The following is a 259,973-nucleotide window of genomic DNA, read 5'->3' on the forward strand; positions in this document are numbered from 1 at the left end:
GCATCACGGAGTTAACGGGGAAAACGAGAGGCGGTGGAACATGCTTTTATATTAATGAAAGTTGGTGTACAGATGTAACAACGTTAAAGAGGATGTGCTGTCCTAATTTGGAAGCGCTCTTTATTAACTGTAAGCTTTTCTACTCGCCGCGGGAGTTTTCCTCATTTATTCTGGTGAGTGTGTATATCGCGTTTGAACACAGCGCTGCAACAGCTGGCTGATCAGATCACAGACATGGAACAACAATACCCAGACTCAGTTATTATTATTCTTGGGGATTTTAACAAAGCAAATCTCACATGTGAACTGCCCAAATACAAACAGCACTTCACATGCCCCACCAGAGACAGGAACATACTGGATCATTGCTACACAACAATAAAGAATGCATATCGCTCTGTCCCAAGAGCAGCTTTGGGACTCTCTGATCACTGTCTGGTTCATCTTCTTCCAACCTACAGGCAGAAATTAAAATCAGCCAAGCCAGTAGTAAGGACTGTAAAGAGATGGACCAATGATGCAGAGCGGGAACAACAAGCCTGCTTCGAATGCTCGGATTGGAGTGTTTTTGAGGCTGCAGCCACAGACCTGGACGAGCTCACAGATACTGTTACATCATATATCAGTTTCTGTGAGGTTATGTGCATTCCTACTAGGACTTATTTAAAGTTCAACAACGACAAACCGTGGTTTACAGCAGAGATCAGGCAGCTTCGTCAGGCCAAAGAGGATGCTTACAGGGGTGGGGATAAAGTCTTGTACAATCAGGCCAGGAACACACTGAACAGGGAAATCAGAGTGGCTAAAAGGAGATACTCTGAGAAGCTGAAAAACAAGTTTTCAGCTAACGACCCTGCATCAGTGTGGAGTGGCATGAAACAACTCACAAATTACAGGACTCCTACCCCCAACCCTCTAGGGAACCAACAACTGGCTGACGACCTGAGTGTGTTCTACTGCAGATTTGAAAGGCCCAATCTCACACCCCACACCCACTCTGACCTTCACTTCACACAAACACCAACACCTCCTGCAACCCCCCTCCTCCCCCCTCCTGCTAATCAACCTGCACTTAAGATCTGTGAAGATGATGTGAGCCGCATCTTTCGGAAACAAAAGACGAGGAAGCGTGTCTTCGATCCTGTGCTAACCAGCTGGCCCCCATCTTCACACAGATCTTCAATAGATAACTGGAGCAGTGTGAAGTCCCATGTTGCTTCAAACGCTCAATCATTATTCCTGTCCCAAAGAAACCAAAAATCACAGAACTTAATGACTACAGACCTGTCACCCTGATGTCTGTGGTCATGAAATCATTTGAGAGACTGGTGTAGGCCCACCTGAAGAACATCACTGGACCCTTTCTAGATCCCCTTCAATTTGCTTATCGAGCAAACAGGTCTGTGGATGATGCAGTCAACATAGTATCATATTCTGCAACATCTGGACAGACCAAGGACATATGCAAGGATCCTTTTGTGGACTTCAGTTCAGCTTTCAACACCATCATCCCAGCTATACTCCAGAATAAATTACACCAACTCTCTGTTCCCATATCTATCTGTCAGTGGATTACCAGCTTTCTGATGGACAGGCAGCAGCTTGTGAGACAGGAGAAACTCACTTCTAGCACCTGTATAATCAGCACTGGTGCCCCCAGGGATGTGTGCTCTCCCCACTACTCTTCTCCCTCTACACCAATGACTGCATCGCCAAGGACCCCTCTGTCAAGCTCCTGAAGTTTGCAGACGACACCACTGTCATCGGCCTCATCCGAGATGATGATGTGTCTGCATACAGAAGGGAGGTTAAACAGCTGGCTGTCTGGTGCAGTCAAAACAACCTTGAGCTGAACATGCTCAAAACGGTGGAGATGACTGTGGACTTTAGGTGAAACACCCCAACACTGACCCCCCCTCACCATTCTGAACAGCACTGTGGCAGCAGTGGAGTCATTCAGGTTCCTGGGCACTACCATCTCACAGGACCTGAAGTGGGAGACCCACATTGACTCCATTGTGAAAAAGGCCCAGCAGAGGTTGTACTTCCTTCGCCAGCTGAGGAAATTCAACCTGCCACAGGCGCTGCTGATACAGTTTTACTCAACAGTCATTGAGTCTGTCCTCTGCACTTCAATAACTGTCTGGTTTGTTTCAGCTACAAAATCAGATATCAGAAGACTACAAAGGACAGTTTGGACTGCTGAGAGGATTATTGGTTGCCCCCTGCCCCACCTTCAAGAACTATACACTTCCAGAGTGAGGAAAAAGGCTGGAAGAATCACTCTGGACCCCACTCACCCTACCCACTACCTTTTTGAACTGTTGCCTTCTGGCCGACGCTTCAGAGCTCTGAGCACCAGAACCGTCAGGCACAGGAACAGTTTTTTCCCTCAGGCTATCCATCTCATGAACAGTTAAATTGCCCCATTGAGCAATAACTATGTGCAATACACAGTTTAGTCTTTTTTATATTTATCCAACACATCCAACGTCTTCTGCCATTACATTCCTCTGAAAAAAAAAAGAAAAAGAAAAAAAAAAAACATTTGCACTGTACATAACAGATTGTATTGCACTACCCATGTGTATGTGTGTATGTATGTATGTGTGTGTCTGTACGTATGTGTATAATTATTTTTTTATTTTTTATTATTATCTATGTCTTGCTGCTGTTTTTGTATTGTTTTTGTATTGTTGTACACTGGAAGCTCCTGTCACCAAGACAAATTCCTTGTATGTGTAAGCATACTTGGCAATAAAGCTCATTCTGATTCTGAAGTGATGAGCTGTTTCCACACAAAAGCAGTTTATTCAGCATACTCATGAATCTTCTCTATAAACATCTATTCAAAAAGAACGGCCTCTGGTCTCTTCGCTAGTGTACCGCTATGGCTTTGTTTTGTCATTCAAAACCTGTATGACTTTCTTTCTTAAGCAGAACACAAACAGTTAAAATGTAAATGAATATTCCGGTCCATCTTTGCAATGGTAGTTGATAGGGACTCACTTTAAAGATCAACAAAGTATCCGAAGGTATCATAAAAACAGTCCATATGACTCATGCATCAAATTCCAAGTCTTCTGAAGGCATACAATATGGTGAGAAACAACCCAAAAGTTCTTTTTCAGTGAAAACCTTGTCACATGGACTACCTTTATGATACTTTTGGGTGCTTTTTTAAGATTTTAAGTTAAAGTGTGTCATTTTTCTACCACAGCACAAAATTTATTGTTTTGGCATATTAAAGGTGCTGTAAGAAATTTTAGCATTCTGAAGCTTTCACGTGACTGAGCTGTTGGATTAGCCATGCCCCCTCATTCCAAAACCCCGCCCTCCACAGATGATTTTAAGACCAAAACCGAGCAAAAGAGTAGCATTGTTTGTTCCTGTGGCTGTCAAATTCAACAATGGCACAATAGTGCCCCCAACTGACAAACATTATGAATCATAGCCTCAATGATCTGCTTCAAATACAACACTATGAGAACAGGCAAAATGATTGACAGGTGAAAAGCATCAATGTCCACGGTCTGCAGACACTTTTTTGTTTGCTGTTTACAAAGTCTACAGCTGTCACGCGAGATATCCCAGGACACTTATTTAATTCATATCTTTAAGGGGTAGGACATTTTTTTGCATACTTTTACATTAAAATAAATCACTTATAGCACCTTTAAGATGGGACAGGAGAAAGTATTTGAACATCAAAAAAAGAGTACACACATCAGCTGTAAAGTGAGTCCCTATCAACTGCCATTGTATTCGGAATATTATTTATTTTTTCTTTTGTGTTCCACATAAGAAAGTCATATGGGTCTAGAGGTCTACCAAAAATGAAAATGTATTTACTCACCCTCATGCCATCCCATATGTGTATGGTATTCTTTCTCTGCTGAATACAAATGAAGAATATCTCAGCTCTGTAGGCCCATACATTTCAAGTGAATGGTGACCAGAACTTTGAAGGTCCAAAAAGCATATAAAAGTATAAAAGCATAAAAGTAATCCATATGACTCCAGTGGTTAAATCTATATCTTCAGAAGTGATATGATAGGTGTGGGTGAGAAACAGATCAATATTTTAGTCCTTTTTTACTATAAATATCCACTTTAACTTCCACATTCTTCTTTTGTTTTTGGCGTTTCACATTATTTGTGCATATCACCATCAACTGGGCGAGGAGAATTTATTGTAAAAAAGGACTTAAATATTGATCTGTTTCTCACCCACACTTATATCGCTTCTGTAGATATGGACTTAACCACTGAAATGGTATGGATTACTTTAATGCTGCCTTTATGTGCTTTTTGGACCTTCAAAGTTCTGGCCACCATTCACTTGCACTGCATGGACCTACAGAGCTAAATAAAAATAAAAAAATCTTTGTTTATGTTCTGCAGAAGTAAGAAAGTCATACACATTTGGGATAGCATGAGGGTGAGTAAATGATGAGAGAATTTTCATTCATGGGTGAACTATCCCTTTTAGTGATTCATGAGATCAGAAATGCTTATTTTGACAGAAAATAATAGGCAAACTTAACCAACCGTATGTTTTCATGATATCCACTCAACATTACTCATATTACATGTGCACTTTAATGGAATGAAAGGACATGGACAGAAACATGTTCACATTAAATTTATTACATTTGGAAATACATGCACCATAAACATGCTGATTTAAATCAGTGTAAAGAGTATGTATAAAACTACCAAATTCCCCCTATATTTTCAATAGCATATTTTGGGTTAGTTTGTGTGTTATTTAACCCACTGAAGCAAAAGCACATCTCACCTTTATCCTGCCATACAGTTTTAGGACTCCTATAGTGTTTATCCAATACACAGTTATACAGTGCATCTCATTAGCAATGCCATACAAAGCACATAAACTGAACAGTCTCTGTTGCTCTAATAATGCTAAATGGTTAAATAGGGCGTGGCTTAAACATTTCTTAAGCAAACATAATATAATCCTCAAAATAGTGTTACGAGTTACAGTACTTGTATTTCAAATAGGCAATTTAACAAAAAAGCTAAACTGTGTTAACTCATTATTGTACCTGTTTCAGTAAGAACACAAATGTCAGGGCATATTGTTCATGCAAAAAATAAATAATTAAATAACGAATAATTTTCTAAAGCAAATGAAAACAACTGTTTACAACTATGAACTTTTTCTTCATTTTACAAATAGGAGTGTGATCTCTTAGCTTTGTCATTTGGTGTTTTCATTAGTGTGATAAACCTTTCACAGTACTACTAAACACAGCAGAATAAAGGTACAAACATATAGAAATCTCTACTGCAAACTGCCACTCACTCTTAGCCAAAACAAAAAAAACGAGGTAATGTAACTTTCACAGTGACAAAGAAGTACACAAACTAGATAAACTACCACAGCACAGGACGGTATGGTCCATAAAGGGTGATTTGAATTTCTCAGATATTAACATTTACAGTATCTAGTGTAACTTGTGTTAATATTCTAGAAAGATTTTGCAATGTATGGCTGTTATCAACGATACAAAACTATCTTAAAAATGGCTCAACTCTGTTTACAAGAAACTTTACCAACAGCACTGAATTGGATATCCGGGTATCCAGACAGCCATATCAGAGTCTGCTAACAACAAATTATAAATCTAATCATAACTACATTTTAAATAAAGTCTTTGCTCCTCATGCTCAAAATTGACTAAACAAATTTTGTCCTACAATTGTCAAAAATGATTATAAATTAAACAAAACAAAACACATATACAATCCAATATTATAAAAATGTACAGGCATAAATAGTACCAAAGAGTAATTCGAACTATTGATGAGCTCAGAAAACGTACACAAAAATCTGTAGCTAAAACGGTTTAAAAAGGACATGTCTATCTATGTGCCTGTAACATTTAAAAGTAAGAGGAGTGCCTGGCTGACTCTAACTGTACGTTTCCACTGGTGCGTTGTGAGTGAAGGTGAGCGAGCTTTTTCAATTCATTCCTATGGAAGTCGAGGTCCACGCTCTTGAAGTGGATTGTGGGATTGACAGTGCCACGGAAAAAGCGTTCATTTTAAAATCTGTCATAAGCGCTTTAAAATATGCCTTTAATGCTGGAGATTCTGCTGGATTCAATGCTTTAATCACATCATTATGTTTATTTCTGACTTCAAAGAGGTTTCAAGGCATGAAGTCTCCATTACATTCATTGTGGCTAGATAAGTGTAATAAATCAACACTGTTTGTACAATGTGGGCATTTCAGAAATGAAGCTGGCATCTTTCCAATTGTAATTGCACACATATAAAATTATATTATTGCTCGTGTACTGAAAACAATGAGAGACATACACACCTGCTTTGCATATTACAAACACCCCCCAAAGCGGTAGCTGTCTAGCATGTTGAGCGGAGATGAGCAGAGTTTTTCCGCACCAGTGGAAACATATGGTAACGCTGCGTTTCCACTTGTGCTGAAGAAATCTGCTCAAACCCATTCACCAGCGCTGAGTCAGAATATCCATACTTCTCTACTATATACAGTATGCCAGAAACAGTATGCCAATCGAGCAGTATGTCCGAATCCACAGTATTCATAAAGCAGAAAGAAAGAAATACCTGGATGGCCTACTACTTCCGACAAGATTTTTAAGTGCGGATCGACTGGATACTTAACGATCCCATAATCCCTCAGGAGCTGATGCGAAGTCACATTCAAAACACTGGATTTACAAGGAATGGCGGTGAATTGTGAGGCGGACACCTCTTCTCAACTGTAAGTGATATATATATATATATATATATATATATATATATATATATATATATATATATATATACCAAGATAATTGTTCCTTGTACTTAAATTGTGCTTGTTTAACAAAACCAAAGCAGAGGAGGCCTGGGTAGCTCAGCAAGTTAAGACGCTGACTACCACCCCTGGAGTTGCAAGTTCGAATCCAGGGTGTGCTGAGTGACTCCAGTCAGGCTTCCTAAGCAACCAAATTGGCCCGGTTGCTAGGGAGGGTAGAGTCACGTTGTGTTAACCTCCTCGTGGTCGCTATAATGTGGTTCTCACTCTCAGGTGGGGCACGTGCGTGGATGCCACGGAGAATAGCGTGAGCCTCCTGCGCAATAGGTCTTCGTGGTAATGCGCTCAACAAGCCACGTGATAAGATGCATGGACTGACGGTCTCAGACGCGGAGGCAACTGAGATTCTTCCTCCGCCACCCGGATTGAGGCGAGCCACTACGCCACCACGAGGACTTAGAGCACATTGGGAATTGGGCATTCCAAATTGGGGAGAAAAGGGGAGAAAATCCAAAAAAAAAAAAAAAAAAAAAATCAAACAAAACCAAAGCAGATAGTTTTCATGATTGTTGTTATTACGTTACATATTCGGGTCACCTCAGATGAAGTATGTCCGAAATCTATTCATACTACTAAAAGAACGTACTGTTTTGCCAGCCGAGATGTGCATCCTTCATCAAATACAGTACGCAGTTTCAGACGCAGCACACGGCAGCTTGCTCCGCGCCTCTGTCAATCCCACAATTCCCCTCACGAGTGTGGAACTCGGCTACCGTATGAATGAATTGAAAACACATGCTCAGCTCACAACGTGCCAGTGGAAACGTACGGTAATATGACACTGATAATTAGGCAATGCTATTGCCAGAGAGCTCAGTAGTACATTAAAATGTTACTTGCTACTCTACAACCTACAAGATCAATGGCTTCCTGAATGTTAAAAATTATGGCAGGATCTGCACAGTAGCTAGATATATGCCCTACAACCAATTAAAAAGCATTGATAGAGTTTGGACAGACAAAAAAAGATTTGATTGTAATCTAAAGCTGACTTACCATATCAAGTGTTACTGCAGTGTTAAGATGAAAAATAAAGTATATAGTGTTGTAATAGCTTAAAATGATAATTTAGCATGATGACACAATAAAGTGAAACAAAAAAGGACATACATGTTTCCAAATGATGTAAAAATAAAATAGGAATTGTGGAATGTGGGAGCAGCAGTGCATGCAGATATTCTGGTCCTATAAAACATTAAGGCACCAGAGGTATCAAAAATCTACCTGTTTGGTTTTTGTTTTTCCATTTTATAAAAGAAAAGAAAAGAAAAAAAAAAAAAGAGAGGATCTTCCAAGTAGTCTAAAGGCAGTTTCAGTGAGTGCATACAACATATCATGGAGGAGACAGAACTTAATGGCTTCATGCTTGAGCATCTGTCAACTTCTGCAACAGAGGGATCTGTAGAATTAGAAGTTAAATATTATTAATTATTAAAAATTACTGCCAGCTTATTGATATGTATTATGCAGGTGAATCTCACAAAGAAATGCCTGGGTCATGTTTCAATCAATAATAAAAATAAATAAAAAACAAGACATTATAGTTTGCATTCAGAACACAAAGCCTGCTTTTAGGACCATTAAGATTTTGCATTGTGACATTATTTTTGTTACAATTAAGCACATTACCAAATTCACATTACCAGGGTTGTGCCCCATTCATAATTGAATGAAGAAAACCAATTCAATTCCTGAATTTGCACTGAATTTGAATTGAGGTAGCAAAAATGTTGTAGAATTGTAGTCTTAGCCTCAGACGGCATGCCCGTCTAATGCTTACAGCACACAACACTGGAAAACGCTTTCTCGATCAACTCAGCACAAATCTGATTGGCTGGTTTGATGAAACTTCTGCGAGTAGACGGACACAGGATGTTTCATCAATCCACCTGGAAGGTTCCATGTTGATAGTATGAGCGCTTTTGAGGATGAAATAATCAGAGAATTTGCCCAAGTTTGCCAGGTTAGTGACATCAAATCTTCTTAAGATACTCAAGAGTTCTGTTTAAGGCACGTAGCAAAAAGTAAAGCTGATATCCACGACCAGAGCTGCATTTTCTGCTTTATTAACTTAGTCATGTCTGTGAAATTCTCTATAATGAGATTTTCTGTGCGGCCCTTAGACTCTCTACCCTATTTCTGCAATTCTCCTGTGTGTTTTCTGTGCAATCACTCGCGGAGAGTCACGCGGCATTAAATAAATTATTTTTTCCCCATGTCGGTCTTTTATTATGGTATGATACATCTACGATAACCACGCCCCTAATCACCCCGTAATGAGAAAACGACTGTTATTGGTCGCTTCACATGTCAGTTAGATGGCTTTTCCTGTCTATATGGGCAGCTCTTGGCCAACTGAAGCAGCTATAGGCCCCAGATGTATTCATAGGTCTGGCTACATGAGACTAGTAGAATTGCAATTTGAATTTAAATTTAAGGAAGTAAAACATGTTATCATATTATCACAAGCACAGTCATGGTAGGTCATTTGTTTTTTTGCGATGTCAGGATGAGTTTGTTTCTCTAATAAAATTATCAGTTTGTTGATTGTTTCCCTTGTCGTGTTTAATGTAGCAAGTGTCGAGGTCAGTGCGTGCCATTTTAATGAACTTGCGTTCATGTGATGAGTAAAAATGTGATATTATTGTTTTAAGACAACAAGCACATTGCTTTCCATGAAATATACTGTATGTTTATAGAAATGTACATGAGCTCAGAATATAACAGTTTAAAACCATTTTAATAAAGGAAGCAATATTCATAAGACTAGTGTAAGTTGACAGAGTTTAAGGAATCTTCTTAAAGTGACTTAATTTATGTATTTATTGAATATGTAAAATCATATGAAACACGTACAGCTAATATGTAAAAGTCATGGCAGATTGACATTTAAGTTCAGTTAATTTCCTTAAAATGAAAAATAATTTACTTAAAACAGCAATGCAAACTTAATTTCTTTAAGTTCTACAAACACATCACTTTTTACAGTATTAATAATTAATAATAAATATTATCAAATGTAATCATGTTTAAAATGCCACCTGTAGATGTTTGTATTTCATTTATATCACTGTTTTGAATCTATTTTTATTAAGTTTTCTGAAAACAATGTGGTGGACCATTTCTGGTGCTGTACTGCAAAAACAAAATATTTTGATGACTATGTAAATTGTATTTATTTATTTATTGTAATACTGTAATTAAAATAATCCTGTCCAATGGTATTTTTATTAAAGTGCAATCCTCACATAATGTATAAATACTGTGCTTTATAATTTAAATAATAATAATAATAATAAAAAAACATTTTTCACATTAAAGTGCTGAAAATTTTAGTTCTGGTTTAATTGTCATGAAAATAATATTGATAAAATATTGATGAAAATTATAAAAATATTGTTTTGTTTTTTCTTTAGGGGTGATAGGGGTGAAATATGACCCAGGCTATTTTTGACAGATTTTGTGAGATTCACACATGAACTGAAACATTGGCACAGCATGCTTTTTTACCCATTCAGAAGGCAGGAAAATGTTTAATGTTTAAAACATTCAATTGCCAAGTGAAAAACAAGTGAATTGCCCATCTAAAAAGAAAAACAGTTGGCCAAAAAAAGCATATGACTGTTTTGTCTTAAAGGCCTGGTGTACTTCACAGAGTTTTAGTCAATAGCTGATTAAATCACGTGCGTGATTTAACCTGCACTCTCACCTTGGACAGGTCAACACCTGTAAGTGCATTAATGGACACGGGCAACTCGGCTAGGAGCCTGTTCACCTCCCCAGTCACACGGCTGCCCTCCCCACTCAGAATAACAATCTCATTGGTCTTGGCCAGAGGAGCCGACACTTTGGCAGCGATCTGCGTGTGATGAACATTAGGACAGTTAGAAAATCACAATGTGACAAATAGCAAAGCATTAAATATCAATACAGACCCTGTCAAACTGCATTGGAGATTAATTACATACTTATATGGTTGTCACAATACCAAAATATCAGAAGTCAATACCAATGCAAGTGAAATTGTACTAAATCGTGATGCTTGATACCACAGCATTAATATGCTAACGTGATACACTAAACGTGATAGTAATTATTCAATTAAACAGTCATAAGCTGAAATAATTTAAGAGGAGTGTTTTTCTGTCTTCTGTCAATTGTTTGATTACTAACATATTATTGATTAATAACATGCATTTTATTTTATTTTATTTTAGTATAGACTTGGCACTGAAGTACCAGTGCTTTTGACATCCCTATTCCAAATAATACATTTTCTATTTAACCCTTCTTTACTGTTCGAGTCATTTTTTGAGCTATTTCACTTTTCTTTTTCAAATTAAAAATGGTTTACTTCATTGGAGTGGCACAAGGCTTGGTGACCTTTCCTCTACTTGCCATCTGATCACACAAAAAACAAAAAAACTGGACTTGATTTGAGTGACACTTACTGGTCCGGGTCAAATTTGAACCGGCTTAGGAAATGAATGGGTGAGGCTATAACACTGAGCATTTTTTTTAATTTTATTTATCAAATAAAATCAATCAATCAGCCATAATGCGAAACACCCAATGATGGGGAAAGACTCTAGCACATCCACAATGCAGAACATACAAACACACATACACAGGAATGAATTTGTGAGACTACAATGCAGAGCTGTTTTTTTTTTTTATTTTGTCAAATATCAATCAGCCACAATGCAGCATGCACGCACACATACACACACGCACATACAGATCAAAGTCAGAGTTTGACCCCAGATTACTGCTGTTCACGTCACTGATTTGAATTTTTTTGATGTTTGCAAAAAATGCAAATTTGCCACTGCAAAGTCTTCTGTTTGTACACAAACTGTAATATTGCTGTTCATATCAGTTTATTGCTGTTTGTTTTATTGACATTTTTATTTATTTACTCTATTGAGAAATTTAATTTTGATGTTTGATGTCTGAAATAAATAACAGATAACAAAATGCTTTATGTCTTCTCTTTATAATACCTCCGGTTTGACTGTGAGCATAATGTAGCTTTATCGCAAGAACTGGCACTTCAAAACAAGTGGTTTAAAAAACAAAAAAGCTAAACTTTGGCAAATAATAGTCTTTGATGATGTCTAAGTATATATCCAAATTCATAACTTGTGAATGCATCTAGAAATTAATTAAGTTTGTTTCAACATTGGGTAACAGAGACTAGGCCCATCTAAATCAATGAATCACTATAGCCACCTACTGGAATTAAGTGTTATTTCATGTTAGGTTATGTTTTTATTTTTTCACCAGATGGCAGCAAATGCTCCAAAAGCCTGACACAATCTAATATTTTCTTAATTTTTTACAGAAGTGAAATTAATATATCTCGAATTAAGTCTAAATACCATCGAATTCCAGATGAAAAGCAAAAGAATTTATTGAAATTAATTTTCTTTATAAAAAATCCTAACCCTATTCAATATATTATTACCTTATCCGGGTCAAATTTGACCAAGAACAGTAAAGGTGTTGGCCTGTAATGAACAGTACCCAAGGGTTAACTAATCATAAGCCATCTCTGTTAAACAAACAACCAGAAAAAGTTCCTTCACCTTGGGCAGTGCTTCTAGGACGAGTGCAGTCTTGGCAGCATCTCCGTACTGCTGGTAGGCCTCTGCCTTCAGCCTCATTCTTTCTGCCTCGGCTTTTCCCACAGATGAGATAGAGATGGCCTCGGCTTCTCCAATCTTCCTGATCTTCTCTGCCTCTGCCTGAGCAGTCAGAACTTTCTTCAACCTGTACAATGGCACAAATACATTACAATTAATTTCAGTCAGTGTAACAGATAAATTCATCACACACATAATGGGTATTTTATTAATCAGATGCACTATTTGGGTATGTTACCATGCAAAGAATGTTTTAAGCAAAACATAATTTCTTATTTCTTTCTTGTGATTTTTGGGGTGAAAAGTGACCCGTTGTTTCTGACAGGTTTTGTGAGATTCACTCAATAACTAATAAATTACTAAATTAGAAACGTAAAACTGTGTTTGTAATATTAGCCAGATAAACATATTTCAGGTAAATCCAAACACACTCACTTCTGCCCTTCAGCCAGCTGCTGCATTTTGTAGGCCTCAGCCTCAGCAGGGCGCTTAACCGTAGCGACCAGCTCCATCTCTGTCCTTTCAATCTCTTTCTCCTCAATAGTGATCAGCTTTTTTCTTTGTACCACCTCAATCTCAATCTCCTCTAATCGGATCTTCTGCTGCTCTTTAGCTGCCTGCAGTTCATAGGCCAGCTGTGCCTCAGCTTTCTGTGTGGAAGATACACAAGTCACAAGTTTACTATCACTGTCATCTCAGACGAAAGGTCTACTCACACCAAGACCCAAATTAATCTTTGTTGGGCTAAATGATAACCAAATTCACTTCTGTGGCGCTGATTGACGAGTAGAAAACAAGACGACCAAACAGCTCTGCGAGAGCTTTGTTCATCACGGTGTGAGAAGGTCCAAAGGCATCATTTGTTTCTGTTCAAAATCTTGTTTCCAACGAATATTCGGTCTTGGTGACCAGCTGATGACCCTGGATAAAAAAATGAGAGAAATCAAACCCAACCTTAGTGTTCACTTCTTGATTGAAATCAGCTTTCTGCAGCTCCAACTCTCTCTTGGAGTCGGCCATTTTAGTGTCTGCCAAGAACTTGACATCCATCATTTCTTTCTTCATTTCAGCTTCCTGATCAGGAAAAACACAGAAGCTAATGAGCATCTCACATTTATTGGATAAATGCATCAGCACTAGAGAGAGTGAAGCCACAAGTCTCTTACTCTAATCCCTGCATCTCTCTCTGCCTCGGCCACCCCAATGTTCGCATCCCTTTGGACAGCAGCCGTTTGTGTCTTCCCAAGAGAGCTCAGGTAGTCCAGCTTATCATACACATCCTGTAAGGAAGAACAAATGTACAGCAGTGATTAGGAAATTATACTTAACATAAAAACAGTTTAGATTAATATCACTGTGTAAGTTTCCTGTTTCCTTTTATGCTGAAACTCCAGCATTAATACTTCATGAGCAGCAAAAAAAAAAAAAAAAAAAAAATCAAATCATGACTATACTGAACAACCAATGGCTATGTACTATAAGAGCACATGTCCATAAGGATGTCCGATACATATTTTTCACAAAAATGGCACTTTCTCAAACTGGCAACGAAAACGATGATCGCTAAAGATCATGTGTGCCGTGATTGTTCTCTATGCTCTAAATTTGGTGCTGACTATACACAAACGTGTCAAAGAGGGGCCTTATTTTTAATTTTGTGATTGATTATGTCGTGATTTCGGTGGTATTTTGCGGTCTGATTCATCACAGCAACAAGCTCCACCACAGTGCACTGTGTCTTTCTGTCCAGGGCAGAGACAGCGCTTAACACTCTGGAGACGAGCAAACACACCAGGGTAGTCGGTTTAGCCAGCCAAGATAAAAATTTAAAAAAAAAAACAGTGGTGCGTGCTTAATAAGATAATTACGATAACCTGAAGGAAGAGCAAAGACATGCGCTCTTTCTTTTTTTTTTTTTTTGGTCATTTAACTTTTTTATTTCAGATTTTTAATAACTCTTACATCAAAAAAAACAAACAAAACAGAAAATATAAAATTCAAAACTTACACAAAAAAAAGAGAGGAACAGTGTACTCTAAGTATCCCAGAAAACTACTCCATCTCTTTTTCTCAATATCATTCCTGCAGCATTAATGCAGCCCACAATATCCAAACCAGATTGTGCTTTAGAAATCCCCTTACGTAGGACAGACTTATCTCCAAGAAGACAAAATCTTGGGGAACAGGGTAAGGACTGGTCTAACCACTCAATGGTCTTAACAACTTTTGTCCAGAGATATGCCTTCTGAGCATTCTTTCACTGAGCTGGCAAGCAAGTCTTTACATAATGACAAAATATTAGGCATGTCATAAAATCTTGATATATATCGATTATTGATCGGCATGTTAATTTATCTATACATTTTTGAGGCATCAATATATTAACATTAGCCATCATTTAAATCAGAAGCCTAATATGCATGCTTTCCGCTTCTGTTTAATGACTGGCGTAATAGCGTTGGGAGACCACAAGGGGGTGATGTAACATTTACTGAAGCAGGTCGCAAGGCACAGGTATAACAACATAGGATGGGTATTTTAGAACTCTTTATGTATCTTTAAAGAGTTTTCATTCAAGCTGTCAAACATAAAAAGACACTTTGTAACTGATGCATATACACAACACATTTACATAATATGATCCACTGATAATGTGAGTAAATAATCTTTGTCCTTTGATAATGATTTGGGTCAAATTTAATGGAAAACTATGCGAGTTACGCTTCGTGGTGCTGCAGATTTCTGAGCAGGCTCAAGAGACAGCGATAGGGGTGGGTAAAAATATCTATTTTTCTGGTGTATCGCGATCTTTATTTGAACAATCTCGATGTCGATTCTAATAAATCCTAAGATCGATTCAAGTAAAGCACATGCCAAAGCTGGCTTTGACACGTGATATGCTTTAAATGCATTTGCGCGGTGCAGTTGAATCCTGGTCTTCATGTAAGTATGGTGCGTGACATAACAGAAGCTCGCGATAGTGATGTGCTCTGCTCTATTGTAGTGTATTTCTAGAGCACGCGCTTCAACCAGGCTTCCCTCACTATCTGCGCTGATCACAAGGCTTACCTTGATATCATAGCGCAGACTTCTAAACTTAAGACCTATTTGAATTCTGAAAATTTCTAGTTTAAAGCCCTATTGAGGAAGACAAGAAGTCAAACATCTCAAACAGCCGGAACAGCCCTGACATTCTATTCAGCACTAATGAGGAAAAACACACTGCATGTGCCAAAAAATAAATAAATAATAATAATTTAAAATCATCACTCTTGGATACATTAAGATTTTACAGTAGTTACAATAACTATGGTATTTTGACAGAAATGTTATAGTTTAAAATAATGTATTATACATTTTTACTACAACTGTGGCAGGTTTTAAAAAAAAGACTATCTACATTGACCTAACCACAGTAATTATTACTTAGCGTAAATCATTAGGAGCCTGATGAAAGAAAAATGATATCTTTTGAGTTGGAAAGAAAATGTTTTACTAGCTATGTCCCAACTCAGTAAAGTGCTATACTGTAGCATCAGAATATAATAATTAGCCCTATAAAAATAAGGTGTTAATTATATTTAGTTTGAATTCACATAGTATCTTAAAGTAAACATTCAGTGTTGAATTCAAAAGGTTCCGGATGCTAAGATTATGCAAATTATGCAAGTAAACAATAAACATGTAAGAAAATATATACAGTGCATTCAGAAAGTATTCTGACCCCTTCATTTTTTTCACATTTTGTTATGTTGCAGCCTTATGCTAAAATGCTTTAAATTATTTTTTTTCTCACATCAATCTACACTCCATACCCCATAATGACAAAGAAAAACCCAGATTTTTGACCACTTTGCAAATTTATTAAAAAGAAAAACTGAAATATCACACTGACATAAGTATTCAGACCCTTTGCTATGACACTTGAAATTTAGCTCAGGTGTATCCCATTTCTCTGGATCATCTTTGAGATGTTTCTACACTTTGAATGGAGTCCAACTGTGGCAAATTCAATTGATTGGACATGATTTGGAAAGGCACACACCTGTCTATATAAGGTCTCACAGCTGAAAATGCATATCAGAGCAAAAACTAAGCCATGAGGTCAAAGGAACTGCCTGCAGAGCTCAGAGACAGGATTGTGTCGAGGCACAGATCTGGGGAAGGCTACAAAAAACAATTGGCTGCACTGAAGGTTCCCAAGAGCACAGTGGCCTCCATAATTCATAAATGGAAGAAGTTTGGAACAACCAGGACTCTTCCTAGAGCTGGTCGCCTGACCAAACTGAGCAATCGGGGGAGAAGGGCCTTAGTAAGAGAGGTGACCAATAACCCGATGGTCACTCTGGTTGAGCTACAGAGATCATGTGTGGAGATGGGAGAAACTTGCACAAGGACAACCATCACTGCAACATTCCACTGATCTGGGTTTTATGGAAGAGTGGCCACACAAAAGCCTCTCCTCAGTGAAAGACACATGAAAGTCTACTTGGAATTTGCAAAAAAGCAAAGTCAAAGTCCTCTCAGACAGTGAGAAACAAGATTCTCTGTTCTGATGTAACAAAGATTGAACTGTTTGGCCTCAATTCCAAGTGTCATGTCTGGAGGAAACCAGGCACTGCTCATCACCTGCACAATATCATCCCAACGGTGAAGCATGGTGGTGGCAGCATCATGTTGTGGGGGTGTTTTTCAGCTGCAGGGACTGGGGGACTGGTCAGGGTTGAAGGAAAGCTGAATGCAGCAATATACAGAGATATCCTTAATGAAAACCTGGTCCAGAGTGCTCATGGCCTCAGACTGGGCTGAAGGTTCACCTTCTAACAGGACAATGACCCCAAGCACAGAGCTAAGCCAATACAAGTGTGGCTTAGGGACAACTCTGTGAATGTCCTTGAGAGGCCCAAACAGAGCCCAGACTTGAACCTAATCAAACATCTCTGGAGAGACCTTAAAATTGCTGTTCACTGACGGTCCCCATCCAACCTGAGAGAGCTTAAGAGGATCTGCAGTGAAGAATGGCAGAAAATCCCCAAATCCAGATGTGCAAAGCTTGTCGCGTCATACCCAAAAAGACTTGAGGCAGTAATCGCTGCCAAAGGTGCTTCAACTAAGTACTGAGTTAAAGGTCTGAATACTTATGTCAATGTGATATTTTAGTTTTTATTCTTAATAAATTTGCAAAGTTATTTGCATAAGGCTGCAACATAACAAAATATGAAAGAAAATGAAGGGGTCTGAATACTTTCTGAATGCACTGTATATACGCAATACAATATCTGCAATTTGTCATATATTAAGACATCATATTTATTGGGGCCTGGGTAGCTCAGCTGACTACCACCCCTGGAGTCGCGAGTTCGAATCCAGGGTGTGCTGAGTGACTCCAGCCAGGTCTCCTAAGCAACCAAATTGACCCGGTTGCTAGGGAGGGTAGAGTCACATAGGGTAACCTCCTCGTGGTCGCGATTAGTGGTTCTCGCTCTCAATGTGGCGCGTGGTAAGTTGTGTGTGGATCGCGGAGAGTAGCATGAGCCTCCACATGCTGTGAGTCTCCGCGGTGTCATGCACAATGAGCCACGTGACAAGATGCACAGATTGACGGTCTCAGAAGCGGAGGCAACTGAGACTTATCCTCCGCCACCTGGATTGAGGTGAGTAACCGCGCCACCACGAGGACCTACTAAATAGTGGGAATTGGGCATTCCAAATTGGGAGAAAAGGGGATAATAAATATATATATATATATATATATATATATATATATATATATATATATATATATATTTATTGATGTAATGCATGTCATTTGTGCATTTTTAAAAATCTAAAATGTGACCAAAATTAAAAAACTAATAATGAAATAAAATTTGTCAAACAATATTTTTTTTTAATTGCGATTAATCACAAAATATGCTTCATTCAGATGTATTTATTGTTTTTCGGTCATTTACACACAACCTACCCTACAACAGAAAATGAACACAGCACAATTCAAAATATGTAAATAAAATAAAAATTAAATTAAATTAAATTAAATAAAAAAAATATATATATATATATATATTAGTTGTATGTGTATTATGACAGGACATATTTGTTTCCTTTTATGGTGTTTTAACAGACATGTGGAGTGGAGTCCAGTGGAATTAAATGGCTCTGGTCATGTGACTATTTGCACCACTCATGCGGAAAAAAAATCTTCACTGTCATTTACAATAGACCTTTTTCACACTCCGGGTTTTGGAACACGGAAGTAAACGTTTGCAGGGTAAACTTTGACAGCAGTGAATGGGAGTTCACAGCAAATATTATTTTCACTTACTCATTTGCTCCAAGACTAAAAGAAAAAATCCACTATTACGTTTGAATGACTTTCCAGAAGAGGAAAAAAAACAGAGAGTAGTGGATTAAGACAGTAAAATGGGAGAAGATGCCACATTTACTGTCACTCTCTCAGCAGCTGTAATAGAAACCCCCTCGCAGCTGTGGTAATTCATTTTTTAAAGCTAATACCAGGGTAATATAACACAAAGCATTATGTTTTAAATTTACATTCAATATTTAAAAAAATTATAATATTAAAAAAAAAATTACGATTTACGCTGTTAAATAAGGTGGAAACGCGTTATCACAATCCGTGACAAAGCTCTATTGACAACTCTGTGTAAAATACATCAACAACTCCTTTTAGACACCTTTCACCCCATTCGGTGGGATTAAATGGGCTAATAACAGTGTAGATTACCTGCAGGGTTCCAGCATCTTCTGCTATTCTACACTGGCTTGTGCACTATCAAACGCACTATTTACAGAGACACTGTGACAGAACCTTGGAGACTGTACACAGCAGGGTTTCCGTTAGCTGGAAATGTCTGACAAATTCAAAAATTATTTGCGCTGCCACGGAGGACTTTCCCGACAGTTTGCGAAGTTCAAAGCAGCCTGCATTATTCCCGTCTCGCGTGCCAGTTTAAAACTCTTCCTTTAGAGCATCGGTTGATTAATAGGCGAGTAGATCCTGAAATTCATGCACAAACTCAACGGAACAGTTACTTGATGATAACATGTAAACAAACAACATAAACGAAAGGCTCACACCTGTTTGGGGTGATTCAATCAGAAGTGGACAAGCGAGACATCACCATTATAACTGATTGTATTATGCTCCTTTTTTTGACCACTTGTGTTTGGATTTCGTGGGAGAGGCTCTGGTATAATGACACATTAATCATTAGGCCTATGTCAGTGTATTATTGCATGATATAGCGCAAAAAGTAAAAGAAGAAAAAGAAAGCACTTAAACACGCACCGTTTCTCTTAATTATACTTGCATTTAATCTAAGCACAAACATGATATTACAAGCAGAATTCAAAGTAATTTAGTGTAATACCTGAATTAAGATGAGTGGAATTTTCTGGAAATTTTCCCAATTTATCCAGCAAACTTTATCATTCCTGGACACGTTGGCCAGCACTAAAACTCTGGTGCGCAGTGCAAGGCAGGTGTTCATATGGTGTTCATGTCACGAGCACTATCTGTGTTTTTTGTGTGCTTGTTTCATTCTAAATGTTCCCCTTCTTTGCTAAATTGATAAAATGCTTGGCACAGGTCTCAGCATGTCTCCCACCATCTTCTTCACGACGGTCAATGCATGGTTTATTATAAGGGTCATATAAGGATGTGCGTTAACGACGTAAAAAAAAAAAAAATAGTGCCATTAAAGGAATACTTAGACAGCTCTAAAAATTTATAATTTAATATTGTACCAAGAAGGTCCCCTGTATTATTTACAGCTTTAGCTGAGAATTTCTTTAATGAGCAGCAATAAGGACAATGTAACTGAAATATACCCATATGAATCGATATTGAATCAAAATCGCAATCAAATCGAGAGCTTTTGAATCAGAATCTCATAGAATCTGGAAATCTGTATCAATACCCAGCCCTAGACGGCGAGCCCACGGTGCGTGCGTACATACTTTCATAGAAAATATATTTTTTTAAATAATAATTTTAGAATGCGACATGTCGTCCATCAGACACATCCGGTGTGCGATCCCCTTTAATTTACCCTGCTGCTCACGCTTTACCAAATTTTTGTTGAGAAACATGTTTGAAAAGACAAAGACTATTGTGCAAGGGTAGCCCTACTTATATTTCCCAATATGTAATGATAATCATCAGGAAAATCTTCCTATTATCAATGCGTGAAAAAGGCATCGATTCCAAGTCTACAAAATGAGTCATTATATTCTGAATATCCCATTTTTGCAATACAGCAGCCAAAGACGTCTGTCTGACATATTTATATATCTCCCCCTTTTGAGTACTCGTGTAGACAAAATGACCAAAATGCCCATTCGTAGCTGGTACAATGAGTTCTTTTGAGGAAGAACTAATCTCTGGATTTGCTAAAGTATGCCAGGTATGTGGCATTAAATCTTTGAAAGATATTCAGAGTTTTGTTTGAGGCACAATGCAAATATATGACATTTAATTTTTTTCCACACTGGTCTATTATTGTGGTATATGCCTTTTTACTAAATGTCACGTAAAACAAAATTGTGAGTGGTCTGACAATCTCTTCCCCTTTTAAGTTATTCTGGGGAAATATAAGCTACAAAGTAGACCAGAATTTATACAGATAGTCAAACGTCAAGCTCTGCAAGACTAGAGTGAAGGTACTTTGGTAAGTGACTGATTCAGCATTCACACTGGCCCTCAGTTTACCCACTTTAATAGTGAAGCTGAGGATCTCAATGCCCATCCGACCCACATCAGGAGCTGCGACTTCCCTCACCAGCTGGGCAAACTGATCTCTGTCCTGGTAGATCTGCTCCACTGTTAAGGTTCCTGTGGTTATAAAAGCAACAAAACATTAGCTTCACAGAGTCACAAACAAATATGTTTATTTTAAAGGAGGCTATTATAATTTAGGTTAGTAATTTATTAACCTAAGATAGAACGTAAATGTCCCTCCAGGGTTTGCAGGACCACAGCCTTGATTTCCATGACAGACTTTCCCAGAAACTGCTCACAGGCAACAGCCAGCAAGTCATGGTCAGTCATAACCTTGACCTGACAAAAAGAAGAGGTTCTTTCATGTAAAATTTAATTTCTATTGCTATTTTGAAATATAAATGGTGTACTATGTAAATATACTGTGACTTTCATACCTCAAAACTTCCTCTCTATTCCAAAATAAATATTTATTGAAACTAAGAGGTACAAATGACTTGTTCTGAACTTCTGCAACTTTTTTTTTTTTACATCAAACATTTACACGTTCACCCACTTTAACATGTCAACAACACCCATTTGGTGTTCAGAAACATGGCCCACCCAGTCACAATAAAGTAATAAGAAGGAAGCAGGATAGATACTATTACACAATATTGGACGATAACATCAGAAGAACAAGATACATTATTCTAGTTGCAAAATAACTAATGGTTAAAGTAAGATTTTAGGGGAGGTTCGCAAAATATTGTGCTGGCTGTGTGTAGCACCTGCAGCTCTGCATATCCGTCCAAAGGATCCCAACGTTTGAAGTTGAAGTTTTGCGATTGTTTCGTGACAATGTATCTGTCACAATGTAAACCAGATTTTACAAAGAGCATTACAAAGAAGATGAGGCAGCGACAAATATATTGGACCCAACAGGAAACCCACAATCCGAGAGTGTTGTTACTCATTTCACATGTGAAAGGGCCTTTACATAGAAGTCTTAAAAGAATAGCACAACAATGGTTAAGAAACCTTTACTAGCATTATAAATGGACTTTACAGGAAAAACATGCTTTTATGTTACGCATGACACAACAGAGCGTAACAGTGCCTGTCCACTTTTTCAACCGTCTTAGTCCCAGAAGTATTTTTCCCATTAATTTCTTCCATAGGGATTTCATAAAATCCTTCAGAGAAGAGTTATAAGCCATGAACCAAACCAATGCAAATGACGTAATCGAATTTAAAAACGATGGAAAAATACAAAACTATTGATTTTATTAGCTCTAGTTTATACTGTAAGTTACTGTAAAAAATCTACTCCCTTATGAAGAAAATGAATAGGATTTTTACTTATGGAACCAGACTGCTGCACTATATACAGAGGCAAGAAAAATATGCGAACCCTTTGGAATTGGCCGGTTTTCTGCATTAATTGGTCATAAAATATGATTTCATCTTCATCAAAGTCACAAGTATAGACAAACACAATGTGCTTGAGCTAACAACACACAAACAATTATAGTCTTTCATGTCTTTATTGAACACATCCCATTGAACATTCACAGTGCTGTGGAAAAAGTAGGTAAACCCTTGAATTTAATAACTGGTCAATCCTCCTTTTGCATTAATAACCTCAAACAAGTGTTTTCGCTAGCTATGGATTAGACCGGCACAAAGTTCAGAAGGAATTTTGGACCATTCTTCCATGCAGAACTGCTTCAGCAAAGCCATATTCTTAGGTCTGGGCTCTGACTGGGCCACTCCAAATCATGATGCTCCCTCCACTGTAATTCACCACTGGGATGATGTTTTCATGTTGGTATGTGGTGCTGTTTTTACACCATACATAGGGCTGTGTGTTCTTCCCAAACAATTCAACCTTAGTTTCATCAGTCCACAAAACATTTTCCCAGGAGTGTTGTGGATTGTAAGGTGGCCTTTGGCAAACTTCAGGCAGGCAGGAATGTTTTTGCTGGAAAGCAGCAGCTTCCTTTGTGGTGTCCTGCCATGGACACCATGCCTGTTTAATGTTTTCCGTATGGTAGACTCATGAACAGAGATGTTAACCAGTTCCAGTGATTCCTTCAAGTCTTTAGCTGTCACTCAAGGTTTCTTTTTTACCTCATTGAAAGTTTTGCTGTGTGCCCTTTGAGTACTTGGCTGGACGGCCACTTCTAGGGAGAGTAGCCACAGTACTAAATCATCTCCATTTATAGACAGTTTATCTAACTGTGGACAGATGAATATCTAAGCTCTTCGAGATAACTTTGTAATCCTTTCAAGCTTTATGCAAAGCAACAATTCTTGATTGTAGGTCTTCTGAGATCTCTTTTTGCAAGGCACGGTCCACGTCAGCAGATGCTTCTTCTGTATAGCAAACTCAAAATGTTTGAGTGCTTTTTTATAAGTAAAACTGTCAAAGTAGCTCTAACCAACACCTCTAATCTCGTTTCATTAATTGGATGCTAGGTTTGCTAACTCCTGACTCTAATTAGCTTTTGTTGATGTCATTAGCCTAAGGGTTCCTATACATTTTCGAACTTACACTGTGAATGTTTGAATGATGTATTCAATATGTACAAGAACAATACAATGATTTGTGTGTTATTAGTTAAAACAGATTGTTTTTGTCCATTATTGTAACTTAGATTAAGATCAAACCAGATTTTAAGACAAATTTATACATTATAGAAATGTAATAATACAAGTGATAACACAATAACAAATACAGCTGTGGTTGGACTGGGAGAGAATTGCCATGTTCAGAATAGCAATACCATATTCTTAATATTTCTTAGGAATATAGATCATACTTAGTAAGAAATAGTAAGAATCTTAGCCAATGCTTACTTGAGCGACTCCTGTAACTGTGATGGCAACTCCTTCAGCTGTCTCCACATCTTCACACTTTGGCTGTAATGTCATAATCTCTAGTGTAATTCTAGTGAGAAAAAATACCAGAGGGTGAACAAACGTACTATTAAACTAGAGGTAGACCGATATATCGGTTTGACTAATTAATCAGTGCCGATAGTTGCTTTTTGGAACTATGTGATTGGCAAAAATCTGTTGATAGTTGCCGATAGTTTTTTTTGTTGTCGTTTTTCCTCTGATAATTACGTTTTTTTATATTGAAGAGAGGGCATTCAAAGAAAAATTTTACTATATGGAAACATCCCTCGTCAGCACATACATTGTGTGTCCAACTTAATATATTGTGAATAACAATAATATATAGGCTATAAAAAGCTTAATTTTGGTAAATATTAAAAATAGAGCATTTCAACAGAGCCATGGCTCCGTCAAAATAAAAGTCCCGGTGTTAGTGTTAAAAGTCCTACGTTATGCACCCAGTCTTCTTTTTTTTCTGATTCTTATTGGGATTTTTTACTCTGGCCTCTATGTCTAGCCAACTAAGAAAATGTTATTACATTCTATGAACTGATTTTAAAAATGATCGGCTGATTAATCGGTTATCAGCTTTTCACCACCTTAGTCATTGTTCTCTGCAAAATCCACTAACAGTCGACCTCTACCTTAAATCACAAGTAAACTATGGTTAAAGCAAGAAAAACCTGATTTTCAAACATTGTTAGCGTTGCAGAATTCAAACAATGGGACAACAGATGCCATGGACAACAGTCGTAGCTGACAGGAAGTATGCATTCAGTAAATGTTCAACAGATAAGTGTGACTGATCCATAGACAAACTCATAGATCAGCCAGTTCAGCTGATCATGGAAATTAAGAAATGCATCCACTACACTGTTCTAAACAACAGTGAATGTATGTGATTAAAGTTATCTCAAGTCATCTTTAAAGATCTCTATAAAGCATGCACAGCCAAACTGGTTTGACAAACACACCTGACAAGGTGGAGCGTTTAGCTTTCTAAGGTCAAGCAAACATGCATTACAGCGAACTTTTAACTACTGTTAGCACAGCACATGGTGAAATATGATCCTGTGATCTTTTACTTATTTGACTGCCATTACCTTTGAGTGTTGGATATAAGCCACCATGCCCACGCCCATCCTCCCACCACATAAGTCTTTTCATCAGACCCACAACAGGCACCTGCACATGAACAAAAAACAACAACCTATTCAAATCTACAACAGTGTAACAGCAATGATAATCCCCACTGAAAAAGTCAAACATTACAAGATTATGATTAGTGTCAATGTTGAACTAAACTTGACATTAACTAGAAAAAGGCACAGTGGCAGTACCATAGTATCAGATGGCAATACAATGGTACTTTGATGTAAATCATGGCACTGTTTAAATATTTAAGCATCATGTATTTACATGATACTCCTAGGTATTTTAAAGATTAACATGGTACAGGGGAACAAATTATTGCCAAGGTATTACCATTCTACATGTCCAAAAATAAAGACATGGTACTTTTGGTTGTGGCAAAAATCAGTTTAGCCACAATATATCACTATGAAGCAATACTGTGGCTGTTTCTATGAGCATAATCAGTAATGAATGGATTTCAGAGATATTAAATAATAATTCAGAGTGTACCAGGATACAACTAGCAAACGATTCATGAAGGAAATTATTTGCTATACTGAAAATCACATTTCAATACGAAAATAATTAAACAAATAAAACGTCGTTTAAATTTATGACAGCAAATTGGTTTAATTTTTGAAAATTGAATATATATGCGACTAAAAATAATCAAAAACAGTGATGATGAATGACTCGTGCAAATGCGGAAGCTGAGCTAACGTCAATTTAGCAAGCTAAGGCACGACAATTTGACATTATTTCCCTCATAATTCACAATGCATGCGAAAGCAAACACTGAAACATAAACTTTAATACATTTTAATTGCAGGAATCATAAACAGATAAAAAAAAGACCCTCATTACTAGCTATAGCAAGCGCACATCCATCACGATACCTGATACAACGAGCGCTTCATTTGGTCCAACAGTCAAGCAGCAACCCATACTTGCATTTAAATTAACAATAATTCCTTTCTTATGAATTCATATATCGTCAAACAATCTGTAACAGTTTGTCTAATGGCCTTTTAAGAGCCCACCGCCCTAGTAAGAGAATAAATGTTTGTCAACACAGGCAACCCTGCCCACCACAAGAAGGAAGGAAGGGAGGTGAGTGATTGTGTATGGCTGCGTGTCAAACCTTATAAAACTGAGTACCTAAACAGCACTAGACAGCACTACTGAGCACTCGTCTGGATCGCCCGAACGCTTAAAAGCGCTGTCTAGTTAGGCCGCTTAGTAGGTTTCAAAGCACCGCCGATGTGTTGTCATGATTCGTGTAAATACTGACTGTATTCATGTCTAGTCTCTTTTCACAGATTAGCAATATGGACAAATCGAGTACATTGCACAATTTATATAATGTTTTAGTCGTTTTCAAAAGAGTAAACAATATCTTTTCGTGCTTTGATTTGAGAAGTTTGAAGACACATGTCTAGACGACATTTTACAGTATGGACGTGGCATGTGATCAGCCTACCCTTACAAAAAGTACTGTGGTGTTTGGTAATACCATGGCACTTTGATACAGTACCATAGTAATGAATGATTACTGCAAAGAAAAGAGTACCATGGTAGACAGGGTTGTGGAGTAATGGAATACATGTAATGGGATTACGTATTTAAAATACAAACTATAAGTAACTGTATTCCACTACAGTTACAATTTAAATAATTGGTAATTAGAATACAGTTACATTCAAAAAGTATTTTGATTACTGAAGAGATTAGTTTTCATTTTATTGTCATTTGTTTCATTTAATATTTAGTCCTTTCAGATGGAAAATATTTATACATATAAATGATGCGATCCAAAGTGCATTTGAACAGCGGTGAAACACTTTCTTATGATGCGTTACATTCATACGAGCAGACAGAGAAGTACATTTGAAGTAAGTTTGGAGCAGAAGAAATAGAAATAAACCTTGTGTAAATTGTCAGCTTTACGCTAAGCTAAAATATTATTTCTAGCCATTTTACATGCACGTTACCAGGCACGATCATATTTTTATCAAGAAAATTCATGTTAGATCATAATTTATTTTTCTCTAGTAAGACCTTTGATATTAGGGCAAAAATCATATTCTTGATAATATTTTTTTTTTATTGTTTTCCTATAAAAATATAAAAAAATCCTTAAAAAAGATCAATTTGATTTATCTTGACACCGCATAAGATATTTAGGTTTTTCAGAGCATGTATTATATATATATATATATATATATATATATATATATATATATATATATATATATATATATATTATGAATTTTAATCAAAACTACCTTCCGTTATTATTTCTTTACACACAAAATATGTTGCTCCATCATTAATTAATAAAAAGAAAATCTTTTGCCAATCTTGTGACCAAAAAAAGCACATTTTAAGGTGTGCCTTTGGCCCCATTGTACCCTACAGTCAGGGTTGTGAGGGTTACTTTTGAAATGTATTCCACTACAGATTACAGAATACATGCTGTAAAATGGAATTTGTAATGTATTTCATTAGATTACTCAAGGTCAGTAACATATTCTAAATACTTTGGATTACTTCTTCAGCACTGGTAGATTTTTTCACTTGTTTTGACTATAAAAACTCTGCCAGTACAATAAGACAAAATACACATGTTAAAAATACATTCTCTGAAAAACATAAATATCTTATGCAGTGTTGTTTCTAAAACAAGATAAATCAAATCTTGTTTTAAGGATTTTTAGATATTTTTACAGGAAAAAAATACAAAAATTATTATCAAGAATATGATTTTTGTCCTAATATCATAGATCTTACAAGAAAAAAAGAAATTATGATCCAACGTGAATTTTCTTGATAAAAAATATGATCGTGCCTGGTAACGTGCATGTAAAACGTAAGCGATTCATCATACAAAAGCCAACAATAGGCCTGTCTGCAGTATTGCACTGCTAAGTTCCAATAGTAGCAAGCGTAGTATGGACTCTATAGAGCAGAGGAAAGAAAGAGAAAGGATTTTTTTTCCCCCAGCCTTCTTTGCGCATATTTACCAAGGGTGCCAATATTTTTGGCCACTACTGTACATACACTGGTGGCCAAATGTTTGTAATAATGTACAGATTTTGCTGTTTCGGAAGGAAATTGGTACTTGAATTCACCAAAGTGGCATTCAACTGATCCCAAAGTATAGTCAGGACATTACTGATGTAAAAAACAGCACCATCACTATTTGAAAAAAGTCATTTTTGATCAAATCTAGACAGGCCCCATTTCCAGCAGTCATCACTCCAACACCTTATTCTTGAGTAATCATGCTAAATTGCTAATTTGGTGCTAGAAAATCACTTGCCATTATATCAAACACAGCTGAAAGCTATTTGGTTTGTTAAATGAAGCTTAACATTGTCTTTGTGTTTGTTTTTGAGTTGCCACAGTTTGCAATAGACTGGCATGTCTTAAGGTCAATATTAGGTCAAAAATGGCAAACAGCTTTCTCTAGAAACTCATCAGTCAAACATTGTTTTGAGGAATGAAGGCTATACAATGCTTGAAATTGCCAAAAAACTGAAGATTTCATACAAAGGTGTATGCTACAGTCTTCAAAGACAAAAGACAACTGGCTCTAACAAGGACAGAAAGAGATGTGGAAGGCCAGATGTACAACTAAACAAGAGGATAAGTACATCAGAGTCTCTAGTTTGAGAAACAGATGCCTCACATGTCCTCAGCTGACAGCTTCATTGAATTCTACCTGCTCAACACCAGTTTCATGTACAACAGTAAAGAGAAGACTCAGGGGTGCAGGCCTTATGGGGAGAATTGCAAAGAAAAAGCCACTTTCGAAACAGAAAATCAAAAAGTAAAGGTTAGAGTGGGCAAAGAAACACAGACATTGAACAACAGATAATTGGAAAAGAGTGTTATGGATCTTAACCTCATTGAGCTTTTGTGGGATCAGCTAGACTGTAAGGTACGTGAGAAGTGCCCAACAAGACAGCCACATCTATGGCAAGTGCTACAGGAAGTGTGGGGTGAAATGTCACCTGAGTATCTGGACAAACTGACAGCTAGAATGCCAAGGATCTGCAAAGCTGTCATTGCTGCACATGGAGGATTTTTTGATGAGAACTCTGAAGTAGTTTAACATTTTTTTTCAAATTGTAACAGTAATTTTTCATGTTATTTTTTTGTCATTAACAATTTTTATTGATTCCACACTCATATCAACATAAACAACACATGAAAACACAGAATCAATTTTCAACAAAATATACCCCGCACCCTTCCTCCTTCCCCCCACCCACCCACCCACCCACCCAACACACAACCCAGTGGTCAGACACAGAATAATAACAGACACACATACAAGCAAACAGTCCAAAAAAATAAATAAAAAAATAAATACTCAGATATAAAAAAAAAAAAATTGCCCAACAAAAAAGAAAAAGGGTTCCACACAACAATTAATTACATACACACCATTTAAACTGTCCCTCTCCACTGTTCCTCCCTGGCACCCTCCAAGAAGGCCAAATAAGTGCCCCACTTCTTCTCAAAGGCACCCAAGTTGCCCAGCCGCCTATGCGACATCTTTTCAAAGGCCGCCACTGTGCCCAATTCGGTGCACCACTCATGAAATGAGGGTGCACCAGTCGACTTCCATCCCCCAAGGATCACTTTCCTGCCGATCATCACACTGGTAAGGACCCAGTTTTCAATGTGTATGTTCCCTAAGTTAACCCCTGCCCCATCCCCCAAAATACAAAGTCTGGGGCAGAATGAAATCTGAGTGCTCAGGATCTCACAGATGTAAATCTGAACCCTCGACCAAAACTCTTGAATCTTAGTACAATACCAAAAAACGTGGGCTATGTCCCCATCCTCTGAGTGGCATCGCCAACAGGTGGGTGTATCTTTAAGACCAAGCCTATGCAATCTAGAGGGAGTCCAATAAAAATGATGCAGAATCTTAAATTGAATGAGGCGCATCCTTGCATCCCTAGAGATTTTTCATGTTATTAATGTCCTGACTATACATTGTGATCAGTTGAATGCCACTTTGGTGAATAAAAGTACCAATTTCTTTCCATAAAAGCAAAATCTGTACATTATTCCAAACTTTTGGCCACTAGTGTATATATATATATATATATATATATATATATATATATATATATATATATATATATATATATATATATGTATAATAAATATAATATATGTATGTATTTATGTGTGGTGTGTGTGGTGTGTGTGTGTGGGGGGGCGGGGGGTAAATCTGGTGTAAACTGGACAAATGATAAATACATCATGACTTGCAAGGAATATTAATTACAATGGAATTCCAATCCAATAGGTGGCGCGTTGAACCCAAGTTACCTTGGCTTCTCCTCAACCCTAGCGAGGAAGGCGCGTGGGAAAAACGTACTGCGCAAGCGCGAGTAAATAGGCTGCAGCAGTGGGCACTGGGCAGCAGCAGTGACTAGACAAGCCCTTTATCGACACAAGCAGAGCACAGGTGCCGAAAAACCCACCAAAATGCTCGTTTAAAGAATCACACGTCTCATCCCGAAGCCAGAGAGTAAGTTTACCTTTTCGACACCTTCGATGGGATCATTTTAATGTGATTTTAAGAAACTGTGAGTTGAAAGCCGGGCAGTGGCTCGCACAAAGAAGACAGGCTGTATGCTAGTGGCAATAGCAAGTACAGAGGCTTAGATATCAAGACAGGCTCAGATCCCACTCTAATCACCCTTTACTTTAGCTTTAGCCTGCTGGCTAGTTAGCTGGGCTTTAGATGAACACATCAAACGTGCAATCAGCTGCTTATATCGCTTCCATCGTAAGTCTAAAGTGTTGATGTGAGTCCAATGTACTGCGGACATAGTGTTAGTGTCTATGTTTAGATCATTTTTGTCTATGTAGCTAGTGGCTAAGCAAAGTTTGGTGGCAAGCTGATTTATTTTAGGGTGGATGTTACATCAAGGTTAAGATCTGATTACAAATTGTACTTTACACTTAAGATGATTTAGTTTTATGCTTAGCTAGTCGTGTTGATAATGATTTGTGTTCCAGGTTACCACAAGATAACTCAGCTCCTTCAAAGCCTCTTTTGTTTTTAATCAAGAAAGTGGTATTTATGTGTGTCAGCTGAAATTCAAGCCAGACTTGTAGCTGAGAGTTGCTGGCCATATTGCATTTGCTTTTAAAAGCTTTGTGCTGTGAGCTTGGCAAGATTTTGGATTCTTTTCAAAGGTTTTCAATTAAACTACTTGGAGATCACCATCTAATAAGTACCTCTCCCCATTAATTGGTCCATTTTGGGGGTTATGTGAATAGAGATACATGAGTTGGCATTCTAATTCATTATAGATTCAGTACAGCAGAGTTGTGTCACAGCTATAGCTGATACAGGGGCGTAGATTCCAGGGAGTATGGGGGGAGGTAACCCCCCCCCCCCAAATAATCAAAACAAGCAATTACAACAACCCCCCCCAATCTTTATAAGATGAACAACGGAAACATGTATATGCTTCACGCTGCAACCCCCCAATGTTTAAGCCAGATCTACGCCCTTGAGCTGATAACACCTCCCTTCACAGTAAAATTAAAAGCAATTTAAAGATGATAATAGCTGGGGATGGGGTGGTTGGAGGAACATGTCAGGCTCTGTCTTGGCTGCACTTGTTGACACCTGCATGTCTCAGATTGGAAATGTCATCTGGGAGCTTGTGGTCATGTTGCCGCGTCCCCTGCCATGCCCCTGGGCACCTGCCAGGCAGATGGGAGAATGCGTTTGCATCGCACTCCTGACACTCAAACTGCAGGGTGTGCACCGTGGTCCCTGACACCAGCTGTTTGAGAAAGCTATTTAAAAAGGTCATGGATGAATGCATGATATTTAAATAAATGGCTACAATGAGGCAATTACAAGGATCTATAGCTCCTGCATTTGATGGATGTTGAGGTAAATTAGCAAGAGTAGGGCCTTTTAATACTACTGTGGAGGCCGTTTTTCTAGCTGCTGGCTGTAAATCATGTCATTTGTTGACCATCAAACTTGAGTCAATATTACTTAGCTTGTTAGGATATTCATGGTGTGCTGACCTTCATTCTGCTGAAGTTATTTATTTCTCACAGCCTGATGTTTCTATTGCTGCTCTGTTGCTTCTGCTGCTTTGGTGCCATTAATTAAACTAGAAGTTTCCTCGTAATAATTTATTACACTCCTAAGCTCCCTTTATAGTTTGTGTTCTATTAAACCTAAACTTAAAATTGGACCTAGGGATAGTTCATCCAAAAATACAAATTCTGTCATTTATTTACACTCATGTTCTTCTAAACCTATCAGGGCTGGGCGATATGCAAGAAATATTGTGATATCCAATTACATAGTCAATAAATATTATTGCTTTATTGATTTTGCTTTGAAAATTAAATTAATTTATTGAAACGCAGAAAACTTAAACCAAAGATATTTCTAGATTCAAATAGCACTTCGAATGAAACAAAAAAGCAATTAAAATAACAAAGTGGCCAAAAAATCATATATAACCACCCTTCCATTTGCTGTCATGCAAGTATCTGTCAAAAACAGGTGTAAAATGACCAATACCTATTAAGATTTAAAGACAATTATACATTTAAACATAGTAGTAATAATGATAATAGTGATAATAAAAATAAAAATTAATTTTAGGTTCAAGGTGAACTTGTTTAGGTTGTGTAACCTGCAGAGTTGCGTTCACAATGCATATTAAGCGAGAACTGCTCTGTAGAAATAAAGCTAACTATACTTTGAGCACCTCCTGAGATGGTCTTAGGTTATTTGCAACATTCTCATACACAACACTATTCTTGCAAACAGTTTTTAGATGACTGAAACAGAAAAGAAAGAGTGATCACTCTTTACATACACGTGTTCCACGAGACACATTCCCGCTGCACGCCTCTGAACAAACAGCACATCAGACACGTGCATCAGCGGCTTTTCTTTCGTATGTTCTTCAACATATAATAAAGTGTGTTTCTTCAAGCGCGTGTCTTTGTGTCTAACAGCATTTCTTGTCATGTGTCATGAGATATCTTACAGTTAGCCCACCACAGTGGCGGGTAGATGAGCAAAATCATCCACCACTGTGCATGAAATACCCACATTTGGTGGAAGCTAATTTCATACCCTGGGCTACTATTTAATATATTTCATCATCGTCTGTCAGTGAGTGTTGCAATCGGCATCAAGATATTTGTCAGATATCGTCGATATCCGATTACATTGTCCTATTGCCCAGCCCTAAAACCTTTATTACTTTCTAAGGAAATATTAAGCAGACACCATTCACTTTCATTATATGGAAAAAGGTGCAATGAATGTGAATGGTGACTAAGGTAGGACTCGGTATCGATACAGATTTTCAGTTTTTGATTCTATTCTGATTAACAAGCTTTCAATTCAATTCCGATTAATTTCCTATTTCATTTATACTGTCCATTTTGCTTGCATATGAAAAAAAATTCAACTCATGCTGTAAATTATACAAGGACTTGTAATGACTGACTTGGTACATTGTGAAAATATTAATTAAAAAAATTAACAACAGGACTTAAACTATGCCGTTTAATTGCAATTTATTTAACAGATATAATAAATACAAAACTTAAGTAAACTTTAAAGTAAAAGATCGATCTTTGAATTTTAGGGACTTTAGGGAAATAGAGATTGTTCAGTTGGAGGTTAATCAGAAAATCTATATTTTTACTCAGTTCTAGACTAAGGCAAACACTCTGCCTAATATCTCCTTTGGATATCTCCAATGTCACCCGCTGAGGAGAAAATAGCTAACGTTTCTTTTTTTTACACCATGTATTTTAAGAGATGGGTGATATGAATCCATTTTTGCTCCTGACGTGACTGTTTCCTTTGCAGTGTGATGAGGAGTACAAGTACAATGTTACATTAGTCTCTGTGTGACATGCTGGCCTGTCTGCCGGTATCAGACCCCTCCCTCAAGCTTCTCTCTCACACGCAGATGAACACTGGACTTCAGAAATGTAAGTGCCCAATAACACCCTCAGTTACAACCGAAATGAGCTTTGTTCTGATTAGACTACATGCTTTGGGGAGTAGTAGCCTATGTAGGCTACATTTGGCCTAGTTTATCTTTCAATGCCTTTGTTAGTGAAAAAGCCCTGTTTTTTGGCCCTGTTCTGTTAGGGTCCTGATAAGCAGTCATATGCTATCATATGAGCTTTACATTTCTTGCAGTACTCTTTTATTTTCACCTTCTCTCACTCACAGGGGACACTACACAGAGGATGAGATCAGCACACTATCCTACCCCAGCAGAATTGGATGCCTATGCTAAGAAAGTTGCCAATAATCCACTGACTATAAAAATCTTCCCCAATAGCGTGAAAGTACCTCAGAGGAAGCATATCCGCCGCACCATGAACGGTCTCGACACCTCCAGCCAGCGCTACAGCCCCTACCCACCTCAGGTCAACTCCAGGACAGGCCTCTTGGCCATCGTCAAAGTCCCAGTCAAAGGGATTCTCAAGAACATCGAGGGCGGCCGGGCCCGATTTCTCCCCAAGCTCATCATGAACCCGCACACTGGGCTTTACACCAACCCCAGCACTTTAAACATTCCTCACACTGTTCCACACCTTCAAACTCTGTCTCAGTCGCAGCCTCCTTTAGGCCAGAAGAGTCTTGCTCACTCTCAGGCCTTGCAGGCCCACCCTCAATCACTGCAGCAGCAGAAGGCCAGTTTACAACCACAGCAGAGCCTGGCCCATCAGGAGGCTATGCATCAGAGCCAGGCTCACCGACCGCCAGAACCGCACCACGCCCTAAACCACCAACAGACTCTCATGCAACAGCAGTTTTCCGGTCCGCAGGGACTCCGACATCTGCCTGATATGGCGCAGACAGTAAACCTGCAGCACTCCCAGGGTTTCCATCAATCCCAATCCATGCCACAGGCCAGTTGCGCTGGCCCGTCAGGCCCCGGGGTCTTACAGCCACCCCTAGCAGGTTTAAAGATGCCACGCAAGCTGCCTGATGCCGACGCCCCTCCCAATGTGACTATGTCTACCTCAACCATCCCGCTGTCTATGGCTGCCAGCCTGCACCAGAATCGGCCCAGTGATTTGAACAGCATCGTCAATCAGATCAACCAGTTCTGCCAGGCACGGGCTGGCATGGGCTCTACCTCCGTGTGTGAAGGACAAATCGCCAACCCCAGCCCCATCAGCCGCAACCAGCTCATTAGCGCAAGCTCCAGGGTTTGCACCCATAACACCTTCGTGGGCCCTCCGCCTTCTTGCATCCTAGGTAACTCAGACAAAGCCTGTCTCATCCCAGCCCTAACACTGCCCGACATCACCGCTATGAATAGGATGCCTGTTTACCATAATGACATGAAGCAGCAGCAGTCTCAGCAACAGTTACCACAGCAACAGCGTCAACAGGGCTCTTGGGGTGGCCAGCACCAGCTGGCACACCTTCATCACCTTCCGGAGGGAGCTCACCAGGGCAAGAACCTGCCCAGAGAAGCCCTGGTAGGGCCTAGTGGGTTCCTCACCAAGGGCATGAGGTACCAGCAAGAATTGTGCATGGGTCAGCCCTTCAACTTGAAGCCCCCTACAGACAAACTGACACCTTCTCCTCCAGTCAATGGGATGCCAGGTGGCATGAGTTACAGCAATGGCCACTTCATGCAGCCTCCTTGGAACAGCATCTTGCCAACACCACATAGTGAGAGCTCAGGGTCCCAAGACCTGGCAGGGCCGTTCCATGGTGGCCTCTCAGGGGCCTCCGTAGACTGCACCCCCAGACCACAGTACAAGAATGTGGTGGCCACCTCCAGCCAGACGAACCTGATGCAGACCATGGAGTACATAGGTAGCGACTTCCAGGCAGCCTGCTTCCGAGCGCAGAATCCTGGCACAACAGCAAAGATGCGCAGGGTCGCAGATTCAGGTGATAGTAGAAATGTCCACATTCACCACCCAGGGTACAGATGAGCTGTGGCCATTCACACTACTCATAATCAGTGTTAGTCAGGTGACATAAGGAAAAGCCCCCTGCCCCCTTCCCATTTTGTTCTCAGTCTTGCAAGTGATCTACTGAATGTTTCCTGTACGATGATTTTTACTTGACTACCGCAGAGCTGAACCCCCCATCGTACTCCATGTATCCATGTGTCACTTTGCTTTCTTTTGATATATATATATATATTAATGTTAGCAGTTTACATTTGTTAAATGAGTAGCCTTTGGGAAAAATGTGGGCATGTATTTATTATTTTCTTTTCATAAATAATAGCATCAGTTTGTGAGATCAGCACTGTTTTGTCCATTCCTATCTGGTCTGTATAATTTGAAAGGAAAATGTACCACACAAAATGCATATTAATTTACTTCCTTTATGGCAAAAGCCATTTGTATGTAGTTTAGGCCTACTTGAGAATTGAAGTACTAACTCTTAACAGGTTGATCTTATTCACTGAAGACATTCAAGGGGTGCCATGATACTGATATATGTGGCTGTTTTTCCATCTAAGCTTACAGCTCACTTGTACAATGTACAGAGTTTGAATTTATTTTTTCCTTAATGTTTACATATTGTGCTTTTGTAACTAATTCTGAATCGATATGAAAGTGCAAACATAATGGGATATGCACACATGACAAGACTGTTTCTTTTTCAGACTGTTGAACATGAATCAGGTTAAAGTTTTAGGTGGAAATGTTACACTAGGGCTGTACCAAGCCACATTGTGTAAAATGTTGATCCTACCTTGAAGTGTCTGCTAATGCTTATCCTTTTTTATCCTTTATTTTTTTAAATATTAGATTTCCTATTAGATTTCTTTTTAAATGGATAAAGCTGTAGACTGCAATTACATCGGGACTTGTGCTGTGCCCTAATTGTATAGCTTAGAATTTTATTTTGTCTCTAAATTTAATTATTACTACTTGAAATTCATTGGAGAGTGTTTTTAAAGATAGTGACATCAGGCTCTTACTCCTACTATAGGTCTTTCAGTGGACCAATGTTTAAAGTAAGGATGGCACCGATCTGATACCGGATTGGTATTGGGTCTGATACTGACGTTTTTACCCGGATCGGGTATCGGTCCGAGGAGCCCGATCCAAATCCGATAGGCTACCGCATGTTGGTCATTGACGTTGCTGTCAAGCTCAAATATTGACCTTCAAATCACCATTAAAGTAGTCCATATAACTCGTGCATTTTATTCAGGCTCTTACAGTCATCCAAAAGCTTTGTGAATTGCAAAAGGCTGTGTTTAATAATAAATATACAGTCAACATGCATTGCTAAAGAAGTCTTACTGAAGCTTTACTGAACGAGCGCCGCTCTGCCGACACACACACATGCACATGTGTAGAGGCTCATGATGCGCTGCTCAGCGCAATATGTGGTCGCTCCACACAAACTCCATCTCAGATGTAGATGATTAATAGTTCAGTCGCCTATAACATGCATTGAGAATGGCACTGGACAAGCATTTTACCAGATGTTGAATGAGAAGCGTATTACACTACTGTGAATTAGTCTACAAACAAACACTCAAACACAGAATTCCTGGAGCGCTCAGCACCAGACTTTCAAAATAAAAGCCTTAAGAAATTACAACTGAAATTTATCACCAATGTATAGTAAAATTATTATTATTATAAAGTACAATAAAAACAAATTGGGTTACAAAAATTACTGTATGATTGAAAAGTGGATTAATATACTAATAAATCTAAAATGAAATAAATAACAGAGAGAGAGAGAGAGAGAGATCTAAAACCATTTACAAATCCAGATACAATTTCAAATGTGTAAAGAGAACTGGCTTCTTTTCTAACTGAAGACTTTCACTGGAATTACTGTTGTTTTTTCTGCTGCATCCTGCAGAGTAGTACTGATAGTTCAGGTATCGGAATTGGATCGGAAGAGTAAAAATGGTTTTGTTCCATCCCTAGTTTAAAGGATGACCCAAATTTTCCATCAAGAGTTCCATCATGCTCTCATGTGTTAGTTCGTCATTAAAGGAAAGATGTCCTTGACCATAATTGGATGATGGAAGTGTGTAGATATCAGCGCAATATAAATGAGCACCATGGGTTAGCCTGTGGCTGCACTGCTGTGTTACTGTAACTGAGAGGTGCGATTAGCCGGTGTGAATGCTGTGTGGCAGGGCGGATTGGCTCCCTGCTTTTGCTCCATCATTAACACCATACTGCTCTTCCCTGGCAGGATCACTTCCATCTCTGTCACACGCTGTTGTCTGTCAGCTGAACCCTGCCAGTGCATTTTCCACCCACCCCAGGCTCTTGATGTGTCATGTTGTACTTATCTAAAACAGCTGAAATTCACTGCCGGTGACAGTCTGGCTCTGTTTATTGATAGGAAGTAACCTAAACAAAATATTTTTTTTAAGAGGAATAAATCACCAAAACTGTATGCTGTTATTTTAATGGAACACATAAGTAGAACTTTTTGATGAATCATTATGCAGCTTGTGCCATATAACAGCAGTCCAAAGCGACTTTCTGGCACCATTTGTTGAACTGGACTTTGGCTAGACACAATCTTTGGCAGAAGTTATTCTTCATTAAAGATTATTAATGAATGACAAATCTCACAAAATGATCTCATTGCTTCAAAAAACGTGGAATATATCACACAAGTTGTATGACCCACTTTCACAGTGTTTTATTGTCCTTTTTGGAGCTTGACAGCCCCTGGTTACTATGACCGTTGTATGGCCAGGGCATAACAATTGTTCAAAAAAATATCTATATTTTTATGTTCCACAGAAAAAAATTACAGCATACATATTCAGAATGACATGGTGGTTAATAATAATAAAAAATAATAAATAAACATTTTGGGTTGAACTTTTTAGTTTTCACTATAGCTTAGTTTAGATAAACAGCCTCTTCAGTTTTTAGTTGTTTTGCAAACAGATCTGATAATTGATCCATTCCATACACCCCAGTTAAACTCCCATGGAGAGTTTCCTGTCTTTCTCAGGTCTACCTGTGCCTCTTCTCATATTTTCCCTCGACTCAAGCTTTTACAGATGTTGAACGAGTCTCTCCATTTTTGTCAGGGCAGGCCATCTGGAAGTGGAGGACGGGTATTGTTAGACTTTAGTGTAACGAGTGGAGCAACTGCAGATGAGCAAATGGGTGTAGCCGTGACACCCAGTATCATAGCCTCCCTGTTTGCCCCTCAAAAGCCTTAAATATTTGATCCTTGAACTGTCCTTGACAATAGGCATGGTGTAGAATGTAAATTAATAATATTTAGCTACATATGTTTTTGTGAAACCATAAATCGGGAGATCAAACTCCCGAACAAGAACAATTTTTTTTTTTAAATTTAGCAATGTATGTGTAGGACTGGGCTGTAACAGTTGTCGCATTCAGACTGTCACGTTATTCTTCTCAAACTTGCATCTTTAATTTGCTTTGTTTACCATTGCAGCAAAAATGTTGAAGTCCTTGATCTGTCAAGGGCAAATGCATACATTTGTCATGAAATACAAAAATGTAAGCTTAAATGTGAATAAACATTTGGCGACTAGGCTTTTCGATAAAACTGGCCATAGATTAAGCTTTCCTTTGTGTCACTATACTTTGCCCATGAAGCTGCTATTTTATTCCAACTACTAAAAAGTAATTTCTTATAAATGTTATGAGGATAGAGTTGATATCTAATTTATATTATGCCTTTTTTTGCAATGCAATATTGTTAATAGGTTGAGCATTGGCAGACGTAATAAGTTATTCCATTTGCCTGTCGACTGTCAGTTGGAAAGCTTGAACTTTTAGACATTCTGTATTTCTTTTAGTCCTCATTTCATGCCTTGTTACAGCTCAAGAGTACAAAGTCAGGTTACTCTTTTAATAGTTACTATGTCTATGTGAAGTGCCTCCTCTGGGCTGATGTGGACTGTATGTATGTGACCGTCACAATGGAAAATGGACTGACGCTAGTGCACATTCCAGACGTAGTGCACGGCTCACAAACGGCGGACCACGCTACTTTAAAACTACTGATGATGTTAAAAAAACAACGTCACGTGCTGCTGCAGGTGATAGAGTTGTTTGGATGAGAATAGTTGCTGCTGAATCACTAGTTTATGCCGAGCGCTATGCTGCTGAACTCCCTAGTGTCCTTGAAACATTCGAAGGAATGCTCTAGAAAGTTCTTTGTCTTTTGGAGCACATGCACTTCTGCCCCCCATCAACCCCCCTTTATTCCCTCCCAAAACAACACAATGGAAGTTTTGAACTTCGTGAGTGTGTGTTAGAGATTAGTGTGGAGGAGTCAAGTGTGTCTCATCTTGTTCCACCAAAGAACAAAATGTCACTTGAATGGTAGCAGTGTGCACCTGTTTTGTGTAACCGAAAACTTTCATTCCAGATACACATTTTTTCAGGAACGTGTTGCACAAACATTCCCCTCTAACCAAAATAAAGTTTGACTTGCATTTGCAAAGAGTGTTGTGTTCTTTTATTTATTTTTCTTCAACAGTTGGGATTTAATGAAGCCACTGGCATTTTGTCGATTCATGAGTACCACCTTTGATTGGCAGAACTAAAGTTTTCAAAATATTAATATTTTGTAACCAAATTGTCTCACTGTTTATTTAAATAATACATAAATATAATAATACAGTATTCTAAGCTGCGTATTATGCTGACTTATTTTTTCTTCAAGAATTTCAGCATTTAATGAGATTTGTATTTATTTATTTTACTGTCCCAGACCATTACACCACTTAGACATTTTAAACTTTAAGGCCTAGAAATTTTTTTCAAAATTACCTAGAACTTAGAAATTAAAAAGATGTTAGTCATAGTATAGGTGTATTGAAGTAATTGTTTTTGTGAATAGAATTTTAAAAGTTTATTTATTTATTTAATAGATCTGGGGGAAAAATGAACATAAACCCACCACTGTCAGACAGGCTTTACAGCTGATCTAATCAGCCAATTGTGTGGCAGCAGTGCCATGTAGAAAATCAGGTCAGGTGTTTACAAATCTTACAAATAATATGGGGCAAAACAATTTAATATAAAAATACACTCACTGAGCACTTTAATAGGAACACCTGTACACCTACTTATTCATGCGATCATCTAATCAGCCAATCATGTGGCAGCAGTGCAATGCATAATCAAATCAACCAAATCATTCAGATATGGGTCAGGAGCTTCAGTTAATGTTCACATCAACCATCAGAATGGGGAAAAAATGTGATCTCAGTGATTTTGACCATGGCATGATTGTTGGTGCCAGATGGGCTGGTTTGAGTATTTCTGTAACTGCTGATCTCCTGGGATTTTCACACACAACAGTCTCTAGAGTTTACTCAGAATGGTGCCAGAAACAAAAAACATACAATGAGCGGCAGTTCTGCAGACGGAAATGCCTTTTTGATGAGAGGGGTCAACAGAGAAAGTTGTGCTCAAAAGTTTGCATACCCTGGCAGAAATTGTGAAATTTTGGCATTGATTTTGAAAATATGACTGATCATGCAAAAAAACTGTCTTTTATTTAAGGATAGTGATCATATGAAGCCATTTATTATCACATAGTTGTTTGGCTCCTTTTTAAATCATAATGATAACAGAAATCACCCAAATGACCCTGATCAAAAGTTTACATACCCTTGAATGTTTGGCCTTGTTACAGACACACAAGGTGACACACACAGGTTTAAATGGCAATTAAAGGTTAATTTCCCACACCTGTGGCTTTTTAAATTGCAATTAGTGTCTGTGTATAAATAGTCAATGAGTTTGTTAGCTCTCACATGGATGCACTGAGCAGGCTAGATACTGAGCCATGGGGAGCAGAAAAGAACTGTCAAAAGACCTGCGTAACAAGGTAATGGAACTTTATAAAGATGAAAAAGGATATAAAAAGATATCCAAAGCCTTGAAAATGCCAGTCAGTACTGTTCAATCACTTATTAAGAAGTGGAAAATTCGGGGATCTCTTGATACCAAGCCAAGGTCAGGTAGACCAAGAAAGATTTCAGCCACTGCTGCCAGAAGAATTGTTCAGGAAACAAAGAAAACCCCACAGGTAACCTCAGGAGAAATACAGGCTGCTCTGGAAAAAGACGGTGTGGTTGTTTCAAGGAGCACAATATTGATGGCAAGATGAATGCAGCATGTTATCAGAAAATACTGGCAGACAATTTGCGTTCTTCTGCACGAAAGCTGCGCATGGGACGTTCTTGGTCATTCCAGCCATGACAGTGACCATAAGCACAAGGTGAAGTTGACCCTCCAGTGGGTACAGCAGAAAAATGTGAAGGTTCTGGAGTGGCCATCACATTCTCCTGACCTTAATATCATCGAGCCAGTCTGGGGAGATCTCAAATGTGCGGTTCATGCAAGATGACCAAAGACTTTGCATGACCTGGAGTCATTTTGCCAAGACGAATGGGCAGCTATACCACCTGCAAGAATTTGGGGCCTCATAGACAACTATTACAAAAGACTGCATGCTGTCATTGATGCTAAAGGGGGCACTACACAGTATTAAGAACTAAGGGTATGCAGACTTTTGAACAGGGGTCATTTCATTTTTTTCTTTGTTGGCATGTTTTGTTTTATGATTGTGCCATTCTGTAATAACCTACAGTTGAATATGAATCCCATAAGAAATAAAAGAGATGTGTTTTGCCTGCTCACTCATGTTTTCTTTAAAAATGGTACATATATTACCAATTCTCCAAGGGTATGCAAACTTTTGAGCACAACTGTATTTCTTATGATTTCACCATCTTGTACTATTATTATAACTTTTCACGTGACTGGGTTGGAATATGCATAGATATGTCAGATATTTAAAATATCTGAAATATGCATATCTAAACATCACAGATTGACCTCTGAAGGAATCTCTCATTTTGGTTTAGCATTAAGTTGCATTGTTTGTGGTGTTGCAGGAAACTGAACAAGATAGAACATTTTGAATTGATTATGAAATAAAAACATAATCCCTAGATCAGGGGTCTTCATCCTTTTTCAGGCCAAGGACCCCTTAGTGGAGAGATGGAGCCAATCGTCCCGTTACATACTGTAAAATTGTGATAAGATTGGATTTTGGGCCTGGCCTTGAGTAACATGCTTAAAGTACCATATTAAAGTTTTTACATAATTTGTTATGATGCTTACATTGCAAAACCAATAAAATAATCATTACTGATTATTTAATTTATTATTATAATTATTTTACCATAATTAGTCTAATTTGAATTTTGATTTGTGGGAAAGTACTTTGTATAACCTAACAACCTTTTTTTTTCTTCTTTTTTTTTTTACTTTCCCAGCACTAATATTTTTCTAAAAAATCTGCTTCACCTTTATTTTTATGTTGTTTGCAAATAAAAAAGTAAAACATTTTAATTTGACCTAATACATTTTAATGTGGGAGAGACAATTAAACAGTTAGCTGACCTTTAGCTTCTTAACTATCTTTCTTTAAAGGTAAATTGCTATTTAATTTTTGTGTAACAAATTCTAATTGTTTTGCAAAAATTAGTTTGAGATCAAACAATAATTGCCAGACCCCCTGTTGAAGACCTTTTCTGACTTGGACACCTTTTGTTCTCAAACCCATCACGGACATGATGGAAGTGATTTGAAAATGAATCTACACAAAACTTGTTATACAATAAACATCTACCTACTGCTCAGAAGTGAAGTGAAATGTTACAGTGTGCCCCATAGGCATGGAAAGTTGTAACAGGTGAGGGGCACATTGTAACTTGACCATATGACCGCTTAAAATCCCCCTCAAACAATCTCAACTTATTTAATAGAAGATAAATTAAAATATTTAGTCAATAAAACCCAGTTTCTAACATTGCCATATAAATTATGGCTTCATTTTGACACAACAGTGAACATACAACAAAGCCACAGAAGAGGCCAAAATTAAGCAAGCAAATACATGAAGATACAACACGACACACACAAAAAGGGGAATTATGTAAATTACATAGTTAACTGCATAGTATCGCATATAGTTTGTTTTAATAGGTTGACCTGTTAGAACAACGTGCCTCTGCGCAACTGAGATTTAAACATGGCTAGTCACTTCTGTTTGCTAGCTAAACATTAAACGACTATTCAAGATGCTAACAGATTGGAGATTAAAATTATATCAAGTTTGCTTCATTTCAAATAAGCACAAAAAACAGAAGAAAATTTACTTTCATGTGAAATTTGACTTAAAATAACTTTTGGCAATATCTTCCAAGGCTTTTTGCATTTTCTCCACAGCACTGATATGGCTATGGTTAAATAAATAATGTTTAGTCATACCACTTTGTGTGGAAACTCTTAAACCATGTGTATTACAACTAGCCCCATGTTAGTTTGTGCCCCGCTCTCCCCTAGTAGGGAAACAGCTGTGAAACCTTATAAATTTAACTCCTTCACTTCTGCGAGGTGGAGCTGCCGTGGATCGGACTTGTTGGTCCAGCACATCCCATAGATGCTCAATCGGATTGAGATCTGGGGAATTTGGAGGCTGGGACAACACTTTGAACTCTTCATCATGTTCCTCAAACCATTCCCGAACAATGTGTGCAGTGTGGCAGTGCGCATTATCCTGCTGAAAGAGGCCACTGCCATTAGAGTATACCATTGCCATGAAGGGGTGTACCTGGTCTGCAATGATGTTTAGGTAGGTGGCACGTGTCAAATTGGCATCCACATGAATGGTCGGACCCAGTGTTTCCCAGCAGAACATTGCCCAGAGCAGCACACTCCCTCCACCGGTTTCTCAAACTCCCACAGTGCATCCTGGTTCCATAACTTTCCTGGGTAAACAGCCACACGTACACGGCCGTCCACGTTATGTAATAGAAAACAGGACTCATCAGACCAGGCGACCTTCTTCCACTGCTCCAAGGTCCAGTTCCTAAGTTCGCATGCCAATTGTAGGCACTTTCTGCAGTGGACAGGGGTTATCATGGGCACTCTGACTGGTCTGCGGCTACGCAGCCCCATACGCATCAGGGTGCAATGCACTGTGTTTTGTGACACATTCCTCCCGTAATCATCATAAAAATGTTCTGTGACTTGTGCCACAGTAGTCTCTCTGTCGGTTCGGACCAGACAGGTTAGACTTCGTTGCCCTCGTGCATCGATGAGCCTTGGGCACCCAACACCCTGTCGCCAGTTTGTGGTTTGTCCATCCTCGGACCACTGTCGGTAGGTTCTCACCACTGCTGACTGGGAGCACTCCACAAGCCTTGCCGTTTCAGAGATGCTCTGACCCAGCTGTCTGGCCATAACAATGTGGCCTGCATTCAACACGTTGACTATGAGAACTGATTGTTCGATTACCATCTAATCTACCCAGACCTTGACATGTGGCCTTGTTAGGAGATGATCAGTGTTATTCAATTCACCTGTGAGTGGTCATGATGGTTTGGCTCATCAGTGTATATTCATGTTTTACTTAATGTTTACATTTTAGCATGTGTATATATGTATAGAGAGAGTTATGTTCTGGTTCTAGGGTTAATGATAATATAATGCTAAAATTTCTATGCAAAGATTCAATGAAATTATGCATTTGTGTGAAGAACATTCAAGTGATCATTTCTGATTGATTTCAAGTGGAAATGGCTATTTCCTAAACTAATGGAAGGTAACATTTTGGGAGGTGTTTTGTCCAGTGTAAAGAATAGGTGATTTTACATTTTTCCAGTTGTCAAGGTTTAGGTACTTGTGAGGATATATCACATCTGCTTATCTTAATACTGACATATTTGACATTTACCGACTCATTTCCCTATTATATAAATATATATATAAATATATATATATATATATATATATATATATATATATATATATACATATATATATATATTTTTTTTTTTTTTTTTTTTTTACATGAATTACCACCCACAGAATCTTGACAGATATGGCACTTGTGTCTGAGCTCAGTTAACCTCAGGGCATTTATCTGACACAGCTCTAATTGGCTTAGTGCAAAACTGTGCCATGATGCCATCTTTAAGGGCTAAAGGAGGAAACTGAGGATACTCAGGCGTTTAACACTAAACTCAGTATCGCATGGATGGGCAGTTGGTGGGTGCTAAACCTTTTTTACATGGTCCTGAGGTGCTAATGAGATATAATGGGCCATTGATGCATCTTGCTGCCCTCAATCATTTTGCATTGATGGATTGTCTAAAATGAGTCTAATGCAATCTCAGAGAACATGTGGACCAAAAAGGTTCATACAGTTTACTTCTTTATGGCTGCAAAAAAAAAAAAACCTCCCTTAATGACACTCAGATTTTCTTTGGCACATTCAACAAAAGCTGTCAGTCACTTAAAGTGTACACTATATTATGAAGAATAATCAATGTGTATTGCCCTCAAGATTCTGTAAACATAATTCTTTATAAAGTTAGAATAAAATGAAGTATTTAAACATCTTACTAATTATACTGAAACAAAGGGGTCACACAAGACTTTGTGTCAATTTCATTTCCCTTCATATGTATGTGAAAACAAGAGAGCAGGTATGCAAGAAGAATGTGAACTAGATGCATAAATGGCTCGTATGAAAAGGTAAAACTTATTTTCCCGTAGAGACCAACCAATCAACAAACAGAATTTCAAATCAGTACAATACAGGCATCATGTATAGCAAGCTTTCTATCAGACACTTTATTTTAAGAAAGGAAATGACTGTGAACAAATTTGATTACTCATTCCATTTTCATTTAGGGTCTATACACAAATGCAACAAGTTATTTGCGTTCACAAAAGTTAGTTTCCTATTATAAATTTCCTAGGGTTTGAGTAAGGAGTTAAACTTAAGAAAAATCGTAATAACATTGTTAGTTGATTCCTTTATTTTTCTCTATGGTAGATAGAGTTGTGCTCAAAAGTTTGCATACCCTGGCAGAAATTGTGAAATTTTGGCATTGATTTTGAAAATATGACTGATCATGCAAAAAAAAAAAAAAAACTGTCTTTTATTCAAGGATAGTGATCATATGAAGCCATTTATTATCACACAGTTGTTTGGCTCCTTTTTAAATCATAATGATAACAGAAATCACCCAAATGACCCTGATCAAAAGTTTACATACCCTTGAATGTTTGGTCTTGTTACAGACACACAAGGTGACACACACAGGTTTAAATGGCAATTAAAGGTTAATTTCCCACACCTGTGGATTTTTAAATTGCAATTAGTGTCTGTGTATAAATAGTCAATGAGTTTGTTAGCTCTCACGTGGATGCACTGAGCAGGCTAGATACTGAGCCATGGAGAGCAGAAAAGAACTGTCAAAAGACCTGTGTAACAAGGTAATGGAACTTTATAAAGACGGAAAAGGATATAAAAAGATATCCCAAGCCTTGAAAATGCCAGTCAATACTGTTCAATCACTTATTAAGAAGTGGAAAATTCGGGGATCTCTTGATACCAAGCCAAGGTCAGGTAGACCAAGAAAGATTTCAGCCACAACTGCCAGAAGAATTGTTCGGGATACAAAGAAAAACCCACAGGTAACCTCAGGAGAAATACCAGCTGCTCTGGAAAAAGACGGTGTGGTTGTTTCAAGGAGCACAATAGGACGATACTTGAACAAAAATTAGCTGCATTGTCGAGTTGCCAGAAAGAAGCCTTTACTGCACCAATGCCACAAAAAGCCCAGTTACAATATACCCGACAACACCTTGACACGCCTCACAGCTTCTGGCACACTGTAATTTGGAGTGACAAGGCCAAAATAGAGCTTTATGGTCACAACCATAAGCGCTATGTTTGGAGAGGGGTCAACAAGGCCTATAGTGAAAAGAATACCATCCCCACTGTGAAGCATGGTGGTGGCTCACTGATGTTTTGGGGGTGTGTGTGTTCTAAAGGCACGGGGAATCTTGTGAAAATCGATGGCAAGATGAATGCAGCATGTTATCAGAAAATACCTGCAGACAATTTGCATTCTTCTGCACGAAAGCTGCGCATGGGACGCTTTTGGACTTTCCAGCATGACAATGAATTTAAGCACAAGGCCAAGTTGACCCTCCAGTGGTTACAGCAGAAAAAGGTGAAGGTTCTGGAGTGGCCATCACATTCTCCTGACCTTAATATCATCGAGCCACTCTGGGGAGATCTCAAACGTGCGGTTCATGCAAGACGACCAAAGACTTTGCATGACCTGGAGGCATTTTGCCAAGACGAATGGGCAGCTATACCACCTGCAAGAATTTGGAGCCTCATAGACAACTATTACAAAAGACTGCACGCTGTCATTGATGCTAAAGGGGGCACTACACAGTATTAAGAACTAAGGGTATGCAGACTTTTGAACAGGGGTCATTTCATTTTTTTCTTTGTTGGCATGTTTTGTTTTATGATTGTGCCATTCTGTAATAACCTACAGTTGAATATGAATCCCATAAGAAATAAAAGAGATGTGTTTTGCCTGCTCACTCATGTTTTCTTTAAAAATGGTACATATATTACCAATTCTCCAAGGGTATGCAAACTTTTGAGCACAACTGTATTTCTTATGATTTCACCATCTTGTACTATTATTATAACTTTTCACGTGACTGGGTTGGAATATGCATAGATATGTCAGATATTTAAAATATCTGAAATATGCATATCTAAACATCACAGATTGACCTCTGAAGGAATCTCTCATTTTGGTTTAGCATTAAGTTGCATTGTTTGTGGTGTTGCAGGAAACTGAACAAGATAGAACATTTTGAATTGATTATGAAATAAAAACATAATCCCTAGATCAGGGGTCTTCATCCTTTTTCAGGCCAAGGACCCCTTAGTGGAGAGATGGAGCCAATCGTCCCGTTACATACTGTAAAATTGTGATAAGATTGGATTTTGGGCCTGGCCTTGAGTAACATGCTTAAAGTACCATATTAAAGTTTTTACATAATTTGTTATGATGCTTACATTGCAAAACCAATAAAATAATCATTACTGATTAATTATTCTCAAAAATCTGCTTCACCTTTATTTTTATGTTGTTTGCAAATAAAAAAGTAAAACATTTTAATTTGACCTAATACATTTTAATGTGGGAGAGACAATTAAACAGTTAGCTGACCTTTAGCTTCTTAACTATCTTTCTTTAAAGGTAAATTGCTATTTAATTTTTGTGTAACAAATTCTAATTGTTTTGCAAAAATTAGTTTGAGATCAAACAATAATTGCCAGACCCCCTGTTGAAGACCTTTTCTGACTTGGACACCTTTTGTTCTCAAACCCATCACGGACATGATGGAAGTGATTTGAAAATGAATCTACACAAAACTTGTTATACAATAAACATCTACCTACTGCTCATGTGTCACTCATACCAATTGAATGACTACAAATATAATATTTATGACAGTTTTCTCAATTTTATGTGATGAAGCTATGAATAGGCAAGTTGTGTTTGTGTGTGTGCTCTCATTATTTTTGTAAAAAATTATTTAAATAGATTTTTAACTAAAACTCAACTTTTTGTGCTAGCTCTTAACATGTCAGGCTGTGCTCAGCAAAAAATACATTGATCTTTCATAGTGTTCCCATTTTAATTGTCCAATATTATCACACTCGTCTCAACCCAATCTCAACCTCTAGGCTACTTGCACCGACATATTTTTAACCCAATTTTTCATTGAAGTAAATACATTGGCAAGAAAAATTATGTGAACCCTTTGGAATTAACTGGTTTTCTGCATGTGATCTCATCTTCATCAAAGTCAAAAGTATAGACAAACACAATGTGCTTAAACTAACAACACACAAACATTTATAATATTTCATGTCTTTACCGAACACATCCCATTAAACATTCACAGTGCTGTGGAAAATGTAAGTGAACCCCTAGACCAGTGATGTCAACAAAAGCTAATTTAAGTCAGGAGCTGGCAAACCTGGCATCATATTAATAAATAGAGATTGGAGATGTGGGTCAGAGCTACTTTAACTCATAAAAAGCACTCAAACATTTTAAGTTTGCTATTCACAAGAAGCATCTGCTGACATGGACAATGCCTCGCAAAAAAAGAGATTTCAGAAACCTACGATCAAGAATTGTTGCTTTGCCTAAAGCTGGAAAGGATTACAAAGTTATTTCGAAGAGCTTAGAAATTCATCTGTCCACAGTTAGGGCTGTACCGCTTGCCATCATCAAGGAAAAAATGTATTCCCAAGTTTATCAAGATATCCCACAGGATAATGTCAGGGTCGCTGTGCACCAGCTGAAGGTCAGTAGAAGTTGGCAGATGCAGCATGACAGTGACCCTAAACACTGAAGTAAATCCATTACAGAATAGCTTCAAAAAAAGAAAATCCACCTTTTGAAGTGGCCCAGTCAGAGCCCAGACCTTAACCCAATAGAGATGCTTGGAATGACCTCAAGAGAGCCGTTCACACCAGACAGAATATGGCTTTGCTGAAGCTGTTCTGTAAGAAAGATTGGTCTATAATTCCTTTGGAACATTGTGCAGGTCTAGTCCACAGCTACCAGAAACGCTTGGTAAATTTGTAATGTATAATATATTTACTATTCCATATTTGTGTTACAGTACTCATAAATGTAGTGAATAACTCAACCCCGTCACAGGTTTACAGTGGAAAAAATTACATGTTTGAGTGTGATGGAGTTGTGTTTTATATAATATACAATATATAGAACTTATTAATTTAATGCCTGCTATGTGGTGTAGGACAGCCACATAGCAGGCATTAAATTAATAAGTTCTATATACTGTATATTTATGGAGTAAAATATCATTTTGAAAAGTATTGATTTATTATCTTAATTTCATGTGACAGGTGTCATGTGTATTTTGTTGATTCGTGTCTTTTATTTTGAAAGTTTAGTTCCTGTTCCCTTGTCATGTGATTTCATGTTTTTCCCTCCATGTTCGTGTGTCATGTTTTCATTGGTTTATTGTTTAATTATCTTGTTATCAGTTCTGTTTGTTCATTGGTTTATGTTCCCCCATGTCCATGTATTTTACCCTAATGTTTTCCATTGTCCCTAGTCAAGTATTGAATGTGTTTTAAGTCTAAGTCTAAGTCAGGTCAGGTCAGGTCTTTGTCAAGTCATGTTCATATTTATGTTTAGTTTAGTTTAGTTCACGTGTAGTTAGGGTTTTGGATTTCACGTTTGTAAATAAACTGCGCTTGGGTTCTTCATCATTGCCATTGCCAGCACTACCAGCATGGTTACAACAGGACTGAGTTGTTAAGCTTGACCATCTGACTATAATACACTTCAAAATATGAATACAAATTATGACATTCCTTATCTGTTTCTGCACCACGCTTTTGAAGAAGGCTGAATGATGTCACCTCTGGTTAATAATGTCACGTATGGGTGGGAACAAAAATTTTATTGGCTGAAAATGGTTGGTTTTGAGGGGTTGAGTTCAGACTAAGGGACAAAACTTTATAGCCTGGTGTATATATAAAAAAATGTTTTGTATAAATATCTTTCTCAGCAAAGAAACAAAGAAATGTTTACATTAAAGTAATGTCCCAGGTTCAATAGAAGTTAAGCTCAGTCGACAGTATTTGTGGCATAATGTTGATTACCACAAAGGAAAAAAAAAAAGAAAAAATCTTGGTCCATGTGAGGCACTTACAATGGAAGTTAATGGGGGCCAATTTCTGAACATTAAAATACTCACTGTTTCAAAAGTATAACCACAAGACATAAAGGATTTTAGTGTGATAAAATCACTAACTAACTTTTTCAGTGTAAAGTTTTTACAACATTTTTTACAACTTCGTTACCATGATGATGTAATGTAAACAAACCCAAAAACAGTTGTAAAAAGTTTTAACAGAAGACTTGTTAGACACTAAACACTAACAGAAGAATGTTAGTGTTTTTATAAAATTATAAGCTTCACATTTCTGCCTTTAAACCCTCCAAAAATGGCCCCCATTCACTTCCATTGTAAGTGTCTCACTGAAACACAGATTTTTGCTTTTTTTAAGAAAAGGAGGGTTGAGTCGTAATTAATTTTTTTGTGGTAATCAACATTACACCACAAATGCAGTTGATTAAGCTTAACTTGTACTGAACCCGGATTATTCCTTTAATGACAAAAATTAAAGACAGTGTGCACATTTTATTAATTGTTTTCTAGGTACAAATTCAGTGAAGTGCCTTAGGGGTATGACAAAATTCTTGCTGTAAGATAGAAAGAAGACATATTTTATGATAAAGATTATTTTAATGCAATAATTATTTTAATTAATTATAATGGATGTATCAGCATCTTGTAAAAAGCTTTACATTTTTCATTTTAGACAAGTCTGGGGGAATGAAATATTACTGAATCCCAGGAATGACCCATATACTGACCATATGACATTTTTGAGAGCTGCATTACTCAAATTATATTTACTTATATCTAGAACATGGGTAACATCATGCTTCTGTTATTTTTAATCATGTAGAGTAGTACCATGTCACAGATGTAAACAACCTGAGGAAAAAAGTAATTATCTAAAATAAGTTCTTTTGGAGGATTAATGCTTTACATCAACTTTACAGTTTCATGTGTGTTTGGAGTTTTATGTGTTATTATGATGACCTCTTCTGGTAACTTTGTGCAGCTACCACTACTTCTACACTCACAGATCATTGTTTCAGTACAAAAGAGATCTAAAGTAGTAATTAGGACACACAACAGCATAATCATCTAGATACTTATAGCTCCTATTAAAGCAAGACCTGAGCCTATAATTTTCCAGCCTGGAGAAGACAAAAATATATTTTACATATACTTAATTTGTATTTACACATCTGTATGCACACAGGTTCCTGAAACACAAGTAAATTCCCTTATTGCCATCTTTAGTATTTCAATTGATATGATCATACTGTACAGTAAATAATTATGAATAATTAATTATTCATGTACAATAAGTGCACTTATTTAATTCATGGAAACACATACAAATGATTAATTTTTAAGTGTATCCTTACCACCACAGCGATATCCTAAAATGTCACCCAACCGAAATATAGAACAGTTGGCCTATGGGTGAGCAATCTCCTTATACAATCAGCTCTTTAAAAATGTTTCATATTGTGTTTTTAGAACATTTAATCTGAGATGAAAAAATATTTGAGATGGTAGTGTTAGAATGACATGCATCATAAAACAGTGTTATATTCAATAATTTGTTTAATATTTTTGCTGCTATAGAGTTTCTACTCATCACTTATGTATTTGAAAACTTGGATGTGAATTTTTACTTTGAGAAGTCAAACATGGAAAATAGGATGATGTTCTTTATGTGAAGTTTTCAGCTTTTCCAAGCAATGGCATGCTAAAAAGGAATTTTCTGGCATGAGTGTGCTATCTATATAAGCATCATATCAATCTCAGTGACACGGAAAAGTAATGGAAGCTGTAAATGCAACTTCTGGCTACTTACTGTGATCAATGTCAGGGCAGAATTGCAAAAGGACTGGCTATTTAGCAGACTAGCACATGTGACAAAACTAAAAGTGTTTTTTTTTTTTTTTTTTTTTTTTGCATCTCCAGTAGCAACAACTAGCCGGTAGTTGTTCAACATATTCAAGCTGGTATCAAGCACCATGAAAGGCTCACCAGGAATAGAGCCATTGCAAAGGTCATGTTCAGTAAGTTTGCATGTAGTATGGAAGTAACTCAATGCCAATTTGTTTGGTTTGATGCTTAAAACAATAAAGGTGGGTTGTTGTTGTTGTTGTTTTGCAATGTTATTTTTATTTGTTTAACAGATGATTCCTATGAAATGTTGGAAAGAAACACAATCAAGCAGTCAACAAATAAAGGCAACCACCGTAAAGATGTTTGGTGTGTTAGGACTTACATTAAATATATTAGCAATTTTGAAAATGGTTCACTGTTTCATTTTTTTATTCTTAGTATAATGTTAACAGTTTTAATAACTTAAGGTTAACAGTTCCGATACTGTGCTGTAAGAGATTTTAAACCGCTTGAATTGTCATGGATTGCGTTTTGTTTTTTACAGTTTATTTTAGCATTCTTACATTCTTTATGAGATCAAGCTCCTGTTAATACAGTACATCCACTGGCATACAGTCGCCAGTTTTACAGTCTCCGACCCAAGACAGTATATGTTTAAGGAGGTGCAAAAGAACATGCTAACTATTCAGTAAGTATGAGTTCTTGAAAATGTAAGTTACATGTTGTTTTTGAAATACTGGCAAAAAATAAATGCTGTAAAATGACAGTAACATTGGCTTAGGTGCATGGACCACTCTTAACAGCATTGAGCAGTGTGTTCAGCTGGGAAATGCACATGATGTTGATCCTGTGAGAGAAAGTCATTATGGAAGAGAACATAGGCTACTACTTTGAAAGTAGTGATGTCGATAACCGTAACCCTGAAAATAAAAAGACATGAAGCTCGTGCTTAAATGAAAAATCAACCCGAAGGTAATGCTAAAACGAAAATGGACACAAACTAGTGCTAAAATGAATTACAAAGGACATTTATTGATCAATTTTGTTATATAGTGATTAACTGAATGATTAAACAGTTTTTTTGTATTATGTGTTTAAATATTTATTTATTTAATTAATTTTAGTAATTTGGCCCTTCAAAGAGCTCTGATACAATTCAAACATTGGTCCAATATATTTTTTTATCCTGTTTTTCATAAACACCCATATCTCAACTCAGACATACATGCTCACGTACACATTTAACATACAAGCAAAAATGTATAGACATCCGCACAGACAAGACACTACTCTAAATAAAGTGTAGTAACCTGAATTGTTACCTTAAAAAATTATGTCTACCTGATCTACCCCTTAAACTTAGATTAGCTAGTGTAATCTAATTTAGTCACATTGATACAGACATGTTAAATAATATTTTGACTAGAACCAAACCAGTTAATTTAACTGTTACTAAATAAACACATTTTTTAGGTTAAAATGTTTCAGTGTACAATCATTCAAATACACACAGAGACACACTTTGCATATGATATTTTCTAGATAATTCTTTATAATGGTACAATTATTTTTATATAATCATTTATAATGAAGAATCTTTTTTAAAGCATAATGAACCTGTACCCCTAATCAAAACAGGCTGGATTCAGCCCTGCTGTGCAGACCTGTTGGCACCTCTGAGCTGTTGCCATTTCTAAGGAGATATAATAAAAGTTGGTCAATGCTCTCGCAGTTACATGTACTGAACACATGACATCTGACATACTAAGGAACATAATTTCTGAGAGGATATGCAATACTCAAAATATATTTACTCTTTATTCTTAAATCAAAGAACACTACATTCTAACAAATGGGTAACATGCCACAAGTGCTTTCGTTACATACTTTGTTACTCTCTCAAATTTCGACCCTCTGTAAAGAGTGCTCTTTTTCATCATGTACAGAAGTACTATGTCACAGACATAAGCTCCCTGAAAAACAAACAAACAAACATGTCATCTGCTATTAACATTTCAGCTGGAGGATGTATGACCATGGATTATGGAATTTAAATTTTGTGAATTATTAAAGGGATAATCCACCCAAAACAGAAAATTCTCTCATCATTTACTCACCCTCATGCTATCCCAGATGTGTATGACTTTCTTTCTTCTGTTCAACACAAATTATGTGTAAATTCTGTAGGTCCATACAATGCACATGAATGTTGACCAGAACTTTAAAGTTCCTAAATTTACATAAAGGTAGAATAAAAGTAATCCATATGACTCCAGTGGTTTAATCCATGTCTTCAGAAGTGATATGATAGGTGTGGTTGAGAAATTGATCAATTGTAAGTCTTTTTTAATATAAATTATCCTCCCTGCCCAGTAGGTAGTGATATGCATGAAGAATGTGAATCACCAAAAACAAAAGAACAACGTCAAAGTGAAAGTGGAGTTTTATAGTAAAAAAGGACTTAAATATTGATCTGTTTCTCACCCACACCTACCATATCGCTTCTGAAGATATGGATTTAACCACTTGAGTCTTATTAATTACTTTTATGCTGCCTTTATGTGCTTTGTGGAACTTCAAAGTTCTGGTCACCATTCACTGGCATTGAAAGGTAAACTATCCCTTTAATGCTAAGTTGAGTTTTGATTTGATATTACATTGGCCTCCTTTGATGACTTTGTGTAGCTACTAATAACGTTATTATTACAAAAAGACAATGACGTAGTCTTTCTAGTAATCAGTATATTTACATACTTACAGCACCCATTAAAGCAAGACCTGAGGCTATATTGACCATGGTAGGAATTATACTGAACTTTCTTGCCTGAAAAGGAGAAAAAAAATATATATATACAAATATTTTAACAAAGTTTGTTTATTTATTTATTTATTTATTTTAAATTCCCTTTTTATGTTCATTAGTATTTCAGTTACGTACCGTACCAAAAACCATGATGTCAATATGAATTCCAAATACTTTATAAAGTGTTCTGTGGATCTCTCCGTTAGCATTTTTAAAATGGCGTACATATCTGTGAAGTCATTGGAGAAATTAAGTCATTATGGCTACTTTTATACATTTACCTTTATTCATTAGTCACTTAAAGGTGCATTCAGTCATTTTTCCTCATTAAAAAAGTTGAACTCCCAAAGACATGAATTGTAATTTTGCAGTATATGTAGGAAATAATGACCACTCATATTTAAAATGAAGACTCCAGTCATATCAGTAACCTTATAAAAGCTGTTTTATTCTACATGGAGAGGGTGTGCACATGGGGGCTGCCATGTTAGAATCACATTACCAGCCAAATACTATTAGATTAATCTCAGTAACCGTCCTGTTATTTGACACTTTCACTCATTGTTTAAAGTAATCATGGCTGACTGTGAATACTAAATTTCTACAATGGCATCTGAAACCGAAAACTATTGATTTTAAATAATGCTGCACCCATGCCGCTAAGTTTCAGGGTAAGTCCAAATGGCAAAGACAAAAGTTACAGAGTGCACCTTTAATTTCACAGGATGGACAAGTCAAAGCAATCAGAAAAAGAGCACTTAATATTATTTTAAAGCATAAGTGTGAATGTTATTCATTTACCTGAAGTTATATCCTGCATTGATTGAGTTGTTGAAGTCAAGACGTGTAAAGCTGTAGTGAGGATTGCACGCTGAATAACCTTTATCAAGGTCACATTGCCACTCAATCAGAATACCAATTGAACCACCCTGGCATTATATAACAATATAAGAATCAGACGTGTTTAAATTAGTTTTGTTACAGTAGGAAGCCTTTTCACTAAGTTTGCACAACAAAAATATCTGGACTGATTGGCTTGGAAAAAATGTGAGCTGGCCTCTATGTGTATCCAAAATACTGGAATGCATAATCAGGGTGTTGGTCGCCTAGCAGCTGGCATTTATTTTGTAAAATAACACACCTTCAGGACAGTTTTATGGATGAAGCTACATCATCTTTGTGTTTATTCTGCCTATTGGCTGGAGTTTGTTTTATAGATTATATTTTGTTGTGTAATTCTGTCTCACAAAATTTGTATATAATCACCGGACTTGAGCAATCCGATGGTAAGGTTGTCGCGGGGGCTCTCGTAGGTATGTATGAACCGTTTGAGTTTGGAGGGATGGATGCCAGTTGGCACCGTCGTGCACGGGGTTAATGCGCACGTTTTTCTTTTTTCTGTTTTTTCTGTTCTAGGGGATGTTGGAATGTGGTCTTTATAATCCTGTTTTTGACACACAATCAATTTTTTCTTATATGTCAAAATGTCAAATGTTAATATGAATGGATTGTCTCTCTCCACGTGGAATGTGAATGGGTTGGGGCACCCCATAAAAAGAAGGAAGGTTATTTCTCTTCTTAAGTGTAACAAATATGATATAGTCTTTCTTCAAGAAATGCACTTCTCCCCGCAGGAAGCTGAAAAATTTGGAAAGATATGGGGTGGGCATTTTTTTTTTATATAGTGCTGGCTCGAGTAAGAGCAGGGGAGTCATTACACTGATAAGTAAACATCTACAATTCAAATGTCACAAACAGAGTAAAGATAAATTAGTCATTATAGTTTTAGCTGAAATTCAGGGACAAAGTCTTATTTTGGCTAATATTTATGCACCTAACATTGATGATCAGGGCATTTTATAGATCTTGAAGGGATGTTGCAAGCCGCTAGCACCCCTCATGATATAATATTGGGAGGAGATTTTAATCTTTTGATGGACTCAGTCCTTGATCATAGTGAAGTAAAAGTGTGCAAGCCCCTTAGAGCAGAGGTCAGCAACCTATGGCACGTGTGCCAGCACTGATACGCAGAGGGGTAATCACTGGCACGCCAGCAAAGGCGAGAGAGGAATAGACTATTTTCCGCACCTGCATTCCAATCTACATCTTGATGTAATCCCTCCTCATGATCACGCAGCGTGTTTTTATGAGCTGAATGGGAGGCTAAACAAAAAGTTAAAATTTGACGAGACTGCATTATACCCAACAGACATGTGCAGTGCGTGCAAGCCATTTGCACATCATGAGCAGGTAGTGCTTCACTTTCTGTTAATTGCTTTGGTCAGACTGTGCGGATGACAGCCTACATTCCGTGTTTCATTTGTTTCTTTTTGCTTTCAGAATAACACATAAAGCAATAAGAAAAACACCACTATTAATCCTTGAGATTTCCAACCCAGCATACAGGTACACCCTCCTTAAACCATTGTCACACTCAAAATTACATTAAACGATTAAAAGAGAAAACATAAACCCACATAGTGGGTCTGAGTCTATTCAAAATATAAATTAAAGTTGGAAATAAAGTTTTAGGATTTTGCTGGTGCGATTAACTGAAAAGGGCTAAAAAGTTGACCAGCTTGATGCATGAATGGCTTGCACACACAGTGCGACCTTGTCACACTTTAATACTATTTAGCCTCCCATTCATCTGATGAAAACATGCTGCGTGATCATGAGGAAGGATTAGGCTACATCAAGATGTAGATTTCGAAAAACGTCATATAAAATCTTCTTCTCTCTCTGGTTGTCGGCACAGCCATTGACCAAGAAAATAGAAAATGCCACTCCATGTCAAAAATGTTGCTGACCCTTGCCCTAGAGCAACAGTGATGCTTCACAGGATGTGTAAAACTCTTGGTCTTAAAGATTTTTGGAGACTTTTGAACCCATCTGGTAGGGACTATAATTTTTTTTCATCAGTCTATAAGATATAATCTAGATTCCCTATCTGTCACTCGCTTGACATTGTGTCAATGTAGTGACACTAGGGGTCACACTTGGGAGTCCGAAACACCTCTGGTCTTTGATAAAAGGCCAATGAAAATTGGCAAGTGGTATTTGCATGCCACTTTCTCGGACATACGGGTATAAAAGGAGCTGGTATGCAACCACTCATTCAGATTTTCTCTTCGGAGCCGAACGGTCATGCTCATTGAGCTGAATTCTCACGACTATTCATTCACCTCTGCTGGATCTGACAGCGCATTTCAGCGGCTTCTCCCTCCTCTGCACTGGTGCACTGCAGAGAATGCCCCTGGGTGCTTCGGCAGAAAAAAGAGAGAATATTTTTCTGAAAGAGTATATTTCTCTAAATGAGCGGCACACACGGAACATCTTTTTAAAGACGCGTCTTTTTAAATATGCCTTTCCGATTGTGTGTTATTCCTGGTTGAGGTCATTACCTCTCAACTTCAGATGGTCACGATCGCTGTCTTTCATGTCTGGGCACGTCCCACACGGAGGCAGCGATCGTGGAGGGTTCATGTTCTCACTGCAAGAACATGACCATGGCAATGTTGCGGTCACGGCTTGCTTTCGTAAGAAAGTAAGCCACCCCAGCGGCTTCCCGCCTCGGTCCTTCTTCCCATGGGTTTGAGGCCAGCACGGCTAGCACTGGGGGCGATTTGGGGACTCCAAAGGGATCGCCTCCGCTGGGTATCCCCCCGCAGACCTCCCATTCCCCAGCACACTTGTCTGCCCCGATCGGGCTTCCAGATGAGTCCACTGGCTCGTCTCACAGCGAGGTCGACCTCTTGTTCGGAGCCCACGAAGCTGATGAGCTCTCGAGCGCAGCATCGGAGAGCGGGCTTGTCCAGTCAGACGCAGAAGCCTCAGCTGGGCTCCCCCCTTTGGGGTTGATTGCCCAGTCACAGGCTGATGCAGAGATGATGGACTATGCATTTCCCCCAGTGAGCCTACTTGCACAGACACTGTGCAAGGTCAGGGAGGACGAGGAGCAGGTCGTCCTGGTAGCACCCTACTGGCCCACCCAGATATGGTTCTCGGACCTCACGCTCCTCATGACAGCCCCCCCCCCCCCCCCCCGGCGAATTCCCCCGAGGAAGGACTTTCTTTCTGGCACCCACGACCAGACCTCTGGAATCTCCATGTCTGGACCCTGGATGGGACACGGAAGACCTAAGCAGTGGTACCCGCGGTGGTAGACAAGATCACTCAGGCTAGGGCCCCCTCTATAAGGCACTTGTATGCCTTTAAGTGGCGTCTGTTCGCTAAGTGGTGTTGTTCCCGACGGGAAGACCCCCAGAGATGCGCAGTCAGATCGGTGCTTTCCTTCCTGCAAGAGAGGTTGGAAGGGCGGCTGTCCCCTTCCACCTTGAAGGTGTACATTGCTGCTATAGCAGCACACCATGACACAGTGGACGGTAAGTCCTTAGGAAAGCACGACCTGATCATCAGGTTCCTGAGAGGTGCCAGAAGGCTGAAGCCCTCCAAACTGCGCCTCGTTCCCTCATGGGACCTCTCTGTAGTTCTTCAGGGTCTACAGAGAGCCCCCTTTGAGACTTTGCAGTCAGCTGAGCTTAAGGCACTCTCTTTGAAAACTGCCCTCCAGACTGCACTCACTTCCATCAAGAGGTAGGAGACCTGCAAGCGTTCTCTGTCAGCGAAACGTGCCTGGAGTTCAGTCCGGGCTACTCTCACGTGATATTGAGACCCCGACTGGGCTATGTGCCCAAGGTTCCCACGACCCCTTTTAGGGACCAGGTGGTGAACCTGCAAGTGCTGCCCCAGGAGGAGGCAGACCCAGCCCTGTCATTGCTGTGTCCGGTGTGCGCTTTACACATCTATTTGGATCGCACACAGAGCTTTAGGATCTCTGAGCAGCTCTTTGTCTGCTTTGGTGCACAGCGGAAAGGAAGCGCCGTCTCCAAGCAGAGGATCGCCCACTGGCTCATTGACGCCATAGCTATGGCATATCACGCCCAGGACGTGCCGCCTCCGGTAGGGCTACGAGCCCATTCTACCAGGGATGTAGTGGCCTCCTGGGCCCTGGCCAGGGGTGCCTCTCTAACAGACATTTGCAGAGCAGTGGGCTGGGCAACACCCAACACCTTTGCAAGGTTCTACAACCTCCGGGTGGAACCGGTTTCGTCCCAGGTAGTGGCACGCAATACAAGCAGATAAGCCCGGGATAGCCGGCCGGGTGTATCGCTTGCACATAGCGCCTTTCACCTCCTCTGAGCTGAAGACGTGCACCATTAATTCACAGTAGTGTTCACAAACTATGTTCCTTGGTTGACTTCCTCCAACCCCTGTGGCAGTCGAGTTTTCGGAGAGGCTCGCTGCCGGCCCAGTACACATGCTAACTAAGAGCCCTGTTCTGGGGTAGGTGCTCCGCATGTGGTGGTTCCCTGTAAGGTAACCCCATGCGAGGTATATCTTCTGCTAATTCGTTTCCCTGTTGGCAAACTGCATCTTCCTTGGGCAGAGCCCCCACTACCACTGTCTCAATGTTTGTAATAACTCCTCCCCCGTTGGGTAGGATCTACCATGAGACCCTCCACATGGTCGGCAAGACCATGTGATGTATTTTTCCAATTAAATATCCCCCCCTCTCTTTGGGCGAGGTGTGGTCTCTGCTGTGTCCTCCCCTTGGGAGGGATAGTCCTCCTTGTTTTTTAGGGAGTGGAAAAAAAGAAGGGGAAAAGAGGCCACGACTGGGTTAGCCTGTCTCTATCTTTTGGGTAGTTGACTTGTCCCCAAAGGGCCGTTCGACACTCATAACTATGTTGGGGGAGGTTACGTGTCGGCCTGGTGCGCTGGCTACAAGGCACACAGTCGTCTGCCCTTCACACACTGCCAGTTCACATAACACAGTTCAGCCAGTTGTGGCGTTTTGTATAGGGACCCCTAGTGTCACTACATCAACACAACGTCAAGTGAGTGACAGATAGGGAACGTCCTGGTTACTTGCATAACCTCCATTCCCTGATGGAGGGAACGAGACGTTGTGTCCCTCCTGCCACAACGCTGAACTACCCACTGAAATGGCTGGACCTTGTCTCGGCTCCTCAGCATAAAACCTGAATGAGGGGTTGCATACCAGCTCCTTTTATACACGTATGTCCGGGGGAGTGGCATGCAAATACCACTCGCCAATTTTCATTGGCCTTTTATCAAAGACCAGAGGTGTTTCGGGCTCCCGAGAGTGACCCCTAGTGTCACTACATCGACACAATGTCTCGTTCCCTCCATCAGGGTTCGGGTAAAGCCCAAAGTATACTTCGATTTTGCCGCGAACGCTCAGTGTCTGCGTACAGTTTAACGTGAGCCTGTCAAAGTATACTTCATTTGACAGTGCGCGCATATACAGGCGTTTGGCGCATGCGCACTACGACTGCTATGAGACACTGGACAATTTCTCTTAGGAGTTTAGATGCAAAAAGATGTCTTTATATTCCTTCATACTCAAGTTAGGTATCTCCTGACCTCCTCACACTCTCTTGACGTACATATCTACTATTGTTGTTTTTACCTTCGTCTCCTGTTATTTACTGACGATTATGTCTTCTAGCGTTTCTTCATGACAGCAACAGCTCAAATGTGAGTATTTCCACCTTGTGGATCCACTAATTCATGCAAATAAATTCAGGCGCATGCGCAGTCTTCACGTTCAAAGACACGTGGTTAGAAAAATCGGGCTGCACGTGTTCAGAGCTCGAGCACTCTGCTGATGACGAGATTTGCATCACACATCCTGTACTCAGCGTTCGCGTCTGACCGAAGTATACTTTGTATGCTTAGGGGGTTAAACTTTTGAACAAGTCAATTCATACAATTTCCGCATCTCGTACTATTATTACGATTTGTCATGAAACTGGTTTGTGAACACCCTTCAGCTTTCGCAAAAACAGCAGATGCATGTAATGTAATTAATGTTTTATGTAAATAATATTATTTTAAAAATATGTGTAACCCAAGTAATGTAATAGTAACTTAATTGAAAATCAGTAAATGTAATCTGATTACAATAATTTTTAATAAAAAAGTAATCAGATTACAGTAGCTAATTACTTTGTTATTGTGTCACACCCAGTACTGGCTATAATAAGCTCATGCAAGCATATGATGTACAGTGAAGGAAATTGTTTAATTTGTGCAAACTTAATCAATATGAAAGTGTAATTTTGAATGTATCCTCACCTTCTTGGCTATATCATAAAAGCTTTGTCCTGCTTTCTCCACAATATCACCCAGCCGAAATATAGGACAATATGGGTGAAGTGTCATATCATGTGAGCAGTTTTTTAAATATGCTGCACTGATATTGTCAACATTTGATCTGAGGTAAAAAACAAAACAAAAAAACATTCTAGGCATGCAGAGTAGTGTTAGAATGGCATATTGCTAATACAGTGTTATATCCAGTGAATTGTTTTATATACTTGTTTCTTACATAGAGTAAATTTCTTACTTGAAGAAGTCAAAGTTGGAAAATCTGATGAAGTTCTTTATGTACAAGGTGAAGTCTTCAGCTTTCAGCAAGGGCTCTCTTTCCAATAAAAAAAAAAGTCAAGGTTAGGCAGTGCATTGAGATTATTTATTGAGTTAGAGTCAAATCCTTGATTGCTCTGGACAAAGCTAACCTATTCAAAGAACATTTCACTCATAAATAAACATTATACGTTGGATTACAATATTATTTCATCACTATTATGGATTACATTTCATCACTGATCACTTTGCTTGCATTTGTCACTGAGCACTGTCTGGGCTGAGCTTTTTAACAGAACTTGAAAAGAGCTGTAAGCCTTTTATAACATAAAATGTCCCTATTAACTGATAGATATAACTGAAATATGTGTCCTGAGAAATCACACCACTCTCTGTGACAGCGCTAGGCACAATGGAAGCCTAATTATGCCACATTACATTTTTTTTTTTTTTTTTGGAAAGTCAGAATTATGAGATAAAAATTATCAGAAAGTAAGACATAATTGTGAGATTTTAAGTCTTAAATATGAGATACGAAATCATTAATATGACAAAAAATAATTTATGAGATAGTGGGACCTATTTTAAGAGTGCTACTGCTAAGCGCTGCACTATGCTTAAATTATACATATGGCCATGGCCATGAAGTTTGGGTATTTTCATGCATGTATTTTCGTAGGCGTTAGTCTTGGCGAAAAAGTTTGTTGCAATTTAATTCTGAGGTTCTTCTCTGGTTATTGTGCCTATTATATATTCCACTCCCTGTCAAGCAACACCGATATAAATGAAGACAGCACATTCATAAGAATTTGGGCAATGGGTTGTATGCAATGCATTAAAATAATAGAAATATGAACCATTTGTGTCTTATGTTCTTTTGCACTTTAAAGTAAAGTGTTCCGGGTTCAGCTCAACCTACAGCATTTCTGGCATAATACTGATTACCACAACAAAAGAAATTTCAACTCGTCCCTCCTTTTTAAAAAAATAAATACAAAATCTGGGTTACAGTGAGGCACTTACAATGTAAGTAAATGGGGCCAATGTTGTGCTTGTCAGGACTAATTGGATGTAGACTGCATTTAATTATAAAGAATGTAAGTATACTGTAATTAATCTTATTGATCTACTGATACACAAATCATAGCTTGTATATTTCTATAGTTTTTTAATATCATCTGTTGCTGGTGGAATCCCCAAACTCTAAATGCAGAAACTGAGTTTAGACTTTGCACCATGAATAAAGGTGGTTCTCAGATGTCTTAATGCAATGACCTATTTCTCAGGAAAATAGGAAATTGTGATTTGCGACACTTCATTTAGTTTGCGTGCATACACCCAGGGTTTGCGTGCTTACACCCACAGTAGCGCAAACACTCCCACCCACACCCACTTGCTCTTTGCGCTGGCACAATTTAGCAGTCTCATGAAAACTGGATAAGACTCAGCACATGGTCGTTGCATGTTGCACTATGCCAAGTGCAGTCATGAAGCCCTTTATCTCATAATAATGACTTACTATCTCATAATTGTTACTTTTTATCTCAAAATTATGACTTTGAATCTAACAATTATGACGTATTAATCTCATTAATATGAATTATGTCTTACCAAAGCACTTTTTTTCATGTAGCAGAAACAGGCTTCCATTCACCTAAGACCTATAAACAGCAAAAAAGCATCAGGGGAGTGGCACGCCCTTTTTTTTCAGTAAATCAGAGAACTAGGTTAATCAGGTTTTAGAGAGGGCGTGTGGTAGAAGGGATGGGGCAGTCCAATTCAGTGACTAAATCTGGCCAGAGACCACTATTATTAAAATGAATGTTAGAAAATGGAATGTGCAATGGATGTAGAAAATGAAGTCCCGCCTCACAGGTGAAAGTGCCAATCACCTCTTAGATACAGACATTGCCTGCCATTCAACTCGAGAAGGCACATATGCATAGCTGAACCAACCTGGGGGGGGGGGGGGGGTTGCGTGATCTGAGCTAAAGAAGCATAATTTATGATACCATTGTTGTCAGATTTTACTGCTGATTTTAAATATTTTCACTGATTGTTATTCAGCTTGATTGCTGTACTTTTATGCTGCTTGTTTACATAGAAAATAGCTCCTAACTGACTTGCCTTGAAAGGGACTTTGGTCTGGGTTAAAGGGGTCATGACATGAGGATTAACATTTCCCTTGATCTTTTGACATATAAGAGGTCATTGTACAATAAAAACATACTGTAAGTTTCAGAACTGAAAACTTCCTCAATATAAAAAAAGCATTTATATAAACCAAGCTGCAAAAGTGGCTCGTTTGGAATTTGTGGAACTTGTGACGTCACAGGGACCAAATACATCTGCATATGACAGCCTCTTCAGCAAGATATCAACTCCTATTTTTTCATCATTGTACCCTTGGCCCCACCCACTGGTGCTCAGTCAGTCACACAAGTGAAGAGGAGAGAGATGGGCCTGTCATGGGCAATTCATCCAAAGTGGACTTACACAGGACACCTTCATGTGCCTGTCTGGATTTAAATGTTTTTTTTACATAAATGTGCACGGATTTGACCGTTATCATACATCTCGCATCACTTTTAAAAGATGCAGCATCAAGTTATAACTCTAAAAGGGATTCCCCATTTTGTTTCATTCAGCTGTGGTTGTTGGGGTTATGGGCTGATCAGCCAGTAAGTACGCTCTGTGTGTGTGTGTGTGTCGTGCTTCTCCCTCCCTTATGTGTCTGCCATTTTGTTAATTACCTGCCTCAGCTCATGGCACTCATTATCAGTGATCTACTGCAGCTGTTTCCATTCTGTTAATCACCTCTCTCCCTCTACTGTAACTCCCTGTGTTTGCTATCTTGTGCCAGTTTGTTTTGGTTCTCCAAGCTTCTACAGCCTCTAGTGCTCTACTCTTGTGTGTTTTCAGTGTTTTCTCCACCGATCTCTGACAATTTCTTCTTAGTGTTTCACAGACAGACTCCGGATTAGCATTCACTCCTCACCCCTGTTCTTTGGTCCTGATTTGTCAGCCACCAGCCCTCCTGTTCTCCCTGGGCTTCCTTGTGGCTCTCTCCCATCTGTCGGTTCTCCTGTAGTGGGCCACTGGTTTGGTTTTCTGTCTGGTTCCGGCATGAGCGCTTTCCTGGTCCTATCTTCATCCAAATCTGGTCCATCCATCATTCTGGTCTGGTCTATTCATCGGGCTCCATCCGCTAATTGGGTCAGAGTCAAGTCTCCTCTGGGCCCAGTCCTTCTTCCAGTCCCCCCAGGCCTAAGCCAGCCATTGCTCAAGTTCAGCCCCTTACCCTCCTCTCCAACTAAAAAAACCTCTGCTCTTGAGTCCTCCTTCCAGAAACCCTAACAGTGCTGTCTTGCTGTTATGCTGTTTTGAAGGCATCCTGGACCATTTTTGCACTCATCTGTTCTATTTTTAATTGTTGGTCTTTTGTAAACATGCACTCATTGGATGTCTTTGATCATTTTGATGCATTTCCAGCGATTTTTGCACCAAGTTTCAAGAGTGGAACAAGCAGAACTTTCCAAAACATGTCTCATTCTGCTGCTGTGACTGACTGGGAGAAACACACGCCGTTCTGTGTGTAAACAAACCGGGAAAATGTGAGATGTGAAGACCAGCGTCTCTGCTTTGGCCTGTTGAAGCACCCAACATCACTGTGGATAGTATAACATTTGCATATTCAGAAGATTTCAGAGTGGATTGCTTGTGGAACAGTCACAATATGATTCAAGTTTTGCAAAGGAATTGTTATTGAAAGATGGGGTAGTTAAAATTGGACTATTGCACGAAAAACCGTAAGTAACCAATTTTATTCACAAATGTTCTTAAATGTCATGACTGTTTGATCGTTTATGCTGTGCTTGAGTTAACAGTTTGACACATTCAAATGAAATGTGTTTTTACGTGTTAACCCTGAAATATAGTTTTACAATGTTGTGAGGAGTTTGTTCATTTTCTTAGGATTGAATTTCAAACATGCCTGTATTAAAAGGGCTACACGATGTTAGCTAATCACAGTGGGCATTTACGTTGAAGTCTTAAAGGGCCAGACAGCTTAAAACCGAGCATTTCAGACAGAAGGCCAGAGACAGGGTGGAAAATATGACTAAATTATGACTTTGGTGTAAGAAAACCCCCCCAAAACCCCCAAAAACTTACTAACATGATAAGTGGTCTTCAGGAAATATAATAAAATTACTATTTTTTTCAAAGAATGTCACTCTGTGTGACCTCTAAATCAACAAAATGGCTGAACTCATTTACAGCACCTTTCAGAGTGAACAAAAATCATCTTACTCTGGTGGTTGGCTTGTTTCAACGGGACACCAGCCATAAATTTCACAAGTCCTTGAATTGTCTTTGTTTTTCAAACATATGCCTGTCTTAATTCCTAAGGAGAATAAATCACTCATTTGTTACATACTTTTTAAAAAAAAAAAAACAGCAAATTTCTGAACAGCAGAAATATTCTATTATATGTAGCATGGTGAACAACTCTATACAACTCTATACAGGCTTTACATAAAATTAAGTTCTTTGTTTATATTCATACCATTGCCAGCCACAACAGCCTTTCCCTGTGTACAGTCTTCATTCTGAGTGCAAATGCCATCCAGTACCTTAGGATTCTAAACATGACATATTGTACACGTTATTAGCAGTAAACATAAACCTCAAGCACACAAACCCTTACCTTTATAATTTAGTTGTGCTTGGCTTCTCTGTCAAAAGTTGTAAGACTGTAAACTGTTTCTTCGAGAAACTAAACGATCAAAACAATCGCTAACTGACATTGTAATGGCAAATAAAACCCCCGAGATTCCCTAATATGATACCTATAAGGTATTGCACACCAGTTTATACCAAGCAACTGTAATGCTCTTACACTCTTAATGGAACATAATGATGAGCTAGAGAGCAAACAGGGTGTGACGAGCCATTAGTAATTGCTTGGAAAAAGGGGCTATTTGAAACTAAACCCACAGAGTAAAGGAACAGAATAGAATACCAATCAGCAATACCATTCAAAGTAAGCAGAAACAGTTATAATAAGGATTTTTGTGGAATATTATGTCAGTTTATGAAGCTTAATGTGTTTGGGATATTTTTTTTTATTTTTTTTTTACTGCCTATTGTATCATCTTACAGGCTTATTAATAACTGATGTAAGGACAAATTAACAGTTAAAAAAGAGGTTTGTCTTACCTCTGAACAGTTGCCTAATCTTTGGTTTCTGGTCTCTATAAAATTGGTTGTTATAAAAAGACTATTTTCACCCTGGAAACAAAGTTAATCAAAAAGACATTTTGATATTTTATGATATATGCACACAGAGTGTCACTCTAAAGGTTTAAATCTAACATATATGGGAATTTGTATTTGGCTTTTATAAAGTTTTTCTGGACAAATCTAAGCCTACTTTTAAAGTCCCTTGGTCATGTTGTAACTCACCTGTTGTGGGATAACATAGTCTTCGGGCCCCCAGAGCTCATATCCTGTTGTGTTGATGAGTGCAACTCCTTTAACTTTAGTTGCCACAGAACTCAAAATAGTTTCATCTGTTACCTGGTAGCGTTTATTCCTAACAAATACCCAGCTGTTTGGATAATACCAAGTTAAAACATTTGCAATCGAACCAGTAAAGTCTTAAAAAGAGACATTAAAACAAGAGAAGATATTAGACTAGAGGTTTATTCTGACAGTCTCTGAAAGAGTTTAATAATCTCTATCTATACAAAGTGTCCTTTTTAATGTCTCCAAATGTATTAATCTTTTTTGTTTCATAGCTGACATAAGATGTTTTTAACCTTAAGCTAAAGCCACAATGAGGTTTGAACAAATTAAATAATTGCTCTTACCCGATTAGATATCCAATGATGATGAGCTGAAACATTCTGTATAACATTCCAATTTTCTTATTCTGCGCAACCACATATTTGACTGTTTTATATTCAAAGAAAAATCTCACAGGATGATCACTATTCATGCAAGTCATTCCTGCTTGTTCTCCAAGAATATGATGCGCTCACACACCCTCCCTCCTTAAGAAGCATCACATCATCTTGCAATTTACATGTCACATATTCTTCATAGTCTACTCCTACATTAATTTACTTGCCTAATAATTACATTTATAAACACTATTTAGTTTTAGCAAGGAAAAACTGCTAAATTTGAGCAAATTTAATGAAATGAGCATTAAAATTTTCCAGAAGATAGTGAACGCTGAAAATGAGCATAGGAAATCCAGTCCCCTATGTATATAAGGGAACCCAGTACCACCACTCCCTATACGCATATTTTGTAGTCTGCGCAGGGCACCAATCCCCCAGGGGGGCACAATCTTACCCTAGGGGGCACCAGAAAGTCCACCAGCTGCCATTCCTCGCATGGTATACTTTATTTTAAGGACCCGATAGCAGTCACGGAACACAGACGATCGCAGATGATCGCAGTGCTCGCACCATGCCTTGCATCCCACCTCACGCCTTAGAAAAATATTAACTATTTCAAAAAGTTACAATTCTTACCAGCTCATCTGAAATGCCTGTCTGCTTTCCTCAACCTGAAAAAAACAACTGAGCATTTCTATGGGAATCTTTAACATCTTCACTGACTCCACGTATGACTCAATGGATATATTTCATTCATATAAAAGTTTTGTGTGGATAACAGTCCTACAGACCGAAATTGCACATGTTGTCAGCCACTGACTGTGTCTTGTGAGACACAAAGTTTTATTCCTGCAGGGGGCACTTGACGCTCTGAAAACCAAATCCTCCATGCATCCGCATTTATCTCAGAACGTTTTATATCCCTTTGGAGACATTTTACACTGAATAGTTATTTTTAATAAAAACTGATAATTCCAAGGATTTATACCTGTGAATGGAAATCCGCCTCAGCATTATCTATAAAAGCATTTTCAAAAATCCTCATCCAGTAACAACAAACGATTGGTCCATTCTTGATTGGCCCATTCCTAGCCAGCGCTGAGAAAAGTAACAGGCAACACGTATCTGCAACTTCAACATGCTATTTTGCATTTAAATCTCAGAGTGTTTTATATCTCATTGGAGACATTTTATATTATAAAAATTGATAGTTGAAAGGATTCATACCTGTGAATGGAAAGTCGCCTCAGCATTATCTAGAAAGGCATTCTTAAAAATCCTCATCCAGTAATAATAAACGACTGTGATTGGCCCATCCTAGCCAGTGCTGAGAAAAGTAACAAGTACCACCACCCGTGACGCCACCGTCTATACTAGAGGGGGATTGCGTGACATTTGTTGGGCGATATCAATTTGTACAACGGAGACATGACTTCAGTTTTTTGTCCGATTATGACAGACTCACAGTCTCACAATTGCCAGGTATCTCATCCTAAATTATTTTCAGCGTTGATAAAAAAAAATATATAAACAAGGACAAATGCATGATTGGGGGGACAAATAACCCCCTTCACAGCGTCCCCCCAGTTCTACGCCAATGTTTAAAATGGATGTTTCTGAAGATTTTCAACAAATCATATCAGCAGTGATTCATCAAACACTAATTAAATGATGGAGAAGAGAGTTTTCACCTGGCATATATCCAGATGCGCATGTAGTCAAGTGCACTTTTGGCATGTTTAAGAGAGATGCTTTACAGCATCACTTTTTTGTTGCCAAGATTTGACTCCCTGCCAGATTCTGACTCCCCACTATGTGATTGTCCCTTATCCCTAAAGCTCATCCCTACCCCCACCCCTAACCCTAACCATAATTGGTCCCTACCATTAAAGCCCATCCCTACACCTACCCCTAAACATAAGGATATAGGGAGTCAAAATTCGGCATGACACCGGCAGGGTGTGTAAAATACAGTGGTCTGCGGCATCCTGCACTATGTATGCTCCGTATCGGCCTGCATGATCAAAATTGTGCATGCGAATTACATTCAGCAGCGTTTTTGTGGCCGTGTTTGCGCCGTTGCCTGATCTGCATAATTAGGTTTTGTCATTACGTGCCATTTAGAAAAAATGGCACGTAATGTCTGAGTAAGGGGTTCTTGGCTAGTTTAAGCTTCAATGAGCCCCAGACCTAATGCCATTTTAGTCAAAGGCTATGCGAGACTAGGTTTTTCAATCTCCATAATTATTAACAATTTGTTAACACATTTTATAAAATCATGTTCATGAGGTGTACAAACAAGGTGCTTCCATTACAAACTTTGGGGCACATTCACCAAGAATGAACTGTACTTGTTTTTAATGCACTCGTTTAGTGCCCTATTCACTAAAGGAATAATGCAGATCAGGCAACAGCACAAACGCACCCACCAAATTGCTGCTGAACGCAATTTGCGCATGCAATTTTGATCTTGCAGACCGATACGGAGCACTATATAGTGCAGGATGGCATAGACCACTGTATTTTACACACCCTGTGATCCAGACACCTAAATCATCTCTTAAACATGCCAAAAGTGCACTTGACTACACGCGCACCTGGATGTATGCCAGGTAATAAGGCTCTTCTCCATCATTTGATTAGTGTTTGATGATTATTGAAAATATTTTCAAAATAAGATTACAATAAATAAAACTTTCAATAAAATAAATTACAATTGAAAACACATTTTTATGTGTGTTTTCTGTGCAAATGCAGGAGACCATTATTTAAATATTTTTTCCCACGTCGGCCTATTGAGTACCCCTGTATTATACCATAATCAAAGGCCGACGTAGGAATTTTTTTTTAAAATAATGGCGCAGTCTCAGCGAGCACAGAAAACACAAAGATTTGTTTTCAATTTTTATTTATTTGATTTAATTGATTTTTTTATTGTAATCTTATTTTGAAAAGATTTTCAACAATATTTAAGTCAGGAGACCTCAGAGCATAGTAATACCTCGACTCTTTTCTCCTTAAACCATTTTTCAGTTGACATTGCCTTGTGTTTGGGATCATTGCCTTGTTAATCAACCCATGCTTCATCTTTAGCGACTGAAGGTGGGATGTGGGAGGCCTTTTACCAATACCTCTCGATGCTGGATTGCATTCATATGGCCTTCCACCTTCTCCAGAGCTTCAGTACCCGAAGAAGACATACACACCTCCGAACATCAATGAACCTCCGCTGTGCTGCAGTGTTCTTTGTTTACCAAACACTGTTGCTGATTATGGCCATACAATTAAAAAAAAAATACTTTTGTTTAATATGACCATGCAAATATTATCCAAGAATGAAACTGGTTTATACAAATACTCTTTTTATTATGATTTATTTATAATTTTTATGATACATACAGGGTGGAAAACAGGAAAAAATAAATAAATAAATGTATAAATTAAAATTAAAATAAATAAATAAAAAACAAAAAATTGAACAAAAGGGAGACAATGGTAATAATAATAATTAAAAAAATATAAATATATAATCAGATTAGTACATGATACTAAATATTTCACTGTACAAACACAGCTAAACAAATCTGTAGGTGCACTATGCAACATATTGTCCCGATGATGATGTAGCAGCAAAGCATTCTGTGCCTGGGGTGGGGGAAGGTTAATCAGCAAAATTAATTAACAGACTTCGGGAGGAGCATGTTAATTTTAATCTGACAAATCACAGCCCGCGAGTAGGAGTATATAAGCCACTGCTTATCTGCTTCCTGTGACAACTCTCTTGACATGACAGTCTTTCCGGCATTCAGCCCTGCCCATTACCCACGAACAGACCCAGGCAGTCGGATCATCGGATGCAACTTCGCTGCAAAGCATTCGCCTTTATCAGAACAGCTCTTTCATCCAAACAATCTTTATCCAACGTTATCCAACAGAAGCTGCCACAGCAGCTCATTTGTTTTTTGCAGTATTGACGGCTACCACATTAAGTGTTATATTTTTTTACTGTCTTTATTTCTATGCTCCATTCGCCAAAGCAGTTCATAGCATGAAGTTGCTTCTGCAAACTCGCAAACTCTGTTTACATGTGAAACAGCTCTCCACGACTGCTCATATGTTCTCTTATCTAAACTTTCCACCCGGAATGGTCCATTGCCTCCGCGAAAGGGCGTCGTTCCGGCTTCATGCCATTCGAGTTCCATTACAGTTCCATTATTATTCGAAATCGAGAGAAACAAAGATGAACCATTTCAACCCCACCAGCGTTTTTTAATCTGGTTCTTCTGCACAGGTGATTCCTGTCAGCCTTATTATCTCACCGCGCAGCTCGTTTAGGGCGTGCTCTATTCAGCGATTGTTCGTCATCTTCTAACATGAATATCATGTTTCTCCCTCCAAAGTACCCTTCGGAGCATGATTTATTCCTTTCTGAACACAGTGGCATTCATGCAATAGCGAACTCCTTCCAATCGACCGATACTCTAATTACAACTTCTTTCCAAACCAATGCAGACATTTTAGCGCCAGCTCGCTGCCACGCAGCACTCTCTCTGAACATTCCACAGCCCCACTGCAGTTATACACAGCCTCTGACCAAAAAGACATGAGCTGAATTCGGCTCTGCAAGAGGTGAATCACGCATTGCGTCCCAACTCATTCATAATCATCCTGCAACGTGTCTCGCCTCCTCTCAGCATTCGAGCTCGTCCCGCCGCACAGCCCCGATAACACGAAGCAAGCGCTGCTACAAACTTCCGCTCATTTCTACACTATAACATGACTTTCCCTCCACCCGTCAGGACAAACGCTTCACACAAGTAAAATAAAATCAGTTTCTCATGCATTTCTGTATGCACTGTAGAGCTGCAACTCTCTTTATTCCTAGATCATTTAATGCTGTTCACACCTATTGCTATGTGATGCATTTCCTATGCAAGACATATATTGTACAGCAGGTGGCAGTCATACTCTTAAGGAGCGAATGACCACAAGTGAATCCTTCAATAAAGATTGCAAGTCCATTTCTCCTGCATATCAATATGCAGTACAGAGCCAAAGTTCTTTTATTTCTCAGATCATTTTATGCTGTTTTTTTCACATTGTTTATTAAGATGTATTTCCCAGCACATTTCTCCTGCATTTCTGTTTGCATTGCAGAGCTGTAGCTCTCTTTATTCCTAGATCATTTATGCTGTTGGTCACATTGTTTCTAAATGTTACTAATATTTATTTTCTCTTCTATCTAGACTTATGCTTTCCCTTCAAATAAGCATTAGCAGCCTAAGGTTACCCCTCTACCGGTGCAAGTGCAGCCCACACTCCAGTGGCCATGGATCTAACTTTTCACAGATTTCTTAGGGTTGTGAAATGTAAGTTTTACCTAAATATGAATATTTTGTTGTTTCTACAGAAACGCTTGAAATTGTGCCATCCGCAAGGGTTTCACCAATATTACTTCTAGCGGGTCTCTACGAGAGCCCATCTAATATCCCTTCCACGAGGATTGTTCACAGGTTTTCCTCTTGCTTTCACTATCTAGGTATCACTTCAAGACTTCATCGTTACCTTCCAAGGAGTCAAAGACGGCAAACATTTAAGCTGCTAGAAAGCACAACTGCGGTGCTCCTACCATTGGCTCAAATCATCCCTAAGCAGCACAAATGGGCTGTACAGGTGCCACAACCGTGGCGTCTTCTTGGGCCATACGACAAATGCCTCCGACACCGCAAAGTAGCACAAACGTGCCGTACAGGTGCCACAACTTCGGCGTCATTCCTGCAAACAGCACAAATGCACTGTCCAAGCACCGCATTCATGAGCCTCTTTTCCTCTCATCAAAAGTCTAGGGGTGTAGCTCATAAATATATATACACACACATCACAAATCACAATTCGGCAAGGTTCTCTACTCGGCGCCACCCACCTTTCGAATGCAGGGTGGGCTCTTCCGTTTGGATGCAGCGTGAACCTACGCAATACGGTTTTCCTGTTCGAATGCAGTATGAGCTCTCCCATTCAAGCGCATTGGTGGTGCAGTAATCTTAAGAGCCTTTTAGCATTTCCCGTTAACCTTCGCATTGGCATTTTCTTCGCTCATGGTTAAAACGATCCCAACAATAGATAGAGCTTGATATAACCTTCAAAATAAATTTTGTTTCCTTATAGGCATGCATAAATGTAATAAAACCATATGTGCCCCACTTGATACTGCAGCTGCAGTGCCCCACCAGATAATGTGCCGCAGCGCCCGCCCATGCTCAATACTGCCAAAGCATCACCCGCATACTCTAGATAATGCCACAACAGCACCCCTTTCGGCTTTTGATATTGCCACAGTAGTGCCCCGCCATGACAAACATAATAAAGCTGTATTCTTAACTAACCTTTTGCTTCCCTTACAGACGTATATAAAGGTAATACATTTACGTATTCCTAACTAACCATTTGCTCCCCCTACAAGTAAATACAAACCAACCTTTGCTTCCCTTACAGGTGTTGATAAATCTAAAAGTCATTTGTGCCCTACTTGATACCACAGCAACAGTGCCCCACCACCTGACACTGCCATAACAGTGCCCCGCCCATGCCAAATGTGTGTACGGCGAGTTATTTCTGTTTTCTCCACAGGCACTTTCAATTCTTAAGTTCCATAAATTTATATATGTGCATCTACAGCAATATAAACACTGCAGTGCTCCCACAGGAGCCCCTTTACCATGCCTCCAAATATTCAATCCACTGTGGCAACAGTACTCTAAACTCTGCTCCCGCAGGAGGCCCACTTACGCTACAGCCGCAACAGCGTTTTACCATGCTTCCACTGAAGCCCTTTGTCTTCGCTTCTCAGCAGCTGCAACGAGCATTAAAGGAGATGGCGGTCACCACCACCTCCTGTTTTTTCAAAGCACAATATTTCCCCGTCTCTGGGTAGACTATTGAGTGAGGCTACCTCCGCAAGGCAGCCGATCTGACAGTATACCTATGGTACAACTCCCGACGGCCGTTCACAGGTCCTACAATCTAAACTTTCCACCATGATGCGCTTCCTGACTCCTCCTCCATGTGATGCATGACCTTACCAACGAGCTTACGTCATCCCTCTCATGAGTGCACATCACAGAGATGTACGGAAGTGAACATTTGTTGTTAAAAAGTATATAAGTATTGTTTTGTTTCTCAAAATTATCACTTGTTTGCATTCAGAAGAACTTTATTTGTCGACTGGAGTCGTGTGTATTATTTTGATGCACCCTAAATATGCATTTTGGACCGTCAATAAATGGAGTACATTCACTTGTATTGTTTAGAGGAGGAGGCCTGAAATGAAATCCTAAAAGTCTTAAATTCTGTTTTGATGAAGAAAGAAACTCAGATACATCTTGGATGGCCTGAGGGTGAGTAAATTGTCAGCAAGTGTTCATTTTTGGGTGAACTATTCCTTTAACAATGGTTCTATTATCCATTTCACCATTCATAAACCAATTCAAAGGCATTTAACCAGATACCACCAAAGGCTATCTGAGTGGAGTCTTTTTCCATAAATTGTATTCAGCAAGTCCACCCCAGCAATCAATAACCCCCAAATTTTTTCTGCTCATTAAACGCTTAGGCACCAGAATGCCTCTAATCATCGATATCTTAACAAATGCCTAACCACCCTCCGCCTTGTTTACCATTCAGTAAACACAGCTTGCACACTCGATGCAATGTTTATCCTAGCCTTTTCAACTTTATGCATTGCTCAGAAATCACTATCAATACACAGTTCGCATTGTGATCCCAACATTCATCCCACCTTCACAGACCTGCAAATTATAGACAAACAAAACAATCAGACTCTTCAGTAAACAAAGCAAACAGATCAAGTTAAAAGGGGCATTCGATTTACATTTTCAACTTGTACACCCCCATCCAACCTTACCAATCTAAGTCCCCTCTTGATCAGCTATTCGCCAATGATGATAACCACGCAGCTTCAAGATTCTGGTTCAGAAAGCACCTCAAATCAGTCCTCCTCCAATCTGGCATCCTGGCCAAACAACAAATTCAATCTCTCGGTCGCTGGTCCTCAGACACATATCACAGCTACACAAGATCCAATCATTTCCACATCAGGAAAGCTCATCAATCACTAATCAGCTAATCCCCCTATCAGTATCACCTGTCTCTACACTCATGTCACCACCCACCGTCTTCTCGATACATCCTACATGCACGCACGCATATGTGTACGTGTATGCATGTATGTGCGCAGGTGTGCGTACGTATATGTACATGCGTGTGTGTGCTTATATGTGTGTATATATATGTATATAAACTCAGCAAAAAAAGAAAAGTCCTCTCATTTTCAACTGCTTTTTTTTCAGCAAACTTAACATGTAAATATTTGTATGAACATAAAAAGATTCAACAACTAAGACATAAACTGAACAAGTTTCACAGACATGTGACTAACAGAAATTGAATAATGTGTCCCTGAACAAAGGGGTATCAGGTCAGTATCTGGTGTGGCCACCAGCTGCATTAACTACTGCAGTGCATCTCCTCCTCATGGACTGCAACAGATTTGCCAGTTCTTGCTGTGAGAAGTTACCCTGCTCTTCCACCAAGGCACTTGCAAGTTCCCAGACATTTCTGGGGGGAATGGCCCTAGCCCACACCCTCCGATCCAACAGTTCCCAGACGTGCTCAATGGGATTGAGATCCGGGCTCTTTGCTGGCCATGGCAGAACACTGACATTCCTGTCTTGCAGGAAATCATGCAGAGAACGAGCAGTATGGCTAGTGGCATTGTCATGCTTGAGGGTCATGTCAGGATGAGCCTGCAGGAAGGGTACCACATGAGGGAGGAGAATGTCTTCCCTGGAATGCATAGCATTGAGATTGCCTGCAATGACAACAAGCACAGTCTGATGTTGCTGTGACACACCGCACCAGACAATGATGGACCCTCCACCTCCAAACTGATCCCGCTCCAGAGTACAGGCCTCTGTGTAACGCTCATTCCTTCAATGATAAACGTGAGTCAACAAAACCGCGACCGCGAGCAGGGACCCTGGGCATCTTTCTTTTGGTGTTTTTCAGAGTCAGTAGAAAGGTCTCTTTAGTGTCCTAAGTTTTTATAACTGTGACCTTAATTGCCTACTGTCTGTAAGCTATTAGTGTCTTAATGACCATTCCACAGGTGCATGTTAATTAATTGTTTATGGTTCATTGAACAAGCATGGAAAACATTGTTTAAACCCTTTACAATAAAGATCTGTAAAGTTATTTGGATTTTTACAAAATTATCTTTAAAATACAGTGTCCTGAAAAAGGGACGTTTCTGTTTTTGCTGAGTTTATATTTAAATTAGAGTACTCCCATTCGAATCGCAATAAGAGCCCTCCTATTCAAATTCTGCATGAGCCCACCTATGTTCACATGTATAGTGGGCTCTTCCTTTCGAAGCGCTGAGTGGGCTTTTCCGTTCGGATGCAGAGTGGACCTGGGTTCGGATGCATGCTGGGCTTACCCGTTGGAATGCCGCAAGCTAAACCACTCTCTCTTTAGAGCAGTCTCCCATTTGAATCACAGCGTGAGCACTCTCTTTCGAACACAGCACAAGCCAACTCTCATTCTCACCTTCCCTGTTTGAATGCCGTGAGCCCATCCACTTCTATGATGAGTGGTGGTCTCCCGTTCAAATCGCAGTGTAGCCTCTCTCGACCAGCCATCGTACGCGCCTTCAAAAACAAATGTGTAAAGCGCTCCCTCTATATAGTTTTTTTGGGGGAAGAACAAGTTTTCAGAAATATCCGCTAAGCCAATTTACCAAATTGAATTTTTGCCAGCTCGCTGTCCTAAATACTTCCTGTCATAGTCATGGTACTGATCTTTCACCACCTTTTTTGGTGGGTAATCAGGACTCGAGTCGAGTCTTGAGCTCTGAGCCCTCCAGTATACGGACAGCAGGCCAGATATGTTTACCACTTCAACACAAGATTGCATTACCATAACTACTGAAATTGAGTTAATGAACAGATGTTTGGGAGGAGCATGTTAATTTTAATCTGACAAATCACAGCCTGCGATTAGGAGTATATAAGCCGCTGCTTACCTGCTTCCTGTGACAACTCTCCTGACATCCCACCTCCATCCCATCTCCACCTATTCTCTAGATTCATTATTTATCTAAATAAGTCCAGGGGGTAATCAGGAGTCGAGTCTCGAGCTCCGAGCCCTCCAGTATACGGACAGCAAGCCAAAAATGTTTACCACTTCAACACAAGATTACATTAACATACAAACTACTGAAATCAAGTTGCAGGGTGTGTACATATGCTAGAAAAGGCTTCCAGATTTTAGAGAATGATGTGTTGGGTCGATGGAAGGAATAATTTTTTCGAGTCTAATGAAATACAAGGCATCCTTTATCCATTGAGAATGTGATGGTGGATGAGGGTTTTTCCAATTGAGTAAAATTTGTCATCTAGCCAGCAATGTGAGGAAAGCATAAAGTCCATGAAATAATGGGGTAGCAAGTGACCAGCGGGCAGGACACCAAACAGGCCAATGATAGGCGAGGGCAGAATATTAGAGGAGATTATGACTGAGAGAGAGTTGAAAACTGAAGATTAGCATGACTGGGCCAGAGTGACACCTATCGCAGTCAGGGTTGATGGCAAGGTTAATACGAGCCAGTCTGCTCTTAGACCAGTTTGCTCTATGAACAACCTTACATTGCAACACTCCATGTCTAGCACAAACAGAAGAGAAGTGGACCCGGTTAAGAATTTCTCCCAGGTCTCTTAGTCTATTTCTGTTCTACGGTCTTGGGACCAAATGATACGGAGAGAGTCATTAGTTAAAGACTAAAGAGAGGAAATATCACTATATAATCTTAAAATAGACCCTCTAAAACAAGGGTTGACACTAAGGATAGTGTCTATTTCGAGAATGGTGGTTTATCAGGGAAAATAGGAAAATGTTTACACATAAAGTCTCATGTCTGTAGATATCTAAAGAAGTGATTATTGGGAATGTTGAATGAATGGGTTAGCTGGATAAAACAGCCAAAAGTCCCGTCAATATACAGGTCAGCAAAGGAAAAAAGCCCATGCTTCAGTCAAGAGGCGCACGCAGCATCCAGGGTGGAGGGAGGAGTACAGGTGCATCTCAATAAATTAGAATGTCGTGGAAAAGTTCATTTATTTCAGTAATTCAACTCAAATTGTGAAACTCGTGTATTTAATAAATTCAGTGCATACAGACTGAAGTAGTTTAAGTCTTTGGTTCTTTTAATTGTGATGATTTTGGCTCACATTTAACAAAAACCCACCAATTCACTATCTCAAAAAATTAGAATACATCATAAGACCAATAAAAAAACATTTTTAGTGAATTGTTGGCCTTCTGGAAAGTATGTTCATTTACTGTATATGTACTCAATACTTGGTAGGGGCTCCTTTTGCTTTAATTACTGCCTCAATTCGGCGTGGCATGGAGGTGATCAGTTTGTGGCACTGTTGAGGTGGTATGGAAGCCCAGGTTTCTTTGACAGTGGCCTTCAGCTCATCTGCATTTTTTGGTCTCTTGTTTCTCATTTTCCTCTTGACAATACCCCATAGATTCTCTATGGGGTTCAGGTCTGGTGAGTTTGCTGGCCAGTCAAGCACACCAACACCATGGTCATTTAACCAACTTTTGGTGCTTTTGGCAGTGTGGGCAGGTGCCAAATCCTGCTGGAAAATGAAATCAGCATCTTTAAAAAGCTGGTCAGCAGAAGGAAGCATGAAATGCTCCAAAATTTCTTGGTAAACGGGTGCAGTGACTTTGGTTTTCAAAGAACACAATGGACCAACACCAGCAGATGACATTGCACCCCAAATCATCACAGACTGTGGAAACTTAACACTGGACTTCAAGCAACTTGGGTTATGAGCTTCTCCACCCTTCCTCCAGACTCTAGGACCTTGGTTTCCAAATGAAATACAAAACTTGCTCTCATCTGAAAAGAGGACTTCGGACCACTGGGCAACAGTCCAGTTCTTCTTCTCCTTAGCCCAGGTAAGACGCCTCTGACATTGTCTGTGGTTCAGGAGTGACTTAACAAGAGGAATACGACAACTGTAGCCAAATTCCATGACATGTCTGTGTGTGGTGGCTCTTGATGCCTTGACCCCAGCCTCAGTCCATTCCTTGTGAAGTTCACCCAAATTCTTGAATCGATTTTGCTTGACAATCATAAGGCTGCGGTTCTCTTGGTTGGTTGTGCATCTTTTTCTTCCACACTTTTTCCTTCCACTTAACTTTCTGTTAACATGCTTGGATACAGCACTCTGTGAACAGCCAGCTTCTTTGGCAATGAATGTTTGTGGCTAACCCTCCTTGTGAAGGGTGTCAATGATTGTCTTCTGGACAACTGTCAGATCAGCAGTCTTCCCCATGATTGTGTAGCCTAGTGAACCAAACTGAGAGACCATTTTGAAGGCTCAGGAAACCTTTGCACCATATTCTAATTTTTTGAGATAGTGAATTGGTGGGTTTTTGTTAAATGTGAGCCAAAATCATCACATTTAAAAGAACCAAAGACTTAAACTACTTCAGTCTGTGTGCATTGAATTTATTTAATACACGAGTTTCACAATTTGAGTTGAATTACTGAAATAAATGAACTTTTCCACGACATTCTAATTTATTGAGATGCACCTGTATATAGGAGATGACAAGGGGGTGGCCTGAAGTCCAAAGGGGCACAAAACTGGGACTGAGACTGTTTATTACTAATACATTATTTGAGTATTTCAATGCAGAGAGTGTGGCTGTGAGACAAAGAAGGGTAGGGAAGAGAGCTTGCAAGAAGCGTTTTCAATAAGGAGCCAGGAATGGAGTGTCTCACAACTGTACGCGTAGTGCCAATGCAACATAGAACGCATATTTGCTGACCAGTAATAGAATAAAACATTAGGGAGACTAAGACCGCCCTTTTGTTTTATTTTTTGCAGGATACTTTTATGAATCCGTGGGGTTTTATTGTTCCATATAAACTGAGAGATAGAGCTGTCAAGGGTGTGATAAAAGACTTTGGGATGAAAATAGGGAGGCACTGAAAAAGCTATATCAATTTTGGGAGTACATTCATTTTAATGTAGTTAATCCTACCGGCCAGAGACATAGGAAGAAAAGACCAACACTTGAAATCTTTAGCTAACTTACTAACCAGCGGAGTGAAGTTATTATAGAACAACTCTTAAAAGTTTTTGTTACACAGACACCCAGATATTTAAAGCTGTGCAAAGATGCTTTGAAAAGCAATGCTGATACAGGATACTTTATGGCAGCAGTATTGATGGGCATCAGTTCACTTTTGTGCAGATTCAATTTATAGCCCAAAATAAGACCAAAGTCTGTGAGCAGAGTTAACACAGGGGTAATGGAATTGTCCGGGTCGGAAACAAATAGCAAAAGGTCGTCGGCATATAAGTGGCTCAATGGCTATGGCAAACATCAGAGGTGAGAGCGGGCATCCTAGCCTCGTCCCTCATCTGAGGGGAAATTTCTGGGAATGGCAGTTATTTGTGTGTACACTAGCTAGAGGAGAAGTATACAGGAGCCTAACCCATGAAATAAATTGGGTAAAAATCCAAATATCTACAAAGTGTAAAACAGGTAATGCCACTCAGCTCTATCAAACGCCTTTTCTGCGTCCATTGAGATGACCAGCTCTGGAGTTCTTGAAGGGGAGGACGAGTAAAGGATGATAAGGAGACGTCTAATGTTATAAAAGGAGTGCCTGTCCTTGGTAAAACCAGTTTGATCTGTTGAAATAATAGTTGCTAAAACAGGATCTAAAAACAGGAGTGCGAGCACTTTAGCTAATTTTACGTCGACACCGAGCAAGGAAATGGGATGGTAGTTACTGCACAGAAGGGGATCTTTGTCCTTTTTCAGGATGAGAAACAATAGCTTGGCGTAAAGTGAGGGGGAGAACACCAGAAGTAAAAGACTCGTTAAACATGTTTAATGTTTACTAACTGAAAATGTAAATTTACTAACAGAGGAGACAGTTTACGGAGAAAGCCTTGAAGAATTCTGTAGGAAAGTCATCTGGGCCTGGACACTTCCCGTTTTGCATCTCACTCAGGGAAGACTTAATTTCCTCCAGAGTAAGAGGCTCTTCTATTTTTAGAGCTGTATCCGAGTTAACACAAGGAATAACTAAAGACTGAAAAAATGTATCATACTGGGATTCATCAGCCGTGTTTGCAGGGGAATAGAGAGAGATATATGTGAACTGATCATTAATTGCAAGAGGGTCAACAGTGGGGCCAGTAGGGCTAGCTATTTGAGTAATATGATGAGAAGAGGAAAATTGCCAGATTTGATGTGTGAGTAGTTTACTTGCTTTATCGGCAAATTCATAATATTCACAGCGGGACTTTTGTAATGCTCCAATTGCCTCATTTCTGGCTATCAGATCAAATTCTGCCTTAGTTGTGAGAAGCTTAGTGACAAGTTCAGAGCTTGGCGAACTTGCACATCTAGACTGAAGTTCGGAAAGTGTTTTGGATAAATTGGAGGTCCTTTCTGTGGTAAGTTTATTTTGATAGGCTGAGTAGAAAATTATTTCCCCCCTGAGAAAGGCAGAGATATCAGGAGTGACGTTAGTGGAGATGAAAAGGTCAATGCTGCTGTTTATAACTTTAACAAATTCAGGGTCTTTAAGTAATAGTGGGTTAAAGCGCCAGGGAGATTGTGTCACAGAACTGCCAGGTAGTGAAATGTCTACCAACAGTGCTGCGTGATCGGAAATCACTATAGGTTATATGTACAGGAGTTGACCAAAAAAGCAATTTATTATCAAGGAGAAAGAAATCTATCCGAGAAAAGGATTGATGTACAGAAGAAAAAAAGGAAAACTGCTCTATAAACAGATGTATGATTTTAGAGGATTTAGACTGTGCAAGGGGCCTGGTAGATGAACGGTCTAAGACAGGATCCAGATTAGTTGGCTTGAGTTTAAATCTGGGAGGGAGAATAAAAGGTTCCGAAAAAAGGCGTCATTGTCCCAATTGGGGCCATAAACATTAGCCAAAATTAAAATAATACTACTTATCTGGCCAGTGGCAATAACAAAGTGCACGTTAGGGTCTGAAATGACCTCATGGACAGAGAATGAGACAGACTTGTGAATAAAAATAGCTACAACCCAGGATTTGCTAGGAAATGAGGAATGATAAAGCTGATCCACCCAACCCCAATGAATTCTAAGGTGATCTGAAGGCTTAAGATGAGTCTCCTGAATAAATGCAATTTTTGTGTTCAGATATTTCAGATGATCAATAACCTTTTTACACTTTAAAGGAGAGTTCAGCCCTTTGTCATTCCAACTAGTAAGCCTTATTACCCCACTGGGCTTATGCATGTTTTTGGGATGCAACATACATTTGCTTTATGACAGCGAAACCCATGTCAATCCTTCCATTGACCGGTACAGCACACAAGGAATATACACGGCAAGAAAAGGCAAAGAAGTGAGAAAAAACCACAACAAACCACACTGAAGCCTAACAGAAACCCAATTTTCTCCCCATTAAGACCCCAAAAAGGTAGTGGGCAGGGTGAGTGGGGTCCAGAGTGATTTTACCAGCCTTTTTCCTCACTCTGGAAGTGTACAGTTCTTGAAGGGGGGGGCAGGGGGCAACCAATAATCCTCTCAGCAGTCTGGATTGTCCTTTGTAGTCTTCTGATGTCTGATTTCGTAGCTGAACCAAACCAGACTGTTATTGAAGTGCAGAGGACAGACTCAATGGCTGCTGAGTAGAACTGGATTAGCAGCGCCTGTGGCAGGTTGAATTTCCTCAGCTGGCGAAGGAAGTACAACCTCTGCTGGGCCTTTTTCACAATGGAGTCAATGTGGATCTCCCACTTCAGGTCCTGTGAGATGGTAGTGCCCAGGAACCTGAATGACTCCACTGCTGCCACAGTGCTGTTTAGAATGGTGAGGGGGGTCAGTGTTGGGGTGTTCCTCCAAAAGTCCACAATGATCTCCACCGTTTTGAGCGTGTTCAGCTCAATGTTGTTTTGACTGCACCAGACAGCCAGCTGTTCGCGGTAAGTAGAAAGGCTTACAGTTAATAAAGAGCGCTTCCAAATTAGGACAGCACATCCTCTTTAACGTTGTTACATCTGTACACCAAATTTCACTGATGTAAAAGTATGTTCCACCGCCTCTTGTTTTCCCTGTTAACGTCGCGATACGATCCGCTCTGAACAGCTGGAAGCCCGGCAGATGTAACGCGCTGTCCGGAATGGCTTCACTCAGACAGGCTTCTGTGAAGCACAAGGCAGCAGAGGTTGAAAAGTCCTTGTTTGTGCAGGTGAGGAGATGTAGTTCATACGTTTTGTTAGGAAGAGACTAGAGATTCGCTAAGTGAATATTCGGAAGCGCTGTTAGAAATCCACGCTGACGGAGTTTGACCAGCGCACCGGCTCGTCTCCCTCGCCTGCATCTCTTGAACAGCAGAGCTGCGCCTCCAACTAAAATGTCCAGCAATACGTCTGAAAACCGGGAAAAGATTGTCTGGTGTATGCTGTCGAATGTTCAGCAGTTCGTCTCTGGTAAAACTGACAGGAAAAAGATTACTAAACACGACAAACAAACAAAAACAACAAAAGAACCGAGGAGCTCCACACCAAGGCAGCCATCCGCGGCACCATCATGATGATTTATAGATAAATAAACATTTAAATAAAAACAGAAAAGCAGCAATATAACAGCGCTATGTGTATGGAATGAACAATCTATACACTTAGTGTTCCATATAGTGAGGGTCTCAATACCTTAGAAATGAACACATACCGAACAATCTAAACAAAAGAGTGCATTACCCCGTTTGGGCTAAATATTTTCCAGTAAAACCTGTGACAGAGTAATGAAACACTAATAAGTTAATCCCCCTTTTCTCCCAATTTGGAATGCCCAATTCCCACTACTTAGTAGGTCCTCGTGGTGGCGCGGTTACTCACCTCAATCCGGGTGGTGGAGGACAAGTCTCAGTTTTCTCCGCTTCTGAGACTGTCAATCAATAACCATCATATCACGTGGCTCGTTGTGCATGACACCACGGAGACTTCGCATGTGGAGGCTCATGCTATTCTCCGCGATCCATGCACAACTTAACACGTGCCCCATTGAGAGCGAGAACCACTAATCATGACCACAAGGAGGTTACCCCATGTGACTCTACATTCACCTGGAAACGATGGAAAAGCAGGATGACGGGCCACTGTTTCTGTCCTGGAGCAGGTTTAGGCGCGATGCTACGGTGTGCCCTATCCAGTTCGGGACGCGAGGGGGGAACCCGAGAACCCAGAACATCGACGAGGAGCTGGGAGAAAAACATGGTTGAACGCGGACCTTCGATCGACTCTGGTAAGTCCTCTATCCGGATATTCTGGCATCAGCTGCGGCCTTCCAAGTCAGCAAATTTAGTCTTTAGCGACTCATTGACTCTCTGCAGCACCGAGCACACAGACTCCAGCTGCACAAAATGTTGATCAACTTCCATTGCGTTAGATTCAAGGGAGCCCATGCGTTGACCAAGGTCTAAGACTGTGGACTGTATATTGTCCAGTTTAGTTGCCAATGTTTCGACGGATGATTTAAAGTTTGCAGCGAGAGAAGCTCTCAGTTCTTTGGGAAATTAGCTAATTTCAGCTAGCGTGATGCTAGCCACAGACTGTGGGGTACCATCTCGGTCTTTATCAACTTGTTTACTCTTCCCCTTTGACATACTGAGTGTTTTGTAAAGTCACTAGCCAGTAATGAATCAGGCACTGCCTGAGGAGACCAAAACCGGCAAGGTTTTCAAATTAAAATACAGAAAGGTTAGTGGGAGAGCTCTGCACAGACGTCTACTCCACGTGCACCATTACTGGAACCTCCCTTATTCAAATACTCTTTAGCATATTCCAAGCAAGCTGCCTTGAAGTTAGCAGAGGCTTCCTAGGAGCTTTCCTACTAAACATCCCAGACCTGTGGAATAAGCACTTGACTGTTGAGATGTGAATGTTTAGTTCACTGCTTTATAAGGACTATAAGGAAGTTATTAGCTATATGCTTTGAATCCTTAGTTTTTTGTGTGGATCATTGTCATCACAATGGGTAATGGAATGTAGACACTTTGATATTTTCATGTACCCTTCTCCAGCTTTGTGAAAGCAAACTATTTTATCTTTAAGGTCTTGTAAATGTTGTCTTCCCGATCCCATTGTGACTGGTTTTACTTTTCCAGCACACTGTCTGCATTTATATCAGATTGAGAGGACGAAGCCCATTAAACTTGCAAACTTTTGATCTGTTGTAATTTCCTATATATATATATATATATATAACACACACTGATCAGCCACAACATTAAAACCACTGACAGGTGAAGTGAATAACATTTATTATCTCGTTACAATGGCACCTGTCAAGGGGTGGGATATATTAGGCAGCAAGTGAACAGTCAGTCCTTGAATTTCATGTGTTGGAAGCAGGAAAAATGGGCAAGCGTAAGGATCTGAGCAACTTTGACAAGTGACAAATTGTGATGGATAGATGACTGGGTCAGAGCATCTCCAAAATGGCAGGTCTTGTGGGGTGTTCCCGGTTTACAGTGGTTAGTACCTACCAAAAGTGGTCCAAGAAAGGGCAACCAGTAAACAGATGACAGGGATATGGGTGCCCAAGGCTCACTGATGCACAAATCTCTGAAAAACTTAATGCTGGCCATGATAGAAAGGTGTCAGAACACACAGTGCATCGCAGCTTGCTGTGTATGGGGCTGCGTAGCTGCAGACCGATCAGAATGCCCATGCTGACCCCTGTCTACCACCGAAAGTGCATACAATGGGCACGTGAGCATCAGAACTGGACCTTGGAGCAATGGAAGAAGTTGGTCTGGTCTGATGAATCACATTTTCTTTTAGATCATGTGGACGGTCGGTTGTGTGTGCGTCGTTAACCTAGGGAAGAGATGGCAGCAGGATGCACCATGGGAAGAAGGCCGGCGGAGGCAGCGTGATGCTCTGGGCAATATTCTGCTGGGAAACCTTGGATCCTGACATTTATGTGGATGTTACCACCTACCGAAAGATTGTTGCAGACCACGTACACCCCTTCATGGAAACAGTATTCCCTGCTAGGTGGCAGTGGCACCTCGCAACTTTAAAGGATCTGCTGCTAACGTCTTGGTGCCAGATACCACAGGACACCTTCAGAGGTCATGTGGAGTCCATGCCTCGACAGGTCAGAGCTGTTTTGGTGACACGAGGAGGACCTACACAATATTAGGCAGGTGGTTTTAATGTTGTGGCTGATCGGTATGTGTGTGTATATATATATATATATTAGTTTGTTCTTGGCTTGCCTAATCATTCACATGCAATAGTTACTGATGCCATTGTAGAAATTAACTTTTCACAGTCAGCCAAAATTAATTTAATCCATGAGTGAAAGAATCCAATAAAAGGGCAGTTATGGAGATTAAGTGAGTAGTATTCAGCTGGTTGTGTGATCGTAACATGGCAGCCCCCTTAAGGGGACATTCTCCATGTAGAATAAAACAGCTTTTTTAAGGTTACTGATATGACTGCAGTCTTCATCTTATGTGAGTCATCATGCTAGGTACATATTTTTAAAAATTACAATTATATTTTTTAGCTGTAAAAGTTATTCAATGAGGAAATTTACAGAGTGCATCTTTAAGGTAACTGGTGATTTTGGTTATTTATCTACCAGTGTGGCACAATGCAGTAATTCTGACTTAGTAAGTGTTGTTTTAAAATTAATTAATATAATTATTTAAACCACTACCACAGTTTCAGTCTGATCTAGATACTGTATGTGTTTTGGGAAATTTGAAGTGTATATTTTAAGGCTTTTATAAATTATATGAAAACTCTGAATCACATTCTAATAAGTTGTGTAAAGTTCCTCTTTGGTTGTCTCATTTAAATTACAAGTAAATGCATAATTTAAATTGTTGGTATTAGCATTATTTGCTTTATAGAAGTAAATTATTTATACCTACATAAAAACACAATATTGCTGTCTCGCTTCCTGGTCAAAAATGCAGGGGTGTGGCTACAACCAGGCTCAGCCAATGGACTATAACTTTTTGTATTTTGGTAGTGACATGAAAATGTGGGACATCATTTTTAAATAAAGTCTATTATTTAAAAATTAAAACCCTCAATATAATCTGAATCTTTCCTTTCACTTTAATATAAATCAAAAATATCTTTTAAAAAACAACATTGAAAAAAATCAAAAGAATTAGGTATTATTTTCATAAGTTGAAAAGTAGGGGTTAGGGTTTGGGACAGTCACTTCCTAATATAAAGTACTCTTTCTAATTATGATTATATTATATTGACAAAACAAAACATGGCAACAAAGAAAAAAAAATGAAATGACCCCTGTTCAAAAGTCTGCATACCCTTAGTTCTTAATACTGTTTATTGCCCCCTTTAGCATCAATGACAGCGTACAGTCTTTTGTAATAGTTGTCTATGAGGCCCCAAATTCTTGCAGGTGGTATAGCTGCTCATTCGTCTTGGCAAAATGCCTCCAGGTCATGCAAAGTCTTTGGTCGTCTTGCATGAACCGCACGTTTGAGATCTCCCCAGAGTGGCTCGATGATATTAAGGTCAGGAGACTGTGATGGCCATTCCAGAACCTTCACCTTTTTCTGCTGTAACCACTGGAGGGTCAACTTCGCCTTGTGCTTAGGGTCATTGTCGTGCTGGAATGTCCAAGAGCGTGCGCAGCTTTCATGCAGAAGAATGCAAATTATCTGCCAGTATTTTCTGATAACATGCTGCATTCATCTTGCCATCAATTTTCACAAGATTCCCCATGCCTTTAGAGCTCACACCCCCCCAAAACATCAGTGAGCCACCACCATGCTTCACAGTGGGGATGGTATTCTTTTCACTATAGGCCTTGTTGACCCCTCTCCAAACATAGTGCTATGGTTGTGACATAAAGCTCTATTTTGGTCTAAATAAAAAACCAATGCCAAAATTTCACAATTTCTGCCAGGGTATGCAGACTTTTGAGCACAACTGTGTGTATATATATATATATATATACTGCATATACATTATCTCAATGAATGCCTCTGGTTTAAATGCCATAACATATTCTTATGAAATATCCAATATCTGAATTCTTCATTTTTTTTAATAGTTGTTTTTATTGTGGGACCACAGTTTTAACTAATTAGCCCTTATAACACTTATTCATATTCATTCTTTCTGTACAGACTATATTAAATACAACTTATTATTAAAAATCATCTGCTCAATAATAAATTGTTAATACAAACAAGAAATAGTTTATAACTTTTATCTAAAAAATCATTATTTCTTGACACAAACATAAGCAAGATATGTGGACAAACATAGTCCCTCTTTTGCTTTGCAGGTCTTCAGTTTGATATCTGTGTTTGGTCCATTTTACGCCGTCGACGAAAAAAGCCACACTAAAAATGACATCACATAAAGAATCTTAGTGCATGTCAGGATGTTCGGAAAAGCATAGTACCATACTACCAACTCTTACTATTTCTGCATTATGAAGTGCACATTCTCTGTATGCATAAAACACTTGGATACCTTTATGAGAATGATAATGATGATGATAAGGAGCAGAAATCCTCCTATGGAGCCTCCTATGATGGGACCTTTAGATGTAGTCACTGGCAGCTTTGTTATCGTCACTTCCACCTGCATTGTGTTAAGGAGTCCATCAATAAATAAGTCATCAATAAACTATTTTATGTTTGAAATGAGACTCCTACTAACTGGAACAGTCCTCAAAGTGTCCTTGGCAGTATAGAGGGTTTCATCAAAGCTGTATTGCCCCACAGCAATGATATTGTCAGATTTTTCCTTTGAATGTGAAAAGAACATAAAATTATGCTCGATAGACAGTTTCTTGGTGTGCATGTATGAATATCAATGCATCACATAGTTTGCATTTAAGAGATGACTTGCATACCTGAACATCATGTATTAAGACTTTTGCATCAATGACAATTTTCTGCAACTCTTTTATGGCACACTTGATGAGATAGGATCCCTGAAGTCACAAAAATACTTTTTATTTAACTGAAACCATGTTTTTTTTTTTGTTTGTTTTTTTAAAGGAAAGACAGTATTTTGTTTCAGGGGACATCTTACCTCGACTTTGTTATTTTGGGGCATAACACACTCCTAATGCAAAAAGAGCAATAAATGTTAGTTTGAGAGCTTTCATGCTGTTTATTGTCACTCTATGCACTGCATATTTAATGTATAATACCTTTGGTGTGACTTTGTTGATGTGCATCTCTGTTTTCGAGGTATCCTTTGTTATGTTAACAGCTAAATCGATTGTAGCGCCATACTTATTTTCACCCACAAACTAAAAATAGAACAGAAAAGATTGAATATATAACAATAAAATATATAAAATAAAAAATAAATTATATTATTGGGGAAACCCTCAACATGTACATTCAACATTCCTATTCCTATCCAGAGCCATTTTTTCAATGTAAGTCTATGGGAAGTTTTTCACCCTTTTAATCGTCTGCCAGGTTAAAACAATCATAAGTGATGTTGCTTAGGAAAATAATAACCCACCTTTTCAACAAGCCATCCATAACCCTAAGGATTAGCAATAGTAATAGTGATGCTTGTGTGACGCTCCTGTTCTACCCACTCTGTACGGGACTCAAACCGGCATCTCCGGCATGGGAGGTGGGTGCGCTAACAAGAAGGCTAAGGCTACAGCCCCTAGTGTCAGTCGCTAGTACACCTCTTGAGGTCAGGAGAGTGAGGTTTATACACATTGCACAGCTATCTATCAGCTGGCCAACCATTACACTTGCCTTAGCAACCACCACTAAAACACAAGCATCTCATATTGTGAACACTATTATTCTTTTGGAGATTAATATACTTTACCTCAAATTCAAATTGCAGCTGTTGTTCAGTGCCACCCTTCCGACCCTCTTCTATACGGAATCTGTTTGGGGAGGCTGTGCTGTTGTTGAAGTAAAAAGTAAATATACTTCAATATTACAAAATCAAGAGGTTCAGTGAAACATAGCTTACAACTAATCATCTTTAATTGCTTGTTCACTTACCCAGTTAGCTGTATTGGTAAGGCATACTTCACATCAAACTTGTATATTTTAGAGTCCAGAACTTGGGCGCCCTCATTATTACTAAAAAACAGTTTAGAATTTAAAAACTGTATTACTAAAGATTATTCATTTAATTTAAATGTATAATTCTAATTTAAATATCAAAATTGCACTCAGTTATTTGAATGTGGCACTCATGGCATGATGGCTCATCATGCAAAAGCAATAGTTTACAGTAACCAATGCCACTGTAAATGTGCTATTTGGCATCAGCCATGATTAATTCAGCCTGATCTCATGAAAAACTGTGGCAACAGTTTTGCAAAATGAAATTACATAGTTACATGAGGTTCATTACACATATCGTTGCTTCAACGTGAAACTGGGGGCCGCTAAAAGCAAGTTAAAAATTCACAGGTTTTTAAGGTTAATGCTCTATTGAGTTTTAATTCAACAAAATCTACTTCCCTAACCTAAACCTTTAACCTAAACCTAACCAATAGTGTCATAAAGTGTCATAAAAAGCAAATGTGAGATGAAAGAGCATTAACCTTAAAAACCTCATCTGTTTATCTAGTTTTAAACCCTAAATCTACAACTAAACCTAACCGATATTGTCATAAAAGCCAATGTGAGATGAAAAGCGGAATTGCTGAAGCAACCATGTCATTTCATGGCGCTTCTATGACATTTTCAGCTCAGGTGCTGACTTGCGTGCTTTGCTTGACTCGTATGGTCTTCCGCATTCAAAGTCCAACACTCTATCAGTTGAGCTGCCGCGCAACTTAGTAATGTTTTAATAAGGCCGTAAATAGGCATGTCATAAAATATCAATATATCAGTTATTGATCTGCATGTTATTTTAGCAGAAGACTGTATTTTTGATGCATCAATATATTAACATTAGCTGACATTTAAATTAGAAGCCTAATTTGCATGCTTTCCAACTCAGTTGGGATTCTGTTTAATGTCTGGCGTAATAGCGTTAGGAGACCACAAGGGGGTGATATAACATTTACTGAAGCAGAATGCAAGGCACAGGTATAACAACATAGGATGGGTATTTTAGAACTTCTTGTACAGAACGCATACACACAAAAGTTGCGAAGGTTTTTGTACTTCAAGAATGAACAAAGTGATGTTGATGAGTTTGCAGGTTAGTGTATGAAACTGGTTTAACTGTGCACACTGAACGATTAGAAATTATTATGCAATCTGTCTGTATGTATGTTTGAAGAGGTTTCATTCAAGCTGTCAAACCACAAAAAGACATAGTTGTAACTGAAAATACATTTTGTTGGCTATATGAAAGATGCATATACACAATATATCATCTATTGATGGCTAGAGTAAATAATCGTTGTCCTTTGATTTGGGTTGAATTTAATGGAAAAATATGCGAGTTATGCTCCGTGGCGCTGCAGATTTTAGAGCAACCTGTTGAGATGGCGAGCGACGGTGAGTGTGTACCTTCATAGAAAATAATTATTTTGAATTTTAGAATGCACCATGTCATCTGCCAGACACTTCCGGTGTGCAACCCTCTTTAATTTCCCTTATCACACTTTAATAAAGTTGTGTTGAGAAATATGTTCAAAAACACAAAGACTATTGTGCAATGGGTAGCCCTATATACATCTGAAAAAAATCCCAATATATATCGATAATCATCTGGAAAATCTTCTGATTATCGATGATTGAAAAAGGCATAGATCCCAAGCCTAGTCATAGATATAGTTGTTTATGTAATGCAAGCATTAAAATGTATCATCTTTCAAATCATGCATTATAGTAAAAGTGTTTGGATGTCATAAGATCGCCATTGTGTTTGGAACAGGGTGAAAAGTACGTGTTTATGTACCATTTATCTCCGTTTTATTTGTTTGAAAGTGAATAAAAGTAATTGTTGTTGTAGCACCTCTAGTGTTTATTTCACCAGAAAATTGCTGCGATACGTAAAAACCAATTTGCAAAATATGTAGTTCAGAACAGGTAGAATTAATTTATTCCATGAGCAAAAGTGAGGGATTACCGATATAAATACTGAGAAGTCAAATCAAATCAAATCACTTTTATCGTCACACAGCCATATACACAAGTGCAATGGTGTGTGAAATTCTTGGGTGCAGTTCCGATCAACATAGCAGTCGTGACAGTGATGAGACATATACCAATTTACAATAACATCAAATTAACTCAGCACAATTTAAAGCCTAATATACACATAATTACACACAACACAATATACAAATAATAACATACACTGTACAGTATACAATACACACAATAATGAAACACATTATTCAATAAAAATAAAAAAAGTATATATAGTAGTATATATAGAATGTACAGTAGGTTGTATTGTACTGTATTGACATTCAGGCTGTCGGTTGATAGTAAGTTGTTAAGAGAGAATATAATATAATAATAATATAATTTATGACAGTCCGGTGTGAGATATAAGAGTAAGAGTAATAAAGTGCAGTGCTGATGTATTTTGATCGTGGGAGATCAAGAGTTCAAAAGTCTGATTGCTTGGGGGAAGAACAGCCCATGGCTCGGGTGGCTGGAGTCTCTGATGATCCTCTGAACTTTTTTCACACACCGCCTTGTATATATTTCCTGGAGGGAGGGAAGCTCACCTCTGATGATGTGTCTGGCAGTTCGCACCACCCTTTGCAGTGCTTTGCAGTTGTGGGCTGTGCTATTGCCATACCAGGCGGAGATGCAGCCAGTCAGGATGCTCTCTACAGTGCAGGTGTAGAACCGTGTGAGGATGTGGCGGTTCATTCCAAACTTCCTCAGCCATCTCAGGAAGAAGAGGCACTGATGAGCCTTCTTCACAATGACTTCAGTATGGATGGACCATGTGAGTTCCTCAGTGATGTGGACACCCAGGAACTTGAAGCTGCTGACTCTCTCCACTGGTGCTCCATTGATGGTGATGGGGCTGTGTTCTCTGTCTTTTCTTCTAAAGTCCACCACAAGCTCCTTTGTCTTACTGACGTTGAGGGAGAGGTTGTGCTCCTGACACCAGAGTGTGCACCTCCTCTCTGTAGGCTGTTTCATCATTGTCAGTGATCAGACCTACCACCGTCGTGTCATCAGCAAACTTAATGATGGCATTGGAGCTATGTGTTGCCACACAGTCATGTGTGTACAAGGAATACAGGAGTGGGCTGAGAACACAGCCCTGTGGGGCTCCAGTGTTGAGGGTCAGTGATGAGGAGATGCTGCTGCCTATTCTAACCACCTGGCGTTTGCATGACAGGAAGTCCAGGATCCAGCTGCAAAGCAAGCTGTTTAAGCCCAGAGCCCGGAGTTTCTCATCTAGCTTGGACGGCATTATGGTGTTGAATGCTGAGCTGTAGTCTACAAACAACATTCTCACATAAGTGTTCTTTTTTTCCAGGTGGGAGAGAGCAGTGTGTAGTGTAGATGCAATGGCATCATCAGTGGAGCGGTTGTTGCGGTAAGCAAACTGCAATGGGTCTAGAGAGAGAGGCAGCACAGAGCAGATGTAATCTCTGATTAGTCTCTCAAAGCATTTGCTGATGATGGGGGTCAGAGCAACAGGACGCCAGTCATTTAAGCAAGTTATTTTTGATTGCTTTGGAACAGGCACAATGGTGGATGTTTTAAAGCATGTGGGGACTACAGACAAAAGGTTGAAAATGTCTGTAAAAACACCAGCCAGCTGGTTCGCGCACGCTCTGATGACACGGCCCGGAATGCCGTCTGGGCCCGCAGCTTTGCGGATATTCACCCATCGGAAGGATCGGGTTACATCCACTACAGAGACGGAGAGTGAACTAACATCTGTAGCTTCGGCCGCGAGAGCTCTCTCCGCGAGGGCGGTGTTATTTCCCTCAAAACGAGCATAAAAAGTATTTAGCTCATCCGGGAGAGAGGCAGTGGTGTTCATGGCGGAGTTTTTATTCCCTTTAAAGTCCGTGATGATGTTAATTCCCTGCCACATGCTTCTAGAGTTGGTGGTGTTAAACTGTCCTTCAATCTTGTTCCTGTACTGGCATTTTGCTGTTTTTTTGGAGGGCATAATTGGCTTGTTTATGCTCCTCCGCGTTCCCGGAATTGAAAGCGGAGGTCCGCACATTAAGTGCCGCGCGAACATCGCTATTTATCCATGGCTTCTTGTTCGGATAGATCCGTGTTGTTCTGGTTGGAACTACATCCTCCACGCACTTTTTGATGAAACACATTACGCTATCAGCGTAAAGCTCGATGTCGTCATCAGAGGCGGACCAGAACATCTCCCAGTCCGTGTGATCAAACAGTCCTGTAGCGCAGAGTCTGATTGGTCCGACCAGCACTGGATCGTTCTGAGGGTGGGTGCTTCCTGTTTCAGTTTCTGCCTGTAAGCAGGCAGAAGCAGAATGGAAGAGTGGTCCGATTTGCCAAATGGTGGGCGGGGGCCGGTCCCCTCGTGTGTTGAAACGAATGTGCTGGTGGTATTTTGGTGCGACTGATTTGAAACTGGCTTCATTAAAGTCCCCGGTCACAATGAACGCGGCCTCAGGGTGCGCGGTTTCCTGCTCACTTATACTCCCATACAGTTCCTTGATTGCCCGGTCTGTGTCGGCTTGTGGCGGGATGTACACAGCAGTGATAATGACCGCTGTGAATTCCCTTGGTAGCCAGAATGGTTGACACAGAAGCATGAGAAATTCCAGATCAGGAGAGCAGAAAGACTTTATAGAATGTACGTTCCTCTGATCACACCAGGATTTGTTGATCATAAAACATACACCACCACCTCTGCTTTTACCTGAGAGGTCTTTCGCTCTGTCCGCTCGGTGCACGGAGAATCCCACGGGTTCAATGGCTGAGTCTGGAATCTCCGCAGACATCCAAGTTTCTGTTAGGCAGATAATGCAGCAGTCCCTCGTCTCTCGTTGGAAAGAGATCCGCCCTTTCAGCTCGCAGAGCTAGTTATCCAGAGACTGAACATTTGCCAGTAGAATACTGGGTAGCGGGGGTCGATTTGCGCGGCATCTTACTCTGATGAGAACGCCGGCTCTGTTTCCCCTTTTCCTCCTGCGATTCCGCGTCCGGACTGCCCAGACAAAGGGCTCCGCTTACGTGTTTGTAAACAGCGGGTCGGCATTGAGGAATTTGAAGTCCGGTTTACAGTGTGAAATTGCTGAACCAATGTCCAAAAGTGTTTGTCTGTCGTAGACAAAAAGGCAGACAACATCCAAGACAAAAAACATAAGAATTGTGAATAAAACAAACAAAACACTACCATGTTGTGTCGGAGCTCGCAACGCAACAGCCAAACTCGCCGCCATCTTGAGTTCAAATACTTGAAGTATTCAGCTGGTCATGTGATCTCAACGTGCATTTAACAGCTTTCTTGTGTGTGTACATTATTATAAACATACTTTTCAAAAGTACTATTAATTTATTTATGTGTAAATGTTTTTAATGAGGGAACAATTACTGAGTGCACTTTTAAAAACAGGAAATAAGTGAGTTGGCAGCTCTTACCTGGTTAAATTAGCGATAATCTCAGAATTCTTTAGATCAGATTTAGTGTCATTGAGCTGCCAAGAGATGAAGAGGCTGGTCTGGAAGATGTACAAAAATGATAAATAATAATAAATCAAATCCAATTTTATTTGCAATGGCAGACTGAATATTGACATTTTTGAGGTCGACTCTGCTGACATTACACAAAACAGTGACCATACATGGCACATAATAAACTGAAAAAAAAAAAATCTAATTCAAATAAACAGTGAATACATATAGCACAAAAAGAATAAAAAAATAACAATAATGACTAGACGGGATCAAATGAGAGAGGAAAACTGTTGTTTAAAACCTGTGAATCTTTGTGAAAAACGGGGTGTTGAAGATGACACTGTATCTGATTATCATTCTTTACAGGACAGGGAGCACCTTCTGTTTTCTGTAAGTGAGAAACAAAAGCCATACCAGGTTGACAGATATCTACTGGATGCTTTTGAGCATGTGTCATTGGCTTTTGCTCTTGTTTAATATGAGATAAAAAATTTTCTTTACCTTTTGGTTGAGTATGTTTGGGTAGGTCAAAGTTAGGATTGTCAAATAGGATGGGTCTTCTGTGTTTGTAAGATTGAAAATGATATTCAAGCTCTGAGTTTCTCCAATTATAATCATATTCTCACTGCAACATAAATTATTGTTTCAGTTACAAAAATATAAAAAAAGATTTCATATTTTTTTACATTTTCCCATGGTTTTGTAATATAAAAATGCCTACATATGGCCCCTAACAGCCCCTTGTAAAATTTAAAATGTAGTTAATTGTATTATCATACTCACCTAATCTTTGAATCAGATAATGTGATACTTGGCTTACACACATTATTCTTGCACCCTTTTTTAAAGGTAATCTAACAAATAACAAAAATATTGTCAAAGTATAGATTACCATCTGTTCTATTTTGAACGTGAAAATAAGCAAAATTCAAGTAATTCAAGTATTATTACAGAAAGTTTAATCCAAAAGTAATTTAATGAAAACGTGCACAATATGGATAAGGAATATGAAGTTACAGCTGATGAAGTGCTTAAATATTAAATATTATGAACAAATTCTAAAAAAAAAATATGTTATTACCTCTCTTACAGCCTCTGTTGGTGTAAATACGTCAAGAATTCGCAAATGGGATCCTTTGGAGTTTGGGGCCAATGAAAAATGCAACTTGATTTTAATAGATGAAAAACAGTCATAACAACCCTGAAAGGAAGACACGGTGCCTCTCAGTAATAAAACAAAGAAAGGGACACAGCAATTAAATAATTTAAGAATAAATATAATCTATATACTATATTATACTATAATCTACACTTACCGGACACTTTATTAGGTACACCTTTACATCTAATTATTCATGCAACGATCGTGTGGCAGCAGTGTAATGTATAAAATCATACAGATACGGGTCAGGAGCTTCAGTTAGTGTTCACATCAACCATCAGAATGGGCTAAAAAATGTGATCTCAGTGATTTGAACTGTGGCATAATTGTTGGTGCCAGACGGGCTGGTTTGAGTATTTCTGTAACTGTTGAACTCCTGGGATTTTCACACACAACAGTCTCTAGAGTTTACTCAGAATTTTGCCAAAAACAAAAAACATCAAGCGAGCAGCAATTCTGTGGGCAAAAACAGCTTGTTAATGACAGAGGTCAGAGGAGAATTGTAACATTAACTGAAGCTCCTGACCCATATCTGCATGATTTTATACTTTACACTGTTGCCACATGATTGGCTAATTAGATAAGCGCATTAATATGTAGATGTACAGGTGTACCTAATAAAGTGGCCGGTGAGTGTATAAGTATAATATATATAAATATAAGAAAGAAAAAAGTAAAAAAAGAAATTCAAACCAAATATTTTAGGTAGATAGGTTCAATGCACTCTGCATCTGATGTCAGTAAAAAGGTGGACTGCATAAGATCACTGCCAGCAGAGAGGCGCTTTTTGTTTACACTAGAATCCAAGTCAATTTTGTACTGAATAGTAAGATTTTCATCTTAAAGGGCAGAAAGTGAAAAGTGGTTAAAAAATTGAGAAGGATAGTTTTGGATCCAAATATATACACATGAACTCTCTGAAGAAGAAAAAACACTTACTTTCGCTTAATTTCCCCTTTACTGTGCTAAAGCACACAGATAACTTTATGATAAACTTCCTTGGTATTTCAATCATCTGTTCAGTGAGAGGAATCTCGCCTGGCTCAGTCGTGATATCTGGTTTAATTATCACGACTGGTATGGTCCTAAAAAATAGTGTAAAGATGATTGAACATCAAAGGGAAGTTCCTCCATCCCAGTAGAGCATATTAAAGAAATATATTACTAGACTGTGCAGAGAAATGCATCCACCTAGACTGCTAATTTTTACTCACTCAAAAACTGTCACTATTCCTTGACTTCCAACTGCAATGCAAGGCTTGATTTTTGTCGTATCAGGTAGGCCTATGGTACTTACTGACTGACCAAAATGCTTAAGTTTTATTCCAAAATCTGAGGGTGAAATTTTCTGGGGAGTAAGCGACAATTAACATTTGAAAACACTTCACATTCACATCAAACTATATGATCTTCTGAATCCAATATCAAAAAAGATGCCATACACATGCATAGGATGCAAATAATGCTCTGTGCACACATGTTTGTCTTTTTCATTTTCTTGCATTTTCTTAAAATAACTTGTCATGTAAGGGTTCTGACTTTCTAGAGTAAAAGTGAAACCCTGCTTTAAAAATGGTTCTAATGATTATATTTTATTACTTTTGTCTCAAAGATCCTCAAGTAAAGAACTTTAATCTACCAAAAAAAAAAAAAAACTAACAAACTCCAAAACAATGTGTAAAAAATATATACTGAAACTCACTTGTGAAAACTGAAGACCATCTTCAAATCCATTGTAAATGTAAATGCTTCCTGAGGAATCTGTTTCAAGAGGAGCACCCACTGCAACATCATTGTACTTGTTCCCATCAATATCTCCTATGGAAGCGATGGCAGCACCAAACCTGGCAAAGGTCTGTCCTGCATCACCCCGCAACTCCCTGTCCATGCTCTCAAACCTCTCCTGCTTTGGGATGAAATGAGATGTAAGGCTTGTTTTCATATTGTCCCACACATATCATTCCCATAAAATGAATCTGAATGGAGTGTAAGATACCTGATTCAGTTTGTACACCAGCACCTTGCCTTCTTCCCCATTTTGATGGAAATGTGGTGCCCCAACTAACATATAATCAATGTATCCATTCATGTCAATGTCCAAGGCACAAATAACTGATCCGAAGTAAGATCCAACCTATGACAAATCCATTCAGTGTGGTTTGTAACTGGTTGTGAGCTACAAGAGATTAATCAAGGTCTCTGTTTACAAAGCTTTTGGGTTACTTTTAGAATATGCTTTTGAGGGTTTGGATTTTTGTTGAAACAAAAGAGTATGATTTGTTAATATTGATGGTATTTCTCAGCAAATACTTCATACCTGATCACCCTGGAGAACATACTTTTCAGACCCTTCAAATACAAATACTCCACCTGTCAAGTTATACCGTGGTGCACCAGATATATAGACAGTTTTAGTGGGTAAACGAGCAGAGGCCACACTGTAACCTGTAATCAGAAAGGAGATTCAACAAACATAGACCCCATTTGATTTTTGATGGGAATTAAAACAAGGCTGTAAGGCAGGGGTGTCAAACTCATTTTGGGTCTCGGGCTTGACTGGACAAAGCGACATTGCTCGGGGGCCAAGTTTATATTTATAAATTATATATATATATGTGTAAACTTATATATACACACACATAGTATATATACTTTATAAATATATTCTTTAACTTTGTTTAAATAACTTTTAAAATTATTAATTATCTTTAACAAAATTTTATCATATATGATCAACTTTGTACATAAAATATTTCGACATATTTCGAGTGTAACTTGCAGAAAATCACATATTTATTCAGCCCCTCCAAGTAATTCAGTAAGTTCATTCCCTTAAGGGTTCATCAAACTGATTCAAAACGAGAACTCGTGAGCTGGTGAATCACTGTTTTAAAAGTACTGGCTCATAAGAGTCATTTAGTCATGAATCTGACTAAACCAGTCACTGTGTTTGTAGTTGAGTACAGCCAGTGAAAACAACACAATAGAAAGGTGCGCTGATTTGGTGTTTTCACAGTGCACGCTTTTTTATGTCACCACATTAAATTCAGACTGCAATCTCATAACTTGGGTAAAATATAATTTCTTTAGTGATGCTGGTAGTTCAGTGGTGGAGCAAAGGAAAATTGAAGCAGGAAAATAGAAAGATGCTGTTTTCATAGCTGACACTGGGGTAAAAAGATACTAAATGTTTTTGCCCACCAGCCACAGTGGCTGTGAATGCCCAATTTCTCCAGCCACTTAATTTCTTTACCAGCTCCTTTGTTTATTCATAAAAGTATATAAAACACCACTTCTGAAGCTGTAGTGAATTATGATGACACACATGACAATTCATTAATGTTGCTGCATGTCATTTGCTTTGTATGGTTATGTAATCAGCCACAAATGTTTGGAATTAAGCAATGTTGCATTCACAATGCGTGTAAAAGTGAACTGCTCCGTGGAAATCAAGTGAACTAAACTTAGAGCTACTCCTGAGATGGTCTGAAATCATTTGCAGCGTTCTCATGGATGACACTGTTCTTGCAGTTGCAAACTATTTTCAGATGACTGAAACAGCAGAAACAGTGAGCACTCTGCATGCACGTGTTCCATGAGAAGCACTGTGCTTACGGGTAGCAGAGCGCCTCTGAATACACAGCGAATCAGACACATGCATCAACGGCTTTATTCTTTCGTCTGTTCTTCAAAATATAATCAAGTGTGTTTCTTCAAACGCGCATCTTTGTGTCTGACAGCATTTCTTGTCATGTCACTCCAAGATTTTTATAAGTCACAGAAATAACCCACCATTGCGCATAAAATATCCACATTTGGCGGGTTAATGGGTGCAAATTTTACTCTGAACAAAAGGAAAAACACAGAATTTACTAATTTCATTAACCAGAGGTTACATCACAAATGCACACACAATTAGTTGAAGGGAATAAAGCAATAATATTTCCAAGAAAAACAGAGAACCGCTCGCTCTTTGGCTGGAGCTTTAGCCTCAATAAACCATCTGAAACCAAACATAAACGCCAAGGAACTAAGAAATGAATAATAGTTCAGTGGGACAGAAACAATGCAACAGTTATTACATCTAATATTTATCCTTTGACTTGTCCATGTTGTCATTATTTCTGTGAGAGAAACTTCAATGTGGGAATGTGTGGCCATGGAACTTGTGTCACCCTTGTGTTCGCTGATACGCGTGACTCTGCAAGTGCTGAATGTTCCATGTAATTAAAAGATATTCCACTGATCATGCAAGCTATAACATAGCTACATGCAACACCGCAAATTTAAATGTTTAGCTGTTCTGCTGTAGCTAATAAAATAATAGTATGAATGCATCTCACCCAAGTTACAGGTTAAATAAACGTGAATGTTTTCAAACATTACTTGACGCAAATCATCCCGCGGGCTGGAGATGACTCGTTGGCGGGCCGGATTTGGCTGCATAAAGTTTTAGATCATATTTAATTTTCACAACTCTTGTTTTTTGGAGGTTTTTGTATACTAAACATTTTTAGAAAATATTTTTTTTTCAATGTTTCATCAGCTGAACGATCAACACCAAGTTAGACAACAGTACAGCTCAATGATGAGACTGTAAATCTATCTCTTGCTTTCATTCCTGTCAAAAAGTAAATATGCCACTACTCTGAATAAGGTCTATTAACCAGGCTTACATTTACTTAGGTGAAGAATATTTTGTATTAACAGAAACTAAGGCCATGCCCACATCAATACGTTTGAAAATGTTTTGGTTACTGATGTAACCTCTGTTCCCTGATGGAGGGAATGAGATGTTGTGTCGATGTAGTGACACTAGGGGTTCGATCTTGAGAGCCCCAATCACCTTTGCTTAAAATAGAAAAGGCCAATGAAAATTGGCAAGTGGAATTTGCATGCCACTCTCCGCCCCAGACATACGGGTATAAAAGGAGATGGCGTGCATCACTCATTCAGATTTATGCTGAGGAGCCAATAGAAAGGCCGGTTCAGAGCCGCAGCAGGAGGGACATAATGTCTTGTTCCCTCCATCAGGGAACAGATTTTACACCAGTAACCCTGTCTGTCACTCACTCGAAGTTGTGTCAATGTAGTGACACTAGGGGTTCCTATAGGACACGCCGCAGGCGCTGAACCGTGTCACAAGGCACAGAAGAGTGGACACGGGCAAGCTGCTGCATGCCTCGCAGCGAGCGCTCAACCATGTCGTGACCTTCCAGCGAGTTAGGTAAAGTGTCTCCCTAGTCCCGTTAAGAGGGGAGATGGTACTTACCCAAGTAGGCTACCAGCGGTGCCTTTCTTAATTTGCTGTTAAGCAATCTCCCGCCGAGCACTTTCTAGAATAGCGCTGCGAAGTGCTGTGCCCTCTCCAGGAAGGAGAGCACTATGGAGACCACATCCTGCTGGAGGGAGGTTAACATGTGGAGCATACCTCACATGGACTTACCAACGGAGAAGTACACAAATGGAATGATACCACAGGAGGTCCCTGTCTACAGAGAGGGTACGCAGCACAGTGGCCGAGACAGAGAAAACTCTGACAAGGGGAAACCGAACAGTGGAAACTCATCATAAGGGATTACCAAAGGGGAATCACCACGCATGGAGCACTGAGCCCAAGCACACAGGCTCACCTGAAAAGGGGAATACCACGAGTACTGGGCCTGGTGCGTTACTCCTCTGCCGAGTTCGTCACCAGACAGTGCTAAAGAATTAAAGAGGCATCCGGAGTTCACCGGTACGGGGAACTGTTGTGGACAAAAAGTGCACATTATAACCTTTGAAAAAGGGGAAAGGCACAATGCAAGCGGTACACCCAACCGGCCGCCCAGTCTACCTGCTTTTACCGCGTAACACTCGGGTCGAAACCGGGTCTATGCGTAGGTTATAAAACCTCGCAAAGGTATTGGCCATAGCCCAACCTGTAGCTCTGCATATGTCTGCTAGAGAGGCCCCCCTTGCCAGTGCCCAGGAGGACGCAACACCTCTAGTGGAGTGCGCCTGGACCCCCAAGGGGCACGGCAATTCCTGAGACTGGTATGTGAGAGAAATGGCATCCACAATCCAATGGGCCAACCTCTGCTTGGAGACAGCTTTCCCCTTCTTCTGTCCTCCAAAACAGACAAAGAGCTGCTCCGAGCGTCTAAAGCTCTGCGTGCGGTCCAGATACATGCGCAGGGCATGAACTGGACACAGCAACGACAAGGCCAGGTCTTCCTCCTCTGAAGGGTGCGCTTGCAGGTTTATCACCTGGTCCCGAAAAGGAGTGGTGGGAACTTTGGGCACATAACCGGGCCGGGGTCTCAAGATCACGTGAGAGTGTGCCGGCCCGAACTCCAGGCATTCGCTGGTAACAGAGAGCGCCTGCAGGTCCCCCACCCTCTTGATGGAAGTGAGCGCCACCAGGAGGGCCGTCTTTAGAGACAGAATGCTGAGCTCTGCCTTCTCCAGGGGCTCAAACGGGGCTCTCTGTAGGGCAGGTAGGACAACAGAGAGATCCCAAGAGGGGATCAGGCGCGGTCTAGGAGGATTCAATCTCCTCACGTCTTTGAGGAACCTGTTGATCAGGTCGCGCTGCCGTGAGGGACTGCCGTCCAGTGTATCATGGTACTATGGCAGCCACATAAACTTTCAGGGTAGAGGGAGACAGCCGTCTCTCCAGCCTTTCCTGAAGAAAAGACAGCACAGACCCGAAGGCGCATCTCTGTGGGTCTTCCCCATGGGAAGAACACCAGTTAGCAAAAAGATGCCACTTCAAGGCATACAGCCACCTCGTAGAGGGGGCCCTGGCCTGAGTGATTGTGTCTACCACCACTGATGGAAGACTCCAGGAGACAGACGTGGAGATTTCAGAGGTCCGGCCGTGAGTGCTGGAGCGTGCCTTGCCCCTGATTGAGAAGGTCCTGCCTCAGGGGAATGCGCCAGGGAGGTACTACTGTCAGGAGCATCAGATCCGAGAACAAGTCCAGTTGGGCCAGTACAGCGCAAAGCACAGTACTTGCTGCTCGTCCTCCCTGACTTTGCACAGAGTCTGTGCAATGAGGCTCACAGGAGGAAACGCATTCTTGCGTAGCCCCCGAGGCCAGCTGTGCGCCAAGGCATCTGTGCGGAGGGGGGCCTCGGACAGGGAGTACCACAGGGGGCAGTGAGAGGAGTCTTGGGAGGCGAACAGGTCTACCTGTGCCTCCCCAAATCTCTACCAAATCAGCTGGACTACTTGGGGGTGGAGTCTGCATGGTTGCATGGTTGAGGGTGCCCGGAAGCTGAGTGGCTCGCAGAGACTTCAAGGTCTGCTGACTCCAAAGGAGGAGGCGGCGGGCGAGTTGCAACATGCGACGCGAGCGTACGCCACCAGGGCCAGCAATGCTGTCAGCAACTCTAAGCATTTGATGTGCTATTGGAGTCAGGGCCCCTTCCAGAGCCCCGACACTGCATGCCCGTTGCACATGGCGCCCCAGCCCGAGTTCGAGGCATCCATCGTGACCAAGGGCTGAAAGTCTGATGGCACTGTGGTGTGATGGTCACACACCGGGTGCCGTGGCACCATGCCCACCTCAGGACTCGAGTCTGTAGCCAGTGCTGAAGCGGTCTCATATGCATCAACTCGAGGGGGAGAACCACCACCAAGGATGCCACATGCCCCAGGAGCCTCTGAAATTGTTTCACTGGCACCGCTACCTTCTGTCTGAAAGTCTTCAGGCAGGTCAGCACTGACTGAGCACGTTCAGTCATAAGACATGCCCTGAGAGCGACCGAGTCCAACTCCATACCGAGAAAAGAGATGCTCTGCACAGGAGAGAGCTTGCTCTTCTCCCAGTTGACATGAAGCCCGAGTTGGTCGAGGTGCTGAAGCACAAGATCCCTGTGTGCACACAATAGATCTCGCGAGTGAGCTAAGATTAGCCAGTCATCGAGATAATTGAGAATGCGTATGCCCTTCTCCCTAAGCGGGGCCAGAGCAGCCTCTGCGACCTTGGTAAAGACACGAGGGGACAGGGACAAACCGAAGGGGAGGACCTTGTACTGGTATGCTCGTCCCTCGAAAGCAAACCGAAGAAAGGGTCTGTGTCGAGGAAGGATCGATACGTGAAAGTACGTGTCCTTCAGGTCGATGGCCGCAAACCAATCCTGATGTCGTACTGACACCAGGATGCGCTTCTGCATTAACATCCTGAATGGAAGCTTGTGTATGGCCTTGTTCAGGGCACGCAGGTCCAAGATTGGGCGCGACCCTCCCCCTCTCTTGGGCATGATAAATTAAGGGCTGCAGAAGCCCTTGCACAACTCGGCTATGAGGACGGTCTCTATTGCTCCCTTCGCCAGAAGGGTGGCAACTTCCGCCCGAAGGACAGAGGCACCCTCGCCCTGCACCGTAGTAGAGAGGACTCCACTGGACCAGGGCGGGCGTCTGGCAAACTGGATCGCATAGCCGAGGTGAATCGTCCTGATGAGCCACCGTTAGGGGCTGGAGAGCTCTAACCAGACCTCCATGACAGCGGCACCAGGGGAATGACTGGACTTACCGTGCCTGGGCAGGGTAGTTTGCGGCAAGGCAGAGCAGGTTCCCCACCTGGAAGACAGCCCAGGGGGGACGTGCTGCTCCGCAAGCCTGCAACGGTGGCCGGTGACTGGGGCGGGCGAGGGAACGGGAAGTACTCGCATTCGCCTGATTGACCAGAAAGACTTCCAGTGCCTGGCCATTGCGAGTGCACTGGCCCAGGGAATGAGGAAACTGCTCTTTCCCAGAGGGCACTCAGCGATGACATACTCATCACACGCTGGCCCAGGGGCGATGGTGGAGCTGGAGAGATGTCCCGGACCAGACTGGTCAGGAGCGGTCGCCTCATCCCTGGGCGGGCCATGTCAGGACCGCCTTGAAGCCCGTCTAGGATTCTTTGAGGCCGACTGATGGTCAGGTGGAGCCAACTTCCTGCAGGAGGATCTTTTTCACTGAGGCCGGCTTGTGGGCTCCGATGGTACAGGAGCCGGGGCCGGCACCGCAGGGGAACGGCTCTGGCGAGAAGCAGACGGGGTGCAGGACCTCGGTGGCCTGAAGGCAGCCGGGTCGCACCACGGCAGGAACATGTTTAATTGCCTCGGTCTGCTTTCTCACCATCGAGAACTGATGGGCGAAATCCTCGACGTGTCACCAAAAAGCCCGCCTTGGGAGATGGGCGCATCAAGAAAGCGGACTTTCTCGGAGTCATGCATCTTGAGCCACAGGTGTCGCTCTTGGACCACAAGCGTCGACATGGGTCCACCCCAGGGCACGCGCTGTGACCTTCGTCGCACATAAGGCAAGGTCTGTCGCAATGCGCAGTTCCTGCATCAGCCCTGGGTCAGTCCTACCCTCATGCAGTTCTTTTAGTGCCATGGCCTGGTGGACCTGCAGGATGGCCATGGCGTGCAGGGCAGAAGCGGCCTGACCCACAGCCTTGTAAGCCTTCATCATTAAAGAGGAAGAGAACTTGCAGGCCTTGGAAGGGAGCCTTGGTCGGTCGCACCAGGTGGCTGCGCCCTGCGGGCATAAATGCACGCTCTACCTGAGGAAGCTCAACATGCCCCTTAGCCGCTCCGCCGTCGAGGGTAGTCAGAGTGGACAAGCCCGCGAAGCATGTACGGGCAGTAAAAGGTGCCTTCCACGACTTTGTTAGCTCCTCGTGCACTTCCTGGAAGAAAGGCACTGGGGCGGTGTGCAGTTGTGAGTCACCCTCCGAGCCCAGAAACCAATCATCCAGCCGCAAACGCTCAGAGCAGGGTGGAGGCTTCCACTTCAGCCCGATGTTCGCTGCCGCCCAGGCAAGCACGGCTGCCATCTCAGCTTACGACTTATCCTGTGCTCTACCACCCGTGGGCGGGAGCTCAGAAGATTCGTCTGTTTCCGATAGCAGAAGCCCACCCACCGATGGGATGACCGAAAGATCATCCTCGTCACGAGCCACAAAAGACACATTAAACCCGCCCTGAGGCAGACCGCCTGCATCGCTCGACAGCTCGTCTGGACAGAAAGAGCATTCTAGGGGATGGGAGGTCTGCGGGGGCTAAGCCGGCAGAAACGCTCCCATGTCCACATCCAGATCGCCCACGGTGCTTGCCGACCCGGCCGGCTGAGCGTCAGCCCAGGACGGACTGGGTTGGGGAGCAGCCGTGGTGGCTCCTTGCTTCATGAAGAAGGAAGTGAGCCGCAACTGCAACGTTCTCATGGACATGTTCTCGCAATGAGAACATGACCCTTCCACGAAAGCCACCTCAGCGTGCTGGCGCCCCAGACACTCGAGGCAGATTTCATGGGTATCGGGAGGGGAGAGATAATGGCCACATCCAGTAGCGCAAATGTGGAAGGACATCTTTAAAAAGACACCAAGCATTTGTGCGAGCTCTTATAAGGAAATATACTCTTTCTAATATACTCTTTTAGCACCTGCAGACCCAGGCTTCCAAAGCACCCAGGGGAAACACAGCACTCAACCGTGTGAGGGTGACCGCTGATATGCGCTGTAAGAATCCAGCAGCGTAGCAAAGAGTGAGAGGACGAACACACATGCATTCGGCTCCGAAGAAAAAATCTGAATGAGTGATCCACGCCATCTCCTTTTATACCCGTATGTCCGGGGCGGAGAGTGTCATGCAAATTCCACAATTTTCATTGGCTTTTTCTATTTTAAGCAAAGGTGATTGGGGCTCTCAAGATCGAACCCCTAGTGTCACTACATTGACACAATGTCGAGTGAGTGACAGACAGGGAACACGTTGATTTTGCTACATTTATGCCCTTCATCCACAGAATGGCGCTGTCATCTACCGAAAATGGATACTTTCAAAAACAGCCTCTGTTACCAAATACTTTGGAAAATAATGACATTAGGAAAGTGTTCAAAGGAGGATTAGTGAGGACGTGGCCTACCTGAGCATGTTTTTCCATTTAAAATACAGTATAGAATTGGCTTCTTTAGATTGGCTTCAACAGTTAATCACAATCTGATCTCATGAAATTTACGTGATCTTAGGAATATTTTTGCAAAACAAAATTATGTGCTTCATTAATCGTTTGGCTGCAGTTCCCCAGTGAAATGTTCAGCGGGGGGGTGCCAAAAGCAAGTTAAATTGTGTTGCAATCAGACAAGGTTTTTAAGGTGGTAATTAGATGGATGTGTTAATGAGTAAAACATACCTCCCTAACCTAAAACTTTAAACTAAACCTAATGATTAGTGTCTTAAAAGATAAATGGGAGGCGAATAAAACAGACATCTGAACCCTAAACCTAACCGATAGTTTTTTAAAAGCAAATTCGACATGAAAAGCACATTTAATGAAGAAACCATGTCATTTCCCTTCTATAGAACTTTTGCTTCATTTTCAGTTTGGTTTCGAGCATCCTTGGCTGGGCTTGAGTCTCGGTCTCCAAGCACAAAGTCCAACACTCTATCAGGTGAGCTACTGCAGATGTTAATCACGTTTGAATAAGTGTGAAAATGTGGGTGGGTCTGTTATAAAAGCGTTAAAATGTATCGTTTTTCAAATGATGCGTTAGAGTAAAAGTGTTTTGCTATACAGTAATACCATTGTAGGGTGTGAATAATAGAGCGAACATTAAGTGTTTATATACTCCTAAACAGCCATAGTACCCATGATTTGTGTGAAAGGGAATTAAAAGCACAGTTGTTTTAGCACCTCATGTTTGAATTTCACCAGAAAATGCAGCAAAACATAGAAAGCAGCATGTAAAACTTTGCAAAAAATGTACTTATATTAACGTTCATTCTGTGAGACTAGGTAGCTTAATCAACTAATGCTGCACAAATGTGAAAACTTTAAAGGAAAAAAAAAAAACTATTCCATTTCCACTGGCTTACTTGTTTGGCTTATAATGACTCACTCACCTAAATAGGAAAATTTGGGTTCATTCTTAGAGTCATTAAAAAATTTCACACTGTCATCAGACTTCAAAATGACCCCACCACTCCAGTCATATGCTCCCACCGCTCCAAAAAGAACCGATTTCTAAGCAGAAAGAAAGAAATTTCCACAACAAATCCATACAATATACAACCCCAATTCCAAAAAAGTTTGGAACTGTATGAAAAATGTTAATAAAAACAAAAAGGAGTGATTTGTAAATGATTATTATCTATATTGAAAGCACTACAACTACACATTATATGATGTTTTACCTTGTGAATTTCACTGTTTTATTTTTTAAATGTACAGTAATTTCAAAGATGATTGCAACATGCTCCAAAAAAGTTGAGATGGGCAATTTAAGACTAATAACAATTTGATGAGTTGAAATAACAAGCCGATGTGAAACAGATGTTAAACAGGTGAGGCAATTGTGTCATAGTACTGTATGCTGTATAAGCAGCCTCCAACAGCCTAGTCCTTCAAGAGCAAGGATTGTTCAAGACTTGTCAATTTGCCACAGATGCTTCAGCAAATAATCCAGCACATTGAGAACAATGTTCCCCAAAGACAAATTGGGAGGATTTTGGGCATTACACCCTCTAAAGTGCATAATATATTTAAAAGATTCAAAGTTTCTTGTCAAATCTTGGTGTGTAAAGGGCAATGCCGAAAACCACTTCTGAATGTGCGTGATCTCCGATCCCTCAGACGTCACTGTCTTAAAAAACATAATTCATCTGTGAGGGATATCCTGAACATGGACTTGGGATTACTTTAGTAAACCTTTGTTAGTCAACACCATTCGCTGCTGCATCTACAGATGCAAGTTAAGACTTTACTAGGCAAAGCAGAAGCCATACATCAACACTGTCCAGAAGCGTTGCTGTCTTCTCTGGGCTTGGTCTTATCTGAGATAGAAAATAGAACAGTGGAATCGTTTTTTTTTTTTTTTTTGGTCCGACAAGTCCACATTTCAAAGAGATTTTTAAAAACACAGCCGTCGTGTTCTCTAGGCCATGAATACAATGAATACTGCCATCCAGCACAGTCTTTTCCAGGTACGTACTGGCAATTTCCAGCAGGACAACTTCAAACCACATACTGCCTGGATTACAAGTGCATGGCTGTGTGAGTAGAGAGTGTGGGTGCTAGACTGGCCTGCCTGCAGTCTCGACCTATCTTCAGTTGAGAATGTGTGGCTTATTATGAAGCACACCATACGGCAATGAAGACCCCGTACAATTGTGCAGCTGAAGATCTACATAATGGATGAATGGGGGAAAATTCCACTTTCTAAACTAAACAAACTTGTTTCTTCAGGAACACGTGACGCCATGTGAGCAGCAGATGTGTGAATCATAAGCTCTGTGCACTTTGCTAGTTTTTTAATTATTTTCATGTTATAATCCAGTGAGATTCGATACACCCAATTACATATTTGCTCTTTGAGGTTAATATGGCAAAGAAGTCAAAATCCTCAGACTCTGGAGACATTAAAAGACACTTATGTGCTCAAGCTGACACCCCCGAACAGGCCACGAGCCGGGGACTCGATTTGGAAGGCACGTCGGGAGAAGAAATTCAGCATCAACTGTCCAACATCTTGGTGATGCTGACGAAGGTTGTTGCTGACTTGGAGGATCTCGCTGTAATACGTCGATGGAAACAAAATTCTCTGAGTTGGTCACAAGAGTGTCGGATGTTGAGAAATGATCGATTATCTGGTCATCGGAAAGGGAATTATCCGCTAATCCACCCACATCCAAAACTCCAAGACTTGGAACACATTTTGGAAAATATGAGCTGAAGGAACAATATATGGATTGTTGGAATTCCTGAGCATGAAGAGAGCAGAGATATGGTGAAATTCCTGGACGAGCTCTTCCCGAGTCTGCTTGACATAACAGGCCATAAACTGGAAGTCGAGCGACCTCATGGAGTCCCCGCAGATCTGCTGAGGGAAACATGCCCCGATAAATCCTGGCCAAATTTCTGAGATCATCCGATAAATATCTCGTGTTGCACCAGGTGAGGAGCAAAGGAAAGCTTTCTTGGAAGAATCACAATATTTTCTTTTTACCGGACTTTGTGAATTCGACAAGAGAGAAACGCGATTGGTTCAAGGAATATAAGAAACTTTTACATCTACGGAAGTTCGCTTTTGCATTGTTGTTTTGCTGGCCAAACTGAGAATAGAAACGAAGGATGGTCGCAAAGTATTTACATGTCCAAAACGGGCACTCTCCTTCATAAATACATTGGAGTGAGTAAGCCATTTGATGTTTCTTATATTAGTGGTTTGACTCGCTGAACATACACTCGATTGTCGGAGGAAACTAGGCGGCATTTTTTGTTTTGTAGAATGACACTTCCTTCAAGAAACTTTTGCATTGACAGAAGATCGTTTTTACACTGAAATTCCCAGTCAGATTGAGAATGGACACTATGGATGACCGCAAAATATCTACATACTCACATAAAGGACGTCTTTTATAAAGATGACGGACTAAGTAAGTCATGGTGTATTTTTTTTTATGTGGCCTCTGAGTGAATTTGACTCGCTCAATACACACTTGATCATCCGAGGAACCGGGTTGCCTGTTTTGTTTATTTTTCTGCTGGTTCCGCCTAGTGGCTGGAGCTTGTTTTGTTGAATAATACTGCTTCGGTACAGTTGTGGATGAATCTGTTCATTCCTTGTGCTTATTCCTCCTGTTGGCTGGAGATTGTTTTTGTGGAGTATTTTTAAGGGACATTAGAATGAATGGAATGATAGAATGAAGGGACTCATAAGCATCCGGCTCACTGAACACTTGTTTGTCTGTCCGAGGAAACTGAATGGCTTTATATCAGCTGGAATTTGTTTGGTGGAAGAACACACCTTCGAGACAGTTCTGTGGATGAATCTACATGTTCTTTGTGTTTATTCTGCCTGTTGGCTGGGGTCTGTTTTACAAAGTATTTTCTGTTATGTAATTTTGCCTCACAAAATTTGTGCAGAAGCACCGGACTTAAACAATCCGATTGCAAAGTTGTTTCAGGGGTTCTCGTATGTGTACACGGACCTTTTGAGTTTAGAGGGATTGACGCCAGTTGGCGCTGTCATGCGTGGGGTTAATGTGCATGTTTTTTGTTTTTCTGTTTGTTTTGTTCGGGGGAAGTTCGGGGTTTGATTGTTGCACTAATGGGGTCTGTATAATCTTGTTTTTGACACACAATTAATTTTTGTATTATATCAATATGTTAAATGTTAATATGAGTAGGTTATCTCTCTTCACATGGAATGTGAATGGGTTGGGGCACCCCATAAAAAGGTTATTTCTTTTCTTAGCGTAAGATATAGTGTTTCTTCAAAAAACGCACCTTTCTCTGCAGGAAGCGGAAAAATTTGGGAAGATATGGGATGGACATGTTTTCTTAAGTGCTGGCTCAAGTAAGAGCAGGGGAGTCATTACATTGATAAGTAAACATCTACAATTCAAATGTCTCAAACAGATTAAAGATAAATTAGGAAGAGTCATTATTGTTTTAGCAGAAATTCAGGGGCAAAGGTTGATTTTGGCTAATATTTACACACCTAACGCTGATGATCAGGGCTTTTTCATAGATCTTGAAGGGATATTGCAAGCTGCTGGCACCCCTCATGATATAATATTGGGAGGAGACTTTAATCTATTGATGGACTCAGTCCTTGATCATTGTGAAGCAAAAATGTGAAAGCCCCCTAAAGCAACAGTGACACTTCACAGAATGTGTAAAAATCTTGGTCTTACAGATATTTGGAGACTTTTGAACCCATCAGGTAGGGATTGTAAAAAATTTTCATCAGTTCATAAGATTTATTGTAGAATAGATTTTTTATATCTAAATCCCTCATTTCATCTGTTGTTGATTGCTCAGTTGGAAACATCTTAATCTCAGATCACGCCCTGGTGTGCTTATAGATGTTGCAACATATGGAGAAAAAGAGATCAAATAGTTGGCGCTTTAATGTATCCCTTTTGCAAAATCCTGATTTCCAACAAATGTTAAAGACTGAAATCAATGTCTATATGGAGAACAACTGGTCCTCAGTATCCTCTGTGGGCGTGGCTTAGGAGGCACTTAAGGTGGTTCTTAGGGGTCGGATCATACAGTATGCCTCATTCATCAAAAAATCCAAAGCATGAGAACTCGTGGAGTTGGAAGGGAATATTAAAAGTGCCGAGGCAGAGCTGAAGTGCCGATTGTCATCTGATGGCCTCAGAGAATTGAGTTTTGGTTATTCAGGGCAAGACAGTCATATTTTGAGTCTGGGGACAAAGCAGGGAAGCTTTTGGCTAGATATATAAAACAGAGAGAGTCTTTTTATACCATTCCCTCAGTGAAATCTGCTGGGGGTGAAATTTTGAGCCTTGTCCATTGATATTAATTATGCCTTTAAAGAATTCTATCTTGATCTTTATAGTTCCAAGTCTTCATCTGTGGATGAGGATAGTAGAAACTTTGTGGAACCATTAGAAGTTCCTAAATTGATGACAGAGCAAAAAAACTCTCTTGATTCTGAGATAAACTTGGATGTGATTGACGAGGTAATTAAGGCCTTACTGCAGGCAGGGCTCCGGGGCCAGATGGTTTTGCTGCTGAATTTTTCAGATCTTATGCTACAGAATTGGCTCCACTTTTGTTAGAAGTTTATACAGAATAATTAATGAATGGAAAGCTTCTGCCATGACACAAGCCCGGATCAGTCTGATCCTTAAAAAGGACAAAGATCCAAGCGAGTGTAAAAGTTACCGTCCAATTTCCCTGATCCAGCTAGATGTAAAAATTTGATTAAAACTGATTAAGTAAAGTTATGATATCTCTTATACATATAGATCAAGTGGGGTTTATTCGGGGCTGTAGCTCTTCTGATAACATTTCATCAATTTTCGTTTCATCAACATCATGTGGTCAGTAGCGAATGATCAGTCTCTGGTCGCTGGCATCTCACTTGACGCTGAAAAGGCGTTTGATATGGTAGAATGGGATTATCTTTTTAAGATTTTGGAAATTAATGGGTTCGGGAGTACTTTTATTGGATAGATTAAGTTACTTTATAGACACCCTGTAGCAGCGGTACAAACAAATGGATTAATGTCAGATTATTTTACTCTGAATAGGGGCACTCGGCAGGGTTGCCCTCTTTCCCCATTATTGTTCGGTCTTGCCCTGGAACCATTAGCGGCCGCGATAAGAAAGGAGGATGATTTTCCAGGGGTGGTGGCGGGAGGTATGGCGCATAAGCTTTTGCTTTACGCAGATGATATTTTATTATTTGTCTCTGACCCTACTAGATCTATGCCTCGCCTCCACAGAATTATTAATTCCTTTTCCAAGCTCTCAGGATATAAAGTCAATTGGTCTAAATCCAAAGCTTCTGCCCGGTAACGGCCTTCCAGCCAGGCGCCTTCCAGTGGTCCAAACAGGGCATAAAGTATTTGGGTATTTTATTCCCAGCAAATTTGTCTGATTTAGTTAGAGTTAATTTTGACCCTTTAATTAAAAGATTTTCGAGCGATATGGACAGATGGGCTTCATTACATTTATTGATGATTGGGAAGGTTAATGTTATTAAAATGAACTGTATTCCAAAATTCAACTACCTGCTACAGTCACTCCCTATAGATGTCCCCCTCTCTTATTTCAAGCAATTTGATAACATAGCGAAGTCCTTCATTTGGAATGGTAAACATCCCAGACTACATTTCAACAAATTACATAGGCCGATTGACAAAGGTGGGCTAGGCCTACCCAAGATTTTGTTTTATTATTATGCGTTCAGCCTCAGTCATCTGGCTCATTGGTTGCTTCCACCTGAAAAAGCCCCTCCCTGGTTTTCTATTGAACAGGAAGTCCTTGCCCCTATTTTATAGGTATTTACAGCTGCGCCACATGCTCTGTACTGTTTTTGGGAGTAGCACACACCCCCCTAAAATGGCAGATACTTTGGGAGAGGTGATTACTGCTTTTGGGAAAGGTCATGAGGCATCAGTGTATTACACCCTGCTGATTCAGAGTCTGGGGGATGGAGCTTTAACTTCTATTAAGAGATTATGGGAGAAAGATTTGAACTTGGTATTGGAGGATGGAGTGTGGACTAAGATTCTGAAAAATGTCAAGTCTGCATCTAGAGATGTAGAGATTAAATTGCCTCATACAATTTAAGATTTGACAAAGATTTTATTGGACCCCCTCTAGATTATATAGGCTTGGTCTTAAAGACACACCCACCTGCTGGCGATGCCAATCAGAAGTTGGAGACACAACCCATGTTTTTTGGGGATGTGTTAAGATCCAAGATATTTGGTTAAAGGTTCAGAATTATTTGTGTGACATTCTGGGCACTCAAATTTTACTTTGCCCAAGACTTCGTATTTTGGGCGATGGGGAAGTTATAAATTTGGGGGACAAATATGTAAAAAATTGGGTTCTGACTGGCGTGATGATTGGCAGACAAATTATTTTAAGGGGTTGGAAGTCAGACGGAGCGCCACCATTTCCGGAGTGGTGTGCAGAGATGGGGAGGGTGGCGGCTTTTGAGAAGATGATAGATGGAAGGCTGGGGCTGGAGGACTTGCTTTTCAGGAAGTGGGGTAGCTATTTGGCAGTTTTGGGGGACTCTAGGGGAAGGGATGAGGAGAGAGACATTTAGTTTAATTATGCATATTTATTAATTTATTTTATTTTTTATTATTTTTATTTTATTTTTTTATTTTTTATTGTTTGTGTGTGTGTGTGTATTATTTCATGTGACCACAGGGGTGTTCTTTGGGGAAGGGTGGGGTTGGTGTTTGGGGAGGGATATTAATGAGGGTTAAATGTTAAATGTTGATTCGGTGTGTATATGTTGTGTTTTTTTCTGTTGTGTTATTTTCTTTGAATCAATAAAAAATGTTAATTACAAAAAACAGACTTGTTTTTTCAGTGCCCAAATGCTTAATAAGTGTTATTAGAAGAAATGGTGATGTTTCACAGTTGTAAACACTCGACTGTCCCAACATTTTTGGAGCGTGTTGCAATCTTCTGATTTGAAATTACTGTACATTTTCAAAAAACAAAGAAATTCACATGGTAAAACATCATATAATGTGTCGCTGTAGTGCTTTCAATATAGCAAAGGGTGAAAATAATTTACAAATCACTCTTTTTTTATTTTATTAGCATTTTTCATACTGTCCCAACTTTTTTGGAATTGGGGTTGTAGGCTAATCTGTGCAAACAGAATCATCCAATCTATTAATTTGACTGATTTAATTTTACTTACATCATGCATTATGTGTGTGCTGAATCCAGCTTCAGCGAGCTGGAATTTAAATCCTGCACCTTGCTGAGTACCTGAGATGGGGTAGGAATTGTTCAGATTGGATTATTCTCATTTTAAATGTTGCAATGGTGGAAACAGAATGGATTATTATGAATGTTATTTTAGTTTATTTGTTGTTGCTGTTGTACTGTATGTTAGTTTCTGCTGTTGTCTGTTGAGATGCTATTGTCATAGCACATTGCCTCAACATATGATAGGTAAATCAGTGCTTAGTGCTTTGAGAAACCCAGCCTTTCTTTGTTACATTGTAATGTTTGGTAAAAACACTCTTACCTTCGATTCCTTCAGTTATACTTTGTTCCAGTAGGGATAGAATGCTGTCTAAGGCAGCATAATTGGAAACATTGAAAAAGTTATTGGGATCCGCTATTTCCTTCATCTCATTAATTGCTTTAGGTACAGACAGAACCTTTTCACCTACCTAAAGATAACATGATGTTATTACAAGAGTATAGATTTTATTATATATTGTGTTTATTGTTTTAACTGATATATTATAAGTAATATATAAACCAGCTAATCTGATATGAAAAATTCTAAAACATGATTAAAGAAGTTCTTAAAGCTGAGATGTGTGTGTGTTAAATGAACAAGTGTTGATTATTAGATAATCTTTTAAAAACATAATTAAAAATAAGATTTATTGTGTATTTTTGTCACTTACACCAATGGCAAAGCGAATGATTCCATTCATTTGTGGCTTTTTCAAAACATCAGTGAGATTCATTTTATCTCCCAAAATTTCTCCATCAGACACTACAATTATTATTTTTCTGGAGTTATTTTTTGATCCATTCTCAGGGACGAAAATATTTGTACTGTAAACAACCAATGATATCAACAAAAAGGACAATGATAAACATATACTATATGCTATTCGTACTCTTGTAAGCTATAAAATGTCTAGAATTTTACAATATATATTGTGGAGCAGAACTCACAGCACATGGTTGATGGCAGAGGCAGTCTTTGTGAGATTGTAAATTTGATGTATGTTCTTGACTTTTTCCAAAGTTTTGGTGCCCTCAGCATTGTCTAGCAGTGAGAGTTCTGTCCTAATCATACTTCCATATTGCACTATTGCAAAGTCACACTGAAAAGAGATTTTCAGTTAAAAATCTTAAGGAATTGTACTTTTAACTGAAAAAGATTTGATATCGTACTGTATATTACATTTTCGTGAATATGTAATAACATAAAAACAGATCCAAAAAACGAATCATAAATGCAATATGCTGTGAATGAGTGGCATACAATGCTTTTCATTATACTTACATTGAAACATGTTTTCCAAACTTTCATCATGACATTGTAGATAAAGTCTTTGGCTCTCTCAAAGTCAGGAGCATCAATGCTACCAGAGCCATCCAGCACAAAAGCAATCTCTGTCCCATCATCTAAAAAATATGTTCTTATATTCTTAAATATCAGCAAAGAAATTAAAGGAACAGTTTACCCCAAATACAATTCTGTCACCATTTCCTCACACCTATGTTTTTTCAAACCCATATGACTTTCTTTCTTTTGTAAAACACAAAAGGAAATGTTATGCATAATGGCCAGTCCCTGTCACCATTCAATTTCATTGATGAAAGAGGCAATGAAAGTGAATGGTGATTAAGACTGTCAGACCATAACATTCTGCCTAACATCTACTTTTATGTTTCACAAAAGAAAGAAAATCATACATGAATGGAATGACTTGAGGGTGATGGGATTTTCATTTTTGTTGGAACTATTCCTTAATGGCCTTGTGGTGATGTGGGCGTGGCCGAGCGACGTCTGTGGAGAGCGAGGCCGTGAGAGGAAGAACGGTAAGGATTGACACCTGGGGGGAACTTTCGCTAACAGCTGTTTTGTGTTATAGCGAAGAACTGGAGAGAGATAAATAGCATGCCACAGTTAGGGGAGAGAGACCTGAGTCTTACAAGGGCACAGACTGCAGTGGCAGAGAGTGTTTTCATTTGTGTTTTGGAGCTACTGTGTTTTGTTTGACTTAACGCTGAAAAGCAGCTCAGAATAAATCCCCCTCAAGTGGGTAAGCTGGTTCCCGCTTCCTCATTTTCCCCTGAACTGACCTGAGAGTTGTCTCTGTGGTGCCGAAACCCGGGAAGAGGAAGGAATCGCCGTTATGGAGTCCTTGCCGCTGGCCGAGGTGATCAAGACCCTCGCTGGTATCCACCAAACCCAGCACCAGGCCCTCCTGGACCTGCGCATGGAGCAAGAACAGTGGTTCCAGGTGCTCCTTCAGGCCCAAGCTGAGAACCGGCAGGTGTTACGGAGCTTAGTACCCCAGGGGAAAACTTCAGCCGCGACCCCGGCCACAGCTTCAGCCTTCCCACACGTCACACTCATCAAGATGGGCCCGCAGGATGACCCGGAGGCCTTTATCGAGATGTTAGAGGGGATGGCCGAGTCCTGGGGATGGCCCAACAACCAGTGGGTGGTCCGCCTTTTGCCGCTGTTGACCGAGGAGGCTCAACTCGCGGCCCAACAGCTGCCGGTGACAGACCTCCTGGAGTACGAGAACTTGTGACTAGCCATCTTGCACTCTTGGCAAGCTCAGCAACCCATTTACATTTGTGCAACAGCTCCGTGACTCCTGCTGGTGGTGGCTGCTGGAAGCAGGAAGCAACACCGTGGCAGTGATCGATCTGGTGGTGCTGGAGCAATTCAGTTCTCGACTGCTGAAAGGGAAGGTGGAAGGGGTCCAGTTCCACCACCCGGTGTCGCTGGATGAGGCCGTCCAGCTGGCTGAGGACCACTTGGCAGTGTATCAGGGGGCCGGCGAGCCCTCTTCTTTCTCTCTCTTTCCTTCTCCCTCCTCTCCCTCCATCCTGTCCCTGTTCCCTGGAAACAGGAAGCTGTTACCCCAAAACCGGCTTTCCGGTCCCAGGGACCTTTTAACCTGCCGGTTCCCCCTATCTCTCTCTGCTCTCCCCAGGTTGGTGAATCTGCTGTCGCTAGTGTGGGCAGGAAGTCTGGGCCGGTCTGCTGAACCTGGGCATTTCCAGGAACAATACCCCACGATGGAGGTGGGGGCATTGGTCTGGATCCCCGACATGCCACAGGCCACCACCGACCGAGTTGGAGCATACCGGATACCAGTGAGTATTAAGGGGGTACATACCAAGCCTTGCTGGATTCAGGTTGTAATTAAACCTCCATTCACCAAAGCTTGGTTCAATCTGAGGCTTTGGATACAGGCCGGCGGGTGAAGGTGTGTGTACGGGGATATTCAAAATGACCCTATAGTGATGGTCATCATTCAATTTCGGGGACAAAAGTATAGTGTCAAGGCTGCGGTTATTCGCAGCCTCTCCCATTCACTAATCTTGGGTATGAATTGGCTGGCATTTACTACTTTATTAAGGGGAATATGTGTGGATGTGTCCTGCAACAAAGCATATCGGTGTGTGGTGTGTGATTTGCTGGCTGGGGAGGCGGTGCCAGGGCCGTCTACATCAGCTCCACATCAGGAGGATGTAAGGGAGGGGGAAGTCTCGGCTTCCCCAGCCCTTAGAGGATTCCCTGCTAGAGATGTCCCTCTGGAGCAGATGTGAGAAGAGACCCTTAGGCATACCTTTGACCAAGTGAAAGTGATTGATGTTCAACACCTCCAGCCAGACACTGCACTTGCATATCCGTATTTTTCAATTATCAAGGATCGGTTGTATCGAGTGACGCAGGACACTCAGACAAAGGAGGATACAACCCAATGGTTAATTCAGTGGAGCCGTCAGGAAATGTTATTCCAGACAGCTCATTATAATCCGATGGTGGTACACTCAGGGCAGGAAAAGACACTGAACCATCTATTGGCCTGTTTCTATTGGCCAGGCATTCGTGGGTATGTTCCAAGGTGGTGTGCAGCATGCCACAAATATCAGCTGGTGAATCCGCCGGCCACACAAAGAGCGCCATTGTGCCCCCTTCCATTGATTGAGGTCCCCTTTGAAAGAACTGGTATGCACCTTGTCAGGCCATTAGAACAGACAGCACATGGGCATCACTTTGTGTTGGTCCTGGTGGACTACACAACAGGATATCCTGAAGCAGTGTCTCTGTGCAACATTTCAGCGCAATGTGTTGTGGAGGCACTCTTCAGAATTATCTCCCAGGTGGGGATTCCGAAAGAAATTCTCACTGATCAGGGCACTAACTTTATGTCATGTACACTATGCGAACTGTACGAATTATTGAGGATTAAATCGATTCGGACCAGCATTTACCACCCCCAAATGGACGGCTTGGCCGAATGATTTAATCAAACCCTAAAGAATATGATTTGTAAGTTCATGCACGAAGACGCTCGAAATTGGGACAAGTGGCTCGAGCCCCTATTATTTGAAGTTCGAGAGGTCCTGCAAGCTTCCACGGGGTTCTCACCATTTGAATTATTGTACGGGTGTCGACCACGCGGCATGCTTGACGTCCTGTGGGAAAATTGGGAGGAGGGGCCTTCAAACAGCAAAAATGAAATTCAATATGGTCTTGACCTGAGAGCAAAACTCAACATACTGGGGCAATTAGCACAGAAGAATTTGCTCCAGGCTTAAGAACATCAAAGTCAGCTGTATAATATGGGTACTTGACTACGGGAATTTACACTGGGAGATAAATTCCTTATATTGCTCCCCACATCAAGCTCTAAATTACTCGCCAAGTGGCATGGACCCTTTGAGGTCTCACGGAGAGTTAGTGGTGGAGCACATCAGATTTACCACTTCAACCTTCAACCTTTGGCGATGGTGGTTTCGGAGAGGGAGGAGCTCGGACCGGAGGTGAACTTAAATGTCACTGATCGAGTCACCCCAGTCACTTGCGGAGACCACCTCTCACCATCCCAAATCACAGAGGTTGACAGGTTGCAAGTAGAATTCTCTGATGTGTTCTCGCCTCTTCCCGGTCATATTAATCTCATAGAGCACCATATCGAGACGACCCCAAGGTTAGTAGTACATTGTCGTCCCTACCGATTACCCAAGCACAAAAAAAGTGGTTCGGGAAGAATTAAAGGTCATGCTGGATATGGGAGTAATAGAAGAATCCTAGAGTGACTGGGCCAGCTCGGTAGTTTTGGTCCCTAAGGGTGATGGTTCTGTGTGGATTATAGAAGCGTCAGTGCGGTGTCTAAATTTAATGCATATCCAATGCCTCGGATTGATGAACTGCTCGATCGGATAGGCGCGGCTCACTTTTATTCGACACTGGATTTGACAAAGGAATATTGGCAGATCCCCTTAATTCCCATGTACCATGAAAAAAAATGCGTTTTCCACACCGTTCGGATTACACCAATTCGGTTCGGTTTGTTTGGGGCCCCAGCTACATTTCAGTGGCTCATGGACCGAATCCTCAGACTGCACGCTGCTTATCCCAACATCATTATTTACAGTAATGATTGGCAGGGGCACCTGCAGCATCTGAGGGCTGTCCTGAGGTCATTGAGATGGGCGGGACTCACGGCAAACCCAATGAAGTGCACAGTTGGCCGGGTGGAAGTACGGGCTTCCACTTGGGTCACGGGCAGGTGTGGCCCCAAATTGATAAAACTGCAGTGATTGCAGCCTGCCTGAGACCTAAGATCAAAAAGAAGGTGAGTGACAGGCTGGATGGCTCCCTGGCCTGAGTCGGGCGATGGGGGTATGTGGTGATGTGGGCGTGGCTGAGCGATGTCTGTGGAGAGCGAGGCCGGGAGAGGAAGAACGGTAAGGATTGACACCTGGGGGGAATTATCTCTAACAGCTGTTACGTGTTACAGTGAAGAGCTGGAGAGAAATAAAGAGTGGCCAGAGCGGCAGTTGGGGGAGAGAGACCTGAGTCTTACAAGGGTATGGATTGCAATGGCAGAGAGTATTTTCATTTGTGTTTTGGAGCTACTGTGTTTTGTTTGACTTAACGCTGAAAAGTGGCACCGAATAAATCACCCTCAAGTGTGTAAGCTGGTTCCCGCTTCCTCAGAACTGACCTGAGAGTTGTCACAGGCCTCTATATTTAATATATTTAATTCATTGTTCTATGCAACACCACCAGCATCACATAATAAAACACTAGTATTCATTTATTACAAAGGCTTAAAAAAGACTAGTACCATCATCATCCTCGTCTTCATCTGCTTTTGTGTCGCTACTTGGCTGGGAGTCTCTTCTCGTTCTCTGTTTAACTTTTTGCCAATGGCAATGAAGGTGGACATTGGTAGAGATGTAAATATTTTATCACATTATCAATCAGATTCTTTGAATTAGTCATACTAAGGCAATTTTTAATTATTTCATTTTCACTCAGGTGATCTTACCTTGATAGATCCGTCCACTCCGATAACGATTGTTATTGTTGTTGCTGTTGTGTTCAGCATTTTCTTCAATTTGCTTTGAAACTGGGATTAAAGGAATTTAGAAAAATCAGGAGTAGGATTATATTTGTAAATATCTGAAATTACATTAATTAATATTGAGTTCAAACTCATACCTAATTCAGCAGGATTCAGTTGAATGTTTCCTGTTGGATTCATCAGCATGCACTTTCCATTCAAATTATCACTTCCTGAGATTTTTGTGCGGGCTTGTTTACACACCTTGTGAAAAAACCACCCAAACACACAAATATGTAATTTTACCTCTCGGCTAAAGCCGAGTTAAGTTTTATAAACTTAATTCAGCGGTTATCAACTTTTTTGACTCCACATCCTTCTTATACAAGATAATATTTACAGGCCCCCTCCCTCCCTAGAAAAATTTAGCGTTCAGCGGTGCATTTTGCATCAAACTGAGAAATATTATGTTTTTTCACAAGTTAATTTTAATCTAACGTATTTCATCTTAAGGCCCCCTAGGAAGTTTGCTGACTGTCTTAGTCCCAGCCAAACCTTGAATATCTGAGACATTGTCTCTGTAACTACGAATCTGACATCCTTTTTCACTGTACATCTTGACATCTGCAGTCTCCTTGGCAATCATGATTTCAAGCTCGATTACCCTTTCTATAGCGCCATCTAGTGCTCTGAGCATACATCAAGCACTAGGAAGTGTAATCGAGCTTGAAATCATGAACTTGCCTAGAGACTGCAATGACAAGATGTACAGTGAAAGAAGAATTACATTTGGTCTGTCCTCACCCAAAACCAACTGGATCGCTTCAGAAAACATGGATTTAACCACTAGAGTCTTTTGGATTACTTTTATGCTGACATTATGTGCTTTTTGGAGCTTCTAAATTTTGGTCACCAATCACTTGCATTGTATGGGCCTACAGAGTTATTTGTGTTCTGCAGAAGAATAGAAATTCATACACATCTGGGATGGTATGAAGGTGAGTAAATGAGAGAATTTTCATTTTTGAGTGAACTATCCTTTTAAGGTGTTTCTATGCAGAGCAAAATTGAGTAATATTCAAAAATCTTTATGTGCTGATTGGTTTTTTCTTAAACTTTTTATGACCTTGACCTTACATCAATAAAGGAAAATCTTTTAAGGTGTTTACATGACCACACAATTTGTCAGCTTATTATAATCGGTTTAAGATCGTGCAAATAAATAAATTACAAATAAATGTTTTGTTGGGTAAGTCCTGTAACAAACCATGGTTTTGAGTGACATCAGAACTATGACTAACAAAGATAATGACTTCCTCCTGACAGTCACAGTCATAGCAACATGAAGTATTTCACAACAAGTCTACTGTCAGAAAATGTCAAATAAAAATGCAAAAATTTCCTAATATTTCTTTTATTTTACTGTTTATGAACAATTCAGGTATGCGAGGGGTCTTTATTTTTAATTTGTGTTAAATGTTACGGACCGCAAACTATTTTTCCACTGTTTTACTGTTCTCTAAAAGACAGTTTCCTGTTCTCTGATCGAGAACTGATACATTTCTCTCAGACACATCTTTGCAGGGGAAACTATACTCTCTGTGGTTTTACTGTGAAAACGTTGGGTGAGACAGACACAAAGACTGCTATTTTTGATTATCAGCAGTCACTTCTCATTTGGCAAAGCTTTCTCAAAAACAAGCTTTTATAAATAAATTGTTGACTTTCTTACTTCTGTGGAACACAAAAAATGTTAGGGACTGTAGAATGTCATGGATTGACAGTCTCAGTCACCATTTACTTTTATTGTGTGGAAAAAAGACACAAAGTGATTGTTGACTGAGGTTTTCATTCCCTAACATCTTTTGTGTGTCACAGAAGTAAGAAAGTCAACAACATAAAGGTGATTAAATGATGACAGAATTTTCTTTTTCGGGTGAACTATTTACATCTACAGTAACTGCCATATGACCATATCCCTGTATTTTAAGAGCTTTATACATACCAGAAGGTGCTCCTCTTCTGATATCAAGCTAGTTGCTACTGATGTTATAGGTCTCAGGCCTTTTCTTGAATCATCTTTAAAAAAGATATTGGTGTAATAAAAAGATGAGTTTAATTCTGCATTTCAGTGGAGTCATTATTACTTCATGAAATAAAGTTTATAGGGTCATCTTTCTATGAACAGACAAAGATTGTGAGGCAAACTTACCATTAAAACCTACTTCAACACATCCCTTCTCTAGTGTGCATTTAAAAAGTATTCCAGTTGTTGGAGAAGGAACAAAAACGCTAGAATAGGAGATATGATGACATAATTTTTAAAAGTGACAAAAATCACTTTATAATAAACATTTATAATAAAAAATTATATAATTAGTTAATAAATTACCAACCCATCTGTTGACTGAATAACGGTTTGCCCAAATAGACTATCGCCCATTGTGAAATTCTTCACTGGCAATTTTTGAATGTTGAACCCTGTCACACTACATATCACTGTAATATACAAAATACTGAATGGGAACACATCGGTACTAACAGCATCATTTCAGTTAATTTGGACAATGTCATAAAATGAATGATTTGTTCTTTCTTTTATTATTTTTTCTATTTCTGTCAGATATTTTCAATTTTAAATAAATAAATGCTTAGAAAATGCCAATAAATGTTAAATACTAATTAATCATGAATACTGTAGATAAATACATACCAATCATAAATACCAGTCCTCTGTACATTTTGCGAATTTAATCAATTCCACGCTTTTAAAAAGACAAGTCAGCACACTGAGACAGGAAGCAGCTTATTGTGGTCTTTAAAATGTAGAACACACATGGTGACATAACCCTCCCACTCTGCAGATTTCAGAGGCAACTCATTTCTCACAGACATCGTCTCTACGGTGAAGTGAATTCAGATGTATAGTCACTTTGAAAGCCATGAGGAAATGTCACAATTGGGAATACTGAACATTATGTAACTTTGTGTCTGAACAAAAAAAATCACCTGACGTTGTCACCAAGACCAATTATTTTTATGTGTAGTGTCCAATATATAAACGAGGCTCTGGGTGTGCCAAGCGAAAACAGGGCATGCAAGAGCTGAGATGACATGTACCATTGAAAACCATTGAACTGATTGCTTTTTTGCGCTAAATAATTTTTTTAAGCATGTGTTACTTTATAATGACTTGTGTTACCTTATAAGCCAAGTGTTACTTTATGATGAAACAAATTAATTCCACTTTTATCAATGGACTAATGCTACTTTTATCATTGGACAGTGTAGGCCTGTTACTGTATCTGAATATTTGGCTTAAAATATAATCATGAAATCTGAACTTCGGTCATGATTCGATTTGATTATTTTGAAACTATTCATAATTATTTCAGAAAATATTCTGAAGACACAAATGTAAATGGAGGAACAATCTTGAGACCAAGACAAGACCAAGACTAGCATAGTGAATTCTTTCATTTGGAATGGTAAACATCCCAGATTACACTTCAATAAGTTACATAGGCCGATTGACAAAAGTGGGCTAGGCCTACCCAAGATTTTGTTTTATTATTATGCATTCGGTCTTAGACATTTGGCTCATTGGTCACTTCCACCTGAGAGCCCCTCCCTGGTTTTGAATTGAACAGGAAGTTCTTGCCCGTTTTTTGCCATTGAAAAGCCTATCTATCAAACTAATCGGAGAAGTTAAGTTGCACCCCATTATCTCACATTTGCACACGATATGGACAAAAGTGTCCAGAGTGTTTAAGTCGGACATTTATTTAAATGTTGCCTCTAGCATATGTCTGAACCCAAAGTTATGTATTAATAAGTCCCCTTTCTGCTGGTTAGAGTGGATTGTGAGGGAGGTTAATACACTCGGTGACCTATATGAGAGTGGAGTGTTGAGATCCTTTGAAAATATGGTTCAACATTTTGGGATTCCCAGGTCTCAATTCTTCAGGTATTTACAGCTGTGCCACCTGCTTTGTACAATTTTTGGGTGTAGTATACACCCCCCTAGAGCGGCAGATACTCTGGGAATGGTGATTACTGCTTTTGGAAAAGGTCATGAGGCATCAGTTTATTACTCCGTGTTAATTCAGAGTCTGGGGACGGAGCTTTAAATTCTCTCAAGAGATTATGGGAGAAAGATTTAAACTTGGTATTGGAGGAGGGCGTGTGGGCTAGGATTCTAAAAAACATTAAGTCTACATCTAGAGATGCAAGGGTGCACCTTTTGCTATTTAAGATTTTACATCGATTCTATTGGACCCCCTCTAGATTGTATAGGCTTGGTCTTAAAGACACACCCACCTGCTGGCGATGCCAGTCAGAAAATGGGGAAACAACCCCATGTTTTTTGGTGGTGCATTAAGATCCAAGAATTTTGGTTGAAGGTTCAGAGTTTTGTGTGTGACGTATTAGGCACTCAAATTAAATTTTGCCCCAGACATTGTAGGTGATGGGGCAGTCATTTATATAGGGGATAAGTACATTAAAAATTGGGTCCTAACCAGTGTTATGATCAGCAGATAGGTCATCTTTAGGGGATGGAAGTCGGCTGGAGTGCCTTCATTTCAGGAGTGGTGCGCAGAGATGGGCAGAGTAGCGGCATTCGAGGAGATGTCATGTAGAAGGCTAGGCAACTTGGATTCATTCAATAAAATATGGGGCTGCTATTTGGCCTTTTTGGAGGGCTCTCGGGGAGGGGCAGTGGAGAGAAAAGTGCAATTTTAAATGTGTGTGATTATATATATATATATATATATATATATATATATATATATATATATATATATATATATATATATATATATATATTGTTTGTTTGTTTGTTTGTGTGTGTGTGTGTGTAACTGAAGTTGTGACCACAGGTATATTTGTTGAGGGTCAGAGGGAGGGGGGAAGGGAATAATGATGATTATGGTTGATTCTATGAATATATGTTTTGCTTTTCTGTTTCAAGTGTGTGAATCAATAAAAAGTGTTAATCGGGGGGAAAAAATGTTACAGTAATTATTTAGCCAATATAAATAAAGGATAACATCCTGTCTGACTTGATGCAAACTAACAAACAGCTGAATATTGTTGTTGATAACTGGACAAAATTTGTAGAGTAGTAAAAAGTAGTAAAAAGAAACAAACTAGCTGCTCACTATGTGGCGCTGTCTCGAAAATGCTCTGATGTCCTCAGAACAGGCTGTCAATAGTGTGTTCTAAGTTTTGTTTAGATACAACAAAGCATTTAAAACAGACAGTAATTTATCATAAAAATCCAGCCTGAAAATTAAGTGACCTTGGCAACATTTTTGCAAAATGAAATTACGTGCTTCATTACACATTTAGCTGCAGTTTCCCAGTGAAATGTCCAGCGAGGGGTGCCAAAAGCGAGTGAAATGGTGTCATAATCAGATAAGGTTTTTAAAGTGAATGTTAGATGGAGTTTCTAATGAGTAAAACGTACCTCCCAAACCTAAAACTTTTACCTAAACCAAACCAATTGTGTCCCAAAAGCAAATGAGAGGTAAACAAAACAGACATCCATACCCTAAACCAACACCTTAACCTAACTGATAGTGTTCTAAAAGCAATTGCGACATGAAAAGCACATTTTATGAAGCAACCAGGTCATTTCGTGTCGCTTCTATGACATTTTCATCTTATGTGTCAGCTTGCAAAAGTGTGTAAATGTAGGTGGGGCTGTTAAAGTTTATCATTTTTCAAATTATGTGTATGAGTAAAAGTGTTTCGTCATCATAAGAAAGGACAGGAGAGGTGTCCAAGTCACACCACCTGACCATTGGCATTCCTCAGGAATCAGTGCTTTCGATCTACACTACATCACTCTGATCGATAATTAATATATATATATATATATATATATATATATATATATATATATATATATATATATATATACATTTGTCTGTCTTTCCTCTACGCTAGCTTCTATACATTTCCAGTCACTTTGAGAACTTGGCAGCATGATACTGCAGATACTGTTGACAAATTACTTGCTATGTTCCTAATTTGTAAGTCGCTTTGGATAAAAGCGTCTGCTAAATGACTAAATGTAAATGTAAATCATATCAAAGCAGTGTGTGAGTAATAGAGCGAAAATTTAGTTTTTATTCAATCATAATCAGTCATTGTAGTTGTGGTTTGTGTGAAAGTGAATATAACGCACAGTTGTTGTAGCGTCTCTAGTGTTAATTTCACCAGGAAACTGTGGCAAAACGTAAAACACGGCAGGTAAAACTTAGCTGGCAAAAATATAATTATAGTAATGTTCATTCTATGAGACTAGGTTGTAAAAATCGCAATGGTGGACAGATAGTATGACTCATCATGAAAAAAATGGTATCCTTGTGATCCTTATGACCCAAAGAATCCGAACAGAGCTCACTTTTAGGACAAATTATTCAAAAGTCAGTGATATTTTAGATTTGTTTACCAGTAAGTAGCATTGTCACATAGTTTCAGAACCGATAACCGATTAAGTGGAAAAGTGTGAATATCAGTAAAAAAAAATTGTCCATACGGATTATCTCTAATTAGACCTCAGATTAAATTAGAAAGGTAGGGTTATATAAAATGATAAACAGCCATTGAGGGCAGCACTCTTTTGGTTAAGGACAAAATTAAGTTGATGGCTGAGCGAAACCTTTAAATGAACTTCATATAGTACAACATTTAAGGTTAGTGTGGTCTTCACTGTCCTAACACATGACAAGGAAAAGTACAGTTATGAAGTAAACCTCCAGTGTAATTGTTTTTATCTGGTAACAAATAACAATGTCTATGTAGAGGAAACTCTGTGGTTAGCTATTTTCAAGGCTGTCACATGCTTTACATGGTTCTCATGTAGCTAACTGTTGCAAAATGGATCTGAAAATAACAATGCGGGCTAAGGTTTCAATCATGGAAAAAAAAATATGTTCTGACTGGGAAGCAATCCCCAATCACTAAAGTGAAACTAATTTGCATGTCTGGTATGATATAGCAAATGTGGCTGATTAAAAACATTTGTTTAAGTGTTTTTCATAATATACCGATAGTAAACTGAAATTTAGACAGTGCTATGTGAATGAGTTGGGTTATTATTTTTAATTGCACACTTTACTCACAATCTTTGCAACAGGGCATGCACCTAAATCATCTGTGCTGATTTCACACTGACTTTGTTACAGGATGTGGCAAATATGGATGTCTGCGATTGGTAACAAGCCCAAAACCAAGACCTGTTTTGTCATATTTAGCCTATAGCACTAATTTAGCACTAGAAACCCATAAGTTATATGAAATTGACAGTTTAAGTAGGCTGAGAAAATACACCACCAGATTCCTACACTAGATTAGTTTAGATTCAAATTATTGTCAGAGCCAATAAACAACAGTACAACCCAATCAGTAGTACATTGTACAATGAGTGAGTTAGAAAACCATTACAGTGCAAATGGAAAATTAATAGTCTAAACAGAGAACAGTGTTAGAGTATAGTTGAAATGTACAAGTTGCAGGACTGCTTTATACCACAAATGTAATTAAAATGTAATTAACACAAAATATACATGGAGCTTTAAAACTCATTAAACTTCTCAAAGCTCTTACATATTCAGACTGTAAATGCAAACACGTTCCTGTGAGTTTGAATCCAACCAAATGTCTCAGTAATTATATCAAACAGGTGAGGAAATTCATCTACAAATTCTACCAAGTGCCAACCATTATTAGCGGTTTATTACCACCATTATTAGCAGTTTATTGACATTATTACATTTTTCTGATATGATAGAGCCCATGCTTTAAAATAAACTTGCAGAGCATCTTATAAATAACATGGGAACATTTTCTTGTGAGGATATTCAAAAAGGCTGGGATATCCAATCTCCCCGCTATCATAAGGAAGAAGGCTCAAGAAGCGCATCCATGTGAGGACCACAAAACTGAAAAACAGCTGCAGTCACTTTTCATTGGGTCTCTGAGGAAAATAAGATACATTTTGAAGTTACCTTTTAAAGTGCTTGACATTCATATGGTAGAGCATGGTATAAGCAAAGGCAAAGTCGTGGGTTCATTTACCAGGGAACACACTGAGAAAGTTTCTTTGGATAAAAGTGTCTACCAAATACATTAATGTACTGTTATGTACATATACAGGTTATGGGTGCTGGGACGCCAAACAATAATGAGGGCAACAGAAAATGAGGGTTAAAAGGTGAGGCGACAAATGGCAAAGTCTGTCTAGAGGAAATGTTGTGGTTACCTTAGCTTTCTCGATGCTGTCACATTATTTGTGTAGTCTTCATGCAGCTATTCTTGTAAACTTATTTGTATCTGAAAATAAAGTAGTTTAGAAAGGCTACGTGTACCTTTAGCTTCAACATAGGGGCCAGGATGTTGACCAGGATGCAGTCTTCACTTGGATCAAATGAATTTGCTCTAATTAATCTAACTAACTGATTTAGTAAATGTGGCTGTTAAAAAAAAAAAAAAAACATTTCAAGGGTGTTTTAATATTTATTAATACAATATATGAGAAACTGTTACTAAATATGCCAATACAAGGTGAAAATTGCTTTGCAATTAAAAAGAGGATAGCAGACTACCACCCCTGGAATCGCGAGTTCGAATCCATGGAGTGCTGAGTGACCCCAGCCAGGTCTCCTAAGCAACCAAACTGGCCCGGTTGCTAGGGAGGGTAGAGTCACATGGGGTAACCTCCCTGTGGTTGCTATAATGTGGTTCTCGCTCTCGGTGGGGCGCGTGGTGAGTTGTGCGTGGATGCCTCGGAGAATAGCGTGAAGCCTCCACATGCGCTATGTGTCCGTGGTAACGCGCTCAACAAGCCATGTGATAAGATGCACGGATTGATGGTCTCAAATGCAGAGGCAACTAAGATTCATCCTCCGCCACCCGGATTGAGGCAAGTCACTACGCCACCACGAGGACTTAGAGAGATTGGGAATTGGGCATTCCAAATTGGAGAGAAAAAGGGGAGAAAAAAAAAAAGAGGATAGCAAAAACATGTAACATGGCCAGGCCCAGTTCTACGGGGGTGCTTGAGGGTGCTAAGCACCCTAAAACGAACCTTAGAGCACCCTCAATTGCAGACCAGGGAAAACTAATGCCCGCGGGTCGATTTATCATGAATGTTTTTTATTTCATTTATCTGGCTTTGGGACCTATCGCACATCCACAAGCTTTTAATATACTCAGGATTGCCAGATAATAGATGCAACACCCCAATCAGAGATGGTCATAATTTATGCAATCTGGCAGCCATATATGCGAGTGCGTACGCTCTCTCTCCTCTTTGAAAAAAAAATGTAGCGCTCAATAGACCTTTTTCACAGACTGTGATGACGCGTTTCCGCCTTATTTAGCAGCGTAAATCTAGCAAACTTTTTTATATGATAATTTTATTAAATATTGAGTGTAAGTTTACAGCATTATGCTTTGTGTTATATTACCCTGGAATTAGTTTTAAAAAATGAATTACCACAGCTGTGAGGAGGGTTTCGATTACAGCTGCTGAGAGAGTGACAGTAAATTTGGCATCTTCTCCCTAGGGATGGGCGATTATTTTCTTTTTGATCCGATACCAATAATTTCAAGTCCAATATTGTTGATACTGATACCAATACCAATACTTCCATTAAACTGATTTTTTTGTGATTTCTTGGGATAAAATGGGGAATTTAAAATATTATTGGTGGGCCTCATGTTCACAAATATGAGACAAAGGCAGGCCTACATACAGTCATAAAGCCTGACTGCGGCCTGTAGGAACACTCAATGCCTGATAGCCACAACAACGATGCCAAAATCAAACAAAGGGAGTCCAAAACAGACTACAGATCCCATCAAGCCTTGCTCACCTTACACCTATTTGTGAAATTCTGAAGTATCGAACTTTCAACTCCTATTGGATGAAACACACGACAGAACGCATCCCTCTACCATGACGTCATCGAGAGTATAAAAACCTCAGAGATCCGTCTAAGCTTTGCTTCCAGTGACAGTATGTGCCCCATCTAGTTGCAGCCTCGTTGCCCAAGGAAGTAACGTATGTACCTGAACTTTGGCCATACAATATCCATCTCGCTGGACGAGCTGAGATTTCTCTGTGTTCACCGAGCACGCTAACGGATCCAAAAGAGACTGATGAGCAATCTGCGTCTCACCCATTTGCCTGCAGAAGTGAAGAAAGAAGATTTCTCTTCCTTCTTCAACCGAGTCGACTTCGCTGATATCTCCGCTAACCCACCAAGAATCAGCTGCCGTACCGCCCGTCGACAGAGTGAGAAAATGGCCTTCCGTCATCACCCAAGCTTCGAGGAACCGAGTCGGAGTCAAACGATGGATGAACACACATTCTACCTGCATCTTCACGTGACTCCAGTAAGAGGTTTATGTCTGGGCAGAGATAGATTATTATAGTGTGTTAGTCTTGTGTATCAAGGTTATTGCTTGTACAGTTTACAGACTGCCGAGTCCGCTCATTGCTGCTAATAATACTCAAGGTATTACTGAAACTTACTGTTACCAGGAATGAGATTTGCTATGTTGTCGTCCAACCCCGTTGGGCTGTTTGTGCATTTCCACCATTGCGGGTGAGACCGGCACAATGAGTTTATCCATTAAAGAACCAACGACCGCGGCGGACGGATTACGAGCCACTCACTGCGTTTCTGAGTGATAAAATAACGGTTGCCTTCTCTCCCACGATTGCTAAAACCGGCTGATGGACACCACGTCTAGGTTATAAAACCCGCGAACAAGTTCTGCAAAGACCATCCTGCTACAAAGCATATATCCTGTAGGGATATACCATTTGACCATGCCCATGAGGAAGCCGTGCCTCTAGTTGAATGCAACTTTACTTTAATAGGGCATCTAACACCCTGTGACTCATAAGCGAGGGTGCGGGAGGTGAAATCGTCCCTCAGAACGAAGGTGACCATAGAGCGGAGAGCCTTGAGACTCATGTCCTCACAGTGAGGGCAGTCTGTCCCCATGAAAGCTGCTTCGGCATGGGTGCAGCCCAGGCAGCAAACACAGCTCTCATGTTGGTCTGACAGAGCGATGTGTCGCTCAATCGAACACTTGCAATACGACATCTTTTAAAAGTCACATACACAAAAGCGGCTCATTTATAGAGTGTTTTATGCCACTTGGACGGAATATTACATATATAGGTGTGAAAGGATACAGCTCCTGCCTGGATGCTGCGGGGAGTGGGTAGATGACTCGAGGGAACCCGACACGGCGGCGAGGCAGGGGCTGGGTGAAACATTAGAGGGGCCGGGTGAATCTTTCGCTGCAGGCGCTGAGAGTCAGGTGAAGAACGTCCTGATGCATCTGCAGGGAATCCTGTCCACTGATGGGTGTCTGTCGACAGCGAAGAGTGGGCTGATCCAGATGCGTAGTCAAGATGAGACGATGTCAGTCTTGAAGGAAGAAAATTCTGAAGAAATTATGTTTGAGCGCCCACTTATATAGGGCAAATGCGCACCTAAAAGGGCGGGGTTCAAACATCATTGCCAATCATAAGATTGGCATTATGATACAAGGGCTTCAACTAGGTCGTGGAAAAGGAATTCAAGTGAACTGAATTGATAGGGAAACATGGTTTCAGCCAAAAAACAAAACAAAAAAAACATGGCTACTACAATTTTACTTTAGTAAAACCATGGTTAACTATTTTTTTAATTACTTATTAACAACAATTACACACAAACTCATTATAAGAAATGTCACCTTTAGATATGTTATTTTAGCATGAATTTACTCCAGAAGCTGTTTCTCTGATTTTATATCATTACCTCAAAAGGCACTGATCCCTCTTGTTTGAACGAGCTTTGTGATGGCACAAGCACTTGTCTGCTTGTGTCTTTCAGCATGCATCTTAAGATGAGCAGAAGAATAAATAGTTCCCATCCTGCACAAGTATATGTTAATATAGTCTAATCCTTTTTATTTCACTTTGAAGCTTATGATTATTGTTCATGTTCATGGTAACCAAATAATAATATCCCTAGTTTAAAAAAATGTTAGAATCGATACTTTTGACAACATCAGTATCAGGAGTATCGATACTTTATGATCAATCTGCCCATCCCTACTTCTCCCATCTGACTGTCTTAATCCACTGCTCTCTCTATCTTTTTTCTTTCTTATGGAAAGTCATTCAAATGTAATAGTGGATTTTTTTCTTTTGCTCTTGGAGCAAATTGACAAGTGAAAATAATATTTGGTGTGGTCTCCCATTCACTCCCGAACCGACAACACAGCGACGGTAGCATACATAAACCACCAGGCGGCGTACGCACGCGTCGCATGTCGCAACTCGCCCGCCATCTCCTCCTTTGGAGACAGTAGACCTTGAAAACTCTGCGGGCATCCTCAACCGTGCAGTGGACGCGCTCTCACGGCAGGTAACGTTCCGTGGGGAGTGGAGATTCCACCCCCACGTAGTCCAGCTGATTTGGGAGAGATTCAGGGAGGCGCAGGTAGACCTGTTCGCCTCCCAAGATTCCTCTCTAACATTGTAACATTTGGGTTAGTGACACTTTGATTTTCACAACTGATTCATGTAGACTGCATTTAAAAGTGTGTAGAGGTCTTCCCGTGGCCACAGTATGATTATACAGATACATACAACGTGGAACGACTGCTGACTGTTTGTACATCCGAATTGCTTTGTTTTAAAGCTATCCGTAACTACTTCTCTAGGATCAGTTTGCATCCGAACTGCTCTGCGTTAAAGCATTTAACAGTCAATATTCGGCTGAGTGAAACGCAATTGATTCGTGTGTTAATACACACTGCATTAAAAAAATCAATAAACGCATTTAGGCAGAGGGATTATAAGACTAGTCTTCCACTGGCCACGGCATGATATACAGGGTGAAATACTCGCTCAATTCACTGACTTATGCAGCCGAACTTCTCCGTGATACAGCTCCCCTTAACTGGGAAAATGGAATGAGAAAAGCTGACTCTGGATCAGCAGCAGCGAGAAACGTATTACATGGTTTGTGTACGCAGACAAAATTTCTTAATTTCTTAAAATATTCTACATTTTTGTTCTATAATAAAACAAGTAATTTGATTCATGAAACATAACATTTTGAAGACGTTTTGGTAGCATTAAAAACTATCCCATTCAAGTGGTATCAACAGCCGCGTTTGCATTTGTATGCAATCATCCAGTGGCATATGTGCGCACTGTGGATTAGCTCAAAACAAACATGCACTGAGATAACTTAAGTGAAAAATATTCATTTATTCATCAGACTTATTCCTTGAACATATTAGGTTGGCATTCCTCACTGAATTCTATCCTGACTTCAGAAAAACTTCTCAAGTTGAGTCTGGGATTGTCGATGGGCACAGCACATGATGACATATATGATGCAGGTTGCTTTAGGTAAGACAGTGGTTATTCTTCATTATTCATTGTGGCAGCGGGGGCGTGGTCAAGCGCCCATCCGGAGAGAGAGAAAGCGGTAAGGGCGCTTACACCTGAGCTAAATTATGCCTAACACCTGTTTCTAATTCCAGTGAGCATGGGGAGAGCGGCATAAAAGCAGCCACACATCCAGCAGAGAAGAGAGAGAGAGCCTAGGTCCAGAAAGTTATTGTTGTGAAGCTGACGAGATTATTGTGAACTAAGAATTTATTATTGTGAAGCTGAAGAGAATAGTGTGTGAAGCTGTGAGCGCTGAAGTGTGGTCATTAAAATCCTTACCTGTGAGTGGAGCAACCTGCCTTCCGTGTCCTCCTTATCGACCGCCTTCACATTCATGTTGGCTGCCATGTCGATGGAAAAATAAATCATACATATTCCAGTTGAGACTTTCGTATAAATACGACGTGAAGACTTACTGATTGTAGACGCTCTAAATATCTGTTTGTTTAGTATGTTGTTTTGACATGAGTATTGTACAGTAGCTAGCTGACCTGTAATGTCTCTACATATCTCTTGTATTTGTATTGAATGCACAGCAGAAGAGAGAGTGGCGGTGAGAAACAAGTAACGCAAAATGTAACTTCCATAAAAAGTGACTTTTAATTAATTTAGTTACTTTATAAGTAGTAACACAATATTCTAATGAGTTACTTTTATAAGTAATGTTACCCAACACTGCAAGTCACTATAGATTGTGTATGTTCAATCTTTGTAACTACCTGTGAGTGATAAAATATTGGATCTGTCACATTTTGATGCCTTTTCATTTTTAGCATTGGACCCCTGCAAAGGAAGAGGTGAAAATGTCACAATGATCACAATCATTGCCTCTCTGAAATCTGGAGTCTTTCTCCCTTGTCACTTTGACAATAAAACAGAGAGAATGAAATGGAGCCACTTTTCCAGTCTCCTGAGGATCGCACAAGATGGGAATGTCTTTAATAATCCTAGAGAAGGGCGAGTGAATGTTTTTCCCTTTCTAGCGTACGGAGGAAACCTTTCCATTCTCATCCATGATCTGCAGCCTTCAGATCTCGGCACATTCTGTTGTGAGCTGAGCAGGGAATGCTGGAGAGTGGAGATCATAGAATCACCCTGTCCAGCTGAGAGTAAGATCAGTCCTTACACAAAAATCAAATCAAATAAAACAATTTACTAAGAAAAATAGAAAGTTGTAATGACAAAATCTTCTAGATCAGTATTTGTATTACTTTCTTTGAAATTATTGCTTGTTGATATTACACAGACATATGAAATTAACATGCCTATATGTACATAATTATAATTTTTTGTTAATGCAGAAAAGATGGAGTACCATAACCCCTGGATATTCTTTTTAGCTGGAATTTTCATTCTTCTTATAGTATTCATTTGTATTTCAACATTTAGTGGTAAGCATAGCTTTTCATTCACAATCCAAAATAGAACAGGGATGTAATTATCATTATTATTGCAAATTATTAACCATTCTACGTATTTTTTTGTAAAACACATCAGACAAAACAACTATTTGCTCAATTGGACAAGAAACTGTATGAGATCATCCAAATGTAACAGTTTTAATAAAGAACAAGTAAGATTTGTAATATCCTCAATACATGTGAAAGATTTTTCAGGTTTATTTTCCTGATGAAAGTAAAGCACATTGGTAACAAGCACCTTGGAAATATATATATAAAAAAAAAATTAAAAAAAAAAAGCTTAGTGTAATAGCTTCATATAGTAATACTACAGTATATGATTTAAAAAAAAAAAATAAAAAAAATAGAGTAAATTTTTCCACTGCTGCTGATTAGTAAATAAAAACTAAAACATCTTGTGCACAAATCTGGCAACATAAAACTTTGACCATCCTTATGCTTTGAAAGCTAATTAAATTCCTGCCCATCAATTACTTATTAGATGTCAAAGTTCTGATATCCAAGAGAGGTGACTGATTATTTATTTCAGTGCACATTTGTGTATGATATCTAAAATATATATAGATGTTTGACAGTAAAATCAGTACATATACTCTGGCTAATAAGTACTAATAAAGCTAATATACAAAATATTTAGATTTTTATTAGCATTCAGAAAAGTCCCTGAGTCAACTCTAGATCTTGATGACTGCACCAGTTCTATGGTGTACTGCGGTAAGAATTTGTTTTTGGAAAAATATGCATTATTATTATAGCATGCTGATGCAGAGAATAAAATATCTGCTTGACATTTGTCAACCAGGAGGAACTCTAAAATTCAGGCAATGCTGGCCAAGGTGGAAAATAAAGACAATCATTATTTCATAATTATTACAAATCAGTTTATGTAACTCAGCAAAAGGCTCGTCTTATTCTTCATTTACTCAAATGCCTGTTTAGAAACGTGTTTATATGACCATTCATTGATTTCTACTGATTAAAGAGATGATATCCTAATTGACTTTTGAACACATTTGTAAACCATTGTTGGGGAATACAGCTTAACCCAATAAAAAGACCAATGTGAACAAAGACCCAGAGTCGAAGTTGCAATCAATTGACAGATTTTACTGAAGACAAAGTGTCTTCCCATTCAATAGCAAAAATCAGAAAGTTCAGGGAGCGAACCAAGTAAATGAAAAATGTAAATGTTTAGACGATGCTTTTATCCAAAGCGACATTCAAATAAAGGAATACAACAGAAGTGATTCATCTTAAGAATGCAGTAAAAAGTGCTGTAATAAAGTTACATATTGCTTAAAGATGCACAAGCAGAGATAAAAGGTGAGAATTAAAAAAAAGCAAGAAAAGTTATTAGTAGGATTGGGTGAAGTGCTTCCGAAAGATAAGAGTCTTTTAGATTTTTCTTGAAAGTGGCTAGAGAATCATCTGTTTGGGTGGAGTTTGGCAGGTCATCCCACCAGCAAGGAACAGTTAAATTGAAGGTTGGGAAGAGTGATTGTGCCTCTTTGAGATGGCAACACCTACGCCGCTCACTCGCTGATCGCAAGCTTCTGGAGGGCACATAGGCTTGAAGTAGCGAGTGTAGATAGGGGGATGCAGAGCCAGTGATTCTTCTGCAAGCGAGCACCAATGCAACTGCAAGCAACTATTGGCAAACAGTGCAGTTCGATGAGGAAAGGTGTGACATGCGCTCATGGGCTTGTTAAAAACCAAATGCCCCACTGCGTTCTGGATTAACTGCAGAGGTTTGACTGTACATGTAAGAAGTCCTGCAAGAAGATCATTGCAGTAGTCCAGTCTAGCCTGAACAAGGCGTTGTGTAGCATGCTCAGATAGGAAGGGTCTGATCTTCCTGATGTTATACAGAGCAAATCTGAATGATTGGGCTGTACTTGCGATGTGGTCCGCGTTAAATAACTTAAAGAAACTTAGAATTATAGACCTATGCAAGATCAATTTACATTCCGACTGGTTAAAAACATGGGAAGATTCCAGAAACTACTCAATCATTAATTAGAAGGGATGTTAGTAATGTCATTAAACTCACAACTAAACCATAGAGAAAAGCATAATTAAAGGGCAGGGATCTTAAATCCACCCCATCACCACGTATGTAAATTGATAGGTGAAAAACTTCCTTGTTCACAGATTGCAATTCATTTTGCAATTGTGTTACTACATATGAGGTAAAAGGCCAACTTTAAGTAATATGCACAAATAATTTAAATAAAAACAAAACGGTTGTCTTTCTCAGTCATTATGTCTTTAGAAAGGTTAGCTTGCTTTTCAAAAATAGGCTCTTAACAGGTGTAATGTTTGGGGGGAATTAGTCAACAGGCTTTTGAGAACCGATAAATAACTACAAGTATGGTGGTGTTACCATGGGAGATGGGTAAATCCATGATGAAGTCCAAAGCGAGATGAGACCATGGATGCTGAGGCACTGGGAGTGGTTGGAATAATCCAGCAGGTGCTTGTTTAGATGACTTAAACATAGCACAATTATCACAATTCTTAACATAAGTAGTAACATCAGCAGGGAGAGTTGGCCACCAAAATGTATTATAACTTATGGTGCCTTGTATCCCCGGATGTCCAAAGATAGGAGAGGTGTGCACACCAGTTATGCAATGGGTTCGCACTGACTTAGGAACAGATCTTTTCTGGTGGGCAATTATTAGGTGGTGGATGATGGTGCTGAAGTTGGAGAAAACGCCTGAAGTTGGCAAAGCCCAAAAACCGCTGTAGTTCCTTAACAGACTTGGGTGTTGTCTAGTTCAAAACTGCCTGAACCTTCGTGTTGTCCATTGCTACCCCCTGCGAGTTCAGAATGTGTCCCAGAAATGAAACTGTGGTATGATGAAACTCACTTCTATTTTAGCATACAGTTTATTGTCAATTAGACGCGAGACTAAACGAACATGCTGGATGTGCGACTCTATGGAGGGAGGAGTAGATTAAGATGTCAATGTAAATGATCACCCATCTATTAAGCATGTCTCTGAACACTTCATTTACAAATGCTTGGAATACTGAAGGGGAGTTGGCAAGATGAAAGGTATCACCTGATTTTCATAGTGTCCTGAATTGGTTAGGAAGGCGGTTTTCCACTTGTCCCCCTCTCAGATGCAGATGAGTTTGTACGCATTACAGAGAATGTCGCTGTATGTAGCTGTTCCAAAACTGCAGGGACAAGGGGTAGCAATATTTTACTGTGATGGCATGGAGACATTGAGACTTTTCTACAAATAAGAAACCAGCTGCTACCGGAGATGTGGATGGCCGAATGAAACTGAGTTTGAGCACTTCATTGAAATACACCTCCATTGCCTTTGTTTGATAAACTTTGCTTTAGGGGCCGCCCATCTAGCGCTGAAGCACAGATAGGTGGAATACATGAAACAGTGGGTAAGTGCAATTTCTTTACAAGATCAGAGTTCATACCATTACCAGGGGCTCTTGAATCAAAGCATTAATTTCGGTTTTGTTGGATTTGTAAAAAACAGTAGTGGGCACAAGTTGTTGGCAGTTTACTAAATCAATAGGTAAAGATTTACTCACCGCACTGGATGTCTCAGGCCAAGTAGACAACAGATGTCCAGCTTGACCACAGTAGAGACACACAAACCCTGACGTCTGCAGCGTAGTTTCTCTTCAGGGGTCAGGCATGTATGACCAATCTGCATGGGTTGAGATTGTGCATTACTGGTTGCAAAATCAGCTAGAGGAGTGTTCGTAAATTGGTTTCCAGGCACGAAGGGGATTATCAAACCTAATGGATAGGTTTATGTATTGGTCCAAGCTCAAATTTTCATCTCGACAGGCCAGCTCAGCTTGTAAGGATCTACGTAGTACATTGCTGTAGGAAGTTTTTAGGGGTTTGTCAGCCCAGCCAGTCTGGGTGGCCAAGGTTAATGCATAATCTGCAGTGGTACCTCCCCCGTTTCAGCAGGAAGAGTTGCTCTCCAGCCTCTTTACGCCCACTGAGAGTTCAAAAACCTCCATGAAACATGCTTTAAAAGCATTCAAGGGAGGAGCGCAGATCACTTTCTCTCTCCCATACAGATGTACAGTTGCCCAGTCTAAAGCTCTGCCCTTCAGTAGGGAAACAATAAAAGCTACTTGCACTCCCTCTGTGGGGTAGATGTGAGGTTGTTGTGCATTGCATCAAAAAGCCTTTACACTGGGCTGGATTGCCATAAAAAAATTTTTTTTTTTTTTTTTTAAATGGGATTGAGTCGTGGATTTCCAGTGTAAACTGCAGTGACTGGCATGGACATAGACAGTGGGGGAATAGTTTCATTAGAAGTCGGAGTAGTGGAGAAAGCAGTTTACCAGTTCCTCAATGAGTGATGTCAGCTTGCACAACTGCTTACTGTATATTGCTCCATTTGAACTGAAGCCTGTGAGGCCAACTCCACATGTAAGTGTTGAAGCTCTGCTGGATCTGAAAGCAGCAGTCTTCTGTAATGATTGACCTGAAGCAGATGGGTTACCTCACAGCAAGAAGGTCCTGGGGCCTTTCTGTGTGGAGTTGCATGTTTCCTCTGGGTGCTCCGGTTTCCTCCACAAGTCCAAAAACATGCAGGTTAAGTGAATTGGAGACTCTAAATTGTCATGTAGGTGTAAGTGAGAGTCCCCCAGCCACTGGGGGTTGCTTCAGGAAGGGCATCTGGTGTAAAACCTGTGCCAAGTCAACCCTAACCCAGATCATGGATGGTCCGCTGTGGCAACCCCTAATAGGTGCAGCCTGAAGAAGAATCTGAAATAAAAAACCTCATTTTTATGTAGCTACATATAATGAAGAAATTTTCAATTTCATCAGCATATGGGGGACCTAAGCGAATTCCATACTTGGAATATATTGGAATATAAAAATTGGAATAATGGAATATAAAACTTCGGAATATATTAATTTCACAAAACACAAAATTTTTTACATTAAATTAACAAAAAATTACCAATAAATATATATACAAATGAACAATAAATGACAATAAATAACTATATACAAATATATATATATATATATATATATATATATATATATATATATATATATATATATATATATATATATATTTTATTTTATTTTATTTTATTTTTTTTTAAATCACCTTGCTCTGTGGTGGCCCTAATTGGCCGCTTATACCACTTATAGCTAGAAACAGGTTTTGCCTTTTGTACAAGGAGAAAATTATTCTTTAGACAATTTAAGAGTCCATCTGAAGTGATACAAAAATCTTTGTTTTGTATATCTAAAACGAAAAGTGAGGAAACATGTTCATAGCTAACTTGGCATTACATGGTTCTTGCTATTGACTATTCTATCCAGTAGGTGACGCCAAAAAGTTTTGAATGAAAAGAGATCATGCGTAAATGTAAAAAACCATCAATATTGATAGTTATGTCAAAGTCAAAGAAGACCATTACAGAAGACTTGGAAAAAAGAAACTGACTATTTACCGCTTATAGACAAACCAATCCTAAAGGAAAACATGGTGCTGACAATTAGTTTGAAACCACACAAATGCCACAATAATTATGTCATGCAGGTATGAAAATTAATCTACACTTTTCTAATCTAAAAAATTAACCTAAAATAAATAATAATGATAATAATAATAATAATAATAAACTATTTATTCAAATGTTTTAATCTTCAGAGTTATTTTTTCAAAGGAGGAAACTCTGTGGTTAGTCATTCTCAAGGACTTTACATGCTGTTAACTGTTTCAAAGTGGATTTTAAAATAACTATGCAGTTGACTTTTTACAGCTGGTATAAAAACAGCTTTACCCCCAGATAGCAAAATAGCTTTGGGCCAAATTTGGCAACATTTCGGGAGTGAGTTTGGCCCACATACCACATGGAATTATGGTCCAGGATTGGCCCAAAAGTCACTTGTCAAAATTAAGACCCACAACAGAAAGCAGGCAAAACTCACCTACAACTTTCCTTGTGTCCCGTATCACCAGAAAGCAGTCAATGGTGGACCTCAACTACCAGAATGCTTAGATGTCAACCATAACACACCCGCCCCCGAATTCAACCAAATGTCGCCAGCCCATGTCGCCCATACCTAAATCCGCCCCTGCATGCACCTAACTATGTAAGTTGATCTAACTCTGACTTTGCTACAGGATGTGGTAAATATGGTAGGAAACCTGTAGACCAGCGTTTGACTGCAACCTGAAACACAAGTATGAAGCAGTTAATTCATCTACACTCACCCTTTAATATGATCACATGTACCACAAAACACATTTTTAATTGTTACATTTTGGTAATAGTTACAGCAATAATGTGGCAGTAGAACACTACACTTCAGTTACAGGTAAATGGCAAGTCACTTGGGCTGAATCGTTGCACCCCCAGATTGCCAAATGTAAGAGGAGGGTGTGTGTTTTTACAGGAAATCATAAAGGACATCAGCCTACACATTCTCTATTTCTGTCTTGGTCTTGACAACTTGACATTGACTTGAATGACAGGCATGATGTACATTTCACAGATTTGGATATTTCTTGGTGCTTTAGTGTCTTCAAATGGTAGGCTTATAATTCAGTAACTGTTATAAATAATCATGTATCCTATGATAATAAGAAAAACATAGTTGTAATATTGTTTCATTATTCTAGTGTGCTTAATTATACATATGGCTATGTATTTTATTTTATTTTTTCAGTTGGTGTGTTTAAAGGGATAATTCAAACTCAAAACTTAAAAGTGTGTCATCATTTACTCAGTCTCATGTTGTTCCAAACACATACAACTTTTTTTTTATCCTGTGGAACACAAAAGATGTTAGGCAAAATGTTGCCTCAGTCACTATTCACTATCATAAGATGCAAGGAAAGTGAATGGTGACAAAAGCCAATGTTCTGCCTAAATTCCTTTATAGTTAATGTACTTAGAATGGTTTCAAATTCGATACAAATCTATGACGCTTTTAGGTAAGCCTGTATGGATATGTAAATGGATAAATGATTACCTGTGTGTTACAGTACTAAATCCGTTTTTATTTATTTTTTATGACCTTCCATTTTTAGCATTGCATCCCTGCCTAGGAAGGTGTGAAAATGTCACAGTGATCACAGTCAATGCCTCTATGAAATCTGGAGTCTTTCTCCCTTGTCACTTTGACAATAAAACAAGAAATAAAACAGAGAGAGTTGAATGGAGCCACTTGTCCAGTCTCCTGAGGATCACACAAGATGGGAATATCGACTTTAATAAACCTAGAGAAGGACGAGTGAATGTTTTTCCCATTCTCGCGTACAAGGGAAACTTCTCCATTCTCATCCATGATCTGCAGCCTTCAGATCTCGGCACATACTGTTGTGAGCTGAGCAGGGAATGCTGGAGAGTGGAGATCATAGAATCACCCCATCCAGCTGAAAGTAAGATCAGTGCTTAACTGGAAATATATGAAAAGTGTAATGTTTTACATACTGTATACGGTCTGAGAGTCTGAGACCACTAGTGAAAATGCTTCTATTATTTTATTAATATATATATTTTTTTTTCATTACAAATTAAATTATCTGCATCAAAATTTGAGTAAACATCTTTTATGACAGCATGTTATACCAGCATAATCTGAGAATATTCCACAGAACACATGCTTCAATGAAAAAACTCGGTTGATGTCCAGTGCTGGGTGTAATCTAATTACTTTTTTAGTACAAAAAGTAGTGTAGTCAGTGGCGTAGCCAAGGGTGAGCTTGGGCCCACCCAAATTAGACCCAGGCCCACCCAGAATATTAGAGATTATTTTGACTTCAAATATATTTATGAAATAGTTTAAAATATGCATAAATTCTGATTTCTGAAAGTGTGAAAGAACTGTTTGAATGTGACGCCTCTCTGTTGGTAAGGAAAATTTGGTAAAAAAAAAATGTGGGTGAAAATTTGGCCCATCCATTTTTATTGAGGCCCACCCAAAAGTAATTTCCTAGGTACTCCCTTGAGTGCAGTGCATTACATTTTAAGTTTTTGCAATCAGATTACAGTTACTGACTTTAAATTTATGTTTATATCTTTTAATTGCTCTACTAGAGTTACACATTTTTTTATTTATTTTTTTTCCCAATTTGGAATGCTCAATTCCCAATGCGCTCCTCAAAGTCCTCGTGGTGGCGTAGTGACTCGCCTCAATCCGGGTGGCAGAGGACGAATCTCAGTCAATCTGTGCATCTTGTCACGTGGCTCGTTGTGCATGACACCGCGGAGACTCCCAGCATGTGGAGGCTCATACTACTCTCCGCGATCCATGCACAACTTACCACGTGCCCCATTGAGAGCGAGAACCACACATTATAGCGACCACGAGGAGGTTACCCCATGTGACTCTACCCTCCCTAACAACCGGGCCAATTTGGTTGCTTAGGAGACCTGGCTGGGGTCACTCAGCACGCCCTGAATTCGAACTCGCGATTCCAGGGGTGGTAGTCAGCGTCAGTACTCGCTGAGCTACCCAGACCCCAGTTACGCATATTACTAAAATATTATTCTATATTTAGAATTCATTTAAAAAATGAATTGTTAATATGTATATCTGTTTGCATTTTGTGACAAATGTCACAACTCTTAACGAATCAATGAACATGGAGGAAATATAGACATTATTTGGAATTTGTTGAAGCTTTTCTGTGAAAAGTGTTTTAGAAGGTAACCTAAATTTAATTAGTAATGTTTCTTTTCCGTGATTAATGATTACAATTTTAGAATTGTATTGTCTAATAGTCATTTGTAGTGAATTACTTTTGGTCCTTTTTTGTAACAGATTTGCTAACCTAATACTGAATCTTAATCATGTTTTTTATTGATTTGTTTTAATTTTAAATTCCACATTTTTAAAGTGGTCTCAGACTTTTGGACCCCACTGTAGGTCTACCATAACATTTGTAAAGGAACAATATCAAGGCACAGTATCGAAGTGTGTATGCCATTTTACAGAAACTACACTGAAAAACAATTATGTGTTGGATTTACTTAAAATATGTATGTAGCATGTTTGAATCACACTTTTAAGTAAAATCAACTTATGGTCATTTTATGTCAGCATAACTAGAAAACCTTTGTTAGATATGCACAAATGTATCAGTTCATTCAACTTTATTTACTTGAAAAGGTATGTCACACGGAAAAGATTTAACAATCAATAACACATTGTTTCAAATTAAGTTTTATATTATAGTTTCTACTTAATTGAATTGGCTTAAAAGGAAATAATGAGGTCAGTCATTAAACAATTGATTCACCAAAGAACTGCACTAAAGCTACACACAATCACATGGGCAATGACAAATTCAATGGATTGAACAGGATCCAGCTTCATCAAAGAGAAAACTAATAACCCTAATCATGACTTTACACAAAACAACTAATTACAGTAAAACAACATCAATAATACAAAAAAGAGCTAAAATCTATGAATTCTTGATAACAAATTTAGTGACCCAATACTTTCTTTTTGACCAAACTAACGTGCTTAAATTATACAAGTGCAAGGGTTTATGGATATTCCCCACAACCTCAGTTCTGTACTTGATCGTTTGAGTTCACAATTAATATTTTGTGTTGTACACATTAATGCAAATTAAGTAAAGCTAAAAATGTTATAAATATATATATTTCTGAGTAGAAGCTATTTATTTTCATGTGTTATTGTTGAGGCAACACATTTTTAGTCTATGGTTTTGAATATGTGTCATTATAAAGGGGCATCTAAATAACACTTTTTTTGTTGTAGAAAGTAATGAAATCCCAGTAAACCCCTGGTTATACTTTGCGGCTGGAGCTGGATTGTTTATTCTCCTTTTTATTGCATTCAGCTTGTTTTCTCAGTTCTGGGGTGAGCATTGGTTCTTTCCATTTAACAATATAAGAATAATTCATTCATCATTGCACTTAAATGAATGTTACAAAATCTTACCAAATACAACTTTGCTAAATAAAAATCATTTTTTTCTTGGACAGGAAACTGTGTAAATGGATCATCGAAATCTAATCCAGTTCATGGAGTACAGAATGAAGGTGAGCTGTATACCACACCTGACTTGATGTTAAGCAGTGAGTGACATTTTGTGGAGTTTCTTGACCTCTTTGAAAACCATTTGACTCTTAGGTAATAATCCCCCAGAAGAAATACAGAAAACAAGAAGTGGTGAGCACAGAAATAATAACAGCAGGGGTGAGATATATCTATTAATTTTCGAAAAATTTGCCTTATTTACTAGCCAGTGGTTTTAAAGTAATCATTCATAACATAAAATATAAGCCAGAGCTGGGGGGAAACAATAAAGAAAACATATTCCATAGCTGCAGTGGCTCTGGTGGCTCTGGACACTTAAGGGACACTTAAAAATATATGAATCAAAATGAAGTAAAAAAAAAAAAAAAGCATTTGGACACTGTCTGGTTGTCGAAAGTTAGTGGAATATGTCCGTAGTTAATATGAAGAACTACACCTGTGGTTGCTTTGTGAACTTTTATTGTGGCTTAAAGCTGAAGTATGTAATTTCTGCGCCCCCGAAAGGTATTGGAACAATAAACAATGTTTTCAAACCAGTTCTGCTGTTGATCAAGCAAACTGATAGTCCCACCCACAACCCACACCATTTGACAAGTCAACATTGTTGGGTAGGGCTAGACAGTTGCTTGAAACAAACATACAGATTTATAAAGTGTTTACAGTTTCAAGAAAATGACCTATGAATGGCTTACTTATAGTTGTCTCTGCATATTAGACTGGGATAGGAGAACGTATTTTAACTTTTTTTAAGAAACAGTTACACACTTCAGCTTTAAGTGTCCAAATACTTATTGTGGCCACTCTATAAACCTGGTTTAAGCTTTTCTTGGTTTCATCCAGCACTTTTACTGTGGGTTCCTTTTTGGAATTTCAACAGACCAAAGGATAAGTTAGGTTTAAAGAATATACTGTATGTAATGATATCTGTATAAAACTGCAATGGAGATGAAACTTCAGAATAAACTTGTCTGTTCATCTTATTTCTGAAGGTGTGATCAGAGGGAATACAACTGTTTATGGTATGTCTTTATTTTTAAACTGTTCACGGCAAGTGTCAATCAAGTACAGAAAACAATGAACATTAGATATCATTTTCATGATTTGAACTTCCTATTAAATGAAGTTATTCCTTACTATCATTTGAGGTCAAATTATAATTTTTTCTGTTTTTGTTTTCATGACAAGAAAATGACCAACATGCTCCAAATCAAATTTCAGAACAGAGAGGTGACTCATAATTTTTAGTTCTTGATAACAATACTCAGTTAGTTTATTATTTGATTACTAATTATAATTACTCATATATAATTATTACTTATTATTACTTAAAAATTATAAAAATCTCATTTTGAAAATATCAGCTTTCAGACCAGTTCCTGAGCCAACTACAAGTCATCAGTCCACTTCAAATCCATACTACGGTAAGACTTTCAAAAATAAGATTAATACGGGCTGAAACTGGGAATAACCTAAACAATATCTGTTTGAAATATTTCAGTCAACCAGGCAGAACTCTCCATTCCAAGCAATGTTGGCAAAAAACGGAAAAAACCAAAACGTAATTATACTTTTATTGTTCTTTTATTTCACATGAAGGTTTATTCTATGGCACTTTTTCATATCAATCATTGTTGCAGAAGAATCATTGTGTTGTTTCTCTATGGCAGATATGCAGATCAAAAATCCAATCTATGGAGATTGATGTGATCTGCAGGCTTTAGACTGTGATGACAGTATCCAGTTCCACAGAATCCAGAATCCAAGTTTTAGTCCGTAAAACATAACTGTTCATTTCAAATCATCTGTAAACCAACGGATCTTATTAAACAGCAATGTTTAACACTGATGTTATTTTTTCATTAATTCCATTTTTGGATTATATGTTGTTGCATTGGGGGAAAACTACATTTATTAAGTGACATGAATATTACATGAAAAAAACGAATGCTTCAAAAACTATTGTTGCCTCGATGCACTTGCTGTATCATACATATTACTAACAGTGGTTAATTGATTTTAGTTGCAGTAATACAGTATTACAAAATCCTCCCATTATTATTAAACATATTTTTGAGGAGTCAGATATTTTCAGATATTATTATACATTATAGTATATTTATACTTTGTTGTATATATATTTTGATCTTAACAGAATTCAGGATTTAAGAGAATTTATGGGTAATTGATTAATCTTAATCAGCCATTAAACTCTCTCTTTCTTCTGAGTTACTTCATTAGTGCTGAAAATAATTATTCTGGTGTCCAAAATCTGATGATCACAGTTTTCACAAATGTGGTACCCAAAGTAATACTGGTTATACTGTGGTGTTTTTGATATATACCATGGTACTGGATGATTATTTAATTTACACCGGTACCATGCGCATAGTACTCCAAGGTATGAAAGAATACTATGATACTACTATTGTACATGTCCAATAATAATAAAAAATTATGCCATGGCACTACATGTTTATTTCTGCATAAAAAAAAAGAAAAAAAAGAAAGTTAGGCTGTGATGTGCAGTTAAATGTATAATTATTAAGGATTATTTAGGGTAATATATATTATAAGTGTAATTTTATATAGGGTCAGAAATTAACTTAGGGCACAAATGGCATTGAAAGTGACAAAAATACCCAGTCCTCTGTTTATTATATTTATTACACGGCGCTCTGGAACACTTGATTCTGATTGGTCAATGGCGTCATCTAGTGATCTGATATCTCAGAGTAACAACTGCACATCCAGGGATAAGGAAAACATATCAGACCGGTAATCTGGGAATTGCAAGTAATCTTTTCTGCCACTCAGATCACTCTGCGTTCTCTACAGGTAAGCTTAAAAACAATTTCAACTCAAATCAGTGTTTTATGTCCATTTATTTTTTTATTTGGTAAGTAGTTTTGTAATAGGCTGGATAATGTCAGACTGTCATTTTCGCAAAGTAAACACCAACAGAACTCCAACGCAAACCTGAGGTGTTATTGAGCTATTCAGCAATTTATTTCTTCTCAAATAATTAAATAATTTCAGTGCAAATCAATATTTTATGTCCATGTACACTGGTGGCCAAAAGTTTGTAATAATGTACAGATTTTGCTCTTATGGAAAGAAATTGGTGCTTTTATTCAACAAAGTGGCATTCAACTGATCACAATGTATAGTCAGGACATTAATAACATGAACAATTACTATTACAATTTGTAAAAAAAAAAATTAGAACTTCTTTAACTACTTCAATAGTATACTTCTCATAAAAAAAAATCCTCCATGTGCAGCAATGACAGCTTTGCAGATTCTTGGCATTCTAGCTGTCAGTTTGTCCAGATACTCAGGTGACATTTCACCCCACGCTTCCTATAGCACTTGCCATAGTGCTCATGCACCTTACAGTCTAGCTGATCCCACAAAAGCTCAATGCGGTTGAGATCCATAACACTCTTTTCCAATTATCTGTTGTCCAATGTCTGTTTCTTTACCCACTCTAACCTTTTCTTTTTGTATTTCTGTTACAAAAGTTGTTTTTTCTTTGCAATTCTTCCCATAAGGCCTGCACCCCTGAGTCTTCTCTTTACTGTTGTACGTGAAACTGGTGTTGTGCGGGTAGAATTCAATGAAGCTGTCAGCTGAGGACATGTGAGGCGTCTATTTCTCAAACTAGAGACTCTGATGTACTTATCCTCTTGTTTAGTTGTACATCTGGCCTTCCACATCTCTTTCTGTCCTTGTTAGAACCAGTTGTCCTTTGTCTTTAAGATTGTAGTGTACACCTTTGTATGAAATCTTCAGTTTTTTGGCAATTTCAAGCATTGTGTAGCCTTTATTCCTCAAAACAATGATTGACTTTCTTGAGAAAGCTGTTTCTTTTTTGCCATTTTTGACCTAATATTGACCTTAAGACATGCCAGTCTATTGCATACTGTGGTAACTCAAAAACAAACACAAAAACAACGTTAAGCTTCATTTAAGGAACCAAATAGCTATCAGCTGTCTTTGATATAATGGCAAGTGATTTTCTAGTACCAAATTAACAATTTAGCATGATTACTCAAGGATAAGGTGTTGGAGTGATGACTGCTGTCTAAATTTGATCAAAAATGACTTTTTTCAAATAGTGATGGTGCTGTTTTTTTACATCAGTAATGTCCTGACTATACTTTGTGATCAGTTGAATGCCACTTTGGTGAATTAAAGTACCAATTTCCCTCAGAAACAGCTAAATCTGTACATTATTCCAAACTTTTGGCCGCCAGTGTATATATTTATTTGGTTAGTATTCATGTAATAAGCGGGAAAATGTACAGTCAGCCAATTGTTATCACAAAATAAACCCCTTCAGGGTGATACAAGACAGCTCTGCATCACGTCAGGGTCCTGATCACCCTGTTTGGGTTTATTTTGTGATAACAACTGGCTGACATAATCCCTTACGTAACATCTAGTATAGTTCTTAATATTCTATTGTAGGCCTAGTAAAAAAAAAGAAAAAGTTGATGGTGATTTAATTGTATGGGCCAGGGTATGAAGGGTTACTTTTAAAATATATTCCACTACAGATTACAGAATACATGCTGTAAAATGTAATTTGTAACGTATTCCGTTAGATTACTCAAGGTCAGTAACGTATTCTAAATACTTTGGATTACTTCTTCAGCACTGGTAGATTTTTTCACTTATTTTGACTATAAAAAATCTGCCAGTACAGTAAGACAAAATACACATGTTAAAAATACATTCTCTGAAAAACCTAATAGCTTATGCAGTGTTGTTTCTAAAACAAGAAAAAGCAAGCTGATCTTGTTTTAAGGATTTTTAGAAATTTTTACAGAAAAATAATACAAAAATTATCAAGAATAAGATTTTTGCCCTAATATCAAAGGTCTTACTAGAGATAAAATAAATATGATCTAATGTGGATTTTCTTGGTAAAAAATATGATCGTGCCTGATAATGTGTGCATGTAAAATGGCTAAAAGGAGCATTTTAGCTTAGCTTAAAGCTAAATGTTCGCATGACAATCTACACAAGGTTTACTTCCATTTCTGCTGCTCCAAACTTACTTTAAACGTACTTTTCTGTCTGCTCGTATGAATATTACACATCTGAAGAAAGTGTTTCACCACTGCTAAAATGCTCTTTGGATTGCATAATTTATATGGATAAATGTTTTCAGCTGAATAGACTAAATATTAAATGAAACAAATGACAATAAAAAGCCAATTTATCGCTTCAGTAATCAAAATACTTTTTAAATGTAACTGTATTCTGATTACCAACTATTTAAACTGTAACTGTAGTGGAATACAGTTACTAATATTTTGTATTTTAAATATGTAATCCCATGTATTCCGTTACTCCCCTACTGTGTACGGGTAAGAATCAGAATCAGAATGAGGTTTATTGCCAAGTATGCTTACACACACAAGGAATTTGTCATGGTGACAGAAGCTTCCAGTGCAAAGAAAATAAAAAATATATACATATAAACATATATATGTAAACAGTGAAATAAGAATAAAAAAAATAAGATACAACAGAACAATAAATAGAGAAAACTACAGAAGGGCAATAATAAAGTTGTTCAAATATATTATATACAGATATACAATTATGTGCAAGGTGATTTAATGTATTGTGCAGAAGAGGGAGGATATGTCAAATAAATATAAATGGAATATAAATATGAATGAATAACTGAATATGCACATGATTGTATTGCCACAATGGAGAGTATTGAGGGCAGTTTTAACTGTTCATAAATTGAATGGCCTGAGGGAAGAAACTGATCTTGTGCCTGACTATTCTGGTGTTCAGAGCTCTGTTGCGCTGGCCAGAGGGCAACAGTTCAAAAAGGTAGTGTGCTGGGTGAATGGCATCCAAAGCGATTTTTCTAGCCCTTTACCTCACTCTGGAGGTGTACAGTTCTTGGAGGGTGGGAAGGTGAGAACCCATAATCCACTCAGCAGTCTGGGCAATCCTTTGAAGTCTTCTGATGTCTGACTTGGTAGTTGAACCAAACCAGACAGTTACTGAAGAGCAGAGAACAGACTCAATGACTGCTGAGTAGAACTGGATCAGCAGCGCCTTTGGCAGGTTGAACTTCCTCAGCTGGTGAAGGAAGTACAACCTCTGCTGGGCCTTTTTCACAATGGAGTCAATGTGGGTCTCCCACTTCAGGTGCTGTGAGATGGTAGTGCCCAGGATCCTGAATGACTCCACTGCTGCCACAGTGCTGTTTAGAATGATGAGCGGGGTCAATGTTGGAGTGTTCCTCCTAAAGTCCACTATCATCTCCACTGTTTTGAGCGTGTTCAGCTCCAGGTTGTTTTGACTGCACCAGTGTGCCAGCCGTTCAACCTCCCTTCTGTATGCAGACTCGTCATCTTGGATTAGGCCGATGACTGTAGTGTCATCTGCAAACTTCAGGAGCTTGACAGAGGTGTCCTTGGTGGTGCAGTCATTTGTGTACAGAGAGAAGAGTATTGGGGACAGCACACATCCCTGGGGGCACCAGTGCTGATTGTACATGTGCTGGAAGTGAATTTCCCCAGTCTCACTAACTGCTGCCTGTCTGTCAGAAAGCTGGTGATCCACTGAGAGACAGCCCAAGAGCTGGTTTAATTTATTCCATAGGAGAGCAGGGATGATGGTGTTGAAAGACAAAGTGAAGTCCACAAATAGAATCCTTGCATAAGTCCCTGGTCTGTCTAGATGTTGCAGTATGTAATGCAGTCCCATATTGACTGAATCATCCACAGACCTGTTAGCTCATTAGGCAAACTTCAAGGGAACTCAGAAAAGGGTGGACCAACACCAGTCTCTCAAATGACTTCATGACCACAGACGTCAGGGCGACAGGTCTGTAGTCATTAAGTCCTGCAATCTTGGGTTTCTTTGGGACATGGATGATGGTGGAGCATTTGAAGTAGCTGGGAACTTCACACTGCTCCAGTGATCTGTTGAAGATCTGTGTGAAGATGGGGGCCAGCTGGTTAGCACAGGCTTTTAGACAAGTGGGTAAAACACTGTCTGTGTCTTGTACTTTCCTTGTCTTTTGTTTCTGGAATCCTTATTGTCTACGACAGACAAACACTTTTGGACATTGGTTCTGCAATTACACACCGTAAACCGGACTTCAAATTCCTCAATGCCGACCCGCTGTTTACAAACACGGCAGCGGAGCCCTTTGTTTGGGCAGCCCGGCCGCGGAAACACAGAAGGAAAAGGGGAAATAGAGCCGGCATTCTCATCAGAGTAAGACATCGTGAAAATCTACCCCCGCTACCCAGTATTCTACTGGCAAATGTTCAGTCTCTGGACAACAAGCTCTGCGAGCTGAGAGCGTGGATATCTTTCCAACAAGAGACGAGGGACTGCTGCATTATCTGCCTAACAAAAACTTGGATGTCTGCGGAGATTCCAGACTCAGCCATCGAACCTGCGGGGTTCTCCGTGCACCAAGCGGACAGAGCGAAAGACCTCTCAGGTAAAAGCAGAGGTGGTGGTGTATGTTTTATGATCAACAAATCCTGGTGTGATCAGAGGATTCTTTCTGCTCTCGTGATCTGGAATTTCTCATGCTTCTGTGTTGACCGTTCTGGCTACCGAGGGAATTCACAGCGGTCATTATCACAGCTGTGTACATCCCCCCACAAGCCGACACAGACCGGGCACTCAAAGAACTGTATGGGAGTATAAGCAAGCAGGAATCCACGCACCCTGGGCCGCGTTCATTGTGACTGGGGACTTTAACAAAGCCAATCTCAAATCAATCGCACCAAAATACCACCAACATATCAGTTTCAACACACGAGGGGACCGGGTTTTGGACCATTGCTAACTCCCTTCTGGGATGGCTACAAATCCCTCCCCCGCCCACCATTTGGCAAATTGGACCACTCTTCCGTTCTGCTTCTGCCCACTTACAGGCAGAAACTAAAACAGGAAGCACCCACCCTCAGAACGATCCAGTGCTGGTCGGACTAATCAGACTCAACGCTACAAGACTGTTTTGATCACGTGGACTGGGAGATGTTCCGGTCCGCCTCTGATGACGACATCGAGCTTTACGCTGATACCGTGATGTGTTTCATCAGAAAGTGCATAGAGGATGTTCCGACCAAAACAATACGGATCTACCCCAACCAGAAACCTTGGATTAATAGCGATGTTCATGCGGCACTTGATGCGCGGACCTCCACTTTTAATTCCGGGAACATGGAGGAGCATAAACAAGCCCTCCGCAAAACTGTCAGAGCAGCAAAACGCCAGTACAGGAACAAGATTGAAGGACAGTTTAACACCACCATGTGGCAGGGAATTAATATCATCACAGACTTTAAAGCGTATAAAAACTCAGCCGTGAACACCGCTGCCTCTCTCCCGGATGAGCTAAATATTTTTATGCTCGTTTCGAGAGAAATAACATCGCCCTCGCGGAGAGAGCTTTCACGGCCGAAGCTACAGAGGTTAGTTCACTCTCCGTCTCTGTAGCGGATATAACCCGATCCTTCCGATGGGTGAATATCCGTAAAGCCGTGGGTCCAGACAGCATTCCGGACCGTGTCATTAGAGCATGCGTGAACCAACTGGCTGGTGTTTTTACGGACATTTTCAACCTTTCCCTCTCATTGTCTGTGGTCCCCACATGCTTCAAAATGTCCACCATTGTGCCTGTACCAAAGCAATCCAAAATCACTTGCTTAAATGACTGGCGTCCTGTTGCTCTGACCCCCATCATCAGCAAATGCTTTGAGAGACTTATCAGAGATTACATCTGCTCTGTGCTGCCTCTCTCACTGGACCCATTGCAGTTTGCTTACCGCAACAACCACTCCACTGATGATGCCATTGCATCTACTTTACACACTGCTCTCTCCCACCTGGAAAAAAGGAACACTTATGTGAGAATGCTGTTTGTAACTACAGCTCAACATTCAGCACCATAGTGCCCTCCAAGCTTGATGAGAAACTCTGGGCTCTGGGCTTAAACAACTCGCTGTACAGCTGGATCCTGGACTTCCTGTCAGGCAGATGCCAGGTGGTTAGAATGGGCAGTAACATCTCCTCATCACTGACCCTCAACACTGGAGCCCCACAGGGCTGTATTCTCAGCCCACTCCTGTATTCCCTGTACACACATGACTGTGTGGCAACACATAGCTCCAATGCCATCATTAAGTTTGCTGATGACACGACGGTGGTAGGTCTGATCACTGACAATGATGAAACAGCCTACAGAGAGGAGGTGCACACTCTGACACACTGGTGTCAGGAGCACAACCTCTCCCTCAACATCAGCAAGACAAAGGAGCTTGTGGTGGACTTCAGGAGAAGAGAAAGGAAACACAGCCCCATCACCATCAATGGAGCACCAGTGGAGAGAGTCAGCAGCTTCAAGTTCCTCGGTGTCCACATCACTGAGGAACTCACATGGTCTGTCCACACTGAGGCTGTTGTGAAGAAGGCTCATCAGCGCCTCTTCTTCCTGAGATGGCTGAGGAAGTTTGGAATGAACCGCCACATCCACGCCACACGGTTCTACACCTGCACTGTAGAGAGCATCCTGACTGGCTGCATCTCCGCCTGGTACAGCAATAGCATATCCCACAACCACAAAGCACTGCAAAGGGTGGTGCGAACTGCCAGACACATCATCGGAGGTGAGCTTCCCTCCCTCTAGGACATATATACCAGGCGGTGTGTGAAAAAAGCTCGGAGGATCATCAGAGACTCCAGCCACCCGAGCCATGGATTGTTCTTACTGCTACCATCAGGCAGGTGGTATCGCAGCATCAGGACACGCACCAGCCGACTCCATGATAGCTTCTTCCCCCAAGCAATCAGACTTTTGAACTCTTGATCTCTCACGATCAATATACATCAGCACTGCACTTTATTAATCTTATTATCTCACACTGGACTGTCATAAATTATATTCTCTCTTAACAACACACTGGCAACAGATTATCAACCGACAGTCTGAATGTCAATACAGTACAATACAACCTACTGTACATTTTATATATACTATATATACTATTTTTTATTGTATGATGTGTATTCTATATTGTGTGTATTGTATACTGTACATTGTATGTTATTATTTGTATATTGTGTTGTGTGTAATTATGTGTATATTAGGTTTTAAATTGTGCTGTGTAAATCTGATGTTTATTGTAAATTGGTATATGTCTCGTCATGACTGCTATGTTGCTCGGAACTGCACCCAAGAATTTTACACACTATTGCACTTGTGTATATGGTTGTGTGACAATAAAAGTGATTTGATTTGAAATAGATTGATAATAAATATCATCATATCACTACTTCAGCTCATTTAAATTTGTCATAGGCTACATTAGGGGAGTGAGGGAATATAATTAATTATTGTTACAACTTATAAATATTTATATTTTGTTTTTATTGCTTTTACATGTGTTTAGAGTAGGCCTACTGTTTATAATTACAAAAATGCCATAGTTTGTCTTATAGAAATCATGTTACATCTAACCACGGTAGTGAAGAAGATCAATGCTTCCATGTGTTTACTATAGTCTTGTTACAAATACCACTATAAAAATAAATAATTAATAAATGTACATTTTCAAAAAGGCAAATGTAAAATAAATTTTTTATATATTTTTTATCCCCTTTTCTCCCAATTTGGAATGCCCAATTCCCACTACTTAGTAGGTCCTTGTGGTGGCGCAGTTACTCATCTCAATCCAGGTGATGGAGGACAAGTTTCAGTTGCCTCGGCTTCTGTGACGTCAATCCGTGCATCTTATCACATGGCTCATTGTGCATGACACTGCGGAGACTCACAGCATGTGGAGGCTCATGCTACTCTCCGTGATCCACACACAACTTACCACGTGTCCCATCGAGAGTGAGAACCACTAATCGTGACCACGAGGAGGTTACCCCATGTGACTCTACCCTCTCTAGCAACCGGGCCAATTTGGTTGCTTAGGAGACCTGGCTGGAGTCACTCAGCATGCCTTGGATTCGAACTCGCGAATCCATGGGTGGTAGTCACTCGCTGAGCTACCCAGGCCCCCCAGATGTAAAATACATTAACAATATCACTTTTATTATTAGTTTCTGTCTTCACATTTTCATTTTATAGGCCCCAGATATAGCCCTCCATCTGCTTGAATTCAAGAAACGCAAGGTTTGGTCTCACATTCATGATGAATAAGCTTGCTGAATTTATTAATAAACTTTAAAATCATGCAAAGCATTGAAGTTGCATTGAGCAAATTAAGCAAATAACACAAATATTGAGTTTTGTGTTTGTTTGTTTGGTTGGTTGGTTGTTTTTTTTGTTTTTGTTTTTTGGTACAACAAATGTCAATGTTAAGGGAATGAAGTGGGGGGGGCATTCATAAAAAAAACTAGTTTGCTAGTTTTTTAATTATTTTCATGTTATAATCTGGTGAGATTCGATACACCCAGTTACATACTTGCTCTATGAGGTAAACATGGCAAAGAAGTCAAAATCCTCAGACTCTGGAGACATTAAAAGACACTTACGTGTTCAAGCTGAGGCCTCTGGCGGGACTGTGAGACGGGGACTCAATTTGGACGGCACATCGGTAGATGAAATTCAGCGTCAACTGTCCAACATGTCGGTAATGCTGACGAAGGTTGTTGCTGACTTGGAAGATCTCACTGTACTACGTCGATCAATTACGGCGATGGAAACAAAATTCTCTGAGTTGTTTACAAGAGTGACAGAAGTTGAAAAAGAATCGATTATCTTGAGTCAAAGGAAAAGGGAATTATCTGCTAATCTGCCCATGCTCAAAACAGATTTGGAACTAATTTAGGAAAAACTGGAATATTTTGAAAATATGAGCTGAAGGAATAACATATGAATTGTTGGAATTCCTGAGCATGAAGAGGGCAGAGATATGGTGAAATTCCTGGACGAGCTCTTCTCGAGTCTGCTTGACATAACAGGCCACAAGCTGGAAATCGAGGGAGCTCACAGAGTCGCAGATCTGCTGAGGGAGATAGGCCCCGATCGATTTTGGCCAAATTTCTAAGATCATCTGATAAAGATCTGGTGTTGCGCCAGGCGAGGAGCAAAGGAAAGCTTTCTTGGAAGAACCATAATATTTTCGTGTTCCCGGACTTTGTGAATTTGACAAGAGAGAAACGCAATCGGTTCAAGGAATGTAAGAAACTCTTACACCAGTAGAAGATCACTTTTGCAATGATGTTCCCGGCCAAACTGAGAATAGAAACGAAGAATGGTCGCAAAATATTTACATGTCCAAAACAGGCACTCTCTTTCATAAATACATTGGAGTGAGTAAGCCATCTGATGTTTCTTATATTAGTGGTTTGACTCGCTGAACATACACTCAATTGTCTGAGGAAGCTGGGCGCCATTTTTTGTTTCTTTTTGTGTTGGCTCCGCCTAGTGGCTGGAGTTTGTTTTGTGGCATGACTCCAAGAAACTTTTGCATTGACGGAAGATCTTTTTTACACTGAAGTTTCCGGCCAGATCGAGAATGGACACTTTGGATGACCACAAAATATCTATATGCTCACATAAAGGACGTCTTTTATAAAGTTGACAGGCTGAGTAAGTTATGGTGTATTTATTTTTATTTTTTTTATTATTTTTTTTTTTTTGCGGCCTCCGAGTTAGTTTGGCTCTTGATCATCCGAGGAACCAGGATGCCGGTTTTGTTTTTCGTGCTGGCTCCACCTAGCAGCTGGAGATTGTTCTGTTGAATATCACTCCTTTGGAACAGCTGTGGATAAATCTGTTTGTCCTTTGTGCTTATTCCTCCTGCTGGCTGGAGTCTGTTTTGTTGATTATTTTTACGGGACATTGGAATGATTATGTCATCCGCTGAACTCATAACAGCTGGCTCGCTGAACAATTGCTTATCTGTCCAAGGAAACTGAATGGCTTTATATCAGCTGGAGTTTATTTTGTGGAGGAACACAGCCTTCGAGACAGTTCTGTGAATGAGTCTACATGTTTTTTCTGTTATTCTGCCTGTTGGCTGGGGTCTGTTTTACAAAGTATTTTCTGTTAAGTAATTTTGCCTTACAAAATTTGTATAGAAGCACCGGACTTGAGTAATCTGATGGCAAAGTTGTCGCGGGAGCTCTCGAGGCGTACATGGACTCTTTGAGTTTTAAGGGATTGATGCCGGTTGGCGCTGTCGTGCGCGGGGTTAATTCGCGGGTTAATTCGCATGTTTTTCTTTTTTCTGTTTGTTTTGATCGGGGGGAAATTCAGGGTTTGACTGTTGCATTAATGTGAATGTGGTCTGTGTAATCTTGTTTTTGACACACAATTTATTTATTTTTATTATATCAATATGTCAAATGTTAATATGAATAAGTTGTCTCTCTCCACATGGAATGTGAATGGGTTGGGGCACCCCATAAAAGAAGGAAGGTTATTTCTTTTCTTAAACGTAAGAAATATGATATTGTGTTTCTTCAAGAAACACATCTTTCCCCGCAGGAAGCTGAAAAATTTGGGAAGATATGGGGTGGACATGTTTTCTTTAGTGTTGGCTCAAGTAAGAGTAGGGGAGTCATTATATTGATTAATAAACATCTACAATTCAAATTTCTCAAACAGATTAAAGATAAATTAGGAAGAGTCATTATTGTTTTAGCTGAAATTCAGGGGCAAAGGTTGATTTTGGCTAATATTTATGCACCTAACGCTGATGATCAGGGCTTTTTTATAGATCTTGAAGGGAAGTTGCAAGCCGCTGGCACCTCTCATGATATAATATTGGGAGGAGACTTTAATCTTTTGATGGACTCAGTCCTTGATCATAGTGAAGCAAAAGTGTGTAAGCCCCCTATAGCAACGGTGACACTTCACAAGATGTGTAAAAATCTCGGTCTTGCAGATATTTGGAGACTTTTGAACCCATCTGGTAGGGACTATACATTTTTTTCATCAGTCCATAAGATTTATTCTAGAATAGATTTATTTTTGATATCTAAGTCCCTCATTTCATCTGTTGCGGATTGCTCAATTGGAAACATCTTAGTCTCAGATCACGCCCTGGTGAGTTTGGAGATGTTGCCATATATGGAGAAAAAGAAATCATATAGTTGGCGCTTTAATGTATCCCTTTTGCAAAATCCTGATTTCTAACAAATGTTAAAGACCGAAATCAATGTTTATATGGAGACCAACTGGTCCTCAGTATCCTCTGTGGGTGTGGCTTGGGAGGCACTTAAGGCAGTTCTTAGGGGTCGGATCATACAGTATGCCTCATTCACCAAAAAATCCAAAGCACGAGAACTTGTGGAGTTGGAAGAGAATATTAAAAGTGCAGAGGCAGAGCTGAAGCGCAGAATGTTGTCTGATGGCCTCAGAGAATTGACTAGATTGAAATACAGATATAATGCTATTTTGTCACGGAAAGTGGAGTTTTGGTTATTCAGGGCAAGACAGTCATACTTTGAGTCATGGGACAAAGCAGGGAAGCTTTTGGCTAGATATATAAAGCAGAGAGAGTCTTTTTCTATTATTCCCTCAGTGAAATCTGCTGGTGGTGAAATATTTACCTCAGCCACTGATATTAATAATGCTTTTAAAAAATTCTATATTGATCTTTATAGTTCCACATCTTCATCTACTGATGAAGATATTAGAAACTTTGTGGAACCATTAAAACTTCCTAAACTGAAAATTAAGCAAAGAAATTGTCTTGATTCTGAGATAACCTTGGAGGAACTTGACAAGGTAATTAAGGCCTTACCTACAGGCAAAGCTCCGGGGCCAGATGGTTTTGCTGCTGAATTTTTTAGATATTATGCTACAGAACTGGCTCCACTTTTGTTAGAAGTTTATACAGAATCATTAAAGAACGGACAGCTTCCTCCAACCATGACACAAGCCCGGATCAGTCTGATTCTTAAAAAGGATAAAGATCCAAGCGAGTGTAAAAGTTACCATCCAATTTCCCTGATCCAGTTAGATGTAAAAAAATTTCAAACATTTTGGCTTATTGATTAAGTAAAGTTATGACATCACTTATACATATAGATCAGGTGGGGTTTATTCGGGGCCATAGCTCTTCTGATAACATTAGGCGTCTCATCAATATTATGTGGTCAGTAGCGAATGAACAATCTCCGGTCGCTGCCATCTCACTTGACGCCAAAAAGGCATTTGAAATGGTAGAATGGGATTAACTTTTTAAGGTTTTGGAAATATACGGGTTCGGGAGTACGTTTATTGGATGGATTAAGTTACTTTATAAGCACCCAGTAGTGGCGGTACAAACAAATGGACTAATTTCAGATTATTTTACTTTGGATAGGGGCACCCGGCAGGGTTGCCCTCTTTCCCCATTATTGTTCTGTCTTTCCCTGGAACCATTAGCAACCATGATAAGAAAGGAGGATGATTTTCCAGGGGTGGTGGCGGGAGGTATGGCGCATAAACTCTTGCTTTATGCAGATGAAATTCTATTATTTGTCTCTGACACCAGTAGATCTATGCCTTGCCTCCACAGAATTATTAATTTCTTTTCTAAGTTTTCAGGATATAGAGTCAATTGGTCTAAATCCAAAGCTTTGGCTCTGACAACGTACTGCCCAGAAACGGCTTTCCAGCTGAGTGCTTTCCAGTGGCCCAAACAGGGCATTAAGTATTTGGGTATTTTATTTCCAGCAAATTTGTATGATTTAGTTAGAGTTAATTTTGACCCCTTAATAAAACAGTTTTCGAGTGATGTGAGCAGGTGGGCTTCATTACATTTATCTATGATTGGGAAGGTTAATGTTATTAAAATTAATTGTATTCCAAAATTGAATTACTTACTGCAGTCTCTCCCTGTAGATGTCCCCCTCTCTTATTTCAAGCAATTTGATAGCATAGCAAAGTTTTTCATTTGGAATGGTAAGCGTCCCAAATTACATTTCAATAAGTTACATAGGCCGATTGACAAAGGTGGGCTAGGCCTACCCAAGATTTTATTTTATTATTATGCATTCGGTCTCAGACATTTAATGACTGGCGTCCTGTTGCTCTGACCCCCATCATCAGCAAATGCTTTGAGAGACTAATCAGAGATTACATCTGCTCTGTGCTGCCTCTCTCTCTAGACCCGTTGCAGTTTGCTTACCACAACAACCACTCCACTGATGATGCCACTGCATCTACAATACACACTGCTCTCTCCCACCTGGAAAAAAGAACACTTATGTGAGAATGCTGTTTGTAGACTACAGCTCAGCATTCAACACCATAGTGCCCTCCAAGCTAGATGAGAAACTCCGGGCTCTGGGCTTAAACAGCTCGCTGTGCAGCTGGATCCTGGACTTCCTGTCAGGCAGACGCCAGGTGGTTAGAATAGGCAGCAACATCTCCTCATCACTGACCCTCAACACTGGAGCCCCACAGGGCTGTGTTCTCAGCCCACTCCTGTATTCTCTGTACACACATGACTGTGTGGCAACACATAGCTCCAATGCCATCATTAAGTTTGCTGATGACACGACGGTGGTAGGTCTGATCACTGACAATGATGAAACAGCCTACAGAGAGGAGGTGCACACTCTGACACACTGATGTCAGGAGCACAACCTCTCCCTCAACGTCAGTAAGACAAAGGAGCTTGTGGTGGACTTCAGAAGAAAAGACAGAGAACACAGTCCCATCACCATCAATGGAGCACCAGTGGAGAGAGTCAGCAGCTTCAAGTTCCTGGGTGTTCACATCACTGAGGAACTCACATGGTCCATCCACAGTGAAGTCGTTGTGAAGAAGGCTCATCAGCGCCTCTTCTTCCTGAGACAGCTGAGGAAGTTTGGAATGAACCGCCACATTCTCACACGGTTCTACACCTGCACTGTAGAGAGCATCCTGACTGGCTGCATCTCCGCCTGGTACGGCAATAGCATATCCCACAACCACAAAGCACTGCAAAGGGTGGTGCGAACTGCCAGACACATCATCGGAGGTGAGCTTCCCTCCCTCCAGGACATATACAGGTGCATCTCAATAAATTAGAATGTCGTGGAAAAGTTCATTTATTTCAGTAATTCAACTCAAACTGTGAAACTCGTGTATTAAATAAATTCAGTGCACACAGACTGAAGTAGTTTAAGTCTTTGGTTCTTTTAATTGAGATGATTTTGGCTCACATTTAACAAAAACCCACCAATTCACTATCTCAAAAAATTAGAATATGGTGACATGCCAATCAGCTAATCAACTCAAAACACCTGCAAAGTTTTCCTGAGCCTTCAAAATGGTCTCTCAGTTTGGTTCACTAGGCTACACAATCATGGGGAAGACTGCTGATCTGACAGTTGTCCAGAAGACAATCATTGACACCCTTCACAAGGAGGGTAAGCCACAAACATTCATTGCCAAAGAAGCTGGCTGTTCACAGAGTGCTGTATCCAAGCATGTTAACAGAAAGTTGAGTGGAAGGAAAAAGTGTGGAAGAAAAAGATGCACAACCAACCAAGAGAACCGCACCCTTATGAGAACTGTCAAGCAAAATCGATTCAAGAATTTGGGTGAACTTCACAAGGAATGGACTGAGGCTGGGGTCAAGGCATCAAGAGCCACCACACACAGACGTGTCAAGGAATTTGGCTACAGTTGTCGTATTCCTCTTGTTAAGCCACTCCTGAACCACAGACAACGTCAGAGGCGTCTTACCTGGGCTAAGGAGAAGAAGAACTGGACTGTTGCCCAGTGGTCCAAAGTCCTCTTTTCAGATGAGAGCAAGTTTTGTATTTCATTTGGAAACCAAGGTCCTAGAGTCTGGAGGAAGGGTGGAGAAGCTCATAGCCCAAGTTGCTTGAAGTCCAGTATTAAGTTTCCACAGTCTGTGATGATTTGGGGTGCAATGTCATCTGCTGGTGTTGGTCCATTGTGTTTTTTGAAAACCAAAGTCACTGCACCCGTTTACCAAGAAATTTTGAAGCACTTCATGTTTCCTTCTGCTGACCAGCTTTTTAAAGATGCTGATTTCATTTTCCAGCAGGATTTGGCACCTGCCCACAACTGCCAAAAGCACCAAAAGTTGGTTAAATGACCATGGTGTTGGTGTGCTTGACTGGCCAGCAAACTCACCAGACCTGAACCCCATAGAGAATCTGTGGGGTATTGTCAAGAGGAAAATGAGAAACAAGAGACCAAAAAATGCAGATGAGCTGAAGGCCACTGTCAAAGAAACCTGGGCTTCCATACCACCTCAGCAGTACCACAAACTGTTCACCTCCATGCCACACCGAACTGAGGCAGTAATTAAAGCAAAAGGAGCCCCTACCAAGTATTGAGTACATATATAGTAAATGAACATACTTTCCAGAAGGCCAACAATTCACTAAAAATGTTTTTTTTTATTGGTCTTATGATGTATTCTAATTTTTTGAGATAGTGAATTGGTGGGTTTTTGTTAAATGTGAGCCAAAATCATCACAATTAAAAGAACCAAAGACTTAAACTACTTCAGTCTGTGTGCATTGAATTTATTTAATACACGAGTTTCACAATTTGAGTTGAATTACTGAAATAAATGAACTTTTCCACGACATTCTAATTTATTGAGATGCACCTGTATACCAGGCAGTGTGTGAAAAAAGCTCGGAGGATCATCAGAGACTCCAGCCACCCGAGCCATGGACTGTTCTCACTGCTACCATCAGGCAGGTGGTATCGCAGCATCAGGACCCGCACCAGCTGACTCCATGATAGCTTCTTCCCCCAAGCAATCAGACTTTTGAACTCTTGATCTCCCACGATCAAAATACATCAGCACTGCACTTTATTACTCTTACTCTTATATCTCACACCGGACTGTCATAAATTATATTATTATTATATTATATTCTCCCTTAACAACTTACTATCAACCGACAGCCTGAATGTCAATACAGTACAATACAACCTACTGTACATTCTATATATACTACTATATATACTTTTTTTTATTATTGAATAATGTGTATCTATATTGTGTGTATTGTATACTGTACAGTGTATGTTATTATTTGTATATTGTGTTGTGTGTAATTATGTGTATATTAGACTTTAAATTGTGCTGTGTTCATTTGATGTTATTGTAAATTGGTATATGTCTCATCACTGTCACGACTGCTATGTTGATCGGAACTGCACCCAAGAATTTCATACACCATTGCACTTGTGTATATGGCTGTGTGACAATAAAAGTGATTTGATTTGATTTTGATTTGGCTCACTGGTCGCTTCCACCTGAGAGAGCCCCTCCCTGGTTCTGTATAGAACAGGAAGTCCCTATTTAGCCACTGCAGAGCCTTTCTATCAAATTAATCGGAGAAGCTGATGTACATCCCGTTATCTCGCACTTGAACTTGGTATGGACTAAAGTGTCCAGACTGTTTAATTCTGACATTTTTTTAAATGTTGCCTCGAGCATATGGCTGAACCCCAAACTATGCATCAACAAGTCCCCTTTTTGCTGGTCAGAGTGGATTGGGAGGGGGGTTACTACACTCGGTGACCTGTATGAGAATGGAGTGTTGAGATCCTTTCAAAATTTGGTTCAACTTTTTGGGATTCCTAGATCTCAGTATAAGTATTTACAGCTACGCCACCTGCTCTGTACTGTTTTTGGGAGTGGTTTACACCCTCCTAAAGCGGCAGACGCTCTGGGAGAGGTGATTACTGCTTTTGGAAAAGGGCATGAGGCATCGGTGTATTACTCCCTACTAATTCAGAGTCTGGGAGACGGAACTTCAACTTCTCTTAAGAGATTATGGGAGAAAGATCTAAATTTGGTATTGGAGGAGGGACAGTGGGCTGGGATTCTAAAAAATGTCAAATCTGCATCTAGAGATGCAAGGGTTCGCCTCATGCAATTTAAGATTTTACATAGAGTCCATTGGACCCCCTCTAGATTGCATAGGCTTGGTCTTAAAGACACACCCACCTGCTGGTGATGTCAATAAGAAGATGGAGACACAACCCATGTCTTTTGGGGATGTGTTAAGATGCAGAAATTGCATATTGATTCTGTATAGGTGTGTTCTGCTATGTATATATTTAATGGTTGAATCAATAAAAAAATGTTAATCGGAAAGGTGCACTCAGGAACGTTTGTCTTTGTGTCATCTTGGACTTACACTGACACTAGCAGCTTGGATGCAGCATCATTTAAAATCAATAGTTTCAGTTTCAGATGCCATTGTAGAAATTTATTATTCACAGTTAGTCATGATTACTTTAATCAATGAGTGAAAGTGTCAAATAACAGGATGGTTACTGAGATTAAGCGAGTAGTATTTGGCTGGTCATGTGATTCTAACATGGCAGCCCCCATGACGAGACCCTGTCCATGTAGAATAAAACAGCTTTTATAAGGTTAATAATATGACTGGAATCTTCATTTTAAAAATGAGTGGTCATGATTTCCTACATATATTGCAAAATTAGAATTCATGTCTTTGGGAGTTAAACTTTTTTAATGAGGAAAAATTACTAAGTGCACCTTTAATGTTACTTTTACTGGGCAGCAGCAGAGATCTTGAACAGTGTCTGAAATGACACTCACAACCAGAAAACAATGTAGTCAATATTAGCAAAACCGCACTGACTATATGATATGAACAGACAGGGGCGTAGCAATCATTTTAAAAGTAAGGGGGACAGAACGATTAGCGCAAGATGAACATAAATATATAATTTATATTTTTAAGGCTCTCGATCGATTAAAATTTTTTATTGAATTAATTGCATGATTGACCAGTGAATTTTAACTTCTGCATTTACGCAATTTAGACATTTGCTGTATGAAAGACAGCGTAAACACAATTTGCCCTGTGAAAAATTGTGGGGGACGATATTTGGTTTTATTGAAAGTGAGGGGGACATGTCTCATGTGAACAGGACCATAACCAGTATAGGTGTCAGCTTTTACGGTCAACCGAAGAACACAAATAAAATCACGACATCCTCTCAGTAAACAGTAACTGTGATAATACATCCTATCCAGTAGATAGCACTAATGTGCTGTTTAGTAGCAGTGAGTGAAAAAGAGAGCTCTTTACCTCAAACATCAGTTGAGCAAACCAACCAGTGTTGCCAACTTAGCGACTTTGTCGCTAGATTTAGAGACTTTTCAGAACTCTTTAGCGACTTTTATTCAAAAAAGCGCCTAGCAACAAATCTAGTGACTTTTTGGACAAACCTTAGCTACCTTCCGTAGAAGAAAGTCGCCAGTACTGCCCTGCGAGCGCGTGGTCTTGCTTTCCTGCCCGGACTCGGAGGCACACCTCTCTCTGTGTCTTGTCTGTTCAGTGAGACTGACAGAGAGAGAGGTGAGCAGGCGGAGCAGCACAATCAGTTGACCTCACGGCAGCTGACATAGACGTGAATGAGCTGCGCATGTGCAAACAGCATTGTCAAGGACCAATCACGAATCTGTATTGTTTGCTCCCCTTTTGCTTTAAGTTTAAAGAGTTTAATTTTATTTTTTGTAAATATGCACATATTTATTTTTTTTTTTTTGTAAACATGCACATTGTTTTTTTTTTTTTTGTAAATATGCTCATAGTTTTTTTGTAAATATGCACATAGTGGTTTGTTATGGCGGAGCGCTGTGTGACAGAAAAGATAAGAAAGTTCTGTCGCTTATAACTTTCTCTCTGAGTGATTGAGAGATATAGGGAATTAATAGGGTATTACAGTAGGTACGGTAAGCACAGAGAAGCAAACACATGTAAAGGGTGGACACTGCAAAATGCAAATGAGACGTGATGACGTCACGAATATGCTAATTAGCGTATGACCTCATCTAGCGACATTTAGCGACTTTTCGAGCAGGCTTTAGCTACTTTCCATTGAAACTAATTGGCAACACTGAAACCAACAAATTATAAATAAGATGATATCAAGGTTTGCTGTGCCCTCTAATAAAGCGTCCGGTTATTACGACTCTGCTAAGCTTTTCTAAAGAGTCTAAAGTGCCGAAATATCCCTTTTAGCAACGTTAAAGTGCATGAATGTTCAGAAAAATGTCAAAATAAGAAAAGAGCAGAGACACAAATGAGTATGAATCAAGAACCTGCCCATTTATCAGCACAAATAAATGCGAGAAAACACGTTCCTGATTGTGACTGTTGAAACTGGCAGCGGGAAAACCACTCAACTCCCTCAGTACTCCTATCAAGCACGGATGGATAAATAAACTATGCATATTCCTTTGCAGTGTATCTGTCCTGCCTTGTCTTCAGTCTTTATTTCCCCTCAGATCTTTGTAGGCATGGCAGAATTGGTATTACACAACCCAGGAGGGTTGCAGCCATCACTGTTAGCCCAGAGGGTGTCCCAGGAGATGGGTGTCAGGCTGGGTGAGGAGGTGGGCTACCAAGTGCGAGTTGATGACTGCTCAACAAAGGTGGGAGACAATACTACATATAGTTAACACATGTATTGAGTAAGGAATGGAATACAATTTAAATGGACTTGTGTTTTTATTTGTATCAGGACACTTTGATTAAATACATGACAGATGGCTGTACGCTCAGGGAGATTCTCGCAGATCCCAGTGTTATGGATCGACTGGGGATGTGCGCGTGCACGTGAATAATTTTACTTGCGTTTTCAAGTAAAATGTCTGTTCTAGTGGATTTGACACCGTTTAAGAGCGATTTTGACCGTTTCACAGGGTAACATGGTTGTACATGTTAACGTGGGGCATTGGTTTGAATGGGAACTGGCGATTACACTTGTCAAGAGCAGTAAATCGCACGTGGAAGCCTTTTATTTGCAACATTAAAGCATCATAGGCTTATATGTGTCAACAATAGGCCTATACTCTTGTGTGCTATTAGTAACAAACTTTGTTTGAAACAAACTAACGCTTGGACTGTTTATACTCTGTTAAACTGGAATGTTTATAATCTATAGGTGGTGAAGGTGGCTTTAGATGTGCACACAAATGAAGCAGCTGGGGACATTTTGGTCTTCTTGACTGGTAAGCTCAGTAGTGATGTCATCTAATGTTGCAGTTTTGACAAAAAGTTTGCAGATTTATCATACTTACAATATTCCTTTTTAGTTTGTAGCTCTGTGTTTGTGTTTTAAACAGGACAGTCTGAAATCGAGAAAGCCTGCGATTTGCTCTTTAATGAGGCTGAGATCTTAGGCTACCGGTATGATGTTCATGATCGAACTGTTGAAGGTCTTCTTATACTACCTTTGTATGGATCCATCCCAACAGGTAAGTCTATATTTAGCTTTGTCTATAGAGTGTAAATCTTGCACTTAATAATAAAGCAATAATATACATGTTTTGTGATATTTTTCTTTCTTTTTTTTTTTTTTCTCAGATCAGTAAAGGCAAATATTTCAATCTGCACCCAAAAGTGTGAGAAAGTGTGTGGTAGCCACCAACATTGCTGCAACTTAACTCATAATCAATGGAATAAGGTAAAATAGAGTCACAAAGTTTCACTAGTGTTAAAAAACATAATTTTTGTGATTTTTGTTTTATTTGTGCATTTAAAGGAATAGTTCACCCAAAAAGGAAAATTCTCTCTCATCATTTACTCACCTTCATGTCATCACAGACTTTTTTCTTTTCCTGAACACAAACGAAGATTTGAAGAATATCTCCACTCTGTAGGTCCATACAATGCAAGTGAATGGTAGCTAGAACTTTAAAGGTCCAAAAAGCACATAAAGGCAGCATAAAAGTAATCCATAAGACTCCATTGTTAAATCCATATCTTCAAAAGCAATATGGTAAGTGTGGGTGAGAAACAGATCAGTATTTAAGTCCTTTTTCACTATAAATCTCCACTTTCACTTTTACATTCTTTTGTTTTTGGCGATTCGCATTCTTTATGCATATTGCCACCTACTGGGCAGGGAGGAGAATTTTTAGCAAAAAAATAACTTAAATATTGATCTATTTCTCACTCAAACCTATCATATCATTTCTCAAGACATGGATTTAACTACTGGAGTCATATGGATTACTTTTATGCTGCCTATATTTGCTTTTTGGACTTTTAAAGTTTTGGTCACCATTCACTTGCATTGTATGAACCTACAGAGCTGAAATATTCTTCTAAAAATCTTCATTTGTGTTCTACAGAAGAAAGAAAGTCATACCCATCTGGGATGGCATGAGGGTGAGTAAATGATGAGAAAAATTCCTTTTTGGGTGAACTATCCTTTTTTACAGCTAAACCACAACTCAAGGGTTGGAATGAATATTCTGGAAGTGGTGCCTATTTCAAAGTGAGTATTTTAACATAAATCTACTAAAAAATAAAATATGGCTCCTGTCACATTTTACAAAGTTAAAAAAAATTATTCTATTTTATTAACACTTCATCTATAATAAATGTGATGGTGATGTTTCAATTAAGGAGTGAGGCTCAACAGAGAGCTGGAAGGGCTGGATGAACTTCTGCAGGCAAATGCTTCAGGATTTGCAATAAAGAGTTCTGGGAAACATGTGTAACAGACCAGCCTTACATTTGTCGTTCTCACACTCAAATGTCTCGGAGTCCATGATGTAATTAGGTATCATCAGGCTGCATTAATAGTTTTGGATTGTTTAATTGTTTTATTCATAATTGAAAGAGTACACTTACATACATGGATTCTTTTTGCTTTCCTCAATTATGGTGCATTTAGATTTCCATATCTTGACCGCCCAAAGGAGAGGTTTATCCTGACAGTTCTAAATCAGCTGTATCATTATGATGCTATTGATAGGTGAGTAATATCATTTAGTCTTATACTGTTGTGATACACAAACTGTCTCATGTTTTTGTTAACATTTAATTAACTGTGTTGCAAGAAACTGCATTAAGGCATTGAAATACTGCCAGTTGCATTTTAAGAGCTCCTTCATTGATTGTAGTATTGCTGACATTTAAATGTTACCTCTCAATGATGATGCACATTGTTTTATTTTCATTGTGCCAGTTCTACATATATAAATATATATATTTGACTTACTTCCTTTCATTGAACACAAAAGGTGACTTTTTTAAAAGTCTGGCAGGGTTTATTTGCCATAATGCAAGTGAATAGTGACTAATTATATAGTAAAAATAAAGCTTAAATGAAATATGTCAGCTTTATCGCAAACATCAAACCTCATTAGTTCTCATCAAGTCTTGTGACCAAACGTGCAACATGACATCTGGTCAAAAAATGTACCCTTTGTGTTCCACAGAAGAAAAAAAAAGCCGTATTGGTTTGAAGCGACATTAGGGTGAGTAAATAATGACAGAACTTATTTATTATTTACTTATTTGTCATTATTTTTGGGTGAAATATTTCTTTAAAATGCTCTATAATGTATGGCTTTTTGATGCAGGAGAGGTGAAATGACCAGGCTGGGGCGATTGATGGTTGAGTTCCCTCTTCCTCCTAATCTTACCCGTGCACTGCTAAAAGCTGCCACCCTTGGATGTGGAGATATCATGCTGCCATGCTTTCAGTAGAGAATATCTTCATTCAACCAGGTAACCACACTGTACATTGAGCGAAAGCCATGACTAGGTGATGAGGTGACTTTTTTTGGCAAGACTGTAGAACGTAGTGTTAGTCTCACTGTTGTTGAACTGTGATAATTGTCAGATAGCACAACTTGTCTGACAGTGTTGTTTCCATAATTAACTATTACCCAAATTAGTTCCTCAAATTAGGGGGTGGGACTGTCTGACTGTTTAAACAACAGCAGACAAGGGGCGTATTCAGAAACCTGTTTTGAAAACATTGTTCATTTTTGCATTTCTGTTCGGTGGTGGTAGTGTTGCAGAAATTACATCAGCTTTAAGAGATATAATGCACATACAGACATACTGGTCTGATAAGCTTCAGAGTTTCTCATACCACTTCGCAGTTTCTTTCCACCATAAAAGCAGATCCTTGTCCATTGGTTTGCATGACTCCAACAGGAACCGAATATCAATATAGTAGAATTCAATAAGAATCAAAATATTACAAGTATTGCTAGTGCTACACTAGGCTTTGCTTTCAAAAGCACAGATAGTACAGACACCATCATATCTTCTCTCATCCAACACCTCGACGACACACATCCACACCACGACCTAGTAGACTCGATTGTAACTGTGAGATTTGGTGAGAAATCCAAAGGGAATTACAGTATAATTCAGCATTGCTCACAGCAGGCAAGGAAGAAAATATATCTGCGATAATTGAGTAGTGTTTTTAATAATCGACTAGCTGGTGCAGAACGAGTACTCGATTAGTCGATTACTCCTGCACATCCCAAATGCATACCACCATACAATGAAAGTGTATGGTGACTGAGGTTGTCACTCTGCCTTAAGGCGTGCTCACATTTACAGTACCTTTGTGGGTGGATGTTGAGCATGTGTGAAACCAGCAAAAAACTAATTGCCAAGCACCCTCTTTTTAATGTTGCACTTTATACTTTGGGAGAGTGTTATAAAGAAACTCAACTCTAAAATTATATCCAGCACAAGTGTTAATCTTTTTAATGAAACCACTGACGAAAAAACGTTCGTTGATGAAGGGTTTTTTGACTTCATCAGTGATAATGAAGACACGACGAAAAAGGCGCATCATGATGATAGTTAAATGATTTTAATAAAGCATACTGTTGATGAAAATAGGACGAGATAAAAATTATACTTCAAGATATTAACAGTGCAAGAAATAAACAAAAGAAGAAACATATAGAGAATCTGTCTATAGCAGATATGGATTCATCTAATCCATTAATCCAGTATGTTAGAGATTTCTCCGCTTGAGCTGCGTGAGTTGAACGCGCTGAACACCGGCATAATGAACCGCTTTAAAACAGGGTATATACTTCATTCAGACGCTTCTTATGCATACATGAGTTTAATCACTATATCCACAACATACAGTATATGTAATATAACAACTTACACCTGCACAGTGAAGTGAATGAACAGGTGAACTTGAACTAAATGGTGTGCTAGTCAGAACATGCACAATTTTCATTGCGTAACTTGCGTTGTGAATACGCTGTTTCCGTAAGAAACACACCACATGCAATGTAATATTGTTTCACAGAAAATTAATACGTCTCTAAAGCATGAAGAATTCAGAATACAGTAGGCTAACTTCTAAAAAGTTGCTAATACTTCAGTCTATTCATTATTATTTCAGAAGCTCAGGCTTTTCACAGCAAGGACAACGCATGTATATTATATGTTTGATACATGTTTACATGAGAAAATGTTTATACATTTTTTTTTTTTTGTAATGTTTGAATATTTGATTAAAGTTTGGTCTTTTACAGTTTGACAAACTTTTTGTCCATTTTGCAAGTCGTCATCAACTAAAAGATTTCTAAACTAAAAGAACTAAAATATTTCATTGATTAAAATTGTCATTTTCGTCAGAGGAAAACTGACTTAAATTAAAGAATATGACATGACGAAATATTGACTAATAGTCAAAAGACTAAAACTATGACAAATAAAAACTGTGAAAAAATTAACACTGTCCAGGACCTTGTCCATTGTGAATATTCAGTGTAGCTGTGTAAGAAGCACCGCCCACACAGAGGTCATTGCCAAAACAAGCAACTTCGTATTGGTCAGTGCAGCAAATTCGCCTGTCAAAGTTCACCAATGCTAAATGCGCGAGGGTAAATTATTTGCCACTGGAAGTCCATCACGTGGATTCCTATTGAGATGGCTGTTTCGCCTGCGGAATTTTGCCGTGCTAAGATAAATGTGGCAGCGCCTTTATAACTCCTTTTGTCCAATCAGAAAAAATATGTTTGTTTTGACTAACAACTTTTCTTTTTTTGTAGGCAAATCAGAAGCACAGAAGGAAGCTGAGATCAGACACAAAGAGATAGCAGAGTGTGCCGGTGGCTCCAACGATTTCCTCATGCTGCTCTGTGTCTTTGAGAAGTGCCAAGTGAGGTTGACCATGTACAGACAACTGTTTGTCAGAACACCTAATTAAAACCAGAACCCCTAATGAAACCAACTAGGTGTTGGCATATGGAGATATAGGTGTTCATCATGTTTTTGTTCTCCTTATAGTGACAATCCATCTTCATGGTGCAAAGATCACTGGATCCATTGGAGAGCAGTGAAGTCAGCCTTCAGCATTTAGACTCAGTTGAGGGAAATACTTAACCATCTCAAGCAGGTGACTTAATTTTGGGATAGTTCATCATTAACTCAACATCATGTCATTCCAAACCCGTGTGACTTTCTATATTCAGTGTAACACAAAAAAGAGATAATAGGCTGGAATATTAAGGACTGGCAGCCTCAAGCACCATTCACTATCATTGCATCTTTTTCCATACAATAAAAGTGAATGGTGACTGAGTCTGATACTTGTTTGTGTTTGTACTGTTTACGTAGCAGAAAGACTTTCAAATCAAATCAAATCAAATCAAATCAAATCACTTTATTGTCACACAGCCATATACACAAGTGCAATGGTGTGTGAAATTCTTGGGTGCAGTTCCGGTCAACATAGCAGTCATGACAGTGATGAGACATATACCAATTTACAATAAACATCAAATTAACACAGCACAATTTAAACATCTGATATACACATAATTACACTCAACAATATACAAATAATAACATACACTGTACAGTATACAATACGCACTATATAGATACACATTATTCAATAAAAATAAAAAATAAAAATATAAAAAAAAGTATATGTAGTATATATAGAATGTACAGTATTGTACTGTATTGACATTCAGGCTGTCGGTTGATAGTCAGTTGTTAAGAGAGAATATAATATAATAATAATATAATTTATGACAGTCTGGTGTGAGATATAAGAGTAAGGGTAATAAAGTGCAGTGCTGATGTATTTGATCGTGGGAGATCAAGAGTTCAGAAGTCTGATTGCTTGGGGGAAGAAGCTGTCATGGAGTCGGCTGGTGCGGGTCCTGATGCTGCGATACCACCTACCTCATGGTAGCAGTGAGAACAGCCCATGGCTCGGGTGGCTGGAGTCTCTGATGATCCTCCGAGCTTTTTTCACACACCGCCTTGTATATATTTCCTGGAGGGAGGGAAGCTCACCTCCGATGATGTGTCTGGCAGTTCGCACCACCCTTTGCAGGGCTTTGCGATTGTGGGCTGTGCTATTGCCATACCAGGCGGAGATGCAGCCAGTCAGGATGCTCTCTACAGTGCAGGTGTAGAACCGTGTGAGGATGTGGCGGTTCATTCCAAACTTCCTCAGCCATCTCAGGAAGAAGAGGCGCTGATGAGCCTTCTTCACAACGACTTCAGTGTGGATGGACCATGTGAGTTCCTCAGTGATGTGGACACCCAGGAACTTGAAGCTGCTGACTCTCTCCACTGGTGCTCCATTGATGGTGATGGGACTGTGTTCTCTGTCTTTTCTTCTGAAGTCCACCACAAGCTCCTTTGTCTTACTGACGTTGAGGGAGAGGTTGTGCTCCTGACACCAGTGTGTCAGAGTGTGCACCTCCTCTCTGTAGGGTGTTTCATCATTGTCAGTGATCAGACCTACCACCGTTGTGTCATCAGCAAACTTAATGATGGCATTGGAGTTATGTGTTGCCACACAGTCATGTGTGTACAGGGAATACAGGAGTGGGCTGAGAACACAGCCCTGTGGGGCTCCAGTGTTGAGGTTCAGTGATGAGGAGATGTTGCTGCCTATTCTAACCACCTGGCGTCTGCTTGACAGGAAGTCCAGGATCCAGCTGCACAGCGAGCTGTTTAAGCCCAGAGCCCGGAGTTTCTCATCTAGCTTGGAGGGCACTATGGTGTTGAATGCTGAGCTGTAGTCTACAAAAAGCATTCTCACATAAGTGTTCTTTTTTCCAGGTGGGAGAGAGCAGTGTGTATTGTAGATGCAATGGCATCATCAGTGGAGCGGTTGTTGCGGTAAGCAAACTGCAATGGGTCTAGAGAGAGAGGCAGCACAGAGCAGATGTAATCTCTGATTAGTCTCTCAAAGCATTTGCTGATGATGGGGGTCAGACCAACAGGACGCCAGTCATTTAAGCAAGTTATTTTTGATTGTTTTGGAACAGGCGCAATGGTGGATGTTTTAAAGCATGTGGGGACTACAGACAAAGAGAGGGAAAGGTTGAAAATGTCCGTAAAAACACCAGCCAGCTGGTTCGTGCACGCTCTGATGATGCGACCCGGAATGCCGTCTGGGCCCGTGGCTTTGCGGATATTCACCCGTCTGAAGGATCGGGTTACATCCGCTACAGAGACGGAGAGTGAACTAACCTCTGTAGCTTCAGCCGCGAGAGCTCTCTCCGTGAGGGCGGTGTTATTTCCCTCGAAACGAGCATGAGATGTTTGAAGGCAGTAGGAGTGAGCTGCTGTGCCAGTGCCTTTGCCTGGGTTATTTCACCAGTGTAGCCAGGAGGTGAGCATAATACTTTCATCTGTTACATCTACACAATTTAACGTCAGTTTGGAGCATGGGTTTTCAAGTAGGAGTCCACAAATTATCATTTGATCTCAATCTAAATGATGCATTAAACTGAATTACATTAAAATGTAATGTACAAGTATTTAACACTTTATATTAATGATTACTTTAATAGCTTCTGCAATGTAAGCATAACAAAGTACGCAAATACCTAAGTATGGTACTATACACGTTATTATAGGTCAGGCTTTAAATTCAAATTTTATACAATATAACAGGGGGCACTACTCTGTCATTGGCCTTGAAAATGGTTGAAGACCCCTTCAAATCAAATCAAATCAAATCACTTTTATTGTCACACAACCATATACACAAGTGCAATAGTGGGTGAAAATCTTGGGTGCAGTTCCGAGCAACATAGCAGTCATGACTTGTTTGGAGTAATATGTCAAATTCCCGAGAAGCGGGAATTAATATTTTTTTATATTAAAGCTTTACTGTTTTCCCCAGATCTCTTGGGAAATCATTCTGCACCATGGATGGGCATGGATCCACCGTTCTCATTCCCCCTTCATCATGTGTAAGGAATTAAAGGGGTGGTTCACCCAAAAATGAAAATTCCCTCATAATTTACTGACCCTTATGCCATTCCAAATGTGTATGACTTTCTTTCTACTGCAGGAGCACAAAGATTTTTAGAAGAATATCTCAGCTCTGTAAGTCCATGCAATGCAAGTGAATGGTGACCAAAATTTTGAAGCTCCAAAAAGCACATTAAGGCAGCATAAAATTAATCCATAAGACTCCAGTTGTTTAATCCATGTCTTCTGAAGCTATCTAATCGATTTTGGGTGAGAACAGACAAAAATATAACCCATTTTTCTCTATAAATCTTGACATCAGCAGTTTTCTTGATCATGATTTCAAGCTTGATTACACTTCCTACCATGCTGTGCATGCATCAAACACTAGGAAGTGTACTCAAGCTTTAAATCATGATCGTGCCTAGAGACTGTAATGGCAAGATTTACAGTACAAATTGGTTACATTTTGGTCCGTTCTCATGCAAAATCGATTAGATCGCTTCAGAAGACATGGATTAAACCACTGGAGTTTTATGGATTAATTTTATTCTGCCTTTATGTGCTTTATGGAGCTTCAAAGTTTTGGTCACCATTCACTTGCATTGTATGGACCTACAGAGCTGAAATATTCTTCTAAAAATCTTTGTGTTTTGCAGAAGAAAGAAAGTCATAAACATCTGAGATGGTATGAGGGTGAGTAAATGATGAGATAATTTTTTATTTTTTGGTGAACTATCCCTTTAACCAAATGGCCAGTTTGACTATTATGACACCTTTCATGCCACTGAATTGAAGAAGTGTTTATCTAGTGATCATGGCTCTCTTTATTCAGCTCTTTGGTCAAGAATTGCAGCTGGACTGGATCATCTTCCATGATGTGTTGGTCACCAACTGAGTGTATGTGAGAACAGTATGCTCCATACATTACGATTGAGTAAAGGACCTGTTTCCAAAGTTGTATGAAATAGATGTCTATGAGCTGAGCAGTGTCGCAAGAGAGGAAGAAACTAATAATGAAAAGGCCCAGTGGGAAAACAAAGAGCCAGCAAAAAGACAAGCAGGTGCAGTTGAATAGGTCAAGTCAACCTATTGTGATGTTGTTAAGTTGTGTCATTTATTTTGTATCACATTTTTTTGTTTAAACAGAGGCCGCAGAGGATGCAACAAAAGAACTGGAGGGGGAGTTCTGCCCAAATACTGCAGCTGCTGAATACAAATATATAGTTAAAAAAAAAAAAGTTATTATCTTAGATTGCAGAACATAATCCTTGTTTACTGCCAAAGCTGTCTGGTTATCTTCTCAGTGGTCCCTGTGGATTATTAATATGGCTTAAAATCCAAGGCACTCTGGAGTCACAATGAGTAATACACATTTTTAAGTGAAATGTGTTAATAAATTGTTAATTATACTTGTGATTTTCTGCTTTTTTTTTTCCAACTAAACCTTTTGCAAGGGGACAAATCAAGACAAAGTTGAACTTGCAGTCCTGAGTAAAAGGTTCTCACACTATTTAATTTTTTGTATTAATTTTTGTCATTAATTCTTGGCGTAAGTACATAATATTACATAATATTGGAGTTCTGCCTGGCATGAATTTCAGCGCGCCACACTGAGCGCCCCCGGAACTGACGTACGCAGAATATGAAGAACTGAATGATGTGGCAAAAATGAAACCATTTATTTAATTCGACCATACGACACATATGCGCGCTTTTAGATCAGATATAAAATCTTAAAAGCCGTAAACGGTCGTATAGACCAAATTAGAGCTTCGCTCATCGCCCTCTTGATTAAACAAATCGCTGAAATCTCAAATGTCCTTCCGCCGCAAAGTCTGCGCTGCTGCTTCCGGATTGTCAGTCTGACTCTGAGCTGTTTCCGCCGCCATTGCGGTTCTGAGCGAGTCCCATCCGTGCAGAGAGTGGAGGAAAAACATCAACCATCTGGCGGATTGGCTTGACACGACGAAAACACGATACTTGCTTTCTCCGCGTAATAAAAGCAGCGGTTCTGTATTTGATCTGCTTTGAATCGGGGGGTGTCCGTGGAGAGGAGGTCGTCGCTCGCTAAAGCTAGGCAGAAATATTGCGAGGAGTCCGGCCGGGAGGATTGAGAGCAGAAAGAACAAACCATGACTCAAATCCTGCCTATCCGCTTTCAGGAGCACCTGCAGGTGGGTTCATACTGTAGAAGAACACATATGAAATGTGTTAAGTATTTATATTTGGTGGCTCTGCTGGAATAAAGGCGACAGTGCTCGTTAGCTTTGGCGCTAGCTCAATGAATGACCTCCCATCCATTTCTGTGGCTGGGTCTCAAAACCTAGCGGTACCTAGACAGCATTTTTCGAACGTTCGAATAGAACGCGTTTTAGATTTAAAGAATACTAGACGTTCGAATGCGTCTATGATGCTAAAAAGAAATGCTGTCTAGGTTGGCAGATCACTAGATTTTGAGACAGCCTATGAAGGTGGATGCAGTGGTCGGTGAAAGGATCACAATAGCTTTGTAAACCAGTATACATACTCTCATCACTCCCATTCTTTTTTGTGATTTTGTTAAAAGTGGATTTAGACATTAAATAAATGGTGAAAAAAATAAGATTAGTCCATATTTACTGCTTGAAACACATCTTTGTTGCATTTAATGTTTTTCTGTCACACATTTAATACGCTGTGCACCTCGTTATCACCACTCCAAGTAATATTTAGCGTTTAGATGATGTCCATAAACATTGGCGTTCGAGTGCTGAAATCGTCAATCTTTGACACCTACGTGTCTCGAATGGCAATAAAGTTACTAAAGATGTTGTGTTGAACTGACTTGATATCACTCGAGTCATTACAGTATACCACCTGACATATGGCGCAGGTGCATCTCAGCGGGGAGGAGGATTGATGGGGCTTGTGAAAATGTGCCCATAGCTCTGTTATTAATAAAACATAAATAAATAAGTCCATTAAACATTTAAAACTGCAGCAGACACAATAGGACCATAGGACGTGTATTTAAACCTATACAATATTTTAGTACTCTTCCAAATCCCGCTCATGACGCCAAATAGATGTCGTTCAGAATAGCGCCATATTTAATTTTTGACGAGAATAAAAACGAGGCTGTGAGGCATTTCTGAAAAAGTTTTGTCTACTGAAAATATTTTGGAAAGGTTTTTTTTCTTTCAATTTTGTCAGCTAAACGATCAACACCAATTTAAACAAGTAGAACCCATTGAATAGACTAAGTCAATCCCTCACAGCCTCATTTTAATTCCTGACAAAAATGAAATGACTACTGTATCTAACAGTATTCATTTTAAGTAACGTCTCTTCCCCTCTAACAGCTCCAGAATCTGGGCATAAACCCAGCAAATATCGGGTTTAGCACCCTTACGATGGAGTCGGATAAGTTCATCTGCATCCGGGAGAAGGTGGGCGAACAGGCCCAGGTTGTGATCATTGATATGAGCGATCCAAACACTCCCATCCGCAGGCCCATCTCTGCAGACAGTGCCATCATGAACCCAGCAAGCAAAGTCATTGCTCTTAAAGGTATGAAAAGTGTGGGGGGCATGAATCTTTGAAATGTAATGATATTTTTTGGGGGGTAAATGAATACATTTCTAATGTACATTTCCATGAGGTCCTTTTCCTACAACCCCCTCCCACCCCCTAAATATAACATGACTACAGTGCATTTGGCTGTGACTGCATTTTTCATTTGAGCCTAAAGACAGTTTAGTATAACATATGTGTGTTGACCTTAGTAATTCTAAATACCCTGCATATTTCCAAAAATTTCTGTTCATAGCCATCTCTTGTCTCGTTATGTATTTAAAGCTTCTTGCTGTAATTATTTGGTTAAGAATAGCCTTTAAAATGCTCATTGGAAATGTCTTGCCGTCATAAATGCTTTGTCTGTTCTTGCTTGTTTTGTTCTCTTTTTATTTTTTTGTTCCTTACTGCTTTCTTATGTTTGCAGACGGTGAGTTCAATTTCTTCTATCAAGAGTTGTTGGATTTTAATTGTGAAATGTGGGGTCAATCTGAATGCTTTAATGTTCAATGATAGGTTAGCCATGTAAGTAGGGGGTAGGGGTCTTGTAACATGCATGTAATATGGCAACAGCCTGCTTTCCTCTTGTTTAGTTAAAATTAAATACATTTTGTTCATAGTGAAAGCAACAATATTCAGTTATTTTATTTGTTTTGTTTTGTGGTTTTAGCATACTGGTAATCCAATGCAAAGGTCTTCCATATTGCACTTTCGTTTTAACTTGTTTTTGCAGAGATGTAAATTTATCTAGAACTACAACTTTAAGAATGAGAAGTGAAATATGACCTTGAAAGTAGTGAGATTAAATAAACACTATCATATTACAGTTTTGGATTGTTACATTCCAGTTGCTTTGAAACTAGTGATTTTGGAAATCATCATTTGATGGCAATCAAATTTCAAATGTCGTCAGGTCTATATGGTGCCCCTAATTAAAACAATAAAGTGTTCATTTGTTTAAATTAAAATAGCTTACGTATTTTCCTCTATAACTTAAACTGTACACAGCGATTGTTTATAGAGAAAACACTGTAGCTTATAAAGAAATTTAACTTTGCACAGCAATTTCTTTTTTGGCCTCAGCTTTATGTATTATATGCATTTCTTTCTTAGTAATATACAGAATTTTAAAGTATTGCATACAAGGCTGGATGTACAAAATTGAAGCCTGAACATCGGGTTAGCAAAGATTAGAAAGATTACTGTTGCCCAAATATACAGTATTTGGACACTTAAGCCATACTTAAAATGTATGAATTAAAAAAAAAACTGAATAAAATGATCAAACCAAGTGGCCTCTGCAAACATGTGAAACTAGACCTGTCTTTTTTTTTTTTTTTTTTTTTTTTTTTTATAAATTAACTTGTTTTTTCTAAGCCATTTTCAAAAAAAATATGTTCAACTATCTGATGCCAAGATAATTTTTTTTTAAAGGATCGTGTCATAGCAGAGTAACCACAGGTGTAGTTCATCACATTAACTATTGGACATATTCCACAAATTTTGACAACCATAAAGTGTCCAAATACTACTTGTCTTCATTTTGAAAAGTGTATCTATGGTTTTATTATTTAAAAAATAACAAACTTTTTTGTGAAATGTTTTGCTTGAAAAGTGTGCTTGCTCTTTTTCTTTAAAAGAAATGCCACTTGGTTTTGTTATTTTGCTATTGCAGTGATATTCATACATTTTTAAGTGTTGCTTAAGTTTTGAAATACTTTCTGGGTCTTCTATATATTGATAAAAACAATAGGATTTTTGTAGGTTTGCATAATACATATTTGCTGATTTATCCAGTTACAGTTAAGGTCCACGTTTATAAAAAATAAAAATTGTTCACGCATAAAATGTTTATACATGTTTTGGTAAATTGTAAGCCCACATCTTTAGGTATGGTGATGATTCTTGTTATTGCATATAATAGTAACTTTGTATTTACATTTTTTTTTTTTTAATTTTTGTATTTTTTTGTAGTGCAGCATGAATAAGTATATTTTTCTTTTATTTCTTGGGCCTATTTTCTACTACTTCTGTATAATTAGTAATAATACCTGTATATTCTAGCTATAGAATGTCACAAAAAATTGTTAAACTAAATGCAAACCAAAACTCAGCTTGAATGTTTGTAAATGTTTGCAGTGTTTGTCTTTTAGCTGTTACTTTTGGATTGTAACTGCTGTGCTTTGTGGTGATGTTCATATCTTTGTCATTACTTCACAATTCAACATACACATCATGATATCAGCATTACACATGATGTCTGTATGTTAAATAATTAAAATCACATCATCCATGAACTGGACTAAAAATATTGCTGTTTTATTCAAATGACTTCTGTCCCTGAATTTCAGCTGCAAAAACCCTTCAGATTTTCAACATTGAAATGAAGAGCAAGATGAAAGCCCACACCATGACCGAAGATGTTACATTTTGGAAGTGGATCTCCCTCAATACCGTAGCACTTGTGACAGACAATGCCGTCTATCATTGGAGTATGGAAGGAGACTCACAGCCTATCAAAGTCTTTGACCGGCATTCCAGTTTAGCAGGCTGTCAAATTATTAACTATCGCACTGACGCCAAACAGAAATGGCTGCTTCTGATTGGAATTTCCGCACAGGTATATTAACAGACTTTTATTTTTTACTTTTCTCTAAAATAAAGGCAGAAAGCCCAAAAATAAAATTATAGATAGATAAAAAACCTTAAATAATTGGTTTTAAATTGGCTTACCTTGTAACCTTCATGTCACTAGAGATGGACCGATAATCGGTTTGACCAATACTTTTAACCAATATTTCACTTTTTCACAGGTTTTCTGTTCATTAACATCTGGTTTACTGGTATTTAAGACAGCTCAAAACAAAGATTAATTTGCATACTGGAAGATAAATTGTACATTGTCTTATATTCCCAATAACTTTAAATTATAAGTTACATTAAGTGAAGAGCCTTGGGCAAGTGTGTATTGCCATTTAGATGAGTTGGATTAATTCTTAGTTCATTATGCACATTGTTAGATTTGTGAAACATTGTTTACCTTCAGAGGTAAGTGATGAAAAATGTAGTCATTCATATGTCTAAAGGTAGAAATAAAACAATAATTATAAATCGGTTATGCATATAAATTATTGACCACTTTGCATAAGTGTAAAAAATAGTATTTATATCGCCCGTTAAAAAACAATACGGGTTAATTTTTAAATGTCACTCTGGTTGGCGTTTTCCTGCTTTAATTTATTATTTTTTAAAACAATTTTCTGTCAGCAAAACCGGGTTGTGGGTGCAATGCAACTTTACTCAGTGGACAGAAAGGTGTCGCAGCCAATCGAAGGCCACGCTGCTGGGTTTGCTCAATTCAAAATGGAGGGGAATGCTGAGGAATCCACACTATTTTGTTTTGCTGTTCGGGGACAAGCTGGAGGAAAGGTCTGATTTATTTTTTTTAAACAAACTTCCATGTTGAAAGAAGAATAGTAATAATGTTTTTGCATTTAATTGACTGTCAATTTGGTGTTACTCTTGTAATTCTACATCTGTAGTTGCACATTATTGAGGTTGGAACACCTCCGTCAGGTAATCAACCTTTTCCAAAGAAAGCAGTGGATGTGTTCTTCCCTCCAGAGGCCCAGAATGATTTCCCTGTTGCTATGCAGGTATTCATCATTTTCAATCATCAATGAGTATTAATAATACAGTAGGTTTCGAAAGTCTATGTCCACTGGAGAAATAATTATACTTTGCATTCTTTTCATTACAAATTATAAGTATGAAAAGCTGAATGGAAAACTGTACATGGATTTCATAATTTCTTAGTGTTTTGGAAAATGTTGTGCTAAACCTGATGATCACAAATTTCCTTATTTGATTAGTGACCTACAAATAGTGCAGAATCTAAAATATTTATTAATTTTGAATCCCTGACTTTCACAGACCAAGACATTTATTTTGTAACTCTGATGTTGAAAGTAATTTCAAGTGCTAGATCATCCAGTTTTGTGTTGTTTTTTGAGCCTCATACATTTTTTTTTATTTTTCAGTGAAGACTTAAATATAATTTAATTGCCTTCAAGCAAGATTCTCTGAAGTCGTATTTGCTCTTTTTCCATTTAGATAAGCTCCAAGCATGACGTTGTCTTTCTCATCACCAAATATGGCTACATTCACCTGTATGACCTTGAGACTGGCACCTGCATCTACATGAACAGGATCAGTGGAGAGACCATTTTTGTAACCGCATCCCATGAAGCCACTTCTGGAATTATTGGTGTTAACCGGAAGGGACAGGTACTGACTACGCTTGGCTGCTATTGCAGAAGAGGTGCATTGGTGCAGTTTTATTTTTGATTAAGGATTGTTTGGTCTGCACATTTGACTGGACAGGCTGAGGTAGTTCCAGACATGCCAGAGGTGTGTTTCCATATAGCTAATGACAGATTGTACTGCCTTCTATATCAGAAAGATAGTTTGTGTTCCCTAATCTAGTGCCATCAGCTGATTAATTATTTTGGAGCTCAGACCGAAGTCCTATTAAATATGCATGGAGAGAGCAGAAACGTGATCCCTGCTCTGTTACGCTCCCATTTGTTTTCCCCTTCTCATTAAAGTCTTGTGTATAGAGAGCTCCCTGATCAACCACAGGACTGTCAGTCCAAGCTAGGGCTCGGCGATATGTCGAATGTATCGTCTAAATTAGGACTGGGCAAGAATAAAAAATAAGCAATATAGTGAATATCAAGATGATTGTAATGCTCTTTTCATTTGGCCATCAAGTTTCCTAAAGTCCACATTAGTAGACTAATTTTGCGATCATTTTTTTAAATAGCATCTCTTATTTAAAGTTCAGTGGCTAAAACGCTATTAGAGTTGGCAAATTCAGTTCATTTCCACGAATCGTGATCGACCCTTAGTGGATTTTGCCGACACCTGTAAATAAGGTGGTGGAAAAGGTTTAATTTAATTTCATCATCAAAATGGTGTCATCAATAACGTCTTAACTTTTAACAAGTGAATATAGAACTTTTCAACATGTCATTGCATTTTTTTTGCCAAACTTTTATTCAACAGCTGTCTAGTGATATTTTTATGAATTATTATTAATATTATTATTACAGTGAATATTACATTTTACTATACAATTGTAATATATTTTTATTCAATTTCAGGCATCTAGATTTTATTTTGAATCGTGCTTTTATTATGATGTGATTTTATTGCCGGAAGCTTCACTTTCCCAGATAAACAGTTTGCGACAGGGCTCAGTGTGATCATTGAAGACTTAAGTCATGTCTGAAATCTCATCTCTTTACACACTGGCCTTTGAGTCTGAATGAAATGTAGGACACAGTTTTGGAGTGTTTGTATTTTAGATTACTGGTGTTTGTGTATGTGGTAATTTTGAAATGTTATGTTTAAAATTTTATTATTGTGTAGCACTTTGCTGTTGTTTTAAATGCGATATAAATAAAGCTGAGCTGAGTTTAAAACGCAAATGCTGTGATTTTAATTATATGAATATATATTTTACATGTGCTGCGTGGTTCACAATGGATAAGTGCTCTGCTCTGTCATCTGATACAACGTGAATGATTCTCAATGTCGGTGGAGTTTCTAGTGTTTGAGCTGTTGGATTTATTTAAAGTACGCCTCTCGTCCACAGTAAGATTGCAGCATTTAGCAGTTTAATAAATCACACTAGGACATGTCACAATTTTAATTTGATTAACTGTCCATTTCAGTGTACAAGAAGTAACAGAGCAGGTGTTCAAAATAAGCCTGTGAGCATATTAAAGCTGTCGTGTGTCAGTCATACTGCACGCTGGTACTGGATAGAGTCGGTGCTCGGTACTACAGTGCATAAACACTGGTACCGTTTCATCTTTTGATGAAACTTGGTACCAAATTACTGGTAATTTTGACAACATTATAGTCTATATATTATTATTATTCACAATATATGAAGTTAGAGACACGATGTATGTGCTGACGAGGGACGTTTCCATATAGTATTCCATATATGATTTTTTTTTTGTTGCTATTTTTCTGTTGTCGGTAACACTCTGTGCCTCTCAGTGTTATCTGCTGGCTGGTGTTTACCGCATTTATAGTTGCGTTTCCCTGCAAACTTTTTACATCTCTTGCTGGTTTATTGTGGTGATTCTCCAGTTATCGGAGTAGTGGACATTCTCTCCATTTTTTTTTTTTTTTCTGAGTGATTTCAGTTTTGACTTTCGGTCCTATCTGGGGGAATTTGATTATCCTTTCGGCCCGTATATCATTGTGTTTTTTTTTTTGTTTTTTGTTTTTGGCTCGAGTGAGTTATCGCTCTAATAAATTTGTAGCCTTATGGTTCTATCCCAAGGTGTTCATAACCGGGTTTATATGGCTCAGAGCTTGATCGTAACCGGTTTCCTACCGGCCTTTAAGCTGTGTCCAAATGTTCTCCCCGACGACGGACACGATGTGTGCCCATCCTGCTTGGGGATTCAGCACCTGTGAGAGGTTTCGCGGTCCCAGAAACGTTGTGCGGCGGCCAATCCCCCCCCCCCAACTACGAAAAAAGCAGTATCTCAAAGTGAACGCAAAGAGAGGCATTTACTGTCGAAGACTGTGCCGAGCCTTTCTTCAGAGCTGGCTGAGCTAAAACGTCTCCTTCACACACTTCAACCTGTGGCTCCAGCCCCATATTTTTCAGTGCCACCAGAGGATGAAAACTCTTCAAGTCAGGGAACAGGGATAGAGCCCCACAACTCACCTTATCCCTTACATCACCCAAACTTGGACGTCCTGTCTACAAGAACTTCCAATTCACATTTTCAAGACAATGTCGAGTTGGATGATGCTGTCGTTCACCCTAGGTTGCATGCCTGAAATTGAACAACCTGTCGCAGCCTTGTGGTGTCACCTGATAAGGCTTTGCGAGTCAATATACGCTAATCATTGGGGTCAGCGCTAAACATTGGGGTCAGCTAATGTCAACCCCTCTGTTCCTCAATTCCTGCTGATGGCTCTGCTGGTGATGGATCATATGACCCATAAGCTGGGCACCCTGACTGCCACACTTCTGTCAGCACATCGTCAAGTGTGGCACGTCGTCAAGTGTAGCGTAATCCTACCTTTAGAATGCCAACCGCTCGGGCTCACCATAGCTATGCGATGCCAGAACAACGCTCCCGTCAACCCCCTAACCAGCAGTCATAGGCCTCTCAAAAGTCTTGTGTTGTCGAGGATGCTAGGGGCTTTCGGCCACCTCATCGACAGTCAGCGGGGGTTTTCAAAACCAAGCCTACCAGTTCAAGGTTCTTCTCTTCAGTCTGTCTCTGGCTCCTCGTGTCTTCACCAGATGCACGAGTGCTGTGCTGTCTCCTCTGTGGTACAGGGGAATTCGAATCCTGCCTTACTTGGACGACTGGCTGCCTTGTGCCCCCACAAGGCTGCAGGCCGTGCATGACTCCAGGTCTCTTCTGAAACATGTGCAGAAGTTATGCCTCTTGGTGAATGAGGCAAAAAGATGTTTGGTTCCGACACTGCACATTCATACAAATGTAATATGTCTGCCACCCTTCCACAGGTACGGGTGACCAACATCTTACAACTACTAAATCGTTTCCGCCCTGGGGTGTCCCTGCAGTATGGGGTGCTGCTTCAGTTGATAGGCATGCTGACTGCTGCTACGTCAGTGATTCCACTGGGTTTACTCCACCTCAGACCTCTCCAGTGGTGGAACAACAGTTTACGTTTGAGTCCCATCAGACATCGCCATCATCTGATTGTAATTTCTCACTGCTGTAGTGTCAGAACTACAGGTACTTCAGTACCAAGTCGGTACTAAAATAAAAAAGATGTAACAATACCAGTGATTCTGCAGTACCGGTAGTACTGTTTTACTGACACACGACTGCTTTCAAATGCTCACACATTTATTTGAGCATGTGCTCTGTTATTCCTTTTACACTGAAATGCACAACTAATCAAATTAAAATTGTGAAATGTTCTAGTGTGATTATTAAACTGTGAAAAGCTGCAATTTTAGTCTGTATGAGCTGCACAAGCTTTAAATTGATGTGTGAAGCAGACCGCTAATATACTGGAAACTCCACAGACTATGAGAATCATTTGCGTTGTATGAGAGATGACAGAGCAGAGAACTAATCCACTCTGAAGTGTTATTTTTAATATAATTTGTATAATTAAATCACAGCATTTGCGCTTTAACGATCACACTGGGCCATGTAGCGAACTGTTTATCTGGAGAAGTTAAACTTCCATCAAAAATACACATAAAAATAAAAGCATGATTCGTAATAAAAGCTAAATGCCTGAAATTTATAACTGTATAGTAAAATGTAATCCTAACTGTAGAAATAATAATAATAATGATTAATGAATAATGATTGTAATAATAAAAATTAAGCAATATATCACATGCAAGAGTGCTTTTGTACTGAATAAAAGTTTGTTAAAAAAGTAGTCGTTCTATTTTTTACTTGTTAAAAGTTTAAGGAAAAATGTTTGGTTAGACACCATTTTGATAATAAAATAACATTTTAAAACATGGAATTCTGGAAAAATAATTAAAAAAAGGATTTGGGGACAAAATAAAACAGATTTCAGTAGGGCGCTGCTTAAAAACAAACAAGTGTTAGAAACACTTGAAGGAAACATGCATAACTTTTAATTTATTATTTACATTGAAATGTAACTTTAGGCTAAAGGAGTGTGCTCAATAGCACATTATCATATTAGCAAATGTTTTCTGTGGTATCGAAATTGGTATCGAGAACAATGAAATTTCACTGGTATTGGTACTGATTACTGAAATTTTGGTAACATGACACTACACCGCTGTGTTCGCACATTGCAGCGGTGGACTCGGGTGAAGTTCGTGGCGGCTGGGGTGCCTCTGGGTGTCATTCCATCTCGTCGTGAGGTGGTCACGACCAACGCTTCCCTTATAGGGTGGGGAGCAACTTGGAACCAGAGGGACATCTGCGGCCATTGGACACCAGCTCAGTCCACAGACCATATCAATCTGTTGGAGCTGTGTGCAGTTTACATGGCCATGCAGTATTTCATGCCAGTCCTAGAGGGGGTGTCATGTTTTGGTCTGGTCTGACAACACCTCCACAGTGTTCCACCTGAACCATCTAGGTGGCACAAAGTGCCGCAAGTCCCTACAACTCACCGACAAGACGCTTACAACGTCTCTGCCTGAATTTGCATCACTGAGAGTGGTTCATCTCCCAGGGTCAAACAACCAGGTAGGAGATGCAATCTCCAAGGGCCGAATTCACCCAGGAGTGTGGATGCTCCATCCTGAGGTAGTTCAGGGAGTGTGGCAGAGGTTCAGCAATGCTGAGGTGGTTCTTTTCGCATCAGAGGCGACCACTCATTGTCGCTTGTGGTTTGTGAAGACAGAGGCCTCCAGCCCCTTGGGTCAGGATGCACTGTCTCACAAATGGCCAAACCACCTGCTTTATGCATTTCCTCCTATTCCACTGTTGTGGGAAACATAGCACAGGGTCTTTCTGTACAATCACAGAGTGCTCCTGGTAGCGCCATGGTGGCTGGCCAGGCCTTGGTTCCTTCTGCTGCTGAAGTTTTTAGCAGGCAGTCCATGGCAACTTCCCCTCAGGAGGGATCTTCTCTCCCAGATGGACAGCTGCATCTGGCACCCAGACCCAGCATGCCTGTAGCTTTGGGTTTTGCCTCTGGGTCCAATCCTCTTCTAGTGTATTGTGAGCCTGTGGTCATTAACACTATTTCTAGTGCTAGGGCTGCTTCCATACGGCAGCTGTATGCAGCATGTTGAAACCTTTTTTCCGCATGGTGCAGGGAGTGGGAAATTGATCCTGTAATATGTGAGGTGCTGAGAGACTTGAGCTTCCTTCAGCATCTTTTGGATAAAGGCAAGGAAGCCTCCACATTGAAAGTATATGCGGCTGCCATTATGTCCCAGTTGGTGGTGGTTCTCTTGGATTTTATAGACTTGTATGCAGTTTTCTGAAGGGTGCAAGAAGCTCCCAGCCCGGAATCCCTGTTTTCCCATATGGGAATTACTGTTTGTGCTTTCATTCCTGTGCTCATCCCCATTTCAGCCTCTGCAGAATGCTGAGCTTAAATGGTTGTCCTTTAAAATGTTTTTTTTGTTGGCTATTGTGTCCGCTAAATGAGTGAGTGAGCGGCATGCGTTGTCTATTATTGAGTTTTGTCTACATTGGTTGCCGGAGGATTCTGGGGTCATCCTTCGGCCCAATCTGTTTTTTCATCCCAAAGTCCTCCTTCTGCAGTTTATTAATCAGTCCATAGACTTGGCTGCTTTTCAATCATCTTCAGACTCCGATGATTCGAGGGCTCATCTCTTTTGTCCTGTATTTGCCTTGACACCGTATGTGGATGCTGCCACTGTTATGGTGGTGTAAAGAGAGGTGCACCCATCTCAAAGCAGAAGTAATCACATTGGGTTGTGGAGGTAATCTCTTTGGCCTACAAGAAGGCCCAGAAACCGTTGCCTGATGGTTTGTCCGGCCATTCCACCAGGGCTATTTCCTCTTCATTGGCAGCCTTCAGAGGAGTCTCCCTGTCGGACATATGCACTGCCGCTACCTGGGCTTCTCCATGTACTTTTGTGTGGTTCTACAAGGTGAATGTCGCCGCCCCTCATGCCATGAGCTCTGCAGTTCTTCAGGAGTGGCCTTAAGTACTCTCAGGTGGGTGGCATTCCTATGTTGGTATGGTTCATCCACTAGTGCTTAGCACCACCTCTGGTGGTCAGGAGGAATGAAACGGAACGTTAGTTACATATGTAACTGTAGTTCTGTGAATTCTGGATGACTGCCAGAATTCTTAGTCACTCGGAATGCGCCAGAAAGGCGTACTGAGGCTGAGCTGCTGCGATGTATATCCTTCACGGCTCAGCCCACATCACCACGTGACTTTGGTATATTATCTCGATCTGTCTTGCTGGCGCTGTGATAATCCACTAGTGCTTAGCACCGCCTCTGGTGGTCATCTGGAATTCACAGAACCACAGTTACATACGTAACTAGCATTCCATAAAGCGACTATCGGCACAGATTAATCGGTAAAACTGATATCAGTCTAGTTCAAACTACATTTTATGGAATCGAATAAAAACTGGTTCAACAATTCGTTCACAGCATCACGCAAATATGTTTATGGAAGTTTCTGTGTGGCTTTTTTATATTAAAATGTTGTAGTACAATAAATGTACATAAATAGTGCTGTTGATTACTGTGTATTGTTATATTGGTCCATATAATTGAATGATTAAATGTAATTCTTTGTGTTCATTTTGTGGAAAACCATGCACATTTTTAGCAATATTTTATATTTGCTTCTTGCATTTAACATTTTGAATTACTTGCAGGGTTCCCATGTTAATGGAAAAATGAAAATATCAGGGAGATTTCGGGATGCACGATATATCGGTGACCGATACATTAATGGCCAATAACTGGGAAAACCAAAATATTATTGCACCAATATTTTCGCTGATAATTTGTTACGGTTTATTTGCTTGTGGCTGAGAATCTAAGAGTGGGTAAAAATATTGATTTTCCGATGCATCACGATCTTCATTTGAATGATCTCGATATCGATTCTTAAATCCATAGAACTATTTTTTTACTCTATGCGCAACCCTCTTCTACAATGAGAGGAAATCACTCATATTTGCAACCAAATTTAACGCTATGCAAATAAAATGTATTTGTGTAAAGATGAACACCCCATTTGTCTTTAAAAATGTCTCTTTTAATACCATTTCTGTTCTTTACAGTCAGTTGTTGATCAAAAACAACAAAAAATACATATTTAATGCTAATCGCACATAGCAGAGAAAAGATAAAGCAGTTTGAGTCACTTGTTAATATGCGCTCATTTACAGATGCTTTTTACAGAAATGCTGGTTTTCTTAAAGAGACATTCCCGGTTTTTAGCATGTTTTAAACAAATCAATGGAAACACTTATAAATACTACAAATTATGCAATTAAGCAATAAACGTAAAAAAATAAATGCAATATAGTATCTTATTTATCGTTTTATTTATACATGGATTTGTTCATTTTTAAAAAGCTAAAATGTGAACAAAATTATGAAAAACTAATAAAATATAATTAGTCAAATTAAAATGTTCCTAATGTACCTAGTTAGAAGGTCCCCTGTATAATTAGCATCAATAGCTGGGTGAGAATTTCTTTCATATAAAGACATTATAACTGAAATATACCCATATTAATCTATATCGAATTGAAATCAAATCAAATCAAGAGCTTATGAATTGGAACCAAATCTTGAAATCTGAATCCGTACTTGGCAACAATGATTGTCTGATTGAAAAAAATGTCCCTGTCCCTTTTTGTAGCTGTTTTAGAGATATCAAAGATTGCCAAAAAGGCTGAAAATATGCTTTATATCACAGAGCCTTATTTCAAGCCCAATCCATACAATCCATTCGCATAGGGGCCGTAATACATCAGGATGCCGTGACCTGGGGATGAAGGAATGCTTGTAAATAACGCTCTTTGATGATCCCTCGACACGTACAGTGAGAACAGCATGTGACTCTCGGTAGGAAGTAGAGAGAGACGGTCGCTGTAATCCTCTTACTGCAGTCTGTGATGTGTTCAGGCTCCAGTGACTGATGACCGGTTCAGTTTTGCTGCAGACTTAAGTGTCTAATGGGATACTGGCCCATTCATTTATGTATTCCCTTGGGGGTCAATTTAGGTGGACGTGGGTACTGATCAACATAATTTTGAGCCAATCAGTGCATTATAAGATGTTTTTAATGAATATAGATTAGCTCACATTACTGCTAATGTGGTAATGCAGCAGAGATTATAGGCTGAACTTGACACAGAGAGATTTGTTTATCTCAAGAAGCCAAACAAACTTCACAATGATACAGAGAACATGCATGATAATTCAGTAAATCATATAAACAGCTCAGAGGTTTTTGGTGGCCGTTACTGAGACATCTAGAAATACGGTTGTCATTGACCAAAATCAAACTGATGTATAAAATTTAATGTTGGCAAATAAAATGTCCACATAATTGCTGAATTTAAGTGACCTCTTATTGTACCACCACTGAACAGAATTGCAAAAATAAGCATTTGTTTTCAAACAGCTGTCTGAATATGCCCCTTGTATTCTGTTGATCGAACAAACTGATAGTCCTGCCCACAACTCGCGCTGTTGGTTTAGTCAGTGTTATTGTGTCGGTATGGACGGATCGCTTAAAACAAACAGAGGAATTTTTATAGCGCCACAGAGACACAATGTTTACAGGTTTTGAGAAAACCTACAAATGGCTTACTAATTGCTGTCTCTACATTTAAGCTGGGATAGGAGAAAGTATTTAAACACAGAAAAAGTTACACACTTCAGCTTTAACAAGGCTGTTGGAAGTTTTTGGAACTGGCACAAGGCAGAATGACCATTTCTGTTAATCAGCCAATCAGGTACAGTTATCAGCCAATGTCGATCATTTTAAAATGGCCAAATATTGTTCGATTAACCATCCTGGCTGATATAATATCATGGATGTTCAGTTAATGCTGAGATAAGATCTAAAAAACACGCAACTCACTTTTTCAAGTTAAGGTCACGTCCACACTAATAAGGTTTAGTTTGAAAACGCATCTTTTTCTCTACGTTTTGACCTTCCGTCCACACTGAGATGCCGTTTTTCACAGTGAAGGCTGAGCTTTTCGAAAATGCTCTCTCAAGTGGATAAATTTGAAAACCCCGTTTTGGTGATGTAGTGTGGACAGGGAAAACAGAGATATCTGAAAACGATGATGTATTTTTTGTCGTGATGCAGTCATGGATCCGTTCAACCCAAAACAATCAAGATGGTGGCCTGTGTTGTAACCAGCGTTTTTGTGCCTGCTATTCACTTTTATAGTGTTGTTAAAGATTAATGTTACTTTGTACAACCTTCACAATGCATTTTTTCAAAGGCGACTGGAAGTTTACTCAGAATTGCTGTCTGCTGACGGAACACAAAGACAGTTGCATTTCCGACCGTACATAGAATGGCGATTTTTCTTTGCGCAGTAAGGGGATATAAGAGTTTTCATATGTTTCAGTGTAGACAAGCAACATTTGGAAAATGCTTGAAAACGGCAGTGTGGATGAAAATAAACTCTTTTTCAAATGTGTCCGGTTTAATGTGGACGTAGCCTAAAATACTTTATCCTGTACTAGTTTGATGTGTAGAGACAACTGTAAGTTAGCAATTCGTTGGTTGACTTACTGAAGAGTGTAAACACTTTGGCTCTTTCAGTATATTGTTTGAGAGGTCTGATATGTTGTCATCTGGCCGAACCAATGGTGTGAGTTTGGGCCGGGACTACCTATTTGTCCGTACTGTTACAGATGGGGTGTTTGGGAGCCATCATTATTTTTTGCAATTTGGTTTGGTCCTGCAAGTGGCACAGAATTCACTCACTTGCCCTTTATGTCATTATATCATAATATTGGTATATGAATATATTGGTATAAATGCAATATTTCTGTAATTTCAGGGTGTACATTCACTATTTTTGCTGTCTTGTGTTTGTCAGGTGCTGTCTGTGTGCGTGGAGGAAGAGAACATCATTCCTTACATCACCAACGTGCTGCAGAATCCTGACCTGGCCCTCAGGATGGCCGTCCGCAACAACTTGGCAGGCGCCGAGGAGCTGTTCGCACGCAAATTCAACAACCTTTTCGCTGGCGGCAACTACTCTGAGGCTGCCAAAGTGGCTGCCAATGCACCAAAGGTACAGCAGACTGCGTCACACAACCCAAAGCCTTGTCTGTCTTGGTCTGGCATGTAATTTGAAGTTTCTGATTGGCTGGTGTGTTCTTTCAGGGCATTCTTCGCACCCCAGACACCATCCGTCGTTTCCAGAGTGTTCCTGCCCAGCCCGGACAGACCTCTCCTCTGCTGCAGTACTTTGGGATTTTGTTGGATCAGGGCCAGCTGAACAAGTTTGAGTCATTGGAACTTTGCAGGCCAGTCCTGCAGCAGGGACGCAAACAGCTCCTGGAGAAATGGCTAAAGGAGGATAAGGTACATCCTCGTACAAATAAATATCCTTTTATGCAACATAAAGCCATTTGAGCTGAAATGTTTTGACTTACTGTATGTAGTAATAATAGGTGCCTCGAGAGCTCAGCAATAAAGATTTATATAATAAAATATAATATAATAATTTTATATATAAAAATATATATATTAGAGCGGGATTTAAAAAAAAAAAAAAATAATTATTTTTCTTTTTTGTTTATTTAGAAAAAATTAATAAATGAATGAATCCAACCAAAACAAACAAAAAAACAAAGACAAAATAATAATAATAATGAATAAATAAATGTGTCAGTAAATAGTTTTAGACATAACAAGTATACAATTATAAAAGTATACATACATAAAAAAAAAAGACAAGAGGGTGTTCTGTGAGCTACAAAAATTCTATACAGCATATTGTCCAGAAAGTGGAGAGTCCTAAAATAATCTGCAGCTGTAGTGAGCTGCAGTGTGTGCACATATGATAAAAATGGCTTCCAGATTTTAGAAAATGTGTTGGGTCGACGAATAAAATTTCTAAATTTCTCAAGTTTCATGAAGTGCAAAGCATCTTTTATCCACCGGGAGTGTTGGTGGATGAGGGCTTTTCCAGTTAAGCAAGATTTGTCGTCTTGCCTGAAATGTAAGAAAGGCTATAAAATCAATAAAGTAGGAAGGTAATGCAGGGTTCCCGCAGATCCTTAAAAAGGCTTAAAATGTCTTAATTTCAGTTTCCCAAAATTTAAGGTCATAAAAAGTCTTAAGTATCTTAAATGATACAGACAAATGTCTTTCAAAGTGAAAACGCGGCACTGTTGGATTTTCTCCAAGCATGCGGGACTTGTGAGTGTTTTCAGCTGTTGCAGAGCAGTTCACAATCATTAAGCCATATCGTAAATTTATGACAAGCGATTACTAATGATCAACTAATGATGATTTAGTGTTGATGAAATACGACAATGTTTTCTTTTAATTGTTTACATTATAATATGTTGTAGATTATTGTAGGAGTGCACATTTTATATCCCTTATCTGTTTGAATGAGCAGCTGGAAGAAGTGAAGCGCAGACATTTCAAAATAAGAGTCCCCGGTGTATTTCAAAGTTAATGTGCCTTTAAAGTTAAAAGTTCCACGCTATGAATCAAAGTGCATCTGGAATTTAATTCAATATTGAATCTTGTAGCCTCTGTCTGGCCCTCCTCATCACAGGAAGGAAAGACTAAGAACATTTAATATAGGCTACCAATTTAAAAAAAATATTGGCAGACTAACTGGCTTTCATCACATTATCGAATCAGCACAATCCAATATCGGTCGACCTCTAATTTGTATTTGTTTATATAATGGTACATAAACCAATTTTAATGTGATGTACTGTAAATGTGGAAAACATGTCTAGAGTATTTTAAACTTGCATATAGCCTACACTGTTTTACTGATAAGCATTGTTAAGTCCATGTTGAATGTGTGCCCCTGCCTGTATAAGTAAGAGTCTGTGATAAATTATTTATTTTGAGATTGTGTTGGTTTATTTTGATTGGGGATACGGTATTAATTTGATTTGTTCAGGTCTTGAAAAAGATCTTAAGTCTTAAATTTGATTTAAAAAAACTCTGCAGCAACCCTGTAATGGGTGTCTGGTAGGCAGAACACCAAAAAGGCCAGCAGTGGGTGAGTGCAAGATGTTAAAAGATGATATGACTGAAAGGGAGTCAAAAGCTGAGGCCCAAAACAGGGAGAGGGCAGGGCAAGTCCAAAACATATGCATTAGGGTAGCCAAACCCGAGTGGCACCTGTAACAGTCAGAATTAATGCGGGATTAATCCAAGCAAGTCTGCTCTTAGACCAGTGGGTCCTATGCACAACCTTACATTGTAGTACTCCGTGACGAGTGCAGATAGAAGAGGAGTGGACCTGGTTCATGACTTCTGACCAGGTCTTATCTAATTCTATACTGAGGACCTGGGATCAGATGGTGTGAAGAGAGTCATAGTATGGAGACTGAAGAGAGAATATCACACTATAAAGCTTTGAGATAGATCCTTTGGAACACAGTTTGACACATAAGATAGCATTTACAGCAGAGAGTGGAGGTTTGTCAGGGAAATTGGAAGTTTTGCGCACAAAATCTTGTATTTGCAAGTATCTAAAAAAAAAACATACTTGGGAATGTTAAATAAATGGGTTAACTGGGCAAAAGAAGCAAAAGTACCATCAATATACAGGTCTACAATGGAGACAAGGGCTAGGAAATGTATCATATTCATTTCTGAGAATAATAGTTGACGGTTTAATGCGAGGAAAATAAAATAATGCAATTAATGCAATATCTCTTTTTTTTTTTTTTTTTTTTTCTCCCACTTCCTGAAACTACACTAATGTTTTCCCCTACTTCCTGTGGCTAAAATTGGCATATATAAATTTCTATGAGGTACACGCTTAATTTAACTGCACATCCTAGCACAGAAACTGATTGTGTGGAGCAATGCATGCTTATTCATTATATGCGACGCATGTCCCGGGCATAATAAATACGGAAGCGGATTTACTATACGGAGAATGGACACTTACCCCGCAAGTGGTGAGCCAGGTGAGAGATAATGCATTGGCAATGTGCACTTAAGTTTCTCTTGCCAGTAAAGCATTTTATGAATTTAATCTGCCCATTGATCCTTATAAAAAAATAGAGTTGGGGTACTCAAGTTCCGACTCGAGACCGAGCCACGAGTCCAATTTTAATGGACTCGTACTTGACTCGGACTCGAGCCTTTAGGACACGGGATTTTCTTCTGAGTCCATGTCATTTGTGATGCAATGACAAACAAATAACGTAACATACATCCTCTTTTCCCGGACATGTCTTCTTTTTTTAGATCTGAAAAAAGCGTCCGGCCGGGATGTCAAAATTGCCTCTAAATGTCCGGAATTTGGCTTTGCCTTCTTAATGATGTGCTATGTACAGTTAGTACTATCATACATTGTGTATTTGATTCTGCACATCAGTTTTCACGCGTATATGTCCTTACGTGTGATTATTCTGGCTGAGAGCAGTAGCGTGGACTCTTTCAAAGTACTTTCCCTCTCGCCCACATGCCCGTGCTGTATGTGTGTGTGTGTGGGAAAGAGATCGCCACACGTGCTCTGCCGCTTTCATCCAGAAACATCAATAACGTAATTACACTTTTAAAAGTACGTTCTCCAACTCTGCAAAATATTAAATAGAACACGTTTTATCAGACTCGCGTTACTGCGCAAAGCCATTTCTAACTGAAAAAGTTGACTATATCGAGACAAAATCAAATATGCTAGGGATCAGGGATATTTAAACTAATATAACGGATGAAATAGACCATGGATATTGTACAACTCAGTCCGTTACATATTTGTAGTGCAACCTCTGTGCATTTCAATGGCAAAAAAGTCAATGAAGAACACAAGTGAGGGGAGAAGTCTCTATTCACCTATTATCCATACTAAATATAAGTGAAAAGAACAAGACGTCGGCTCAAGGAGAGTTTGTCATAAAATTTTTTTATCTTAACTTTATGGAAGTAGGCCAAACCTGGACACAGCAGGAGGACTGAAAAGTGTAAAGTGTAGTAGAATAAAAATACATTTCTAACGGTATCTGATCTTTTCTGTTTTTATTTTCTGTTTAATTTCATGGGCATTATTAAATGTTTTAATATTACAATTTATTAAATGTATTAAACACATTAAATGTATTTAATAAATTACATTACATGTATTTCACCCATAATTTTAGATAAAACTAAGCTAAATTGAATGGACAAATTGAAAATGAAGTAGAAAAAAAAAACTACATTAAAATTCGAAATAATAACTCAAGTTGTAATGACTAACGTTGCTTTCACTTTCTTTAGTCTATGTTTGAGCGGAGGGGAAAAAATCAACAAATAATTGAAGTCAACAGAATGCAATGGGAAGTGTGTTGATGGACGGTTTTGTCTTCGTATACCTAAAGCATATGCTTTCATTCTGAAACCACTTTGAAATCTGTTCAGCAGGATACTAACCATAAAATGTAAATATGAAATGCAACAGAGGTGTTTTTGTTGCATTTATATTGACAAATTGTTTTTTTAAAATATTGATGTTGAGTTTACGGTTACAATTTGAATTCGGAGTCATGAACAGATTCATTCGGACTCGGCCTGTTGTGGACATGGTCTTGAGTCCGACTCGGCTCCTTTTGGACTCGGACTCAATTGTTTAAAGACTCGGACTTGATTGGGACTCGACTAAGGTGGACTCGAACCCAACACTATAAAAAATAAAAGTTAAAGGTCCACTGGAAAACAGCAGAAGATTTTGCCCAACTTTTAATTACAGCATGTAATAAATATACTTGTATCAAAGATTTATACCTGTAAAAATGTGTCTCTATCTGCAAGGAAACCCTGAATATTTGAACATACTTAAATAATTTATATGTACATATTTACATAATTAAAATAAATGATGACTAACCAATTTATTTCAAGTTCTTTGAGACAAATATAAAGTAAATATATTTATGATTGTTTAACATTTATTATTTTCTGTGATTAATCAAGGTACATGATAAATTGCAATAAATTTAAGAAAATATAATATTTATACAATATATTTACATGATAAATTGCAATAAACATTTTATATATACAGTCATGGGAAAAAGAAAGTACACCCTCCTTGAATTCTATGGTTTTATGTAACAGGACATAATAAAAATCATCTGGTCCTTAGCAGGTCTTAAAATTAGGTAAATACAACCTCAGATGAACAACACATGACATATTACACCGTGTCATGATTTATTTAACAAAAAGCCAAAATGGAGAAGCCATGTGTGAAAAATTAAGTACACCTTATGAATCAGTAGCTTGAAGAACCATCTTTAGCAGCAATAACTTCAAGTAATCATTTTCTGTATGACTTTATCAGTCTCTTACATCGTTGTGGAAGAATTTTGGTCCAGTCTTCTTTACAACGTTGCTTCAGTTCATTGTGGTTTGCGGGCATTTGTTTATGCACAGCTCTCTTAAGGTCCCGCCACAGCATTTCAATCGGGTTGAGGTCTGGACTTTGACTGGGCCATTGCAACACCTTGATTCTTTTCTTTTTCAGCCATTCTTTTGTAGATTTGCTGGTGTGCTTGGGATCATTGTCCTGTTGCATGACCCAATTTCGGCCAAGCTTTAGCTGTCAGACAGATGGCCTCACATTTGACTCTAGAATACTTTGGTATACAGAGGAGTTCATGGTCGACTCAATGACTGCAAGGTGCCCAGGTCCTGTGGCTGCAAAACAAGCCCAAATCATCACCCCTCCACCACTGTGCTTGACAGTTGGTATGAGGTGTTTGTGCTGTGTTATGTTTTCGCCAAATGTGGCACTGTGCATTGTGGCCAAACATCTCCACTTTGGTCTCGTCTGTCCAAAGTACATTGTTCCAGAAGTCTTGTGGTTTGTTCAGATGCAACTTTGCAAACCTAAGCCATGCTGCCATGTTCTTTTTAGAGTGAAGAGTCTTTCCCCTGGCAAACCTTCCAAACAAACCATACTTGTTCAGTATTTTTCTAATTGCACTGTCATGAACTTTAACATTTAACAAGCTAATTGAGGCTTGTAGGGTCTGAGATGTAACTCTTGGGTTTTTTGCAATTTCTCTGAGCATTGCACAGTCTGACCTTGGGGTGAATTTGCTGGGACGTCCACTCCTGGGAAGATTGGCAACTGTCTTAAATGTTTTCTAACTGATGCTTCAATCTTGCAATTTTGACAAAACTTTGGTCAGCCAGTTTTGTTACATTTACATCAAAAGAATGTTCAAAATACAACATTCAAATTATCACAGAAAACTAAATATTTAAGTTGGCAAGGCATTAAAATACATGCACAAGTAGGCAGGTATACAAATCCTGACTTGGCCCATCCTTATTGTTGAGCTCCATTCAAAGTCATATTGCAGTCACTTTTGTTTCTCTCAAGCTTATTATGATTTGCGATGATAACTTGGCTGTTTTTGCATCCTGCAGCTGGAGTGTTCTGAAGAGCTGGGTGATTTAGTGAAGTCTGTGGATCCAACTCTTGCTCTCAGTGTCTATCTGCGGGCAAATGTTCCCAACAAAGTTATCCAGTGCTTTGCCGAGACCGGGCAGTTCCAGAAAATTGTACTGTATGCGAAAAAGGTGAGTTTAAGATCGGTTTCCAGGCAATATTTTTACACTCTGCTCTATCCTGTGTAAGACCTTTACAATTTGGAGATCCATCCCTTTAATGTGTGACCATCTGTGTGCAGGTTGGCTACACTCCAGACTGGATCTTCCTGTTGAGGAACGTGATGCGGATCAGTCCAGAACAAGGCCTGCAGTTCTCTCAAATGCTCGTTCAGGATGAGGAACCTCTGGCTGACATCACTCAGGTCTAAGACAATATAATGTAGCTATTTAAATCAAATTATGTAGCAGGTAAATATTAATGATGCAACATGTTATTATCTAATAAATAATAAACAAACAAACAAATATTATTATTATTCCATAGATTGTGGATGTGTTTATGGAGTACAACCTTATCCAGCAGTGCACTTCTTTCCTTTTGGATGCCCTGAAGAACAACCGCCCCACTGAGGGTCCTTTGCAAACCCGTCTGCTGGAGATGAACTTGATGCATGCTCCACAGGTCTCGGATGCACACCGTCATTAAAAACATCTCATACCTAGATTATTTTGGCTTGTTTAAAGCCATATTTCACTGCACTGAATTTAACTGTAATTCTATTGTCTTCTCTAGGTGGCTGATGCCATCCTGGGCAACCAGATGTTCACTCACTATGACCGGGCTCATGTGGCTCAGCTGTGTGAGAAGGCTGGTCTTCTGCAGAGAGCTCTGGAGCACTACACTGACCTATTTGATATCAAACGGGCCGTAGTGCACACCCACCTGCTCAACCCAGAGGTAACACCCACAGTCCTCTGCCTGCTCAGCTGTAACTGTATGGCTAATTTGGATATATTTGAATGTATCAAAACTCTCAGATCTTAATAGAAAATAATAACTTATTTAACATGATATATTGAGACTCTGGTCTGATTGTAGGCACATGGCATTTATACAGGTCATTTCTACTATGTTCTACTCTGTTTGCAGTGGCTGGTAAACTTCTTTGGCTCTTTGTCAGTGGAGGACTCTCTAGAGTGTCTGAGAGCTATGCTGTCTGCAAACATCAGGCAGAACCTCCAGATCTGCGTCCAGGTGGCCTCCAAGTATCACGAGCAGCTCTCCACCCAGTCGCTCACAGAGCTTTTTGAGTCCTTCAAGAGCTTCGAGGGTAAATTCTTAAATCGATTGTACTGATAGTCATACTATTGAAAATAACTACTGTTCAGATATAAATTGAAGCATCTCATGAACAGAGTCTGGTTGTGTGCTCCGCAGGTCTGTTCTACTTCCTGGGCTCCATTGTAAACTTTAGCCAGGATCCTGAGGTTCATTTCAAATATATTCAAGCTGCCTGCAAAACTGGCCAAATCAAAGAAGTTGAGAGAATCTGCAGAGAGAGCAACTGCTATGATCCTGAGCGTGTAAAAAACTTCCTCAAGGTACGAAACCAGAATTTAGTAGTTTAACAAGAGTTATATCATGGCTCTCTGGAACACTTGATTTTGATTGGTCAGATGTAGAAGTTCTTCTATATAAAATTTGTATGTTTTTTATTTGGTAAGTAGCTGTGTAATAAATGCCATAATGTGTACACAGTCATTATCGCAAAATAAACCTAGATGCTGACTGTACATTGTCCGTTTCTTGTTACATATCAAAATGAGTGTATTGTATTATTTAAACATAATTATTTACCGTGTGTTTTGAACAGGAAGCTAAACTGACTGACCAGCTGCCCCTCATCATTGTGTGTGATCGCTTTGACTTTGTCCACGACCTCGTGCTCTACCTGTATCGCAACAACCTGCAGAAGTACATTGAAATCTATGTGCAGAAGGTAAAGCGAGGGTTGATCTGCATCTCCCATGTTCCTCGGCCAATCCTCTCAGTTTTCTGTCTGGTGTTCACATGGATTGTTTTTGTGTGTGTCAGGTGAACCCCAGCCGCTTACCTGTGGTGATTGGAGGTCTGCTGGATGTGGACTGCTCTGAGGATGTCATAAAGAATCTCATTCTGGTGGTGAGAGGCCAGTTCTCCACTGACGAACTGGTGGCCGAGGTGGAGAAAAGAAACAGGTGTGTACTTACTGCCTCAGCTGCTTTTGAGACAACAAATATGTAATTATCTGGTTGTATGCTAGCTCAGAGAATGGATTGTGTTTTTAGTCTTGGGTTTGCCAGAACTGACCAAGCTTTGATGTGTGTGACAGACTGAAGCTGCTCCTGCCATGGTTGGAGGCTCGTATCCACGAGGGCTGTGAAGAACCTGCTACTCATAATGCCCTGGCTAAGATCTACATCGACAGCAACAACAACCCGGAGCGCTTCCTCAGAGAGAACCCGTACTATGACAGCCGTGTGGTGGGCAAGTACTGCGAGAAGAGGGACCCCCATCTGGCCTGTGTGGCCTATGAGAGAGGACAGTGTGACCAAGAGCTCATCCATGTAATGAACTGAGGTCTTATTGTTTTAGAGAAGCATTTGTAACTGTTACAACCGTATTTGAAGAAAAGATAGTTCAGTGTTTTGAAACAGTAAAAAAAAAAAAAAGAGGAAAATGTAGCTTTAATTTGTTTTCATTCCACAATCATAGGTTTGCAATGAGAACTCCCTCTTCAAAAGTCTGTCCCGATACCTTGTGCGTCGCAAGGACCCTGAACTGTGGGCTAGCGTGCTGCTGGAAAGCAACCCATACAGAAGACCTCTGATTGACCAGGTACAAATTAGAAAGTGACCCATTAAAGTCAATATAAAACCTGAACTCCCAACCCAAATTTTACATCCATAATGTGACGAGTAAAAACAAAGAACATCCAATGAGAAAAACTGTTGGGCAGGACTTGATTTAATCCATTGGAAATGGATTTTAATTGTTATAAGTGGGTGCTTTTTGGAACAATGTGCTCTGATGAATTGTGCACAATAAGACCTGCATGCATTAAGAAAAGTAAATATGATCCATTTTAACGTTGATTTGAGGAATATTTAAGAGAGTTAGTAAAGTGAGTGAATTGTTTTAGGTGTAACGATTAAACGTGATCTTCCGGCTCACCACAGGTTGTGCAGACCGCCCTCTCTGAGACCCAGGACCCTGAGGAGGTCTCTGTTACAGTCAAAGCTTTCATGACTGCTGACCTACCCAATGAGCTAATTGAACTTCTGGAGAAGATCGTCCTGGACAACTCTGTTTTCAGTGAACACAGGTAATTTCAGAATATTCCAGAGAATATCACTTGCTAGAAGCATTTGGAAGATGATGGAATGAATAGAAACGTTGTCTTACCATTCTTTCTCAGAAACCTGCAGAACCTTCTGATCCTGACAGCCATCAAAGCTGACCGCACTCGCGTCATGGAGTACATCAACCGCCTTGACAACTATGATGCCCCAGACATCGCTAACATCGCCATTAGTAATGAGCTGTTTGAGGAGGCTTTCACCATCTTCAGGAAGTTTGATGTGAACACATCAGCAGTGCAGGTATGTCTCACCATCTCCTCCTCCTCTCAAATTTTCCAAAGCATATTTACCGCAAGTATGTGAAAACAAACACTTCCAGCTATGCAAGCTCGATTCCATGCATTGTTGCATTCCAAAATGTAGCAGAATAAAATAGTTATTAAGTTAGTGGCAGAATAGTTCGTTGCAGAATAGTTAGTTAGTGGCAGAATAGTTAGTTAGAGATTGAATAGTTAGTTGGATAGTTTGTTAGCTTGTTAGTTGCAGAATGGTTGGAAGCCAATTAGTTGGTTATTGGCAGAATAGTAACTAACTAGCTAGTTTGTTAGTGGCAGAATAGCTGGTTAGTTAGTTAGCTTGTTAGATGAAAAATAGTTAGTAGCAGAATAGTTAGCTAGCTAGTTAGTCAGCTTGTTAGTTGCAGAATGGTTAATGGCCGAATAGTTAGTGGCAGCATAATTATTTAGTGGCAGAATAGTAAGTTAGCAAGTGGGTTAACTTGTTAGTTGGAGAATAGTTAGTGGCAGAATTACTAATTAGCTGTCTAGCTAGTTAGTTAGCTTCTTATTTGCAGAATAGTTAGGTAGTTGGTTATTTAGCTAGTTAGGGGCAAAATAGTTAGCTTGTTCTTTGCATAATAGCTAATAAGTGGAAGAGTAGTTAGATAGCTAGCTAATTAGTTAGTTTGTTATTTCGCTAGTTAGATGCTAGTTAGCTTGTTAGTGGCAGAATAGTTAGTCAGCTAGCTAGTTAGATAATTATTTACCTAGTTGCAGAATAGTTAGTTCACTAGCTAGCTAAATAGCTAGTTAGTTGCAAGTGAGTTAGTTAGTTAGTTAACAACCACAATAATAACACAGAATTTTAAAGGTAACTTTATCAACCTCTTGAGAATTGAGGTTTGTTACCATTATAATAATGCAAGAACACATGTATGCACAAGGGGGCCACAAGTTTGTAATGTGTTGGTAATTCTCTTCTGTGACTGCATACTTGCATAGAGTATGTTTCTAGCTTTACATTCACTTAACATTTTCTATGGTCTAAATCTTTTGTATTGTTTGATTGTAGGTTCTTATTGAGCACATTGGGAATCTGGACCGGGCCTATGAGTTTGCTGAGCGCTGTAATGAGCCGGCAGTGTGGAGTCAGTTGGCTAAAGCTCAACTGCAGAAAGGTCTCGTGAAAGAGGCCATTGACTCCTACATCAAAGCTGATGACCCCTCAGCTTACATGGAAGTAGGACAAGCTGCGGCCCAAAGCGGTGAGAACCAATTTTAAAAAGCACCCAGGTTATCACAAAACCCCATAAAACCACAAATATATTTTTTAACGTTGTGAGGTAAATGTTGTTGGGGATTTTTGCGTTCTCCTCAGGAAACTGGGAGGACTTGGTCAAGTTTCTTCAGATGGCCCGTAAGAAGGCCCGTGAATCATATGTGGAGACTGAGCTGGTTTTTGCCCTGGCCAAGACTAACCGTTTGGCTGAACTGGAAGAGTTTATCAATGGGCCAAACAACGCACACATCCAACAAGTATGAGTCTCCTAGTTCAGTTTAGCATAGAGAGATGTTGGCAGTATGTGCATGTATGCCATGTGTTATTGTTTGATTTTACATACACACTAAATCTTGTAGTGGTATTCACAATGTTAACAACAAAACAAAATATAAAATAATTTAATATCTGACAGTTTTGTTGTACATGTCAGATCTATAACTCCTTTTCTACCTAGGTTGGTGACAGATGCTATGATGAGAAGATGTATGAGGCAGCTAAACTACTTTATAACAATGTGTCCAACTTTGGCCGCCTGGCTTCCACTCTGGTGCATCTTGGGGAGTATCAGGCTGCTGTTGATGGGGCCCGCAAAGCTAACAGCACAAGAACCTGGAAAGAGGTCAGTTTACAAATCCTGATATGATTTTCACATTAGTGTCTTACCATTATAAAATTAGATGCTTCAGTAAAAGCGTTTTCAGTGATGGGTTACCCATTTTGTTGTTAAAAGCTGCAATGCTGGTGTTTCTTGTTTTTGACATTGATAGTACAATACTGACAAGGATGTTCTTTGCTCATAGGTTTGCTTTGCCTGTGTTGATGGCAAGGAGTTCCGTTTGGCTCAGATGTGTGGATTGCATATCGTCGTTCATGCTGATGAACTTGAAGAGCTCATCAACTACTACCAGGTTTGTTTGAGATGTATGACAGAATTATAAGTAATAGAAAGATATAAAAACATTCTAATAATAATCCAGAGTTTTCTTGACCAACCACTTCATTTTTAAGTGTTAGTAGGAGTAAAAATGAGTTCAGGCTTGACTTGTGCAGTTGCAACTCAACTAACCTTGGGCCATAGCTTTTTTATCTACCCACTTTAAACCTTGATGGGTGAGGCACTAGGTTTTTTTATAGCTAGAAATTGCTGTTTGTGTGCAAATTTTTAGAAATTATTTTCAGAATCAACTTCATTGCCAAGCATGCTTACACATACAAGGAATTTGTCTTAGTGACAGGAGCTTCCAGTACACAAACAATAGGGCAACAAGACAGATAATAACAAAAAAAAAAAGAATAAAAATAAAAAGTGAATAGAAAATAAAGTATATATAGAAATACACAATAGGACTTATATATACACACACGTTTATATGAACAGTTAAAATTGCCCCATTGTATATAACAGATTGTATTAGAAATACACAATAGGACTTTATATATATATATATATATATATATATATACACATACATACATACATGTTGTACAGTATACAAATACAATCTGTTATATACAATGGAGCAGTTTTAACTGTTCATGAGATGGATAGCCTGAGGGGAAAAAACTGTTCCTGTGCCTGACGGTTCTGGTGCTCAGAGCTCTGTAGTGCCTGCCAGATGGCAACAGTTCAAAAAGGTAGTGGACAGGGTGAGTGCGGTCCAGAGTGATTTTTCCAGCCTTTTTCCTCACTTTGGAAGTGAACAGTTCTTGAAGGGAGGGCAGGGGGCGACCAGTAATCCTCTCAGCAGTCCTTCCTCAACTGGCAAAGGAAGTAAAACCTCTGCTGGGCCTTTTTCACAATGGAGTCAATGTGGGACTCCCACTTCAGGTGCTGTGTGCTTTTTGTGCATGAAAAATGCATTAAACTAAAAATGTTTCAAAAATTAATTGGTCAAATGGTGTGGGAACCTCCTTAGTTTGGAAAATCCAGCAGGGCTGACTGATATTTTACTTGATATCTGATTCCTCAATCAGGATCGTGGTTATTTCGAGGAGCTGATCACCATGCTGGAGGCAGCTTTGGGGCTGGAGCGTGCCCACATGGGTATGTTCACAGAACTGGCCATCCTCTACTCCAAATTTAAACCACAGAAGATGAGAGAGCACCTGGAGCTCTTCTGGTCCAGAGTCAATATACCCAAGGTCAGAGAGTTATGAAATATCTGCCTGCATATAATATGTATTGATTGACGTAAATGGATTTAATATTTTTAGAATGTGCTAGCAGGCCAGACAAAGTGTCATCAAAATAGTAAACGCATTATCTCTCGTTTCACATAGGCATTCTTGTACATCTCTGTGTACATGCAGCATTCTGCATTGTTCAATATTTATTATTGAAATTAATTGATGTCGTGCAGGTTTTGAGGGCAGCTGAACAGGCTCACCTGTGGGCAGAGCTAGTCTTCCTCTATGATAAGTATGAGGAGTATGACAATGCCATCATCACCATGATGAACCATCCTTCAGATGCCTGGAAGGAGAGCCAGTTCAAAGACATCATAACCAAGGTATTGTCGCACTTTACACCTCACAACATTGGTCTATTCTTATGTAATCTTATGTTTTTACCTCATTAGGTCAATATGAAACATAATTTTCAACCCATTTCACTTTTATTATATGATGTATTCTTGAGTAAAACCATCCAATGAGGAAAATTGTAGGGCAGGACTTGTTTTTATTTATCTGTAATTGATTGGATTGTGAAAATGGGGTGTTCCATACCAGAATGGAGCCATGTTGTTGGTGGTTACCGAGGCGGAGTAAATTATGTTTTGATGAAAGACTACAAAGACAATTTCTTGTTCAATTATGATTTAATGTTGACTTTAAAGTTGCATGTGAACTATAATACACTTTTTGTTTTTATTGCAGGTGGCTAATGTTGAGCTGTATTACAGAGCGGTCCAGTTCTATCTGGAGTTTAAACCTTTGTTACTGAATGATCTGCTGATCATACTCTCTCCACGGCTTGACCACACTCGTGCCGTCAACTTCTTTAGCAAGGTACTGTGTAAACCTCTCCTTACAATTACGTCTCTATTAAAAACAACCATTATCTTGGAACCTCTGTTAATTTTGATGGGGGTTTTTTGTGTTTAGGTCAAGCAATTGCCATTGGTGAAACCATACCTGAGATCTGTACAGAACCACAACAACAAGGCTGTTAATGAAGCACTAAATAATCTCTTCATCACAGAGGAAGATTATCAGGTAGGAAGCTCGTCCAGTGCACACAGGGGGAAATTGACTTTTGGGCTGATTTTGAGCGCAAATTTAGCATAGGATTAAGCAGACCACTGTTATCTGACACACTTTGGCAGGACTGAACAGTCACTGACTACCAGTGTTGGGTGTAATCACATTACAAAGTAATTAGTTACTGTAATCTAATTACTTTTTTAGTCAACAAAAAAGTAATGCATTACATTTCAAATTTTTGTAACCTGAGTACAGATACCTTTCAGTTATTTGAATTACTTTTAAGTACATTATGGGATTATGCTTATTTCCAATATATTACTTATGTCGAACACATTAATTATTGCCCTGTAACAAGTCATTGTGAATGAGAAATGTGAGGTGCTGAGTGTGACTTGTGTGTAACATTGAACAAGGAAGAAATATAGACATTATTTTGATTTTGTTGAGCGGAAACGTGTTTTAGAAAATAATAATAGAAAATAAATAGTATTTAGTTATGTGATTTACTTTTTCAATTAAGTAATTAGTAAAGTAACCTGATTTAAAGAAGTAATTAATCATTTGTAGTGGATTACTATTTTTCAATAATTTACCCAACACTGACACCTGAATCATCTCTTTAACATACCGAAACTGTGCTTGATTACATTGTGCATCTAGATATATGCCAGGTTATATGCTCTTCTCCATCATTTGAGAATTATATGATGTATTAATGCTGATATGATTGATAGAAAATGTACCCAGTCGTCTCTTTAAAAATATTTTTTTAAAAATAGCACGGTAATTAGGGTTGCTCTGATACCAGCATTTTTGCTTCGGTACGATACCAGCCCTGGTACCTCGGTATTGATACTAAATCGATACTATAATCAACATATAAAAAGCCTCAGATTTTCTATGAAATTTCACAGAAAATTACTTGATTAAAAGAACTGCATAAAGTCTCACAGATACAAGTTATTTTCATTTTTTCTGGATTCCATGTTAAATGTTTTAATTAAATGTTATAATCAAATTGTGTTCAATCAAATTGATACATACAGCTTTAATAAAAAAATAAAAAAAAAAATATATATATATATATATATATATATATATATATATAAAATCTGTATGATAATACACTTGTGTTTGTGATATTGCTTACTGATAATAATAATAATAATAATACAACCATTTAATATTATATAATTGTTATTATGAGTGTTATTGCTACTTTGGAATATTTCATTTTTATACAGTAGTTATATTTTTCTGTCTTCAATTTCACGCATCCAGTTGAATAGAGCGTTCATGTTAGCGGGACTTTTATTTTGACAGACCTTTGAGTTCTTCCTGTTTTTGATGGGTTAGTTATATCAAGCTTCCTATTAATGCTGGGATACTCCCATTGTGACACTCGAGCTGAAATCTCTGAGCTGCACCGGAGGAGTTCATTTAAGTGTTAAAAGCCATTTATGCTCTAAACACACTGCATGAAAAGTAAGCACCAGTGTGTGTGTGTGTGTGTGTGTGTGTGTGTGTGTGTGTGTGTGTGTGTGTGTGTGTGTGAAGCAGATGACAGAGTGGCACATCATGTTCATTCTGTAACATGCAGTGCATGTGACTGTATATTATTTAATTAAATTACATCCTTCTGCTGTTTAATGATCACACTTGGCCATATCCAGAGTTTTTATTTTTTTTTATTTTCATTGATTTCATCGCAAAACTATAAGATCTTATATCACTTTGCTAATGGCAGCATACTATAATATGGTACCGAAGTCAGCAACAAGATGATATCATACCATTTAAAATTTTTTTTTTTGGTATCGCGATACTTACCGGTAAACCGTGCAACCCTAGCGGTAGTAACACAATGTAAATTGCACCTGGCAATTTTTGTGAATGAAGCGCAGTCTATAATAACCTCAGTTTACATTGAAAGGAGACATGTTTGCACGGAAAAGAATGATAATGAAAAAACAGCACATACACTGCCGGCCAAAAGTTTGGAATAATGTACAGATTTGCCACTTTGGTGAATTAAAGTACCAGTTTCCTTCCGAAACAGCAAAATCTGTACATTATTCCAAACTTTTGGCTGCCAGTGTCTATTAGAAATTTTATAATTAAGGAAATGCAGACATTAAAAAGTCATTATTTTGAAATGTCATAAAGGCGAAAATAATGAGAGTGACAGAACATCAGTTTTTATGAAAAACATTATAAACACATTGCTTTGTAATGTCAACTTGTATTCATCATCTACTCCATGAAGAAAAGTTTTTAATTTGCAAGCATAGAATTAAACTAAAGTTTTTTTTTTTTTGTTAATAAAATGGTGTGCGAATAGGCCCAATTAAAAAACCTTACATTTTGCTTAGGGAAAGCAGTTAAAAAACAAAGATAAGAGAGATTAACCCTTAAAATGAATGGGTATTTTGCCAAACATTATTAAATACTCAGGTCTTAAGAGACCTGGCATGTATATCTATTACAAAATGCCCAGAAAGTGTCAAATTTTCAAAACATTTTAAGACGATTAGAAAATAATAGAATAGAGTATATTCTCTGTTTTATTTTTCATATTTCAAAGAGATGATGCAACAAATATAGAACAGGATTCATAACTTTACACACTAAAATTTCATGAGACACAACTGGCTGTCAAACACATATTGAGCTACACATAATCTAAACAAGCTACACAAATGTATTTTCTCAGGCACTTTTTGAGTCTATATTGATGCACAGCTTACATTTATTTCAGTAGTACACCCAAATGAAAACAGGCAAATCATACTGTTCATGTGTTACACTTGCTATAGTTTACTTCCACATTGCTGCTTCATCAAATAGCAATGTCAGATGAAAATCAAGTCAATCACTGAAACAACAGCACCACCTTGAGTAACAAATAGCATGTATAATATGTTTATGTACACGCATGTGGAATACTGATAATTTACCATTTTCACAAAGAAGTCAATGTGATATAGTATTTATTTGTATAAAGTACTCACTTGTCTTGTAATAAACAAATAAACATATTTCTTGTGATATAGATAAGAAATAATCATAAAAATATTATTTATGGAAGCGCAAAAAATGACACTATTGCATAACTAGGGTCTTTAAAGACTCTTTACACTTGATAATCAAGCAGTTACAAAAAAAAAATATTTTTTGCAATTTTGGAATTAATTAGGCTTATACCTAATTAGTTGGTTTAAGTTTTCCATGTTTAAATAAATGAATTTCCACGGCCTAACCTGGAAGGTCTACACAGAAACAGTAGTTGAATAAAACCGCTATTCAAGGACATCTTGTTAGATAAATTACAGCCAAAAACAACCTTTTTTTGCAACATTTTCTAACGCAGGTTTCTAGAAAGGAAAACAAGCATATTTGCCTTCTCTGAGGTTAAAGCATTGTGGAATGAAATAAGTACATGACTAGCTGCAAATCTGTTCCGACTGCTTTTCACAGACACACAAAAGAACTTTCAGATTGCGAGACATGAGGGGAAAGTGATGAATGTGACACCAGTTCTGCTTGTTGCAGGTTTTAATCATAAATCATATTTATTTGTATTTTGTCAGGTTGGTAATACGTTTAAATAAGGCACTCGGCAGGGGGGGCAGGGGGGTTGCCAATGTAACCGGATATCGCAGTATTTTTTAAAATAAAAATATTGTGAAAATACAGTATTTCTTACATATCACCCCAGTCTTGGTCCACACCACTGTGAGCTTCGTAAAAGTGCTTATCACGGGTGCAAAGTGTGGCTACGGTCTTGTGGACTTCAAATATGCAGGCAAGCAAAGACCACAAGTCTACATCAAGTGTGTTATTTGGGACATGGCCTGTGGTTTTTACAAAACAATCTCTCTAGTTGACAGCTTTTCATTCAATGTCTTCCTCTTTTGTTTTGCACAGGCTCTGCGCACATCCATCGATGCCTATGACAACTTCGACAACATATCTCTGGCTCAAAGCCTTGAGAAGCACGAACTCATTGAATTCAGGCGAATCGCTGCCTACCTGTTCAAAGGCAACAACCGCTGGAAGCAGAGCGTGGAGCTCTGCAAGAATGACAAGCTCTACAAGGTCTCAGCTCTAATCACATGCAACATCAAACTGAGAATCTCACCCAGTTTTGCAAGACACTTTTAACCAAAAGCTGTTGTTTTTCCTGCAGGATGCAATGCAGTATGCTTCAGAGTCAAAGGACACAGAGCTGGCTGAGGAGCTGCTGCAGTGGTTCTTGCTGGAGGACAAGAAAGAGTGTTTTGCTGCCTGTCTCTTCACCTGCTACGACCTGCTGAGGCCTGATGTGGTGCTGGAGACCGCATGGAGGCACAACCTCATGGACTTCTCCATGCCCTACTTCATCCAGGTCATGAGGGAGTACCTTACCAAGGTCAGTCTCCACCCAGTGGATCTGATGGGTTTGCTGGTGAAAACCTTTTGGGATGGTAGATATTTTAAAAGCTTTTCTAAGATCAGTTTTGGTGGAAACACCTTAGCTATGTTCCAAAACCTAGTGAGCCGCCTTGCTATCTACTGCCTACACACAGACAACTGCCTGTGATACCTTAAAATGCTTTCTAGGTAGGGAGGTCACTTGATTTTGGAACACAGTGAATGTCTACATCTTTTTTCTGTTATATTTATATAATTTCAAGAATTTTTCTTCACATTTTGTCACAGCATGTTAAGTTTTATTTCTACTTTTATCCATGAACATTGTCGGGCCAGACATATGCAGTTCATTTCACTAGTCCATTGATATACCGGTTAGTAGAATAGGCCAGATTATCAAATAGTACTTGAGATAAGGAGAACATTTATCTTCTGATTTCCTGCTGTTGATATCTTTTAACACTTCTGGGGATTTCTGCATTTGTTCTCTGCCTGCTTTGTTTCAATGCTGAACTGTTAAGTTTTGCTTTTTTTTCTTAAGCTGCCACTCTTAAATTCCCTTTCAGGTTGATGCAATTAAGGAAAAGGTGAAGGTTCACTCTTATTCCATCTTTAACCCTTGTAGTTTGGAAGACTGAAACTTTGGAGAATCTGCATGAGTTCTTCCCTCCCATATCATCCTGCTGCTTTTAAATACACACCTTAACTAGACTTTCCTTGAGTTTCTTCTAGATTATTGACCATCTCGTATGCCAGATGCTGTGGTAATGAGCCTCGGACCTAGAAATGATAGTTCGCTGGAATTAGCTGATGAACGGTACTAAATTGCTTTTCACAGTGAGATTAATTTTCTTGAATGTCATCATTGTGAATTAGATCAGGAGGTTTTCAACTAAAATTTTAGAGAAAAAAGATTTTACAAAGTTTATTTTTTAGGGGTGTCAAAGTGAACTCATTTAAACTCAGATTTAACTCAAAGGAATATTCCAGCTTCGATTCAAATTAAGCTCAATCGATAGCATTTGTGGCATAATGTTGATAACCACAAAAATACATTTTGACTTGTCACTCCTTTTTATAAAAAAAAAAAAATAAAAAAAAAAAAAAGCAGAAATCTGGGTTTCAATAGCTGCTTTTCCACTATCAGGCCAGTGCAAGCCAGGGCTATCAACTGGCAAGCCAGGGCCAAGAGATCAAAATCCATTACCTCGAACCAAGGAAAGTTCTTTCTTTGGGCACTGCTTTGTCCATTGTGCATTTTAATGGATTTGTACTGTACCCACAGTTTTTTTATTTTTCACGAACCTGTACCTTTGTGCACTGGATACACAACCTGGCAAGTTTGGCGAAACTCCGCCTTTGACATTGACCCCGCCTCACTCACTAGTTGGTCTTGTTTGGCCCAAGGGTAATCGGCAGGCTAAAGGCCACTGGCCCCGAGAAAGATCTGAGGCATCACAATGAAGCACCAGAAATGACAGTGGGAATGCAACTGGCACTCAATAGCACCCCCTCATTTGGCCGGATAGTGGAAACGCGGCTAGTGAGACACTTACAATGGAGGTGAATGGGGCCAATCTGTAAACATTAAAATACACACTGTTTCAAAAGTATAGCCACAAGACGTTAACAATATGTGTTAACTTGATTGTAGTGTGATAAAATCGCTTACTAACCTTTTCTGTTTAAAGTTATATCCAATTTTAAAATTTTGTTGCCTTGACAACGTAACGCCATAAACGCTGTAATCCCGGTAAATTTGCAAAAACAATGATTTCACTTCACAGCTCAAGCAATACACAAGTTGTAACAGAAGAACTAATGTAAGTGCTTTTATAAAATAAAATTTTTCACATTTCTGCCTTTTTAAACCCTCCAGAAGTTGGCCCCATTGCAAGTGCCTCTCTGTGACCTCAATTTATGCTTTTTTTTTTTTTTAAAAGAGAAGGAGGGACGAGTCAAAATATATTTTTTGGTAATCATCACAAATGCTACAAATGCTGTTGATTGAGCTTAACCCAGAATATTCTTTCAAATGTGTTGAACACATACATTTATTTTTAGTAAAAAAAAACATTTTGTCTTTAGTACAATGTTAAGCCCAATTATTTACAAAGAACATGTCTAATGTAAAGTTTACTATTTTTCTAACACTGCTTTAAATGGGTATTTATACATGAAAATACTGTATATTGATTTCTTTATACTTTAGTAAGGCGGTCCATCGCAAGGGCAATTTGAGGGTACTTGGCATCAAAACGTTTAAAAACCCCTGGACTAGACGGACTTAGTGCATTTTTATATTAGTGCTTAGATGCATTTTTGCATCTATCTGTGCTGTTTTGCGCTTGAGCACCACGTTTCTTAGATGCTGTGTCAAGTAAAAAAGAACTTTTAAAGATCCCTTGACACCTGCATTCTGTTCTATTCATTACGCTGTGTCTAGCTTTTTTAGCGTGAGAATGCATTCAGTCTGAACGGTCCCTTTGTTGTTATTTTTTCACTAAATTTGAAATCATAGTTTGAACTTCATCAGCTAATTCAGTTGTAGACTAAAAATGTGATTAAGTTAAAAGTGAGATGAAAGCAAAATGAAGTGACCACATTTTCAGAATTAATTTTATTTATGCTAGTTTCATACAGAATTGTTTTTCTTTAAACCGAGAGGTGCATGGTTGCTCTACTTGCTTTCTAGCTACAATCTAGAGCCAGTAATGAGAAAGTGTGGTCACATAAAAAAAAAACAACATTGTATGCTGTAGATCTTTTGCAAGCATGTGTTTTGCAGTATTAGTAGCACCCTTGAAAGGTCAGGGAACATGGCTGTTGGCTTTGCCTGCCTCTGGAAGCCGTGAATGGCTATTTAAACCATCTCTCACCCTGTCACACCTTCACTTTTACTCTGCCTTTCTCTCCTGCACTCTTTTTAACATAGGAATAACAAACTACACTTGTGGCATGATTAATTCACCCTTCCAATGAAACTTCGTCTTGCCGATCTCTTTTACACCTGTTCAGCAACATAATTCTTTCAACATAATAACTTTTCGACGTTGACATCAGCTTTGTGTAGAGAACCGAACACAAATGCAACATAAAATTATAATTTTTTTTACCTAAAAATGTAAATTATTTCATTTACTTTACCCTCATGTCATAGGAAGAAAGTGTACTATACCACCCCACCCCCTTTATTTATACCATGATCAGTGGAAGCATGTGAAAATGCTTCATTGTGTATGTAAATGCTTCAATGTTCAAGCCAAATCTATGCCTTTTGGCTATTATAGATGTCTTTAAGACTTTAAGTTTCTGCTTGTAGTATTTGCATAATGACTTCCTTATTTTTACAGCTCCTGTCCAATGAGCAATGTTCTCCCATTAGGTTTCTGAAATTTTACACAGCATTTTTAATAATCACGTCGAGTTATTACTAACAGAGCAGTTTGAATAAGAGGGTTCTGTTTTCTACATATGCACTGTTAAAAAAGGATACTGACTGACTGTATGGGGGACCATCTACTTTTAGTTCCATCTCTTTTGTTATTTATTGAATTACAGAGGACATATAAAGCCATAGTGATCTTGATTCCATGTGATGTAGGTAAATAGAATGCTTATTTGATTGGGAAGTGTTTGTCATAAGGTATGGAGTGCAATCGCAAGGAGCTTGTGCCCTAAGACCTGCTTTGAAAGCGTGTGTACCTTGTATTAAGCTTGGCTTTATGCATCTCCCATGAATGATCCCATCCATTAGTCATTACCCCCTTTCACCCGAGTATTGACCTTTTTCTCATTTTTTCTTTCATTCTCACTCCATTCAGATTGATAAATTGGATGCTTCAGAGTCTTTGAGGAAAGAAGAAGAGCAGCTTACAGAGGCACAACCCATTGTATATGGTAGGACACGTGCATTGCTTATTAGACATTTTGTGAATTGGCTGCCTATGTAACGTGTTAAGAGAGTGAAAGAAACAACACAATTAATCATGACCCATGACTGTACATGATTCCATAATATGGAATTTTACTTCCGACAGTGCAACTGAAGCTTGAAGTATTTTTATGTGCAATCAGCAGGGGACAGTCCGCACAACTCCAGCTGTACAGGCAGTGCACAGCTGGACAGAGCAGAGTGCAGGGGTCTTAAGACGCGTTTTATTAAAGAATTAAACTACATTTAACTTGTAGCTAATTGGGAGTTCAAGCACCAAAGGTGCTGGAACCCTGTTGTATTTGTACTGATTTTCTTATTTTTCTTTTTTTTTTTTTTTTTTTCTTCCCTAAAAGTATCTGGGGGGGAGAAACTGTAAGGCCCAGAGATCTCAAACTTGGTGGGATGGTCCCAAATCCCACCCACTACTCAGGCAAGCGAAATTACACGTGAAATTATTAAGCACATTTACGTTGTCGCTCATTATAAAAATTAAAAAAAAATTCCACTTTTTAAAATTTTCTGGAAAACCTGCTTTTTCGATCTCCCAGGCCGTTTGTCCATTTCACACCATATTTTGGCATATATCATCAAGTGACCTTCCTGAACAAAAGTTGTTTTCTGATTTTTGATTTGGCAGATATAAGCTGATAAAAATGTTGAGTGTGGCCCATTTGGACTATATGGCCTATACCTCCTAATCACGAAATCCAGTTTGCATGTAACTTGGTTATGCATTAACAATTAGACATTCTAAGGATGCACAAAACAATTTGCTGAATTCCGCTAATAGGCGGCACTGTAATAAAAAAAAATTGCGCACTCCGCAACCGTTTGATCAAGAAGGTTAAAATTTGGTGTGGTGCGCTGCAGCTTTGCTGCAAGTGCTGACATATCCTTAAATATCAAGTGGACAAATCAACAAACATGGCAGCAAACGGCCAATCAAATTTCAGCTGCCAGTGGTTTTTATTGTGAATAATGAAATTTAATACATATGTTCATGATGTCATTAGGACAATCAGCCACAATAATGACAAAAAAAAAACGATTTAGCTTATATCTCAAGAACCGTATAGGCTAGAATAACAATATTTGATTCTTATGATTATTTCAGTCCTCCCAAATCTATTGGTCCTGTGTTTTTCCATTTTGACTATAACAACCTTTTGCCATTTAGATTTTTCTAAAAAAAGCTACTATTCAAACTCGTCCTAGGCCGTATGTCCAATTTGCACCAAATTTGGCCTGAATCATTTAAAGACCCCATGACAAAATATGTTTTCTGATTTTTGATTTGTCAATTCGTTTGGCAGATATGAGCTGAACTTTTCGGGCGTGGCCTGTAATTACTGATTGCATATATCTTGTGAGTGCAATGTCCAAACTTCACAAAACTTGGTACACATTGTCACCAGGACAGTCCAAGAACGCATGCCATTTTATCCATTTATGATAGTAGAGGGGTCCTATAATTAATTAAATTCAAATCTGGGTTGGGTTTAGGTTCAGTGCTAGGAGTAATTAGCAAGTATCTTGACGGTGCAATTTCCAAATTTCACAAAACCTGGTACAAATAGGCACCGGGGCAGTCTGACAACACATGCCATGTTTCATCAATTTACAATGCTAGAGGATGCTATATCTTAAGACAATCCTCCAAACAGTTCCGTCAAATGTATTTAAATTAGAGCTGTCAGAATTAATGTGTTAATGCATGAGATTAAAAAAGTTTAACGCATTAATTTCTTAATCGCGATTAACTCATTTGCTGTTAATACAGCACAAACACTTTCGTGAAGAGTGGAATCTTTGTAATGTGTCCCCCGGAGTCATTGCACTGCCGCACACTTCACAAAAATCTCAGAACCCTTCTACCAAGATGAGCCTACAAGCTTAGCATTAATAGCATAATGCGGCAGTCCCATTGACATTCTATAGGCGGTACTGTCCTAATACTCCTATGATAGAGCCGCGGAGGTTGTTATCTCAGTAAATAAAAGAATCTCTGGCAGCGCTTCCCTGTCATTGATAAAATGATGGTGAAAGGAGCTCTTAGCGCTATTTAATGTACAAAACAAGATCAGATGGGACTTGTAAGGTGCATTTTAATTACCACAGAAGCAAGTCAAGTCTTAATTATCACCAAAACGCAGAATGAGATGTTTTTATCTGGAAGCACTTTTCATGGTGAGTTCAAAGCTCAGGCATTGACGCTCTGACGTGATTCATGAATGCAGCTTCATGATTGCTGTAACAAAGCGGATAGCCACAGTCTGCCGGCAGATTAATATTGCAGAGGATGAATGTTTAAGAGATTTAATGCCCACTGCAATGAATATGCAACCTATGGGGAAACTAGATCTTTCAATTAGTCAAACTCCCACTGACACTTTGGGAAACGTTTAATGTTACTTGAATTGGTGCTGTTTTAGTGCATTTCTTGTGAAAGGCTTTGTTTGGAAAATGTTATATAAGTATATATAGTGTCAAATTTCAGCACTTTCAAAATCTGCGATTAATCAATTAAAAAATGTAATCGACTGACAGCACTAATTTAAATGTATCCAAAGCATTCAAAGGATCTGACACATGAAAAAATAACTCTAAAGTATATCTGCAAATATATAGTATCACAAACATATTATATTCTTTTGGAAAATACTTCTGAAAAAACTAGGTAACACTATAATAAAATGCCATATCAAACAGAAATATGTGTAAAGGCACCTTGTAGCTACCTTAAACTAAAGCCACTACCATTTTGTTGGTTTTTACATGATTTCACAATGGTCAAATGAGACCAAAAGTTGGAGTTTTCATTAAATTTGAGTTACATGAAGAACTACTTTTAAGGAAATTTGTAATTATGCTCATTCTGACATGGTGTGAAGGCAGCATTAACCAAAAGGCTATAGAACAACCTTAACTGTATCCTGGTATTTTTGTATTAATGCTCCTGTTTTTGAGTGTGTAATAAAAAATATTTTTTTTCCAGGCACACCCCAGCTAATGCTCACTGCAGGACCCAATGTCGCAGTACCCCCACAGCAACCTTATGGCTATGGCTACCCCACAGCGCCTGGCTACGGCCAGCCTGCACAGCCAGGCTTTGGCTACGGCATGTAAAGCCCTCCTGCCCACAGCTGTCCATGCATCTCTCCTTAAGTTCTGTAGAAATTTATTGTGGTCTACTCACAAGCTTATATAAAGTGAAAAAAAGTTATGCGTTTTAAATTATTTTCCTTACAATGCAATGAAGGACTTCATTTTTATTTGTGTTGTCAAAAGAAAATAATCAGACCACATTTTTTATGGTATTTCACATTCCATATTTAAGGCTAATTATATCACAAGGTTTTTTTTTTGTTTTTTTTGTGAGCTGATTTTTAAAGGGGGCATGGGTTGTGTATGTAAGTGGAGTTGTGAGAAGAGCAATTAACCTTAAAATATGTTGTGAAGCATCTGATTTGCACTCTGTCGTGAGAGGAAACTTATGTAGAATCTCTTAAATTTTGATGTATTGTATGTGAAGAGCTTACACTGTCAGTCTGTTTAATGCATTTCATTACTGTGTATTCTGAAAAAGGTTAAAACAATATTTGAACTTGAACGTATGCATCCATGGGTACATTTATCTAACACTAAGTAATAATCTGATATTCTACACAAATATGTAACTGTATGGAGATTTTAAGTGCATACAGACATGCATATTGTAAATGATTTTAATCCTTTAGCCAAAACAGGTTCCCCGACCGACCTTGTAGTTGTTAACATCTCATTCACTCCATGTGTAACAGGTGACCTTTCCTTGTATTGAATACAGTGCTCTTTCTTGTGTAAATCCATTTCCATACATGAGCAAGGGATACGTTGATTCTTCTGACTCCTCTGTGTTTACTCATCCGATTCTTTGTATTGAGGTTTGTGTGTGCCAGGTGTTGTGGTGTTCTAGCTCACTATTTGGAGTGTACAGAAGAATGAATAACACATGGATACCAGTGCTTATTCTCTAAGTTTTGTGTGATCTGCAGATCAGAAAATAGGGGAATAAATGTAAAGGATTGTGATTATTCTGGTCACTTGATTGTAACTTGGCAAAATTAAAATGAAACTCATTCATTCTCCATTATATATCTGACACTTTATTTTTCCACAAGTTATGTTACAGCAGACCATAAGAGTTGCATGTAAATTAATCTTCAGTATTTATAAATTAATATACACATACTTGCTAAATTGCTAAATCTATAACAAAGCAGCCTTTTAAAAGAAAGTGTTGAGAATTCAAAACTAGATTTATGGATGTCTATCAATAGTCACACTGAAAATGGACATGAATTTCTTGGGTAATTCCAATGAGTAATTTAATAATGTGCTAGAAAATTGTATGAAGTCAGCTACTCTAGTTCACAATCAAGTTCCTGGAAAATCAGTTGTCAAAATAAAAGACCAGTCTAAAAAAAATTGCTTCGGAAATCATCCTAAAATAGTGTTTCTATTTTTTGGCTCATTAAGTGAAGATGTATTTATCGGCAAAGCTCAAAAGCCATTTTGTAATGCCCTGAATTAAACATTATTTCATCTAAGTACATTCTATGCATCTACTTAACAGATTACATTACCCTCAAAAATGGATCATAATATATTCTGTTTTGACCTAAATGGTTCAATAAATTTTAAATGGCACTATACACTCACTGAGCACTTTATTAGGAACACCTGTACATCTACTTATTCATGCGATTATCTAATCCGACAATTGTGTGGCAGCATTGCAGTGCATAAAATACGGGTCAGGTGCTTCAGTTAATGTTCACATCAACCATCAGAATGGGGAAAAAATGTGATCTCAGTGATTTTGACCGTGTCGTGATTGTTGTTGCCAGATGGGCTAGTTTGATTGTTTCTGTAACTGTTGATCTCCTGGGATTTTTACGCACAACAGTCTCTAGAATTTACTCTGAATGGTGTCAAAAACAAAAAACATCCACTGAGCGGCAGTTCTGTGGATGGAAATGCCTTGTTGATATGAGAGGTCAACAGAGAATGGCCAGACTTGTTCGAACTGACAAAGTCTACAGTAACTCAGATAACCACTCTGTACAATTGTGGTGAGCAGAATAGCATCTCAGTCAGAATGCACAGCACGTTGAACCTTGAGGCAGATGGGCTACAACAGCAGAAGACCACGTCAGGCACTTTATTAGGACCATAGCTTTCCTAATAATGTGCTCAGTGAGTGTATATTGGTTTCTCTTGGCTGTCAATATGAGTGAGCAGCCTATGGACAACAATAAAGACAGTTTGTTGTTTGACATTTTATTTTACATTCTTTTTCCATTATTATGAAAAAAAAAAGAAATCTTTGAGGGGAAATTAAGCTTTAGAAATACATAATTTGTTCTTTAAATGTCATTCTGAAATTCTGCCTATTATTAAAAAGCAAGTTTTTGAAATAGTATGTTATAATTATGAAGAATAAATAAAATAAAAAATCAATACTGTGTTTTCATGGAATATTAGAAAGTATAAAAGGGTACATTTAATTATTATTTTTTTATTTTTCAATTATTTTAAAATAAATTGGTATATTTAATTGATGGATTAATTAATACTTTATTTAATTCAGAGTAGGGTACAATGGGGCTTAAAGTAATGTTCCGGTTTTAATACAAGCTAAACTCAATCCACAGCATTTGTGGCATAATGTTGATTACCACAAAAATTTGTTTTGACTTGTCCGTCCTTTTCTTTAAAAAATTAAAAATAAAAAAAATCTGTGTTTCAGTGAGACACTTACAATGGAAGTGAATGGGGGCCAATTTTTGGAGGGTTTAAAGGCAGAAAGGTGAAAAATTTGCATTGATTCTTCTGTTAAAATCGTGTATTATTAGAGCTGTATAGTTGTTTAAATTTATTGTAATAATGAAGTTGTAAAATTGGCTATAACTTTACAAAGAAAAAGTTAGTAAGTGATTTTATAAAATCATGTTTACACTCATATCCTTTATGTCTTGTGGTTATACTTTTGAAACAGTGAGTATTTTAATGTTCAGAAATTGGCCCCCATTAACTTCCATTGTAAGTGACTCACATGGACCAATATTTAAAAAAAATAAAATAAATTTAAGTAAAAGAGGGATGAATCAAAATTAATTTTGTGGTAATCAATATTATGCCAAAAATGCTGTCGATTGAGCTTAACTTGTATTGAACCCAAAATATTCCTTTAAGGCTCCCAAGGCACATTTGATTTTATTTTCTCCCAAAACACTAAATAGCAGCAAAAACTACCACAGTCCTTTCCTAAACACCTGTTTGTCACTATACTCTGCAAAATATTCCTTATCCATGAGATCATTGCGTGCGGTGTCTATAGTTTGATTTTGAGGTAATTTGATCTAATTTTTTTATATTTTGCAAATGTATGTAGCTAATGAGAATCACTGAAATTAACATTTAGTTTGAGATGAAATACTGTCATTTTCAGTTTTGTTCAAGGTCATTAAATCAAATGTTTTTTAATAACTGCCCAGTAAGTGAAAGATAGTATTTGATGTAAAATGCCCCCATGTTGCAGGGGCTAAAGGCCCCATAAAACACATTGTTTTTCTTTAGTGGGGTGAATAGATTTGTTATGAAAAATGTTTAAAGTGGGCCACAATAACTGATCACAATGGAGATTTGTTTGTTTATAGAATACTTCATATGTTAAGAAATGCCAAATGAAATTAACAGAAATGGTTAACCCTTTTCTAAATTAGTTATTTTGAGTATTATCTTAATTTGTTACTCAAAAAAAGCATGTTGCAGTCTCAAAATTATTTGCGTTAGTTGACAAATTTTTCCCTATAACTATTGTCCCTATATCTACACAATATCACTTTAACCCCCCCTAGGGTTAAACCACCTTTTTTTTTTAAAACAGAATTTTAATCAAAAGAACCTTCCGTTAATATGTCTTTTCACACAAATTATGTTTTCCCATCAATATTCAATAAAAAAGGGGGCCTGGGTAGCTCAGCAAGTATTGACGCTGACTACCACCCCTGGAGTCACGAGTTCGAATCCAGGGTGTGCTGAGTGACTCCAGCCAGGTCTCCTAAGCAACCAAAGAGGGTAGAGTCACATGGGGTAACCTCCTCGTGGTCGCGATTAGTGGTTCTCACTCTCAATGGGGCGCGTGGTAAGTTGTGTGTGGATCACGGAGAGTAGCATGAGCCTCCACATGCTGTAAGTCTCTGCAGTGTCATGCGAGTCACGTGATAAGATGCGCTGATTGATGGTCTCAGAAGTGGAGGCAACTGAGACTTGTCCTCCGCCACCCAGATTGAGGTGAGTAACCGCGCCACCACAAGGACCTACTAAGTAGTGGGAACTGGATATTCCAAATTGGGAGAAAAGGGGATTCAAAAAAATAATAATAAAATTTGGTAAAATATTGATACATTTTGTGACCAGAAAAAAGCATATTTTCCTTATGGTGTGCCTTTAGCTCCGTTGTGCCCTACTTTAGGCCTCCATCGCCTGTCACCAGAACAGCACAATCTAGTCTCCTCATCAATGTCTTTTATTTTGAAAGAACTGAAGTGCTCTACAGTTGAACATGAGTCATTTCCTGTGGCTGTTGTTGTGTCTTGTTGCTGCTGTCAGGACGCTGCAGGTATGACTGTGTCTATTCACACTTTACCTTTCCGTTGTTACGATACTTTACAATTTATTCTGCCTAAAAGTGTGTAACTATCACTGTGTCGTCGATACCGACGGTGAAATTACATCTTAACAGTGATAGTGGGCTCCATTTTAGCCTAGACAGCTAATTCATGCCGGTGTCCTGAAAATATATGCTACCTATCAGGATGTGCGCTATATTCACATATTTTTAGGGTGGGGGGTAGGGTTAGTGCTTAGTACAGCCTCACACCATATCACACTATCTGATAGTTATGCTGGTAGCACTGTCTGATTGGTATTATTTGCTTGACAAGATGTGCTACCTAGATTTTTAACACATTTCATGCTGTTGTAGTTCATAATGACAGGTTCTCCTGTGTCTCCCGACATGTGCTACCCATGTTTAAACTTTATATATCACTGTTTTTACTGCTGGTAGCACATCCTGAGCAGGTAGCACAGATTATCAGAACACCTGTTCATCACTCACATGGGCTATTAGATATGAAGATGATCTTTGAGTGGAAACACAAAGTGATTTTATTCAAATAGTGTTAAAAGACCTACAGTTGAAGTCAGAAGTTTACATACACTTACACTGAAGTCATTAAAACAAATTTTGTAAACACTCCACTGATTTAATATTAGCAAACTATACTTTTGCAAGTCGTTTAGGACATCTACTTTGTGCATTACACAAATGATTTTTCCAACAATTGTTTACAGACAGATTGTTTCACTTTTAATTGAATATATCACAATTCCAGTGGGTCAGAAGTTTACATACACTAAACTGTGCCTTTAAGCAGCTTGGAAAATTCCAGAAAATGATGTCAAGACTTTAGACAAATAGCCAATTAGCTTCTGCTAGGAGGTGTACTGAATTGGAGGTGTACCTGTGGATGTATTTTAAGGCCTACCTTCAAACTCTGTGTCTCTTTGCTTGACATCATGGGAATATCAGAAGAAATCAGTCAAGACTCAGAAAAAAAATTGTGGACCTCCACAAGTCTGGTTCGTCCTTGGGACAATTTCCAAATGTCTGAAGGTACCACGTTCATCTGTACAAACAATAGTACGCAAGTATAAACACCATGGGACCACGCAGTCATCATATCGCTCAGGAAGGAGACACATTCTGTCTCCTAGAGATGAACGTAGTTTGGTGCGAAAAGTGCAAATCAATCCCAGAACAACAGCAAAGGACTTTGTGAAGATGCTGGAGGAAACGGGTAGACAAGTATCTATATCCACAGTAAAACAAGTCTTATATCAACATAACCTGAAAGGCTGCTCAGCAAGGAAGAAGCCAATGCTCCATAACCGACATAAAAAAAGTCAGACTACAGTTTACAAGTGATCATGGGGACAAAGATCTTACTTTTTGGAGAAATTTCCTCTGGTCTGATGAAACAAAAATTTAACTGTTTGACCATAATGACCATCGTTAAGTTTGGAGGAAAAAGGGTAAGGCTTGTTAGCCGAAGAACACCATCCCAACCATGAAGCACGGTTCATGTTGTGGGCATGCTTTGCTTCAGGAGGGACTGGTGTACTTCACAAAATAGATGGCATCATGAGGAAGGAAAATTATGTGGATATATTAAAGCAACATCTCAAGACATCAGCCAGGACGTTAAAGCTCGGCCGCAAATGGGTCTTCCAAATGGACAATGACCCCAAGCAAACCTCCAAAGTTGTGGCAAAATGGCTTAAAGACAGCAAAGTCAAGGTATTGGAGTGGCCATCACAAAGCCCTGACCTCAATCTGATAGAAAATTTGTGGGCAGAACTGAAAAAGCATGTGGGAGCAAGGAGGCCTACAAACCTGACTCCGGACAAAATTTCAGCAACTTATTGTGAGAAGCTTGTGGAAGGCTACCCAAAACATTTGACCCAAGTTAAACAATTTAAAGGCAATGCTACCAAATACTAACAAAGTGGGAATGTGATGAAAGGAATAAAAGCTGAAATAAATCATTCTCTCTACTATTATTCTGAGATTCACATTCTTAAAATAAAGTAGTAATCCTAACTGACCTAAAACAGGGAATGTTTTCTATGATTAAATGTCAGGAATTGTGAAAAACTGAGTTTAAATGTATTTGGCTAAGGTGTATGTAAATGTCTGACTTCAACTGTATATATATTGTAATGCCATTTGATCAGTTGGTTAATCTTCTGGCATGGAGTTTGGACTTAGTTAGGTTAGCTTACATGCTAGTTAAAGGTCTGTCCTGGTACAACTTGTACTGGTGATTAGAGTCCTGTGGTGGAACAAAACTAATTTTATTTTTAAAATGAAGATATTGCTACTATGATAAATAATAGCAGAGTGTGATATCATGGCTACTGTACATTGTCTCTCAATTATGTGATTTGAGCAGTGTTGGGTGTAATGCATTGCTAAGTAATTACTGTAATTAAATTACTTTTTCACTGAAAAAAGTAAAGTAAGGGATTACTCTTAATTTTTCAGTTATTTAATTAGTTACTTCTGATGTAATTGTGTTAAATACTTTTTTAGACTATAGAATAACTCTATATAAAACAATAGTGAATTTAAAATCGAAATTTAACGTCTAATGTTAAAATATGTTTTCTAATTTAACGCTGCCCCCTTAATTTCTTTGGCCAGTTCATAAATAATTTATTTGATGGTATATGATTTATTTGAAAGAATTAAAAGAACAGTATCATGTCTATCCTTGTATTTTTCATCTGGTTGAAGTTGATAAGGGTTTTAGAAAGTAATCAGTAATAAGTAATGCAATTACTTTTCAGACAGAGTAATTAGTACAGTAATATAATTACACTGTAGAAGATTTAATTAGTAGTTATGAATTACTTTTTTAGAGTAACTTGCCCAACACTGGATGTTAGTGTACCTCTGGCATGAAATCTTTCAGTTTATCTTGGGAATTTTATAGGTTTGTTTGACATTTTATACATTAAGATTCTCCCACAACTGTCTGTATTTTTCATATTTATTCCCATAAGATAATTTACTAATTTTCTTGGGAAGACAAACCATCATCACTGCTGGCAAAGTTTGATCTGGGATGTTTGCTTGGCCTTTATGTGTGTTTTTGTTTTACCTAATCACTCTTCCCGAGACTTAATTGACTATTATATACATATGGTTTATTTATTATATCATTACAAAACTTGTTTTACTTGTTTGGTGTCTGTAGGTGTCTGAAGCTGTAAACAGTTGTGGGAGATGGCTGCAAATGGAGCACAATGTGAACAGCCACAGAAAAGACTAGGACCTAAAGACAAGCAGAATGGCAGTTCTACAGGTTCGTAGAGCTGTGAGAAAGCTGATCTAATCAGTAACACTCAGGCAACTCAAGAACTGATCAAGGGTCAGCTTCGGAGATAAAACATCCCGTAGATAGAAACGGGCCTGTCCTCATTGCTGATAGAGTGATCTACCACTAATCTCATCGTTTGTGTGATTTCCATGTTTTATACTTGTGTAATTAATTCAAGAAGTACAGATTTATAATGTTTAGGACTGTTGTGTTGTCTTTAGTAATCACAGAGAACAGAATGGAGCAATTATAATGTTAAATTGTTTTCATATTTAACCACTCAACAAATGTAATTAATTTTGTATGTTAATGTGTAAACTCTGACAGCCCTAATAATATTCGATCTTGTTTAAAGATAGTGGTTTTTCTCTTATGTTTTGTTTTTTGCTGCCATCTGCTGTGAAAGGAAATATATGGTATCACTTATACTAACAAGACAGATTGTTTTTAAACATAATTTAATTCTCTTTTTAAAATATTGTGGATTGTACCCACAGATTCATCTCTTCGAGACAGAAAGCAGCAGGACAGAGAAGAGCGTCTGTCTTTAGTTCTGTGGAAGAGGCCTTTTATCACATTACAGTTTTTCTTCCTAGAAACCCTCATTACCCTAAAGGAATGGACGTGGAAGTGAGCGATTATACTTATCGATTATCTTTATGTCAGTCCTAACGGCTGAGATGTTTGAAATGTACTTTGAATAATATGCAGTACAGCTCATTGGACCGTCCCTGCTTTGAATAGTATCACTAAATTGAGTTTAGTGTTTAATTGATTTGCATTTACATTTATGCATTTGTGAAGGGCTCTTTTCACTGTACACATACTCTCTTTTTTACAGGCTTTGGGAGAGAAGAGGTGTGGTATTTCTGACCCTTGTCCTTTTTTCCCTTTTCTCATTGGCTTACTCAATAGAAGGAGAACATCAGAAGGTGAGCTCATGGGTTCTTGAGATCATTGCTTTTATCTCATTTTAGAGATGCTATAATGTATTAATGTTATTAAAATCAGATTATTGTGTGCTTGTTGTGAAGCCAGAATATGTACATCAGTCACATGCTCCTATAGGGAGGTAGTTATTGTGAATTGATGTGATTCTTAATTACCTTAATGTGTTTTTTCATGGTTTACAGTATGTACAGTACCTGGAGAACAAGTTCTTGTGGTGTGCCTATTGGGTTGGCCTGGGGATTTTGTCTTCAGTTGGTCTTGGCACTGGACTGCACACTTTCCTCTTGTACCTGGTGAGAACTCTTACACTGGACTAAAGTCAAGGCAGTTTGTTACCAGACTACCATGTTCATGATAGGCAAGCCCTTACAAACAGTACTGTGGTAGTACCATGGGATAGTGATGGAATTAGATAGTAATTCCATGGTACTTTATGATATATGAACCATGGTACTGAATTATTACCATATTCATAAACCTTGAGTACCATGGTACTATAGTTTTCTGGTTTTGAAAAGCATGGTAGTACCATGGGGGAGGGGGGGATGGGTGATGTTGGAGGGGTCGAGGAGGCCGATTGCACCACTTTCAGTGAGCCGCTGGCGCCCCCCTTTACATGGCACCCCTATGCATTGCATACATTGCATATATGGTTTTTGTGCCTCTGCTGCCAATCACTGAGAGTTGCGACAGACACAGGTAATCACACACGCTCAATCTCGATATTTTGCAATATTTTGCGATATTTGAACATATCACATGTTGAAATAGTTGTTTTTATAGTTTGTTGTTGTAGCCAATAAGTTTAACAGTTTATCCACAGTTGAGTACAGTAGTTGGGTATTTCCCTTGTTTAACTGTCAGGGGCCTTCAGTCATATGGGAAGAGTTGGCGTGCTCAATGTTCCACAAAAGTTTATTATTAGTGACAGAGTGAGAGCATGTGATTGCTTCTCCACAGAAGATCTCGTAATCAGAACCTTTCACCAGTTTCCACTGACTCAGATCTGCTAGACAGCGGTCAGAAGTGTCCACTTCCACTGGCTGTGGTGAAGTCACACCCCATTGATGTACAACCCCTTTGTCAACGGAGAGCTCGAGTACATTGCGCTCGGTTTGTGTGTCTACAGTCAGCCTTGTGAAAGAACGGGATGTGAAAGTGCAAACATGCACAATGTTTCACCACTAGACTTTTGTACAAGGATAAGATTTTTTTATTTTACACATCAAGCTCTTTTTTTGTTTGTCTTTTTGAAAGTTCAGAAGACAAAAACTAGATTTGCCCACAACACTTCAGACTTTAATATAGGTAAAAACACCTAATAGAAAGAAGCAATGCTTGTCAGAAGTGCCATGTTCTCATCATACATTATTTACAGTATCCAATGAGTGAATTTGCTTGAGAAGTAACTTGACCTGTGTCAAGTTTCAGTGCCTGGGAAATAAATTAAATTGCAATGAGTAACCAGATAAAATAGTCGCTGTATCAGGCTATGATGGCATTTGCTGTGACACAGCAGTGAGCTCTTTTCTGTGACTAAACCTTTGGTGGTGCTGATTGGATGATCTCATTTCCGACTGTAAAATCCCAACTGTCAGTAGCAGGGTATCTAAGATGACTCTGAGTAATCAATATTTAGACTAGTAGTGGTTCTTAACTGGTGGGTCGCAGCCCAAAAATGTGTCATTGGTCTGTTCTGATTGGGTAAAATGCAAAATAAAAAATTGGGTAAGTACAAAAATAAAATGCAACTTACCATGTAATTGTTTATAGTTAGGACAGCAAAATAAATAGGCATGACAACTTTTAAAAAGGAGAAGCGCTTCCAATAGCTTTGTTGACGTCAAAGGGAGTGTGTCTGCTCAAACAGTATTTTGATGCAGATTTTTTTGTCACTTGGTAGAGCTAGCCATCTAGTCAACCTCAAAATACTTATTTTGTTTGATTATTAAGGACATTTTTTGTTTACTTTTGTACAGTAAACAATTTTGGTAATGTGTTGGGTTACCACTCAACAAATGTGCAGGAGCAAGTCATGGAAAACTCATTGCTTTTGGTCAATTACAGAACTTTTGAAGTGATAAAATAATCCTGCTGGGTTAAGATTGTTTTCGCTGGAGTCGTCCACTAAATGGTACCACCTGAGGCACTTTTTCTTCCTTGGGTTAAGGAAGGTTAATCAGAGGTTAAAAATGCTAGGCATTATACATTGACCAGTCTCCTCTCCCACACAGATTCTCCCAGACATCGAGCGGCCATCATATCTGCATGTTTTCACTTAGCAAATGAATTGTCATTGAGTAGGTGTTGTGATTTTTCCATTGTACAACGTTGAGGTCATAAACTATTTGCAGTTGCATTGAACAAGTAAATTTGTGGTAGTTTGTACTTTGGCAACACAAATTTGACTTGAGAGAAATAAATCAATTTGGCATCGTCATGAAAGGGAAATGTTTAGCTGATGTGTGGTATTCTTTGCATTTGTAAACATGTTCATAGCTCAACAATAAGTGAAATTTCTGAAAGCAAATTCTGGCTAATAGTTCAGATTTTTACTTGCTCTGACAACATTTTAACTGGCCCGGCTACACACACACACACACACAAAAAACAAAAAAACAAACATTTTTAGTAATGTATTATTATATGTCATTTTATATATATATATATATATATATATATATATATATATATATATATATATATATATAAAAATGAGTAATATTTTAGTCCTCTTTTCAGTGTTGACTTTAAATGCTTGAAATTATAGAGTTATAATGTAACTCCATGACAGAATTCATAAACACACTTTTGTTGGAAAAATGTTATCGCAAAACATACTGATTTTTATGTTTGCAAGTAGAGATGGAAATCGTAAGGATTTAAAGATTCCCGTTCCGATTCCTCTTAACTGTTTTGGTTCAAATAACAATTCTTTTAGCTTTATGGGGGAAGATGCATTTGGAGAAAATAAATGCAATTCTTATTGGATTTTCTGCCCTCAGCAGTCTGTTACCAAATGATGAGTTAATTTCATATTTTAACATAATTCATGCAAAAATAAAAATATTTTATTAATTCATTCATTTTTATAAAATGGCATTTATTACAACTAAACACAATGTGTATCTTTAACTACACAGTCATATCAACAAGCATCCAGTAATTACTCAAAATTAAATCTTACAAGCCTTAAGTAGTTACACAAAACACAGTTGGTTCATTTTGAGTCAGACATGACAAAATGAATGACTTGTTCAGTAAATTTTTCGTTAACATAAAGAACCGACTGTTAAAAGGACAGTTCACCAAAAATTAAAAATTCTCTCACTCTCATGCCATCCCAGATGTGTATGACTTTCTTTCTTCTGCTGAACAGAAATTAAGATTTTTAGGGGAAAAAATCAGCTCTGTAGGTCCTTATAATGCAAGTAGATGGTGGCCAGAAATTTGAAGTTCCAAAAAGCATTTTAAAGCAGCATAAAAGTAAACCATATGATTCTAGTGGTTGAATCCATGTCTTCTGAAGTGATAGGTGTGGGTGAGAAACAGATCAATAATTAAGTCCTTTTTTACTATAAATCTCCACTTTCACTTCCACATTCAGCTTTTTTGTTTTGGGTGAATCGTATTCTTCGTGCATATCGCTACCTACTGGGCAGGGAGGAGAATCTATATTAAAAAAGGACTTAAATATTAATCTGTTTCTCACCCACACCTATCATATAACTTCTGAAGATATGGATTACTTGCTGCTTTTATATGCTTTTTGGACCTTCAAAGTTCTGGCCACTATTCACTTGCATTGTATGGACCAACAGAGCTGAGATATTCTTCTAAAAATCTTTGTGTTCAGCAGAAGAAAGTCATACACATCTGGGATGGCATGAGGGTGAGCAAATTGCGAAAATTAAATTTTTTGGGATAACTTAATTTCGTCATTCGTTCGGGAGGTTGCACTCTGTTTTGTGCTGAAGATTCAAAACAAGCGGTTCATAAAATTAATTTGTTCAGGAATAAGAATACTCTGCTTATTCAATAGCAGTGTTGCAATGCTGCTGAACGGCAGCAGGAAGCATTATCAAGAGGATCTTAGCACTGTGTGCCGTCTGCATCAGATGTTCAAGAGATGTTAACAGACCCGAAATTCATAAATAATTGGGTTCCAGGTTTTTTTTTTTTTTTTTTTTTTTTTTTTTAGAACCAGCTCTGTCAGAATGCAATACGTTTGAGCCCTAATAGGATCTAATCTCATAGTGGCTTATCAAGAAGTCTTAATGAAGTGATTTTTCTCCAGGGTCCACACATAGCCTCTGTCACCCTGGCTGCATATGAATGTGGCTCTGTGAACTTTCCAGAGCCGCCCTACCCAGCTCAAATAGTGTGTCCAGAGGAGGAAGTCCTGCAGGAGAGCATCTCACTGTGGACCATCATGTCAAAGGTTCGCCTGGAGGCCTGCATGTGGGTAAGTGTTTTCACAGCACAATCCTACCCGATAAAGTACCAAAGCTACTCCTGCTCCTCGAGATCTGACTTCCTGCAGAGTTCAACTCTAATCAAACACACCTGAAGCAGCTAATAAAGCTCTTCGGGATCACTTGAAAATGCCGGTGAGGTTTGTTAGAGTAGGGTTGGAGCTAAACTCTGCAGGAAGGTAAATGTCCTGGAGCAGGATTGAGTACTTCTGAAGTAAAAGAGTGAATCGTTGTTCATAAGTGGATAAGGACTGACCTCAAAGATGCTATGAAATCCCTTTTAATGTTAAAGGAATAGTCCACATAAAAATGAAAATTCTCATCATTTACTCACCCTCATGCCATCCCAGATGTGTATGACTTTCTTTCTGCTGCAGAACACAAACGAAGATTTTTAGAAGAATATCTCAGCTCTGTAAGTCCTAGGGTTGCGCAGTATACTGGTACTAATGGAATATCGCAATACCAAAAAATTAAAAATGGTACGATATCATCTTGTTGCTAATTTCGGTACCACACTACAATGTGGTGCCACTAGCAAAATTTTAAGGTATGTGACATTTTTGAGAGGAAACCAATGACAATTTGACAATTAACCAAATTAAATACTTGAAATGGCCAAGTGTTATCATGAAATAGCGGAAGGATGTCATTTAATTAAATAATATGCAGTCTACACGTGATGCATGCTTCAGAATGAACGATAGGTGCTGCTCTGCTCCATGTCATACACAAACAGATCGCACGTGATACACATAATGAGGTGCGTCTAAGGCCCCATTTTCACTTGGTATTACAATGCATCTCGGGTGATCCGATCACATGTGATCAGGTGAGACACATCACTGTTTACACCTGGTCACTTAAATGCGCCTCTGTGACCACTTGTGATCAGATTTGGAGGGGAGGGTCTCTGTTTTATGACGACATACATCAGTCACTATGTCGGTGTGTTACTGCATGATAATAAAGCGCAACAAAGTCAGAAAAGACAAAAGTGCGGGAAAAAAAACCATTGCGCTGTTTCTCCCAGATGCGGTTGAAATTTAATCTAAGCACAAACGCAACATGTCAAGCAGAATTATCCGTTATTTTAGTGGATTACCTGTATTAAATGAGCTTCAGGTGTTCGTGCTTGTCATCTGTGTTGATATCAGACACACTAAGGTGGTTTTCACACTGGGCACGTTTGCTGCGGTCCGAATCCGAGCTGATTGTTTCCTGTGCCCCCCCCCAGAGCGTTGGTCTGGTTTCAAACTTGTGTATGATTCTGTCGAACCCCAGTGCTTTTCCGTCATCAACTTGCATCATCACAAACGTGCACATGATGGAAAACACGACACAGGTCGCTATATTTGTGTTTTTAAATTAATTTTGTGTCATGATGCACATTACAGTGAACGACACTTGCGCCTCTGTGCGTCGCATGCCGTAATTCAGCAGTTGTACATGTCCAGGAGAAGGCGACGAAATCTGATGACCAAAAAACATCTTTTTGAGGACACAGCTAGTTGCACGCTCACTTATGCACATATATAAAAGGCACCTCACCTTTTCTGTGTCCTACAACGTTTCCCTGACACTCAAGCCCAAAGTATCCTTCGGTCAGACATGAACGCTCAGGATGCCTGACGCAAATCTCGTCATCACCAGAGTGCTCGAGCATTGAACGCGTGCAGCCCGATTTTTCCGCGCGTTTTTGAATGCGCAGACTGCACATGCGCCTGTAATTATTTGCACGAATAAGTGGATCCACAAGGTGGCAGTACTCACATTTGAGCCGTTGCTGTCACGAAGAAATGCTGGAACACATAATCACCAATAAATAACGGGAGACAAAGGTAAAAACAACAACAGTAGAAATGCACATCAAGAGCGCATGTGTGAGGTCAGGAGATACCTGCATTTGTATAACTCGAGTCTGAAGGAATATAAAGACATCTTTATGTGTGTAAACTCCTGAAGAGAAATGGTCCTGCGTCTCATAGCAGTCGTAGCGCACATGCACCAAACGCGTGTATATGCAGGCACTGTTAAATGGAGTATACTTTGACTGGCTCACATTTGAATGTACGCAGACACTGAGCGTTCGCGTCAAAATTAAAATATACTTTTGGCTTCATTATGCACGTGTGTGTTTGTTTTTGTGCAACTGATGAAGTCATCATGCTTAAATCAGCAAAAACGCAAGCGCAAGTCATTTTACTTCCTGAACAAATGCGAACCCGAGTGCTGGTTCCTTTGTCACTCACGCGAACCGCGCCACAGTTCCATTGCAACTGAGCCCAGACCGCCTCCTACAGGTAGTCTCGGGTTCGGTACCGCAGTCCGTTCCCCAGTCCGCAAAACAGCTTTCCCATTACCAACTTTTCATGCAAACCGTGCTCTGTTTCGGACTAAACTGCCAGTGTGAATGCCCCTTAAAGAAGATGAATTTCTTGTTATTCTGTATGTTTCCACTTTTTAAAATGTTCGGATCGGATGATTATTTCCTTTAAAGTCACTCGTAAACGGCAAACTTTAAACTCTTGTTTTAACGCAGCGGTTGATTGACAGGTGAGGGGTAGACATCGCTGCTGCCGGGACGCATACAGGACGGATTAGCGTTTACACCTTAAATGCCATCTGGTCACATGCGTTCTTGACCACATTCATATGTGGTTTTTGTGATCCGATTACAAAACTCAAAGGTCCATCAAAATAAAAGTCCCGCCCAAAATAAAAGCTTTTTTATAAAAATATAATATTCAAAGTAATAGCAATAATACTACTAATAACAATAATTTAATAATAAATGTGTTTTTGTTATTATCATCATTATTATTTATGTATAATAATATTTATCACATGCAAACAATATAATAAAAACAAGTGTACTGAATAGCTGCACTCTGATTAAGCCGTAGCAGCCTTGTGCCACAGGTAATCAGGATTTTTCATTCATGTTTTCATTTATACGGTGAATCTCTTTTGTGTAGCAATTTATTTGACCAAAAAAAAATTCTAGTTTTTGTTAAAAATTAATTATATTTTATTTGATTAAACACTGTTTTAGATGATAAGATTTAATTAAAACATAAAACATGGAATCCAGAAAAATTTAAATGGAAAATGCAGAATTTGCAACTGCAAGACTTTTACTGCAACTGCAGTTCTTTTAATCAAATTATTTTCTGTGTGATTTCATCAGTAATCTGAGGCTATTTATCTGTTGCTGAAGTATCGATAGCGAGGTACCAGGGCTGGTTTCGTACTGAAGCCAAAAATTCGGTATCGGAGCAACTCAAAAAGGCAGCATAAAAATAATCCATACGACTCCAGTGGTAAAAATCAATATCTTCAGAAGTGATATGATGGGTGTGGATGAGAAACAGATCAGTATTTAAGTCCTTTTTTTTACTATGAATTCTCCTACCTGCCAGTAGGTGTCGATATGCACAAAGAATGCAAATCACCAAAATAAAAAAAAACAACATTGTGAAATTAAAGATTTATAGTAAAAAAAAAAAAGACTTAAAAATGTATCTGTTTCTCACCCACACCTATCATATCGCCTCAGAAGACATATTAAACCACTAGCGTCATATGGATTACTTTTATGCTGACTTTATGTGCTTTTTGGACCTTCAAAGTTCTTGCCTCTATTCACTTGCATTGCATGGACCTACAGAGCTGAGATATTCTTCTAAAAATCTTCATTTGTGTTCAGCAGAAGAAAGAAAGTTACACACATCTGGGATGGCATGAGGATGAATAAATGATTAGAAAATTCATTTTTGGGTGAACTATTGCTTTAATATAAAGCAAACATTTTTGCACCATATGAATTAACAGGTCAGAACTCGCCAAGAACTCTCCTTGAACTGGTATGCAGCAAAAGACCAACATTTAACCCAAATGTTTCTGTATAGGGTCTCCTGCATTAGCATTTGTTTAAAAATAACTAAATAGAACACAAAACTAGTCACTAAATTAGCTTTTCGTATGTAATTTTTATCTACTCACCAACTTGATGGCTTCTTGTTTGTGAAGACTTGCATTTTGCATTTAAATGCGACTCAGAAGCTTTTGTGATTGTGTTTGCAGGGTGCAGGTACAGCCATTGGAGAGCTGCCTCCTTACTTCATGGCACGGGCGGCACGGCTCTCTGGAGCAGATCCTGATGATGAAGATTATGAGGAATTTGAAGAGATGCTGGAGCAAGCACAGAGCGCTCAGGTCTGGATTAATCTCACCACTAAATAAGCTCACATCTTATGCTGGACCTATGTTTCTGAACTAACCATTCACCTTGTTTTCAAAACATTCATGCAACGATTTATACAGACAGCAGCCCCCATTGATTATCATCAGAAGCTCTGGTGGATGTTCAAAGGTTTTCTCTCTGACCGTTTCCTTCCAAAGATCATAACTTGACAAATCTGACAGTGATGCCCCCCATGATGCAGCAGATACTATATCCTGTTAGTTGGAGGTGCCCCTGGGTGCTATTCCCATGAGCCCCCACTGTTGTTTCACTTAGGCGGGTCACATGATTTCTTGGAAGGGCTCTCCCCTGACTTCCAGTAAACCCTTTAAACAGCGGGTGACTCAGACGCAGAGCTTCCCTTTAGACATGACCTCTTAGTGTCTAAGTGGACCCCACATGGCCTATGCTTTTACACAAAGAAATTTAATTGGGGTATATTGTTCTTTAAAGTCTGAGGAATTTTGAATTTACTTTCCCACCAAATTGTGGCAGAGTAGTTATGACAGTTATGCATATCAAGGATGGAAATCTTTTTTTTTTTTTTTTTTTTTTTTTTTTTAGCATTGCTTAAAAAAATAAATAAATAAAAGGCAAATATTTATATAATGAACTTGCAGCTTTACCAGTGTTGCTTTTAGAAATTGTTCTACTGTGAAAATATAAATATATATTTTTATAAACATTTACTTTATGCATTTAGCAGACACTTTTGTCCAGTGCGATTTACAGTGAATTCAAGCTATAATGTTTTTCAGTAAGTGCACCCGTGAACCTGGCATTGCTAGCACCATTCTTTACCAGTTGAGTTGCAGGAAAAAATACTGTGCATCTTTGTATCCGTCTCTAATAATACATAAAAAAATAAAAATTATATATTATTACACCGATCAGCCACAACATTAAAACCAACTGCCTAATGTTGTGTAGGTCCCCCTCGTGCCGCCAAAACAGCACCTACCAGCATCTCAGAATAGCATTCTGTGATGATATTCTTCTCACCACAATTGTACAGAGCGGTTATCTGAGTTACCGTAGACTTTGTCAGTTTGAACCAGTCTGGCCATTCTCTGTTGACCTCTCTCATCAACAAGGCATTTCCATCTGCAGAACTGCCGCTCACTGGATGTTTTTTTGTTTTTGGCACCATTCTGAGTAAACTCTAGAGACTGTTGTGCATGAAAATCCCAGGAGATCAGCAGTTACAGAAATACTCAAACCAGCCCATCTGGAACCAACAATCATGCCACTGTCCAAATCACTGAGATCAAATTTTTTCCCCATTCTGTTGGTTGATGTGAACGTTAACTGAAGCTCCTTACCTGTATGATTTTATGCACTGCTGCCACACGACTGGCAGATTAGATAATTGTATGGATGATTGTTGGCGCCAGACGGGCTGGTTTGAGTATTTCTGTAACTGTTGATCTCCTGGGATTTTCACACACAACAGTCTCTAGAATTTACTCCGAATGGTCCCAAAAACATCCAGGGAGCGGCAGTTCTGCGGATGGAAATGCCTTGTTGATGAGAGCGGTCAAAAGAGAATGGCCAGACTGGTTCAAACTGACAAAGTCTATGATAACTCAGAAAACCGCTCTATACAATTGTGGTGAGAAGAATAGAATCTCAGAATGTTATTCTGAGATGCAGGTTGGTGCTGTTTTGGAGGCACAAGGGTGACCTACACAATATTAGGCAGGTGGTTTTAATGGTGTGGCTGATCGGTGTGTAGGTGTGTATAAATATATATATATATATACAGTTGTGCTCAAAAGTTTGCATACCCTGGCAGAAATTGTGAAATTTTGGCATTGATTTTGAAAATATGACTGATCGTGCAAAAAAACTGTCTTTTATTTAAGGATAGTGATCATATGAAGCCATTTATCATCACATAGTTGTTTGGCTCCTTTTTAAATCATAATGATAACAGAAATCACCCAAATGGCCCTGATCAAAAGTTTACATACCCTTGAATGTTTGGCCTTGTTACAGACACACAAGGTGACACACACAGGTTTAAATGGCAATTAAAGGTTAATTTCCCACACCTGTGGCTTTTTAAATTGCAATTAGTGTCTGTGTATAAATAGTCAATGAGTTTGTTAGCTCTCACGTGGATGCACTGAGCAGGCTAGATACTGAGCCATGGGGAGCAGAAATGAACTGTCAAAAGACCTGCTTAACAAGGTAATGGGACTTTATAAAAGATGAAAAAGGTTATAAAAATATATCCAAAGCCTTGAAAATGGCAGTCAGTACTGTTCAATCACTTATTAAGAAGTGGAAAATTCAGGGATCTCTTGATACCAAGCCAAGGTCAGGTAGACCAAGAAAGATTTCAGCCACAACTGCCAGAAGAATTGTTCAGGATACAAAGAAAAACCCACAGGTAACCTCAGGAGAAATACAGGCTGCTCTGGAAAAAGACGGTGTGATTGTTTTAACCACATCGTAAATAATTTTTTGCATGATCAGTCATATTTTCAAAATCAATGCCAAAATTTCACAATTTCTGCCAGGGTATGTAAACTTTTGAGCACAACTGTGTGTGTGTGTGTGTGTGTGTGTGTGTGTGTGTGTGTGTATATATATATATATATATATATATATATATATATATATATATATATATATATATATATACTTACTAAAAAAAGGAACATCCTCTCACTTTCAACTGATTTTATTTTCAGCAAACTTAACGTGTAAATATTTGTATGAACATAAAAAGATTCAACAACTAAGACATAAACTGAACAAGTTTCACAGACATGTGACTAACACAAATGGAATAATGTGTCCCTGAACAAAGGGGGGGTCAAAATCAAAAGTTACAGTCAGTATCTGGTGTGGCCACCAGCTGCATTAAGTACTGCAGTGCATCTCCTCCTCATGGACTGCACCAGATTTCCCAGTTCTTGCTGTGAGATGTTACCCCACTCTTCCACCAAGGCACTTGCAAGTTCCTGGACATTTCTGGGGGGAATGGCCCTAGCCCTCACCCTCCGATCCAACAGGTCCCAGACGTGCTCAATGGGATTGAGATCCGGGCTCTTTGCTGGCCATGGCAGAGCACTGACATTCCTGTCTTGCAGGAAATCATGCACAGAACGAGCAGTATGGCTGGTGGCATTGTCATGCTGGAGGGTCATGTCAGGATGAGCCTGCAGGAAGGGTACCACATGAGGGAGGAGGATGTCTTCCCTGTAACGCACGGCGTTAAGATTGCCTGCAATGACAACAAGCTCAGTCCGATGATGCTGTGACACACCGCCCCAGACCATGACGGACCCTCCACCTCCAAATCGATCCCGCTCCAGAGTACAGGCCTCGGTGTAACGCTCATTCCTTTGTCGATAAACGCGAGTCTGACCATCACCCCTGCTGAGACGAAACCACGACTCGTCAGTGAAGAGCACTTTTTGCCAGTCCTGTCTGGTCCAGCGAAGGTGGGTTTGTGCCCATAGGCGGGACGTTGTTGCCGGTGATGTCTGGTAAGGACCTGCCTTACAACAGGCCTACAAGCCCTCAGTCCAGCCTCTCTCAGCCTGTTGAGGACAGTCTGAGCACTGATGGAGGGATTGTGCGTTTCTAGTGTAACTCGGGCAGTAGTTGTTGCCGTCCTGTACCTGTCCCGCAGGTGTGATATTCGGATGTACCGATCCTGTGCAGATGTTGTTACACGTGGTCTGCCACTGCGAGGATGATCAGATGTCCTTCCTGTCTCCCTGTAGCGCTGTCTTAGGCATCTCACAGTACGGACATTGCAATTTATTGCCCTGGACACATCTGCAGTCCTCATGCCTCCATGCAGCATGCCTAAGGCACGTTCACGCAGATGAGCAGGGACCCTGGGCATCTTTCTTTTGGTGTTTTTCAGAGTCAGTAGAAAGGTCTCTTTAGTGTCCTAAGTTTTTATAACTGTGACCTTAATTGACCTTCCGTCTGTAAGCTGTTAGTTTCTTAATGACTGTTCCACAGGTGCATGTTCATTAATTGTTTATGGTTCATTGAACAAGCATGGAAAACATTGTTTAAACCCTTTACAATAAAGATCTGTAAAGTTATTTGGATTTTTACAAAATTATCTTTAAAATACAGTGCCCTGAAAAAGGGAGTTTCTTTTCTTATATATTTCTTTATTTATATATAGTGCATATTTTTCCAGCCAGATATCTGTAATATTGTTTTTAACCTATACTGTCAAATTTGTTGCAGGATTTTGTATCAAGAGCAAAACTTGCTGTCCAAAACATGGTTCAAAAAGTGGGATTTTTTGGAATTCTAGCCTGTGCATCTGTAAGTACATTTTCTCCTGTTTACATAAAATGATTGTTTAGAATACCTTATATTGTCTTTAGCTAATTTTGTAATCATAGGTTTTGAGAATTAAGTACATTTGCCGTTATATTTTCTGTTGGTGCTCACCAGTATTTTCTCTCTTAAGATCCCAAATCCCTTGTTTGACCTGGCTGGAATCACATGTGGTCATTTTCTGATTCCGTTTTGGACCTTCTTTGGAGCAACTCTCATTGGAAAGGCCATTATTAAGATGCACATTCAGGTATACAGATATTTCATTTAACAGAATAGTTTACCCAAAAATGAAAATTGTCACAATTTACTCAATCTCATTTAGTTCAAAACCCATATGACTCCTTTTCTTCTGCATAACACAAAAGAGATGTTTTAAAGCATGTCACAATCACTGATTTCCATACAATAGCAGTTCATAATAACTCTGCTTAAAAAAGCTGCCAAAAGTGTTTTAAAAGTAGTCAATGCGACTCGTGTGTCCTATTCCAAGTCTTCTGAAGCCATACGGTCACTTTTTGTGATGAACAACAATCAAATCAAATCATTGAGCAACTCATGTATACAGAGCCCAAATCAAATAGGGCGACACATCAATAACATTAAACTTCATTGGTTCTTGTGTCATGATGTTTTGCCACAAGATATGAAGCAATTAGTTTTGATGTTATTGACATGTCACCATATTTGATTTGATCAAGTTGATCAATGATTGAATTTGATTTGATTTGAGCGTAAGTAATGTAAATTTCAGCCAGTTTATCATACAAAGTGATCGGATGCCTTCAGAAGACTGCATATGCGGAATATGCGCACAATTTGCATGGACTTCTTCTGTAGCACTTTGGGTTGCTTTTTTAAGCTTTAAAGTGAGCCGCAACCAACTGCTATTGCATGGAAACCAGCAATTGTGACATTCTTTTAAAATATATCCTTTTAATGTTCAGCAGAAGAAAGTAAGTCTAATGGGTTTGGAACAACATGAGGGAGAGTAAATTATGATAGAATTTTCATATTTGGCTGAAATATCTATTTATTGTGTAATGTAAAAGTGAACATGGTATTATGATCTAAGTGAGTCATATCTAAAGAGGTGATATTCCCATAAAAGTTATTATTCAATTGTAGCTTTGATTGAGCCGGTACCATTAAGTCATCAAAGACACAACTTTACTTTGAGTTTTGAATGTTGACTCAGCAGATTCTAGCCACTAGAGCATGTGATGTCTACAGAGCTGTTTATTTCATCCAAATGATCAAACCTGACATATTATGAGCGAGTGCAAGTCAGTGATCTCACTGGGTGTCACACGTCTCCTTGGGAGGTTATTGTCTCACTGTGCCCTAATTTACCTCCCTCAAATTCAAAGTCAAAACTGCTGCATGCAACCAATGCCTTGAGGAACATTTTGTTGATTCATCGTCTGAAAATTTTGTTCGCTTTTTGCCTCTTTACAGAAACTGTTTGTTATCATAACTTTCAGCAAGCACATAGTGGAGCAGATGGTCTCTCTGATCGGGTGAGTAATTACACTGCCGTGAGTTGAATTTGGACACCAAATGTAAATAAAATGATAAAAGACCAAATCTTTTTTTATTAATTTTTTTATTTATTCAAATCTTGATTTAACACACAGAACACTTCTGAAATGATGGTAGTTTTGCATTCTGAGATCATTTGCTTTTGAAACTTCAGTCACATTGGTCTTGATGAGTATTGATGACATTAAAACTGCTATTTAGCCACACAAGAACAAATATGTTTAATTATTATAGACTACATGAAATCTAAATGACAGATTTGTGACTTTTAGTCCATATTCCACTTCTGATTACAGTATTAAGTAGCAAAACATGGCTCTTGGCTGTGGCATGACTAATGGCCATTGGCTAAGGCAATGTTGATTCAATATGTCCTGCCTTAACTTCCTTGTTTCAGTAGGAAATACATCAACAAAAGAGAGAAAACTGTGCATGTCAATGCATTTTTTAATGGGGCCTTTAATCGTGTAATCATTGAGGGTAAAATCAAAGTAGAGCTTGAGTGGAAAAATAAAACAAAAAAACTTTCATTATAAGCACACTACACAAAAATTGACAAACAGTTGATTGTTTATATAGAATACCTGGAGCTGCTTGCACGAAACCCCTTAAGTTAAAGGAGTAGTTCACCCAAAAATGTAAATTCTTTCATCATTTACTCACCCTCAGGCCATCCCAGATGTGTATGACTTTCTTTCTTCTACAGACAACAAATGAAGATTTTGAGAAGAAAATCTCAGCTCAGTAGGTCCATACAATGCACATGAATGGTGGCCAGAACTTTGAAGGTCCAAAAAGCACATAAAGTCAGCATAAAAGTAATCCATATGACTCCAGTGGTTTAATCCATGCCTTCAGAAGCGATATGATATGTGTGGGTGTAAAACAGATCAATATTTAAGTCCTTTATTTATATATATTATATTTATCAACTTTCACTTTCTTCTTTTGTTTTTGGCAATTCACTTTTTTGTGCATACCGCCACCTACTGCGCAGGGAGGAGAATTTATGGTAAAAATGGACTTAAATATTGATCTGTTTCTTACCCACACTTATATCACTTCTGAATATATGGATTTAACCACTAGAGTCTTATGGATTAATTTTATGCTGCCTTTTATGTGCTTTTTGGACCTTCAAAGTTCTGGCCACCATTCACTTGCATTGAATGGACCTACAGAGCTGAAATATTCTTCTAAAAATGTTTTTTTGTTTTTGTGTTCAGAAGAAGAAACAAAGTCATATACATCTGGGATGGCATGAGGGTGAGTAAATGAGAGAATTTTTGTTTTGGGTAACTATCCCTTTAAGAAATGCCTAAGTTATAATTGTGCTGTATTGTGTTGCTAAAGGTTTTTTTTTGTTTTTTTTTTCACTTAAGGGGTTTCTTGCAATTGGCTATAGAGGTTTAAATGCTGCAGAAAATGAATGGTTAAAAAAAAAAAAAAACATCATGGATCAATAAAGATTCTGCCAATCTATTTATTCTGCCCCAGATAAATTATAGATAAATTCTATAACATTAGTTAACTACAGTAGTACATGAACCAACAATGAACAATTCTTTCTTGGCACTTATTTATCTTGGTTATTGCTCATTTTTACATATTAATATATTTTTACATCAAAAGTTGTATGTTAACATTAATCCATTATGAACTAACATGAACAATATTATGTTTATAAATGAACATTAACCAAGGTTAAAAAATGCTGCAAAAATATATTGTTCATTGTTAGTTCACTGCACATAAAGCATTTACTATTGTAAATAGACCTTTACTGTAAAGTTTTACCAGATACATTTTTAAAGAAAATCTTCACCAGCAAGAATAAATGTCATTTTTTACATTGTAATGCTAAGTATAAATGTTTGCACGAGGAAATGGGAAAAGGATCTATAGCGGAGGTCATTTAACTCTTTGGTCAACTGTGGACAGCTTGCTTGCAATTCCCCCTCAGATATTTTTTCTTCGATTCTAAACATTGTTAAGAACGAATCATTCCTGTTCCTCTGTACTGCTGTTGGTGAATACTGTATTTGCACACTTATTAGTAAGACTGTGAAACCCTCACCATTTATGGTGATGTCTATTTGTTTAGGGGTTGCAGATAGAGTTTAGATGATCTAACAGAGTGACTCAAAGAGCTGTGGTCTTTGGCACATTTTACACCAATCTAAAGTTTAAATTAAATTACAATTCATCTTTAAATGAGGTATGCAAATTGCAGCTTTATAATTAAGCTACATAAAAAGCACTTCACAAGTATGATGAAAGAAACATGGTGAGCACATTCCATCACATGGTCTGGGAAAGATCCTTTGAATTTGATCTTAATCATCAGCCTTTTGGTTGTCTTTTTGTGGTGAGTTGTCATCAGTCATGTGACTATTTAGCCCTGTCATACTGAGGGTAGTAATGTTCAGACTTTGTATTGTGGTTCTTTTCAAAACTATTATTGTGCTTATTGATGTTGATGTAATAAAGATATAATTGCACCTTATATGTGGTGCCGAAATATTATAATCCATATCGAAATGTGTTACATGATGGTTCTGTCTTACTGACATTCACACCCAACCAAATCTGGGCGGTTCTTCCTACATTGCAGTGATGACACAATATTGAGTCACTTCCTCACTAATTGGTTTAGACCAGTTCCTACAGAAGCCTCGGTGGTATAAGTGACTGTTCAGAGAGCTGCTGCCTCAGTGTTCTGTGGCACCTTAGCTTGAGTGTTCACTTTAATCAAGGAGCGCTATTGTGTGCATTGATAGATCTGGTGGACTGATGCCTGCTTCAGGTCCTGGTAAGTCTTTTCCTAATCACATATTATTTTTTTATTTTTTTGTTTTGTTTGTTTTTTGGTTTGAACAGTGTTATCCCTGGAGTCGGAGCATCCCTTCAGAAACCTTTTAGGGAGTACTTGGAGGCCCAGAGAGCCAAGCTTCATAACCCAGCGGGCAATGGCACTGCAGCGGTAAGCATTGACTAAAGCCTTCTCATTTAGGATTAAAATTAAGGGAGCAAATTGTATGGTCTGAAGTCTTCTCTTTCTTGCTTTTTTTCTTTTTTCAATTAATTTATTTTTTTTTTATTTTGAATGTTTTATAATCATAGATTAGAAACATTTATTTTCTATTATGTCTGTAATACTTTACAATTAGGGTTTTATAGGTTAACATGAATGCATTAGGTATAATAAACTAACAATAAATGATTTAATTTTTGCCGCATTTATTAATCATAGCTAATGTTAATTTATTAATATACTATTGCTCATTGTTAGCTTGTGTCAATTCATAATGCATTAATGTTAATGTAAACCACTTTTAATGTAAAAATGGATTAATATATGTAGAAATTCACATTAATCAAGATTAATAAATGCTTTAAATGTATTATTTATTGTTAATGTTAACAGTTGCATTAACTGTTAAGGTATTTTAACATCAAAAATGTATTTGTATATGTAGAAATGAACATTAATCAAGATTAATAAATACTGTAAAAGTTTTATTCATTGTAAGTTCATGTAAATAATTGCATTAACTGTTACCGTATAGAACTTTTAATGTTAAATGTATTTGTATATGAAGAAATTAACATTAACCAAGATTAATAAATACTGTAAAAGTATTATTCAATGTTAGTTCATGTTAACTAGTGTAGTTAACTAATGATAACATGTTTATAACCTTATTGTAAAATGTTACCATTATGTCTAATAATGTAAAAGACAAGGCATTTATTTTGCCAGAAGATATTAATTTTATGTTTACACATTTGAGTTACACAAAAATGCTCCGATTTACTAATCTAATCTAATGTGCCTTTTTTGTGCAGGGTGAAAGCTGGCTCTCGTGGGTATTTGAGAAAGTCGTGCTTGTCATGGTGTGCTATTTTATTCTGTCCATCATTAACTCCATGGCACAGAGCTATGCCAAGCGTCTCCAGCAGAAGAAGTACTCTGAGGGGAAAATGAAATGACGGACTCACAGAAAAAAATCTCATGCTCTGTTTTGGAACTTACAGAATATTTAAGATAAAACTGCAACATGGGCACTGATTTCTATGTGCTTCTGTATGTTAATGTCCATTCAGATCCTTTAGTTATGTAAAGTTCCTCTTCATTTGTTTGTAGTGTGCTCGGCTATTTAAAATCAGATTTAACATTAGAGATTTTTGTCTTTACAGAAACTAAGCAGTCTAGCTAAAAGGCTGTGTGGAGTCATAATTGTTGCAATGCCTTATGCAACATTGGAGGTCATGCTTCCATTGAAGTGAATACAGTTCTTAATCAATCGATTTATTTATTTATTTTCTAACATACAGGTATGGATGAGTTTTGTGAGGTTTTGTGATTGGAATTTTCAGGGATAGATTTTTTTTTTTAATCAATATGATGCCATTTTGTATTTCTTTTAACTGTTCTAAAAGGATAGCAATATCAATTGACTCATTGTGGTTTCTAAATAGTTTGCACATCTTGTAAATAACAATTGTATTGACTATACGCACACAATATTCTCCAGAGATCTTAAACCAAAATGACACTAACTAAAATGAACAAATAATCTTGCATTTTGTAAATCCATTTCTTGCATCTTGTGAATTTCAAACTTTGACATTTGATCTAAAACCAAGTTATCCATACTTTTTTCTTAGTTTGGACTTAAATGTTTGTGTTACCAACAATAATTTCTCTGAGAACTATTGTTGCATAATTTGTTTGACATTAAATTGATTAATACATCTCCTGTGTTACATTTGCTTTTTACTTTCATCTCTGAATTATCAAAACATGTTCATCATCAATATTGAATTCTCTGAGTTCAGACCAATAGACAGTGGATGCCAGAGGAAGACCTAGCCGAAAAGAAGGTACGTGGAATGCAATGAATCAAAACTATGCTATATAATGTGTTTAAAAGAAAGATTTTGAGATAAACCATGATTCTGTATTGATATAGTGTACTGCAAATATTGATGTAAATAAAAAATGTACTTAAGTGCATTGACATTTGTAAAGCCTATGCTCATCCAACTGACACCAGTTGAAAACCGGCAGGCTCAAGTCCTCACTGATATGAACCACTGTCTTCAGAAGTTTGCACCTCTTGTTTTAATCCATACTATATACCGTGCAATGCTCGACCTGCTCCGAATGGGATTCGAACCAGCTTCTCCAGCATAGGAGGCGGGCACGCTAACGAGGAGGCTAAAGGCTACAGTCTCTAGCGTGCTTCTCTAGGGGAGTGAGATTTACACACACAGCACAGCTATCACATATCAGCTGGCTCCCGCTAATCTCACCCCCCTAAACCTCACTCCCATCCGGGTCACGGCACCACTGTAACTGGACCTGCTTGACCACTCCGAGTGGGATTTGAACCAGGGTCTCCGGCATGGGAGGCGGAGCTTACGAGGAGGCTAAAGGCTACAGCCTCTAGCACCAGTACCAGCTGGCTCCCGCTACACTCATACAGCCCATAAGTCTCCAATTCTGTCAGGTAGCTTATCAGACTGGTGTTGGCTGTATGTAGCTTGGCAACAGCAGTCTAATAGGCTGACTGAAATTTTGGACACAGTCAACCAAATCAGCATTTGTGCTTCTCCAGGTCTGTATCTTGTGCCAAAGATAAAGGAACACAACAAATGTCTGTTCTCATGATAAATGCAGCCAGAAATATTCATCTGAATAAAAATATTTATAATCCATAATTAATTTGTTTGTTTGTTCTTTTCAGTGTACACTCTTTAAAAAAAAAAAAAAAATTCATTATTGTCAATTTTATTCAATTCTCTGGTGCATATTACTCAAGTGAACTTAAATTAACGATTTTGAACTAAAAAAACTATTGTCAGCTTAACTTAATCCATTTTCATTGGGATAACATGAATATTATTTTGTTCAGTTAACAAACTGGGCAGCGGATTTCTAGTTCCCAGCATGCTTTTACATGAGACTCGACAGGGAGAGTAAATGTTAAAGTTAATTGTTATTTTATGTATCTTTGTGCAAGATGAATATAAAGGGGGAGACTTGTTAGCATTTCATGTTTTTTTTATGAGATTTAGAACAATTTGTGTTATGTTGTAATTTTTGTGGTTACCATCAAGCTGAAGAGTGGAGCTTGAGCCTAGGTTGAGGACCGGTACATTTTGATTAATAGAAATTTTGCTTTATCCATAGAGAAATTGCTGCACTAACCAGTATAGTGACCAAACTGCACTCAGTACTGTTTCCCACCAAAATGTTTACCATGCTAACCTTTCCTGTAACTAACAAGCATATCACAAAAAGAGTTACTTTGACATGTTCAGTTTTGTTGGGTTTAATCGATTCAGTTAGGTTTCCTCTACTTAAAGTATTTAAATTGAAATGACATGGTCGTTTTAATTTAAGAACTCATTTCAAACATGTGGAACCACTGTCCATGATTGAATCAAGTTCAACTGAAGAGCTTTTTTTTTTTTTTTTTTAGTTTATGATGGAATCCATTTAATGGATTATTTACTGGTTTTGTGGAAATGGAACATATTTGAACCTATTTGAGAACAAATGCAACATTTAGCTTTTTATCGTAAATCAACTTAATTTCGAAAAAATATATATTTTGGGCTATATCCAATTATTAAAGGAATGTTAGTCTAATCTGTGAACAACCCTTCCTCAATTCAAATTTAAATGCTCCATTGGAGCTGGGTTTTAATTAAGGTATTCAGGAATTCAAATATAGCTTTTGTTCAGAGGATAAATAATTTTCCAAGTTGAAATCTTTCAGATTCATTTAGGGTTCATCTATTTTTGCACACTATCTTTGGCATGTTCCAGACACTGCTTCAGAGAAGCATGGCCATAGAATACTGCAGCTACCACCGTTTTTTTTTTCCTTTTTCTTTAGGGATAGTATTCACAGGGTGATGTGCTGTGTCATGTTCGGACCAAATACAATATCTTATTGTATTTACAGTATATACTGTATACATATATAATAATAATATATACAATATATTACGCGTGCGCATGACGTCATCGTTTTTGTATGTTTACACGGAGACGATAACGGCATCGTTTTCAAAAACTTGCACTTTGAACCCCGTTTTCAAAAGTTTGCGTTTTCAGGCACCAAAACGCCGTTGTCGTGTAAACAGCCAAAACGCATAAAACGTTTTTTGTTGAAAACGTTGTCGTGTAAATGGCCCCTGTATCTAAAAGATGATTGGCTCTATTACCTGTAAGGCGGTACTCCGGCCCTGTCCCAATACCTACACTTACAGTCTTGGCCACATTATTGGTTTGTATTAGTAGCTATTACTGGATCACACAGGTTTATAGAATAAAGTTATTATTATTATTATTATTTATTTATTAAGTTTTATGCAGTATATTGAGAAACAAAGTAGAAAGAAATTGCTTATATTTCATATATTATAGCAGTTATGGATGACAATTTTACAGTTAAACATTTTTTAATGTGCAAAGTATTACAAATCAAAATTAGTAAAAATGATTAACTTTTACAATTATTTTTATACAAGAAAAACATGATAAAAACTTTTACTTACATATTTTCTACAGCACAATACACTTCCAGTAATCAGTAGTGAAAAGATGGGTAAAATTTTCAGTTATTTATTATTTTAAGTAGGCTATAACAGTGACCCTTACCAAAAACAATCAGTCTTCAGCTGAGTGAAAAGACAAAAACACACAACCAGCACCAACATCTTTAAGTCTGTGTGCAATCAAAAGTCATCCACACACTCGCAGTCTTCACGTGTACTTGCACACTAGTGGCCAAACACCAGAAATACGTAAGACAAGTGGGTAAGTAGACAAGACCAAAACCGCAAGTGGGGGTATAGGGACAGGACCACTCCGTCTCAGGCTAAATAGTCCAAGTATGTCGGAAACATGGGGTCAGGAATTGGGTTAGCAGGTCCCTGTTAGCACCTGCTGGTTGCTGCTGGGACTACACCACCCGATGGCAAAAAGCATGCGTCTCCATAGACAGCCACTCAAAAGTAGCCGTGTTTTATGACGAACTATATAGAATCAGACTAAAATTCCCTTTCTAAATGACAAAGTCACCGAAATGCCGCATTTTGTTATGTGATTAATTCAGAAACAATGTTAACAGATTAAGTTTTGAAACCGTTTTGATATCAACAGTTTTTATAGTGAAGTACCATTCTCTATAGTCAGGACATTATTGATGTAAAAAACAGCACCATCACTATTTGAAAAAAGTCATTTTTGATCATCTTATTCTTGAGTAATCATGCTAAATTGCTAATTTGGTTCTAGAAAATCACTTGCCATTATATCAAACACAGTTGAAAGTTATTTGGTTCATTAAATGAAGCTTAACATTGTCTTTGTGTTTGTTTTTGAGTTGCCACAGTATGCAATAGACTGGCATGCCTTAAGGTCAATATTAGGTCAAAAATGGCAAAAAAGAAACCGCTTTCTCTAGAAACTCGTCAGTCAATCATTGACAAAGATCATTTGTCTTCAAAGACAAAGGACAACTGGCTCTAACAAGGACAGAAAGAGATGTGGAAGGCCAGATGTACAACTAAACAAGAGGATAAGTACATCAGAGTCTCTAGTTTGAGAAATAGACACCTCACATGTCCTCAGCTGACAGCTTCATTGAATTCTACCCACTCAACACCAGTTTCATGTACAACAGTGAAGAGAAGACTCAGGGCTGCAGGCCTTATGGGAAGAATTGCAAAGAAAAAGCCACTTTTGAAACAGAAAAACAAAAAGTAAAGGTTAGAGTGGGCAAAGAAACACAGACATTGGACAACAGATAACTGGAAAAGAGTGTTATGGATCTTAACAGCATTGAGCTTTTGTGGGATCAGCTAGACTGTAAGGTACGTGAGAAGTGCCCGACAAGACACATCTATGGCAAGTGCTACAGGAAGTGTGGGGTGAAATGTCACCTGAGTATCTGGACAAACTGACAGCTAGAATGACAAGGATCTGCAAAGCTGTCATTGCTGCACATGGAGGATTTTTTGATGAAAACTCTTTGAAGTAGTTTAAGAAGTTGTAATAGTAATTTTTCACATTATTAATGTCCTGATTATACATTGTGATCAGTTGAATGCCACTTTGGTGAATAAAAGTACCAATTTCTTTCCATAAGAGCAAAATCTGTACATTATTCCAAACTTTTGGTCACCAGTGTATGTACAGTAATGGCCAAAAATATTGGCACCCTTGGTAAATATGCGCAAAGAAGGCTGGGGGAAAAAAAATCTGCATTGTTTAGCCTTTTGATCTTTCATTCAAAAAATTAACAAAAATCTAACCTTTAGGGCCTGGGTATCTCAGCGAGTATTGACACTGACTACCACCCCTGGAGTCATGAGTTCAAATCCAGGTTGTGCGGAGTGACTCCAGCCAGGTCTACTAAGCAACCAAATTTGCCCGGTTGCTAGGGAGGGTAGAGTCACATGGGGTAACCTCCTCGTGGTCGTGATTAGGGGTTCTTGCTCTCAATGGGGTGCGTGGTAAGTTGTGTGTGGATCGCGGAGAGTAGCACGAGCCTCCACATGCTGTGAGTCTCCGCGGTGTCATGCACAATGAGCCACGTGATAAGATGCGCTGATTGATGGTCTCAGAAGCGGAGGCAACTGAGACTTGTCCTCCACCACCCGGATTGAAGTGAGTAACTGCGCCACCACGAGGACCTACTAAGTAGTGGGAATTGGGCATTCCAAACTGGGAGAAAAGGGGATAAAAATAATAATAATCTAACCTTTAATTGAAGTAAAACAATTGAAACAAGGAAAATATCTCATTATTAAATAAATATTTTTCTCAAAAATGCATTGGCCATAATTATTGGCACCCTTTTATTCAGTACTTTTTGCAACCTCCCCAAGATAACAGTTCTGAGTCTTTTCGTATAATGCCTAATGAGGTTGGAGAACACCTGGCAAGGGATCTGAGACCATTCGTCCATACAGAATCTCTACAGATCCTTCAGATTCAGAGATCCATGTTGGTGGACTCTCCTCTTCAGTTCACCCCACAGGTTTTCTATGGGGTTCAGGTCAGGGGACTGGGATGGCTATGGCTGAACCTTGATTTTGTACCATTTTTGTGTTGATTTTGATGTTTGCTTTGGGTCATTGTCCTGCTGGAAGATCCATCCAGGGCCCATTGTGAGCTTTCTGGCAGAGGCAGCCAGGTTTTTATTTTTTATCTGTTGGTGTTTGAAAGAGTCCATGATACCATGTATCCGAACAAGATGTCCAGGATCTCTGGCAGAAAAACAGTCCCACAACATTAAAGATCCAGCACCACATTTAACCGTTGGCATTGGGTGGTACTTCATCTCTGTGTGCGCCAAACCCATCTCTGGTGTTTGCTGCCAAAAAGCTCCTTTTGTTTCATCTGATCATAGAACCCGGTCGCATTTGAAGTTCCAGTAATGTCTGGCAAACTGAAGATGCTTGAGTTTGTTGCTGGATGAGAGCAGAGGCTTTTTTTTCTTGAAACCCTCCCAAACAACTTGTGGTGATGTAGGTGATGTCTGATATTTTTTTAGACTTTCTGACCCCAAGACCCAACTAATTACAATTCTCCAGCTGTGATCCTTGGAGATTCTTTGGCCACTTGAACCATCCTCCTCACTGTGTGTGGAGACAATATAGACACACATCCTTTTCCAGGCCGATTCTTAAGATCTCCAGTTGATTGGAACTTGTTAATTATTGCCCTGATGGTGGAAATGAGCATTTTCAATGCTTTGGCTATTTTATTATAGCCAAGAGCTCAACAACCTTTTGCCGCGCATCAGAACTATATTCCTTAGTCTAACCCACTGTGATTGATGATTAAGGGAATTTGGCTTGTGTGTTACCTCATATTTATATCCCTGTAAAACAGGAAGTCATGGCTGAACAATTTCATGTTCCTCGTCACCCAGGTGCACTAAAAAATTTAAAATATGAATGGAAATATTTTACTCATAAGAATTT

The 259,973-nt window shown here is 39.0% G+C and overlaps 6 protein-coding genes and 1 pseudogene across 12 annotated transcripts; 5 read left to right on the forward strand and 2 right to left on the reverse strand.

Moving 5' to 3' along the window:
* Positions 1–4,630: 4,630 nt before the first annotated feature.
* Positions 4,631–26,373, reverse strand: LOC127422345 (flotillin-2). The gene is made up of 11 exons (XM_051665802.1): positions 26,170–26,373; positions 25,243–25,324; positions 24,098–24,188; positions 21,472–21,595; positions 21,252–21,370; positions 13,680–13,793; positions 13,468–13,587; positions 12,949–13,163; positions 12,457–12,640; positions 10,578–10,727; positions 4,631–8,267 (listed from the first exon to the last, which is right to left on the reverse strand). Exons 1-11 carry the CDS (start codon positions 26,216–26,218, stop codon positions 8,229–8,231), a joined length of 1,287 nt encoding a protein of 428 aa, XP_051521762.1. The 5' UTR covers positions 26,219–26,373; the 3' UTR covers positions 4,631–8,228.
* A 4,323-nt stretch (positions 26,374–30,696) lies between these two features.
* LOC127421975 (protein FAM222B-like) lies at positions 30,697–138,808 on the forward strand. 2 transcript variants are annotated; one of them, XM_051665243.1, is made up of 5 exons: positions 30,697–30,827; positions 34,173–34,297; positions 34,545–36,230; positions 111,173–111,261; positions 138,725–138,808. In XM_051665243.1, the coding sequence occupies exons 2-5, from the start codon at positions 34,219–34,221 to the stop codon at positions 138,740–138,742; spliced, it is 1,872 nt and encodes a 623-aa protein (XP_051521203.1). In that variant the 5' UTR covers positions 30,697–30,827; positions 34,173–34,218; the 3' UTR covers positions 138,743–138,808. The 2 variants fall into 2 exon arrangements, with proteins under 2 accessions (XP_051521203.1, XP_051521201.1); XM_051665241.1 differs by lacking the exon at positions 138,725–138,808 and having other exon boundaries at positions 111,173–111,699.
* itgae.2 (integrin, alpha E, tandem duplicate 2) lies at positions 90,219–128,248 on the reverse strand. 3 transcript variants are annotated; one of them, XM_051665239.1, is made up of 32 exons: positions 128,109–128,248; positions 127,792–127,894; positions 127,608–127,687; positions 127,401–127,474; positions 125,554–125,659; positions 125,381–125,461; positions 125,177–125,248; positions 120,358–120,479; positions 120,024–120,175; positions 119,747–119,900; positions 119,356–119,503; positions 119,023–119,093; positions 111,713–111,833; positions 102,150–102,277; positions 101,829–101,966; positions 101,535–101,735; positions 101,047–101,180; positions 100,772–100,917; positions 100,526–100,671; positions 99,752–99,871; positions 99,454–99,524; positions 99,172–99,295; positions 98,972–99,058; positions 98,635–98,714; positions 93,127–93,207; positions 92,945–93,023; positions 92,298–92,399; positions 92,177–92,209; positions 91,995–92,075; positions 91,799–91,885; positions 91,610–91,720; positions 90,219–91,476 (listed from the first exon to the last, which is right to left on the reverse strand). In XM_051665239.1, exons 1-32 carry the CDS (start codon positions 128,134–128,136, stop codon positions 91,423–91,425), a joined length of 3,315 nt encoding a protein of 1,104 aa, XP_051521199.1. In that variant the 5' UTR covers positions 128,137–128,248; the 3' UTR covers positions 90,219–91,422. The 3 variants fall into 3 exon arrangements, with proteins under 3 accessions (XP_051521199.1, XP_051521198.1, XP_051521200.1); XM_051665238.1 differs by having other exon boundaries at positions 90,221–91,476; positions 101,535–101,738; XM_051665240.1 differs by lacking the exons at positions 90,219–91,476; positions 91,610–91,720; positions 91,799–91,885; ... (3 more) ...; positions 92,945–93,023; positions 93,127–93,207 and adding an exon at positions 98,197–98,313 and having other exon boundaries at positions 101,535–101,738.
* Positions 138,809–140,179: 1,371 nt separating the features above from the next.
* Positions 140,180–152,707, forward strand: LOC127421976 (uncharacterized). The gene is made up of 12 exons (XM_051665244.1): positions 140,180–140,269; positions 146,281–146,414; positions 146,718–146,853; positions 147,355–147,705; positions 150,060–150,161; positions 150,287–150,343; positions 150,435–150,500; positions 151,331–151,360; positions 151,527–151,568; positions 151,703–151,762; positions 151,840–151,899; positions 152,009–152,707. Exons 3-12 carry the CDS (start codon positions 146,790–146,792, stop codon positions 152,041–152,043), a joined length of 867 nt encoding a protein of 288 aa, XP_051521204.1. The 5' UTR covers positions 140,180–140,269; positions 146,281–146,414; positions 146,718–146,789; the 3' UTR covers positions 152,044–152,707.
* Positions 152,708–172,609: 19,902 nt separating this feature from the next.
* LOC127422126 (probable ATP-dependent RNA helicase DHX40) lies at positions 172,610–182,663 on the forward strand (annotated as a pseudogene).
* Positions 182,664–182,978: 315 nt separating this feature from the next.
* LOC127422637 (clathrin heavy chain 1-like) lies at positions 182,979–226,564 on the forward strand. Of its 4 annotated transcripts, XR_007894207.1 has the most exons (34): positions 182,979–183,505; positions 184,673–184,880; positions 187,235–187,503; positions 188,151–188,312; positions 188,426–188,539; positions 188,997–189,170; positions 199,480–199,677; positions 199,770–199,970; positions 206,010–206,162; positions 206,273–206,395; positions 206,518–206,655; positions 206,767–206,931; positions 207,124–207,304; positions 207,412–207,575; positions 207,848–207,973; positions 208,069–208,211; positions 208,346–208,580; positions 208,729–208,851; positions 209,193–209,338; positions 209,432–209,615; positions 210,666–210,858; positions 210,972–211,129; positions 211,330–211,494; positions 211,676–211,783; positions 212,850–213,017; positions 213,236–213,385; positions 213,753–213,884; positions 213,981–214,091; positions 218,010–218,180; positions 218,272–218,493; positions 219,062–219,082; positions 222,320–222,395; positions 222,786–222,862; positions 225,428–225,576. XR_007894207.1 is itself a non-coding variant. In XM_051666386.1 (33 exons), the coding sequence occupies exons 1-33, from the start codon at positions 183,464–183,466 to the stop codon at positions 225,556–225,558; spliced, it is 5,055 nt and encodes a 1,684-aa protein (XP_051522346.1). In that variant the 5' UTR covers positions 182,980–183,463; the 3' UTR covers positions 225,559–226,564. The 4 variants fall into 4 exon arrangements, 2 of the variants coding, with proteins under 2 accessions (XP_051522346.1, XP_051522347.1); XR_007894208.1 differs by lacking the exon at positions 219,062–219,082 and having other exon boundaries at positions 182,980–183,505; XM_051666386.1 differs by lacking the exon at positions 222,786–222,862 and having other exon boundaries at positions 182,980–183,505; positions 225,428–226,564.
* Positions 226,565–230,045: 3,481 nt separating this feature from the next.
* LOC127422646 (vacuole membrane protein 1-like) lies at positions 230,046–253,719 on the forward strand. The gene is made up of 12 exons (XM_051666397.1): positions 230,046–230,098; positions 233,304–233,411; positions 233,924–234,056; positions 234,268–234,358; positions 234,560–234,670; positions 238,675–238,842; positions 242,939–243,070; positions 247,323–247,403; positions 247,552–247,668; positions 248,877–248,938; positions 251,841–251,943; positions 252,810–253,719. Exons 2-12 carry the CDS (start codon positions 233,333–233,335, stop codon positions 252,951–252,953), a joined length of 1,221 nt encoding a protein of 406 aa, XP_051522357.1. The 5' UTR covers positions 230,046–230,098; positions 233,304–233,332; the 3' UTR covers positions 252,954–253,719.
* Positions 253,720–259,973: the final 6,254 nt, after the last annotated feature.

Source organism: Myxocyprinus asiaticus, chromosome 31, assembly GCF_019703515.2.
Source record: "Myxocyprinus asiaticus isolate MX2 ecotype Aquarium Trade chromosome 31, UBuf_Myxa_2, whole genome shotgun sequence".
Taxonomy (NCBI): domain Eukaryota; kingdom Metazoa; phylum Chordata; class Actinopteri; order Cypriniformes; family Catostomidae; genus Myxocyprinus; species Myxocyprinus asiaticus.

What these genes read in the sequence shown, in the direction of transcription:
- LOC127422345 (XM_051665802.1), bottom strand. Translation starts at nt 26,218, where the DNA reads ATGGGTTGCTGCTTGACTGTTGGACCAAATGAAGCGCTCGTTGTATCA. An exon ending in TGAAGCGCTCGTTGTATCAG is followed by an intron (nt 25,325 to 26,169) that starts GTATCGTGATGG and finishes GTTCATGTGCAG; the next exon opens with GTGCCTGTTGTGGGTCTGAT. An exon ending in ATCAAGAAGTGAACACTAAG is followed by an intron (nt 13,164 to 13,467) that starts GTTGGGTTTGAT and finishes TCTTCCACACAG; the next exon opens with AAAGCTGAGGCACAGCTGGC.
- LOC127421975 (XM_051665241.1), top strand. Translation starts at nt 34,219, where the DNA reads ATGCTGGCCTGTCTGCCGGTATCAGACCCCTCCCTCAAGCTTCTCTCT. An exon ending in GAACACTGGACTTCAGAAAT is followed by an intron (nt 34,298 to 34,544) that starts GTAAGTGCCCAA and finishes TCTCACTCACAG; the next exon opens with GGGACACTACACAGAGGATG. An exon ending in GCGCAGGGTCGCAGATTCAG is followed by an intron (nt 36,231 to 111,172) that starts GTGATAGTAGAA and finishes TCCCTTCTATAG; the next exon opens with AACTTTTGCTTCATTTTCAG.
- itgae.2 (XM_051665238.1), bottom strand. Translation starts at nt 128,136, where the DNA reads ATGTACAGAGGACTGGTATTTATGATTG. An exon ending in ACTGAATCCTGCTGAATTAG is followed by an intron (nt 125,462 to 125,553) that starts GTATGAGTTTGA and finishes CTTTAATCCCAG; the next exon opens with TTTCAAAGCAAATTGAAGAA. An exon ending in TCATTATCATTCTCATAAAG is followed by an intron (nt 91,477 to 91,609) that starts GTATCCAAGTGT and finishes TGTCATTTTTAG; the next exon opens with TGTGGCTTTTTTCGTCGACG.
- LOC127421976 (XM_051665244.1), top strand. Translation starts at nt 146,790, where the DNA reads ATGACAGGCATGATGTACATTTCACAGATTTGGATATTTCTTGGTGCT. An exon ending in ATCACCCCATCCAGCTGAAA is followed by an intron (nt 147,706 to 150,059) that starts GTAAGATCAGTG and finishes TTTTTGTTGTAG; the next exon opens with AAAGTAATGAAATCCCAGTA. An exon ending in TCAAATTTCAGAACAGAGAG is followed by an intron (nt 151,569 to 151,702) that starts GTGACTCATAAT and finishes TGAAAATATCAG; the next exon opens with CTTTCAGACCAGTTCCTGAG.
- LOC127422637 (XM_051666386.1), top strand. Translation starts at nt 183,464, where the DNA reads ATGACTCAAATCCTGCCTATCCGCTTTCAGGAGCACCTGCAG. An exon ending in CCCACCTGCTCAACCCAGAG is followed by an intron (nt 206,932 to 207,123) that starts GTAACACCCACA and finishes CTCTGTTTGCAG; the next exon opens with TGGCTGGTAAACTTCTTTGG. An exon ending in TCAAAGACATCATAACCAAG is followed by an intron (nt 213,386 to 213,752) that starts GTATTGTCGCAC and finishes TTTTTATTGCAG; the next exon opens with GTGGCTAATGTTGAGCTGTA.
- LOC127422646 (XM_051666397.1), top strand. Translation starts at nt 233,333, where the DNA reads ATGGCTGCAAATGGAGCACAATGTGAACAGCCACAGAAAAGACTAGGA. An exon ending in GAATTCTAGCCTGTGCATCT is followed by an intron (nt 247,404 to 247,551) that starts GTAAGTACATTT and finishes TTCTCTCTTAAG; the next exon opens with ATCCCAAATCCCTTGTTTGA. An exon ending in CAGATGGTCTCTCTGATCGG is followed by an intron (nt 248,939 to 251,840) that starts GTGAGTAATTAC and finishes TGGTTTGAACAG; the next exon opens with TGTTATCCCTGGAGTCGGAG.